General features: G+C 35.6%; 11 protein-coding genes and 5 long non-coding RNA genes across 81 annotated transcripts in view; 9 read left to right on the forward strand and 7 right to left on the reverse strand.

Annotated features, from left to right (window-relative positions):
- LOC125645650 (eukaryotic translation initiation factor 4B-like) overlaps nucleotides 1-13,490 on the forward strand; it is a 30,040-nt gene extending 16,550 nt beyond the window's left edge. For 2 of the 7 annotated variants that reach the window (XM_048871292.2, XM_048871294.2), the window contains exons 12-16: nucleotides 660-946; nucleotides 2,379-2,454; nucleotides 11,098-11,194; nucleotides 11,322-11,391; nucleotides 12,177-13,490. In XM_048871292.2, coding sequence (XP_048727249.2) covers nucleotides 660-946; nucleotides 2,379-2,454; nucleotides 11,098-11,194; nucleotides 11,322-11,391; nucleotides 12,177-12,239 — 593 coding nt within the window. In that variant the 3' untranslated portion in view covers nucleotides 12,240-13,490. Of the gene's footprint in view, nucleotides 1-659; nucleotides 947-2,378; nucleotides 2,455-3,407; nucleotides 3,581-11,097; nucleotides 11,195-11,321; nucleotides 11,392-12,176 lie in introns of those variants that run through there. The other 5 variants (XM_048871296.2, XM_056140511.1, XM_048871297.2 and 2 more) reach the window with 3 other exon arrangements.
- A 1,634-nt stretch (nucleotides 13,491-15,124) lies between these two features.
- Nucleotides 15,125-22,933, reverse strand: LOC125648244 (tRNA-uridine aminocarboxypropyltransferase 1-like). Of its 2 annotated transcripts, none has more exons than XM_048875215.2 (5): nucleotides 22,876-22,933; nucleotides 21,067-21,241; nucleotides 20,455-20,595; nucleotides 16,410-16,788; nucleotides 15,125-15,821 (listed from the first exon to the last, which is right to left on the reverse strand). In XM_048875215.2, the coding sequence occupies exons 2-5, from the start codon at nucleotides 21,229-21,231 to the stop codon at nucleotides 15,541-15,543; spliced, it is 966 nt and encodes a 321-aa protein (XP_048731172.2). In that variant the 5' UTR covers nucleotides 21,232-21,241; nucleotides 22,876-22,933; the 3' UTR covers nucleotides 15,125-15,540. The 2 variants fall into 2 exon arrangements, with proteins under 2 accessions (XP_048731172.2, XP_055996488.1); XM_056140513.1 differs by lacking the exon at nucleotides 22,876-22,933 and adding an exon at nucleotides 22,321-22,496.
- Nucleotides 22,934-50,959: 28,026 nt separating this feature from the next.
- LOC130046903 (uncharacterized) lies at nucleotides 50,960-61,875 on the reverse strand. Its single transcript, XR_008795967.1, has 2 exons — nucleotides 61,724-61,875; nucleotides 50,960-51,226 (listed from the first exon to the last, which is right to left on the reverse strand). It is a non-coding gene; the product is annotated as an uncharacterized LOC130046903 (long non-coding RNA).
- On the forward strand, nucleotides 50,960-111,845 carry LOC125648490 (microtubule-associated protein 2-like). 16 transcript variants are annotated; one of them, XM_056140490.1, is made up of 15 exons: nucleotides 50,960-51,233; nucleotides 71,175-71,492; nucleotides 71,619-76,274; nucleotides 78,517-78,584; nucleotides 88,302-88,485; nucleotides 89,080-89,186; nucleotides 90,207-90,305; nucleotides 90,600-90,614; nucleotides 90,710-90,799; nucleotides 91,451-91,540; nucleotides 92,112-92,201; nucleotides 93,637-93,726; nucleotides 94,972-95,061; nucleotides 108,850-108,890; nucleotides 110,229-111,845. In XM_056140490.1, coding segments are annotated over exons 1-15 (5,985 nt in total). In that variant the 5' UTR covers nucleotides 50,960-51,187; the 3' UTR covers nucleotides 110,230-111,845. The 16 variants fall into 16 exon arrangements, with proteins under 16 accessions (XP_055996465.1, XP_055996463.1, XP_055996470.1 ...); XM_056140488.1 differs by lacking the exon at nucleotides 108,850-108,890; XM_056140495.1 differs by lacking the exon at nucleotides 92,112-92,201.
- LOC130046902 (uncharacterized) lies at nucleotides 83,124-85,431 on the forward strand. Its single transcript, XM_056140514.1, has 3 exons — nucleotides 83,124-83,758; nucleotides 84,315-84,492; nucleotides 85,062-85,431. The coding sequence occupies exons 1-3, from the start codon at nucleotides 83,735-83,737 to the stop codon at nucleotides 85,295-85,297; spliced, it is 438 nt and encodes a 145-aa protein (XP_055996489.1). The 5' UTR covers nucleotides 83,124-83,734; the 3' UTR covers nucleotides 85,298-85,431.
- Nucleotides 95,100-100,120, forward strand: LOC125648491 (uncharacterized). The gene has a single exon (XM_048875619.2). It carries the CDS (start codon nucleotides 98,433-98,435, stop codon nucleotides 99,663-99,665), a length of 1,233 nt encoding a protein of 410 aa, XP_048731576.1. The 5' UTR covers nucleotides 95,100-98,432; the 3' UTR covers nucleotides 99,666-100,120.
- Nucleotides 111,846-119,680: 7,835 nt separating the features above from the next.
- Nucleotides 119,681-126,232, reverse strand: LOC125645832 (uncharacterized). Of its 2 annotated transcripts, none has more exons than XM_048871688.2 (3): nucleotides 126,065-126,232; nucleotides 124,157-124,332; nucleotides 119,681-121,650 (listed from the first exon to the last, which is right to left on the reverse strand). In XM_048871688.2, the coding sequence occupies exons 1-3, from the start codon at nucleotides 126,183-126,185 to the stop codon at nucleotides 121,570-121,572; spliced, it is 378 nt and encodes a 125-aa protein (XP_048727645.1). In that variant the 5' UTR covers nucleotides 126,186-126,232; the 3' UTR covers nucleotides 119,681-121,569. The 2 variants fall into 2 exon arrangements, with proteins under 2 accessions (XP_048727645.1, XP_048727646.2); XM_048871689.2 differs by lacking the exon at nucleotides 126,065-126,232 and adding an exon at nucleotides 125,027-125,290.
- Nucleotides 126,233-129,851: 3,619 nt separating this feature from the next.
- On the reverse strand, nucleotides 129,852-148,087 carry LOC125645844 (T-complex protein 1 subunit epsilon-like). 4 transcript variants are annotated; one of them, XM_048871709.2, is made up of 12 exons: nucleotides 147,876-148,087; nucleotides 145,040-145,265; nucleotides 144,362-144,560; nucleotides 143,980-144,172; nucleotides 143,652-143,801; nucleotides 142,898-143,017; nucleotides 139,685-139,870; nucleotides 138,994-139,131; nucleotides 132,107-132,287; nucleotides 131,740-131,858; nucleotides 131,204-131,215; nucleotides 129,852-130,166 (listed from the first exon to the last, which is right to left on the reverse strand). In XM_048871709.2, exons 1-11 carry the CDS (start codon nucleotides 147,966-147,968, stop codon nucleotides 131,210-131,212), a joined length of 1,611 nt encoding a protein of 536 aa, XP_048727666.1. In that variant the 5' UTR covers nucleotides 147,969-148,087; the 3' UTR covers nucleotides 129,852-130,166; nucleotides 131,204-131,209. The 4 variants fall into 4 exon arrangements, with proteins under 4 accessions (XP_048727666.1, XP_048727665.1, XP_055996491.1 ...); XM_048871708.2 differs by lacking the exon at nucleotides 131,204-131,215; XM_056140516.1 differs by having other exon boundaries at nucleotides 129,852-131,215.
- Nucleotides 145,259-146,682, forward strand: LOC130046906 (uncharacterized). The gene is made up of 2 exons (XR_008795969.1): nucleotides 145,259-146,195; nucleotides 146,438-146,682. It is a non-coding gene; the product is annotated as an uncharacterized LOC130046906 (long non-coding RNA).
- Nucleotides 148,088-148,260: 173 nt separating the features above from the next.
- Nucleotides 148,261-151,354, forward strand: LOC125648188 (testis-expressed protein 49-like). The gene is made up of 3 exons (XM_048875147.2): nucleotides 148,261-148,620; nucleotides 149,011-149,146; nucleotides 149,897-151,354. Exons 1-3 carry the CDS (start codon nucleotides 148,371-148,373, stop codon nucleotides 149,943-149,945), a joined length of 435 nt encoding a protein of 144 aa, XP_048731104.2. The 5' UTR covers nucleotides 148,261-148,370; the 3' UTR covers nucleotides 149,946-151,354.
- A 730-nt stretch (nucleotides 151,355-152,084) lies between these two features.
- LOC125646856 (uncharacterized) lies at nucleotides 152,085-153,965 on the forward strand. Its single transcript, XR_007359837.2, has 3 exons — nucleotides 152,085-152,146; nucleotides 152,276-152,366; nucleotides 153,671-153,965. It is a non-coding gene; the product is annotated as an uncharacterized LOC125646856 (long non-coding RNA).
- A 1,064-nt stretch (nucleotides 153,966-155,029) lies between these two features.
- On the reverse strand, nucleotides 155,030-180,330 carry LOC125646512 (tetratricopeptide repeat protein 21B-like). Of its 2 annotated transcripts, XM_056140517.1 has the most exons (38): nucleotides 180,206-180,330; nucleotides 179,435-179,564; nucleotides 179,196-179,306; nucleotides 177,467-177,531; nucleotides 176,866-176,964; nucleotides 176,319-176,401; nucleotides 175,634-175,831; nucleotides 175,124-175,208; nucleotides 174,890-174,988; nucleotides 174,535-174,727; nucleotides 172,643-172,740; nucleotides 172,370-172,477; nucleotides 172,188-172,280; nucleotides 171,098-171,227; nucleotides 170,544-170,701; nucleotides 170,260-170,380; nucleotides 169,731-169,837; nucleotides 168,893-169,131; nucleotides 168,709-168,781; nucleotides 168,202-168,312; nucleotides 166,613-166,668; nucleotides 164,947-165,032; nucleotides 164,479-164,605; nucleotides 163,828-163,893; nucleotides 163,629-163,731; nucleotides 163,152-163,262; nucleotides 162,951-163,032; nucleotides 162,526-162,676; nucleotides 161,825-161,980; nucleotides 161,130-161,196; nucleotides 158,706-158,831; nucleotides 157,842-157,874; nucleotides 156,778-156,891; nucleotides 156,388-156,441; nucleotides 156,036-156,092; nucleotides 155,817-155,937; nucleotides 155,404-155,471; nucleotides 155,030-155,294 (listed from the first exon to the last, which is right to left on the reverse strand). In XM_056140517.1, exons 1-38 carry the CDS (start codon nucleotides 180,230-180,232, stop codon nucleotides 155,217-155,219), a joined length of 3,984 nt encoding a protein of 1,327 aa, XP_055996492.1. In that variant the 5' UTR covers nucleotides 180,233-180,330; the 3' UTR covers nucleotides 155,030-155,216. The 2 variants fall into 2 exon arrangements, with proteins under 2 accessions (XP_055996492.1, XP_048728803.1); XM_048872846.2 differs by lacking the exon at nucleotides 157,842-157,874.
- Nucleotides 162,706-163,590, forward strand: LOC130046907 (uncharacterized). Its single transcript, XR_008795971.1, has 2 exons — nucleotides 162,706-162,848; nucleotides 162,892-163,590. It is a non-coding gene; the product is annotated as an uncharacterized LOC130046907 (long non-coding RNA).
- Nucleotides 180,331-180,578: 248 nt separating the features above from the next.
- LOC125645670 (uncharacterized) lies at nucleotides 180,579-216,943 on the forward strand. 38 transcript variants are annotated; one of them, XM_056140538.1, is made up of 30 exons: nucleotides 189,272-189,517; nucleotides 190,179-190,254; nucleotides 193,083-193,197; nucleotides 193,741-193,935; nucleotides 195,043-195,111; nucleotides 195,827-195,941; nucleotides 196,260-196,374; nucleotides 196,600-196,629; nucleotides 197,256-197,315; nucleotides 198,727-198,801; nucleotides 199,401-199,454; nucleotides 201,342-201,552; nucleotides 201,723-201,805; nucleotides 201,985-202,183; nucleotides 203,730-203,803; nucleotides 203,940-203,970; nucleotides 205,493-205,515; nucleotides 205,706-205,804; nucleotides 206,454-206,499; nucleotides 208,066-208,253; nucleotides 208,508-208,528; nucleotides 209,556-209,616; nucleotides 209,991-210,052; nucleotides 210,690-210,803; nucleotides 211,667-211,795; nucleotides 212,702-212,812; nucleotides 213,508-213,570; nucleotides 213,827-213,880; nucleotides 214,563-214,694; nucleotides 215,642-216,943. In XM_056140538.1, exons 4-30 carry the CDS (start codon nucleotides 193,881-193,883, stop codon nucleotides 215,687-215,689), a joined length of 2,322 nt encoding a protein of 773 aa, XP_055996513.1. In that variant the 5' UTR covers nucleotides 189,272-189,517; nucleotides 190,179-190,254; nucleotides 193,083-193,197; nucleotides 193,741-193,880; the 3' UTR covers nucleotides 215,690-216,943. The 38 variants fall into 38 exon arrangements, with proteins under 38 accessions (XP_055996500.1, XP_055996499.1, XP_055996494.1 ...); XM_056140525.1 differs by lacking the exons at nucleotides 189,272-189,517; nucleotides 190,179-190,254; nucleotides 193,083-193,197 and adding exons at nucleotides 180,579-180,721; nucleotides 215,157-215,196; XM_056140524.1 differs by lacking the exons at nucleotides 189,272-189,517; nucleotides 190,179-190,254; nucleotides 193,083-193,197 and adding exons at nucleotides 180,579-180,721; nucleotides 215,157-215,192.
- Nucleotides 200,898-202,090, reverse strand: LOC125645675 (uncharacterized). The gene is made up of 2 exons (XR_007359409.1): nucleotides 201,954-202,090; nucleotides 200,898-201,573 (listed from the first exon to the last, which is right to left on the reverse strand). It is a non-coding gene; the product is annotated as an uncharacterized LOC125645675 (long non-coding RNA).
- Nucleotides 216,944-270,710: 53,767 nt separating the features above from the next.
- The window catches only part of LOC125683050 (U1 small nuclear ribonucleoprotein 70 kDa-like), a 42,028-nt gene continuing 24,380 nt past the window's right edge, over nucleotides 270,711-288,358 (reverse strand). For both annotated transcript variants that reach the window (XM_048923756.2, XM_048923757.2), the window contains exons 6-11: nucleotides 282,200-282,262; nucleotides 277,839-277,920; nucleotides 275,465-275,566; nucleotides 272,077-272,149; nucleotides 271,777-271,931; nucleotides 270,711-271,363 (exon numbers count right to left, since the gene is read on the reverse strand). In XM_048923756.2, coding sequence (XP_048779713.1) covers nucleotides 271,071-271,363; nucleotides 271,777-271,931; nucleotides 272,077-272,149; nucleotides 275,465-275,566; nucleotides 277,839-277,920; nucleotides 282,200-282,262 — 768 coding nt within the window. In that variant the 3' untranslated portion in view covers nucleotides 270,711-271,070. The remainder of the gene's footprint in view (nucleotides 271,364-271,776; nucleotides 271,932-272,076; nucleotides 272,150-275,464; nucleotides 275,567-277,838; nucleotides 277,921-282,199; nucleotides 282,263-288,358) is intronic.

Genomic DNA, 288,358 nt, shown 5'->3' on the forward strand with positions numbered 1-288,358 from the left:
GTTGAACGCTTTTATTACTGCAGTATTCAGCTATTTTTCTGTTCATGAATTAACACCTGGACGACTCTGAGAAAGGCTACACTATCGTTCTGACATTCAGGCTTTAGTAGAATCACGTGGACGACTATGAGAAAGTCTACACTATCGTTCTGACATTCAGGCTTTAGTAGAATCACATGGACGACTATGAGAAAGGCTACACTATCGTTCTGACATTCAGGCTTTAGTAGAATCACGTGGACGACTATGAGAAAGGCTACACTATCGTTCTGACATTCAGGCTTTAGTAGAATCACGTGGACGACTATGAGAAAGGCTACACTATCGTTCTGACATTCAGGCTTTAGTTAGAATCATGTGGACGACTATGAGAAAAGCTACACTGTCATTCTGACATTCAGGCTTTAGTAGAATCACGTGGACGACTATGAGAAAGGCTACACTATCGTTCTGACACTCAGGCTTTAGTAGAATCACGTGGACGACTATGAGAAGGGGTTACACTGAGAAAGGCTACACTATCGTTCTGACATTTAGGCTATTGTAAAATCACGTGGACGACTATGAGAAAGGCTACACTGACATTCAGGCTTTAGTAGAATCACGTGCTACTGTACTTGTCTCTTCCCTTTATAACTTTTATGAATAATTTTTTGTAGGTCATGCACAAGGTCGTCCCAGAAAAGACAGTGAAAAATCCAACCACTCCCAGGACGTCTTCTCGGGCGGAGAAGATGGCAAGGAAGAACCCAAAAGTCCACTGTCTCCGATACACAGAGAAGACCCAGTGAAGCTAGTGCCAGCCCCACCCCCTTCAACCAATCCCTGGGATAAACGAAAACCTGTTCAGAAACAAGGCCCTCCTTCTGATGATGTAAAGTCCCCACAGAGGAGCAACTCCCAAGTCCCTGCCAAGATTGAATCTAAGTCAAATCCTACACCTGCAGTATGTATTCTGTTCTTTGTGTGCAATTTCATACCTTACCATCACAACTGAGATTGATGTTGCATAGTTGTGAACTGTTCTGTTTATGATACTGGTTCTCAACTCTCTGGGTTTGAGACTATTTATACCTTTATATGTATAGGATAAATTAAATCAGAATTTTTCCTACTTTTTGACTCTATATTACGATTGCCATATCTTTGACAATGTTTTGTAATATTCAAAGATCAGCACTATGAATAATTGATACAACAATTTGAATAATCTTGTGTTTGCCACAGACTCATGGTGATCCATGAATAGCTATATCATATACTAGTAGTCAACATTAGCTCCATATCTGGTATCGTCGGAAATCCATGGTCGGTTGCACTTCTTTTACCTCCCATGGGACACAACGCCAATATTTTTGCATAACTCGGGTCATTAAAATGCATGAACCTGCGTGACCTATCGAGGACCAATGGTAATCACTGTAAGTATTCCTGAAACTCTAAGCATCAGCAGTAATGTGCGCCCTGAAAGTGTGTGCATTTTATTGTGCCACTATCAAAGATCGGAATTACAGGTATCTGTCATCATAAACTTCACTTGAACAGTACAGCTATGCTCTATAGTGCCTAAACTTTCACCCAACAGACGCATCCTTTGCGTGCAGCCTCTGAATGAGTAAATTAAATCGGGTATGCAAACTCAACGAGACAATGGTCACGGAAGTGGACCAGATGAAGGAGGAAAGAGATAAGTTGTTAGGTATGAAAATATCTACGTTTTGTCCCAAGGGAGGTAAAAGAAGTGCGACCGACCGTGGGTTTCCGACAATGCATATCTGCATGGAGTCGCATTTATAACAAATGCGAAATAGTGAGATGCAACAAGATTGAGTTCAAGTTCATATTCAAGGTCATGTGTTCATATCCAAGGTCACAAGAGGTAACAACAATTTAACTTGCTCTGACATCTCAGTGATTTTTTAAGGCCCATTTTGGGTCCGAATTTCGGCCCTTTCCCCTCCTAAAAATTGCCAATTTTTTCCCAATTTAGCTTGCATTTTCCCCAAAAATAAAGTTATGAAAGGGAAACGTGTTTGAAAAAAAAATAAACATTCGATGTGAATTCTATACATAAGATTTAACAAAGAGTTATGGGAATGATTTGGATAGAATAGTTGAAAATTTTAGAAGGTTAAAGAAAATCGTGTGTAACATAGAAATACTATAATGTTTGATATGAATTTAAAACTTTACTAAGATAAAATTGATTTTTCCCAATTTGACTGAAATGTCGACAATTTTTCCCAATTCGAAAGCCACAGGACCCTTGTAAAAAATGTTGAAAAATCACTGCATCTTGTAGTTTGTAACTATCGCCCACCGTCTGTCATAGTGATGTAGTGTGCAGCTGAGTATTTCTAATATTGTTTGTGTTTCAGGACCCACCAGCAACAAATGCTTGGAGCAGAGGCAAACCAGCTGACTTGAGGCCTTCAGAAAACAAAGGTAAACCAGGTGAGATATAAAATGTATACTTGGTTGAATAGGTGCATGTAGTTTTATGACATTTAGGTATGATTTTATAAAATACCACAGCTAGAAATAAAGATTTTTGAGCTTTTGAGTTAACCAGCTAGTGTCTGATTCTGTGAAATCATATTTCAATGGCTCATTCATTGATTTCATGGATTACATTCTGTTAGTTACTCTTAAGAACACAGCAAATTGTAATTTTGCCTGGTACAACATCGCAAACTCCAATATATGAATTTTTATATTGGTATATAGAATATATTGCAAATATTGAAACTGATGCGTATTAATTGATTGGTTTGTTAATCCGCTTGCCTACCGAGATAGAATTTCTTTTCTCACTGATACCTCAATGTAAAATAAATACTGTGAAATTGTTTCCACTTTTTATGGACAATGGGGATTGAACAATGTTGCATACTGAGGGATTGTAGAAATGGAAATGGTTATAATGAGAATACAGTAAAACTCAAGTTATAGCAAACCTCCAGGGCCAGTGAATAACTGTTCATCATAACCAAACTTTGTTTTATTCAATGCAATTTTCATTATGTTCCTCTGATAGGGGAATGTATTGCTTCACATTAATTCACTATAAGTCTCGTTTTACTGCATTTTTCTTTTAAACTGTGTTTTGCCCCAAACTTGTCTTGTCTGGTGGCCAGAAAAAAAGTTTGGGATCGAAAAACTTCTCCCGAGTATTTGTGGGTCACCTGAGTGACTTATTGCGATCTGTTTTGTCTGTGACCTTGTCTTGCATGATTTGAACATTTTTAACTTCACAAATAATAATGGGCCAATTTTTAGCACCTACATGTACATGTTAAGGGCAACAACAATTTTGGATTTCATGATCCCTGGTCCCCGAGGGGGTGGGGTGGGGGGTTCAAACCTCTAGAAATTATGCTTTCTTTAAAACTCTTCTTTACTTCCAGACTTCTAGCAGGCAGTCATGGTGAATGTGGAGGCCTCAACCTAAATTGTGAAATTCATGGCCCCTGGGTCAGTGATTCGGGTGTTTAGACGGGGCTCTTTGGATCTTGTATTGAAAATGCATTTATTCTTTTAAAATCTTCTATGCTCCTGGACATTAAATAACCAAACTGAGTGCATAGTTTTTATTTGTTTGTTTTATTTCCCACTCGAGAATTTTTTGCTCATATAGGGGATGTCACCAGCTGTAGGCAAAATGCCACAAATATTGGCCTATGCTTGTTGCTCAAGGTCATAGCAGTGGGTTTTCTTTGGTACCAACATGACTCAGAACCTCTGTTTTCAAGGTCATGTCTGGAAGACCCGTGATTTGCGCTGCTAATGCTGGGCACGACGTGAAGGAACAGCCCCTACATGTGCCTGTATTTAACAGTGTAAGTTTGACTCGGCTCTCGGGTGTGATGAGAATGTCTAAACCACTAGGCTGACTGAGGCTGTATGTCTTTCACAGTGAAAATGTTGTCTTTATCCTGAATATCTAGAATTTAACCTTTAATGCTCTCAATGCTTCTTGTAAAGCGACCCGTGGATAAATTACTGCTAGTGATTTATGCTGTTATATATTTTTTCTTTATCCTACTCTGAAAAAGTTTGTAGCAATGAACTTTTTAGATACTTTTGAGATTGTAAACTAACAACAGAATTCGAAATATTGATCATATAAAAAAGAGGAAAATCATGTTTAAGATTATAGATTGCCAATTTCTGTTTTGCCTTATGAAAATAAGAAGGGGGGGGGGGGGGGGGGGCAGCCCAATGGTCAGACCCTTTCCGGCAAATGAAATATATTTGTTATATAAAGTATCAATTTCTGTATCTCTAGATGGTTATTCTTATAGGGATACTTTTTGTGCTCAACATTTGTATCACAGACATTTTACCTCTATGCCTTTCTTGTTTGTGGTATTTCCAGTACAGTGCAAATACAGATTCTCTATCTATAACTCACTACCCCTATCAGCTCTGTAAGATTTTGTAATGTCCGGAAACTCTTGGGTAAAAACTATGATTGAATATGAATTTTTATACCCCTATTTGAAAAGGGGGCATATTATGCCCTTTTTAAAAGAGGGGCATATTGCTTTGCGTCGGTCGATCAGTAGACCACATGTTGCCCGCTCAATATCTTGAGAACCATTCACTTGATCTTAATATTTCATATGTGGGTTGGTTATTTGTAGAAGAGGACCCCTATTGAATTTTAGGTCAAAAGGTCTAGGGTCAATCCACTCTAAACATAGGAAGATGCTGTTCGCCCATTATTTTGAGAACCCTTTTGAAGACGGACATCAAACTTCATACACCGGTACATCGTAAGGAGTAGATGACCGCTATTGATTTTGAGGTCACATGGTCAAGGGTCAAATTGGATATAGGAATATACTGTTCATTCAATATCTTGAGAACCCTTTGCTTGACAGACATCAAACTTGGTACACTGGTACATTCTAAGGAGTACATGATCCATATTGATTTTGAGGTCACATTGTCAAGGGTCAAATTGGACATAGGAATATACTGTTTGCTCAATATCTTGAGAAACCTTTGCTTGACAGACATCAAACTTGGTACACTGGTACATCCTAAGGAGTACATAACCCTTATTGATTTTGAGGTCACATGGCCAAAGGTCAAACTGGACATAATGATACATTGTCTCCTATGTTAAGAATCGTTTGCTTGATTGACACCAAACTTGGTATACTGGTACATCCTAAGGAGTGGATGACCTTGATTTTTAGGTCACATGGTCAAATGCCAAGGGTCAATTCACTCTGGACATATGAAGGTATTGTCCACTCCACATCTCGAGAACCTGTTCCTTGACAGATTTCAAATTTGGTATGCTGGTACATGTCAAGGAGAAGTTGAACCCTATTAATTTTGAGGTCACGTGGTTAAGGGTCAATCCACTCTGGACATGGGGAAGATATTGTTCGCTCAATATCTAGAGAACAGGTTCCTTGATAGACATTAAACTTGGTACACTGGTACATCCTAAAGAGTAGATGACATCTATTGATTTTGAGGTCACATGGTCAAGGATCAATCCACTATTGACATAAGAAGAAATTGTATGGTCAATATCTTGAAAACCCTTTCCTTAACTAACATCAAACTTAGTACACTGGTACATCTTATGGAGTAGATGACCTCTATTGATGTTCAGGTCACATCTTCAAGGGTCAATCTACTCTGGTCATAGGAAGATATTGTCAGCTCAATATCTGAGAACCCTTTCCCTGATAGACATCAAATTTGGTACATCGTAGTGATTTTGACTTCACATGGTCTGCTCAAACTGGATATAATATTTCTCTATATTTCAAGAATCATTTGCTTGATTGACACCAAATTTAGTACACTGGTACAGTCTAAGGAGTAAATGTCCTCTATTAATTTTGAGGTCAAGGTTCAAACCACTCTGGACATAGGAAGATATTGTCCACTCAATAATTTGAGAACCCTTTCCTTGACGGACATCAAACTTGGTATCCTAGTACATTGTAAGGAGTCAAACTGGACATGGTAATAATATTGTCTCCTATATTTTAAGAATCATTTGCTTGATAGACACTAAACTTCATACACTGGTATGTCCTAAGGAGTAGATGACCCCTATTGATATTGAGTTCACATGGTGAAGGGTTGTTCCACTCTGGACATAGGAAGATATTGTTTGCTTGATAACTAGAATTGTATTGGCACTACTATCATGTATATGATTCTTTTCAATTTTGTACCACGGGGTGGTGGGTGGGGCATACATGTTTCTGAAACATTCCTTGTTAAATATTGTAGGTTAAAACAAATTTACCATACATATTTGATGATCAACATAAATTATATCATAATTTTGGTTTCACAAACTCTAGACTTTTCTTGTTAATATTGTAGGTTAAAACAAATTTACCATATATATTTTAAAATTCATTCAGCTTTACCTTCAAGTCTTTGTGAGGAACCATGACACAATTTATACAATATCACAAACAGAACTGTATGGTGCAGAATTATATTGAAGTGGGATGCCTCAACCAAAATTGTAAAATTCACTGGGTCATGGTTGGGGTTTAGACTCCATGGCAGAAATCTGGATCTTTTTTTAATGAAAGTACATTGAATCCTCGAAAATCTAGAGGGAGAGAAAAAATGTCATGTTAATCTCAAAGGTTCTTGGTTACCTTATATACTCGTCTATAAGTCGGTTATATATTTATGCCGTCCTTCAAAGAAGAGGGGCATATTGGTTTGCACCTGTTGGTCAGTCGGTAGACCACATGTTGTCCGCTCAATATCTAAAGAACCAATCACTTGATCGTAATGGTATTTCATATGTGGGTTGGTTATGAGGAGAAGAGGACCCCTATTGTTTTTCAGGTCAAGGGTCAGTCTACTCTGGACATAGGAAGACACTGTCCGCTCAATATCTTGAGAACCCTTTGCTTGACAGACATCAAACTTGGTACACTGATACATCTTAAGGAGTAGATAACCATTATTGATTTTGAGGTCAAATGTCAAGGGTCAAACTGGACATGGGATATACAGTCTGCTCAATATCTTGAAAACCCTCTGCTTGACAGACGTCAAACTTGGTACACTGTTATACATACAGGAGAAGATGACCCCTATTGATTTTGAGGTCAAGGGTCAAACTGGACATACAAATATACTGACCACTCAATATCTAGAGAACCCTTTGCTTGACAGACATCAAATTTGGTACACTGGTACATCTTCAGGAGAAGAACCCTAACCCTATATATTTTTAGGTCACATGGTCAAGGGTCAAACTGAACATAGAAATATACAGTCCACTCAATATCTTGAGAACCCTTTGCTTGACAGACATCAAACTTGGTACACTGCTACACATACAGGAGATGACCCCTATTGATTTTGAGGTCACATGGTCAAGGGTCAAACTGGACATAGGAATATACAGTCCGTTCAATATATTGAGAACCCTTTGCTTGACAGACATCAAACTTGGTGCACTGGTACATCCCAAGGAGTAGATGACCCCTATTGATTTTGAGGTCACGTGGTCAATGGTCAAACTGGACGTAGAAATATACTGTCTGCTCAATATTTTGAGAAACCATTGCTTGACAGACATCAAACTTGGTACACTGGTACATCTTCAGAAGAAGATGAACCCTATTGATTTTGAGGTCACATGGTCAAAGGTCAATGGTTAAACTGGACATAGTAATATATTGTCTCCTATATTTATGCCCCCCCCCCCCCCCCCCCCTTCAAAGAAGAGGGGCATATTGGTTTGCACCTCTCGGTCGGTCAATATCTTGAGAACCATACACTTGATCGTAATGATATTTCATATGTGGGTTGGTTATGAAAAGAAGAAGACCCTTATTGTTTTTCAGGTCAAAAGGTTAAAAGTTAAGGGTCAATCTACTCTGGACATAGGAATATACTGTTCGCTCAATATCTTGAGAACCCTTTGCTTGACAGACATCAAACTTGGTACACTGGTACATCTTAAGGAGTAGATGACCCCTATTGATTTTGAGGTCAAGGGTCAAACTGGACATAGGAATATATTGACCACTCAATGTCTCGAGAATCCTTTGCTTGACAGACATCAAACTTGGTACACTGGTATATCTTTAGAAGAAGATGACCCCTATTGATTTTGAGGTCACATGGCCAAAAGTCAAGGGTCAAACTGGACATTGGAAAATAATGTCCGCTCAATATCTTGAGAACCCATTGCTTGACAGACATCAAACTTAGTTCACTGGTACATCCTCAGGAGAAGATGACATCTATTGATTTTGAAGTCACGTAGTCGAAGGTCAAGGGTCAAACTGGACATAGGAATGTACTGTCCGCTCAATATCTTGAGAACTCTTTGCTTGACAGACATCAAACTTGGTACACTAGTACATCTTCAGTAGAAGATGACTCCTATTGATTTTGAGGTCACATGGTCAAGGGTCAAACTGGACATAGGAATATACTGTCCGTTCAATATCTTGAGAACCCTTTGCTTGACAGACATCAAACTTGGTACACTGATATATCTTCAGGAGTTGATGACCCCTATTGATTTTTAGGTCACATGGTCAATCCACTCTTGACATACGAAGATATTGTCTGCTCAATATTTGAATTGATGATACTACTCTCAATTAAATGATGTGTGTGTATAACCCTTTTCAATTTTGCACCATGAGGGCATGTGTTTTACAAACATCTCTTGTTTAAGAATCATTTGCTTGATTGACACCAAACCTGGTACACTGGTACAGCATAAGGAGTAGATGACATTGGAAAATATTGTCTGCCCAATATTTTGAATTGGTAATACTGCTATCAATCAAGTTATGCATGTATATAACCCTTTACAATTTTGCACCCGGGGGGGGGGGGGGGGGGGGGGGGGGGGCATATATGTTTTACAAACATCTCTTGTTTTTTATGCCACCCTTCAAAGAAGAGGGGCATGATGCTTTGCAGTTGGTCAGATGGTAGACCACATGTTGTCCGCTCAATATCATGAGAACCATTCACTTCGTTGTAATGATAGTACATATGTGGGTTGGTTATGAGTAGAAGAGGACCCCTATTGATTTTCAGGTCAAGGGTCAATCTACTCTGGACATAAGAAGATGCTCTCCGCTCAATATCTTGAGAAACCCTCCTTGACAGACATTAAACTTTGTACACTGACACATTGTGAGGGGTAGATTAATCCCATCGATTTTAAAGTCACATGGTCAAGGGTCAAACTGGACATAGGAAATATTGATCGCTCAATGTTTAGAAACCCTTTCCTTGACAGATATTAAACTTGGTACACAGGTACATCTTCAGAAGATGACCCCTATTGATTTTGAGGTCACATGGTCAAGGGTCAAACTAGACATAGGAATGTATTGTCCACTCAATATCTTGAAAACCCTTTGTGTGACAGACATCAAACTTGGTACATCTTCAGGAGAAGATAACCCCTATTGATTTTGAGGTCACATGGTCAAAGATCAAGGGTTAAACTGGACAAAGTAATATATTGTCTCCTTTATTTTAAGAATTATTTGTTTGATTGACACCAAACTTGGTATACTGGTACAGCATAAGGAGTAGATAACCCCTATTGAATTTTAGGTCACATGGTCAATCCACTTCTGACATAGGAAGATATTGTCTGCTCAATATTTTGAATTGGTAATACTACTGTCAAATAAATGATGCATGTGTGTAACCCTTTTCAATTTTGCACTATGGGGGCTTATGTGTTTTACAAACATCTCTTGTCTAAATTATTGTTGAACAATATCATATCTGATCAAAAATGTTTTAGATGGTACATATAGATTTGGCAATTTGCTGGCTCAAAGGCATGCAAATAATTTTAGTGGAATATTTTGGCGGATAAGAAAGATATCTCTCTTGCAAATTCTGAAGTCGCAGTTGGGTGAATATTTGGCAAATGATATTTTGGCGGAAAGATATCTTGCTGCTAAAATAAGCCAAATTTATCACCCCATGGAAAAAAACCCACTTTACGGTATCATGTCCATAAATGAAGGTCAGTAGTAAAATAAATTGTTAGAAAAATTTGCCTAAACCCAACTTTAGTTGGATTGAAGAATTTAGACTTAAGTCTATTGTCAGTTTATAGGTTTGAGGCCAGAGTCAGAACTTTGTACTGTACAGACAAATGCACAAATTAATGGGTTGTTTTTTTTATGAACGGACAATTGTGTCTTGATCTTGAATCAAAATAAGTTGGCCAAATTCAAGATCGATACTAGAAATAAGACAATTTGTCTGGGCCACATTTTTGTAATAGTTTGACATTAAAGGGACAATAAATCCACTTTGTATGTCATGATCCTTAACTAAGGTCATTCAGCCAAAGTGGAGGTCATCTGTATGAATGTTAGAAGTATTTGTTTGAGATCATAACTGTGTAATGAAGATATTAGATAGTGATTCTTGACACAAACGTTGCTAGCCAGCAATGTTTCGTGACCCTGGACAAAGGGTCACTGGTTAAAATAGGTAAAACATTTCTCTGAACATTCACATGGAGGGATATTAGAAGTTTACACTCAAGTGATGAGACAGCATATCAGGACTGTGGATTTAAGGTCAATTGGCAAAGGTCAATACCACTGGTACAAATTGTCAGAAATATATTACTTGGGCCATGAATTAGTAATGGAGAGAGACAGTAGAAACTCAGATTTGTCCCAAAGGTTGCTTATAATCATACTATGTTTTGACCTTGAACTATAATCATGACCATTTTCAAGGTTATTTACAAACAAAATGTTTAGAATATTTGTCTCAGCCATTACTTCTCTCTCCCCCCCCCCCCCCCCCCCCCCCCTCCCATACAACAGGCAACACTTAATTCTCTCTTTGTCATGATTTTCGGGTGACCGATCAAGGTCCTTGGTTCTCTCGTTAATGATAAAATTCAAATTGAAATTGATGTCAAATATATGTAACATTTACACAACATTTCAGATTGCACAGCATTTGGATTAAACAAATTTCACTGTATGATAATGCTGCCAGTAAGCACAAATTTTTCACTAACTGATAAATGTTTATTTGTGATATGCATTAATTTGTAATTGATGTCTTTTACAGAAGAAAGAGGAAGTTTTCCAGGTGAAGGAAGGGGTGGATCCAGTAGAGGTGGACGAGGGCGAGGGGCACCCATGCGTGGACGAGGAGGCAAACAGAAGTAAATGTCACCTTTCTTGCATGTACTTGAAGCCGTGGTGGTATAAGAAGTATCTACGAGTCAGGAAATTGACACCGATACGTCATTTTAATGTTTATTAATAAAATCATTGTTTTTGTTCTTACAGAGCCTTAAGGGAAAAAGCAATCCCAAAATCTCTTGATGAAATGCCCAAGTACGAAGAAAAGAAAGAAAAGGTGGAGTTATCTTGAAAAATATTTAAAGTTTATACATACATGTATCCATTCAATAAAAAAAGGATCTTATAATGTCATGGCGCTTGCATGTATTGATGACAATTTTTCTACGCAAAGTATTTGCATATAACTTTTTTTGAGACTCCCAAATGAAGTTTGATGAGGTATGGGTGGTCAGCCACAGTACAATACTTCAGTGTAATACTCCTTTATGTAATGGCCATGAACTTTGTAAAGGATAGAATATTGCTAATGACCTGAAGATGTGTCATAATCCTAATCCAAGGAGTTTTGGACAAGGTGAAAGTCACTGAGAAAAAAGATTAGCAGTGGCGTTAGTTCTCTGAGGACGTTAGTTTGAAATTTGGAAGAGATGTTAGAAAGCACTAGATGTCGTTAGAGTGATCTGAAAGTTGAGAGAGATGTTAGAAAGCACTAGATGTTGTTTGAGTGATTAGAAATTTTACCAGTTACACTACACACAGTATGTTAAGACCATTCTTCATACTTTGTGTGTAAGACTTGCATCTTTGTTACTCCTTCGCTTTTTTATATCGCCTGTGATGCTTAGTGGCATTTGAAGATTACTTTGTCCATTATTCATCTATCTTGCTATTTGTCTGTCCTACTTGAACTTTATGACTATGTGTTGTTTATTCAATATATATACCATGATAAATAACTGTCATTGCAAGTGGCATGTGTTCCTTGGAACTCTCTAGATTTTGCTTTTGATAAACTCAAACTTCGAGTGGAACAAATAAACATACCGTTATTTCACACAGGTTTGGACAGATGCCAACAAGTTTGCAGGCCTTATCAGTGATGAGGAAGAGGTGGTGGAGTAAAGGTCAAATTGTGGATGTCCTTAACAGAAAACTGGATCATAAATTGGCTATTTTATTTATTGATTTTATCCTTTGTAATGATTGATATTACAAACTGTCCTTTGCAATTATATTCACAGAAGGCTGTACAGAAGTTGATGAATTTTATTACTATGTAATGATTGTAAAATTGAAATCATGCAATGAATAGTTACTCATGCACTGCAATTATCACCTGGGAATAAATCCATACTGTTTAAATATTGTGTGTTCAGCATGGATTCTCTAGGGATTGTGACAATCTGTTTGCATTTGGAAGCTTTTCTTTTTTTGGTTATCATGATGTTGAATTTTGATACCTTTAATAGTTGTTACTATGGTTACTTGAAGTACATATTTATTGTAATTATATAGATACTAAATTTGTACTTCATTTGATTTTTTTATGATTGAGCTGCAAAGATTAAGATAGCTAAGCTAATATTACTCCCTTGTAATCAAAAGCTAGGGAGAAATATTTTATTTAATAGAGTTCAGCACTATGATTGTCACATTAAATCTTTGATGTTGTTTACAAAAACATTCTGGATTATAAAAAAAATTACTTTTGCAGTTGATTATGCAAAATATTTTCTGGTGCAGTTGTAGTATATGAAACTGTATTACTTGTACGAAAGTAAATACATATATATGTCATGAAGCTGACAAACAGCAGTTGCTTCGATTTGTGGTTTGTCAAAATCTAACATATCAAGCTTTTATGAGCATACCGGAGCAGTCCCATTGGCAGTTTATGAGTTCATAGTGGTCTGTAGTACTTCCTGGTTACTAGTGCTACATCATTAACTGTTGCATACCAAACTTTTTTACTGCAGCAAACATCCACAGAAAATGTTTAGTTGTGTGTTGGCATTACAGAAGTGGATGTACTCCAAATTTCAGTCATTTTTGTATGCATATTCTCCGTATGCTTTTGACCTAGGAGAAAACTAGTGCATTATTGTAAATGCTGGCATACATAACAGTTTTGAATTTTGATGTTCATCATTACAAATCTATTTTTTTTTCTGGGACATTTAATGTTTTCGACCACCATCTGCTTGTGTGCCATTGCTTTCTATAACTCGGCATACATGTATATTATACGGTGGCTGTTCCAATGAGTGTTCATTACTGTAAATATTCCATGCTTTTTTTCTCTATCACCAGGTATTATAAATGAATGTATGAATGCGTGAGAAATATTGGTAAATAAAGCAAGCATTTCTCTAATCGTGTCTTGTAATTTAAGCTTCAACAATGGAACCATTAAAAATACTGCATGAGCAGATCGCAAACCAGAGGCAGATCAACATGAAGGTTGCCACCTGATAGGGATTGAATTTTAAGTAGATTGCTTTTTCGTTAAAAACTTTTTATCGGCCGAGCATTTCAAAGAAGCTGTGCAGATGACTGACGTACAGATCACTAGATTTTGGTAGAGATGATGAAGTAAACAGGGAATGTAATGCATGTGTTCAGGACATATGTTCCAAGCTCATTTTAAACGCCACCAGAATGGACATAGCTGCAGATCTGTAGCTCTCTGGGGAAAATATTCTGTGGTTTCCCAATATCTTCCCACACAGCTGCAGCCTTAATTGGCAAGTCCACAGATACTGGACACTAACATCCTGACAATACAATCCAGTTTGGATGAGTATACGATGTGATAAATGACTTGTACTGTCATGGTTAGGGAAGAATAACACCATAGAAATTCGATTAAACAGGAAAAGTGGAGGATATGTACAATAATATTCTGAAATTGAAAACTTTCTAGTTTGCTTCATTAGTCAAAATATGCAGTTTCGAGTTATCTGGAAAAAATTTAAAACCCCTGCTGGACTCGAACCGGCTATCAGCAGTTGATGCATAAACATACTGGGCTATAAAGGAATATGCAAAATATTGTAGCCATATATATTTTCATTCAGGTTTTATACGGAAGTCGGCCATTATGGCAATGTACTATACCCCCTCAAGAATCATGACTGGACAAACTGCTGCAATTTCATTGACTGTAACTAGGAAAATTTATTTGGATTAATCCCTTGGATGATATTGATAGTGCATGGCTTTGTTTATACTGGAGGTATGGAGTATCTATGAAGGAGATCATTACAAGTTCATGCAGTACACTTACTGGTAACGTAGTGGTTGTAACCGGGAGTCTTGCGTTCAATCTCCAAGGACTGTCGAACCCATATAGATTGTGATTGTTCATATGCCAGATCCCTAACATGAAGTGAAAACATGGGTTTTTCTATCCCATACCATGGCAGGTGGAAGCACCATGAAGTCTCACTGCTTCAGCACTATATGCCTTACATAAAGGTTTAAATTTGGCACATCAACAGCTGGCGACATCCAAAATGAGTGAAAGATTCGTGAGTGAACAACATGCACAATATAGAATACAAGTTCATGTTCCATATTGCTACTCATAATGTCCTAGAGAAAGAAAGGGTTTGCAGCTGTTGGTCTGTAGACCAGTGTTGTTCACTCAATATCTCTAGAACCCTTTGCTTGACAAGACATCAAACTTGGTATACTGGTTCTACCTAAAGAGTAGATGACCGCTTTTGATTTTGAGGACACAAGGTCAAACTACCCTGGATATAAAACACTGTCCACTCAATATCAAAGAACTTGCTGAACATAAACATCAATTTGTTTTCTCCGAAAAAGTAAATATCCACTATTGATTTTGAGGTTACAAGGTCAAGGGTCAAACAAAATGGTAAGATTGTCAACTCAATATCTAGAGAACCCTTTGCTTGACAGACATCAAACTTGGTACACAGATTCCACCTAAGGATTAGATGACCGCATATTGAAGTCGAAGTCACAAGGTAAAACTACTCTGGAGGTAGAAAGATACTGTCTGTTTATTATCTAAGAACTCTTTCATTGACAGAGATATCAAACTTGGTATCACATTACATTAAATAAACAAATCATATGTATGTTGAAACTGAAAGCAGACATACATTGGAAGCTATGGTAGCTGTCAGAACAATATACCCTTGTACATGCAGAGGTGGTGTATTGAAATTTCAGGGCATCATATGATTCGTAAGTGACGTCACAGTTGCCAAACTCTCTGAACGGAGACAGTGTATTGAAAATTTTAGGATATCATGTGATTTGTCAAAACTTATACACCCTCCATACAGAGACGTAATATAAAAAAATTCAGGGCATTATGTGATTCGCTTTTATCCAATCAATTATCTACAAATTTGACTGAAGCGGGATAAATATGTATTTGCCGAACAATTTATTTGACAGTTTCACTTCCAGACGAGTTTATCATTCTCTGTTTGTAAGCCTTTAGGTCTTTACCGCCATCATACATCTTCCTTATTTTCTGGTACATGAAGGTAAAGAAAAATAAAAGATTGTCATATTCTCCATTGTAAGAATCATTCACAAAAAGGTCATGGTAGTCCCGCACCAAATAATACACTGCCTCAATAGTGGATAAATATGTCGCTGGGTTGTCCTTCTGGTGCCTCCAGAATTTGGTTTCCCTTGATTCCAACTGTATACATGTCATGTCTGAAATAAAATATTCTCTTTTAACATTTCTTTGACTAACCATGAATACTGTGGAATCATCATGGGGGCTCAATCTTCGTTGGTACCTCGAACTCAAGAATTTCCTACACAATTTACATGTTTAAATTTACAGAAACCATATTGTATCCCAATGAAATGGTAAAATCTTGGGATTCCATGCCCCCCATTTAAATGCTTTCTCAGTATCTGTATCAATGGCGTAACTATAATCAGAGGTAATTGTCTCCACTGAAAGCATGTTCAGAGAACAAGATGTATTTGTGAAACACCGATGCCCCCAGATTACAACAGTGGAACCAGGTCAAAGGTCAATGTTAAGGTTACAAGGTCAAAGATTTTGGTGTCAATGGAAAGGTCTTGCCACAAGAAATACACATACCAAATATGAAAGTTCTACCTCTTATGGTGTAAAAAATATCACCAAGGTTAAAGTTAAAGGGTTTTTTTTTACCACAGACAGACAGATGGACTATATGCTTCCGAATCTTCGATTCCGGGGGCATAAAAAGAACGCAGCCTTAAATGCTAATACCATAATGGAGCTCTGCGGGATAAAATACCCGTTACCTTTAAGTCTGTCATCAGCTACTATCCCTTTAGTCTGCTGCCAAGTACTATCGACAAAGACAGCTCTTTCAAAAGGAACAGTCTGTTTTGAACTCCTGATCTTCTTCTGTCTCCCCGGGTGATCCTCAGCCTTTCTTTTTGAGGGTAAACCTTTGTCTGACTTCCCCTCCATTGTTACAGTAGTTTCATCTGACACAGACTTGCTCTCCTCTTCTTCATCATCAGATTCTCCTAGCTTTGAATCATGTCTTTTCATGTCAGTATTTGGGGAATCATGTTGTGAATCTCCAGCACAGTCATTATAACTGTCATTCTTATTTATTCGTTTTGCCATTTCTTCCATAGTCAATGAATTTTTCCCAGGAAACACTAAAACAACCTTGAGGAAGAAAACAAAATAATATATTGCAAAACTTGCATGCAATGTTTGTATAAATGGTAATCCATTTACTACATTATATTTACTGAATCATTTCTCTTATATTTCTTTTGAAATTGACATTGCTTTCATCTGTGACAATGATCAATGCATGTTTGTTGCAAACTAGTTCGATCCGGGTTTTTAGTACCACCTGTCTGTGTAATCATAACCTAATATGGATCAAGGTCAAAGGGTGCATTGGCTTTTCCGTTAAATGTAACAAATGGGTCAACCATATGATATTTTAGTACTTAAATCTAGTTTATATTTTAAGACAATACATAACAAGATGTACTGTGAGCAATGCTCACTAAGAATACCCCCCGCTTACCCCAATCTCCCAAAGGGTGTTGTTAATAGGTATAAATTACCTCTTTCCTGAGTGTAAAAATATGGTATGCCTTTGTAGAAGAAAATGGAAGATATAGTCCGAACACAAATCCATGGCATAAACCTATAATTTTGACCTTGAGATCAAAGGTCATAAAGAGGTCATGAATGTACATGACACATAGTCTCATGGTGATACACCCATGTCTTATGGTATGACTATGTCAAAACCCTATAATGAATTTTGACCTTGAGGTCAAAGTTAAAGGTCAAATAGAGGTCATGAAGGTACTCGACATATCGTCTCATGGTGATACACTCATGTGTCAAATATGATATGCCTATGTCAAAGAACAAAGAAGTCATGGCCCTGACACGAATCCATTGTAAAAACCTTTAATTTTGACCTTGAGGTCAAGGTCATATGGAGGTCATGAAGGTACATGACACATCGTCTCATGGTGATACACTCATGTGTCAAATATGGTATGCCTATGTCAAAGAACAAAGAAGTTATGGCCCGGACACGAATCCATTGTAAAAAACCTTTAATTTTGACCTTGAGGTCAAGGGCCAAGGTCATATAGATACTCGACACATCGTCTCATGGTGATCTACCTGTGTGCCAAATATGGTATGCCTAAGTCAGAGAACAAAGAAGTTATGGCCCGGACATGAATCTGCACAGACAGACGGACGGACAGACAGACAGAGTGGTTCCTATATACCCCCCAGAACTTCGTTCGGGGGGGGGGGGGGGGGGGGGGGGTATAAAAATATGAATATAAACACTAAAATGTCTTTCTTTGTTGTTTCATTGGGTGATGAAAATAGCAATCATTGCAGAATTTTTTTTTACATAAACCACATTTTTTCTGCAATGCTAGCTATACCTTCATCACCCAATGAAACAACAAAGAAAGCATTTTATTGTTTAAATGAAATACCTACCAATAGCACATTTATTAACAAATACATTGGACGCATTTTCATCTACATTGCATTACTATTTTAAAGGGACTGGTTCACGATTTTTGAAAAAAATATTTTTTATTTTTTATGTTAAACATTAAGAATATAACTCATTTAATATTGACAGCCAAAATTTTCACCTTCTGAATGGAAGAATAAAAGCTATATTTTAACCTTAACTCTGTGTTATGTAAACAAGACTCAGAAGTCTTTTTATGTAAACAAACAAACCAGTAAAATATTAATTTTGTAATATAAAGCATCTTAATTTTGCATAGTCACAAATTTCGACTTTTAAATGACACATTTTACCTAAAGAATGCTTGAAATATGATAGATATAAAAAAAACTTAGATTGATATCCATTTCTTTTGAAAATATCGTAAACAATAACATACCGCAATCTTTGTTTACAAAACAAATAACAAACTCTCTAAAATGAGCTTCTGTGATGATGTATAACCTTAATTTTTTTGTGAAACTTTTTAACCACATTTGACAGTAGATTTTGATCATTAAAAGTGAGAAACAAGATTTTGGGGAAAATCATGAACAGTGCCTTTAATTTCCCTCCTCAAGTACATTCTCTCACCAGTTTTTACAGCCTTTTTTACATTCGATTCCTACATTCATACGCATATTACATAGTAGTTTCAAATTCAGGATCAGAAAACAGTGATTTTAAACAAATCAATTTGATTGCACCAAAAGCATTTCATAATATGAATAAATATTCAGTCCAAAACATAAATGATGTACAGTGTATATCAGAAAATTATACAAGATTTCTGTAAAAAGCTGTTAAAATAGGGATATAGTGCTTGTAGCACACAGAATTCTGGGTAGAGAATGTCCCAAGTACTGTAAACCTGTTTCTATTCCCTTATTTGGAGAAACAAACATAAATTCCTTGGGATTCAATTTCATATCAGAAGAGTTGTCTTTCTTTATATCTACAATCTCATCTTCCCTGAAAGTGATGACAATAGATCCCCCTGCTTTACTTTAGTACGTATATTACGTAGTGATCTGGATGACGATACTTATTACTGTCTGGATAATCTGCTTTACTTTAGTACGTATATTACGTATTGATCTGGATGACGATACTTATTACTGTCTGGATAATCTGCTTTCCTTTAGTACGTATATTACGTATTGATCTGGATGACGATACTTATTACTGTCTGGATAATCTGCTTTACTTTAGTACGTATATTACGTATTGATCTGGATGACAATACTTATTACTGTCTGGATAATCTGCTTTACTTTAGTACGTATATTACGTAGTGATCTGGATGACAATACCTTATTTCTGTCTGGATAATCTGCTTTACTTTAGTACATGTACGTATATCACGTAGTGATCTGGATGACGATACTTATTACTGTCTGGATAATCTACTTTACTTTAGTACATATATTGTGTATTGATCTGGATGACGATACTTATTACTGTCTGGATAATCTGCTTTACTTTAGTACGTATATTACGTAGTGATCTGGATGACAATACCTTATTTCTGTCTGGATAATCTGCTTTACTTTAGTACATGTACGTATATCACGTAGTGATCTGGATGACGATACTTATTACTGTCTGGATAATCTGCTTTACTTTAGTACATATATTATGTATTGATCTGGATGACAATACTTATTACTGTCTGGATAATCTGCTTTACTTTAGTATGTATATTACGTATTGATCTGGATGACAATACTTATTACTGTCTGGATAATCTGCTTTACTTTAGTACATATATTACGTAGTGATCTGGATGACGATACTTATTACTGTCTGGATAATCTGCTTTACTTTAGTACGTATATTACGTATTGATCTGGATGACGATACTTATTACTTTCTGGATAATCTGCTTTACTTTAGTACATATATTACGTATTGATCTGGATGACGATACTTATTTCTGTCTGGATAATCTGCTTTACTTTAGTACGTATATTACGTAGTGATCTGGATGACGATACTTATTACTGTCTGGATAATCTGTTTTACTTTAGTACGTATATTATGAATTGATCTGGATGACGATACTTATTACTGTCTGGATAATCTGCTTTACTTTAGTATGTATATTACGTATTGATCTGGATGACGATACTTATTACTGTCTGGATAATCTGCTTTACTTTAGTACGTATTGATCTGGATGACGATACTTATTACTGTCTGGATAATCTGCTTTACTTTAGTACGTATATTATGTATTGATCTGGATGACGATACCTTATTACTGTCTGGATAATCTGCTTTACTTTAGTACGTATATTACGAAGTGATCTGGATGATGATACCTTATTTCTGTCTGGATAATCTGGAATACACGGATAAGTGAACACTCTGACATCATCCGGAGCCAGAACTGCAGCATGAGCCGATGTGCTTTTACCATCACATTCATTTGGGTGTTTGATGATGTCAATTTTTAAAGGCAACTGTGGAAAAAAAATAAAGTTTAAAAATTTATCTTGAGAACCAGAAAAACTGTATTCTACACCAACACTCAGGGAGCATATATAGTTTTTGATCAAGATAACAATAAAAGTGAACAATACTACCAGTCAGAGAAGTAAAAATATAACAAATTATAAAATGTTGACTTGATTACAGAGGGTACCAAGGGGTGGTGTCTGCAGTCAGTCAGACTGTAGCAGTCTTGTACTCTAATATTATTCAAGACAACCCATTCATACATAGGTGTCCATTTGAAAGTGACAGAAAAGTGAAAATTGTGCATACAAGAAGTTAAACAACTTTTGAGATGAACCCTTTATATTCCTGTAGTTAGAATCATTTTACTGATTTGTTGGAGTAGATGTTCATCTTGTTGATCATGTGCCACATCATGTGCATTGTTGACACACAATGTATGCTTTATGTGAGTCAGCTTAACTATTCTCTCTTACATGTACTTTAGGAATAAGGTCCTCTGTGCCTTTAACTGGAACAAAACAATTGTAGCAGTAAAATTTCCTGGACTTCAAACATTTTGGACATTCAGTTCGATTTTCTAACGAATTCAGAAATTCTGAGGATGAAATTTTCAAATTCTTGAATGGGTTTTCTTCCATAATGGACTACCTGAAATATACAATTGTGTAAACAAATTGCCATAAATTGAAAGCACACCTTATACCGTATTAGCAGAATTGTTAGCAAGGATTTAATTTGGCATTAATGGTGAGAGTGATGAGATGGCTAAAATTCAATATCGCCAACAATTTATTCCATATCTGAGGTAATAGTTATAATTATATATCTTTCATAGGATTAGAAAGTTGTTAAAATTATATCTCTCACTCAATATATGTAGGCCTACTCATTGTAATATGGAAAATCGTTAAATTTGAGTCTCGCTAAAAATTCCACTTATACTGTGTATATAAGTACACATTTTTTCTGTCTGATTTCAACATCGGGCCATATATACAATTGGGAGTGGTTGGTGTTGTGCTGTTTACATGGAGAAACCCTTGACGAGGTTGAAACATTGAAGTACCTCGGTGCAACCATTACCAAAGAGGGCACATAAGAAATTAAGATCAGACTTGCCATGGCACTCTCCTCCATGTCTAGACTGGTGAAAGTGTGGAGAAACGATATTATTAGGCTCCATGCCAAAATCAAACTATACAAGGCTCTCATCTATCACCTTGTATGGCTGTGAAGCATGGACACTTACTGCGGAAACAGAACACCACATTCAAGCATTTGAAATTAGTGCCCAAGACAGATCCTGCACAGAGATCACAAGACCAACAAATATGTCTGCTGACAACAGATAGAGGCACTGTCTGGCAAACAAGAACCTCTAGACTACTATAGTAACAGTCAAACAGTGGAAGATGTTGTAGTTCAGCCACTCAACAAGGCACAATAACATGTCAAAGACAGTCCTACTACGAGAACACCTTGGACGTCCAACATCAAGGACAGGCCTCAGCGTACACACCCTCCTGAACAGGTTGGGAACACTTCCCCTATAGCAAGATATTCTTGCTAAAACGCGATTGTCCTTCTCTAGCGAGAGTAAATATATCCTGTACAACCGAGAAAAACACCCGTGGAATACATCTCTTCGTGTTTCACGTGTAAAGAAGAAAAAGTGCTAAAATGTGTGATGCTTCTGCAATTATATAAATCAAAACAAAAACACTCACGATGTGTATTGGATTTCAGACTGCTTCTCTCTTACGCAGCAACTTTGATATGAAATTTCTTGACTATGTTGTCAATTTCATAGAAACAATTCTCTTCATGTCGAGTGTGTGTCGCACTTATTCACTCAGGGTTGCACGGGATTTGCCATTATTTTCAATATAGACGCCAAAACACCTGTTTATGGTCATGTTTATTTCTCGCTGAAGAGGGATAATCGCGTTTTAGCGAGAATATCTCGCTATAGGGGAAGTGTTCCCAACGTGCTGAAGGAACCTAAATTACGGAATAAACTGTATATTAAAGATATGCGGTGCAGATAACGGTATTATGCCGTATATATATGTCATACGAGACCAAGACGATATACGAATGTCCAATTAGAATAAATTCGGACTATTCCGGATGCTGTAATGGGTCTCGTGTTTGTTTTATGCTTGCTTTTTATACAGATTTATTAATCTCATAATACACTTATTTTAAATTCTTTCACCTAATAGTGATACATGACCACTATATGCAATAACGATAGTTTTAAGAACGATTATTGTACTCACAAATCAATCCCGTGTGTACCATATATGTTTCAAATATTATGTTTTGTGTGGATTTGATTCAGAACTCAAAAACACATGTTTCCGATTGAAATAGAAATAGACTGTATCGGTTAGTTAGGTGCTAATAAACTAATAGGTAACCCTGAATATATGAGGTAAATTCACAATCAACTATGATATTTATATGTACGTTACAAATTATTCGCGTAATCACACATACACGGATACAGAAACTTGAATCGAACGCACCTTCGTTATGGTTGTGGCGGCGATTACGAAGTATCTTTACTCGATCGGAGTTAACTCCTACAGAACGAGGTAGAATGATTGAACAATGTAGCAAGAAATCAATCCTGCTTTTCATTTATTTATTTTTCTTTATCTATAGCCTCCATTTTCTGGTTACAAAGATCGACGGCTTCTTTTCAGTGCAGGGCTCACCCTGAAGCAGACTATAAGTCGTGGTTGCTGAAGATACTCAGTGTGGTTGTCAGCAAGTTTGACTTCCCAGGAACTTTGTAACTGGTTACAAATCACATGATGGGTTAAAGGCAGGACTGATTTCTTGTTGTGTATGCGAAATTAGTTTTGTAGCCTTATTAGACCATGGACATTCACCTGTTCACGTTGTTTGTCACTATATTTAAAGCAAAATGACTTATTAACTTGACAAAATGCAAACTTTTGCTGGACATTTATAAATTTCTCTTTGTGCTGAAGAAGCCAACATGTGTTTAGATGTCTATTAAAGTGGATCAATTCAGCAGTGTATATAGCTATATAACTAGTGACCTGACCGAGCTGGAACATTGTAGAAGAAATTAAGTCAGTTTGACTTTGGCAGAGCATAAAATAGGTAAATTATACTAGGAAGGAGGTATAGAAATACAAGAAGGGAGGAGATACAGAAAATAAGGAAGGGAGGAAGTATAGAAAATAAAGGAAGAGAGGAGGTACAGAAATAAGGAAGGGGGAGGTATAGAAATAAGGAAGGGGGGAGGTATAGAAATAAGGAAGGGGGGGAGGTATAGAAATAAGGAAGGGGGGAGGTATAAAAATAAGGAAGGGAGGAGGTATAGAAATAAGGAAGGGAGGCAGTATAGAAATAAGGAAGGGAGGAGGTATAGAAATAAGGAAGGGGGGAGGTATAGAAATAAGGAAGGGAGGCGGTATAGAATTAAGGAAGGGAGGAGGTATAGAAATACAAGAAGGGAGGAGATACAGAAAATAAGGAAGGGAGGAAGTATAGAAAATAAAGGAAGAGAGGAGGTACAGAAATAAGGAATGGAGGAGTTATAGTGATAATAAAGGGAGGGAAGAGTTATAGAAATAAAGGAAGGGAGGCGGTATAGAAATAAGGAAGGGAGGAGTTATAGAAATAAGGAAGGGAAGAGTTATAGAAATAAGGAAGGGAAGAGTTATAGAAATAAGGAAGGGAGGTGGTATAGAAGTAAGGAAGGGAGGAGGTATAGAAATAAGGAAGGGGGGAGGTATAGAAATAAGGAAGGGAGACGGTATAGAAATAAGGAAGGGAGGAGGTATAGAAATACAAGAAGGGAGGAGATACAGAAAATAAGGAAGGGAGGAAGTATAGAAAATAAAGGAAGAGAGGAGGTACAGAAATAAGGAAGGGAGGAGTTATAGAAATATGGAATGGAGGAGGTATAGAAATAAGGAAGGGGGAGGTATAGAAATAAGGAAGGGAGGCGGTATAGAAATAAGGAAGGGGGAGGTATAGAAATAAGGAAGGGAGGCGGTATAGAATAAGGAAGGGAGGAGGTATAGAATTAAGGAAGGGGGGAGGTATAGAAATAAAGAAAGGAGGAGGTATAGAAATAAGGAAGGGGGAGGTATAGAAATAAGGAAGGGAGGAGTTATAGAAAATAAAGGAAGGGAGGAGGTATAGAATTAAGGAAGGGAGGAGGTATAGAAATAAGGAAGGGAGGAGGTATAGAAATAAGGAAGGGGGAGGTATAGAAATAAGGAAGGGAGGAGTTATAGAAAATAAAGAAAGGGAGGAGGTATAGAATTAAGGAAGGGAGGAGGTATAGAAATAAGGAAGGAAGTAGGTATACATGTCTGTACATTTCGATCCTTCCATATAAGTAAGTTAATAAAAACTTTGCAATTGGTTTGCAGGACTTGACACTCCTAAAATTTTTGACTTGTCTGGCAACCAAGAAAGAACAATAGGTTGTCTGAATAGTTTCTGGTCAGATCGAGTACAAAATACTGGTCAGATCGAGTACAAAATACTGAACATAGCTGACAACATGGGGTGGTTGCTTGAGATTGTCAGATGCTAGTTAAAAGTGCTATTTAGAACATGATATTGGTTACTGGTACAAATTCAAGAATATTTCATTTGAATGGAGACAAGAAAGAGTACTGAGATTACCCAATAATTATACCTTATTCTGAAAAGTTTTACCTTGCATAAATGATGATTATAAATCATGCATCTTATTGTCACTGTGATTTGATAGCAAATGGTAAACACAAGGTATTACAGACAAATTTATCTTTGAAAGTAGGGATGGGAGCAGTCTGATTAAAATCAGATCCTATGATCCGTTCACGTAGATTGCTACACTAGTGTACATAATACATAACCCTAACCTAGTGTAGCGATCTATGTGAGCGGATCATAGGATCTGATTTTAATCAGATTGGGGTGAGAGTTACACCAGATGAAAAATATCTTCCTGATCTCCCAGACTTTCAATCCCAATCTTACTTGTAATTTTGAATCTTACTATTTGTTTATCAATATCTTCAGATCCAGAAAATAACCTTAGAAATGAATCTTATCTATAAAACTACATTGTAGAAAATGGAAACTCAACATGTGGGCTGGTAACCTTAAAAAGCCATTTTTTAAAGAGTGTAAATGATAAGAGTTATTCCCCTTGTCTTTTGAAATGAAAAAAAAGTTCAGGCTTTCCATATTCTCTATAATTCAAAGTCTGTTATTAAAATACAGGACATAAATTGTTCTACAATTAATTTGATTTACAGCTTTTAATATTAGATGAGAAATACTGATATTTTATTGATTCCTGATAAGTTTAGGAAACCGATGGTACTGTCTCTCTGTAAATTATTCATAAGGCACCCCTAGGCATGGTTATGCTGTTTGTCTCTGGAATTTAATATGTCCTTTTGCTCCACAGATGATTAACTTAATTAGGGTGTAAGCGTATAATGAAAGGAGACTGAACAGTTTTGAATAATTTAAATCAAAATAGATGTTTATTGTTAGATAATGATGAAAGTGAAGTAGATCAAATCCAGATGACTGGTAAATGATTATAAGAAACCGATCATTTTGCACTTGAGACTTTTTGCAAGAGGTATCCGTCCTTGGTCAAAAATAAGGAAAATCTAATTTTCTGAAAATATGTGTGATAAATGATTAATTTTATTTCATATTTTCTTAAAGAAAAAGTTGTATGAAAATACGATTTCTTTTAAAATATTTTGATAAAACATCCCATAGACTTCAATGTAAAATTAAAAGTGAAATAATTATATATCAACTTATCAAGCAGTAATGAAAATTTTGTAAATTCCTGTAGTGGATTATTTTCATCTAATAAACTCTTCAAAATGACACCATGATTACAGAAATCTCACCATCCATTTACTAGATATGAAATGTGATCGTTGTACATTGAATACCTTAAGGTGCTGTTGCTTCAGTTTGGTTGTTTTTGTTGTTGAATTCTACTGATACCATTTGTTAGGGGCCTGCGGTGAAAATGTGGGAACTTTTTAGGTTTTACTTTGTCCATTTGCCTGGCATCCACAATTTTTTTGTGAGTGCCATTTCTCCAACATTTCGTATCAGACTTTGATGAAGTCTTTCTCTGATAATCATTCTGGAGTTATTGGACTTTGAATGTCAAAATCTTAAGCAATTTCTCGCACATTCTATAATAACTCAGGACTGCTTTCATGTGAATCTTTATAGGACAGCAACAATTAATGAGAGAAATTGCCATTTTTCCTTTACCAGAGTTTTGGGATTTTTCTATCATTAGCTAGGACAATGTTTATTCTGGGGTGTATTGAGGTGATGTAATTTGTTAAACTTTAACGGAACCTTGCCAAAAACTATAAAAATCATAATGATCAGCCCTAAGTTATAGGGGTTCACTGGTCAGTGGTCACCAGCTATCTTGTTCGTGAACACAAATTCTCCTGCAGTGATCCTTCGACTGTTTAGAAGTTCTACATTTCTTCCTGCATTGTGGAGCTTTAATTGATTTATAATTGTCTATTATGTTAACAGTTTTGTTAACATTCTGTGTACAGTCATGCAATATAAGGTGCTCCTGAAATTTTATGGGAGTACACAAATGTATGTATGAATGGAATGCCAATGAGACTTATTTTAGTACTATAAATTGTTTTATTAATTTAAGGATCATACTTTAAGACAGTTACTTCTGTATTGAACCCTTACCAAGGTCATTTACATTAATCAAGGTCACTTGGAGTACATTGTAACTCTGGACAGGGCACCAGTGGACTGGTTAATTGTGGTTCTTGTATTCATACAAGAAATCGGCACCCCAGACCAGAATCTATGTTTTCTGGGGGGAAAAATTCACAAATTTTTGAAAAATATTAAGGCATAGTCTTCTCCCCCCCCCCCCCCTTTTTTTTTTACTGTATACCTGAGTATGCAACTCGGTATGCATGAACACATGTATTCTAATATAAACATGTTCATAGTCTGATATGAAACATAACAAAGTAGACGTGGAATTTGAATTATTTCCCTTTATTATAAAGTATGCTATTTTTGTAGCATTTTATGACACTTTAATGACATAAAATTTTTAAAATATGATTTACATCAAATTCCAGCCCAATCTTAAAGGTACGATATATTTAAACCCTCTGGATAAGATCAGTAATTTTTTTTTTGAACTTGAAATGTCTGATAATATCAAACTAACTATATCTGTAGGACTCATGGGGTGATATTTCCTGTTAGAAGTGTTGACTGCCAACCTGATTCTCAGCCAATATCTCAAACTTTAAACCGACATAGGATACATTTGAATAATAGATATGCGTGGAGGAACATTTGATGCTCTTATTATACCTGATGATGCTACTCTATATATAGTGTGTTTGGATGTACAATAGTTATCTTAATTTTCATGTAATTTAGATTGCAATCTCATAAGTTCCTGCTTCCTTATCTATGTCATTTGCTTTAATTGACTTAGTCAACAAGAACTGTATATATGTTACCTATTGTGATTTATAGCCTGATTTATATTTGAGCATATTCGGAACTATTTCATTTACTGGAAAATGAAATTCTCAGTTTATCCATCATCATAGAACATGCTGGTGCAATTTAATTTCCCTATTTCATCAAATGCTGCACGAACCCCTATTTTGCTAAATTTGAAATATGCTAAAAGGAGCATACTGATTATGGTACTTTTTATAGGCTTAATAAGGACTAATTTTTAGATCTTTACTGGTGGGTAGTACTAAGGACTGGTTTGGAGTACCAAGTTCTGGTTTGGAGTACTAAGGACTGGTTTGGAATACTAAGGACTGGTTTGGAGGGGGTACTAAGGACTGGTTTGGAGGGGGTACTAAGGACTGGTTTGGAGGAGAGTACTAAGGACTGGTTTGGAGGGGAGTACTAAGGACTGGTTTGGATGGAGTATTAAGGACTGGTTTGGAGAGGGGTACTAAGGACTGGACTGAAGTACTAAGGACTGGTTTGGAATACTAAGGACTGGTTTGATGGGGAGTACTAAGGACTGGTTTGGAGGAGAGTACTAAGGACTGGTTTGGAGGGGAGTACTAAGGACTGGTTTGGAGGGGAGTACTAAGGACTGGTTTGGAGTACTAAGGACTGGTTTGGAAGGGAGTACTAAGGACTGGTTTGGAGGGGAGTACTAAGGACTGGTTTGGAGTACTAAGGACTGGTTTAGAGGGAGTATTAAGGACTGGTTTGGAGTACTAAGGACTGGTTTGGTGGGGGTATAAAGGACTGGTTTTGAGGAGAGTACTAAGGACTGGTTTTGAGGGGAGTACTAAGGAATGGTTTGGAGGAGAGTACTAAGGACTGGTTTGGAGGGGAATACTAAAGATTGGTTTGGAGGAGAGTACTAAGGACTGGTTTGGAGGATAGTACTAAGGACTGGTTTGGAGGAGATTACTAAGGACTGGTTTGGAGGGGAGTATTAAGGACTGGTTTGGTGGGGAGTACTAAGGACTGGTTTGGAGGGGGGTACTAAGGACTGGTTTGGAGGGGAGTACTAAGGACTGGTTTGGAGGGGGGGGGGGGTACTAAAGAATGGTTTGGAGTACTAAGGACTGGTTTGGAGTACTAAGGACTGGTTTGGAGGGGGGGGGGGTTACTAAGGACTGGTTTGGAGGGGAGTACTAAGGACTGGTTTGGAGTACTAAGGACTGGTTTGGAGGGGAGTACTAAGGACTGGTTTGGAGTACTAAGGACTGGTTTGGAGTATTAACGACTGGTTTGGTGGGGAGTATTAAGGACTGGTTTGGTGGGGAGTACTAAGGACTGGTTTGGAGGGGAGTACTAAGGACTGGTTTGGAGTACTAAGGACTGGTTTGGAGGGGAGTACTAAGGACTGGTTTGGAGTACTAAGGACTGGTTTGGAGTATTAACGACTGGTTTGGTGGGGAGTATTAAGGACTGGTTTGGTGGGGAGTACTAAGGACTAGTTTGGAGGGGAGTACTAAGGACTGGTTTGGAGGGGGGGGTACTAAGGACTGGTTTGGAGGGGAGGACTAAGGACTGGTTTGGAGGGGGGGGTACTAAAGAATGGTTTGGAGTACTAAGGACTGGTTTGGAGTACTAAGGACTGGTTTGGAGTATTAACGACTGGTTTGGTGGGGAGTACTAAGGACTGGTTTGGAGGGGAGTACTAAGGACTGGTTTGGAGTACTAAGGACTGGTTTGGAGAGGAGTACTAAGGACTGGTTTGGAGGGGGGGTACTAAGGACTGGTGTGGAGGGGAGTACTAAGGACTGGTTTGGTGGGGAGTACTAAGGACTGGTTTGGAGGGGAGTACTAAGGACTGGTTTGGTGGGGAGTACTAAGGACTGGTTTGGAGGGGAGTACTAAGGACTGGTTTGGTGGGGAGTACTAAGGACTGGTTTGGAGGGGAGTACTAAGGACTGGTTTGGTGGGGAGTACTAAGGACTGGTTTGGAGTACTAAGGACTGGTTTGGAGTATTAACGACTGGTTTGGTGAGGAGTACTAAGGACTGGTTTGGTGGGGAGTACTAAGGACTGGTTTGGAGGAGAGTACTAAGGACTGGTTTGGAGGGGAGTACTAAGGACTGGTTTTGAGGGGAGTACTAAGGACTGGTTTGGAGGGGAGTACTAAGGACTGGTTTGGAGTACTAAGGACTGGTTTGGAGGGGAGTACTAAGGACTGGTTTGGAGGGGGAGGTTACTAAGGACTGGTGTGGAGGGGAGTACTAAGGACTGGTTTGGTAGGGAGTACTAAGGATTGGTTTGGAGGGGAGTGCTAAGGACCTGTTGCTTCAACAAGGAAGTAGCTTTTATCCCAGCTCTAATTCGTTGATGTATAAGTACTCAGTAAATACTGAACTATCAAAATATTGTGCAATATGTTGTGTGTCTTTGTCAAAAGAGGGAACAATAATGAATGGAATATTGATTATTTTATTTATCAATATGATGCACATTTGAGGCATTTTACATGACATATGTTCTGTGTTTGATGTTAAAGGTTCTAACATTTATATTATTGACAAGTTCCTTGATCTATGTGCACAACTTTTTTCTGCAATAGGTTTGTGAATATTTTACTTAATATATTAGCGTTGTAGTTTTTTTTTTGTTCTTTGTGCTATCGTCAACAAGAAACTTACAGTTATTAGACCATGCTGTGATAATTGTCCAATTTTCTCTGAAATTTTCATGTATGCAACAAAAAATAAAAGAAAGAAAAAGAAAAGGAAAGAAAAAATAATCAGTTACTATATATATATTTTAACACTGCACATATAAAATGTGATTTTTGTATACTGCAGTTTTTAGCACACTTGATCATTTTGATATATGATAATGATGATAATACTATATGATCACTGCTATACAATCAAGATAAAACACAGAGAAATTACTGGTGTAATATTGAAAATCCTTTATCAGCCTGTTGGAATCGTGGACTTTCCGTAGAGCTTGGGTATTGATTATACAATTTTAGGATTGACTTCAGTCTGCAACAGTTTGCACAGAATACAGCACTCCCCCGTGATTCTGATTGAGATACTCAGATCAATCTTTGAGACAGCCCCTTAACTTATGGAATCTGGTATTTTTTCATATTTCCACAAGTTTGTATACTGATAGCGCATTTTAATCTGGGATGATGTTTTAAATTGTCTGATTGCAGGGATGGTACTGTAGCAAGGATTTTTCGTTGGATTTTTCTCCCGCATTGGATTTTTCTCCTGCACTGCATGACTAATTAGAAGTAAGTCCCTGTTTTACAGCTAGAATTCCTCTGGTTATGTAATATTTACCTGGCCATATAGAGCAGATGACACTGTATTCAATAGTACACCTTGTCGTGTCTCAGGTGAGAGAATTTGTGAGATAGTGCTTGCTATTTGGTAATCTAGTTTTTATGTTATTTGAAAAGTTTTTGTTATTTTTCTTCTGATCTCTGAATTTTGTAAACATATCTGTTTGGGGTTTTTCTTTAGTTTAAAGAACATAGATTTCAAATATGAACCATGCAGTTTTGATATGTACTTATGTATCAATCATATTCAGTCAAGTCATCAATTAATTGTACTTGTAAATTTTTATATGATGCACTTTAGAAGGGCAACTTGGACCAAGCATACAAATTTTAGTCAAAAAATTATTTTATTGAATTCCTCAGTCTTTATAAGTACAAGTGTGTATTTTGAGTATCAAAGACCCTGGTTTTAAAGGTGATGGGCATTTTTCAAATAGGTCACTGTGGTTTTCATTTTAAATGAGAGGATAATGTTCGTCTAGATTAGGAGCAGAAATAAAAAAAAATCAGGGGGATTATGGCTTTTTCAGCCTCCAAAAACTCTCATACACCCCCCCCCCCCCCCCTCCAGATGAATGTACTTAACACTGTAATTAACTGTTTGAATACAGCCTTTACAATTAGATAAGATGTATAGTCACTAAAAATCCCCATTGAGTTGCTTGATGGAATGTAAAGCAAAAAATGCACACTGCACACAAAATACACATAAATAATTAGCCTCAGTGTACTCAAATGAAGTGGAAACATATTTATGAGGTGCAGATTTTGTGGAAGTTAGCTTCAAGCTGTTCAAATAAGGATGTTTTGGGTTTTTTTGTGAGTAATTGCTGACGGGTTAAATTGTTTGGAGCAAGTTAATTTTCATGTAGCAGTAAGTCTTTATCTTAAAATTTACTGGGATGTTGTGTGTAGGATAATGTATATATACTGTGGAGGGTAGGGTTTGTATATAATGGGTGTGTGTAGGTACTTTGGAGGGTAGGGTTTGTATATGATGGGTGTGTGTAGGTACTTTGGAGGGTAGATTTTGTATATGATGGGTGTGTGTAGGTACTTTGGAGGGTAGATTTTGTATATGATGGGTGTGTGTAGGTACTTTGGAGGGTAGATTTTGTATATGATGGGTGTGTGTAGGTACTTTTGAGGGTAGGGTTTGTATATGATGGGTGTGTGCCTGACCATACAGAGGTCCTGATGTGTTCTATACTTGCATGTAATTTTGGACTGAGAATTAGTAAGACTGTGTCATCGTTAAAGTGAGTGGTATCATGTTTTGATTGTAACATACTGTTTTCATACATATGGAGAGAAGAGCCCTGCTAAGGAGGAGAGAAAAACAGGGAGGAAGTTCAGAGGGAGGTATTCCATCAGAAGGAGTCATGGTGAATTAGAATCTTCCTTCCTCAAAATATGGGATTCGAAACAGACATCAGTTGCACATTATTTCTATCTAGCCAGACCAATGGATATTTAGAAAACATGTCTGATTATTTGTTCATTTTTCCTGCACTCCAAAGAGTTGCCAAAGATGTTGAATTTAGATAGCATCCGAACCTTCGAAGAGTATATCCTAAATGTGGTAGAATCTTTTATGATTTGCTCCCAAGAGTATTGTACTACAAAGGCAGCATAGGTATACTCAGGCTATTGTTTGTATTTGATATTGTGGATTCTGGAACAATGTGATACCTTATGAATAATTTAAAAATAATTCTTGAATCTGACAGGGCTCCAGGTGTGAAAATAAGGTAAAAAAATATATATTTCTTTTAAAAATGGAAGGTTTCCAATTTTCCATTTGTGCACCCCCTGTTTCATGGCCAGATGTTTTTGTGTGGATGTTAATTGCATTAGCCTGATGAAATGTTATGTGTGAAGTTATCCATTAATCAAAAGTGACTGAGAATTTTTGTGAATACATATGCTCTCCTTTTCTCAGGGGTGCCAATTTGCATTGTAATGAAAGACCTTTCTCTGGCCTAGTGGTGTATTAATGTTTCCATTTGTTAATTAGTGAATGGGGCTGGTGATCATTAATACAGCACTTGTGTATTGGCTTATAGACCAGTACTAACATATAAATTAGAGGAAGTAATACGGGGTGGAACAAAGTGACCTTGTCAAGGACATTCCTTTTCTACCTGTGTGGACTCTAAGGCTTGGGGGCAGTGAGGGACAATCTCATAAGTGAAGAGATAAAACACCTTAACCAGGTGAGAACACAGAGCAAAGGTAATTGACCAGATAAATTGGGGAGACTTGCTAAATTGTAATCTGAATGTTAACACGATTTTGCTGTTGTCGGTGTTGGATGGTGTATGTCTGACCTGTGGTTTTCATAGCTGCAGACATGGTGTATTGCATATGGAAAGGAGAAATAGAGAGATCAAGCTAAAGAAAAATCAATGAAGTTCATGTTTGGGATATCCTGAATACTGCCTTTTCAAAATTAATTGCTTTTTCATTGATTTGTGTTATGATCAAGAACAATATTTTCGTGTCAGATAAGCTGGATGACTGTAAACTGCAAAGGGGTACCAGGGTACACAGCTAATGTTTCATTTTATTCAGCATTAATTATGCAAGTATTTGATTCCACAGTACTAGCTGGGGGCTGTGATACCGACACTCAGTCATGGTAATATGATAATATCATTATAGCTTCTTCAATGGTGTCCATTGTCGCCTGTTCGGTGTCTGTATAAAGCAATTTCAAAATGGTAGAAACATATGATTCTGAGGATTTTGGTTTTGATGTATGACTGTAATTTTTAGCTCACCAGGACAAAGGTATGGAGAGTTATTGCCATGACCCCAGTGTTGACAGGGGGGAGGGGGGGGTACTGTGTCAGCATTGGCGTTGCACTTTAAGGGGAAAACTTTAACCTTGGCTATATCTTTTGAAGCAATTGGGGATATGGTTTTGATATTTCACATATAGATTCCTCATGACCAGGCCTTTTGTTTGGTACCAAGACTTTAAACCTAATGACCTTAACCTTGGACTTTGACCTACTTTTGCAATCTGTTAACCTAGGCTATGCAGAGTATGATGCACGTAGTTGTATAAACATTACGATACACACAAAACAGAGAGACACACAACATAGAGCTGACCAGCAGGAATGTAAATATAATGATCAGGTCAAAATAAACCCAAGTTCTAAGATAAATGTATGAAACTATTTTCCAAATAATAAGAATTTTGATACTGGCATCACAAATCAAACCATCTACATTATGCATAAGTGAATCGGACTGACCAGTCCTTACTACAAGAATACTGATTCCAATCTCAATTCTTGTGTTGCAATTTTCGCTTTAAATTTCTGGAACGGCGCGACCGGATCTGATTATCTCTAACATGGATTTTTGTGCTTTTGGAAATCGCTTGCGTTGTTATACCAACTTTTTGGGTGCAAAGAAACGAATTGATGTCTGCGTGTTGATGGCATATAGCACAAACTGAATTTTGGATTTTCTATTTGAGTAACTACTGGGACAGGTGGTTATTATACAGATTAATTTTCACTGAGGTAGTGGCATTGCAAGAATTAGGAGGACTCTTATAGCTTTTTTATACTAACATTGTGTTGATTTGTGAAAAATGTTTCAAGAGACTTTATGGCCGAGAGTTGTCTGCACAATAAAGTCTCTTGGATAACAAGTGCTTTACAATATATTTTAAAATTTCCTAGAATAACAATGGCTTTACAGTATTATCCTTTTTTATGATTGGAGGGCAAATGACAAGCACTCTATGTAAACTAAACACCTACAGTAACCTTTATGATTGTTTATCTATTTATGCCACCTGTTTACAATATACAAGATGTTGGTGGAGGGCTGTGTACTTCCATATTACACACTAACTGGTTCTTGTTCATATTTTCCAATTTTCATAACAGCTTTCAGGAATATACAGGAAACAAGGGGGTTGATACTCTAGGAAGATGTGAAGGAATATCCTGATGATTAAATGGTGAATTATTAAAGCTATTGATAAGTTTCACACATCTAATGAAGTAAAACTGGACAGTTTTGCATTATTCATGACTTATCAGTGATGAAAAAATGAGACAGAATACAATTTTGAGATGATAGGATTTTTGATTTGAGTCAGAAGGTGATCAAGGACTCTCTCTCTGGTTTGTCTATGTTCCCCGCTAGGCCACTGTTCATTTTCACGCATTCAGCGCTCACCATTTTTGCTTTGTGGTACATTGGCTTTGTGTGTTGCTGCCTGCATATTTCAAGTTCTGACATAAGAACCTAATTTTTTCTCTCTTGGTGTCCCTCTCTGTTAGGAAAACTTTGTATTTCAAAATGGCACAGTGTGATGCCTCTAGTTTTGACTATATAATATACACCAGACACTATGATTATACAAGTTTTGAGATGTGCCATAGTAATTTCCCCTTTGAGAATGCAAATGTCTGTCAACATGCAGAAGGTAAACGCATACAGGTTGTGTGTAATATACCATTAAAACACCTGAATAGTCAGAGATTAAGAAGTGTAATATTTTGCTTTCTCATTTCAAAGCTGTTAAGACATCATCTATATCATATTTTGGTTATTTTCAGATTATATTTCAGTGTTCGAAATTAACCATAGATCGAGTCTATGTCAAATGACACCGGTCTATGCCAATTGTAATTGGGATAGACCAAATTGTCTATGCTGATTTTCTAGATTTAAAGCAAAAGAGTTATCCCAAAAGTTTGCGTCTGATAAACGTTATGAGGAAATGAGGACATTGTTATCGAAATGGAAAGAAAATATGCTTTCTAAGTACGTTAGAAGTGAATAATAATGTTTAAATTTAAATTTGTGTTATTTTTTTTTTCAATGTTGCAGTCTATGCCAATTCGATGAAGTCTATGTCATCTTGTTTTGGCATAGACCCATGGTCTATACCAAGTTTTAAACCAATTTCGAACACTGATATTTCAAGAGCTTTTTATGTCAACTGAAATGAAAGCTCAAATTGAGTTATCTGAATCAAAATTTGTTTATTGTTGTTGTTATGAAATATAGACTATAGCTCTTTTACTTGTTTTTATTTCCATTCATGTACTGTAGTATTCACCATACTTTGAGGTCATGCACTAAGGTGTGACGTCACAGACATTACTATGACATTGTGTATAACAGTTTGGAAGTTCAAACCACTATATGAATCGGGTGTGTTTTCCACTTATCGCATTCTCAACAGTTGTGATGGTGACAAACTTTTCGTATTTCCAACTTCTTGTCAAGAACCACTGAGCCATCAAACTTGTCAGAAAGGTTTTGAAAGTATAGATTCTTTCTCAGAATCATTTACTAAATTAGTGAGTCAGATCATCTGTGTCAGTTTAAACCTGAGTCAAACTGGCTTGCTCATTGAGTATCACTAATGAACATTTTTAAGATGTTTGTTTGTATGATATTGTTTTATGTCCCATCCAAGAAATTTTTGCTTGTGTAGAGACATCACCAGCTGTACATGAAATGCCACACATTTTGATCTATACATGGCACTAACGGTCGTAGCAGTGAGGGTTTTTATTGCACCAATCCTACCATGAAAATGTGACATGTTTTTATAAGGTCATATCCAAAAAACCCATGATTCTCAATTCCAACCAAGCATTTGGTGAAGAAGCAATCACTACCTATGTGTATTATGTCTTTGGTTTGACGCAGCCATGGCAAGAGCGGGGCTTGAACTCGCAACCTCCTGGTACTATACCGCTGAGCTACCGCTACTGGTTTGAACCACTTTCAATCTAATTAAAATCAGACTTCTTAGATCCGTGCCATATACTCTGCGTAAGAAGATCTGACATAACCCGACTAGGGGTCATGTTCATGTGAACTTCATATTAGCCAATCAGCGCGTCGCCTATGAAATCATCGGTGTTCACAATTCAAGGAAAATGAATGCGATTGTTTGGTTTAAAAGAAAACACATCACAGCTAGATGTGATGTTACAAATGCACCGTTTACGTCGACTGGCATTATATTCCTCGCATTACTTAAGTAAACCATCTCGTAAACTATTCAAATCATACCCAACCCTATTCATACATAAATCGCATTTCACAATTAATGTAATTTAGGTGTATTTTACATCGTACGATTTGTTCTTTGAATGCACGGAGTAGATTAGGCATTATTGCGAAAGTTTAAAATTCCTTATGGGAAAATGAACAATTTTATAGTGTGGAATTTACTTCGTGGGAGAGAGATTACTGCAACTTATTTACGAATTGTTGGGAACCGCCTAAATAACTATCATTGTTTGTATGGCGCAATCTGACTGGCTGAAAGTTCTTACGAATATTCCAAGCGAAAGGTCATATGGACATGACCCTCTATGGGGTTATGTTAGATCCTATTGTAGCGATTGTGAGTGTATCTTAGGATCTGATTTTAATTAGATTGGAACCACTGGTTATGAAGCGATCACTGTACCACTGAGCTACCGCTACTGGTTTGAACCACTTTGAGAACTGATTCTTAGTGCTCAGTGAAGGAACAGTCACTACCTAAGTTTGTGTCTAAGGTTTGACACAGCTGCCAGGATTGGGAATCAAACTCGGCCCTCCCGATAGAGAAGCATGGCATCAGAACCACTAGGCTACCATGATCAGTTCTGCCAACTTACCCACTGGTTAAAATAATGAGTCACCAAGGGGAAACAAAACAATTCATAGGCACAGAAGGACAGGCTTTTAAAAATAATATTGTGATATTGATTGTGGAACAGTTTAGTACAGTTTGTAAGCTTAGAAAACATGTTTTAAAGGCCTCTCCATTGAGTGACAGATTGCAATACTGATAATGACATCACTGATTTCTAGTAACTTCAGGGTATCCCATGTGTTAGGATTGATTTTCTTGTGGTTCGTTTCATTACAATACTGCTTCCTTAGGCATTATTAATGTTTTCTTGTGGTCAATAAATTGTGATAGCATCTTTGCTCATCAGATCAAATTTCTGGAAATATAATGAATGGTTTATTGTTCCAGTGTTTTAATTTGATACCTTTGAAGTTACCATATCATTGTATTGAAAACCTCTAAATTTCATTAATTTTTGAAACAGAAGTTACTTCTTATATTACGATCTTTAAATTATTGGATGATCTCATGAAGAAATTATATTTCATAATCATGAATTAGTGTTCTTGCATATTTACTGAATGTGCTAAAATATAAATGTAGCAAAATAGGTGCATATTCTGTATTTCAAACTGCTGCTTTGGTTTTTTAAAGTCTCTTTCCTTCATCGTCACAAACCACAAACAAAATGTACGATCCTCTTCCTTCTGTAGAGAGCTATATACAGACTCCGAACCGTGAATTGAGACGATGTTTTCCATTGGCTAGTTTCTTATTTTCTTACTTGCCAGAGTAAAAGGCATTTCACAACTTCGTCAAAAAGTCACTGTAAAGAATTAATGCCCCATTTTTGTGGCTATCCAATATGTAACAACCATATACAGTACCAAAATGGTCGAAAGTTTGATATGCCATGAAATTTAAGAAATTAAAAAGTTGAAGATAAAAGAAGACTACTAGTCGGTCATGTTCCATTTTAAAATACATGTCTTATTTGTGCTATTTGATATACCAATAGGGTGTCCAGGTAGCGCTCTCGCTTCTCACCACTGCGACCCGAGTTTGATCCCCGTGATCGGCAGTGGTTGTATGTGAGAGGGTATGGTAGTTATCTGCTTGGACACATGGGTTTCCTCCGGGTACTCCGGTTTCCTTCCATATAAATGACCCCCTAGCGCTAACATCCATGCAACAAAAGGACCCCATTGGAAATAAGCTTTCGAGCTTTCATGGGTTATCCTTTGTATTTATGTATGTATATTTGTATGTATGTATATACCGAATAAACATTTATTTGTTTGATACCTTAATTTGCAATTTTTAAATATTCCAATAATTACGTTCCGTGATCTAAATTATATAAGGTATTACATGTATATAAGGTAGAACTGCAACTCTGTTGAAAAAGTGTATCGCAATAAACAGTATACAGGAGGAAAAAACCCCATAAATTATGCAGTCTAAAGGAAAACTTATATGAACCTTGTTAAAAGTCTTTCAATATGTATTGAATAGAAAATACAAAATATCAGGAAAACACATAGAAGAATTTTTGACGTGTCATTATATGATACAATTTTATTGTATATTGTTGTGTACCAGCCACACCCTTATCCAAGTGTTTGTCCAAGTTGTCATACCCCAATACAAGGTCAAATTTATTTTTAGAAATGACTTGCACTGTCTACTATCATTCCAATATTTGTCGACCATGAAACAGGGTTCTAAGTGTTGAAATGACCATTGGTTAGGTTTGTAATTTAGTATTCTTACATCCATCATATCCTCAAGGCAGTGTATAATTTTCTGAGTAAAGAAGTTAATCTCATTCAGGAGATGGTGCAAGATAAGAAGGGGTTACAGATTCCTGTTTTTGAAAAAAAAATGATAAAACTTCAGTGGTGGTACGTGAGCTAATCATCTCCAAGAAAACTTTTGGGTTTCTGAAGTACAACACATCACTTTCAAATTATCATGATTTACAATCTCAGACAGAAAGATGCTAAACAGTGCAGACTGCATTCCACCAAATTTAAAAAATCTAAACATTTGTTGCAGAAAGCTGCATCATTTTGTGAGCATTCAGGGTGTGAGAGTGGTTTGGCTCATGTGTCACTCTTTGCATGCTTTAGGTTGTCTATCATCAACAGGTTCTTAAGAGTATCAGTAAAGCATGTGATCAGATTCAGCAGGGCTCTGTGACAAAGAATTATAAACAAAGTTCTATAAATAACTCGTGCTTCATCCTCACGTGGCAACTGCGATGTTGGCATTGTGTCACCTCAACATTCCGGGCGGCTGTGTTTTGTTTGCATTCTTGCTGTCTCATGAGTCAAAATCCGGAATGGATGAAAGTAAATGAATATTGAGAGACATTATACAGTGTGTATTTTACAAATGACTGTTTTGTCAGCAAATCGGCAGCATATTTCAAGAAAAATGGGAAATGGCATAATAACCCAAGTTTAGAGATTTGAACTGATTCCAAAAAATGAAAAAATATATCTCATAAAACATGATAAGATTTGTAACACTTATAGGATAATTAAAAATTGGGGAAACAGAGAGAAATAAGAAGAGCGTGCCAATTCCTTCCAGAGTATTTTACAATGTTAAAATGCCACTGGATTTATTTTTAACAGTAGCAAATACGAATATCATTAACATATGCATCTAATTTTCATTCAAAACAAGAAGTTTGTGTGTATTTATTGTTTTTGGCATATCCATTTAAGAGATTAATTGACTTGTATCAATACCTGATCAGGTATAGGGTCAATGGCATTATCCATGTCATATGTGTTAGCTACCACTTAATGCGTGGCACAAGTGTACAGTATTTCCATGCAATTTTTCAGAACGGACATTTGTTCTGAGGATAATTTTGTGGAATTTTTCTTGATGAAGAGCACTTTAGGTAAGCGTTTGCTTAATTACTGAAATTTACAGCATGCATTAATTTGGGTTTATATGCCAACTTATAGACTAGGAAATTGGCGGGTTATAAGCTTTCCTGATCAACCTTTTTTCTGATTGAAGAAGACTTTCACTTCTCATATGAATGTCTGAAGTGGTTTTGAGGCCCAGGGAGATTTCTCTCTGGTAATCTTAGTCACAAGTGCAGATGCAAAATTTTGCACAAAAATATATCTCTAGGGAAAATGTTTTGGATCTTGTTAAAAACACCATAGCTTTAATTTGTCAAAATAATTAAGTTTCTTCATACCATGGTGCCGGGTCCAATCCAATTGATTAGTTTTACATGGAAGTGTATTTGGGAAAATCTCTAATATCTTCTTGACAGCCGCAGAATCTCGTTTAGTGAAGCATTCAATTTGTGAGTGTTAGGTCCTCAGCTGCAACAGACTCGACTCAAACATTCAGCATTAGAAGTGAAAGTTTTTATGATGAGACCTTTAAACTGAAGTCTCTTGTCATTGTAGCGATGACATCATTAAGATTCTTAATCCAAAGGGCTGAGTCTCCATAGCAGGAGTGATTTTTCCTCTTTTTAGAGAAAATCCTCTGATTGGCTCAATTTTCGAAAAAATTAAACACTCTGGATTTGATCTAAAGTGACAGAAAATGATATTTTTCCAGGTAGGGTGAGGTGTTTTCCTCTCTTTTTGACCAGTTTTCCTCTGATTTCCGAGGAATTGAATCGCATCCCTGCCAAAGCATTTGTTTGATTTTGTGAAACTTTACCTAATACTGTTGACATTCTGATGTTTCGATGCGAGTCGTGGTACAGGAGTCTTAGTTCTATACAATAACAAGACAAATGTCTGAATGATTAGGAATGATTGATTATATGTATGTTGCTTACAGCCATCTGCAGAAAAAGTAATAAATTTTGTGGCTGATGATAGGCTACAGGATGCTGAAGTATATATTTTACTGAGTCGTACATACAAATGACACTAGGCTTTCCAGTGAATTAAAAACCCATCAGACACTCAATTTACATGATACATGTAGTTACGAAATGAATAAGGTATGTTTCAATTTAATTGCCAGTATGTTTCCAAGGTTTCGTGTAAAATTCAGGTGATTGTGTATAACAGTCTCATGTTGCAGCAGAATATGTATCCTTTGTTGTGAGACAGTATTGTCATGTCTTGTTTAAAGTGATCTTTTTGTACTTTCCATATCACAAAAAAAACAAAAAACAACAAACAAAAACACTTACAAGTGGTTTAAACTGTATTTATTAATTGAACAATTCACATAAAACCTACAAACATACTATATTAAGTGCAATAGCGTGAAGACTTATGTAAATCTGTCTCATATAGCAATGATACAGAATCGTCCTGTAGCTATGGTATAATCATATGATTGATTGAATATTGTTTTACGTCCCTCTCGAGAATATTTCACTCATATGGAGACGTTGAAGGGCTGCAAAATTTAGGCCTATGCTCGGTGCTTATGGCCTTTGAGCAGGGAGGGATCTTTATCGTGCCACACCTGCTGTGACATGGGACCTCAGTTTTTGCGGTCTCATCCGAAGGGCCACCCCATTTAGTCGCCTCTTAAAACAAGCAAGAGGTACTGAGAAATTATTCTAACCTGGATCCCCACGGGACGTATATTCTACAGTATAAAACATGATTACAGCTGTGAATAATGAATTCACACTTGCAGTGAGCAATTTTCATTCCTTGTAGTTCTAAACATATTATAAACTTATTGGATTAACTAATCGATTGATTGTTTCATGTCCCGTCGAGAATTTTTCACATATATTGAGCTGTCACCAGCTGTAGGTGAAGTAACACAAATTTAGACCTATGCTTATCGCTCAGGACTGTAGCAGTGAGGATTCTTTATCGTGCCAACACCTGCCGCGACACGGGACATCCGTTTTTAAGATCATATCTGAAAGACCTATGATTCTCACTTCTAAATGCTGAGCAATTGGCAAGGGAGCAATCACTACTTATGTTAAAGTCTTAGATTTGACATGGCCATGGCACGAGTGAGGTTCGAACTCAAAACCTCTCAGTTTCAAAGTGAACGCTCTACCACTGAGCAACTGTAACTGGTAACTACTGGATATAAAGAATCAAAATTGTTTGTCCCCAGCTCTTCATTATAAGCATGGTTTACTGTAATCATCCCCAGATCTTCACTATAAGTATGTTTTACTGTAATTGTTTGTCCTCAGGACTTCATTATAAGCGTGTTTTACTGTAATTGTTTGTCCCCAGAACTTCACTATAAGTATGTTTTACTGTAATTGTTTGTCCCCAGAACTTCACTATTAGCATGTTTTACTGTAATTGTTTGTCCCCAGAACTTCACTATTAGCATGTTTTACTGTAATTGTTTGTCCCCCAGCACTTTACTATAAGCGTGTTTTACTGTAATTGTTTGTCCCCCAGTACTTCACTATAAGTGTGTTTTACTGTAATTGTTTATCCCTGGCTCTTCATTATAAGCATGTTTTACTGTAATTGTTCGTCCCCAGCACTACACTATAATTGTGTTTTACTGTAATTGTTTATCCCCAGCTCTTCATTATAAGCATGTTATACTGTAATTGTTTGTCCCCAGTACTTCACTATAAGTGTGTTTTACTGTAATTGTTTATCCCTGGCTCTTCATTATATAGCATGTTTTACTGTAAATGTTCGTCCCCCCAGCTCTTCATTATAAGCATGTTTTACTGTAATTGTTTGTCCCCAGCTCTTCATTATAAGTGTGTTTTACTGTAATTGTTTATTCCCAGCTCTTCATTATAAGCATATTTTACTGTAAATGTTCGTCCCCCCAGCTCTTCATTATAAGCATGTTTTACTGTAAATGTTCGTCCCCCCCAGCTCTTCATTATAAGCATGTTATACTGTAATTGTTCGTCCCCCGGCTCTTCATTATAAGCATGTTATACTGTAATTGTTTGTCCCCAGCTCTTCATTATAAGTGTGTTTTACTGTAAATGTTTATTCCCAGCTCTTCATTATAAGCATGTTATACTGTAATTGTTTGTCCCCAGCTCTTCATTATAAGTGTGTTTTACTGTAATTGTTTATTCCCAGCTCTTCATTATAAGCATGTTATACTGTAATTGTTCGTCCCCAGCTCTTCATTATAAGCATGTTTTACTGTAAATGTGCGTCCCCCCAGCTCTTCATTATAAGCATGTTATACTGTAATTGTTTGTCCCCAGCACTTCATTATAAGCATGTTATACTGTAATTGTTTATCCCCTGGCTCTTCATTATAAGCATGTTTTACTGTAAATGTTCATCCCCCCCCAGCTCTTCATTATAAGCATGTTATACTGTAATTGTTCATCCCCCAGCTCTTCATTATAAGCATGTTATACTGTACTGTGTTAGATTCTAGTACATTACTTAAATTTTTTTTTGACTGTGTAAACTAGCTGTTGGCCTCTTGTTTATGAGTCATGACTTTTTGTTTCATAGTTCTTTTATTGATTTCATTACATAAAAAGTTGATAGTTCATGTAGTAGTTTATTTGAGTATTTCAAAACCACCAGCCCAAAGTATATTATATATAATACAACAAAGCATTTAGATTCACATTTGTTCAGGTTTCAGCACAGTCTACATATATAGGTGACTATTATTATCTCGAATACGGGTTATCTCCAATACCCATTTATGTCTTAAGTCAGTTGCCGGTCCCGGCCATGTCACCTATATAAATGATTTAAAGAACTCCCAATATCTCAAATACAATAATCTTATATATTTTGCTTATATTGTCTTTGAAGTGCAGTCAATTTTTGAGTCTAATTAATTCACACATGCTCGCCCACAGCTATTCACACCCCCACCCGGCTATTCACACACCCCCACCCTGTGTGAGGCATGCCGCATCGAAGTGGCAGTAATTGGTATTACAGCTTCAGTGTTTAGTGCTAGCTGTCTTTGACCATAAATTGATTAAATTCACAGCCAATTATAATTAAACACGTCCAATATTACTGATAATGTTTTTAATAATAGATGCTCCATTATCAGCTTGCTTTGTAGATAAACGCCCAGATTTTCAAAGTGAACTTGAATTTAACAATGATTTCAAGTGATAATTCATTTCATAATACACCTCATATTATCAAAACAGATAGTAGATAAAACAAAGATTTTCAAAGTGAACAAGTACTGGATAGAGATTTCACACAACACAGACTTTTTCCTGGGACTCCAGAAAATCAAGTGCTGTCTTGTTTCTGTGCGCAGACGTGCATCACACAGTTCTTCGATGACAAAGATAGTGACAGAAATGTAAAAGATTGCAGTTTATCCAGTGCTATGTAACAGTTCTTTGGTGACAAAGATAGTGACAGAAATGCTTAAAGATTTCTGGTTTATCCGGTGCTTCGTAACAGTTCTTCGGTGACAAAGATAGTGACAGAAATGCTTAAAGATTTCTGGTTTATCCGGTGCTTCGTAACAGTTCTTCGGTGACAAAGATAGTGACAGAAATGCTTAAAGATTTCTGGTTTATCCGGTGCTTCGTAACAGTTCTTCGGTGACAAAGATAGTGACAGAAATGCTTAAAGATTTCTGGTTTATCCAGTGCTTCGTAACAGTTTTTCGATGACAAAGATAATGACAGAAATGTTTAAAGATTTCTGGTTAATCTGGTGCTATGTAACAGTTCTTTGGTGACCAAGATAATGACAGAAATGTTTAAAGATTTCTGGTTTATCTGGTGCTATACAACAGTTCTGCAGTGACAGAATTGTTTAAAATTTCCAGTTTATCTGGTGCTATATAACAACTCCACAGTGACATTTTAATAAATACGGCAGTGTACTCAATATATATACATTTTTACATCCTTCTTTTTAGTTTCTTATTTAAGAGGTTCTTTTACTTGTAATGCAATACCAACATTCCATCCAAGCTTCAAAGTCATTATCATAAGCATAGGATCTATGCAATCATTGTATTTTAGATATAAACAGCAAAATGTTTAAAAAGATTCTTGGAATTTTTATACCCCCCGCAACAAGTTGCGGTGGGGGTATACTGGAATCGGGTTGTCCGTCCGTCTGTAGACGCAATGGTTTCCGGCCTCTAAAGCATTATCCTTTCCATCTACCGTCACCATATCATATATATGGACTACCCATGGGATGAAGATGTTCCCTATCGATTTTGGGGTCAAAAGGTCAAAGGTCAAGCACACTGGACATCGAAGTAGCAATATGGTTTCCAGGCTCTAAAGCGTTATCCTTTCCACCTATAGTCACCATATCATACATATGGACTACCCATGGGATGAAGATGTTCCCTATCGATTTTGGGGTCAAAAGGTCAAAGGTCAAGTGCACTGGACATTGAAGTAGCAATATGGTTTCCGGGCTCTAAAGCATTATCCTTTCCACCTACAGTCACCATATCAAACATATGGACTACCCATGGGATGAAGATGTTCCCTATCGATTTTGGGGTCAAAAGGTCAAAGGTCACGCGCACTGGACATCGAAGTAGCAATATGTTTCGGTTTGTCATGCCATTTGTTATTTACACTCAGAAAAGAGGTAGTTTATACCTATTACCAACACCCTTTGGGAGATTGGGGTAAGCGGGGGGTATTCTTAGTGAGCATTGCTCACAGTACCTCTTGTTTGCAATTTATTACTGGGATGAAAACAAAAGAAGACCCATCCACCATTTGTGACTTGTAGTGTCTGTGTATGCATAAAACAATGTAAGGGGAGGTCACTGAAATGAAATTGTGAGACAAGTTTGAATATCTTGAATCCCTGGATATTTCAAAGTTTTGTCAAAGACCCTCGAACTTCTAAATGCAGATATTTGAAGTAGTATTATGATTCTGTACATGTATATAGAAACTTCATGCTAAGTTTACAAATTTGAACAAACTGGACATCAATGTTCTAGTATAGATCTAATGAAAATGTCTCTTTTCCTAAATGCAAAAAATATATGTTTTGCAAGGGAATTTGAGATAGTATTTTCTCCATATTTGAACAGATTTTGTATATTTTACAAACAGAAAACAACATATTTGGATATAACTTTGGCTGATATATAGTAAAACATAGTTATAGTGAACCTCTAGGACAAGGAAAAACAGTTCATTGTAACCAAACTTCATTATACAGTAAAACATAGTTATAGCAAATCTCCAGTGCCAGGGAAAACAGTTCATTGTAACCAAACTTCATTATACAGTAAAACACAGTTATAGCAAATCTCCAGTGCCAGGGCAAAACAGTTCATTTTGTTATTTTCCTCTCAGGGAGTAAATATCCCAGTTAATATTTTTAAAATTATACAGTTCAAAAATGATATGATAGTTCTATTTAGGATGAATTCAAAGGTGATACATATTTCAATACAATATTTAAATGTGACAGATATTGCAATACAATTTAAAGATGATACATATTTCAATACAATTTAAAGGTGATACATATTGCAATACAATTTAAAGGTGATACATATTGCAATACAATCTATGATTGATCGATTGATTGAATATTGTTGTACGTCCCTCTGGAGAATATTTCACTCATATGGAGACGTTGAAGGGCTGCAAAATTTAGGCCTATGCTCGGCGCTTATGGCCTTTGAACAGGGAGGGATCTTTAAATTATCATGCCACACCTGCTGTGACACGGGACCTAGGTTTTTGCAGTCTTATCCGAAGGACTGCCCCATTTAGTCACCTCTTACGACAAGCAAGGGGGTACTGAGGACTTATTCTAACCCGGATCCCTACGGGATTAATACAATCTAAAGGTGAAGTTGATACATATTGCAATACAATCTAAAGATGATACATATTTCAATACAATTTAAAGATGACACATATTGCAATACAATTTAAAGGTGACACATATTGCAATACAATTTAAAGGTGATACATATTGCAATACAATTTAAAGGTGACACATATTGCAATACAATCTAAAGATGATACATATTTCAATACAATTGAAAGGTGACACATATTGCAATACAATTTAAAGGTGACACATATTGCAATACAATCTAAAGATGATACATATTTCAATACAATTTAAAGGTGGCACATATTGCAATACAATTTAAAGGTGACACATATTTCAATACAATTTAAAGGTGATACATATTACAATACACTGTAATAAATGGTATATGGCCCCTTAACTTCTTGGTTTGGCTTGATAGTATTAAGATCCTTGATGTATGAAGTGACATATTGTACAGCCATTTCCATGGTACATTTGATACTATAATCATTATAAACAATGGATCAATGGTTCCATCTGTGTTTGTTTCATCAAAGAAAGTGTGTCAATGAGTATTAATTATGATGAAACTGATCTTTACTGTGGGGAATTAAAGCTTTGTGTAGGCAGAGATCCTATCATACCAAGACTGAATGAGAACTATTTTATTTGAGGGTATGACCTGGCCTCAGCAAGCTTCTGTGCAGAAGGCATCAAATGTATTGATTAGTGTAAACTCATACAAATGGTCAAATTTCATGCTAGGTCATCATTAATCGAGTCATGTGACCTATTAGTGTCTAATATGAAAGAGTAATTTATAAGGTCTGGTATACATGATATTAGTGAATAAACAGGGAGATAAAAACCCTAGCGATTCTGCAGTTAGATAAAAACCCTAGTGATTCTTCTGATGGAATGTGAATTACAACCATTATGGCAATCTTCGTCCTGTAAAGTAGTTAACTCTATTTTTCAAGAGCTGGGAGAGTTTTAATCTGCAGAACAAACTGCACATACTCCTAACTTTTATTGTCACTGTACACAGCGAATTCACTATGGGATAATTTCAAGAATTCTTGTTCAGTTTAAATCTGTTTTCACACTATTTTAAATTCATGGGTTTTATTTTCATATTACCATTTTGTAATGGTTAAACTCAAGGATGTGATTTTTCCTCTTTTCAAAGGAAGTCCTCTGATTGGCTTAAATTAAAAAAAGATAGAACACTATAGGTTTTGATCTAAAGTGACAGAAAATGATATTTTTCCAGGTAAGGTGATTTCCTTCCTTTTTGACCAGTTTTCCTTTGGTTTCTGAGGAATTCAGTCACAGCCCTGCTAACATAAGGTATTTTATTATGAGTAGCTGCTATTAAAACACAGCAAACTCAGGACTGCATGTATGCAGTGTAATTTATGTTCACTTATGTTTTTCCAGTTTAATTTGCTGTTTCATTTGAATTATGGGTCAGAAGAACTTGAATGACAGCAAAAATCAATATTTTACAATTTATTTACAATTATGTATGATAAAATATATGGATGAAAACACTAACTCACAGTAATTAAGGTTCATAAAGCAGTGTCCATTGTTTGTTCACCACTGAGTTGAATTCGCATGAGAATGAGCCTGTTTACAATGCAGTCAAAACAATTTAATTGGCCACCAAGTCCAGTCCCCAGTAATGTAATATCCAACGTAATTCTGCGAGAATCCACGAAATATACAGTTTGCTTATATTAAAACAAACTTCTAGAGAGTATCACTCTATTATATAGGTTACTTATTTATGTTCTTGAACACTGTTCTGAAAATAGAATATCATTAAACTTCCAGAGGCTAATAAAACTAGGTTACATGTGTCAATAAGCAACATCTTAGTACACATGTACAACACACCACATTGTATTTTATTCATTCATGGCTATTGATTTGAATCTCTACAGCCTGGGATTGCATGTTGTGGAACCAAATATCTCTTACATTTTTAATTGCTTCAAACTTTCAGAATAAATTATCTGAATTTCAGTGCAGTAAGTTACAGCTTTTGATTGGCTCATGGATTTTTAACTATTTTTTTTACATTGGCTTTTTATGCCTAAGTTAACAACATTAACCATATTTGATAAAAAAAAAAAAAAACAAACCAACAAACCAACTCCTTCTATGGTCACAGGTACTTGAGGACAGAACACAGTCCCTACACCCCCTCCCCTCCCCCCAAGAATGTTGACCCCCGGGCCTCTTGTGACTTTTTAGTCAATCAATTGTTAATGACATATGTTTGGTCCATCCTATGCTACAACTCCAAAGATAAACCAAAAATGTGTCATAAACGAATGATTGACCATTAAAGTCACAAAAGGCCCAGGGGTCGATATTTTTGGAGGTAGGGGTAGGTGCTATGTTCTGTCCTTAATCACCCCTGTCCACAGTCCTGAAAATGGGGTTTACTGACTCATTACCCATACAACAAGGCTTTGGCAGTTTTGTTTTAATGGTGAAATTTACCAGTATATAATTGATTGGTGACTCGGGTTAGCTTTATGACACATGGGTCATTTATCAAATTGATTTTCTAACCTTTGACCTTTAAATTTAGTGGAGCGCACAAAGTGATTAATGTTGTAGAATGAAAAATGGCAGTACATGTGACCAAAAAAGAAGACAGCCTTCGCACTCTTAAGCTGGCTTGTTATGTGTCAGTTGAGATACATCATAAAGGAAGCGCAATTATGCAACATGCACTTGAAATAATGAAAGTTCTGAAGATGTTTTGAGACTACCAGAGCAGGTTCTAGTCATTAAATGTCAGTCAATTTTGGGAAGATTTGCTTAATATATTTGTCAGACTTTGGAGAGAAACCCTTATATTTGTTATGAGACACAAAAGCGGATTTTGTCTTGTAATAATATCATGCCTAATTGCTCTTTAATTACTTGAAAAACATATTAAGTTGTAGTTCTGGCGCATCTTGTTGTCAGACACGGATGTAACTATTATAAATTCATAATGTGCAAGTATGGATGTAAGCCAACTATGAATCTATCGAGTGGTGTCTAAAGTAATGCGTAAGATGCCAAAAGAGGAACATTTCCAGTATGAACTGTTTACTGACAGCATATTCAGAAATTTCATGTGTCTATTGCATTGTATTGTTGTTTTATTTTTGCAGATTACCACATAATATCATCTAACAGTTCCCAGACAATATAATTCACAGAAAGAAACACCCACCCCTTCATCTTCTGCTGAAACACATCCCATAATTCTCAGAGACTAGTCATTGAATATTGGAGAGAGAAAAAAGATTCACGCTTTCTGTTACTTCCACCGCTAACACATAGGCTTGGCTGGTCTGCAGTAGAAAGGCTGCGTCTGGCCCACTCTCTGGTTCCACAGAATGGCTGAATCACCAGAGTCCCAATTTCAGGATCTAAATCTACAAGGTAAGAATGTTAATTGGTCAACAAATGGTGATTGTGGTGTATGATTTTCAGCTGTTATAACATGCAGACTTTTATGCCATTAAGAGGAAAAATTGATGAAAAAATCAATATTGTAGCAGACAGTTTGTATACATGTCTGTGTAAGGAAATCGCTGGAATCCTGTGTAAGTTTGTTCAGGGATACTAAAGCAGAAAAAGATCTTTCACTGAAATATTTGCATCTCATATCTTCAAATACTTGTATTTACTGGTACTGAAAGGAAACATAAGCATCGGAAGTAAACTGCACTATTTAGTGTTGTGCATGATAATTCAGGTGAGTTTAAAATACAAACATGCATGATTTTCCCATTAAATCTGTTTGTTGGATTGTTGAAGGGTGTCCTTTAACTTTCATTGTTTTCTGTGCATTTTAATGCTCTTGATTTACAACTCTTGTTACAACTATACCGCTCCCGAATTTCTTTGTATGATCTACAAGTTTTCATTTACCTGCAATTCTTGTCATTTACACTGTAGATTGCAAGATACTGTTGTTAATGTTCACCTTGTCAATGCTTGTAAATGAAATACAATGCACCGAAAATTCAATTGATGAAAATTTTTAAATAGATTATAAGGCCCGTCATCTCTTTTGGAATGCACACATGACTCGTGAACTCTGTATTGATGCCCCTACCCCTCCATCAAAAAATTAAATGGGGGCAGGAGAGTGTTTTTGTTCAGTTTCTCTGCTTCATAAGAGCTTGAAAATAACCACCCCATCTCTTTCCATCTCATTTGTAATGATATTTTAGTTTGCATGACAGGATGGAATGTGTCCATAATTCTTGTATCTTGGAATATCACAAGTATAATTGTCTGATTCTGTCCGTAGAATTGATCAATATAAACCTCTGATGTATCCCTGGTGGCTGCAGATTAAAATAACGTCTTATGCTACAGTTAGATTAAAAAAAGAGACTCAATCCCAAACAACAAAGGTTGTCCCTACTTTTCTAATATTCTGAACATGATTGAATGCCTGATGTAGTGAATTGTAGGAATTTTCTGCTTTCTTGGTTAGTAAATTGTCCAAACAAGGCAGAATTATATATTGACTGTTTATTTGTTATTGTGAATGGGTCATTGGTTTCTTTGTTAAACAGAGACTTGATCAGTGAATGCAGTTCTTAGCTAGTCATTTAAATATTGATGATTTTTGCGATGCTGTGGTGGATGATTCTGTGTGAAGGCATACATTTACTTCACACATTTGATTTCTTCAGAAAATATACCATTTCAATGTATTGTGTGTTTTTGTACCCATCATGCACTGCATGCACATATATAAGTGGGAGGGATGTAATATATTTAGTCTTTTCTATCTTACTTATTTTCAATTGTGAATCCATCTACATCTGTGCCTCCAATTCCTCATATATGCATATGTAGCTGATTTGTAAAACTGATGAAAGTTAGTTTCATTAAACAGAAATTCTAAGAATTGTTAAAGAAATTTTTTGATGAATAATTCTAAAAATTATGAAAGATATACTGTCAGTGAACTGAATTTAGAAAGAAGAAAAAATTGTTAAAGATGCTTTCAATGGGCTAAAATTCTAAAGTATTGTTAAAGATACTTTTCAATGATCTAAAATTATTTTTAAAAAATACCTGAGTTTGTCAGTATGTTATGAGTGCCCCTGCTGACATTCAAGTTTGAAATATTTGAAAGTCCCAGGATGTAAACACAATGATTTGTGCAAATCAAACAAAAAATGAAATAAAATAAAAATGGAAGTGAAAATTTGTCGATTGACATGAAACTCATACTTGATCATTGTAAAGATATACTAAATATGTATCATTATCAACATTCACAGCAAAAAAAGTCCGAAAACTAACTATGATAAAATATGACAGACAGAAATGAGTAACAATATGCTTTGACCATTTCATGTTGGGGGCAAAAGAAATTGTAAGTAAAATCTTGATGTTTGTAGTTTTAAAAGTTCAAATGTAAAAGGTGAAGGTCACTGAAAGGGAATCCCACAATTCATTACAACTTTTACTACAGCGAGTTATTTTAACTTGGTTCTGGAAAAATTCCCAAAAGGTGTCTCACGGAATGAAATCGAACCCCTCGCTACTATTGCATAAAGAAAAAGTGGTCACGAAAGGCAGCAAAACATTTTTCTTTGCCAAACAAGAGATATTGATCTTCATTGCTTTTAGATTCATGTAGCCTAGAAATGAGATTTCACGGAATTAGTGAAGCATTCTGTTCCGTGGTCATTTTACGGTTGGTCAGACCTGATGTTGTTAACTATTCTCTAGTAGTTGTTCTGAGATTTCGGAAATGTTCTGTCATGCTGAATTTGAACATCATCACTACACTAGGTGTCATTTTGGCATGTTTGTGCCAAAGTTATTTAGTCTATGTCAAAACAATTTGTATGTGTATTTTGGGAAAGGGTGCATGCAGTTACATTGAATTACTGAAATGGGACTATTTTTTGCACTGAACAAATCATATTATCATATAGCAGTAGGTTTCTCATGTAACAAAGAAGACATTTGACAGTATTGATCATAGTTCTTAGAATACTCAAATGTGCCATTCCTCACATTTGGTACAGACTTGATATATTTTCCATGTGTGATGGGGGTGTGAGATACTATTTTTTCCGTGTGTGATGGGGGTGTGAGATTGGGGCGTGAGATACTATTTTTTCCCTGTGTGATGGGGGTGTGAGATACTATTTTTACCTTATGTGATAGGGACATGAGATATTATTTTTCTCCTGTATGATGGGGGTGTGAGATACTATTTTTCTCCTGTATGATGGGGGTGTGAGATACTATATTTTCCATGTGTGATGGGGGTGTGAGATAATTTTTTACCTTATGTGATAGGGACATGAGATACTATTTTTCAATGTGTGATGGGGATGTGAGATACTATTTTTACCTTATGTGATAGGGACATGAGATATTATTTTTCTCCTGTGTGATGGGGGCATGAGATATTATTTTTTCACTGTGTGATGGGGGTGTGAGATACTATTTTTTCCTTGTGTGATGGGGGTGTGAGATAATTTTTTACCTTATGTGATAGGGACATGAGATACTATTTTTCCGTGTGTGATGGGGATGTGAGATACTATTTTTACCTTATGTGATAGGGACATGAGATATTATTTTTCTCCTGTGTGATGGGGACGTGAGATACTATTTTTTCCCGTGTGATGGGGGTGTGAGATACTATTTTTTCCCGTGTGATGGGGGTGTGAGATACTATGTGAGAAGAATACTGCCTCACACTAATTTCTTGTTTCACGGACATTATCCTCTAATAATGGGGTATTTTGATACATGTATAAGAATTTGATCTTGGGTCTTGAGCAATTATTTGTGTACCAGATATATATATATATATGTCTCTTTTTTCGAAGCAAATTTAAAAAAAAAAAAATGTAAACACTGTCTAGAATTATTTCGACTGTGTTACCGGCCTTCTTCAGTCGTGTTTATCTGTGTGAGATAAACACGACTGAGTTAGAAGACCGGTAACACGGTCAAAATATTTCTAGAGAGTGTTTAGATTTATATATATATATATATGTATATATATATATATATATATATATATATATATATGTATATGTATATATATATTTGCAGCACTTTGAAAAAAATTAAAATTTAATACCATAAAATTAAGGAACATTCATGATATTCTCAATTTTAGTACACACATTCCCCCCCCCCCCCCCCCCCCAGACACTGTGACATTGCTTTTAACTTTTGAGAGAGGCTTTGATTTCTAATTAGAAAATATCCAGTGTCTCTCTGCATATGTTGTCGTCAATCATGACTATTGTCCCAAATTAACGAATGTTTTATATTAAAAATCATGGGGCCTGTTTCAATCCTTAAATTAAATGGATTCAGGTTCTTTAAGTGAAGGGCCATGGGAAGTAATTGTGAAGTGTGTGTTTAAATATTCTCTTCCTTAAGAATCACTGAACCAGATAGCCAAATTTTGCACAAAAACATCCATATATATATATATACAGTATAGATTCAATTTTGTTGAAACCATTAACCCAGAGGAGGAAGGGGGAGGGGACAGCAGAGTGGGGGGCCTCAATAGGGGTTTTGAATTTTACATAAAAATGAGTAAGCATCTTTAGGTAGACAAATAACTCCTGGAGCTACAGTGGGAAGTCACAGTCAATGTTTTAGGAATGGAAAGGGAAAATCCTCACAAATCTTTATTTGGACCACAGGGGTACTTATTTTCAAATTAGTATATGAGCTACGAGCACCCTGCTCGGCTAGGCTTGTCCATGACAGACACTCTCGGCTGAAGAGCAGGGCAGCATGAGGAGGAGCACTTACGACCCTGACAATATATGTCTTTGACATACTTAGTTTTAGAATTTGAACTACAAGTGCAAAGGTTTTAATAGGTTAATCCTTGTGACAAGGAATTTCCAATGGCAGATATATCAGGTTGTGGTATTGCCAGCTAGGGTTATTTATATATTTCATGAACTCACTTGATTCTTGTTTGATCATGTATAATCATAAAAGATGTTGCAAAAACATCATAGAATGGAAAAGAAGTAAATGTCATAGGCGTCGGAGTCTTATCTGAGCCGTGACGTACCTCATTGAAAAAAATTATTTTGGAAATCGTCTATTATGTATATACCAGTAATGATCAGAGCTGTCAAATAACGATCAGAGCTGTCAAACTGAACAGCGGTCTGTTTGTAATGTGTACGTAAAAAATACATGCAGAAAAAGTGAAAAGATGGCGATGATACTGGAATGATAAGGCTGCAGCCATAAGACAGAAAGTCTGAAAAGCTGAATGAGTAGAGTGATGCCTCAGCATTAAAGTTCTATGATAACATTACATTACATATATGTTCGTTTTTATACGCCCGTCTTTAGATGGGACGTATAATGGTACAGCGATGTCTGTACGTACGTACGTCCGTCTGTCTTTCCGTCCGTCCGTTCGGGGTTTTCTCTTTATAATTTCATTTCCCTTTCACATATCATGCTGAAACTTGCTGTGTAGCTTCTTTGTGGGTCACTCTAGATCATACTGCAATTTTGATCCATTTCGATCTTTTTTGCAGGAGTTTTGCCCCTTTAGTTGGAAATAATTATTATATGGAGGGAACATAATTTGTCTGCCCTACTCCTCCCAGTTTTCAAGTGAGAGCCTTCTTATTTTGTGGAGTGTTTGTATGGGTATTGAAGATGTGCATGTGGGATGGATTTTGATTTTCTACAATTTTTGAGAAAATTACAGGTTGTTGAACTTAGTCTATTTGGAAATTAATATTCTATGGAGAGTACATAATTTGTCCGCCCTACCCCCCCCCCCCCCCCCCCCCCCAGTTTTCAAGTGAGAACCTTCTTATTTTGTGGAGTGTTTGTATGGGTATTGAAGATGTGCATGTGGGATGGATTTTGATTTTCTACAATTTTTGAGAAAATTACAGGTTGTTGAACTTAGTCTATTTGGAAATTAATATTCTGTGGATGGTGCATAATTTGTCTGCCCAACTCCTCCCACAGTTTTCAAGTGAGGACCATCTTATTTTGTGAAAAACACCCTATGTAAGCATTTCACGGGCGTATTATCTACCGTTTGCGGTACTCTTGTTATAAAAGTGAGACTTGGATCAAAAGTTGAAGATGACCCAATATACAGTAAAACACACTTACAGCAAACACATTTATAATGAATTCATGCTTACAACAGAGTGTTTTTATATCTTCAAGTTCTGATTTTTTTCCTAAATGTAGTTCTAAACTTCTTTGAATATTAATATGATTTGGACAGTATCTTGGTACTTTCATACCTTGGCTTTAGTGAACTTGGAGCAGAACCTGCACTAGTCATTACCTGGGCCATGTAAGATGACCATTTTACATATAAGCAAGGAGGTCCAGACTAAATGTAAATGGGGCCATCATTTTGTTGTTTTCAGTTCTGTTCCATTTTTTGTTATAAGGGGTTTTGGAAAGGTTAGAGTTCAACTTGTTTGGGATTTCAAATCCTGTACTTTGAGCTGTCTGTGAGCAGTACCTGGGAATTTAATTCTTTACTTTGAGCTGTCTGATCATTCTGTAATAGTGTATGGGATTACAATTCTTTACTTTGAGCTGTCTGTGAGCATTCTGTAATAATGTATGGGATTTCAATTCCTGTACTCTGAGCTGTCTGTAAGCAGTATGGGTTTTCAATTCCTGTACTTTGACTGTTTGAGCTGCCTGTTAGCAGTATGGGATTTCAATTTTTTACTCTGAGCTGTCTATGAGCAATATGGGATTTCAGTTCATGTACTTTGAGCTGCTTGTGAGTATTCTGTAAATGTATGGGATTTCAATTCTTTACTCTGAGCTGTCTATGAGCAATATGGGATTTCAGTTCCTGTGCTTTGAGCTGCTTGTGAGTATTCTGTAAATGTATGGGATTTCAATTCTTTACTCTGAGCTGTCTATGAGCAATATGGGATTTCAGTTCCTGTGCTTTGAGCTGCTTGTGAGTATTCTGTAAATGTATGGGATTTCAATTCTTTACTCTGAGCTGTCTATGAGCAATATGAGATTTCATTTCTTTACTCTGAGCTGTCTATGAGCAGTATGGGATTCCAATTCTTTAGTTTGAGCTGTCTGTGAGCAGTATGGGATTTCAATTTTTGTACTTTGAGCTGTCCGTGAGCAGTACCAGGGAATTCAATTCTTTACTTTGAGCTGTCTGTGAGCATTCTGTAATAATGTTTGGGATTTCAATTCCTGTACTCTGAGCTGTCTGTGAGCAGTATGGGTTTTCAATTCCTGTACTTTGACTGTTTGAGCTGCCTGTTAGCAGTATGGGATTCCAATTTTTAGCTCACCTGAACCAAAGGTTCAAGTGAGCTATTCTGATCACATTTTGTCCGGCGTCCGTCTGTCCGTCTGTCTGTCTGTCCGTCTGTCTGTAAACTTTTCACATTTTCGACTTCTTCTCCAGAACCACTGGGCCAATTTCAACCTAACTTGGCCAAAAGTATCCTTGGGTGAAGGGCTTTTAAGTTTGTTCAAATGAAGGGCCATGTCCCTTTCAAAGGGGAGATAATCACAAAAATGCAAAAATAGGGTGGGGTCATTTAAAAATCTTCTCAAGAACCACTGGGCCAGAAGAGCTGAAATTTACCTGAAAGCTTCCTGACATATTGCAGATTCAAGTTTGTTCAAATCATGGCCCCCGGTGGTAGGATGGGGCCACAAGGGGGGATCAAAGTTTTACATACAAATATATAGGGAAAAACTTTAAAAATCTTCTTCTCAAGAACCACTAAGCCAGAAAAGCTGAGATTTACATGAAAGCTTCCTGACATAATGCAGATTCAAGTTTGTTCAAATCATGGGCCCCTGGGGTTGGATGGGGCCACAATAGGGGATCAAAGTTTTACATACAAATATATAGGAAAAATCTTTAAAAATCTTCTTCTCAAGAACCACTAAGCCAGAAAAGCTGATTTTTACATGAAAACTTTCTGACATAGTGCAGATTCAAGTTTGTTCAAATCATGGCCCCCGGGGATAAGATGGGGCCACAAGGGGGGGATCAAAGTTTTACACACAAATATATAGGGAAAAACTTTAAAAATCTTCTTCTCAAGAACCACTAAGCCAGAAAAGCTGAGATTTACATGAAAGCTTCCTGACATAATGCAGATTAAAGTTTGTTCAAATCATGGGCCCCGGGGGTTGGATGGGGCCACAATAGGGGATCAAAGTTTACATACAAATATATAGGAAAAATCTTTAAAAATCTTCTTCTCAAGAACCACTGAGTCAGAAAAGCTGATTTTTACATGAAAACTTCCTGACATAGTGCAGATTCAAGTTTCTTCAAATCATGGCCCCCGGGGATAGGATGGGGCCCCAAGGGGGGATCAAAGTTTTGCACACAAATATATAGGGAAAAACTTTAAAAATCTTCTTCTCAAGAACCACTAAGCCAGAAAAGCTGAGATTTACATGAAAGCTTCCTGACATAATGCAGATTCAAGTTTGTTCAAATCATGGGCCCCTGGGGTTGGATGGGGCCACAATAGGGGATCAAAGTTTTACATACAAATATATAGGAAAAATCTTTAAAAATCTTCTCAAGAACCACTAAGCCAGAAAAGCTGATTTTTACATGAAAACTTTCTGACATAGTGCAGATTCAAGTTTGTTCAAATCATGGCCCCCGGGGATAAGATGGGGCCCCAAGGGGGGATCAGAGTTTTACACACAAATATATAGGGAAAAACTTTTAAAATCTTCTTCTCAAGAACCACTAAGCCAGAAAAGCTGATTTTTACATGAAAACTTTCTGACATAGTGCAGATTCAAGTTTGTTCAAATCATGGCCCCCGGGGATAAGATGGGGCCCCAAGGGGGGGGGGGATCAAAGTTTTACACACAAATATATAGGGAAAAACTTTAAAAATCTTCTTCTCAAGAACCACTAAGCCAGAAAAGCTGATTTTTACATGAAAACTTTCTGACATAGTGCAGATTCAAGTTTGTTCAAATCATGGCCCCCGGGGATAAGATGGGGCCCCAAGGGGGGGGGGGATCAAAGTTTTACACACAAATATATAGGGAAAAACTTTAAAAATCTTCTTCTCAAGAACCACTAAGCCAGAAAAGCTGAGATTTACATGAAAGCTTCCTGACATAATGCAGATTCAAGTTTGTTCAAATCATGGGCTCCGGGGGTTGAATGGGGCCACAATAGGGGATCAAAGTTTTACATACAAATATATAGGAAAAATCTTCTTCTCAAGAACCACTGAGCCAGAAAAGCTGATTTTTACATGAAAACTTTCTGACATAGTGCAGATTCAAGTTTCTTCAAATCATGGGCTCCGGGGGTAGGATGGGGCCACAAGGGGGATCAAAGTTTTACATATAAATATATAGTTAAAATCTTTTTCTCAATAACCACTGAGTCAGAAAAGCTGATATTTACAAGAAAACTTTCTGACATAGTGCAGATTCAAGTTTGTTCAAATCATGGTCCCCAGGGGGTAGGATGGGGCCACAAGTGGGGGGGGGGTCAAAGTTTTACATACAAATATAGAAAAAAGCTTTAAAAGAACCATTGGGCCAAAGAAGTTGACATTTACATGAAAGCTTTCTGACATAGTGTAGATTCAAGTTTGCAAAGGGTAGTTTGGGCCATAATAGAGACCAAGGTTTTACATGCAAATATATATGGAAAGTCTTCAGATATGGGCCAAGGTGACTCAGGTGAGCGATGTGGCCCATGGGCCTCTTGTTTACTCTGAGCTGTCTATGAGCAATATGGGATTTCAGTTCCTGTACTTTGAGCTGCCTGTGAGCATTGTGTAATGATGTGTGGAAAAGAAAATCTTTGTCTGGGATTGATTTTTACGTAAAGTTCAATAATTCTGACATGACAGTCTGTATAGGCACAGCTTGAATCTGTTTAATTCTTGAATTTTCTTTTACCGGTAATATAAAGGAATTTTATTATGTGGTTTAGGAAGTTTATCAATCGGTTTCATAATTGGACTCTGTTGTGACTCGGAGATATATCACTTTTTATGGATACTGTAATTCATCTTGATGTGCAACAAATCTTGTACTTTTTCTGCAGTTAGGGCTGCAATAAAGAAATGCAGACTGCATCCGAATCATTGATCGGGTGATGTCATTTAATTAATATCCAGCATGCCAGAAACATGAGTCATTTAAATCGTCTGATACCTGTGATCAGATCTGAACTATGACATGAGGTCTGCAGAATCTGTTCAATTGCTTCATTTTCAGTCTTTGAACTTAGGGCTGCCATTCCGGATCTGTTGCACATTCTCTCAATGTTCCAGGAATCAATAGTGGTGTAATTTACGAATGACTTTTTAAAGTTGACTACCAGGGGGAATATGGAGTACAGTGCATTTGGTACCATATATTCTCATCATTTAATGGAAGACAAGGAGAAATAGTAGCATTGTATTGTGTAAAATCAATGTTGTTTTAGGTTAGCTTCCATGGATTGCAGCCTTTGTTCATCCTCTAGTCGTTCTCTATTCTCCACTGAAGGCTTTCTCAAGTTACTGTCTAAACTCTTTTGTAGAACTGTAGGCTAAACATTTTAGACTTACACAGCTAATGTCTTCGTCTGAGTTATTGAGACGTGTTTTGTGGAAAATCGATCATTTAGACTTTAAATTGCTTCTCTGCTGCTACAGTTACTATTCAGTCTGCTTGATTACATCAAAGATTATTGCACTTGAAGACTGAAAAATGGTCATTGAGTAGGAAATAGTCAAGATTAACCGTTAATTGCTTTTGTTAGAAAGATGAACATAATATGGACAATTTATGCAATGGTTAGACATAATATTGAAGTATACCATTTTTAAGGCTGTGAAATTCAATTAATATTCAACAAAGTTTATACTTAGTATACATACTTAGTTTCTAAAGGAAAACACAGAGTAGATCTCCAAATTACACATCACTGAAACTGTCATTTTCAACAATGGCCCAGAACACTAAGTACATCATGTAGTGGCTGTCAGTCCTTCTGCTCGTTGTGTAATGTTCAGCCTGATGATGTCATATGTAGGATTCACGTCTGCAAACAAGAGTCAGAAGCTCATATTTCATGGAAGCATTGCTGATGATCTGGGTGTCATGGAATTTAACTAGAAATCATTATTACAGAAATATTTACATTTCCAATGTTTTGGCCTTTGATATCTCTACAAATTTTCCCCGTGATTGTGATGAAGCTGTAAACAATGCTGCGCCTATGGATCTTAATAGATACATTACATCTATTTCAATGGCAGGCAATTCAACAGAAATGAAATTGAATGTAAATATAAACAAATGAAATTTCATTTCTGAAAATACATGAGGATGTGAACTGCAATGCTTCCTGTCGGCCTACTTTTAATGAAGCGCTCACGCTCTTTATGAAGTTTGTCGGCGTGAAGAACTGCAATGCTTCCTGCTGGCCTACTTTTAATGGAGCGCTCACGCTCTTTATGAAGTTTGTCGGCGTGAAGAACTGCAATGCTTCCTGTCAGCCTACTTTTAATGGAGCGCTCATGATCTTTATGAAGTTTGTCGGCGTGAAGAACTGCAATGCTTCCTGCTGGCCTACTTTTAATGGAGCGCTCATGCTCTTTATGAAGTTTGTCGGCGTGAAGAACTGCAATGCTTCCTGTCGGCCTACTTTTAATGGAGCGCTCATGCTCTTTATTAAGTTTGCCAGTGTGAAGTGTCACAGTTCATACCTTCATGCATTTTCAAAAGTGGAATTTACTTCTGAAAAGGATATGTCAGTTGGCAGATTAAATCCATGTGTTATGCACGGATCCAGAAAGTTTTCTGATAGGGATGACCACCCAGACAACTTTTTGCAGAGGGGTTCTATTTTCTTAGCATTGTACTCCTCCAATTGCCCACCAATAATCCTAGACATGTATTTCTATGGCATCCTGACCTAGGCTTCTCTACATACATGTGCTACTGACCATTATTTTGTGAAACTTGGTGATTTTACCTGCAATACCTGCACACATAGGTTGTTGCTTTAAGGTAGCTCCATCCTCATGTGACTTATCAATATTAATGGTTAAAAGTGGAAAAACTTTATTAATTTCCACTCAATATAGTTTAATTCAATTAATAATCAAAGAAAATGTATATGTTGCCACCTTTTTAAAGATGTCAGACATACAAAAACAGAAGTATATATCAACATCAGAAAATCACACATTTTCGTTAAACAGAATAATAAGAATAGATAAAAACTTGTTGAAATGACAAAATTTATATATCAACAGTTTTAAAAAACTGCTAATTCATAAATATGTATAGATTAATTATGGATATTAGGGAAACCAATGTATAATAGACATCCAGTTGAGGAAATTCCAGCACAGGAGTTATTGCCCTTGACAACAATTTTTAAATCATAAATAATTGATTATCTATGGAAAATATAAACTTTTTCAGTATTAAAATATTTTACCAGATTTTTTATTATATCCAGTGAATAATATTCCTCAGAAAGATATATTTCTATCATGCGCAAAGTTTAATTTATTAAGATTTTTGCAAAAACCTATGACGTCACATGAGGATCGATCAACCTTAAGATATGATTGAAATTTTTCATGACCTCCAAGAAAGGTCATAAGGAAAAGGTCATGAAAATAAAAAAAGGCACCGCTTGATAGTCGCTGCTAGCTGTGACAAAATTCGTTTTTTTTTTACTGAATATGATAATTGGGCAATAGTTTGTCACGTCACCGGGAAACAGTTTGTCACGTCACCGGTAAACAGTTCATCATGTGATTGAGTAATAGTTCGTGATGTGATGAACTCTTTCACCCCTGCTCATTTTGTGTACCTTAATTTCTCTGCTGATTAAAGTTCGAAAACAGATAAAAATATGTAATATGAATTCATATAGTAGATTAGGTAATAAGATCAAAGAAAGAAGTTAATGAAATACGAATATGTTGTGTGAATTGGAATATCCAGTAATTTAAAGACAGTTTTATTACTGACACTGACAGACTTAGGAAATTATTTCAGGAGAAAATGGATGATTCTAAGCATGATAAGAACACTTTATGTGCATGTTGATGCAGATGTCGGATGTAAACATTCTCCTGCATCGGATCGATTCATGGTAATCCAAATGCATTGTCGCCGTTCTGTATATTATGCAATATTTTCTAAATAGGGTAAATTGCTTTCCTTTTCCCATGCAACATTGATTTCCAAATTCAACTTTGATATTGGCTCAGCTAGTATGCTGTGTTCTAACATTAAGATTAAATTTAGGACAATACTCGGGTATGTTTTTTTTCATATTCATTAATCTGAAGTACCTTGTGTTGTTTGGGGTTTTTTTCTTTTTTAATTACTGGTACGATGTGTAAATTTGAGAAAATGATGACACATCATATTTTTTACCAATAAAAACAGAAGGAAAATGTAGGCGAGGAATTCAAGATATTTTGAGCACAACAGTATTTATTATTCATAAGGCCAGGTGGCTAGAACAGATATGTGTATATTACCAGTTATTGATACTGGTTATGCATTCCATTGATTCATATAAAAAAAAAAAAACCCCATGATTATTGACCAGAATTTGATACCTCATACATTAATTGATCATACCATTGGGAATAGGGAATTTAATTTTACACCACTTAAATTATTCTCATAAAACTATCCACTGTAGTTCAGGTAATTTCAGGAAAACGTAAGCATGCAGAGGTATCTTTTGAAAGATAATGAGTTTGTCTGAGATAAGCAAAATGTACCATTGAATGGGAATATTTTTCAGGATGATAAGACAATCCCATACTTTAGATGTTCGAGGGGGAAATTTCAGAGAGCAGAATTTCAGAAACTTGATGAAATTTCACAGTTTTGCTGTTATGTTTGCTAATGAATATCAAAAAGAAGGACTGATGCTGGCTATTTGAGAGTTATTGAATATATAATGTTGTTGCAAGGCCATGAATCTTAACACCTACAATTCAGCACTTAATCTAATTGCTTTTTTTTTTTTTTTTTTCAAACACCATTTTATTTAATATCAAGATCAGAATAGGATTGGGCAACATTCAATGCCTATCAATGCCCTCACGTTGTGTAAAAAGCTAAAGTTTAGGGTGGTGTTTTGAGTTATGTATGCCCAGACTTTAGGGTTGTTAGTACATTGTGCTATGTATATCATAGTACTATTACCATTTTTCTGATCAGAAAAGGACAGTCCACGTCTTTACAGAAATCACATCCGATATTAAGCTGATTTACCGGAATGTGTCAACTGGAGATTAAATCAGCATTAATATGAGGAAAACCCTATTTCAGTTGAGTTAGAGCAGAAAAGCATGGCATTGACAATGAGTTGCAGCATGTTTATATACACCAGACAAGCTAGGAATGGCAAAAGGGGGGGGGGGGTCTCTAAATGTAGCTTACCTGATGAATGTACATAGAGCTGTGTAGTGATGCCATAACAGCTGGTTAAAGCTTTGGAAGCTAGGCCATTTCCTTTAATTATAAGCCTGGAATAAGACACAGAGATACATGTATGCTATTTGTCACGAAATATATGGCGTGTTTGGCCATCCATTTTTAATGTTTAAACATACCCATTAACTATAGTTCTTACTTTGATATTTACATTTCCAATGTTTTTGCCTTCGATATCTTTACCAATTGTAATGATAGCCATTTCATCATGAATGTGATGCAGATATGAACAATGCACATAATGATTATTATGAATCTTGATAAATATAGTATGTCTATTTTAATGGCTGGAAATTCTGATAGAAATGAAATTAGAATATGTATAGATATAAGAAATGAATTTCATTTCTGAAAGTACATAAGGGTATGAACAGAAATGCTCATGCCAGAATACTTCTCATGAAGTGCTAATATGCTTTATGAAATATGCCTATGTGGAGCATCACAGTTCATATCTGCAGTGATTTAAATGAAATTCATTTCTCATATGAGATGATATGAGATGCTGCCTGTGACTGAATGGTATATTCTGCATTACTAGAGCAGGGTCATTTACTACACTGACCACACTCAAAATGCATTAATCTGTTAGAGATATATCCCGGTAAATGGATGCTGCATTAATCTGATAGAGAGATAAATGGATGCTGCATTAATCTGATAGAGAGATAAATGGATGCTGCATTGATGGATTCTTGCAGTTATGCTTCTGTTGTTGCAGAAGGGACATTGAATATATCAATACTGGTATGTGGCTCCTCAGAGTAGAAAAGTGACGATGGACGACTGAGCCACTGTTTCGTAGGAATAGAATGGTGATCTAAATGAGTTTAAAATAATGTCTGTACCCAGGTAACAATGGGAATCATTTTGATGTAAGTTTTGTTTCATATGTTTAATGTTCATTAAGCATTTTCAAAATAAATTAATTCTGTTTTTCAAATCTCCATTATGATAGAATGCACATTATTTCTATAGGTATCACACCGGTAATTGTCCAATCAAAATGAACTTAGTGAATTGTAGTTCCATATATTTAAAGAAATATTTTTTTCCTTGCGCGATTTTTCTCATTTCCTCTTCTTCTTTTCTCTTAATTTTTGCACCCCTGATTAGGAAATTTTGTGTAATTTGTAGAAATAACCAAGTGTATACAAAGGAACTATTTGCTGTTGGTAGCTGAGGCTACTTCCTGAGGTGTACTCCGGCTGTTTACACACATGTGAAAAACATGTGGATTTGAGGGTAGTCTTGTTTGCGGGTAATTTATTTTCGAAAATGCCGCGTAGGGTGGTGTTTTTCTGGTGTCAGCAGACAAGATAGGTAACATAGAACGTTTCTGACTGCGTTTTTCGGCATCAATTCTGTAAACTGATTTTTAATGAATTTTTTCCTCTATAGTGATATATAGTGAAAATAATTACCGGTGTGATACCTATACTGACCAGTCAGTTTAACGGTGGGCTGATGGTTTTTCCAAAGAGTTTAAAGACATATTCTGAAGAATCATAAACAAAGCACTGATGGTCCAGCTTACACACTTACTCTTCCATACTTTGTGTATCCATGTGAGGCTAAAAATCTACCACTATGAATATACGTTTTAGAAGTGGGCACTGTAATGTTTCGATACACTATCTGCATGTAAGCAATGCTATTGATTTATTTTCATAAAAAAAAGATCTCATTCTGTGACATCTTTTGTTGTCGAACAACATTTATTTCTGCTTATTATAACAGAACAGTTGAAATACTAATGCCTCATTTACATTCATTAAAACCCTTCAAGTGCTGGATTTTTATGATCCTGAATGGTACTAGTCTTTGAGTCACCGGCTCTCTAAGTTTGTTGGTGATGTCTAATGTATTAATGGTTTTGTGAATTGGTCTGTGATAATAACAGCCAGACATATTGATCTGGGTGATTTCCAGCTCTAGCTAATCACTCTGGCGGTTTGTCTGTATGACCTTTTGTGGGGTGAAGTAAGGTGAAGATACAAGAAATGGGGGTGAGTTAAAGGCTCTGAACTGTGTACTTAATAGGAAACCAGCTTAACATGGTATGCTGATACTAGCTATAGGTAAAACAAGGTCATCAGAAATTCAGAATAAGTTTTATTTTACACAGGTGTGATTAATTTATGGTTTACAGTGTGCAGATTATGTATTGATTTGATAAGTGGATTGCAATGTGACTAGATGTATCTTATCTAATAATCAAATCCTGGATTGATTTTTATAATTCTGCCAAGTTTTTATTTCCCAGTAGGAAGGAAATTTTGTGTAAGGATATAATGTAGCGTTATGACTTGATTGTTACACGTCCGAATGACCCAATACTGTATCAGATGACAAGGAATGGACCCAATACTGTATCAGATGACAAGGAATGGACCCAATACTGTATCAGATGACAAGGAATGGTCCCAATACTGTATCAGATGACAAGGAATGGTCCCAATACTGTATCAGATGACAAGGAATGGTCCCAATACTGCATCAGATGACAAGGAATGGACCCAATACTGTATCAGATGACAATGAGTGGTCCCAATACTGTAACAGATGACAATGAGTGGTCCCAATACTGTAACAGATGACAATGAGTGGTCCCAATACTGTAACAGATGACAAGGAATGGACCCAATACTGTATCAGATGACAATGAGTGGTCCCAATACTGTAACAGATGACAATGAGTGGTCCCAATACTGTAACAGATGACAATGAGTGGTCCCAATACTGTATCAGATGACAAGGAATGGTCCCAATGACCCAATACTGTATCAGATGACAAGGAATGGTCTCAATGATCCAATACTGTATCAGATGACAATGAATGGTCCCAATACTGTATCAGATGACAAGGAATGGTCCCAATGACCCAATACTGTAACAGATGACAATGAGTGGTCCCAATACTGTATCAGATGACAAGGAATGGTCCCAATGACCCAATACTGTATCAGATGACAATGAATGGTCCTAATACTGTATCAGATGACAATGAATGGTCCCAATACTGTAACAGATGACAATGAATGGTCCCAAGGACCCAATACTGTAACAGATGACAATGAATGGTCCCAATGGCCCAATACTGTAGCAGATGACAATGCGTGGTCCTAATGACCCAATTCTTTAGCAGTACTACAATGTATGTTCCAAATGACCCTGGACCATAGCAATATTACAATGTATGGTTCTATAATGACCCAAAACTTTAGCTGATTAGGACAGCATATACATTTCCTAATGACCCATAATGCGAACAATATGACAAGATTGGGTCCTTAAGACTCACATAAGTGTAAGGTTTCTCAGAAAGGGATTTTCATAGGGAGTGTGCCGAAAGTTGATAATAATCCATTCCTGATTACATATACCATAAAACATAATGGAAAATGTTCTTGTACAAATTGTTTTAGATATTCTTTATTAGAGATTTCATTACCCTCATATTTCAGTAGTACATCAACTAACTAATCAATATTCATTGAAACCAACTCGGGGGGGGGGGGGGGGGGGGGGGGGGGGGGGGGGGGGGGGGGTATGTCTCGGGCAGAAAAATTTAATGGAACCATCTACATCGTAACACATGAAAATCAGCTATGTAATGTAAACATATTATTTATTAATTGCACAATATTTATGATGATATATTTCTATTCAAACAAAATACCTATATATTCAGGGGTGTGAGAACACTCTGGGTTTGATCTAAGGTGACAGAAAATTATATTTTTCCAGGTAGAGTGTTTTCCTTCCTTTTTGACCAGTATTCCTCTGATTTATGAGGAATTAAGTAACAGCACTGATATAAATTGTGATAACAACATGTTCAACATTTTATAAAAGTACATGCATGTAATTCGAAAATTCGTCATCTTTGCTTGTCAACAGTTCTGTTTCAATACTATCTTCTTCACCCTTGGCATTTTTAACTGGAATTTCATCTCCTGAATTCATAAACTGAATTTTGTTAGAAATGGAGAGAGCTCTCTAAATCCAGTGAAAACACATCAAACATGCAGCAATCTGTAAGGCAATAAAAACGAATGTTGTGTCACCAAACTCTTTCCTTGAAGAGATTGATTGATTGATTGATTCGCTGTTTTCCGATACACTCAACAATTTTTCAATTATCTGGTGGTGCCCAGTTTTTATTGGTGGAAGAGAGAACCCAGATACAATGTACCTGGGAAGAGACCACCGACCTTCCGAAAGTAAACTGGGAAACTTTCTCACTTAACAGCGTGAGCGGGATTTGAACTCGCGCCGACCAGAGGGGAGAGGCCGTGTGATTTTGAGCGCAATGCTCTAACCACTCGACCACGGAGGCTCCCTCCTTGAAGAGAGTAGGAGGGCCCTCGTATAATGATATTTACCAACACCTGTAAGAGTTTTCTTTTTTCCTACACATATTTCATGCTTGTCTTGCAAGGATGTCAAATGCTCACGTTTCTATTCTGGAGAACAAGATGTGTCAGTGAAACACTATGTACCAAGACCAAGTCCAAAAGGGGGTACAGTTCATCTTTGACCTTGACCTGGAATAAAGCTATGATCTTTCAAATCACCAACAATGAACTCTAATCTTGTATATTTCAAATGGTTAAAGGTTGAAGTTTTGGACAGGGAAACAGACAGATAAAACAGAAGTAATATGCAAATAATAAAAAAAGATACACAAAAAGTTAGCATCTCCCAGGGTGTCTGTACCATACCAAGGGGATTTAGCCTTAATGCATAATCTGCACACTTGTTGAATGTATAGTCAGCAATCATTAGTTACAATGACATTAAATGGTGAAAAAGAGCATTAGGCTTTTTAAAAGGATGTAATAGCTTTCATTGCAGAAGCTTGGACAGTGCACACCCTTGGCTATATTGATTAATGCTCAGTTCATGGTTCTGAACATTATTGTATTGATTCAAGCTATTCTCCACGTTAAGCAAGTGCCAGGATGAATTAAGATTTATATTAAATGGTTTTGTTTTTAAAACCAAAATAGGTAATTATTTCTAATGATGCACTTTAAAAGCTAAATATGATTACATGAAAATATTGGTACATGTATTAGTATCAACAATGAATGTGTGATTATTGCAAAAATTAATATGCAGTGGTATTCTGGCATAAAAAAATACAAATATGGATTGACACTTTGAGTGAATAAAGTTTACTTGAAAGCAGCAATTATAAAAAGAAAATTTAACCCTTCTGGACTAGGCAAAATACATTTATTTACATTTTTCCCAAATACCTTGTACATTCTCCAATTTGTGCATTGAATGAGAAAGGGAAACATGGTTTTCATTGGATTAGATGTTTACAGAACTGAACAATTGTAAAATGCCATCTGCAAATTGGACAGTACACAGACTGATTTCATGTATTTGTTGCCATTTGATTTGCTGGTAATTTGAATAATGATGGCTTTCTGACCAAGAGTTGAACCTGCAATGAAGCTGAGATTTTTATTTAGGCAGTATTGGACTTGCCCAGGGCCTCATTTCCAATGATCAGTGGACTTCTATTGCCTATATGTATTCAGTGTCTTATTAGTTGTCAGACTCTGCGATCAAATTCAATAAACATCCTTACAGCTCGTTAGCATTTGGTCAGTGTCTCATCTAGACAGCCAAACATACAGAAGATCTTTGAAGTTGTCATCATGGCATTCATGGGATGAAGGATTTCTTTAGAAAAAGCCCTTTAACATTTAATAATTTGTATCTACAAATTACACCAGTTTATAAACAAATCTTATCTGATTTGCCAATGTAATTTTTTAGTCCGCTTTTTTTTGTAATTTTCATTGATTGACTTCTTTTGTCTTACTTCAGGTGTTAAACAAACTAATGGAGTGGAATATATGAATGGTAATGGTGTTAACTCACAAGAGAAAATGGATGACTTCGAAGCTCAGTTTCAGACAGTTTCGACAGGCAAGACTGCCTCAGGATTAGATCCCAATGCAACTCCTTTTGAACCTTTCAGTGAACATAGTAATATATCAACTTGTGACCAGTCCGTGCCATTCAGTGACCCCACACAGCCAGCAAACATGGCCACTGCTCCAGACCAACAACCTTCATCTGATGAGGGAGTTCTCATAGATTTTAGTGGGAAAGATGAGGTTTCGTCCCCTGCTCCTTTGAAAAGTATGAATAATCTAAATCTCATTTCTAACTTCCAATGAATAGGACAAAACTAATGAACTGTATATCCATTTATTTCAGACTTGTACATGTATGATTCTTTTTCACTTAATGAATCTCATTTTGAAGGTGAAGGGCATTTAGACACATTTTCAATGGATGTTGGACGAACAGAGGTTTCCTCATCTGAAGGAGGGCAACCTTTAATGGACGACACTTTACCGCAAGGTATGGGTGTTAATGTTGAGGGCTCAATGGATAATTTTGACCAAGATCAAGGTGCTTCTGAAATGGAATGTCAATGTGATAATTATGAACCAGATCAAAGTCTTTCGCAAAATGTGAGTGATCTTTCCCATTCACAAAATATGAACCCTAGTCTTTCTAATGTTCCTCATGATGTGATGGACTTAAAAGTTGCTCAAGAGGAGGAAACTGTGCCTATGTCTCACGAGGACCCAAGTAACCAACCTGCATATCAGTATGTCTCATCCCATGAGAGAAATTCTTTTGATGAACAAATCGTACCAGGTGTGTGTTCATGTACGGACGAACCTGAACCGGAAATCCCACAGGTGGAGGTCATTAAGGATGAACAAACTGCTCCTCAGGCTCAATGCCAAAGTGATGAGGAGTACGATGCTGGAGAAGATGATGGGGAATACTATGATGATGGTTCGGATGTCACTGATGGTGAAGATGTGGATGAAGATCAGATGAAGAACCAGAAAGCACAGGGTGAGGAGGAGGAAGAGATTGAAGTTTATACAGATGATGGAGATTACAGTGATGAGGAAGACTATGATGGTCCTGACAGCTACAGAGCAAGTGAGGAAAGGGAAGTCATTTCAGATTATGATGGAGAGTCAAGATCCAGTGAAGAGAGGCAGATGGAGGATGGCAAGGGAGAAATTGTTGCACAAATAGCACCTACATCTCAAACAGCTATCACTCAAGAGGTTCAATCACAGAAAGTATCTGACTCAGCAGAGACGGACCTTCATGATTTTGGTTCAGAGAATGTTAAAGCAAATGAGATGGAACCAGAGGATGTCACCACTGAGGACAGAGACAGTGGAAGGATTAATGAGGAAAGAGGTGTTAGTGAGGAAAGGGATGTTAGTGAGGAAAGAGGTGTTAGTGAGGAAAGAGGTGTTAGTGAGGAAAGAGGTGTTGGTGAGGAAAGGGATGTTAGTGAGGAAAGAGGTGTTAGTGAGGAAAGAGGTGTTAGTGAGGAAAGGGATGTTAGTGAGGAAAGGGATGTTAGCGAGGAAAGGGATGTTTGTGGTGCTGAAGTAGAACAGAGATTTGGTGATGAAAGAGAGACAATTCCAGTAGACACAGATGAGAGAATGGATAAGGAAAAAGAATGTGAACACTATGGTGAGATAGAGGAGGGTGATAGGGAAGACAGAGAGGAAATGAGTGATGCTGTAGTGGATGAGGTTAAACCTCTAGAGGACATATTTGTTACAAAGAGTGATGTAAATGAAAGTATAGGAGAGAAAGATGTACAGAGAGAGGGAATGGAGGATCAGCACAGTGATGAAAAAGAAGAGAGCTTTGAGGTTAAAAGAGAAGTCAGTGCAGAAAGAAACTTTGAAACTGTAGAACCTGAGAATCCTGTCCTATCTGATGTAACTGTTCCCTCTAGTCATGACCAGCATGTCGAAGTTGTTCAAGACAGTGTTTGTGATAGAGAAGAACCACAACCCACTGAAAGACTTTCAGAGTTTGATAAAGTGATGGATGAGAAGTACAGTGAAAGTGATGAAATAGCAAAAGAAAGCTCGGAAGAGAAAGTGAGTGTGGATGATATTGTGATAGAAGATAAACTCGTAGAACCTACAGGGAGAGGTCAAGGTCAGGTGCCAGATGTGATTTTAACCACTATGAAGGAACCTCATGATGAGGTACCTGATGGTGAGGTACCTGACGAGTATTCTAACAACCTTGATGCTGGTGGAAGTGAGGAGGGTGAGGTAGAAATACAGAGCAATGTAAGTGAGTTTGGGTCTCAGTATGCAGAGGTAGGGGATGAGAGGATGGATGAGGAGGAAAGTAATGGAGACAATGGAGAACCAGGAGATGAGGATTATCCTGATGAGAGAGAGGATGAAATGGAGAGAGAGGACTTTGATCAGCAAGAGGACTATGTAGAACAAGAAGAAAGAAAAGACAGTGAGAGGATTTGTGAGGATGTGATTCCACAGGTGGACCAAATGGAGAGTTTAGGTTTTCATGTGAACGAGAGACAGATGGAAATGCCAGAACAGAGTGAGCAGACAGACAGTTCTCAACGTGAGGATGAACATAAGATTGAAAGTGTTAATATTGTTGAAAAACTACCTAGTTCTGAAGAACTTGTTCAAGAGCCTCTCGAGGAACAACCACCAAAAGCTGACACATTCATTGAGAGTGAGGGATCAGACATGGAAGAAAGGTCCATCACTCCTGACCCTGATCAGATGCTAAAGATGGCCTCTCCAAGGAGTGAAGTGCCCCATGATGTATCTGATACCATGTTCCATAATGAAGAACCCATTGCTGAGACAGATGAGGAGCAAGGTGAAGGTGGACAGGGGAAACTAGAGCAAAAACCTGATGCTATGACAGGGTCAATTGTTCTTGATGAGGGGGAAACAATTGAGGATCAAGTACCTACAGAGATGAGCAAATCCATGATGGAAGGCTCTCTAATACTGAATGAGGGACAAACAATTGAAGATGCTCAGCCTGTTGAAGATGCTCAGTTTGAGGAGAGCCCTGATGATGAAATTGTACCTCCACTGAATGGCAGTGCAATGGAAGGTTCTCTAATAATGGATGAAGGACAGACAATTGAAGATCTTCCAGCTGAACACTCTTCAGTCATGGAAGGATCTTTTGTAATGGATAAGGGCCAAACTATTGAGGATCTTCCAGTAGAGGAACAGACAGGGTCTGTTATGGAAGGTTCTTGGATAATGGATGAAGGTCAAACAGTTGAAGATATACCACAACAGCAGGATATCATGTCAAGGTCTCTGATGGAAGATTCTATTGTCATGGGTGAAGGAGAAACTTTCGACAATCAAGAAATCCAAGCTGAACACTCTGGATCCACAATGGAAGACACAAATACATCAGAAGAGAGCCAAGCTTCACAGAAAATTAATGTTATGACAGGATCTATGATGGAAGGATCCATTGTCCTTGATGAGGATGAAAAATTAGAGGACAGGTTTCCCGAAGATACCATGTCTAAATCCATGATGGAAGAATCTGTAACATATGAAGAAGAACAAACTTTTGAAAGCTCACCAGCAAATGTTGCATCAGAGCCCCTCTCTGAAAGCTACACTGAATCTCAAACAGAGGATTCATTGAGAAGCACTAATGTGGGGTACATGAGTGATCAGGCAAGTCTCCATGAGCAGACGGCACAAAACATGGTGGAAAATGTTCTGAATGATGCCATTGATACAGTTGAAAGCATGCAGAGAGCAGAAGATATTTCGGTTGAAGAAGCTTCTATGGAGAGAACAGAAAGTGGTATAGAAGAATGTGTTCCAGAAAAATCAGAGGAAAAATCTTCAGAGAAAATGGAAGATGTGTCAGTGGAGGAACCTTCCATGGAAAGATCAGAAAGTGCTGTTGAGGAGTGTATTCCAGATAGAGGAGATATTTCAGTTGAAGAGTATTCTACAGAGAGAACAGAGGAAAGTGCTTCTATAGAGAGAACAGAGGAAAGTTTAGTTGATGAGCCTTCAGTTGAAAAATCAGTAGAAACACCTGTTTCTGAGCCTCCACCAGATAGAGGTGAAATTTCAGTTGAAGAGTATTCTATGGAGAGAACAGAGGAAAGTTTAGTTGATGAGCCTTCAGTTGAAAAATCAGTAGAAACACCTGTTTCTGAGCCTCCACCAGATAGAGGAGAAATTTCAGTTGAAGAGTATTCTATGGAGAGAACAGAGGAAAGTGCTTCTATAGAGAGAACAGAGGAAAGTTTAGCTGATGAGCCTTCAGTTGAAAAATCAGTAGAAACACCAGTTTCTGAGCCCCCACCAGATAGAGGAGACATTTCAGTTGAAGAGCCTTCAATTGAAAAATCAGTTGAAACTTCTATTTCTGAGCCTTTACCAGGAAAGGTTGAGGTAGCAGAAGATGAACCTAAAAAGATGGTTCTAGAGAAAGACACAGCCCCTGAAAAGGAGGGAAAAGTTGGCGTGATAGCCAAGACAGATGAAGCTATAAAAAAAGAGAAAGTATTGAAGGAGCATAAGCAAGTTACCAAGACTGAGAAGGATAAAAAGAATGTTTCTGTCTTGAGTAAAGAACATAAAAAGGAAGTCAAGGAGAAAAAGGACAAACAAAAACCAAAACCAAAAGTACCTGCTAAAAGTGAAAGTAAGTCAACAGGTGCTAAAACAGAGACTGAAAAAACACCAGCTAAGGACAATAAATACAGTCATATCACAAGTCGCTTAACCCAGGACACAAGTGCTAGTCTAGCTCGTAAAACTGTAAAAAGATCTGAGGTACGAAAACAGCAAACCGATTCCAAAATTCCCTCTCCTGAGAAGGGAGATATCACCAGGAGGAGTCAGTCTGCAACGCGACAGGTTAGGTCACCACGGAAACCCAAGGATGTGGCAACACCAGAAGAAAACAGAGAATCAATTTCTCGTTCCAAGTCAACCCCTCGACCTGGCACCCATAGGAGACACACACCTAGCCCAATGCGAAGCCAAGTGACCACCACACGGAATGCAAGACCCACCAAACTTCTCCAGCCAAGAAAAGGTTTATATTTTGTAAGCTTGTGGCCTGACTAGCACAAAAAAGCATCCATACTGCTTATTCATCCACATTTTAAAAAAGGACCGGACTGTGCATCATGGTCCATGTTTTATAGGACAGTTGAATGGATCTACCCTGTTTGAACTGTCTTGTAAAATGTTATGCTTTCTTTATTTCTTTTCTGTCTGTGATATTTTGATTTCTTTGATGTTTGCCTGCATATTCATTGTCTGTTCAGTTTTGAAAAGGACAATGGTGTCTTCATAGAGTATGTGGTATGTTGAATGAGTAAGGTTGCAATATCTAACATCAGTCACTTAACTGACTTAAAGCTGAAAACAGAGGCAAAGCATGTGGGTATTAGATCCCTTTTGTTGAGATTTTGCTTCAGCTGCTTTGTGTTATGCATGAAACTAGTGTGTGATAAGGGAGATAACTCCCACTGCAATGATCATTTTGATGAGAGACATTGCAACCTTGGTGTTTTAGATAGTGTGGTATTTTTATTTAGTGCTTGTGATTTTATTTTCTAACTTCTTTTTTCTTTCAGTTTACGTCAAGTCATTTAATCATAATGCTATGGTACGTTTATTTCAAAACAAAAAAAACCCCAACACAACCTGTCCTAAGTTTGTAAAATTTAAAGAGTGAGAAATTCTGCTAATACAAATATTTAAGTTTTCTTGCTGTTTTGATGTTTCCTAAAACTCCTAAAATCTTTTTAATGATATAACCAACATGCTTATTTCTCTTCATCTCTTCATCCACAGTGCTGAATCATCTTAAAGATATTAACACATTCTGTGTCTGTATACGGTTTTAGGGATGTCAAGATGTGGACTAATTGTCAATCAGTTACTGCAACATTCTTTAGTTCATGATAATTTGGATGTCAGTTTTGTAATTCTAACTAATATTTAAACTAGGAAAAAATATGAAATACAAATGCACATATTTTGATAAATTTATTATTTTACAACTCCAGAATCATCAAAGAATTTTATAATCATGCACAATAAAACCTTGAATATAGAAAAAATACCTGCTGACTTAACTGATGCCCTAAGTAATCCCTTTAATGATCAGGTTTAATATTGCTTTTATACTTCATGGGATTGTTTAAATTCCTCATTCATTTTACTTGCAAATTTTTGTTAAAATTGTTCATTAAATTAACTAAAGTTTCTGAAATGTTACCGTTCCATCTAGTGAGATGCTTGCTAAATGTAGTGAAGGGGATGGGGGGGGGGGGGGGGGGGGTCTTTACAGCCCAAAATGACACTATGTGTTTTGCAGGAAACTTTAATTGGACATGGTTATAATGAAGTGTTAAATTTTCATTATTTTAATTTATTTTATGATTAGTCTGAAAATATCAGAAATCAGTGTGGCCTAGTTAAATGGCAGTGATTTTGATGTTTTCTTCATACATGAAATTTCAACAACCATTTAAAAGCTTAATAGAAACTTCATTTTGGGGGAGGGAAGGGAACTAACTGAATTGTCAACAATTGATTAATATATTGCTTGTAGTCAAAGAAATATTTAACGACAATGTTGGAAAGAGTCAGTGTTCTTGTTTAATACCAAGCATTTGACAATTTTATCAACTGATCAAATATTTTTTCTTATTTTAATTGACCTCAATTGTCAACGTAAAATATGAAACATATATTGACATCCCTATCAACCGCACAACATTACAACTTTAGTTATGAAAGTTCCCGAGAACTGGAAAATGATTCTTAAGATAGCTGGTAAAGGTTCAGTTTTCCCTATCCTTAGTAGTATTTTTCATTATAGATTTTCAATTTCATCACAAAGCATGTAAACACAACTTTTTAACTTTTGATTGCAACTAGAAAGCAGAAAAATAGCATGAATATACTTTCCCACAATCTATTTTTTTAATTTTACCTATCATTCCTCAATTTACATTACCTTTACTTTCCAGATGTAGATTTCAATTGATTTTGAATGTGCATGAATCAATGGCTTAGTTGTTTTTCAGTTTGCTTCTTTAGTCCTTTATCAAATTTCATTTAATTCATGGCCAGTAATTTTTATACTTTCAGTAAAAAATGTTGTTAAATGTAAGCCATACATCAGAAAAGTCAATTTGAAAGTAAAGGATGGAATTTAAATAGCATTTTATCAAAAGATATTTTAATGCACTGATACATTTTATGATCTTTGCACCTATCTAGTTTGATTCTACGAATTACTCTGATTGTTCGTGTTGTAGATGTAGCGGCTGCTAATGGTGTCACGTCACCTACCAGCGGGACAGACGAAGAGAAGGCAGGAAAGAGGGTAGGTAGCCATATTCTCCCTGCCCCCCTCCACGCCACTCCACTGTCACCTCACATACACACTTAACCACAGATTTCACACACCACGGAAGCAATGTACAAGCTGGAAAAGTTTGATGCCATTCCAAGGTATAAATGAAGTGGCTATTCAAACAAAGGATGCATACAATGCAATATTTTCAATAGGTACCTAAAGTTTTTTCTTCTTTTCTAAATAGGCATTTTCCTTGGGATTTTGTTAAATCAATGTGGAAAAATAACAGAAAAAGCTTTTTCAGTTGCAGAATTTGTTGATACCAGATTTATTTTTAAAAGAAATAAAAGACGCATCACTTTATTGCAAAACGATTTTAGTATCATGCATGTAAATTAATTTAAATGTCCTCTAAGGATGGGTGAGTAACCTCGTGCTTTTTGGTAAGGGAGATGTACAACACATGAAGTAGTTTGTCTGTTTAACTTTCATCTTCTGTGTCATCTAGTTGCCATGTCAACTGTCATTTCTGTGCTAGAGTCATCTGGGAAATTATTTTACGATGCCGTATTTACCCAAATAAAATTTTAGTGCACATTGGTCACATTCAGCCCAAACAATTTAATATTTTGTTTATCAAAAAAAAGGGACTGTTATATAGCAAAAAACCAAAATGTTGTTTGAAGATATTTTTTTTTACCCTAAAGCATTTAGAGAAGCAATCGATGTTAGGATTGTAACAGATGGGAAACTAATTTGTTATTTTGATGATCAACAAATCTTTAGGAAGGGTTACTATGATCAGCTGTAGGCAGTGACCTGTTTATGATAACTCTCTGTGGAGTTCAGAATCGTTCTATGTAGATAAATATGAATAATTGACAACATCTGATCATTATACAGGTACAAACTATTACTGATGATGGAAGAAACAATTTATGTAAATACGTGTCATGTGAACAGTACATGCAACACACAGTATCCATTTGATTGGAATGGATAAAAATCCACAGACTATTTGGTTATGATTTAAAATGTGTATCTGTGGACTGCTTTACTCAAGGTCATCATCTAATACATTATCATAAAGTATTGACTGTTTCTTGTAGAGCCCCCCACCCCCTCCGTTCTTATGATAATCTGTATATTTGTAATAAACTAAGCTTGCGAGAGAAAAATAAGATTAGAAATCAATGATAAACAGAGCAGTACACACTGACATTAATTAATAACTGCAACATGTAAATACTGCACTGGCACACCAACACAGCCACCAATTACTATTTTTGCCGCTAGGTTTTGTTTTGGGGATTATCGATGTCCATCTGGAACTAAACAAGTGGCTTCTTTTTTTTTTTTTTACATCCAGTCAGTGTAGCGTATAAATTCTGGAATTTTGAAATAAGGATTACTAAGGAATTTTCTACTAGTTTTTTTTTCAGTGGGCAAGTTTCTTTTGATCAAGACCAGCTATCATATTTTTTTTAGATTGGAAAATTTAATGTCTTGCTTATTTGGGGGGGGGGGGGGGGGGGGGGGGGGGGGGGGGGGAGCTGTTATGTATGAAAAAGTGTCAACAGTGTTTATTAGGGTGTGTAATGTAAATTTCAGAAGGTTCATTTCATCAGTAGACCTGTTGATTTGTTTACCAGGTGAAATTGTTTGACAGAATGTAATGAGGATTTTCTCAAGTATCTTGCTGGATTAGATGTTTGTTTTTACTTTCCATCAGTAACTAGGGTTGTATATATATCAGAGATACCCAACTTTAAATGAAGTGACCAAGCACTAACTTTGGAACTGTGTTTGAAATTGGGAATATCGGGGAAATATGAGCAACAAGGTAAAATGTGACTTGAATTACAAAGTAAATTTTTTTTGATAGTGTTTTTGATATGCAGTACATCTGCTTGTTTTAGCATGTTAATTTCTATGCAATCAGATCTTATTGCTGCACTGTTTGGTATAATCATGAAGACATGAATATGTTTATTTCACCAATTAAGGGATCATGCTGGAATCCAGGTTAGAATAGGTCCTCAGTACTCCTTGCTTGTCATAAGAGGCGACTAAATGGGGTGGTCCTTCAGAGGAGACTGCGAAAAACAAGACCCCTTGTCACAGCAGGTGTAACACGATAAAGATCCCTCCCTGCTCAAAGACCGTAATCGCCGAGCATAGGCCTAAATTTTGCAGCCCTTCACCGGCAATGGTGACGTCTTCGATTCTCAGTAGGACATAAAACAATATACAACCAGTTAAGGCCCGTTGGGGGACATGTACAGTTTTAAAACAATAAACTAGTAATTACAGTTATCACAATAAAGATGAATGATAATCATTCACCTGGACTCCTACTGTCAGAGTAGGACTACCACTGTCAGAGTATCACTACCACTGTCAGAGTATCACTCCTACTGTTACAGTAGGACTCCTACTGTCAGAGTAGGACTCCTACTGTCAGAGTAGGACTCCTACTGTCAGTATGACTACTACTGTCAGAGTATGACTACTGCTGTCAGAGTATGATGCCTACTGTTAGAGTAGGACTCCTACTGTCAGAGTAGGACTACTACTGTCAGAGTATGATTGTAATTAAGGAACTAATTGAAGATTCTAGCCCAACCTTGAATTAGTACTCTTGCTTTGTTGCCAAAGTTTCTAAAAAATTTATCCTGATAAAGTGAGTACACAAACAGCATTGCGGCTTTGGCAAAAAGTAACGTGATGAATTCTTATAATGAGTAATATTTTGTGTGCAGAAAATAAAAACTCGTAACCTCCAGAACTTGACAAGCATTAGTACCATGAATGGATGGTCATTGATTTTTCAATGTGTTGTAATCGATCTATAGTATATCTACTACTAAGTATTTTATAATATCTCGTCTGTTGTGTATTTTTAGCTGAGTTGCGTAGCAAATCTCGGCTTTTAAATTGGCGAAGGATGGGCGTCCAGTCGGGCGGGCAGGTGGGTGGGCGGCATCCACAATTAGCTTGTCCGGTCTCTAACTTTCATACTTTTTGGTGCATCTTTGTGAGATATACATAACATGATCACATCCAAAAGAGGAATGTTCCTAATTATTTTGAGGTCCAAAGGTCAAGGTCACTTTGTCACTAAATGCCATAGATTTGAGCTTGTCCGGTCTCTAACTTTCATACTACTAGGGCATCTTTGTGAAACTTACATAACATGATCACATCCAAAAGAGGAAGGTTCCTATTCATTTTGAAGTCAAAAGGTCAAGGTCACTTTGTCACTAAATGCCATAGATTTGAGCTTGTCTGGTCTCTAACTTTCATACTACTAGGGGCATCTTTTTGAAACTTACATAACATGATCACATCCAAAAGAGGAAGGTTCCTATTCATTTTGAAGTCAAAAGGTCAAGGTCACTTTGTCACTAAATGCCATAGATTTGAGCTTGTCTGGTCTCTAACTTTCATACTACTAGGGGCATCTTTTTGAAACTTACATAACATGATCACATCCAAAAGAGGAAGGTTCCTATTCATTTTGAAGTCAAAAGGTCAAGGTCACTTTGTCACTAAATGCCATAGATTTGAGCTTGTCCGGGCTCTAACTTTTATACTACTTGGTGCGTCTATGTCAGACTTCCATATTTTGATCACATCCAAAAGCGGAAGGTTCCTATTTATTTTGAGGTCAAAAGGTCAAAGGTCAAGGCCTCTTTTTCACTATATACTATAGATTTGTGCATGCCTCTAACTTTTATACATGTACTTGCTGGTGCATGTTTATCAGACTTCAAATCCTGATGACACTAAATACCTATTGTGGCCATTCAAATCTTCATACTTATAAACTATATTAAATAGATGCATGTTTTTACTGCGTGAATGCAAGCGTGCATAATTTTTCAAACTGCAACTCGGCTATACACATCTTTGATACGTTTTAGCGATTTTATATTATAGTATCTCAACTGTCAGGTATTTCATATTATAGTATCTCGACTGTCGGGTATTTCATATTATCGTATCTCAACAGTCGGATATTTTATATTATCATATCTCGACTGTTGCGTATTTTTATATTTTCGTTTATCTAGTGTAAATTGTGTATAGCCTGTTAGTCAGTTATATGTTTATTGCAGAATTCAAAGATTTTGTTGACTTGGTGAAATTAAAGTTTGCCTATAACATGCACAGTATACATAAAACATAGGAGGGATATTATACAATGAAATTATGATATTATGAAATTTATTTACAGAGGATTTCATTTTAATTACAGGGTTTTTATAACACACATTTTGAAATTGAGTTTTTTTGTTTGTTTTTTTTTCAAGTGAAATGTATATTTTACTGTTGCCAAATCAACTGCTAGCAGATTTTTTCCCTTTAAGAATAAATTATGGTTGTGCCCGCGTTTAGCCCTAAGGAATGAATACAACATGCATGTAAAGCACATGGACCTCCCCCAAAAAATTTCCCTCTAATATACATGCATTTCATGTGTTATGTATATATGATTTATATATGGAAGGGGCGAGATCAAAAGATAGCTGTCGGATAAAAATCTAAATTCAGATAGTTAGGCCAAAAATAAAAATATGTTTGTTTCCCCTCGCCCCGACCGGGTCAAAAAAAAGGGCCCGGGTCAAAAGTTTTTTTGCCAAAAAATTGCGATGTTTTTTTTTTTATTTCCGTAAAAAAATCGTGTCCGCTCCGTGTCGGTTCTAGACGTTACTTCTGCTTTTTTCGGAAGTTACCGGGATTTATCGATACTTGAAAAATGGGTGACAGAATAGCGTTGTCGTCTACTGTAAAGATAAAATACAAACACACATCTAAAGTTGTGCCCATAATAGTCAACAGACTCTACAGTTTCTCCAAACACTGTACATGGAATGAGGTTTTGAATGATTTGACAGCGGACGGCGACCATAACATAGACAAGTTGGACGAAGTAACTGTCACCGTGTCGGACAAACTTGCCAACGGTGTAACTTTTGAGCCAGATTTTGAAGAACAGATACAAGTGGTTCACAACTTTGATAGAAAATTGAAATATGTACAATTTGACGTGATAAGAGACTTAGAACCAAATAACAATGTACCAAAAGGTCAAAATCCTCCTACATGTCCTACAGCTTTCGATGTTTTGATGAGAAAGTCCAGCACACTGACAAAGCTCCCTCAAAAGATTGATGAAGCCTCTCCCAGATTTACAGGTAATTTATATGCATTATTATATTTCTATCAAGTAGGTTTGAGATGGTGTATGGCTCATGTCTTAAAGTTATAAATGAGTCTGTCCCACACCATTTCATTTCTTTCTTCAATGTTCCCAAACTTTTGGTCTGGGGAAATTTATGGTAGGGGGTGTAAAAACGGTAAATTCCTAGGGGAAGTGCTGCCCAAATTTTTTTCAACATTGGACAAACATAAACAACAATAGGAAAATGGGCAGTCAGACTTGGTACTGGCACTGATGCATGTATCTTATGAAAACAGACCAAAACTGCTAGGCTATATGAAATGAAAGACAATATTATAATTTTCACACAGTGGTAACAAATATGTCTGACAGTTGTGCTAAATTAGATCCTAATATCTTTCATGACTTGCATTAATATTTCAATATTTTTGCTTAATTTTTCCTCCAATATTCTAACATTTACACCTTTCCCTGGATTTAAGGTTTTGTTTAACATTACAATCTAGGTTGTCTTGTTCTACATTCAATGAATATATTTTAATTAGCATTTGATATCTAATCTTTTTCAGGGTTGTGAAAACAGAATGCTTGTTGCCCAGAATGTGAGATCTACAATAAAATGCACTGAATGTGACAAACCTAGATGCATTTATTCTAAGCTGAAGTTGAACCCTCGAGATTTAAGAGCCTTGAAGCACACAACAGATAAATATGACTACACTTGCGGGGCAATTTTAGCACCAGAAGGTTTGTATATTTATTGACAATATTGTGATTAAATGACACTAAATAAGACTGGCATTTCTGACAGAACCAAAGCACAAGTATGTTCATTTGTTTATCATCATGATGATTAATATCATAAACAATGGATACATGAACTAAGATGAATATTCACTGTTCAAATCTTTTTAATCAAATGACAAAATGTCAGAAGAACAGAAATTGGATTTGTGTGTTTGTCCACATTCAATCTGTATCCTTGCATTGTTCAAAAATTTAAATGCTTTTTGTAGGCCTTATATACATGTGCAGGATAAAACATGTTTGCATCTACCATGCATATTCCCCTTTTTCACTCTCCAAAAGGACATTCAGTATTAAATGCACAATCTGTGGAAATTATGTTTTTGGCAGCCTTTATATTTACAGTCATTGAATGATAACATCTTTATAATATTTGTATCATTGAAGTAATGGAAGTAGGGATGAATCTTTGAATTTAACCTTGGGTAATCTGAAAAAGAAAATAAAGAGCACAAAAACATTAAAATCAATTTTTTTTCTCTGACAAGTGTTTTTTTGGTCACTTTCAGGGGATGTTCTACATGGAAAAGTTTTCACAAGACTCCAGCTTGCATGTACCAGTCACATTGAATTTGCATACTACAGCTCGGATGTTGGCCGCAAAGACATGTGTGCATATTGTGTTGCAACAGAGATCCAAAAGGACAAGGACTTGTGCAAAAACTTTAAAGTTGTGCTGCCAGTTTGTGACTTGTGTCGTTCAAAAAAATTGGAAGTCCCAAAGAGAAATCCAATTAAGAAATAGTTAATTCTAGTCTGACAATCAGTTAATTCTAGTCTGATATTCATCCTCTCTAAGTCATTCTTTTTAACATGTTGTTTATGATTTTTGTTTCTACTTGTTTCTAGTCAAGAATAAATGTTTTTTGTTTATTTTCATTTATTTCTTTAAATAATGTTTTTTAAAGAAATGTCGGAGTAAAGAAAACAGAAATTACACATCCAGAGCATTCATATTAGCATACAGATTCAACGCCAGCAAGCCATTCCAGGATTTTAATACATAAAACATTGAAGCTCAACCAATCCTCAACATAGTAGTATAAATGTTCTCTTCTCCAGATGTTAAGCATTGAAGACAATCAGTGCCCTGTTTGACAGATCTGCTTTTTTTCCGACAATACATATAAAATTATATGAATTTAAAAAAAAAAAAAATATCACCTGCCTGCCTGGTCAGTTTCAAAAACTAGACCCGGGGGAGGGGAAACAAACATTCTTTTAATTGTGGCCTTAGGGGGAGGGGAGGGTAAAAACTCCTGTCATTCGACATTGATTACACTTTAGTGGGAAAAGAAAAAAGACAAGTGACTGTTAAAAACCACACAATAATATTACATTTCAATGAACATTTAATGGTTTTGATGTACACTTTCATTTGTGAATAAACAGTAGTAAAGGTATACAGAGTGTTATCTATACTCGTATGTTTTTACTTGTTAATTGATTAGTTTCAACATTCATCATATTTAGTTTTAAGGGGTTGGGGGGGGGGGGGGGGGGGGTGGTCTTAGTGAAAACTATTTAGTTTTTTGTCAGACATTGAACTTTTGATCTCACCCCTAAATATCTTCTTGTTCGAAATCTTCACTTCATATTTCCTTATCAAAAAAACTATCATGCAAAGACCGTATAGGGGAGGTTTTTTTAAAAAGGTTTTATGAAGTTGCATTGAAATTGACATTTGTTGTGATGTATCATATGTGAGATGCACCACAAAACCATGTTTGTTGAGTGTCACATCGTAAATGAGAAATTAAAAGAAATGCAAAACATCACATTATTTTTATTTTTTTCATTATGTTGATTGTATGCAATATTAAGCTGTGTTCTTTAATTTTATTGCCCATTTAGAATTTTTAACGCAGAATCATTAGAATAATGCAAATAGATGAAACTGTTTTTAAGAAATTAGATAAATAAATAAATGTTTATTTGGTATATACATACATACAAACAAACATACATAAATACCAAGGATAACCCATGAAAGCTTATTTCCAATGGGGTCCTTTGATGCACGGATGTTTGTGCTATGGGGTAATTTATGTGGGAAGAAACCGGAGTACCCGGAGGAAACCCACATGTCCAAGCGGGCGACCGCCATACCCTATCACATACAACCACTGCTGATCACGGGGATCGAACTCTGGTCGCAGCGGTGAGAAGCGAGAGCGCTACCCGGACAATTAAACTAGATCTATGCTTAGCATGGTTAAACAGCCCAGCACAAAATAGCAAATTTTTATATATTGAAAGGTTACTATATAAGCATTCAGGTTCCATACGTAACCATTACATACTATAATACAGTCACTTGTTATGTAGCATACCCTAGTTCATATGTACATGTACTGAAATTGCACAACGGTACACAGGTGTAAGTCTGCTGTTGTGTTTGCTATAAATGGCTTTTGACGTGGATCCTTTAGACAGCATTTGACATTAAAATGACATCAAAGGCCTGATTTTATGACCTCTCTGATGACTGTTAAAATCATTGACTTGTGTATTTACCTGTTTGACACAGTCATTTACAGCTTGAGACTTTTAGAATTTCTTTGAGTGACTTTAAAGGTGTTTTGTGATCGCAGTCCAGTGTTGACAGGCGGAAGTACAAGTCACTAAGTGATAAAGAAATGAGCCATCGAATCCACTCGTAGGTTGCTCTTCCCAAAAATTAGGTTTATGATGTTATGCTATGAATGAAATATTGCTGAACTTAATTTGAAACTTCAGACTTTTCAATTTTATGGTGTTTTGAAGAAAAGGAATTGATAGGAATGTAATATCTTCTCAGTGGTCCTTACTAGTAACCAGGATTTACCTTATAAGTCAAGATTTGTTAGGTTTTCATTTAAGGATGTATGCTACACCAGAGAAATTTGATGTAGATGAAAAGTGTATGTACAACAATATTTTGAAGTTGAAATTTTTCAAATTTACTTAATTTTGTCAAAAAATACAGTTTTAGTAGAAGCTGGTAATCTGAATTTTTTTTTAAAAATCCCTGCTGGACTTGAACCTGCAACCTACAGTTTAGTAGTTGGTATGCTAACCTACTGAGCTACTCGGCTAGGTATTTTAATTGAAAAGAAAAAGTCAAATATTGCTGATATTGATTTTTTTCCTCAATGTTTTTAAAGGAAGTCAGCCATTATGACGATGTAGATTACCTCCTTAATAACGTGTGGAAAACAATTACCTGTATTTCATTTAGATCTACTAATTGAAATATTTGTTGTTACATCATGTAAATGTATCAGAATTTATCATTTTCAACCATTGTAAGACTTTTCAGGTAAAGTGTTATTTCTCATATTTTCAAAATGAACCAAAAATTATTGACCCCTGTCCTTCAGTAGCTTGGTTGGTGAGTTGGAATATGACAGACTGGAGCTGTGAAACTGTGATAACTTCCTACTTCAAGTACTTGACAATAGATATGAAAGTTGAGGGTCATTACTGACATTAGGGTGGGACTTTTAAGAGTGAGATTCCATTTCATGGTAAACAATCTTTCAACGCTAAATGGCCCAGGTCTAGATTTGATACTTCACTTAAAATTTGACAACATCTTGCTAGGAGTGAAAGAATCTGGAAGAGAGATAAAACTGCAAACAAATGAAACAAAATGAAGATAGTCGGGAGATTGTTAAATACTGATTGATCCACGCTGTCGTTACTGGAGTTCCTGTGGTCACATTTTATCTTGTCATGTCTATTCATGCACTAATTTCCTGTTTCAGACTCCATCTGCCTCCTCCAAAAAAAAGTATGGCATAGATTCGAAGAACTCCACTTACAAACCTGGAGGGGGGCATGTCAAGATTTTCGATCAGAAGGTTCAGGTCAAGGCGACACCAAGGATCGACATTGGTGCCAAGACTCCCACCGGATCTAGTTCAAGTCCCTCTCCCAGAAAGGAATCTCGTAAGGCTTGAATTAAGTACATGTAGTTACCTCACTCAGAATGGAATCTCATAAAGGTTAAATCAAGTGGTACCTCGCTCAGAAAGGAACTCGTAAAGGTTCAATTAAGTGGTACCTCTCTCAGAAAGGAATCTTGTAAAGGTTAAATTAAGTGGTACCTCTCTCAGAAAGGAATCTCGTAAGGGTTAAATCAAGTACATCTAGAAAGGAATCTGATAAGGGTTAAATTAAGTAGTAACTTACTCAAAGGATTTTGCTGGATTTTTCATCAAATCTTGGGGATTCTATTAGTTATACCCATAGGTGTTAATTAGTGCATACTTGCATAGTTGAAAAATAGCGTCCATTACAGCTTGTAAACCTTGATAAGTATTTTTGTTACACATTTATATTCACCAATTTGACAAGCACCAAAACATTCATCATTGTGAACTAGTCATAATGTTAATACAGAGTGTATGATATGTAAACTTACATATACACATCACTTTTACCATCAGCAATTCAAAAACAAAAGTAGTTTAATAGGAATAAAAGTTGGTTTTCTGGTATTGACATGTAGGTTCATATTTTAGAACATGATTACATTTCCAGCTCGACCCAAACCTACCACTCCTAAAGGACCAACTCCTAATGTAAAGAATGCGACTTCTCGGATCGGCTCCCTCCAGAATGCCACCCATTCCCCTAAAGGGGGACAGGTAGGATTCACCTCTGTGACCTGATTTCAAACCCCCACTTCAGAGGACCAGACTTTTCTGTTGGCCATTATTTCCTTTTTGTAGAAACAAGTTTCAGTAGGAGTGACTTTCACTTCAGAGACTGCTACTCATCTTTGTTGTATTTTTACATGCAGTGCCAGCACACATCAACCAATATTAACAAATTAATCGGCCACTTTAACAAATTAATGAACAATGCATGTGTGTGTGTACATATCTGTCCCTCCGTCAACACCTAGAAACAGTATTGATGGCTAGGCTCAATAGACTTTGTACACATGTTCTCAATAATTAGAGGAAGAGGACTGGTGGTTTTCAAGCCAAGGTCAAACTTGCATGATTCCAATGATTAGAGGAAGAAGCCTCTTGTATTTCAAGGTCAAAGTTTAAGGTCAGACTGACATTGGTATTTTGTAGACACAAAACAAAATAGATTGATTGATGTTTTACGCTGTTTTAGCAATATTTCAGCCATTTTACGGTGGTTAACTAATTAAAATATGTTTGGTTATGAGTGTTTGAGTTTCCCCTGACAGCCCCCAGTGAGCCTACTCTTTTTCGAACATCAGGGAAACCATCTTTTGGGTGGCAAGGGGGTTGTGAACAGTATTAACAAAAGTAGAATAATCAAACTTTATACTCATATTCACCTATTATACACAAGTTATTTTGAAGTGTGTTTGTTATCCATCAGCACCTTGCAATTGCGACTTTTAGTATTTGCAAGAGAGATAACTCTTCTTTGTCTAAAATTATTAGCATACATGTACCTTTGAGCCAGCAAATCGCCATATTCTAGACCCACGAAAAAAAATAAAAACGCTGTACGGCACTATATTCCAATTCTTTCATTGTTTACTGCTGCATGACTAAATTTACTGGAGTATTTTGCAGAGTTAGCCTCGCTCTTGTTTCAGTTTGGTGGCACTGACATGATAATTGTGGATGTTGCTTTATTGAATAGAATTACTTTAGACCATTCCCTGATTCGTCTTGCAGGTTAAAATTGCCAGTAAAAAGACTGACTATTCCACGGTAACAAGTAGAATAGGCTCCACAGCTAACATGGACCACAAGCCTGGAGGAGGGGACAAAAAGGTAACCACCAACCAAGTACTAATGCACTCGCACAAAACTCTTCACTTCTTCATCCTAGCATGCCTATAATTGTAATCTAATAGTGGAAATTATTTCTTTTTGCCACAAAAAAAATCTTTTTTAAACTCCATGGGAGTTGGACTACCAGTAGATGTCAGATGGAGAGGTGAAAATTTTTATAATTAATTGATTGATTTTTCTAATGATTTAAAGTGAGCATGCATATGTGCAGCCGTCTGATTATAAAACTCCAATGTATGCAGGTCTTTGTTAATTTTATCAATGACTTTTCAGACCGGTGGTAGAAAGGTAGAGTATTTCTATTTCAGAGAAGCATGAATCCTGGTGCCTTTGTTCGGCTTCATTAATTTGCACACGGCTTGCTTTTTGTTTCTTTTCTCTAGATATTATCACAGAAATTGGATTGGAAGACGAATTCCAAAATTGGCTCCATGGAAAATGCCAAACATTCGCCTGGCGGCGGTAATGTTAAAGTATGCAATTGCTTTCCATTTTTATACACGTTTCTTCCCAATGAAACATTTTTTGGCCGATTTGTTTATTTAAGGAATTCTTTATTTTTCATTTTGTTTCTTAATTAAGACATAAATTTTTTCTCAATCCTTCATTTGAGAGGTGTCAGCAGACATTTCATATATTTCTGGGATGTAATGGCAGTGTTGTGAAGTCAATATCTTTGACAAATAAAATTGTATCCACTCAAAGATTAGGCCTGCTTTGTGTGAATGATGTATCAAAGGATGCCAATTTAAAGCCTTTCCTCTCTATGGAATATAAAGCCAGAAGCAAATGAGACACCATCCCTTTGAGTTCTTATTGGCTAAGAATAAAATGTTTGTCTAGCTTTGACTGTAAAGTGGCAGTATGAACTGGATAAAAGAATCTTTTTGTTTTAATGTTTTAATAACACATGCTGCTTTCTGCCTGCATGTTACTAAATCAATACACAACTGAGGAAATTCTAGCTGGTATAAGGAGGAGGGATTTTAGTTGATGTTTTTTTTTCCTTTTTGCATTCATAGAAAATTATTGAAACAGTAGAATTTTGAAGGCTTCTCATTTGTTTGGGTTTTTTTTTCAAATGAGTCATTCATCATTTTTCTGCGTCATTTTTTTCTATCTAGATTATGAATGAGAAAGTTGAGTGGAACACCGCTTCGAAAATTGGATCCCTAGACAAAGCTAATCATGTTCCAGGGGGCGGTAATGTGAAAGTATGGCATTCCGTCATTTTCGTTCACACATTTCTCCCGTTTATTTCATATGTATGCTAGTGTAATCAGTAATTAACGATGTATTACTCAGGGTTTTGTTGATCTTTTTTGTTTTCTAAAATCTACATGGTTGTGAATAATTAGAGAGCATATTAACAAACATGTAATAAATGTAGTTAGATTCTCGATGACTTAGTAATTCAGACATCAACAGCTAACTTGATAGCCATTATAAACAAACCAGAAACAAATGAATGCAGAGGATATACCATTTAATACAATTAAGAACACTTAAGGTGTCTATGACAAATTTATCGTAAAACTATGCATGTACTGTGGAACAAAGTTTTTTCGAAGGCTTTATTTATTTATTTTTTACTAACAAACCTATATAAGTAACATTTTTATTGTGGTTTTGACTGAGAATGTATGTTCAATGATGCCAAAAAATTGTTTTACTGAAAGCATGCAAAACTGACCCCTTATTGTGAGAGCATTGTGTCAACAGTAATTATTTTGTATTTTCATTGCATTTTTCTTTAATTTCATTTTTCTCATGCTTCTGCCTTAGATAATCAATGAACATGTTGCATGGAATGCAGAGTCCAAATTGGGATCACTCGATAATGTGGACCATAAACCTGGGGGTGGTAACGTTCATGTACGAAATGTGTGTCCGCCTGCTCTCACACAAACATGTCTGTCTGTCTGTCTGTGCAGATCATCACCATCTTCAGTCCTTATTACTGTGTTTCTGTTATGTGTGCTAATTAATGTCCAGTAGATGCGAGTTGTGTATGCCCTACCAACAATGAAGTGATTATTTCAGGACAATTCTTGTAGGATTATCAAATCATATCATGTAAACACACAAAAGGATAAGAAGTAAGTTTGAAATATCTGCATGATATACTGTAAACTAAGTTCAGTTCATGATGACTTTTAAACCTGTAAATGATGGGTGTGTCATGTAAATTCTTCTACAATGCTAGCTTCTCTCCCAGTCATGACAATAAAGACAGGTTAAATTGTTTTAATCTTTACAGTAACACCAATTGAAAATTGCGGTAGATCAATAGAGTTAATAAAGGGAAAATATTGAATGTAAATGTATATTTATGAATCACAATCTTATTAATTGCTATTATCTTTATTAATTAAAATGAAACCTTTCACTTTGTTCCATTATTTTGTCTGTGGAAGCATTACTTTTTAAAATTCGTCAATAATTTTCATGACTTTGGTATCATTCCCTGTGAATACGTAGTTTGGATCAATGAAACATGGAAAGGAATGATTGTAAAACTTGCAGAAGTATCCCACAAGGAATCAGGTATTAGATTAGAATACGATAAAGAGATGTTTTCCTGTTGAGGTAAATCATTGAAACCAAAACTAAATGCCAAAATTCACAGCTGCCAAGATTGAGCTTGAAATCAGTTCAAAAAAATATAAAAATATAAAAATTGTTAATTTTCAAGTTCAAGAAATTTAAAGACATACTTCAAAGATGATTTTCAAGGACAATGTTCAGGACGATGTTCAGGAGAAAAGCCCTGTTCTTCACGTGAATTGTTGGTGGGGTATACTAAATTTGAGTATGTATGTTGGTCCATGTGGTTTGTGATACTGGTTAGAGGTGGTTTGTTTATCTGATTGTTTTAAAAGTGAATATTTTTTCAGTGTATTCATCACGTTGATATTTCTGTTGTTATTTCATTTATTTGATTTTTTTTTTTACATTTACCGTATTTGTTTATTTTACATTCTGCATCTCAGTAAAGCTTGAAATAAAAATCATTATAAGAAAAACATCCTTTATCATAGAATACAACCATAAAACCATTAATTATTGTACACATTGTAGAACTTTAAAAAGTTTATATATCGGGAAAAAAGAGCAACACATTTTTTACAGATAACTGGCTTTTCAGATTTATTTGGAGGTATCCGATAATTGCACGATATTAACGAGTCATTTGAGAATTTCAGATGACCCTGGCACCATTATGAACATGACAATACCTCTAAAAAAAAACCAGCCAAGATATGATTTCCTTTGAATGAATATTTTCAAAATTTTGTAACTTTCATAGATTGAGAGCCACAAATTAGAATTCAAGGCCCAGTCTAAAGTTGGATCCACCGATTATATGGCACATAAGCCAGGCGGAGGCAATAAAAAGGTATGTTGTCTTCAGTGACATTCACAGTAAAACACACTTACAGCGAAATGATGGAGATAAACAATTTTGATTCGTTATAAATGCAGTTGATTATATCCATTCAATTCATGATATGTCAACTACAGGGAATGAAAATCACTTCACTGTAAGCACAAATTCATTATAAGTGTGTTTGCTGTAACCAAGTTTTACTGTATGGTTTATTAATTATTCTGATGGCATAATTTCCTCACCAATGGGAGGGGGGAGTGTAAAAATAAGAAGAAAAGGGGTCATAGTTTGAGTACAAATGTGACTGTCAAAGAACTGCGACCTTTCCACCCACAGAAGTCAGTAGATAGTGTCTAAGAGTGTAACATTGATTTGTGATACATTCTAAATCTGAACATTTTTCACCCATTACTGAATCCAGTTTCAATAGATCTGTAGCCCTATTTTCCAGTCCTTGGTTTTTTCACAATTCATTTGACGGATATTGAAGAAAAGGTAATGATAGCTTTAATGTTATTTCTGAGATTTGGTTTTCCGAGATACTGCTGCAATGGGTTGTTACATTTTAAGGATGTATGCGACATTTCTGACATTTTCTCTAAAATCATATTTTCATCTCTTAAATATGAAAAATTCTTGTATGATTTCCGATATAGATTGAAATTTTACATTGTAGTAATATTCCTATATTGACCTGAGTAGCTACCTAACTAGTAATGCAAGCTAGGTTATGGGTTCAGTACTTGATTGTTACAAAAAAATTCTCTCCTTCTTTGCTACAGTAATGTCAATTTAAGAACTGACTTGCAACAACCCATCTTCCCGAGTCAAGGGTTTTTGATCTGCTCCGAAGATGAGCGGATCAGAAAACCTTGACCAAGAACTATCAAGATGGCTACATCTTTAACACAGACATGGTAATATACCCCACGGTTTTTCGTATAAACGAGATAGAATGCAAGTGAATTGTACATCAAATGTCATGAAAAATTATTTATTATAGAGAAACATTGCGTATGTCCTTAATTCATAACATAGATTAAACAAAGAAATCACAGAGTGATTTTTAGATCAATGCCGTCTTTTTGTATCGATCATCAAACACAGAAATCACTTTCTCTGTTATATCTGTCCATCGCTGTGGATAGTCGCACAATAGAGCACCTACAGGCACTTGTTCCGTGGAACATTCAGGTATTTTAAAGAGTCTGCTCAAAACCATTAGCAAAGATTACTTTATATTCTTTTTTACAGATTGAGACACAAAAACTAGACTTTAAAGAGAAGGCTAAACCTAAAGTGGAATCAAAGACAAACCACAAGCCTACAGGGGGTGACAAAAAGGTAGGTCATATTCAGGTCAAGGACGAATAATCGTGTCAAGGTCATGTGCTGGCACGTTCTGCATACTGCTTCTAAATATTGAGCTGCACCTTTAAGAATGTCATATGCTGGTAGCTAACTCAGAAGGTTGTACCATTATACTTTTGCTTTGGTGAACTTGTAATGGCTTTCTCTGAAATAATATTTGACATATCAATAATTTCAATATCATGTTTAGGCATTATCTAACCTATGTACAGTAAATTTCTGTATATTGAATACATTTGTTGAGACTCTTTGTTACCAACAGTTGCTTTGATTATGGTTGAATACATTTGGTGAGACTTTATTTCCTATCCATTTTACCAACAGGTGCTTGTATTGAATGGTTGAATATATTGATTGAGACTCTCTCTCTTTCCTATCCATTTTACCAACGGGTGCTTGAATTTAATGGTTGAATATATTTGTTGAGACTATCCGTTTTACCAACAGGTGCTTGAACTGAATGGTTGAGAATGAGAATTATCTCTCTTTGGTCAAGGTTAGGTCAGACATGTTCTGTGGTATATTCCATGACATACATATTTATTGACCTAGACACCTGTAATCAGTTAAGCATGTCCCTTAAACAAAGGAATACGAGAAATTCAATATCATATTGAATTGTTCATGTTTATTATTATAGATAAATGATAATTGTGATTGGCAACTGTTTGCACGCACACACACGAACAGTTCACAAAGTAGATGGCATATAAATAAATAAAAAAAATATATAGTGATTTTAGAAATTTTTGCACATTCTTAAAGATTATTGTAAAGTTTGCTGTACATAAGTTCTCTACACCTTAATGAAATGTCAATTCATGCCCTTTTCTGTATCACTGGGACAGTGAAAGAGTTCAAAGAAAACTGGTCATGAATAGAAAATAGCTGTCAGATACTAGTAAAAGGATTATAAAGATTACATTCAATCTACAAATTTCAGTGTTTTTAAAATATTATCAGACAAAAAGAATAAATTTCCTGACTGCTGAAATACAAGAATATGACGGTCATTCCAGTGAGTGACTGTCAAACGAGGGAAAAAAATCTGAGTAAATTGAATTTTGTAGGGATATATGGAATGCATTTGATCTTTTTTCTCATCTGGATTAACAGGCATATGGCCGTCAGCTACATTTCTTTCCTTGGTCTCTCATCAGGATTTTTTTGTTCTAAGTTCTAAAACAGCAGGGGAAGGTTTAAATCAATGATTAAACTTAGGTCACAGACCATACTGAACAGGAGTACTGCTCTAGATACCATAATGTGTATTTAAAGGACACTGGCCTTGTTTAATTCAAAGACGTAGATAAACACAATGTGCAGTGTTTTCGCTTGTGATAAAGCTTTGGGGGTCCCTATTCAATTTAGTGAAACTATTGATGATATGTCAGTACTAGCTTATCCCGAAATCCCCTCCAGACCTGTGCTGGGATTTTGGGATTAGCTGACAACTTCAGGGGTGTCCTCTTCTGTCAATAATTCTGAATTAATGCATATGTTTTAATAAAATTGAAAGTGGATAATATATTGGGTCTAATTTCTACCTTTGTATAATTTTTTGGAGAAATTGTCATGTGCATGCTGCTTATATAGAAATGCTATGTGTCATTTATGTTCGTAAATAAAATATTTAAACCATTCTTTCACTGAAATTTAATATTGACAACTTTTTAGTAGTTGGTGTTCCAAGTCATTAATTTATCCCGATGTTAAACGGGAATACACTGTATATCAGTGACACAAGTTTAACAATGAGAAAGACGTTCTTTTTCACCGGGCAGAAGAATTTACGTAAAGAGTTCTGTATGTAACCCTGATAAAAAGGTGGATGTCAAACAGCAGTATTGTTTTCACTTTTCAGTGCCGATGATTACATTGTTAACTCTATTTATGTAAGATCTCGGGTTGCCAGCATTGTGGGTTTATAATCTTTTCATTACTCATTGAAAACAAATACACATATTGATATCTGATAGTGGAAATGGCTCCGGAGAAATGATAAGTGGAATTATTTCCACTTTCGGTGATAATAGTGAGAAAATATTGAACTGAGATTTGGTCATACCTACATGGAATTAAACATTATCTGAATATTAAAATCCTGGTGATGTCGAATGACCTTGTAAAATTTTGGGTTCTACAACAAAAGAATGCACGCTGGAATCTACAGTTTGGATACAGACTACATAGGAAGTGATTTGATATTTTATAACCAATTAATGTTTGTCGGAACGAGATATATGACTGTGGAGATTTTTTGCTGATTTGTGATGACACGTAGATTTCCGATTTTAGCCTTGAATACACATCAATCTTTTGAACAGAGCCTTTAAATGACATCAGCATAGAGACCCCCTGGAGGCAACAGGCATTTGATTTCAAGGCTCCGAAATCTATCTTTTCTTGGAGACGATCTTGGATCTTGCAGGCTGCCTAAGTAAAGTGCATCATGATTTAGACTGTCATTGTCTTCTGGGAATGGCTATTGTTCCATCTGCAACTAGACTCTGATTTATTTGTGCAGTCAGAGTCAAAAGAGCTTTAAAAACATTATCACCTTTCACATAAATTCGTGGTGAAAGCACAACTAAAAGCTGGCATTAAATGGGATTAGAACTATATACAAGAATTAATGTATTTAGCTATATATAAAACAGTTCAACTAACTAGGTTGTGATCATAACAGCTTAATTTGGTCACTGGAGCAAATTTGGGTATTTTGTTATTGCTAATAACATTTTTAAAAGTGTTGATATTATTCATACATAGAATTTGTATAAAATTGAATTGGTGTAAATTTTTGGTAATGGTTTTAACATTATCAAAAGGTAAATGCGTGAAGAGGTAAATTTTTAAATAGTAACATTTGTACAGAATGTTATTTAAATTTGTTAATTTTTTTTATAGATTCACTTGAAGGCATAACAATCTCCAATGGTTTAGATATTCTGAAAGTGTTTTAATAATTGGTAACGCAGTATTATTCCTTCTATTTGAAGTAACCATAGGCCGAAGAACATCTTACTGGAAAAGTCAGCAGAATTGTATACTGTAAGCCAAAAATCAATAAGTGAAATTTAAAATGTGTCTGAAGCCCTGCGTTTGTAGCGACTGGGATGTTTTATTGCTTTTTGATAAGGATACAAGTCCGTCATAAGTGTGAGCTAAGGACTCTTCCTTCAAACAGTTAAAGACCAGGTGATGTTTTGATTTATTTCTTCTGGATACGTATTTATAGATGTAGAATAAATTCATTTTGATATGACATTTTATGTGGGACAGATTTTTTTTTAATGAATTCTAAGAGCACAGACCGTCTGTTCAAAACTAAATTTTGAAAAATGGCCACTACACCTCCTTCGACAAATGATCGTCGAACAAAACATCCTTATCCAAGCCTTCCGAGTGCCCATAAACACAATGTTATAGGGGACGAAATTGAAGATGAAGAAGCACCGATTAAAACAGTAGTATATGTGCCAAATCGTGTAAATGCCAGGGGACAGTTTCCTGTTGTCTCCGTGCACAAGAAGAAGGATGGCCGCTATGTAGTTGTTGAACAGAGGCCAGTGCATACATACTTCTCCGGTGAAAAATTCAATGACTTGCAAAGCCTTCAGGAGAAAGAGGACAAAGTGAATCGAGAAAATAAGTACAAATATGTCAAACCTCCATGGAAATGGTCTTCAAAGGGGAAATTCATGGAGAGGTCTTTTGATCGCAATTACTACTATCCATATCTCCCTCCCATTAACAGTCATGTAGACAATGTTGCACCAAAGGTAGGGTCTCTGGACAATGCGCAACATACGCCGAGACCATCGAACAAAAAAGTGCCACATTTTCACGTTCACTGGGAAGCTGAGGCTAAAGTTGGATCGCTAGATAACGTTGATTATAAGAAGGGGCGATCACGAAGTCACCCAGCCTCAGAAGTCGGAAATAGATCCGACATCAGTGAATTTGAGACACACAGTCTGAAACTGCCGCCAATTAAATATGGAGGAAGTGGAGATGTAGGTGCATTTGGGAATGCCCATTTTACTCCTGGATCCACACAGACGTCGCCAAGATCCACGAAAATTACAGCCAAGTCGAAGATTGGCTCACTGGACAATATCCACTATATGCCAGGAGGTGGGGATGTGGAGATTCCACATTTTCCACATGACCTTAAAGCAGAGTCAAGAATTGGATCTTTAGAGAAATATTTCCACAAACCAGGCGGAGGAGAGGTGCAGATCATTGATCTAAAACCGAGGTGGAAATCCAAAGCGAAAGTCGGATCACTAGAAAACCTCACCCATTCACCTCAAAAATCCAGCTTCAAAGTGCCACATTTCAGTGAAAACTTTCAACAGAAAGCAAAACCCAAAATTGGCTCCCTGAAAAACATTGAGCACACTTCAAAGTCGAAGCATGCACAGATATTCAATTCAAAACCGACCTGGAAGAAGGAATCCAAGATCAGCGCTTTGTGGAAAACCAAACACAGATATGCTGATCCATATGATCCGGAATATGATGAAGACGCTGAGATAGAAGCCAGGATTAGAGAACTGATGAAACGGTGATAAGAAAGACATTATTTTATTTAAGTGCCTGAGTAGGCTGTGATGGGAGCCCATATCTTGCCTATATTTGGTATATATAGCAACGTTTACCCATAAATTTAAACAAGTGGTCCATACATGGTGAATTGAATGAAATTTTACATTTAAGTTTTCATGAAATTTGAAAGAACTTTTTTTATGTTAATAGAAATGTATTTATGAAAGATACATGTATGAATTTTTCAAGCTATTTTCTAGCTTCTTTTGTTTCATGATATGAATGATCGATTAAAAATTTGTGAGTGTGATCACCATGTCTTACAAACAATTGAAATTGATTAGTCACACAATTCAGAAGTTGTATTATCCAGTCTTTGTTCGAGTGTGACAAAATGGTACAATAGTTTGTGCCAGTAGTTTCATTTCTGTTCTTTATTTATGGTAGATAATTGTTTGAATAAAGTTGATAAAATTGATTTAGTGTGTTCTCATTTGAACGATAGCCATCTTCATGGCTCTCCGAGTGGCTAGCTAAATTTTAACCTAGGATCCATTCAGATCTCGAATTAATGGTCCCTAACAGATAGTTCATTCTTTGATTAAAGTATTTCACTATGTAAGTGTCATTCCCCTCCGTGGTACAAATTAGAGATCAATACAGGGTGTTTGAACCTATTTTAACTTTCTTAATGTTTGTTAGGGTCCTACAGTCTGTCCGTCCATCTATAATAGCTTCTCCAGACTGTATAAAGAAATAATAAATCTCCACAATTTTAAAATTTCTCTCCCTGTCATTGTCGACGTCCGTCGTGCATTAACAATTGGACATTTTTAACTTCTTGATAACTACTATTCCAATTCTTTTCAAATTTGGTATGAAGCATCTTTGGGACAAGGGGGACATAAATTGAAAATTTCAGGACTCCTGCACCCCTGGGCCTTAGGGGCGGGGCAAAAACTGCCCAAAATTGATCAGTTTTCAAAAATCTTTTACTCTAGAACTGCACATGTTTAAGAAAAACTAAATGCATAGTGATGTAGAGCATGAAGGCCTCTACCAAAATTGTAAATTTCATGATCCCAGAGGTAGGGGTTCTGACCCCCAGGGCAGTATATAGTGTTTATGTGTAAAACACTTAAATAAAACCTTTTAGAAAGAGCAGGTAGTCTTTTACGAAAATTGTAAATTCCATGATCCTAGGGGTAAGGGTTCGGTTTCAGAGTGGTTTCAAAACTATAATAATGATTTGAAGGACTTATTTTAGTTTGCTGATACTGTATAAAATCTAAATGCATACTTAGGAATAGCAGAAAAGAATGTACAAAAAATGGCAAATTTCACAACCCAAGGTTTTGACTCTAGGATGGGTCCAAATTAGTCAAATCTTTTTAAATGTTAATACATCTATTATATTATGTAAAGCTTTTCATCATTGAATGCACTTTTGAGGGCATTGAAATTTTAAGAACACATCTTGTTTTATACTGTTGCTGAACATTAGAATTTAGCTTAAATATTCAGAACAGGAATTTTTTTTTAAGATTTCATAGCCCTTGGGAGTAGTGATACTTTTTGCTAGTACTCAGGTGACTGATAAGGCCTGTGGGCCTCTTGTTTACATTATTTAAGGAGGTTTTTTATGCCCCCACCATATAGTTTTACCCTTGTTTGTCCTTCTGTCGCAACACGCAATTTTCCAGATATTTTTTCTAATTGCCTTGAGATATTGAATTGTTTTTTTATATGCAGGTGTATATTGATGAGTTACAGATTGAATTTGGGTTTTATTCCGGTTCGTACATTTTTGATGGAGTTGTGCCCATTTGTCTTAGAAAAATTACTGTTATGACCAGTTTTTCCAACCTTTTTTCCTAAACACTTTGAGATATTGATTGATCTTTTGTATGCAGGTGTATATTGATGAGTTTCAGATTGAGTTTGAGTTTTGTTCTGGTTTGTTGATTTTTTTATGGAGTTGTGCCCCTTTGTCTTAGAAAAATTACTGTGGTGACCAGTTTTTCAGACTTTTTTCCCTAAACACCCTGAGATATTGATTGATCTTTTTGTATGCAGGTGTATATTGATGAGTTTCAGATCAAGTGTTAGTTTTGTTCTGGTTCATTGATTTTTGATGGAGTTGTGTCCCTTTGATGTAGAAAAATTAATGTATTTATTTTATGGCATTAAAACATATAAAGGATTGTTGTTGAGTTCTGAATACCACATTCAATGCTATACTTTGATGAATTTCCTACATTTGACTTTACTGCAGGCGGGGGCATTCGTGTCGTGCTAACACATCTAGTTTGTTTTATTCATCCAGGTACATGGATGGATATATGTATCTCTGTAAAACAATTTCTAGTAAAAAGAGGTTCTATCTACCTATCTATCCAAACTTCATATAGAATAAGAAGAGGTTTTATCTACCTACCTATCCAAACTTCATATAGAATAAGAAGAGGTTCTATCTACCTACCTATCCAAACTTCATATAGAATAAGAAGAGGTTCTATCTACCTACCTATCCAAACTTCATATAGAATAAGTAAAAAGAGGTTCTGTCTACCTACCTATCCAAACTTCATATAGAATAAGTAAAAAGAGGTTCTATCTACCTACCTATCCAAACTTCATATAGAATAAGAAGACAAAGATGTTTTAAACAGTGATTTAGTATGGAGTTTATTTTCTTTCCCATTTAAATATTTTAGATTACTTATTTTATTTTTAAGTACTTAATATCACGAAATGATTTTGGTTGGGGGGGGGGGGGGGGGGGTTATGAATTTTTTTAAATGTTACAGTAGTACTTTTATCTAAGGAAACACAAAAAAGATTGTTCCATTGACAGGATACTGGCTTACCAAAAATACAGGGCTTGTTAAGCTGAACATTTTGGTGGCTCAGTGAAAATTGGAATATGTACTGGTGTATATGACAAACTTGCACTGTAAGGGACTATTTTAAGTAAGGAATTTATACGCATGATTGACTCTCCAAAGAAATTCTAAAATATATGAAGCATTGTCTAGTGAAATGTTATGGGACTTTAATTACTGACACAACTTAATTAGAAACCTATTGTTAAGTTTTTAAATCTTGTCTGTTGGAATTGTGTGCTCTTTTGAAACACTCTCTCTCACCAATACCATTATCATTTTCATCTATTGTATGGTTCATGTGCCAGAAAATATTAGCTTTTATAATTCCCTTTACCAAATTAAATGCTTTTAGTCCCATGTACTTAAAGGGAAAATGGAATTTAAAATCTCAATTTTTCATTCTGAACTTGATGAAATTACTTTATTTTGAGCTTCATTCTAATAATCATTGATTTTTTATGTTCTGTGTTTGTATTGCCATTCAGGCTTTGGAAGAACTTACCAATTTGAAAGTTTTTAAAACCTCAAATTTAAACCTCAAATCCTCGATAGTATTACATGACTGGTAAAGTGTACAGCTCCAAAACTACAGTAATAGAAGCAGTAAGTGAATAATGGCAATATATAATCATACGTTGGAAAATAAATAAATGAAAAACCCAAAGCCCTTCTAATTACTTCAGCTATGCAGATGAACAAATGAACAGTTCAATCAAAACTGGTACATGTAACAGTGTATTGATTTTTTAACATTTGAATAAACTTGTATTAATACCATCCCAAAACCAAGGGAATCGTCAAATCGACCATTTTCACCCTTACCTCATCTTCAGCCTCTGAAAAATCCCACTTTTACCAAAACCTGTTGGATTGGGTATATACATTTATAAGGGGGTGGATTACCTTTGATATCATCTATTGATGGTGAAATTTATCAGCACATGCAGTGTCCACTGTTTCTTGTTTGATTTGATAAAATCAGATTATCTCCTCCCCTCTGCTGGGGTGTCCTTGAAATGGAGCTTATTGTCTCTTCAGGTTGAACTGTATCTTTAGTTTGTCTTGTTAAGCAGATGTCTAATTCCGTTGCATACCAAATCTTGGTGCAGTGATTGCATTTTTAATAAATTATTAACTTGTTGAATATGGTACATGTAGTTTGGATGTGTGCCAGACTGATTTTCTGTTAAACATAATTAGTTTGTGAATGTCTCCATGGTTACAGTTCTCAGGAACCTTTTATCATCATAAATGCATTATAATTATGTATATTAAAAAAAATATAGGGGTTTAAAAAAGGTAGTTAGTGAATGACTTTCTATTGATATGCGGATTTAACCAACTGGCATTGATTTTAGTAGTTACAACTTCCTTTCATTCAAGTTCTAGGACAAACTTATGTGATTAAGATATTAGAGAAAGTTTATATGGTTCTGCTACCAAGTCCTTCAGAAGGTTTGTGCTCTGTAGTAGCTGCAGTGTTGTATCAAGGAAAGCACCAAAGAGTTTTGATAAGGGTTTTTACTTGGTATTCATCGATAGATATTCTGAATGTTGGTTTTAGGAATTAGGAGACACCTTAAGGAAATTGCAACATAAAAGACCATGTTTTCTTTTCTAGAGAAATGACTAGTAATGAATTGAATCCTCTGTAGAGTAAGGCACAGGCTTTTTAACTCTCTTTTCAGGATCGATGAGCTATTATTGGATTAGAAATGGTTTCTATATGACAGTTTTATCCACACCCCGCAATATCAATATTGGAAAATGTTGCTTCATTGATTTTTCCACAATTTTAATCTGTCGTTCAGATATTACATTTTAAAAGTATATAATATGTAACTAGTTAACTACTGTACAAACCAACCAGTTATTCAGTTATTTATCATCTGATGTAATCAATCAATGATTCAAGAAATAAATAAATAAAGTTAATTAAATTGTAATTATCTGGAAACATTATGAAAAATTTATTTTATCATTTGAAGTATTGAGGTTGATGATAAATAAAAATGTACTTTGATATTAATTGAATAAAGGAAGAAATTACTTTACACTTAGAACAAGAATTTCTTACACTTTGCTATTCAATTCATAGATATTTTTAGTGACACTGTACAATAACCTAGAGCTTTGTACTACATATATACAAAGCAGAGTGTGTACCCATTGTCCTGTAGGATTAACAGGGCTGAAAATGATTTCCCGATAATCCGGGTATCCGTAATAATTATCTGTATTTTCAGGTAATTTAAATATCTTGATCTGTGGTGTATTGTGGAAGATCTAGTCAGCACTTTGTAGACCCTGTTGTACCTTTTTCACCTGGCAGATTTCTTGGGGGGCACTTTTTTTCTGAAATTTTTAAATAGAAATGCTTGATGGTTTGTAAATCTGATTTTGGTAATCTCTTGCAGTCATTCCAAACAAGTATGAATTTGTTTCACTTTCCTTTATTGAAACAGGTGCTACACATGGATATGTTTAGGAATAGTTAGATGATATATCTATTAGAGGGAAAAGAGAATTTTAAATCCCATACCTTTACCAGAATTTCACTTCGAGTGGCAGAGAAATTTGTGGGTCTGACTGGAATTGACATATTGGAAACATTTTCTAATGGACTTAAAATTGTTCTCTGGGAGATTCACTTAAAACATTTACATGAAGAAGGGATAAGTTTTAATTTGACTTAGCCAGTGGATCTTGTGCTGTGGGCTCTGGAAATAGCACCAGATCTACAAAAGAGTTGGATAGGAAGCTATTTCAATATTTGACAAACTTATCGGAGGCATTAAGAGGTTTACATGCTACGCTTGATTTAAATATTTGTGTATTGCGACCTGAATGGTTTTGAATGTATAGTAGGATAGTATTGATTTAACAAAGGGACAAAATACAGTTAATATATTTGTGATTGGAATATGAATTTCTGACCAAAAAAAACTTAGTGACATAATCTAAGTGTGTGTGATCTCTGACATTGAAAGGAGATGAACTGTGGCTTTCTTTTGAAGCCCAGTGAATGAGCATTGGTGTATTTGATTTCTCCGTAGCCCCCCTTAGTTACCACATGTAAAAGATACCTAGAGACACGTCTAAATAACTGTTTTGTTTTACCGTGTTAAAAAAGTGACTCTGACTTTTGCCTTGGTGGCCTTTGATGGACTTTCTAGTAGCCAGAAACAGGATTGATGTTGCTGTGTTATGAGTGATGTTAGTGTGTTAAGATATCAGTGCTTGGACTTTATGACCTTTTCTTAGGCGTTGTACTGCTATGAAAGCTATGACCAAACGTAGTGCCTACCAAGGGCCTTCTGGAGACGTCTTCCCCACTCTTCCCTCTATTGATCTAGGATGGAAAGCACAGCCAAAAGTGGGATCTCTAGAAAATTCTAACCATAAACCAGGGGGAGGTAACAAGGAAATTCAGCAGAATAAGTTACAGTGGTCAGCGGAGGCAAAAGTGGGTTCACTCGACGAAAATCATTTAAGAAGAACTCAAAAGAGACCTAGAAGCTTTGATGGAATTGAGTATATAAAATTCCCAAGTATTTATCGAAGGAGAACCAATGATCTCAACAGGTGGGAGAATCCTCAGACAACTCAAGATGGTGCGTATGTTCATATCAGAAATAAGAAAATCCAGGCTGCACCAAAGGTAGGGTCATTAGACAATGTCCATTACAGACCTGGGGGTGGGGATGTGAAAATTCTGGATGAGTCTCCTCGCTGGGACACATCTGCCAAGGTAGGATCTCTGGACAATGTGACCTATCGCGCAGGAGGAGGGAACGTCCAAATTGCTAATGAACCTCTCCACTGGAGAGCGGCACCGAAAGTGGGATCGTTAGAAAACAAGCATTATACGCCAGGAGGTGGAAAAGTCCAAATAGCAGAACAGAAATTACAATGGAATGCCTCACCAAAGGTTGGATCATTGGACAATGTGACCTTTACACCAAAAGGTGGAGACGTCAAGATTCTGGATGAGAAACCAAGATGGAGGGCTGAACCAAAGGTTGGATCACTAGAAAATGCTCACCACCAGCCCAAACAAGGGAATGCAACGATAGTCAATGAGAGACCGATGTGGGATGCCCAAGCCAAAGTGAAATCTCTGGACAATGTTACATATCAACCTGGAGGAGGAAACAAAGCCATAATTAGTCAAAGAACCATGTGGAATGCTTCACCCAAAGTGGGTTCCTTGGATAATGCTCACTATAGGCCGGGAGGAGGAGAGGTCCATATACACGATGACCGACTGGAATGGAATGCTTCCCCCAAAGTTGGTTCTCTTGGAAACAAAACGTATAGACCAGGAGGTGGAGAAGTTAGCATCATTAATGAAACTCCACGCTGGCAGGCTTCACCTAAAGTTGGATCTCTACAAAATGCTCATTATCAACCGACGGGAGGAAATATCTCCATTGTCAACGATCCCAAGCGTTACCAAAGTGATGCAAAAGTCAACTCCCTAGACAACATTCATCATAGGCCTGGAGGAGGGGATTTTAAAGTGCCAATCAAAATTATGCCATACCCCGCAGGATCCCTCAACGATCTTCCTCACCCAGGTGAACGCAGTTCCCGATCATCTCCTCGCAGCCAGAGCATTGTAACAGCATCCCGACGTCGATTTAGTCATTCTAGTTCTATTCATACTGTTGCTTGAATCAAAAAGTCGTAAGTCTCGGAATGTAATTTACCTGCATGGTGTTTTACTGCATGTTGTGAGGCTTGAACTACTTGGTATCTAATGAATTCAGATTTCATTTTTCTTAACATAACTAAATGCATGAAAATTGTGGAATTCAATAATGGAAAATGTCTAAACACAACACGACAGATTTATTTTTGCTCAATGATGTCATCTAGCGCGCTACTGTAAGTTTACATTACACCAAAATTCAGATTTAGTTATCACTATCAAAAGTGTTAAGAAATTTAAGAATGACTGATGCTGTTAATATTTGTTACAGTAACCTGAATTTGAATGAGTCTAAAAAGTATTTTAACCGTCTAACTTTTTCTCGGTCTGTGTTTTGATAACGGATTTTACCAAGTAAAACAATCTCCATCTGTTTCTGTTTTGCTTGGTTACCAAAACAGTTGGTGAGAGATAAAACGGTGTCACTAAATTATCTATTGAAAGTTACTAAAAGACACTTGACAGGTAAATTCGTGTAATTTATAATTTTAAAAAAAAAATCTCTTGTTCGATTCTGTAGGCTGTTTGATTGAATGTAGACACAATATCATTTCTAACAGCATTAATGTCAAGTCTTTAAAGAACATTGCTTTTAAAAAGGTTTTGATGGGCTAAAAAGTTTAAAATATATGTTTTGAAAATGTTTTCTGAATTTCAAATGCATGCCAAAGACAACAGTATTGGTCGAAGGGTTCCAGTATTATTGCACTAGACGGCGTCTCAGGGTTTGATTACAAATGCTATTGCTTGCTGTAAGGAGACAATTAATTCTTGCTAATTAAGTTTGATTCAATGTAAATACATTGAAATACAATATTTCCATGCCATTTTTTATATATAATAACCACTTATCAGACAAGATAAAATCAATGCATTGTGGTAAACATTTCTTTAGACTCCTTAAGATAAACGGAACACGTCCAACATAAACTGCCCTGTACCGATTAATGCATGAGATTTTTTAAACTAACACTAATGTCCTCTGAATATAGGTAGAAGCAGTCGTCTGAACAGCCGGGCATCATCTACTAGTAAAGGATGATGATATGTTGTAAGTGTGTAGCTAGGACGACTTTCCGTTCCTTTTCAGAGTAGATGCTGGGGTTTGTGTGACACGCCCGCTACCTTGTGTTGTAATGCTAATCAAGATATTTTTGTTGTAGATACGTAGACTCCTCATTTCTAAATGTGCTTTTCAGACATTGTGCATTAGAACATTTCTAAAACTGAGCTTTTCAGACACTGTACATAAATCAATCCTGAAATGAGCCTTTCAATCACTGTGCATAGACTTTTACTCATTCTCAAGACCCTGATCAAATTGTCTCCTTCCAATGAGAACACAGAAAGGCTTGCTCAAGTGACTGCAATTCTATAACATATTTGGGAGTGAAAGCTTCAGCTTTGAAAAGGCATTCTGTAGAATATAATGGCCAGGCAGTAAACTGGTACTTCTTTCGGGCATTTGTATTAGCGGGCTGTTTGCTGTGGTTTCTTGAGCAAGCTGTTTACCAAACATTGTCATCAAGGTATCAGGATCTTGTATTGCACATCACGATTTGCATATACTCAAACATTTTGTTGACCATCACCCTTCTTATTCAGGGTCAGAGGTCCAGGGATATTCACGTTCCAGATAATTTATGGTTTGTATAGCATTTGTCTCCCCTTGCTCTGCAGTGTCATCACTTTCATGTCTTTTTGCCTTGGTGAATATTTAGATTAATTTCATTTTCCCTACAGCTTTGAATATTCTATTTCATTAAACAGTAGTTTTTATTATATATGATTAGATTGTGCAAGCACATTGCAGATTTGTTTGGATCAGGGATTGAGGAGTCCGTAAATGTGTGTCGTCAATGACTTAGCATTCACTTACACGCAGGAACTGCATTATTGCACTTTCATGTCAATATTAGACTTTTGAAAAACAAGAAAGCTCTTTTGTCTCGAGGTAGAATTTGACTGTTGGAAAATTTACAACATCAAAATGAATTGATTAATTTTGAAGAGGCATCAGAAATCTTAGCAATATATATTGAAATTCACCTTTGCTTTACCATTTATTGATACCACCTGTCCTAGCAATCAACTGATTTTTGAAACTAGCTGGGGAAAATTTTTTCAATTTGCTACATTCTTTGATTAAGACATAGGTACCAATCAAGATTAAAGGGTGTTCAGGTTAGGCAGCTGACAAAGTGAAGAGTAGTTAACTCTGATTTATCTTCCTACTGAAATAGACTGGTGAAGAAAAAAATGTCATTTGAAAACATATATAAGAGCAGGTTGATATGTGTCAAAGAAGAACTGAAAGAAAAACTGCCTAGTGACGCTGTCTCGTAAGTTCTCTGCTTGCGTTGGACCTGGAAAGACAAATATTTACTTTATCTTTTGAGAATGATCTAGTCAATATTGACTTCTGTCTACAGGATTAAATCAGTGCCGATTTTTTAGAATACATTCTGTTCTGCTTGATTTGTGTATTTACTAGGATTTCTCACTCATTTAATGCTATGAAAACTGATTTTGCAAATATTTGACATTTTGTGAAATATCTACCTATTCTTATACCAGTAATTTATTTCAGAAATCTATGTTTAGCCAGCACTTCAAAATATATTTCATGACATTCTTAAAGGTGCGTGTTGTTATAGCAGCACATTAATGAGTCTTTTGGAAATGTGTTGGTCCATTGTATCGGTCATGTGGAAATTGTCTATTTATACATTTAGTTTTAAAAAGTATTTACAACATATACGAATATCGTATTTTGAAAATGCATTTAATGTTACGAAACCTCAGATTAGGATTGCTTAATCCCACAGGTAAAAAATGTTATGACTGCCAAAACTAAAAAAAAAATATGATTTTCATGCAACATGTGGTATACAAAGTTTGTATTCTGTACTTATAATTTTTATTATACCGTACTTAATGTAATATAAAACAATAATTACCTAGAATTTTTCTTTTATATACAGATAGAGTCACAAAAATTAAGCTTCAAGGAAAGCGCCAAATCTCGGACGGATTCAGGGAGCGGAACTCCAAAAGCCCTAACAGAAAGCGTGAACTCACAAGATAGCATCAAATAATCATTATTCCTTCATCAATTTTTCATCTGAATTTTTTTCGATGTCAAGGTGGACAAGGATTTTACAATACAGTGTCCCAAAAGAGACCTTTTACTGGAAAAGACAGAAATTCTTTTGGATTCTGATTTATGTTCTTCCTGGCAATGTTGGCAAGCTTTGGTAAATCTATTGTAATGCTTAAGGTTTGCTGCGAGAGTAAAGGGGCATAATCCACCTTGAAATTTATTGTTTTTCGAGCAGTTACACTTAGCCACTGGAATTTTCGAAAACTTTTTAATAGGTCATTTGCATAACTGGAATACAGGTCTCGCATATTGATTTTGGTTTCAAAAACTGAAAGTTATGGGTTGTAATAAGAAATATATTTCATTATTGTTAGACCTGTACTTTTGGAAGTGCATATATATTGCACAATACAATGTATTCTTAAATGAAACTACTTAGTATGATAAAAAAAAAATTAATAAGTTTTAAAGTGTCAAAAAAGGTGAACTCGCAATATGAGATTTTTGCATGTCGGGAGCCTACAATTATTTAATTGTCCATTAATGTATGCGTACTGTATTTTTAAATCTGTTGTCATTTTTTGTACTATTTTTTTCTGTGCACAATAAATGAACCCACTGCTAGAAAAAGAGGATTTTTTATGATACATTGAGGAGAGGGTCTCGCGTTTGTTGTTAAGTTTATGTTTTTTCACTCTTTTTTTCATTGTTTCAAGAGTTTAAATTTTTTTGGTTGTACATTTCTATTTTGTAATTTTTAGTAGATTTTTACACCTATCTGATAACAGTTAAAGGACATGTTAGGTTGTAACAGAGATTTTATACTATTTATTTGGGAATTTTTGACAAACGTTTTTGTGATTCTTCCATGATGCTTTTGTTATAAGATTGTCCTAGTGAAGCATGTTGTCAACACAATTTCTTTCAGCACTTCTTTTCGGTAGCTTGACACACCAAACATCAGCCTTGGACAAAAGACTAGCACTCACTGGATGATACCAGCCATTAGTTATATATACAAGGGAAGGGAAGGAACTCTGGAAGTATTCATAGAGAATTGTGGCAGATTGAAATATTTCAACTTTTATGGACTATAAGAGCTTAACTGAAAGAGCATTATAGAATAAATGAGAAGTAGCGTATTGTAGAGGCTCATTAGATTGTCTACATAATCTTTTTTATGATTGGGAAAACACATCCAGTTTTTATCACTTCTATTTATTGCACATAGTTTGTGTTCCCAAAACTTTAATTATTGAATTATTATAAAAAAAATTCACATTTCCACTTTTGTCAAGGATATAAAGATTTCTTGAAGCAGTATCTGTTAATTTTCTTGAGGTATCAAGGTCTGTAGTATTAAACTCTGTGGAAGAGAATTCCTGCAGTTTCCTGTCTTTAGCCTGCTCTGTATCCTGACATAGGTAGAGTTTAGTTATTAGCACTTGTAACTCTTTGTAACATTGCTTATAGATATGCATTAAACTGTAAAATCAAACTTACTTGTTTGTTTTAGCTATTATGTTTTCAGGTTATGCTTTCAGATGCATCAAAACAGCACAATGTGAGACATATTCAAGCTTGGTTTTTAGGTCACTTGAGTAAACTTTGTGGCCTATTGTGATTGGTATGCGTCCGTCATCGTCTGTCGTGCGTTAACAATTGAACATTTTTAACTCCTTCTTGATAACTACCATTCCAATTCTTTTCAAATTTGGTATGAAGCATCTTTAGGACAAGGGGGACATAAATTGTAAATTTCAAGATCTCTGGAGCCTTAGGGACGAGGCAAAAAGTGACCAATCTTTTAGAAAAATCTTTTTCTCTAGAAACCCACATGTATAAGAAAAACTAAATGCATAGTGATGTAGAGCAGGAAGGGCTCTACCAAAATTGTATAATTCATTATCTCCGAGGTAGAGGTTCTGACTTCGGGGCGGGGCCAAACTTGGTATATAGTATTTATGTAAAAAACATTTAAAGGACATGTTCTTTAATGCTATTGATACTAAAATGAAGCTAAATGGATACTTTGAGCATGTAGCCCTTTACCAAAATTGTAGATTTGATGATCCCAGGGGTAGGGGTTTTGGTATCAGGGTGGGGCCAAAATGGTCAGTGATTAAATGTGTTAACAATTGAACATTTTTAACTCCTTGATAATTACTATTCCAATTCTTTTGAAATTTGATATGAAGCATCTTTGGGACATCTGGTAGGTGGTGCTGCTGTATGTTGAAATGTCTGCACCTATGCAATGTAGCATAGGAAGGTTTGCAGCCACACTTATACTCAGGTGACAGATAAGACCTGTGGACATCTTGTTTTTAGCTCACCGAAGCTTTAGAAATAAGTAAGCTTTTGATCATTATCCTTGTAAGCTTTTCGCATTATCTACAGAACCACAGGGCCAATTTCAACCAAACTTGCTACAAAGCATTATTGAGTATAGAGGATTCAGGTTTGTTCAAGTTAAAAGTCATGTCTCCTTCCAAGGGGAGATAATTAAAACAGTGGGATGTGTAAAAAAAATATTCAACAACTACTGATGAAACCTTTTTGAAATATTGAAGATTTATTAAGTTAGATTGGGGCCACAAGTAAAACAATAGAGTATGTAGAAAAATTCTTTAAAAATCCCCGGAAAAACATGGTACAATTTGTCAATTTGATATACGTGTACAAGCATTCCCATATAAGTGTATAATCATTCAAGTTTGTTCAAACCATGACAATGGGGCCATAGTGGTGTCATAATAGAGGGTTTTAAGTTTTACATGGTGCTGTACGGTTTTTGGGTCACCTGAGGTACATGCTTCAGTGAGCTTTTTGATGATGTCCATCCATTCCTCTATAAACTTTGCACATATTTTTCTTCTTTTCTAGAACCACTGGATCAATTTCAATCAAACTTGGCACAAAGCTTTTTGGGGTTAAGGAAATTCTAAATTGTTAAAATAAGGGCCGCGTTCCCCAAGAGGAACTAATCAAGAAAATGAAAAATTAAGAGTGAGGTCATATAAAAAATTTCTCAAGGACTGCTGGGCTAAAAAAGATGAATTATTGTTCGAACCTTGTCCCAGGAGATAGAATGGGGCCACAATAGAGTATCAAAGTTTGACATAAATATATATAAAGAAATTATTTTTTAAAATCTTCTCAAGAACAGCAAGGCTATTTATATGCAAGCATCCTCGGGTAGTGCAATACAAATTCGAGTTTGTTCAAATCATGACCACTGGGGTAGGATCAAGATGGGGTCTCAATGGGATAAAACATGGTGGCCAATCATGTGACTTTGGTATGACCTATATTACCCGGAAAAATGACGACAAAAGTCAACACATGGGGGAAATTCAAAAACTTTCCGACCGCTAAAATAAAAAACTTATGCCAATGTTCTCTGCTTCTATTGCAAGTAAAACTACCATTTTAGGATATATTTGTTCCTGAGAATAATCCTTCAAATGTAGATATAAGCTATGTGACAATTCGTTGTTGATAAAGGTGTTACTTATTCGTCTGAAATTTCCCTTATGTTGGCTTTCGTCATCATTTTTCCGGGTAATAGGTCATACCAAAGTCACGTGATTCGCCACTGTGATAAAGGTTTTTTGTGGTAACATATGCGAGAATTTTTTAGTGTAGGATTTATGAGATTGATCACTGTTATCTTCATTTTTTCATTGATATGTAAGCAGGTAGTGCAGATTCAAAGTTATTCAAATCATGGTCCCTGGGAATGGGATTAGGCTATAATGGGGAATATATAGGGGGGGGGGGAAATCTCCCCAAGAACAGCAAGGCCAGGACTTGTCATCTTAATATGCAAGCATCCTTAGTACGGCAGATTCAAGTTTGTTTAAATCATCATTGGTCACCGGAGGTAGAGTGGGGTTGCAATAGGGGGGTAAAAATATTGCTGTTGTGAATATCTAAGCCCTCGAAAGTGCCTATACTGATAAGGTTTTACATGATGTAATATATTTAACATTAACCTAATATGACTATAATTTGGACTACTCCTGAAGTCAAAACCCTGGAGTTGCGAGATTCATAATTTTGGTACATCCCTTTTCTGCTTTTCCTATTTGCATACACATCTAATATACCAAGTTTGCCCCCCCCCCCCCCCCCCCCCCCCTGGTGTCAGAAACTCTATCCTGGCAGTGGGGATCATGAAATTTACAATTTTGGTAGAGGTCTACAGCAAGCCCTTTTATTTATTCGTAAAATAAGATATCTCTTTAAATGAGAGAGATATCTCTTTACACTAGAGAGATATCTCTATTGGTTGTAGAGATATCTCTGTAAGTTAGAGAGATATCTTTTTATGCTAAGGAGATATTTCTTTAACCCAAAGAGATATCATTTTAAACAAGAGATATCTCTTTAACTTAAAAAGATCTCTTTAAACAAAAGATATATCTCTTTAGGCGAGGGAGATATCTTTTTCTCTATGAGAGATATCTCTTAAAAGCCAGAGAGATATCTCTCAAAGAGAAAGAGATATCTGTATCAATGTAAAAAGATATACCTCTCTAGCGTAAAGAGATATCTCTCTATCAATGTAAAAAGATATATAATATTTGTCAAGATGCATATTAACACAATATGATGGAAGTAATTATGTCAGAGAAAGAGAGAGAGAGCAAATCAGTAATTATCGAATACCCCTATTACATATATACTAATTCGCATTCAAAACAGGAATTGCCTGCAGTACGCGTTATTATTAAACATAGAATTTAAGAATAGTTTAATGAAGAAAGGGATTAAAAGACTAAAAGAGAAATTTTCAAAACCAGGTTTTCTCAAAAGCCAATATATATATATATAGTGTTTGGTGTCGTTGGAATTGTCTCAAAATGTTGAAAAACAATATAAGTATCAGGGAGGAAAATATTGACATTTTTTCTTATCTAAAAATTCCACCTTTATCATGATTATTTAGCCTGCGGCACATTTTCACACCTCGCCCATGGCCACAACAAAGTTCCTAGAAGCTGTGTGTATTCGCGAATAACACACACCGTGGAACACAGAGGACATGGTGGATCTGCGTGGATTTTCCACCGTGGTCTTTCCACAGAGGGGTGTATAAAACTTGTGTCGTGTACTGTATTCCTTTAAGTTAGAGATATACATGTACTCTTAATTTTTTCAAAAAGAGATATTTCTTTAACTTAAAGAGATATTTCTTTATATTAGACAGACCCCCCCCCCCCCCCCCCCCCCCCGGTGATCATAATGACCTCTCCCTGTTGCATCGCCAATAATGTAACCCTATTTTTAACCAATGTAAAATTGGCGGAAAAGGTGATTCCCTAACTTTTTTCCTCTGGAGTCTAGTAAACCTAACATCATCTACAAATGAATTATAATAAGTTAATAAGCACATAATAAGTTAAGCATTTACCTGAGATCCTTATAAGAATTTGATTAAAACCAAGTATTTCGTAGTGATACTTAATATTATCTGCTTTGGCGGGCTTCCGGTGTAGGGAGAATTCCTAAGTATTCAAACTAATTAAATATTGGAAAGATATCTCTTTCTCTTTGAGAGATATCTCTTTTTCAACAATTACAGAGATATCTCTTATACTTTGAGAGATATCTCTCTAGAAATTCTTAAAGAGATATCTCTTTAAGTGAAGGAAATATCTCTCAGAGTAAGAGATATCTCTCGGAGTAAAAGGGATATTTCTTTAAGTGAAAGATATCTCTCTAAGTGAAAGAGATATCTCTCTAAGTGAAAGAGATACCTCTCTAAGTGAAAGATATCTCTCTAAATATAAGATATATCTCCAAAAGTAAAAGATATTTCTCTTAAGTGAAAAGGATATCTCTCTAAGTGAAAGAGATATCTCTTTTTAAGAGACATATCTCTTAAGATTAAGAAACATCTCTCATTTTAAAGAGATATCTCTTTAAAATAAGAGATATCTCGTTAGTTTAAAGATATATCTTATTTTTCAAATAAATAGTAAAAGGGTTTGCCGTAAAGGTCTTTCTGCTCTACATCACTAAGCATTTAGTTTTTATACGCCCGTCTATAAACGGAACGTATTATGGTACAGCGATGTCTGTATTGTCCGTCCGTTCAGGGTTTTCTGTTTCTAATTTCATTTCTCTGTCACATATCAAGCTAAAACATGCTCTGTAGCTTTTTTGTGGGTCACTCTAGATCATGTTGCAAGGATTTTGATTTCCTTCAATTTTTGAGAACATCATAGGTTATTGAACTTTGTCAGTTTTGAGGAGTTATAACATAGAGATTACATGATTTGTCTGTTTTTCTTGGAACCAGTTTTCAAGTGAGGACCTTCTTATTTTACAGAGTATTTGTATGGGTATGGAAGATGTACATGTGGCAAAGATTGTAATTTTCTTTAATTTTTTTAGAAAATTACAGGTTGTTGAACTTTGTTACTTTTTAGGAAATATTGCATAGAGAGTACATGATTTGTCTTTTATTTTCCCTTCCACTGTTTTCAAGTTTGGACCTTCATACTTTACAGAGTATTTGCATGGATATGGAAGATGTGCACATGGCTAGGATTTTTATTTTCTTAAATTTTAAGGTCACCTGAGTAAACTCAGGTGACCTATTGCAATTGGTTGTCGTCCGTTAACAATTGAACATTTTCAACTTGGCATCTTTGGGACAAGGGGGACATAAGTTGTATTTTTCAGGACTCCAGCACCCCTGGGGCCCAAGGGGTGGAGCAAAAACTGCCTAAAATTGACAGATTTTCAAAAATCTTCTTCTCAAGAACCGCACATGTGTAAGAAAAACTAATTGCATAGTGATGTAGAACAGGAGGGCCTATACAAAAATTGTAGTAAATTTCATGATCCCCGGGGTAGGGGTTCTGACCCAGGGCAGGGCCAAACTTTGTATATAGTGTTTGTGTTAAACATCTTTCGTGCTATTGATTCTAAACTGAAAGTAAATAGATATTTAGAAAGAACAGATAGTCCTTTACCAAAATTGTAAATTTGATGATCCCAGGGGTAGGGGATTTGGTATCAGGGTGGGGCCGAAATGGTCAGTTTTTAAATGTGTGAACAATAGACATTTTTAACTTCTTGTCAACAAATCATTGTTATAAGACATGATTATATTTTATGTAATGATTGATTTATGTTGTGTTGACACCAATAAATCTCGAGTCAATTTTAAGTGCAAAAAGGTCAAATTTAGAACACTGTAATAACGAGCATTGTGACCTCCGTTTTTCTTTTTAATCTCCTAATTCTTCTTCAATGTAGAAATCAAAAATACACTTCCCCCAAAAAATTGACATTACTTCAAATCTCAGTTACGAACCTCTTTAAGAACAAGGATAGAACTTCATGAACTTAAAATTCAAGTTCATTCAAACAAATTTCCTTTGACACAATATCACAAAGCTGATCGAGTATGCTATTTTTTTTTTTTTACTTCTTCAGGTGTATAATTCATTTTACTCCTTAAGAAGTATAGAAACTAGTCGAATATATACTTACTCGGGTTTGTATATACGAGGGCTGTTCGATATGCAATGTGTATTGTACCACAGCGCGATAACGCTTTGCACGGTTTCGTGGATGATGATACTCTTGAATCGCTCTATCCAATATCTTTCCAACGGTACAAACACAAGCCTTCAGCTCCACATAGTTTTAAACTTATAGTCATTTCAATAGAGCCAGTCATTGACCACTGTTGTAAAAATGGTTGGGAAACGGGTTGAGAATATCTGATAAGGTATCTTATGAGACAGTTTGTAGGTGGAGGAAGAAATTTCTGACTGGCAAAGAGTCCGTCAAAGATGCAGCAAAATCTGGCCGACCTGTGACTGTAACAGGCAAGGCAAATGTCTCAAATGTCAGGGAAATAATTGAAAGTGATGGCAGATACACAATTCGTGATATTGCCAAAGCTGTTGGCATATCGCTATCGCGGGTGCATTTCATTTTGAAAGTACGAAAGATGTCTGCCAGATGGATACCAATATTAAAAGATGACCAAAAACAAAAAAACAAAAAACGGATACGAGTACAAACCGCTAAGCAAATGCTCAAAATGTTTCCCAAATTCAATCAAAGACAATTTGCAAACATTGTTACTGGTGACAAAACATGGGTTCACTATTTCGAACCAGTAAGAAAAATTGGAAACAAAATTGGCTAACTAAACACGGCAGGAGGCCTGTAGTTGCCAAAAGAACCATAAGCACAAAAAAGGTTCTTTATTGCATATTCATCTCATGTGATGAACCAGTATAGCCGTACAAATTCCGGTGCCAAAGGGCAAAAGTGTTACAGTTCGGTATTATCGAGATGTTATACAAAAAAGCTCAAGAAGTATTATCACAAACGACGCCCTGTGTCAGGATTTAGGCATGTTCGTCTACTTCATGATAATGCTCCATCACATAGAAGAGTACATCTGAACTTGTGAAGCAATTTTTGAAGTCGGGGAAGACATCCACCATACTTTCCAGATGTAGCCCCATGCGACTAAACTTAAAAAGTTCTTATCTGGTCGTCGTTACAAGTCCCGACAAGCCCTTGGCTCAGCCATCAGTCAGTGCCTCAGAGGTCTACCTAAATCAGCGTACAGTGACGCATTTCAGAAATGGATTCAGAGATTGAGATTATGTATTTCAAACCGCGGGGGAATACTTTGATGTACTGTTCATTTCACTATTTGAGTCGAATGCTTTTTTAAAAGATATCGTACAATACACATTACATATCGAACATCCCTCGTATCTCAAAATTCTATGCCCCCAAATCTCCGATTACAGGGTCATAAAAAACTACCCCAGGTGCAGCAAGTCTCGTCAATGTATCCCTGTAGTGCAATCTAATTAAAATTAGATGTTAGATCCGCATCTAATTTTAATTAGATTGCCCTGTAGTGTAGATTCCACTTTTTTCATTCCATGACCATCTGTCATATTTGTTTACCGAGACAGTTTTGAATGAGGACGCGATATTCTATTTCATTTTTAATTTACCCCCCCCCCCTCCCCCGATCTCCGGGAGAGACTATATATTTCTATTCGAAGGGAAGAACTTCGCTTGAACACCCAAAGACCTGGTAATAATTTTAAAAAAAACTTTTGAGAAATATTTCGACAGTGTTACCGGTGTTCTTCAGTTGTGTGTGTGTATACATATCTATCTCTCTCTCTCTCTCTATCTATCTCTCTCTCTCTCTATCTATGTATCTATCTATGTATCTCTCTCTCTCTCTCTCTCTCTCTCTCTCTATCTATCTATCTTTAACGAATCGTCTCCACAGCCCCTATATGTATGGAATGACCCCTAACAACAGGCTCTTTTATCCAGAGTAATTTACTAAAAAGTACAACACAAAATACATTCTTCACATGAATAGGGGGATTCTTGTACGAATGTGAAGTAGGGTGGTTCTTGTCCGAGAGTAGGGCAGTTCTTGTCCGAGAGTAGAGCGGTTCTTGTCCGAGTCCGTTTGTGAAGTAGGGCGGTTCTTGATCGATGTCCGAATGTGAAATAGGGCGGTTCTTGTCCGAGTCCGATTGTGAAGTAGGGCGGTTGTTGATCGATATCCGAGTCTGTATGAACTGGGCGGATCGATGAAACTTTCTCTCCGGCAGTTGTCATTTGTATTTACTGTGTGTATGTAAAAGTGAATTAAAAAATAAAATTGGGTGCATGGATGGGAAAAGATTAATTTCGGTTAATATTTTGCAAACAGTGCAATAATTAACTCAAGAAATAATCATATTGAATGTAAATAAAATGAAGAAAAGTTATGTTATACACAATTGTATCAATTTATGCTATACATCAACCTCCTGTTATGTGCTGCATCGTGTCAGCAGTCCATCCGTACACAAAGTCTTCAGGATGCAGAGCGAGGTATTCAGCGACAAAAAAAAAAAAAAAAATCTAATTTCCCTTCTCACATTTAATGTGGAAGTTTGCTAAAGTGTCCTGGGATGACGCAGTACCAAAAAAAAAAAAAAAAAATTGGACCATCGAATCTTTGTAGGCAGGATAGACAGATAAAGAAGAGGCCCATGGGCCACATCGCTCACTCGAGTCACCTTGGCCCATATTTAAAGATTTTTCCTACATGTTCGCATGGAAAACTTTAGTCCCTATTGTGGCCCCAACCTACCCCAGGGGCCATGATTTTTACAAACTTGAATCTGCACTATGTCAGGAAGCTTTCATGTAAATGCAAACATCTATGGCCCATTGGTTCTTGAGAAGAAGATTTTTAAAGATTTTCTCTATATATTTGCATGTAAAACTTTGATCCGCTATTGTGGTCCCACCCTACTCCCGGGGGCATGATTTGAGCAAACTTGAATCTGCACTATACCAGGAAGCTTTCATTTAAATGTAAACTTTTCAGACCCAGTGATTCTTCAGAAGATTTTTAATGATTTTCCCTATGTATTTGTATGTAAAACTTTGATCCCCTATTGTGGCCCCATCCTACCCACGGGGGCCATGATTTTAACAAACTCGAATCTGCACTATGTCAGGGAGCTTCCATGTAAATTTGTACTTTCATAGCCCAGTGGTTCTTCAGAAGAAGATTTTAAAAGATTTTTCCTATATATTTGTATGTAAAACTTTGATCTCCTGTTGTGGCCCCATCCTACCCCGGTGGGTCATAATTTTAGCAAACTTGAATCCGCACTATGTCAGGGACCTTTCAAGTAGCTCTTGTGGCCCAGTGGTTCTTGAGAAGAAGATATTAAAAAAAAATTCTCTATATATTTGAACGAAAACCTTTGATCCCCTATTGTGGCCCCTACCTACCTCCAGGAGTCATGATTTTAACCAACTTGAATCTCCACTATGTCAGGAAGCTTTCATGTAAATGTCAGCTCTTCTGGCCCGGTGGTTCTTGAGAAAAAATTTAAATGACTCCACCCTATTTTTGTGATTATCTCCCCTTTGAAGGGGCATGGCCCTTCATTTGAATAAACTTGAAAGCCCTTCACCCAAGGATGCTTTTTGACAAATTTGGTTGAAATTGGCCCAGTGGTTCTGGAGAAGAAGTCGAAACAGACAGATGGACAAAAGGCGATCAGAAAAGATCACTTGAGCTTTCAGCTCAGGTGAGCTAAAATATGCAGACTTTTAAAAATGAAAACGCGGTTTTGACTGCCACTAATGGTCATTGAGAATAGTGTTCACGTGATCTTATAAACAGCACAGAATTGGTATCACGACAAGGAGTCTATGATTCCTAGTGTCCTTTTCACGCATCCTACAGGGTTTCCTATATCCTCTGGCAAGGGTGAGGGCTGAAATTAGAAAAAAGCAATAAACTTTGTAAATAAATACGATACCTACTGCATGAAAACGCAGTGATTTTTACGTTTGGGTGTACAAACACAGTATTATGACGTAAACACTTTTCGAATAATGGTCTAAAACCATCTCCGTTCAATGTAGGTGTCATGTCATCTGGATTTGAAATTGGCAGTTTGATTTTAGCTTTACCGATTTAGCATGGATTACATTGATTTAGCTTTACCGATTTAGCATGGATTACATTGATTTTACGAGGGCGAGTCAATAAGTAACCAGCCTAACTTATTTCGGGTTGAGATCCACCTCTTCTTTTTCGATGTAATTGTCCTTTAGTGTGATGCACTTAGACCAACGGTGTTCAAGTGCCATCAGCCCAGAACTGAAAAAGTCGGGGTCCTTTCCATTGACCCACTCCTCAACTGCCGTCACGACTTCTTCGTCAGACCGGAAATGACGTCCACGGATATCCTCTTTCAAGTTAGAGAATAGGAAGAAGTCGCTAGGAGCTAGGTCAGGCGAATAGGCAGGATGTGGTATTAATTCATACCCGTTTCGCTTTACAGCATCCAATGCAACTTTGCAAGTGTGGACTCTCGCGTTGTCCTGTTGCAGCACAACACCTTTAGAGAGTTTACCTCGGCGTTTTTCACGGATGGTCTAGCAAGTTTGCAGAGTACACTCCAGTTATTGTACTTCTCTTGGGTAAAAGGTCCAACATAATAACGCCTTTGTGTCCCAAAATACTGTGGCCATCACCTTGCCAGCAGATGGTTGCGTCTTGAACTTCTTTGGTCTCGGGGACCCAGGCCTACCAACTGACGACTCTGAGCTTTATTCCCTGGCTCATAATAATGAACCCAAGTCTCATCTACAGTCACCAGACGCAAAAGAAAATCATCTCTTGACCTAAAACACTTCAACAAGACGCTGCATACTGGTGCTCTGGTTGCCATTTGCTCATCGCTAAGGGATTTGGGGACCCAGTGGGCTGTTAGCTTGCGCATACCTAAACAATCATGTAAGATTGTTGAAACGCTAACATGTGGAATGCCTAATGCCTGCGCTGTTTCTTTCACCAGAATTCGCCTATCAGAGTATACCAGATCCCCAACTTTCTTACACATTTCTTTGTCAGTGGCATCCAGTGGGCGTCCAGACCTGGCTTCATCTTCTAAAGACGTTCTACCGCGTTTGAATATCCCTACTCAGAATTTAACCTGAGCATAAGATGGTGCAGAAGACCCATAAACATCGGCTAACTCGTCGTGTATTTCCTTGCCTGTTTTACCTTTTAAATACAAGTACCGAATTATAGCACAGTACTCAACTTTAGATGAAAAGCATGCCTTTGCATCACTAGTCATGTTTGACATTCAATATCTTATTAAAGAATGACTCAATACGCGTGCAATTAAAACATGTATTGAAACAAGGCATGAAAATCGTGACAGTCTCAGTCAATCGGAAATAGGATAGGCTGGTTACTTATTGACTCGCCCTTGTAATTTAACCGATTTGGCAGGATTACATTAGGCCTTACTGATTTACTTAAGCTTGACTGATTTATTTTAGTCTTACCGGTTTGGCATGGATTACACTGATTTAGGTTTACCGATTTGGCATGGATTACATTTATTTTAGCCTTACCGATTTGGCAGGATTACATTTGGCCTTACTGATTTTAGTCTTACCGATTTCCCATGGATTACACTGATTTAGGTTACCGATTTGGCATGGATTACATTTATTTTAGCCTTGCCGATTTGGCAGGATTACATTTGGCCTTACTGATTTTAGTCTTACCGATTTCCCATGGATTACATTTGGCCTTACTGATTTTAGACTTTTAGTCTTACCGATTTCCCATGGATTACACTGATTTAGGTTACCGATTTGGCATGGATTACATTTATTTTAGCCTTACCGATTTGGCAGGATTACATTTGGCCTTACTGGTTTTAGTCTTACCGATTTGGCATGGATTACACTGATTTAGGTTACCGATTTGGCATGGATTACATTTATTTTAGCCTTACCGATTTGGCAGGATTACATTTGGCCTTACTGGTTTTAGTCTTACCGATTTCGCATGGATTACATTTGGCCTTACTGATTTTATTCTTACCGATTTCGCATGGATTACATTTGGCCTTACTGATTTTAGTCTTACCGATTTCGCATGGATTACATTTGGCCTTACTGATTTTATTCTTACCGATTTCGCATGGATTACATTTGGCCTTACTGATTTTAGTCTTACCGATTTCGCATGGATTACATTTGGCCTTACTAATTTTAGTCTTACCGATTTGGCATGGATTACATTTGGCCTTACTGATTTTAGTCTTACCGATTTGGCATGGATTACACTGATTTAGGTTACCGATTTGGCATGGATTACATTTATTTTAGCCTTGCCGATTTGGCAGGATTACATTTGGCCTTACTGGTTTTAGTCTTACCGATTTCGCATGGATTACACTGATTTAGCCTTACCGATTTCGCATGGATTACAGCTGGTAGTTCTATCTCCTCCATTTGTTCTTCCTGTTTTTCCATTCGTTCATCCACAGCGGCAAACATCCTGCTCTCACTCTGCTCATCTTCCGCAGGTTTCAGGTCGGGTTCTTCCCCAGTCGCTGCAGATCGATTCTCGTAGGCTGCCTTTTGTTCTTCAAAAGAAGTAACAGAAACTTATCGGCCCTGTCAATAGGTGATTTTTAGTTGTCTGTCTGTTGCCAGGATAAAGCAAATTATGACTGGACATGTTTTTCCAAAGGTTAAAGCTGGTAACTAGTCACAAGTGTTTAGATTTATTGAGGGATTTTGAATTGAAGAAGGGCCGGGTCGCTTGTGGCGTGACTGGATACCCCTGGAAGGACCATTCTCTCTGTACAAAACCATTTGCCTCTTTTCTAGATAATGACGTTTTTTACCTGCTTTAGTAAGATGGCCCTTTTCTGTAAAGGTAACCACCCGGAAGAACTGTTTTTCTCAATTATTTCCGATTCCCATATCGTTTTACTGAAGCTGGCAGCACGGACCTTAGATTTCTAGTGCATCCTTCTGTCGAACTACCCCCCGCACCTCGTCTCCGTATTGTGTACATATATTATTGTATCATACCATTGCATCACATCGCCCATTGACATAGATGGAGAGGTATGTGGACCTACCAGACACTGGTTGCAGTATTAATGTTTCCTTTGTGTGAAATAGTTGAAATTCCTTACAACGGGGGGAAGGGGGTTTACACCACTAGTAGCGTGGTACCTCAAAATTACACCAGTCCCCCTCCCCGACAATGATATTGCTTTCTTTTACTGTGAATATTGAGTTTAAGTAAATTTTGTAAACAATTCCTACCTCTCAACTTCTTCAGCTGTTCTCGACTAGTTGATGCTTTATGAAATGTCGGAAACATTGCTTTAATCATCTCAAATAAAACCGGACTAATCAAAATTTTAAATTGTTGTCACTATAACTTTCAACCTTATGCCGAGAGACACGGCCGTACAACATTTAATACGTATAAAACAGTGTTGCCAGGCCTCTCAGAGCTATTTCATGGAACTTGCACATGAAAAGATATTGAAATCGTATGTTCTTTAACAGTGCGGGCGTCTTGACTAATGAAACTTATGCCATAACTTTGCTACATATTTATAAATGAACCTTTTTTTCTTTTGGCAATCACCCCTCACATCTCTACACGTCTGCAAACAGAATAATTGTCACCTTGTTTTCATGGTAGTCTAATGCATAAACTTTTTTTATTCTCAACAAGAGAATTAGGATCGTCAAACCAGAAAATCAGGTCCCCGTGAACATGTCATCCTTCTGAAACCACGAGAACTGCAGGCACACAGAATTTCTATAACCCATAAATACAACATACCTTCATACATCTGATAGGTGAATATACGCCAAACGTTCCACTTCTTACATCGCTGTGGGGATTAAGAAATTCTATTTTCAAGTTTCAATAGCTGAATCTACGCCCCCAGTAACACGCAGTCTGACGGAGCGCAGTTTTATTTTCCTAGTTTATCAGTACACAGGGAACAATAATAGATCTCAACTGGCTAGTCTTTCTTCTCGGCAAAGTCAGTATCATCACGTGAAATTCAACTTCAAATATCATTTTAAATACGGTACTGTACTTCCTGGTTTTAATTCCGTCCGAGTGACTTGCATTTCGATTGTGGAGTAATTCACATATAACTTGTTTGAATAACTAGACATATGATAAGTATTCTAATAATTTGATAATTTATAGCCCTCTGCATACACCAAGTGTACCCAGGCTGTCGACACGTGGGAAGGCCTAAGAACCGGAGAACATAACCGAAATGTTGTCATGGAACACAGCCTACACAAATTACGAGAACATCTACAGAATACCTGACTCCATATCTGGATCATCCTCATCCTGCAAACGCTCCGCCCAGAATCCCTCGTGATCTGTCCCAGTATCATTCCCATCATGCAACGCCCAGTCGGTGACGGAGTACGACTTACTCATATCGCCCAGATCTATCTGATCTACATGTAATGCTTTACCGCCTATCTCACTGTGAAGGTGTTTACCGCCACCGAACATAAAGATGCTTTTATGTCTCATTTCTATACCTATGCAAACCTACTCTATAGAGCCATTTATCAACAGAATGGAATTGTTTAGGGAGATCAATAGACGATTTAGAAAACATTTAAATATATTCATCTGACATAAAGTTGACTTTCCATATTTCTCGCATCTAACAACACAAAGAGAGTTAGGTATTTTGTAAATTGATGCATTAAAAGTCAATCCCCACGTGGACTGCAATAGACTTGACATAGACAAATTACGATTTCGATTTGAAGAAAACAATCACAGGTCTATATTGAAAACGGTTCGACAGAGGAAGGCCCTTGAGCAGTTGCATGTTAATTTCTTGCAATCCGCTGCAAGTTTCCCTGTGTAAAGAATATCAAACCCCCAGAATACACAGTTTAAGTGTAAACTTGGACTAAGTTGTTCAAATGAGCTGAATCAGCAAAGTTCTGAAATTTTCATCACCAATCATTATGGGATCGTCTTCGCAACGTCAAGTGTCCTTTTCCCTTACTCTCAGCGAACCAGACATTTGTTAAGAATCCATGGGACTAGTTTGCGTTTGTATAAAACTACATGTTGCAAAGATATTCTTGCATTCAAATTCTTTCAACTAATCAGTATTTGTTTTTACGTCTCGTAGAAATGTCGCCAGATGAATGACGATCAAGAAGCAGAGGGGGGATCGGGTATCTTTGTCGTTTTTGGCGACACAATCCTGTTGTTTCAAGGTCATACCCTTGAGACCCGTAAAATTCGTTTCTAGTGTCCCAGTGCCGTTACACCGGACACTTAGCGAAGGGACAGTCAGTACCTATAGGGACAGTCAGTACCTATAGCAACAGTCACTACCTATAGAAACAGTCACTACCTATAGGGACAGTCACTACCAATAGGGACAGTCACTACCAATAGAAACAGTCACTACCAATAGGGACAGTCACTACCTATAGGGACAGTCACTACCAATAGGAACAGTCTCTACCTATAGGGACAGTCACTACCAATAGGGACAGTCACTACCAATAGAAACAGTCACTACCAATAGGGACAGTCACTACCAATAGGGACAGTCTCTACCTATAGGAACAGTCACTACCTGTAGGAACAGTCACCACCTGTAGGGACAGTCACTACCAATAGGGACAGTCACTACCTATAGGGACAGTCACTACCAATAGGGACAGTCACTACCAATAGGGACAGTCACTACCTGTAGGAACAGTCACCACCTGTAGGGACAGTCACTACCTATAGGAACAGTCACTACCTTTAGAAACAGTCACTACCTATAGGGACAGTCACTACCTATAGGGACAGTCTCTACCTATAGGGACAGTCACTACCTATAGCAACAGTCTCTACCTATAGGGACAGTCACTACCTATAGAAACAGTCACTACCTGTAGGGACAGTCACTACCAATAGGGACAGTCACTACCAATAGGGACAGTCTCTACCTATAGGGACAGTCACTACCTATAGAAACAGTCACTACCTATAGCAACAGTCTCTACCTATAGGGACAGTCACTACCTGTAGGAACAGTCTCTACCTATAGCAACAGTCTCTACCTATAGGGACAGTCACTACCAATAGGGACAGTCTCTACCTATAGAAACAGTCACTACCTATAGCAACAGTCTCTACCTATAGCAACAGTCTCTACCTATAGGAACAGTCACTACCAATAGGAACAGTCACTACCTATAGCAACAGTCTCTACCTATAGAAACAGTCACTACCTATAGGGACAGTCTCTACCTATAGCAACAGTCTCTACCTATAGCAACAGTCTCTACCTATAGGGACAGTCACTACCTATAGAAACAGTCACTACCTATAGCAACAGTCTCTACCTATAGGAACAGTCTCTACCTATAGGGACAGTCACTACCTATAGCAACAGTCTCTACCTATAGGAACAGTCTCTACCTATAGAAACAGTCACTACCTATAGAAACAGTCTCTACCTATAGAAACAGTCACTACCTATAGGGACAGTCACTACCAATAGGGACAGTCACTACCTATAGCAACAGTCACTACCTATAAGGACAGTCTCTACCTATAGAAACAGTCACTACCTATAGAAACAGTCACTACCTATAGGGACAGTCACTACCAATAGGGACAGTCTCTACCTATAGAAAAAGTCACTACCTATAGAAACAGTCTCTACCTATAGGGACAGTCACTACCAATAGGGACAGTCACTACCAATAGGGACAGTCTCTACCTATAGGGACAGTCACTACCTGTAGGAACAGTCACCACCTGTAGGGACAGTCACTACCTATAGGAACAGTCACTACCTTTAGGGACAATCACTACCTATAGGAACAGTCACTACCTATAGGAACAGTCACTACCTGTAGGGACAGTCACTACCAATAGGGACAGTCTCTACCTATAGGGACAGTCACTACCTGTAGGAAAAGTCTCTACCTATAGGGACAGTCACTACCAATAGGGACAGTCACTACCTATAGGAACAGTCTCTACCTATAGGGACAGTCACTACCTTTAAGGACAGTCACTACCAATAGGAACAGTCACTACCTATAGCAAGTCACTACCTATAAAGACAGCCACTACCTATCATTGGCAGATTTAAGGATGTATGTTACACCAGAGAAATTTGATGTAGATGAAAAGTGGAGGATATGTACAATATTTTGAAGTTGAAAATTTTCAAATTTACTTTATTTTGTCAAAAAAAAAGTTTTAGTAAGTAATCTGAAAAAAATATAAAACCCCTGCTGGACTTGAACCTGCGACCTACAGTTCTGCAGACGGTATTCTAACCTACTGAGCTACTCGGCTAGGCATTTAAATGGAAAAGGAAAAGTCAAATATTGCTGATATCAATTTTTTCATCCATGTTTTTAAAGGAAGTCAGCCATTATGACAATGTAGAGCACTACCTTAAAGGGGGGCACAGCCAGAAAAAGACCGGAAGCTGTAACAGTACAGAGGACTAATTAATCAGGTGCCGCGATATTTACCCGTACAGAGATACAAGACCGGAAGCAGCATGTAACAGTACAGAGGACTAATTAATCAGGTGCCGCAATATTTACCCGTACAGAGATACAAGACCGGAAGCAGCATGTAACAGTACAGAGGACTAATTAATCAGGTGCCGCAATATTTACCCGTACAGAGATACAAGACCGGAAGCAGCATGTAACAGTACAGAGGACTAATTAATCAGGTGCCGCAATATTTACCCGTACAGAGATACAAGACCGGAAGCAGCATGTAACAGTACAGAGGACTAATTAATCAGGTGCCGTGATATTTACCTGTACAGAGATACAAGACCAGAAGCAGCATGTAACAGTACAGAGGACTAATTAATCAGGTGTCACGATATTTACCTGTACAGAGATACAAGACCAGAAGCAGCATGCTTCATGTAACTGTACAGAAGAACTTTCTATACCCCCCCCCCCCCCCCATTTTAGGATATTACAACTAGAATTTACACAAGACTGGCTTATTGCTGTTACTTCCGAACTATAGCTTAAGTAACATCAGTTTGTAAAGAAGAGGAAGGGTTACATAATTCTGTAAAGACAAGAAAAATGAAATTTTCATCACATTTTAATTTGTTCAAGGAATCTGATACATTTACACACGTACATCAATCTTTAAATATATAAAAACTTCCCTCTCATACTTTGTCAAGAAGTAAACTGTCACTAAAATGTGACAAAGTACATTTAAACCTCTCACACTAGTACTATATCGCTGGTAGATGGTACCGAGTCAATCAATACACAGGCATGTCACAGTTGAAAATCTGGATCAAAACACATCAGTCCCCACGGTACCAACACGGGATTGTCCAGATCACTTAAAATTTCCTATTGCCTTCCTAATCCAGAGTCACACCTAGAACTGCAAAGAAGAAAAATCATTTTATCAATGCACTTCCACAACTCCTATTGTGACCTACTGCATTCAGGTATTTAAATTCCTAAAATAAATGATAAAGAATAGTCACAAAAAAGAAGAAGTAAATATTCATTTCTTTAACTATACAGGAAAATACAGCATTGCTCTACTCAAGCTGATGACCTGAAATATCAATACTACAATGTACAACTATTTCTTCAAGAAAGTGTAATTTTCTTTTTAATCATTTTCTGAATTTCTTGATAACATTGTCTGCTCTTGATCATAAGTGTAGGAAAAACTGAATGAAAGGAAAGGATTAATGTTCTTCATATCTTGAAGAAGTGTGGTATCGTTCTATGTTTAGAATTAAAGCTTAACCTGGAATTCGTCTGAGAAATAAGCATAGATCAATACCCATCTGGCATTAAATGATGCACTTCTGTTGACAAAATATCTTTAAGAAATATGTCACTTAAGAAAATATACACAAGAAAAATATATTTGAAAAAGAAATTTAAATGAAATGGCCCAAAACTCAGAATCATTGGAATTTTTTCAAATTTGAATGCAAGAAACTGCAGTGTAAAGGTTGTGATATTTTCTATATACAATGTCAGACTGTGATAATATGAATTTCTAAACTTGTACTTCAATCCAGGCTATTCCTAATGCTTGCTAACTAAGAAATAATTTACAAAAAAGCATCGGAAAATAATTTGCATATACAAATGTACATAATGATTTAGACAATATTCACACTAATCAAGCCATTAACAATGGTATACATACTAACCTAGCTGATTACAGTTATAATAATTCTTTGTGCACATGATTAAGGAAGTAGACTGAAAAGCTAATGAAAATAAAGTGTGAAAATGTTGAATGTGAACTGAAGGAAATGAAGAAATATGGAAAAGCTAATGAAAATAAAGTGTGAAAATGTTGAATGTGAACTGAAGGAAATAAGTTAACACAGCACTAAGTCAACACAGCACCAAGTCAACACAGCACTGTAACATCAGGATTCCATTACTTACCACTCCTTATATCTGTAATACAAGACAGGATTGTAACGACAAGGAACTCACAAAACATCTACCTCCCACGCACAATCAATCAGGAATCTAACACAATATCTAATCATGGCCCACATTTCTCTAACAGTTTTATTGAAATCCAAGATATCTCACAGAGTTGATTGATGTATACAGGAGATTACATAACCCCTCTCCAACTTTGTGAATTCAATTTTCTTCAAAAGCCAATTGCAAACAAGAGGAACTACCCAATGACATTTCATTCACGATTTAATGGTGGGAAACTTTCACTGAGATCATGGTACATAGTAATATCCGACTTATCTGTCGACCAATTTCTACATTTGCATGCAAGATATATCTGCCAGACCACATCTTGTGCAAAGATATTTATCATTGTAGATCAATCACTCCGTCGCAAATAATAACGAACATCGTTGTAAACAGGCAGCATTTCAGTGAGGTTGGATTACAGACTACGTGAGTATGCAATTCATCCCCCCCCCTGGTCCTTCAGTTAATTACGTATAACTCACCTGGTCTGCGCCTCCTCTGACATCATCGATTTTAAGGATCATCTTTGTCAGCTGTACAGCCAACAGGATCTGGGCTCTCTTGGATGACAGGGTCTCTATCACAGATTGCGATTTCATATCTGAAATACAAGTGAGTGCACTGTTTGTTATGCCATATCAGATTATGTGTGCAAGAGTTGGGACTAGACATACATGTAATAACACAATGAGTGGGGGTGATTAAGTTGATGTATACTGCCAATCAGGTTCAGTGTTTATAAACATATTCAGTTGCCAGGGTATACAGAGTTCTGTAGTGCATGTTTGTCATTCTGTTGTCACCAATTTCTATTTGTTGATGTTCAAAATAAAACCAGCATTGACTTACCATTGGTACCCTTGTTGAGACAATCTATTCCAAGCCTAGGATTGTTTTCCTTTATTTGTCTAGACTTGATATCTGCTAATGTGTGGATTGGGGCATAACCAGTGTTTTCAGCTAAAGCCAGAGGTATACTTTCTAATGCCTCAGAAAAGGATTTCATTGCATACTGTTCTAGTGTGGATATCTGGAAGAAAAAAAATGATACATGCAAAAAATTTATCAGATATCAAAAATCTTTTGTATGACACACATCATTTCTATTGTACATCTTTCATCAGTGTTTAAGTTCCAGAATAGAACAGAACCATGGTTAAAGAAGCCTATTTCTCTCGCATGATGTCTGAGTCAGTTTTAAAATGTGTCATAAACTGAAATTCCTCATGCACCAAGTGATAAAAGTGAAACTCAGCAAGAGTCTCACGGGCTATATTGCTAACCCTTACTAGGAAGGTAATGCATAAACAAAGCAGAATCTACACCAGTGTTCGAAATTAATCATAGACCAAGTCTATGTCAAATGACACCGGTCTATTTAAAGCAATAGAGTTATCCCAAAAGTTGACGTCTGATAAACATTATGAGGAAAGAAGGACATTGTTATGGAAATGGAAAGAAAATATGCTTTTTAAGTACATTAGAAGTAAATGACAATGTTTTAAATTTGTGGGTTTTTTTCCCTTCAATGTTGCAGTCTATGCCAATTCGATGAGGTCTATGTCATCTTGTTTTGGCATAGACCCGTAGTCTATACCAAATTTTAAACCAATTTCGAACACTGCTACACTACATAAAGATGTTAACAATTCACATTTTAATTTGATATAGTGACACCTTGTGGTTCTTGAGAAAAGGATTTTCCCTATATATATATATTGATATGTATTTTTACACTTGTGTGATTCTTGGGATGACTTTTTAAACCCATCACCCTATTTTCGATTTTTCTTGATCATCTCCCATTAGAAGAGGGCAAATCCTTTCATTTGAATGGTCTCTAACTTGAGTTTTCAGCTCAGATGTGCTATGGAATAAATGTATAGGTAGTTCATATTATGATAAAAACCAACAGAAGCATTGGGCCATATTTGAAAATATGTTTGTTTCCCCTCTCCCGACCCAAAGTTTCTGTGGAGGGTCTGTAGGGAGGTAAAATTTTGTTTTAGCCAGCAGAATTGCATTTAGTATGAAATTCCCATGACCATTAACAAATCCTGATGCCGAAACACCATGAAGCACATCATTCCACGTTTCCTCGTCAAACTTGTAGAGTCAGTTCTTCGTTGATCGCCACATTTAGCATTTAGGGGAAGGTGTTGATATTTCAGACAGTACTCCATGTATTTCAGAAATGCTCGTTTTCTAACCATTGAACATATTGTACATGTATAATAATTGATTCAACGAACACTCGACATTTTATACTTTTGACTTTTGTCTTTGCACATTATGTTAATTCATATGTGGTAGTGATTTTGTTTACAATCATATTGGTAGATCCAACTTTTACAGAAAATGTTTCAACGGGACTTAATTTTGCCAATCAAACAAAATGGACACCGACATCTTTTACAAGGTCATGTACCTAAATCAACCAATCAGAGCTAAATTACACATGCACATATAATTAGGTGTTTTCCAGTTTGTAAATATATCACATTTGGAAATAAGTTTAAATTGAGGAAACATAGCTATAATGCTTCTTAGGGACTGTCGAAAATATCACACCCGTCTGAAATATCACCACTTTCCCCTACTAAAGAACACAACTTGCACACCTGGACACCCCGGAATCTCTTGTCTCCTCGCTTTTTATGTAGACAACATTTCTCAATCGAAGTCTAGCAGATCACCTCTTTTTGTATTATCTTTCTTTAGTTTAGATCGAAACCAATGAAGATATAGGAAATTTTGGTCATTACAAAATACTGATCTGTACCTGTAACAACCCTGAAATTTTCCAGAAAAAAAAATCAAAACATTGCCAGAATACAGAATGAAAACTTTTGGGTTGGTGACTTTCTCAGACTCGGTCAGGCAAGGGGGAAACAAACAATATTTTTATTTTGGCCCTGGATAATTTGCATGCTTGGCAAAGTCAGATGAATTTCTCTGGACAAAAAGCACACAACAACATCACTTTTGTATTTCTCTTATCAGTGTTTAAGTTCCAGAGTAGAACAGAACCATGGTTAAAGAAGCCTATTTCTCTTGCATGATGTCTGAGTCAGTTTTAGAATGTGTCATAAACTGAAATTCCTCATGCACCTAGTGATAAATGTGAAACTGTCAGCAAGAGTCTCATGGGTCATATTGCTAACCCGTGTCATCACATTCCTCCCTCCAGTAAAACATTACAGTGTGTACTGCATCTTCAATCTACACTACAAAAGTAATGCATATTTAACATCTGTATCCTACTTCAATCTTATTATTGATATTTTCTCTCCGTGTCAATTGTGCCCCTACCTAAGAGTGAGGATGTGAATAAACACGAATCAGTACATGATAATGATTGTAATTTGACACTGGCACCCTTAATGAGGTTTGTGAGAAGACAATTTTATCACATCTTCCTAATTAGAAAATGAAACCCCTATCACAGCCCCACCCTGGCTAAGGAGGTGTTGTATAAACAAAACAGAATCTACACTACAAGATGTTAATAATTCACATTTCAATTTGACATCGTGACACCTTGTGGTTCTTGAGAAAAGGATTTTTCCTATACATATTATGCATTTTCATACTCATTTTGGCTTTTCTGGTTCTGGAGATGATTTTAACCCTCCCCCTTATTTTTCTTAATTACCCCCCCCCCCCCCCCCCCCCTTAGACGAGGGTAAATCCCTTCATTTGAATGGTCTCTATCTTCAGTTTTCAGCTTAGGTGTGCTATGGAATAAACTTCTAGGTAATTTGTATTATGATAAAAACCAACAGAAGCATTGGATAATTTGCATGCTTGGCAAAACCAGATGAATTTTTCTCGACAAAACACACACATCATTGCTATTGTACATCTTTCATCAGTGTTTAAGTCCCAGAGTAGAACAGAACCATGGTTAAAGAAGCCTATTTCTCTCGCATGATGTCTGAGTCAGTTTTAGAATGTGTCATAAACTGAAATTCCTCATGCACCTAGTGATTAAAGTGAAACTCAGCTAGAGTCTCATGGGTCATATTGCTAACCCGAGTCGTCACATTCCTCCCTCCAGTAAAACATTACAGTGTGTACTGCATCTTCAATCTACACTACAAAAGTAATGCATATTTAACATCTGTATCCTTCTAATTCAATCTTATTGATGTTTTTCTCTCTCTGTGTCAATTGTGCCCCTACCCAAGAGTGAGGATGTGAACAAGCACGAATCAGTACTACATGATAATGATTGTAATTTGACACTGGTACCCTTAATGAAGTTTGTGAGAAGACAATTTTATCACATATTCCTAATTAGAAAATGAAACCCCTATCACAGCCCCACCCTGGTTAAAGAGGTGTTGTATAAACAAAACAGAATCTACACTCGTTTTGGCTTTTCTGGTTCTGGAGATGATTTTAACCCTCCCCCTTATTTTTCTTAATTACCCCCCCCCCCTTAGACGAGGGTAAATCCCTTCATTTGAATGGTCTCTATCTTCAGTTTTCAGCTCAGCTGTGCTATGGAATAAACTTCTAGGTAATTTGTATTATGATAAAAACCAACAGAAGCATTGGGTAATTTGCATGCTTGGCAAAGCCAGATGAATTTCTCTAGACAAAAAGCACACATAATCGCTATTGTACATCTTTCATCAGTGTTTAAGTTCCAGAATAGAACAGAACCATGGTTAAAGAAGCCTATTTCTCTTGCATGATGTCTGAGTCAGTTTTAGAATGTGTCATAAACTGAAATTCCTCATGCGCCTAGTGATAAAAGTGAAACTCAGCAAGAGTCTCATGGGTCATATTGCTAACCCGAGTCGTCACATTCCTCCCTCCAGTAAAACATTAGTGTGTACTGCATCTTCAATCTACACTACAAAAGTAATGCATATTTAACATTTGTATCCTTCTAATTCAATCTTATTGATGTTTTTCTCTCTCTGTGTGTCAATTGTGCCCCTACCCAAGAGTGAGGATGTGAATAAGCACAAATCAGTACTACATGATAATGATTGTAATTTGACACTGGCACCCTTAATGAGGTTTGTGAGAAGACAATTTTATCACATATTCCTAATTAGAAAATGAAACCCCTATCACAGCCCCACCCTGGCTAAGGAGGTGTTGTATAAACAAAACAGAATATACACTACAAGATGTTAATAATTCACATTTCAATTTGACACAGTGACACCTTGTGGTTCTTGAGAAAAGGATTTTTCCTATACATAAGCATTTTCATACTCGTTTTGGCTTTTCTGGTTCTGGAGATGATTTTAACCCTCCCCCTTTATTTTTCTTAATTACCCCCCCCCCCCCCCCCCCCCCCCCGACGAGGGTAAATCCCTTCATTTGAATGGTCTCTAGCTTCAGTTTTCAGCTTAGGTGTGCTATGGAATAAACTTCTGAGTAATTTGTATTATGATAAAAACCAACAGAAACATTGGGTAATTTGCAAGCTTGGCCAAACCAGATGAATTTTTCTGGACAAAAAGCACACATCATTGCTATTGTACATCTTTCATCAGTGTTTAAGTTCCAGAATAGAACAGAACCATGGTTAAAGAAGCCTATTTCTCTTGCATGATGTCTGAGTCAGTTTTAGAATGTGTCATAAACTGAAATTCCTCATGCGCCTATTGATAAAAATGAAACTCAGCTAGAGTCTCATGGGTCATATTGCTAACCCGAGTCGTCACATTCCTCCCTCCAGTAAAACATTACAGTGTGTACTGCATCTTCAATCTACACTACAAAAGTAATGCATATTTAACATTTGTATCCTTCTAGTTCAATCTTATTGATGTTTTTCTCTCTCTGTGTGTCAATTGTGCCCCTACCCAAGAGTGAGGATGTGAATAAGCACAAATCAGTACTACATGATAATGATTGTAATTTGACACTGGCACCCTTAATGAGGTTTGTGAGAAGACAATTTTATCACATATTCCTAATTAGAAAATGAAACCCCAATCACAGCCCCACCCTGGCTAAGGAGGTGTTGTATAAACAAAACAGAATATACACTACAATATGTTAATAGTTCACATTTTAATTTGACACGGTGACACCTTGTGGTTCTTGAGAAAAGGATTTTTCCTATATATATTATGTATTTTCATACTCGTTTTTGGTTTTTCTGGTTCTGGAGATGATTTACCCCCCCCCCCCCATTTTTCTTAATTATCCCCACCCACCCCCTTTAAAAGAGGGTAAATCCCTTCATTTGAATGGTCTCTATTTTCAGTTTTCAGCTCAGCTGTGCTATGGAATAAACTTCTAGGTAATTTGTATTATGATAAAAACCAACAGAAACATTGGGTAATTTGCAAGCTTGGCAAAGCCAGATAAATTTCTCTGGACAAAAAGCACATATCATCGCTATTGTACAATGTACATCTTTCATCAGTGTTTAAGTTCCAGAATAGAACAGAACCATGGTTAAAGAAGCATATTTCTCTTGCATGATGTCTGAGTCAGTTTTAGAATGTGTCATAAACTGAAATTCCTCATGCGTGTAGTGAATACTCTGTCCTCTAAATATTTCAAAATTTAAACAATACTGGACTAGGATTTAGTAAATATAAGAACACATGTATGAAATATCAGTAAGTTCTGACACAATCATTATATAAGGAAATACAGTGAGATCTATAGAAACAGATAATCAAAATAAAACTGAAGTTGCAATGTTTTACATTACATTTGTAAATAGTACAGCTTACAAACAATATTGAAGTATTAATCAACAATTATTTACAGTAGAATTTATTCAGACTGATACAATTTCTTTCAGACTGTCACTGGCAGAACACTAAAAGCCATCAGTAAGAATGACTGTCAGATACAAATTCTCATATTTTTGAAAATTATGGATAATGGTTAATTCCGTTTTGTTATTTTTAAAAAGTTAATTAATTTATAACCCGTGAATGCACACACCTATACAGTAAACAAATTAGCCAATGTTTACATTATTTTTAGACCTCCATAATACAATTAGCTAACCATTTAAATTTTGTAATTTCATGTTTTTCTTCATAAATATATAGGGAGTACGTCAACTTTAAAATAAAATATAATGACAAAACAGTAAACATAAACATATCTAGTACTTTGCATGGTTTCTGAAGACATAGTACTGCAGAATTCAAGCAGGGAAGTTCTTATATCATTTAATTTCAATAACACCCAACACCCCCCAAAACAACGTATTATGCATATGAAATGTGTTTTTCCTATCAGTGTTATGTCCAGCTATTTTGGGAAACATAACAATGGTTTGAAGAAAGCATTCCTCTTTTATAAGAAAGAGTCAACATACAACATTGCATTATACACTGAAATCACTTTGCACAAGTCTCCATACAGGGCATTATTTTACATATGGGACTCATGTAAGAATGTTTATTTTCCCCTTTAGTATTTATAAATTGCATCAAACGGAGAATAATAATATTGCACTACAATGTCAGAAATTGTTTATTTCCCCCCTTAGTATTCATATATTGCATCAAACAGAGAATAATAATATTGGACAACAATGCCAGAAATTGTTTATTTTCCACTTTAGTATTAATTCATATATTGTGTCTGACAGAGAATAACATTGCACAACAATGTCAGAATTTTTTTTATTTTCCCCTTTAGTATTTATATGTTGCATCAAACAGAGAATAATACTGCAGTACAATGCCAGAAATGAGCAGAGAGCCTGGGAACAGTGACTCTTGCTTCCTACTGACCTTTTTGGCAGCCTCAGCAACGGCCAGCGAACACGAGATTTCTGGAGCTCCTCCCCCATACACAATCCTGTTGTCTTTCACCAAGTTCCTGATCACACACAGGGCATCATGTATACTTCTCTTGCCCTCCTCAACAATCTGTAGAACATCAACATCATGTCTAAAAATAACTGAAAACTAGAAAACTGAACAGTTAGCTAGGGCCAGTGATTAAACTGAAGCCAATTGCCAAAATAATAAATATCAAATTTAAACCCCATTATATTTATAAAGTAGATACAGTAAAACAAAGAACTTTACAGTGAACAATCTTATAATGAATTCACTTATAGTGAAGTCATTTTCATTCCTAGCAGTTTCAAACGATAATATGAACAATATAACAAATAACGTTTGTAATGAATCAAAACTGATCATTCCAAGCAATTCACAATAGGCATGTTTTACTGCATAATATAAATCACCAAACTTACAACCGTCAAACCCTCATTCTCAAAAAGCTGAATTTTACACCAGCTAAAAATCTCTACTGGCACAGTGCACAAAATCCTACTTATTCACACCAAATTTGGTTAAAATTGGCCATGTGGTATCTCTCTACGAAATTAGCATTCAAAACACCTCTGTTCAATAGATGGAAAGTTAAACCACTCCCAATACCTGCTGAAAAGTGAGCTGCCTTGAAACTTACCATCTTATTACCTCCCCTGATGAAGATGGTTACTGCCCTGGAGTTATTGCAGTCTTCTATCACCAACATTCTATCTTTGGTTGTACCAAAATTCAGCTCCCTCACAGTACCCGCTAATCCCAGTTTCTCTTTTGTCAGCTCTTCAAATCTGGGAACAATTCTGCCTCCTGTGGCGATGGCAATCAACTTCAAGATAAATGCATAATCCTCAAAACTTTAGTCTCCTCCTAACCTTTGATATTAATGATGCCCATTTTTAAAAACAAAACAAAAACAGCATCAGGGTTTGACATTTACTTTTTTGAGCACTAGACCAGTCGGGCTACTTCAAATGATTTTTGCTAGACCTGACCTTACATCCACTAGCCCCGACCAACTTTCTAGAAACTGATACTTTCTCCATATTTAAATGTACTCAATTCAAATGACAAACATTAAGTTTGCATGAACTAAAATGTACTTAATTGTCTCAAAAAAGAGCTTCAGTCTCATCATTCAATTTAATGTTTTCATTTTAAACACATTTTCTGTTTCTTTAAATTCTACCCGACACGGAAATTCTCTAGTCCACTTAGGGCTATTCCAGAAATAAATACATGGGGGGGGGGGGGGGGGGGTCGGGAGGCACCTTTTGTATATATCAAGCACCCATAAAAATAAATAAAAAATGGGTCAAAGACTCAATTGGCCGGGTTGCAATATTTAGAGTAAGTAATTGGGTAGGGATTTATTTGGTGGTAGTTATCTGTTGCCCCGCTCGACTTACTGCTAATAATGCAGTCACGGACAACGACATGTCTCTTACTGTTACCGTGAATAGTCACATTTCCACGTTTGAAAGATGTACACTCGGTCGTGGCGAAATAGGACAATGGATGTCTAGAAATTGTGGACGTTGCTGGCTTATTGGCCTCATAAATTCTGCAAAACATTTTGCCATCACGAAAATTTCCTCCGCCATTTCAGGACTGGGGTTCTTCCTTTACTTTTGCATTTCTCTTTAGACATTGCTACGCCATCTTTTGATGCAGAACTCTCCCCGTGTGATTCTTGAATTACTTTGTTACATGTACAAGGCTGAGGCTTTTGTTTTTTACTATTGATAAATCCAAAGTGCTCTAAACTTCGTTTTCCCGCCATCTTGATTGTTTTGACCGAGACTAAAAATATTTATTCAGACTTCCGATCCCGATTCTAAAATTTTACTGGTTGCCCAAATTTTCTTCACTCGCGAAAATGCGACTTAATTATAATCTCTAGTCGCAAAATTGATTTTCTGGTCGCAAATGCGACCGTTTTACTCGCAACTTGGAGCACTGCTGATATATGTAATATTAAGTAATAATAACTAAAATGAACAATAACTTCAGGTGCTTGAATTGTATATGATTATATGATAAAGAAACAGAATTTCTCTATCTATATTGCAAATTTACAACTCATGCCCAGAAAATTTGACATTCATATATAATTGAATTTTTCCTCAGAGGTAGTGCAACTAAATTTAACCACAAAAGATAATCTCATTTACCTTTTTCAAGTTGAACTCTATTTTTAGTAACAACTTCTTGCTGTAGCACCCATATTCGACAAAGGTCAGACTTCAAAAAACCTAGTGCATAACTTCAATATATATACTTACTTTCTGCAAAGTTTCAAGGTTGTACATAAAAAACTGTAGGAGGAGTTGATTTCACAAAATTTCCCCAACCACCCGCCCGCCCGCACTTCACCATACTATAGACCGGATTTGCACTTCGTGCAACCCGGCCAAAAATTACCCCATGACCCATCAAATTGATAAACTCATTTTACAATGACCCATCTAATTATAAATAACAAACTAACCAGACCCACCACAAAAATATTTTAAAAAATGAAAACGGTACAAATCTCACGAGGTTTTCGGGACAAACATTTTAGTAAATGACGCGGTAATGCTTGTGCGACATTGTATCACAGTAGTTCTGAAGAAACGATGTCACATCAACAATCAAAGGCATCTATGACGGGAATGTTGGAAAGATTGGGAGTCCAAACGATGCTATGGGTATGGATATGTTTTTCCACGAATCGTTCGTCTTCTAATGGAGCCCGCGCCCGGAGGCCTCTATATCACCATCACACTGACTGATAAATATAACGCATTGGTACCCTCGTATAAATCAACTAAGGTTTGCCTATTTTTATTAGAAAATGGAATACCTATTGGTTTCAAAATATTCCCAAAATCGATGCACTGTAAACTGTAATAATCTACAGAACAGAGTTCGCCGCCATCACGTCCAAAGGGACCCTACTAAACGTGCCTCTAATTTGAAGAGTGCCGTAATGGAAAGTTATGCGCTGCAAAGAGCGACAACTCGAATAGTTCTATGTTACTTCCGATTTCCGATAGCAGCATTTCGAAAGCACGTTTTCAATTTTCCCTCCGACGTTTTGTAACCAACATGACAAGAGCGACAATAAAAATATTCTGAAAACTCAACACCCACGTGGCACAAAATAAAACAATAGAAACTACCCACAGTAAATATTTTTTTAACAGTCCAACAACAGACAAAATAAAATATGAAAAAATACGACCACCCACACAAAAAAATATCATTTGCCGCCCGACCCCCCCATTTGATCATTTCTGGAACAGCCCTTAGAATAAAATGACCTCAACCTTTTTTTTTTTAAATCTCTATTTCATAAGCCCTGCTTTGTTTCTTCCCTACCTTTTACTTTTTTTTCTCTTGGGACATCTTTCCTTGAGGACGAGAAGTCGTATTTGAATATAGAGACATTCCCGCACATATGTCAACACCGAAAAATGGTTGTTTAATTTGACAAACACTTTCTTATATTCAAATAAACTGGGGGTTTTCTTTAAAAAATAAAAGAAAATAAATTCATCTAAAACATAACTTTACACACATTAACATGCGGTTCAAAATTGCTCGCAAGCTCTACAGTTTTTCTTTTTTAGTTAAGAATAAAATATCTTATGGTTTAAATTTAAAGTAAAGTTTCTTGTTTATATTTTCAACACGACCAGTCGGACTAGTAAATTAACATTTTACCTGACCGGACCTATCATTTAGTAGACTCAGTCGGTCGGACGTGCCTTAGTGTCAAACGCTGAGCATGCTGTAATTTAGGGGAATGAAAGAACTGTTTAACATTCAATCACATGTTACAACTTAAGTTAATTTTTACAAATCATACCTCTATTTCAGGTCCTCCCACCCATCGCACTGCTGGCAAACTTCTCTGTAGTAACAAGTGGTTTGCTTCATCATCAAATCCCCACTGACAGATGACCAAGTTCGCACCTGTGTCTTTAATCTATAGATATCGAGGTGAAAATTGACATTAATCATGCAATTTAAAGAATACATGATAAATACATTATATGTACATATAACACTTCTATAATGTCAATATGTGTTACTACCGCATGTAATACATGTTCGTCCATATACAATTTCTTTGCATGTTCCAAAACTTTTTCTAACCACTTTTAAGACAAAACACAATAAATAAATAAATTCTAGAAACTCATTGAAAGCAAATTAAAAAGCATGTTTTCGAAAACAATTTATCAAACAATATTAATTGGCAACATTCATAAGAAATGAGCCAACTCATCTCTGACTGAAATGTATATTCATTATACAGAAATAAAAAAACATAAACTTTCAGGGAATTAAATGAACTGGGAAAGATGCATGAACTGATTTTAAACTTTTATGAGATTTACTAGTATTCAAATTGGTCATCGGATATTCTATCTCGTTTACAGAATAGAATATATGCCCAAATCAACCTTTCGCATAGACAGCTCTCATTTAAAGTAAATTATCTCTTGAGAGTAAATTTCAATAATTGATTACTGTAGATGTACATAATACACTGGGATATTCAAATTTCACCTATTCTGCTACTACAGTATGTAAAATGTTATGCAACAATACCTTACCATTCTAACCATGGATTCAAACTTTTCCAATTCATACTCTCGAAGCTTCTTGTAATCTTCTACAGACTTCACCTCCAGACCGTGCTTGGTCTTGGGTTTTGGTGGTTCAAAAGGGCAGGTCAGAATCGCTATCCTAGCATCCTTGATGTTCTGAAAAATATATTACCGAGGTTAAACTAATCAATGTATTATGAAACTGTAGCTATTCTATACACTATGTAAGCATTGTATGGTAGCCAAACATTTGTTTTTGAACTACTTCATATCTCCTATCTTAAAATTCACCAATGGCAGTCACCCGGGTTATTCATTTCCAATAACCACTGACCTTAGGCATCTGTGGATGGCTCATATCTTTGTCTATAATAACTCCTTTAATCAACATGGTGTCCTCCATTTTCCCTCCAACTTTGCCGTCAACTTTAATCAGTTCAAAATCTACATCTTTCCTTTCAAAATCAGCTACTGACAAAATAGCATCTACTGCTATCTCTGCCATTTGTCTGTGGCATCTGTTCACACTGCAAGCAAAATGTTTGCATCTTAATATATTTCCCCCACTCAATACATATACAGTACAAATGTTTATCAATATTCACATCTTAAACGACTCTCAACTACACAGTAACAGTGAACCACAATGCATATAGAGAACCACAATTTAATGGATGCTTACACATACAGAACCACAATTACAAATGGATGCTTACATTTTGGAACCAAGGGTAGTCATTGCTAAACGTATCAGATCTTCTTTATCTTTTGGAGTAACTTTGAAATCTTCACTAATTTTCCCAAGGTGTTCACATGCCACTTTGGCAGCCATTTCATAGCCATCAGCTACACGAATTGGATGTATTCCTCTATCTAAAAGTTTTTCTGCTTGTTCTAAAAGGGCCCCAGCCAATACTGTAAAAGAAAAGAATTTTTTTAATCAAATCTATAATATAGTACAGCACATAGTCAATTTGAGTACATGTAGCATTTAAAGTGATGCATTTCTAAAATATAATCAAATTTATGTAAATACTCAATTTTGTTAACATTTTTCTTTCAAACTGCATAGAATGCTGATTTGGACAAAACATTTTTTTTTTTTTTTTTTTTTTTACATGTACGTGAACATGAAACTTAATTCTTTGGTGTGAATATTAAGTTTGTCCAAGCTTGCTTTCAAGGTTTTCTAGAAATTGTGTGAAAACTAGTTATTTTTGTGAAAATACCGTCATGTTTATGTCACATTTCAGGTTGTATGTCATTTTGATCAAATTAAAAATAAGAACAGAGATGCATCAACCTGAGAGATAGAAGACGAGAGGACTGTGACGATGACATGGAATAGTCAGTACTATTTAACATGTTCTATTGAATCTTGGTGTATCACTTACCTACTACCCCAGTAGTACCGTCTCCAATCTCGTCATCTTGTGACTGTGAGAGCTGGACCATGAGTTTGGCAATCTGATGCTGGACATCCATCTGTTTCAGGATGGTAGCACCATCATTGGTAACTGTAATATCACCATCTGGACTCACTAATAATTTATCCAAACCTTTTGGACCCAGGGAAGACCTCAACACCCCTGCGACAGACTTTGCTGCCATGATGTGGGACTGTAAATAGTACAGAAAATCTTTAAATTCAAATTTTCTATCATTTTAGATAATTCAAAAAATATTTTCTCAGTGTTTACATACACAAATCATAACCAAAATAAGCATCTGTACATTGACAAGGACTAGTGTACAGCAATTCTGATTAGTTATACTGCAAGGGATGAACCTTCTAACATCCATAGATGCAGCAATTGTATGCATAAAATTTTTAAGATATCAGCTCTTCTTCGAGTGGTAGAGACTAAAATTATCATTGTAGACTGGTTATGTAGAAAATTTCGAATGCGATTTCCATCAATATGGCAGACTGAGAAGATTAATAGAGGGCTCATATGTTTAAAAGGAAAATAAAGAAAACTGATAAAAAATTAAACCATACCTATGAAACTTGGGAATTTTTTTGGTCAAAATGGTGTTAATTCAAATACAAGCGCGGGAACATGTATTTCTCCATTTTGAATCTCGTGTATCCAAGTGTATGTCATTCTGAGATCCATATAAGCATGTTAACCATAATTTCTTAATCATATACAATCACTCCTCAACTAACGTGATTGTATGTTTGTAAATTTGCTGAACACCGATGCTGAGTATGTCACAATGCACGCTTTACATCAATTGTGTTATATTTCCAGCTTTCAATGAATAGACAGATATAATCAGGGCTCGCGCTGCCCATCGCATTTGTCGCATTTTGTGATTTTTCAGAAAAAAATGCGACAGAAATTCCGGAAATGCGACACGGACATTTCATATTTTAGTATTCGCGCGCCATTTTGAATTTCAGCTGTTGGCATCCAAACAGCCTCAGGGCTGTTTTACTTGTGCAGAATGTGGATACCCTGTCGCATGGGAACAATAAGACTTCGGGGCATCTTGTTTATTTAGCAGTTTAAACAAAACAAAGGGTTGATCCTCTATGTACAGGTAGGTGTGAATGAAATGAACTTTGCGCATGCCAGTTGCCTACAGTACATATCATAAATATAGAGATACCCGGAGTCATTACTGGGGAGCTACCTGTTTTGTACTGGATAGAATAAAAATCTTTAGTTTGATCTATTTAGAAAATGGCCATGAGGAAATGCAAAACAGTAGGTTCTTCTGAAATTGCTATCCTGTCATCTTTTGACTTCACATCATCTTAAGCCATTTAAAATTTGTTTCAGACTTCATGAAGTCCCTTCTCCTCTACATGATGAGATTCACCAAAGGACCACTTTGTCATTCTGGATTTCAAGATGAAAACAGGATTCTTCAGTGAAAATGTGATGTGAAACTATGATCATGTGTTATGTATTACAATAATTAATTTTCAGTAACTTTGTCATCAGTGACTTTCTAGACTTTAAATTTAATGAGTAATATATGTCATTTACACCACTAAAATGATTAATAAACATTTAGAAACTCATTTCTTGTCTTTATTTAATATAGCCATTTTATATGCTATGAAATACTCTTAATTTTTTCTGGTATGAAATAGAATTGAGTCAACTTAGCCAAAAACAATATTTAGAAATAAAACAATTATTGTGCTGCAATGTCATCAGACTGACTAAAAAGCAATCTGCTGAAATACAACCGATTTTCACAATATCCTAATAATTATAGTGATTTGTGATAAAACTAAACAAAGCTATGTTGTATACATCGTGTAAGAATAATCAGAGATATGATATGTTGTATATGCTTCTTGAATAATATACATGAAATATAAAATTATAGATCTACAGTAAACGTGTATGAGTCGATGCACGCGCGCCAGGTTGCGACACAAAATTTTGGTCCCGTGTGAGCCCTGAAAATGTCTGAAGTCCTGTAACAAGATGTTATGATGCTTTGATAGAGTTCTGCCCTCGCACGTTAGATGATAACTCCAGGATATTTTTTGTCTTGTTGTGGATACTAATGCTTTGCCCTCAAACAGTTATGCTGTAAGCCATATCATATATTTGATGCTGAAATTCATTACCTTATATGGATTGTTGTATGCTAGATTACAAATTTGTATTTGGGAAGTGGGGGGATTACATGTTCAGTTTCTGTATCTGTATGGGTAATTCGAAGCTACCAATTCTGGCTTTTCTAGGACGGTGAGAGCTAGTGTCGGTCATATTGACACAAGCTGTCGAGGGCGGTCTACCGTCTTGAATGCCTCGAAAGTTTTAGCGCAGAGTATATGGTCTTAAAGTTGGTTCCATTTGATTATGGTGTCCACAAAGAATGAAGATTTGTATTGTTTAGTGTTTCTTACTTCTACCACTTCCCCCTAATATCTGATGATGGAATTGTCTGCAAAAATAAAGGCACCAGACGTGTCCCTGGTGTTTAGAATGCCCTTGAATTCCTCCCTTTTGACTATCATACAACTAGTTTCCCAATGTTTTGACATGTCCCTTATAATATCTCTGAACTTGTTTCAACATGAATGTACTGATCCAAGAAATAATTTTAATCGATGTCTATGTTTTTGTTCTGAACATTTAACATATTTTAAAAAGATTTATATCAAAATTAAAAGGAGTACTTTACGCAGTCTGCAGAGAAACTAGAACTTTTCATGACTACAGTTTGTAAACAAAAAAGTCATGCTGCATCTCTTACTTTATGGGCTTCAATTCCTGTCAATCGTGATTTCCTCTCCTGGTCTCTGATGATAATGAAAGGTCTTCCATATTCGTCAAATGCTATGCTCATGATTATAACTATTTGTTTAAACTGTCGATGGCTTCGGATAGATGAAATTAATTCTCATCGAATGTGCTGGAAAAAATTTCAAGACCGGAAGTTTACCAGACGACTTTACTCCAGAATGCTTTTATAAAAAAACGAAAGTAAATAAAAACTGTTTATAATATAAATGAACGTGAAATGTGTTTATCTATTCAAATTCCCTTTATCTTTTGAATAAAAAATGCTACAATGTATGGAAACAAGCACAAATTTTAAAATTCTCACATTTATATTGTTTTTCGTTTTGTGAAATCTCATTGCATTTTAATCCTACGTAGCGGATGTCAACAAACTTCATAGCAACTTACAGTGCATGGTGCTAATTAAGTTTTAAAACGTTTGTCCTGCAAAAATAATTTGAGAACAATGTCTTTCTTTGGGTTGACACAGTTGGGTTACCAAAATACAATCCGTGAGGGAATGGTCCAAGCCAAAATGGATCCTCTTCGTTCAAAAACTCAAATTGGATTTGTAGCCCTCCCCCCTTTAACAGAGAAAAATCCTCCCAGGCGGTCTATTGTACCGATCAATCAGGTGTCAGGTTATGGACCTGGACCACAAGGCTCACACGTGGAACACACTAGGATGCGGGCAAAGCATATTCGTACTCCGAAAGGTTAGTTAACCTTTTGATTTTGTACTGTTGAATAGAAATTGGCCTCATACCGATATCAATTCTTCACAATTCTGAATGCTAGTACTTAGTGCATCCATCTCTCTCTCTCTCTCTCTCTCTCTCTCTCTCTCTCTCTCGATCAGTATATCCCTGGATCTTTGAAGCTCAAATATACTCCAAGCAATAATTGATCACAATGCAGTCTTAGTGAAATTTAGTCTTGGTGAAAATTTCAAACTCGTAACGAATTTGGATTGCTGCATCTCTATGCTGCACACATTATCATTAGATGAAATAATACATATGTTTAAAATATATAAATGGTGCTTAGATTAGGGGACTCGAACCGAGTATAGAAGTTTGTGGATTTATTGCTTCTTGTTTTTACAGAACCCTTTGAGATATATAGGTTCCCTCTTCACACATCTAGACAAGTGGGATGGTGGACACACGAGGAACCATTAAAGAAGAGCCAACCCTGGACCCATGTTCCTCGTCATGTTCATGTCAACAGCGAAATGACCAGGTAATATCATATACGTCATCAAATATAGTTTTTAGTAATTAATCATAGGTTTGTGTACAATATGTTGAAAGTTTTGAATTAACGACATGTGAAGCATATTGAATTGAAATTCAGGACTTTATCAAAGATGCGATTGGTTTCTGAAGAGTGAGATACATGTACTTGTTATACAACCATCGTCATGAGCCACAGCTGAATTGTACGCTTCTCTGGGAAAGCTTGCAACTATGCCACATTGTGGGAGATTTCTCTTTATATTTATCTGAGACAAGTCTGTGTAAATCAAATTCACAAGTAATATCTCTTACCAGGGTCTCAAATCAAATACCAGTCACCACTTGGGCATAGTAATGCATGTACTCTGCTTTTAAATACATTATTTTTAATTTGAAGGGCCTCCATGGCCGAGTGGTTAGAGCATCGCGCTCAAAATCTTGTCGACGCGGGTTCGAATCCCGCTCGCGCTGGTAAGTGAGAAAGTTTCCCGTTTACTTTCGGAAGGTTGGTGGTCTCTTTCCAGGTACATTGTATCTGGGTTCTCTCTTCCACCAATAAAAACTGGGCGCCACCAGATAACTGAAAAATTGTTGAGTGTGGCAGAAAACATCAATCAATCAATAAGTCATTTTTAATTTGACAATTGTACATAAAAATGAATAAGTGACATATATATCTGTATAGTAGATTTTCTAAGAAATAAGTTGTAAATGATTGTTGCAGATTTTAAGATATTTTTTCCATTTTTTTCAGATTTGTGAATGAAATGAGCCTAACTAATAGGGAGTTCACCTTGTTTTAATATTTCTGCCACAGTGATCATGACATGAACTATGTGGACACTGGATAAATGTCAAAAAGAGGGACTAAAACTGGGATATTTTAAGCAAATTTTATATCTATTTCTGTATACCTCAGTTATTGTTGGAGTACTGTAAATTTATTTAGCAAAATTCATTAGATGGAATGCGTGTTACGATAATGAAATTATACTATTGCATAATTGTTATTGTTTGAATTTGAAAGTAATTATGACATTAATGATTATATTACCTGTAATTAGAGATTTTTTTTTATATCTTAGCAGTACTTGGTATACCTACAGCATTATTCAGAATAATCTTTTTTAACATTAATAATTTGTACTATGTTTGTGTTGCATTCATTATAACTCGCATCAATGAAGGAAATACACTATACACCAGTCATTCTCAATATATGACCCCATTTGTGTCCGAATAAGAACTAAACAGTAAGACCTCATACTTTGACTACTGCTTTAGTATTTAACAAACTTAATATCATAATTGTTAAGTTAATTGTTAATTAACAAAAAGAGAAAGTTTGAGTGATTAGTATCTCACAATCAGTTTAAAATTTAGTAAAACAGATAAATTTCCAAGCAAGTTCATATTGGCATTTGACACATTAACTGTTGTACATAGGATTTGATATTCTGTTCAATGTGTATAGATGTATGCTCTACATTATGAAAATTTGCACCAATTCTTGGAATCATGGAATTGAGAGTGACTGAAATACTAATTTGGAAATTGTAATTCTGTTGTCTTATTCCATTAGTTTTATACATGACACTCCAAAGTCTGAAGTAGATTTTAATTTGGCTTTGTGCATTTTTTATTGTTTTGTTGTTGTTTTTGAGGTTGTTTTTTTTTTCGTTCATCACATTTTCAAGGCGACATTAATGAAAATTTACTTTTTGAGTAGAATTTTATAATCCACCCAAAAAGAGATTTTTAAAAACTTTAGTAGTTTCATTTATGAGCTTAGAAATCACATTACATTATACTTTTTCATGATTTAATCTGAATCTAAATTTAATCTTGGTTTTCTTACTGAACAAAATCTACTTTACAAATTACTAGGCCCTAATAATTTTTAAAATTATCTTCATTATTGATCAGTCAGCAAATTCACACCTTAGGTTACTGTAGTTTTAATGTATATATGCCATTTGTAATGTACGAGTTTTTGTCTGATGTGAATTAGGTTATAAAAATGTGCATTTTGCAGTTGAATTTTTGCACTTTCTAATATCATGATATCCTACAACTTTTTGTTGGTGTAACTTAACATTGCTTTTTTCTGTAAAGTCTACCGTTTTACTTCAAGAATCATGTGTTCACGTCAATTTTTGATAAATATTTGTTGTTTTTTCTCAATAAATCAAAAAATCAAAACATCTCTGTACATGTTCAATTCTTGTCATTTGTTTACTGTGAGTGATCGGCATGTTGTTGAGCTGCAGATCTCTGGGGAAAAATGGGATACATCTTACTCATTTTGTTCCCACCGCTACATGAACCAAAAATCATTTCGCCTTCAATTCTTTAGTACCAACCACCAATTGAGAATCTACAGAAACATTCACAAATTTTGGAAGGTTCTGGCAATTTCTGTCATTATATTTTCTCATCAACCAATTTGTGACATTTTTGATTCTATTATTTCTGTAACAGGAAGGGAGAAAATGCAACGGACCAGACCAGGATTCGAACCCGGGCCCCCTGAATCTCTAGTCAGGTGCTCTACCAACTCAGCTAACTGGCCACTGGCAATCGAACCCGGCTGACCGCTACATTCTTCCCTCCTTAAATGTCTTCACAACTGAAGACATCATCGACCCAGGATCTTTATCCCCTTGGCAGGCATTTTCACCTGTCACTTCCAGGGGCTGGTCTACGGCACCAAATGTAACAGGAAGGGAGAAAATGTAACGGACCAGACCGGGATTCGAACCCGGGCCCCCTGAATCTCTAATCAGGTGCTCTACCAACTGAGCTAACTGGCCACTGGCGATCGAACCCGGCTGACCACTACATTTCCATTTCTAAATGTCTGCAAGAAAAAGAAATGGTATAAACTGCCTGTTTTCCAACAGTTGTCTATTATCTCAGAGACAAAGAATTATCAGAGTGACCTCTTTTCATGACATTTCATTTATCAAGGTCTTATCAATACATCTACCAGCATAGCCGCCAGGTAATGTGTTTAATTGAAACATTTCCTTAAATCTCCCTTTTAAATGCATTTTAAAATCTACAGAGTCATTGCTTTATTTCTGTTGTTCTATCTTTTATAGCATAAGAAATTCAATTTTTTTCCATAAAGCTCATCTGTAACAAATATCACCTCCATATTGTTGAATCACTACCTCAGATTGCTTGGCAGATCCTCAAACTCAAATTTGTTCAGATTTGAAGTAAGAATGAATAAAAGCTCTCCTTTTTGTGGTTAGTTCCAGAAGAATGTGTGCTCTTGCTTTTGATTTAAAATCAAATACATGATGGGCGGATCCAGAAAATTTTCAAAGGGGGGGGGGTGTAGTTGTGACCAAGGATGGTACATTAATTTTCAAAAAAGGGGAATTGTGGTACGGTACCAAATTTCTGCCATCACTTGTCAGATATATATGTTAATTTGTCAGATAATTATGTTGATTGACAAGTCCTTGTACATTCTTTCTCATCTTTTAATTCTGATATACCAATACCATTTGCTGACAAGTCAAAATTGCGATTTGACAAGTGGACATCATTATCTGACCAGTCAACATAATTATCTGACAATTCAACATATATATCTGACAATTCAACATAATCATCTAACAAGTCAACAAAAACATCTGACAAGTCAACATAATGATCTTGGTTAGGGTTACGTTTGGGCTTGACAAATCATGTTGACTTGTCAGATCTTTATGACGACTTGTCAGATCTTTATGTAGACTTGTCACTTATTCATGTGTTTAAAAGTTCAATATGAAAATGTGTTCATGCTCAGTTTGTGCCATCCAATTGACAACATATTTTTCTGACAAGTCGACACAAAGATCTGAAAAGTCAACATTATTATCTGACAAGTCGACATCACTTTCCAGCAAGTCGTATAATATCTGAAAAGTCAACATAATCATCTGACAAGTTGACATGTTAGACTTTTGAGAAAATTATGTTAACTTGTCAGATCATTATGTTATATGTCAACCTGTCAGATATTATGATGATAAGCAAATGACAGTTGCATTAACACACTTTAATTACAAGATACTGAGTTCCTAGTGATGATGATTATTTTCTGACAAGTTGACATAAAGATCTGACAAATGGACATAACTATCTGACAAGTAGTGGCATAAATATGCCACCATACATTGTGTCTATATGTCAGATCATTATGTCATTATTACTAATTAGTGGATGGCACATTTTGGGTGTGAAAGCATTTTTATAGTTCAAATATTCATTTTGGGATTACAAATCCCAAAACTCACCTACTGCAAGATGCAATTTCTATATAAATCCTTAAAATAGTTAATAATAAGTGCTTTTAAAAAAAATCTTGAACTTCAAATTATTCTTTTCCTTCAACCTACTATTTTTAAAGGAAAAATAATCTGTAAAACTGTAAAATTTTGATTTTTTTTTCACCATGTCTCTGCATATTACAAAAACAATAGGGAATATATACTGGAGAGTTAGCTAAGTTATGTCCCTTGATTTTCAGATGCAGTATCTTATCCCTGTTTGTCTGTTGGTGTTGCTGGCTAGCTGTGAGGCTGGCGTTGTCAAATGTAGAGCCCAGTGTGGGAATCAATTTGGGGACTGTTGTTCATCTGTGTGCAACGGTAATGTTCAACATCTTGGGGTTTTCAATGTCGCGCTGCATTGCCATTACAACCGATCTGTGGCCTCACATATTCACTGTGGGACAGAGTGCCATGAAAAGTTCCTAAACTGTACCATGGAGTGTGGAAGCATTGATCCTACTTTGCTTGGAAAATAAAAGCCTGTCATATCAATGTTCTGTTTTACTTCTACTATTCTAGCTAGAGGCCCATGGGCCGCATCGCTCACCTGAGTCACCTTTGCCCTTATCTGAAGACTTTCCATATATATTTATAACCTTAATATCTTGAACCCTTGAGTATCTCAAAGTTTCTTCCCTGTCCCATTGAGTTTGAGATAAAGAGGTGTGACTGTACTATCAACATAGATACACATACAATGGGATACCTTGTTCAGTGCAACACGAGTTACTTCCCCCTGAATACAAGGGGCGCACAACATGATGGGGTCCTCAAGTGATTGCGTCATTATAAGGAATAGATAGAAAATTTACTATTTCTGATTGTAATTAAGTGCCAGTTATGGACTTTCTGTAGAAATTATGTGCAATTACTGACAAATGATATGACTGTACAAAATTCTTAGTCATTTATCATATTTATGTATCCCGTATGTGATTTTTCATTGTCCATGGTGTCTCAGTTTCGATCAGAATATTAATGTTTGTGCAAATCAACTTAACCACAATACACACACAAAAAATCATCAAGCACATAGCACTAAAATGAAAACTTGTAATGAATCAAGAGGGAAGGGGGCTGCCCTATTTTTTTCCAACAATGTACTTTTTCTATTATCATTACAAGCTAAGTTGTTATTTTAGCAAGCAAAGTTTGATTGATAGGTTGCCCCCTTTTTTATATGGTAGCATTAAATAAATTTAAGGAATTAACTAAATGAATTTCAGGACTAACCTCTTGCCCCCCCCCCCCCCCCCCCCCCCCCCCTTCAAAATTTAGGATTTGGAGCTTTTGGGTTTTGTTATATTTGTCTGTTTGTTTTTCAGACAGTAATTGTGAAGTCAATTCAGTCTAATTAGAATTAGTACGCCCCCTACTTCTGGTGTAAGGGCAGTAACTGCAAAACTGAAGGCCATTATCCATTCACTCTTATGCACAAGTCATTAATTTATGATTTACTTCATACCCCACATGAAATCAGTATGCCTCTATTCTTATCACAGTATACATTCAATAAACATTCACGCAACACTGTTAATAAAATAAGAACCAAGATATTAGTATAAATACATAATTTATTTCCACTTTAAAAAATTCACAATATCTAAGTTTCTTGCACTGTTCTTTCCCCTGGACGGAATGCTTGTCGAGATTTCTATAATTATCACAGTATTGTCAGTCACAGAACACTATGTGTACTCAGTATATTGCCTGACGTCGTCTCGTCGATTGCTTCACAATGTGTCACACTCGTAGAGAGGCTCTGGCTTTGTCAAGAATTTCTTTCCTAATTTTGGGGTAATTTGGATGATTACCTAAAACCTGAAACATTCAGTGTACAACTGTTATACAATGTAAAATATTCATGGAAATAAAAACACAAATCTGAAGCATACAATTCTAAGATTCATGGTGTGAAATTTGTACTTACATGATGACAAATATCAATTGCATCAACGAATCTCTTCGCCTTCAGGTAATTGAAAGCTAACTTGAAACCTGAAACATAAAACAATCTGCTTTATTCTAAATCACAAACTTCATTTAGTAATGTGTACATAAATATTTCAATACCAAATTTCATCGACACAACTATCTTCTCTAAGCTTTATAGATAAATACTGTGTACACCATGGTTTCAACAACTTTTGTGGGCATCAGTTGTCATGAATTTCTTGAAAAATACAGATCTGTTAAAACATAATTTCAAGGAAAGGAAATGTTGTTCCTTTAGAAATAAACACTAAATATTTAGCTAAACACTCGATATTTTTATCTGGTCTGATGTGATGAAACCACGGTATTTATTTCACAAAGTAATGAATAGAACACCTAATACATTACCTATTACTGGGTTGTTTTTATTGCCATATTTCCAGGCCATTTCATAACTAGAAGCAGCATCTTTGTAAGACTGTTCCTTCTCAAAAATATATCCCAAATATTCGTGAGCTTTGCAACAGGACTGTGGGGAAAAAAGATTACAATTTAAAAGTGAAAATATGAAAATTGAATTAAAGCCACTGGTATTTACTTTTAAGAATTAAAATTTTGAAAGCTAACCTTGTTGTGTTGTAAGCATCTCTTCAACAGTTCTGTAGCCATGTCATACTTTCCTGTCTACAAGAAAACACAGACTGTTAAATCATGTCAATGCACGGTTACAAGCTTTCCTGTAATATCATCATTGGATTTATAGCCATCACACCACATATTTTGTCAGAAACAAAATTTTCTCTAAATTGATTTATTGTGCTAAAAGAAATGACTAAAACCTAAAATTAGCCAAGAATGATTTAATTTTTTGTTGTTGAAAGGATGCAGCTAATGATGCAGCTAATGAAATCTGCAATCATTGGTTCATAAACATCAAGCACAAGTTGAAGTTTTCCTACACAAAGCCATTGATTAGTACCTGGATGTAGATGTCTGCCAACAAAAGCCAACCTTTTTCAAGATCTTCAGCATCCTATAAAATATGAAAATACTTTTAATTTCAATAAATTCCTACCAGGAAATTCAACACAGTAAAATTTGGTTTCAATGAGGTAGTGAAACATCTGCAAAAAATCCAGGTTATTTAAAGACATTTCTACAATTTTTTCCTTTGGGAATCATAATTTATGACACATCATTTAGCTTCACAAACTGTATGAAATTTTTAAATGTTTTTTTCAATCTCATCAAAATTAGGCCCTTTAATCCACCCCTTTTTGATGCCTGTGTTAGAAATCCAAGTGGGAAGATGAAAGGATCTCTATGTGTACACATGTAATTTTGTTTTTTCCCTCCATGATTTTCTGACCTGCATGGTCCAGTTATTTTTAGCAATCCTTTTTAACTGGTTCCTGGCCCTTGGTGTCTGCTTCAGCACCATATAAGCTGCTGCAATCCCGTACAGTGCACCAACATGTTCTCGCTGTGTGAACAAAAATAATAAATGTTACTTTCCAGTACGGGTAGTTATTCTGTGAATACGAAATTCTGTAATCAAGGAACATAGCACATAGTGATAACGCACACTAACTAGGTCAAAATCAACTATTCTCGAATATATCTGGGTTTTTTCTATTGCATTTCTTCGCAGCATCACAGAAATACAAGTAAAATCTTTTTCAAGGCTAATGCTATGAATTTATTCCTGAATATAGCTGGGGGGTTTTCTATTGCATTTCTTCGCAGCATTACAGAAATACAAGTAAAATCTTTTTCAAGGCTTATGCTATAAATTTGCATCATTAACAACACTCAACTTCCATGTCTACAGCACACAGTAATGTGTTTGATTTGCAGATTTTAGAGAAAGGAGTTCGTATGTGTTTTACTGCACTGAAGAAATCATTTATTTACTGTATTTTCACAAATACACTTTAATTTATATTTGTTTTGAACCTGTTTCCTTCTACGTGTGTGCGTAAAAATGGACATTGTAAGTACATATACTTTCTTCTAAACAACAAAAATAATAATTTGCAACTATCAACAACAATGAATAACAATGTGAATAACCTTTAACATTGATAACAGACTGAGGCCATTATCTGTGAACCATTCACATTCAATGACACCGGTACCATTAGTTTGTAAGTTTACAGAAGTGTTTTACTTATCTATTAAAAACTACTAGGTATCAAAGAATTTGGTCTGAATAATTAAGTTTGTAATGACTAAAACATAAATAACTAAAACTAGTGGAACAGTGACGTATCTGTGCACGCTACGATTCAAAGTGGATGTGCTGCTGGTCCGTTATTTGTGAGCTCTATAAATAGATCTGTGAGCTCTATGAAAAAAGAAGGTAACTATATTTGTCTACCCCTGACACCAAGAAATCAATTTGTTTTCCCTGTAACCAGTCACAACACCTACCGCTGAACCAGAAGCAGGATTCTCCAAGTTGGGCTACATAAAACAATAATGCATGATGGCAAGTTTCTAAATCAAATCTACATTCACATTCTGATCTTATATTTACATTCTAATCTTATCTGCTACAAGACCTGGTAAATGCCCCAAATCTGACAGATATTGTAATTCATTGCTTCAGACCTCATAGATAATTGAAATTCCCCCATTAAGATTAAAATAAAGGACATGTACTTTGTTACACACTTGAAGTGACATGACCAGCCACACGTAAAGTCAGGTTCATGATTCAGTTAGTAGTAAAGCTGTATATAATGTATGCTTCCGCTTATATCAAAAGTCCATATGATGCATAGTATATGCAAAAAAAAATAAAATATCAGTTTTGAATATACTGTACATTGCTAGATATTCATTTTCAAAACAGTGTGCAGACTCAACCTCATAAAATGGGTGACAATATAATACAATTGTTAAGAATTTGCAACAAGCGGCTTGGAATACATGTAAGTACAGAACAGCACTGAATGATTACTAAATGAGGCTTCACATGATTTCTTGATTACTGGTACTACATTAGATTATGTTACATGGTCATTATACTGTATCATGTGTTGATTTTCAAAGTTATGAAGATAAACAGGAAATGAAAGTTATCAGTCATGTCACTTTAAGTCAACAATCTGTGATCTAAATTGATTTCAGATTCTTACTTAAAGAAAGACTTATACATAAAGACAAAGTCCATTTTTATATAAATTCAACTGATATACATTGTACAAATATATTCTACCACTCATTACAGATGCATACGAAACAAATCACATGTTTATTTCCTACACACAAACACTGAAACTAATGCCCTACCTCATTAGCACTGATTTCCATGAGATTATTCAGGGCTTTTTCCACATTCTGCTTTTGTTTTGAAGCAACCAGTGACATGTTCTCCAACATCGTGGGTCTCAAGTCCCCAGGCTTAGCTTTCACTTCCTGCAATCAAACCAAACCTAAATTAGCATTGAAAAATAACGGTGTATTGTAGTGGTAGGTAAAAGCAATGATGTTTTTTATCATATGATCAAATAATTCTGAGATTTCTGATTGGCTTAAATCCAACAAGCCTTTGAGATGAATATATCATTTGATTTTTTTTCAACATTGGACAAAAATTAAATTGGGAATTTCCTAAATGATACGACTGATTAATATTTTTAGGTTGTTTGATAAAAACCCATTTCTCGACAACTGTTGACTAGGTTTTGCACACATAGCTGTGGAAACTGGACTACTTCAGCATGAACTGGAGCAACAATTGTTGCATTATAATAACATCGAGCCCAATCTCATGGTGACTGCTCAGGTATCATCTGGTAAGTTTCTTTTACAAAATGGATGACTAGGTAGGGTTTTGTAGGCCCTGCCAGTCAGTTTTGATGGTTTAAATTATTCAATCACATAATAAAACAATTATTGACATTTCCTCAGTCAATATTGTACTTCAACAGTAGCTGAAGTATAATACTAACCGCATATATGTCAATAATTATATAGCATTGGTAGATAAATGTAATAATGTGTTGTAGTGGTCGATTTATGTTATAATGTGTTGTAGTGGTCGATTTATGTAATAATGTGTTGTAGTGGTCGATTTATGTAATAATGTGTTGTAGTGGTAGATTTATGTAATAATGTGTTGTAGTGGTAGATAAATGTAATAATGTGTTGTAGTGGTAGATTTATGTAATAATGTGTTGTAGTGGTAGATTTATGTAATAATGTGTTGTAGTGGTAGATTTATGTAATAATGTGTTGTAGTGGTAGATTTATGTAATAATGTGTTGTAGTGGTAGATTTATGTAATAATGTGTTGTAGTGGTAGATAAATGTAACAAGAGGTACTGTGAGCAATGCTCACCAAGAATACCCCCCGCTTACCCCAATCTCCCAAAGGGTGTTGGTAATAGGTATAAACTACCTCTTTTCTGAGTGTAAAAAACAAATGGCATGACAAACCGAACCATATTGCTACTTCGATGTCCAGTGCATGTGACCTTTGACCTTTTGACCCCAAAATCGATAGGGAACATCTTCATCCCATGGGTAGTCCATATGTATGATATGGTGACTGTAGGTGGAAAGGATAACGCTTTAGAGCCCGGAAACCATATTGCTACTTCGATGTCCAGTGTGCTTGACCTTTGACCCCAAAATCGATAGGGAACATCTTCATCCCATGGGTAGTCCATATGTATGATATGGTGACGGTAGGTGGAAAGGATAATGCTTAAGAGCCCGGAAACCATTGCGTCTACAGACGGACGGACGGACGGACAGACAGACGGACAACCCGATTCCAGTATACCCCCCCCACAACTTGTTGCGGGGGGTATAATAATGTGTTGTAGAGGTAGATTTATGTAATAATGTGTTGTAGTGGTAGATTTATGTTGTAATGTGTTGTAGTGGTAGATAAATGTAATAATGTGTTGTAGTGGTAGATTTATGTAATAATGTGTTGTAGTGGTAGATAAATGTAATAATGTGTTGTATTGGTAGATAACTGTAATAATGTGTTGTAGTGGTAGATTTATGTAATAATGTGTTGTAGTGGTAGATTTATGTTATAATGTGTTGTAGTGGTAGATAAATGTAATAATGTGTTGTAGTGGTAGATTTATGTTATAATGTGTTGTAGTGGTAGATTTTTGTAATAATGTGTTGTAGTGGTAGATTTATGTAATAATGTGTTGTAGAGGTAGATTTATGTAATAATGTGTTGTAGATGTAGATTTATGTAATAATGTGTTGTAATGGTAGATAAATGTAATAATGTGTTGTAGATGTAGATTTATGTAATAATGTGTTGTAGAGGTAGATTTATGTAATAATGTGTTGTAGTGGTAGATTTATGTAATAATGTGTTGTAGTGGTAGATAAATGTTATAATGTGTTGTAGTGGTAGATAAATGTTATAATGTGTTGTAGAGGTAGATTTATGTAATAATGTGTTGTAGTGGTAGATTTATGTTATAATGTGTTGTAGAGGTAGATTTATGTAATAATGTGTTGTAGTGGTAGATAAATGTAATAATGTGTTGTAGTGGTAGATTTATGTTATAATGTGTTGTAGTGGTAGCTTTATGTTATAATGTGTTGTAGTGGTAGCTTTATGTAATAATGTGTTGTAGTGGTAGATAAATGTAATAATGTGTTGTAGAGGTAGATTTATGCAATTCAAGATTCCCCATTTACGTGTATGAAACTGATATGATCCTTTTCATTACGTACTTTGAGTAATTTTTCAGCCGTTCTGACAGCCACTTGTTCACTCTCCATTTTGTCTCTATCCACAGCTCTGGTTAAAAGAAATATTATTTTCATACAACTTGTGCTTGTCCAAATCTCTGAATACAAGTTCGTATTCATAGAATTAATTCAAGCCTTCTTCAACATATAACAGTAAAATCATAAGTTGAGATAAAATGAAAAACAAAATTTTCTATCAAGATTTCCAAAAGTTACTGAAAGCTATACATACATATTATAAGATTTCGTGGAGGTTAAATTTCATGGACTTTGTGTGTATCCCCATCTCGTGAATTGCAAACAACAATGAAATAACAATTTATAAGATGTTTCAATCTCCAGAATTCATACCGGCATCCTAACAATTACATCTGAACAAAATTTTGGAAATCCATGAAAATTTAACCGATTCCATACCATTCAATTTATCCCTTCATCAAAAATTACATTAAGGTGAAATGCGTTTAGCCTACAAGTACAGAGTTTTTGAAATCTGATTCTTGCATGCTGGACATTTCTATCAGTCCTAGAAATGAATTTTTCTGTTGCTCCAAAAGGAACTTTTGACAGACAAAACTTTACAATTGGCAATTTCCAAAAAATAAAATAAAAAATAAAATAAAATTCTGCCTGTAAGTTTGTTAATAAATTTTTGATTATAACGACTATATATCTACCCTGTTCCTTCGTCCTCGAACACTTCCCCGCCCAGCGTGTCGTTGTCGGGGTTCAGACAGATCTCTATCATGTTGTAAATAGACAGGTTTCCCCAGTCATTGTCTTTACGGGCTTTGTTGAATAACTTCAGAGCTGCAGTAGGGTTACCAGTGTACCTGAAAATAGAAAGCATAATACTCACATCACAACAGAAAGCTTACTCCTGACTTCACAACAGAAAGCATACTCCTCACCACACAACAAACATTTTAACATTCATGCTTTCATACTGAGAGAGAATGCTTAGAACATGCATTGGTATCCTCCATTTTGTTAATTATCCAACATTACATTAAATATTCTTAGCCCTTCCTGGAAGGTCAGGAGCCCCATTTTACAAGAGGTCCATGGGCCACATTGCTCACATGGTGAGCTAAAACAGTCTTACAACTAATATCAATATTCTTAATTGGTCAATCATGTTTCCATGTATGTCTAAAATTTGTAAAAATACAGTGTATGTGAATACTTCCATAGACTTTGCATTTCAAAAAAAAGTGCAGCACAAGGTAAATTGCACAAAAGTATTTTTGGTTCTAATTCTTATTAAGTTTTGTAAAATGGGCCCCTGATCTTTAGACATAACATCCACAGAAGAACATCTAAAGTGTCTCATCTCTGAAATAAGCATTTGTCTTTCACTTTCCCAGTTCATCCCTACCATTCATGAAGTCCTTTACAGTAGTTAAATCCGGCCTCCAGGGATGCCCTGCCTGAGGCGTTTTCTGCGGCTTCTAGGAATTTTGGCACCTCCTCGAGCTTTCCTGATCTCCTCATCAGGTCCACAATCCCAGCCAAGGCCTCATAGTTATCTGTCAACAAACACACCAGTGACAAAGTACTGTAGACTGTTGAAATTTTCTGGTTGTAGAGCTGCTTTTTTTAAAATTTAAACTCCCATGAAAAGTACTATTTTACACCTCTGCTGTTACAGACTGATAGGTTCGTTTAAAACTACCTGGTTTAAGTGTTACAGACTGATAGGTTCGTTTAAAACTAACCTGGTTTAAGTGTTAAAGACTGATAGGTTCGTTTAAAACTACCTGGTTTAAGTGTTACAGACTGATAGGTTCGTTTAAAACTAACCTGGTTTAAGTGTCAACAGCTGTTGGAAATGGTGGACTGCTGAGTCATATTCATTCTTTCTGAACATAAGGTCGGCCAACATCTACAAAGAGAAAATACCGTGTAGTCAATTTTCGAGTCACTTGATTTAATTTTCTCATATTTACCGGGTAGTGTTTTTTCTTTTTTTTATGCTTGGTTTCTCTGTTACCAGGTACTTACGATTGTAGCAGCATCATTTTCTTTTTCGTTTTTCAGAAGAGACATCAATTGATGTTGGCACGAGTCCAAGTCTTCTGTCATCAGATATAATCCCGCCAAATCCAACATAACCTAGGACATTAAATCAAATCATGCTGAATATCATAGAATTTAAATGAAATCATACTGATTATCACCGAAAGGAATTTCAGCTTGATTTTCATGTAAAAGCTGCCTTATTGTGAAAATAATATTCTCCTAATACATGTAATTAATATATTAATGCACAAATTGAATCTTCATGAAATTTTTATCTCAGACACCGAAAATTCCAAGAAGGGTAACATTTTACAGAAATAGGTCTTCACAAAATATAAGTGAATTACAGCATATGCTGAAATCTGCTGTATCAGAAATAACACAGTATATCAATACACAGGACCACCATAATGTTCTGCACAACAGTAAACTATTAAACTACTTTATAAGACCTATTACCTTGCTATCATTTTCATTATAAACCAAGGCCTCCTTGTAGAACTTGATGGCTTTCTCATAGTCCCTCTGTCCCTTTACTTGTTCCGACATTGTCACACAGATGCTGTTAGAAAAGAAACATGTAAATCGACTGGTTTTACATGGATTTCTGTATGGATTTGTAGTTAATCTTGTACAGTTAAATCTGATCAATACATACTCTGATGCCAGCTGTTTTTGTTGGCTCACTACGTCGGGTTGCTCTATCTGCACTCTCTTCAAAACCCTGCCAAAATTAACATACTTGTACGTTTGAGATCATGTTTTATTTATAGAAGCATATACATGTAATTTCCATTTTACCAATGTTAAAAAGGTATCTGTTTAAACCAATACACAGACATTCATTTAGAAATTAATTAGCCCACCTTATCTGTGTTGTCTAGACAAACTATTAAGCCTACCTTGTCTGTATTATCTAGACACCACTTAGTCTACCTTGTCTGTATTATCTAGACACCACTTAGTCTACCTTGTCTGTATTATCTAGACACCACTTAGCCTACCTTGTCTGTATTATCTAGACACCACTTAGCCTACCTTGTCTGTATTATCTAGACACCACTTAGCCTACCTTGTCTGTATTATCTAGACACCACTTAGTCTACCTTGTCTGTATTATCTAGACACCACTTAGTCTACCTTGTCTGTATTATCTAGACACCACTTAGTCTACCTTATCTGTATTATCTAGACACCACTTAGTCTACCTTGTCTGTATTATCTAGACACCACTTAGCCTACCTTGTCTGTATTATCTAGACACCACTTATCCAACAGTACCTGCCTGTGATATATAGACCTAGCTTACCTGGCCTGCATGTCCCTAGCTTTGGTCAGCGCTGTCATGGCATCCTCCATTCTGTCCACTTTCTGGTAAACTTTGGCCAGTAGGACCATCAGCTTGGTCTGCTCCATCATGGTATCCAGATCAGAGGCTGAGAGGAATCGTTTTATACATGCTTCAATTCTTACTGATCAACTTTACATGAAACAATTCCAACCTTTAATCAAACTTTGTTCATAGATATATCTTTTGTAGAAATTGTATTCAGTGGGTACAATCACATATCTGGTAAACTATATTAAGTGGAAATCAATAGTTTTTCTCCTTTGAATTCAATTCATAATAGTGTGAGTATAGAGTTACCTTAATCAATTTTTTAAAATCTGAATTTGATCCAGAATATCAGTACATATAATTAGTTACTTAGTACTATGTATACTCCTAAAAACATCCTCCCTATTAGTCTGGTCCACAGCAAAACAGAAGACTCACCTGCATCTGTATCTAGGGACTGTTTCAAGACCTTTTCTGCCTTGTCATATTGTCGTAGCTTTAACAGCAACTCCGCAAGATCATGCCTGTAAATTTCAATAACGTACATCACGTTAAAATCATTACATTATTGACCACATTTTTCTGACAATTTCTCTATAAAAAAAACTCTCTACAGTAATAATTTGAGTATTGCTCCATGTTTAAATTTTGAATTTTCTGCTTTCATATAAAATGACTTTAAAACATAGTTGTTTTTTCCTGAGAAGTGTTTGACAGAGAGAGAAATAGCACAGAAACTGTGTGTCTATTAAGAATGGATTCTTCTTACCGTGCTAGTATTCAGAAGCCTGAGTAATTCACACAGTATCGAGAAAATAATATGTGTGTTATGATGATATTAAACAGCACATGGTGCAACATACCCTTGTTTTGAAAATGTTTTCTTTCTCTCAAATTGATTTACTTCAGTCAAAATCTACTACTTTCGTATCTTCAATAAAGACAATAAAGTGCTAATTTACTATGCCAGTGTAACTAAAATTTTGTGTTAAATAGAGAGCAAGAGATTATTGTAGCTCCATGATGGTGATACCTGTTTAGAAAATAAATTATAAATTGTGATATATATAATCTGAAATCTGACAAGAATCCATTCTTAAATATTTGAAACCTCAAAACTTATTTTACAACTTGCAGAAAGTGGAAGGGTTAGTGAAAATACACAAAATGAAATGATGAAAAATTGTAAATCACAAAAATTTGAATCTGTCAATTTTTATTTTTTCTAATAAAATACAAACATCAACTTTGTACCTCAATTGAAACTGACAAAGCTATCTTAAGTTTAGCAACACTATAGCAATTTTATCATGAATTAGACAAGAGCATTTAGTTCATAATTTGTACAGTAAAAACAATCAGTTAAAATTTAATTCTACTTGTGAATATTTGAATTATTACACAACCTTTGTAGATGAAGATAAGGTATTTTATGAGTTTGAAATGTGACTAAGGGATGAATCCAGTCCACCCATTGAACACACAATATTGACTAAGCTGTCGTAACTCAGTGTATACATGTGCCCTTTATTTCTAAGTTTTACCTTACAAAGCTTTCAAAATGGAAAGAAATTCAGAGAACATACACCATTAATGTCATCGTAAGTTTCTATACAAACGAATTTCTTGTGACAGACATAAAATTAATTATAAACACTACACTGATGTGATCATAAGCACACAGAAATTATGACACAGACATAACAGAATTAGTTCTTAAGCAGATATCTATATTCATGTCAGAAAAGCATGGGAATCCTCACAGTACAGATTATATCAGGCACACTCGTGGTACCAAATAAAGTAATTTCAAGTATAAAGAATATTATAATACTATCTAACATTTTTTTCAAAAGTGCACTTCAAGAATCATTTATGCCCAGACTTTAAATTTATTTGTATAAATTGTTTTCAATCAAACATTTTATCACAATCATCTCTATAATCCTAGGGAAAACCCACATTACAAAATAAACTAGCAGTAAGATACATGCATTAAGATTTCAACTATTACATGTACATGTATATTACATTCTTTAAAGGTTGTAAAATTGTCCAATATGAGATAAAAATTGACAAATTTGTCTAACCAATAAGGACATACCTCAGGAAACCTTGAGTCGTACCATTTCGCAGAGCTGCCTCATAGTAGTTTATCGCCTTTAAATAAACAAACACGTACATCAAAATAGCGTCAAAATAAACAAACACTGTATATCAAAATAGTGTCAAAATAAACAAACACTGTATATCAAAATAGTGTCAAAATAAACAAACACTATATCAAAATAGTGTCAAAATAAACAAACACTGTATATCAAAATAGTGTCAAAATAAACAAACACTGTACATGAAAATAGTGTCAAAATAAACAAACACTGTATATCAAAATAGTGTCAAAATAAACAAACACTGTATATCAAAATAGTGTCAAAATAAACAAACACTGTATATCAAAATAGTGTCAAAATAAACAAACACTGTATATCAAAATAGTGTCAAAATTTACACCTCTGATGATGCATTTCACATCAGAAAAAGTGCACCGCCACGGCACATGATACGCCCGTCACATATTGTTAACAGTATAGATTGTACCCATTAAAACATTTTTTTTTTATATCACCTTAATTAAATGTCACAGTGACCTTAAAGTAGGATGCGACACACCTTCTACCTAAGATGCATTAGTTGACCAATTTTGGTGATTCTAGGTCTAATAGTTTTCAAGTTATGAGCCGGACAAGTTTTTGCCATATATGGCCATATCTTCTTAATGAAAAGTCACAGTGACCTGGTTTTAATGTGCGACACACCTTCTACCCAAGATGTATCTACAGACAAAGTTTGATGATTCTAGGCCTTGTAGTATTTAAGTTACGGGTCGGACACGAAAAAGCTAACAGACGGACGGACATGAACGCCATACCATAATACGTCCCGTCTTAAGACGGGCGTATAAAAACTAGATATAGGCCTAGTTGTGATGGCAAGAGATCCCAAAAGGGCCCCGTTTTAAGGCATTATATGCTAAGTTCAAGGGCCATAACTCTTTCAATAATAAGTCTAAAAAGCCAATGAAATAAGATCATGTATAAATTTTCAATTCAATAGCTAAAGATATTGCCAAATATTTACACTTTCAATGTTTTTGCTTTTGATATCTCTACAAATTGTAATGATAGTCATTTCATCATTAACGCACTGCAGTTACAAACACTGTATGTATTTTAAATACAGATAAATACAGTACTTCTATTCTACCAGTGGGGAATTCTGACAGTAATGACAGCAGAATGTAGATATAAGAAATAAACTTTATTTTTGAAATCTACTTGAGGGTATGAACTGAAACAGTTCACACTGGCACACTTTTCGTGAAGCGCTAACAAACTTCATGAAGTATGCTGGTATAAAGCACTGCAGTTTATACTCTCATGTATTTACAAAATAATGAAATTTATTACTTAAAGAAAGTCCATAAAAGTGTCAATGGTAGATGCATGCACACAGGTTGATCACTATGGGATTCCCACCTACTGGAGGGGGGGGGGGGGGGGGGGGGGGGGGGGGGGGGGGGGGCTAATAAACCAAGCCTTAAGTATACACTTGTGTACCCAGACAATGACACATAAAATGAAGATAAACATTGTACAGGGAACATATAGAAATTCTGAGCTGACGATGAGTTACCTTTCCATAGTTGTGAGTCTTGACCAGAGCTTGACCTATCTTGCTGGCCAGTTGAGTCTCTTTTGGGTTGCTCTTCATTGCTTTCTCATAAACTTCAATGGCTTTGTCAGGCTGAAATCACATCAAATTCATTTACTAAAGAGTTGCAATGCACTGAGAAAGGACATGAATTAACAAATCTAAGAGTAATCAGACTGATTGGTGTATCAACATGTAATGAAAATACAGTACAACTTGCATATCTGTGGTTGTATTAGCCAGTTTTATTGTACAGTAAAACATGCTTAACATGATGTCCTAAGGATTCGTTATCAACGTAATTTGTTATATCCAATAAGTTCATAATAAGTTTAAAAACTACTGGGAATGAAAATCACATTACTATTTATAAGCGTGTTTGCTATAACCATGTTTTACTGAACACATGACTATTTATAAGCATGCTTGCTATAACCATGTTTTACTGTATATCGAAAAGTTTTGCTAAAATGAAACTACAAAACAAACCTCTTGGATGCTCATGTAGGCATCACCCAGTAACAACGCAGTTTCAATGTTCGGCTGCTTGTCATAGAGTTCCCTGAAATACAAAATAAAATCATTGTTTCTTGTTCTGACAAACTTGAGAGTCGTAGTGTTATTTAATGGGTGCATAAAACCAAGTTTTACGCACTATCTAAAAATTTATTACCTGTAGCAACCGGTATAGAGCCTCTTGTCCTTCTTCTGATGGAGGTAGATGTCGGCCAGTTTTTCTCTGGATTTGACGTAGTAAGTTTGGTCTGGGGTGATATTTCTGAGCATAGTGATGGCCATTTCTACATCTCCCCGCGCAATGGACAGATCAGCATTAGCTATGGATATTCTTACTTCTTCTGCAGTTCCACTGAAATCATTAATGGCGTCCTGCATCACTTTAGCTGCCTCATGCTGCAAGTAGAAAGATGAGAATTTTGTCCTGTAAAAAGGATTCTTCATCAAGATTTATATTAAAAGATATGTACTCAAGTTTCACTGACTTTTTGGATTGGAAATATTTCATAACTGTTTTCATATCTAAAACTTCAATTTTAGGCATAGTATGCCACTCACTTCTAGCATAGTATGTCAGTCACTTAAAGAAAAGACCATGCACATGAATTGGTATTTCCTCTTCATGTTGTGAATGAAGAGGGTAAACCATGTACTACTCACGTCTCCCCGAGTACAGTGTGGGCCTCGGTCAGCTCTAGGAACACACACACCCTGTCCTACTACTCACGTTTCCCTGAGCGCAGTGTGGACCTCGGTCAGCTCTAGGAACACAGACACTGTGGTACTACTCACGTCTCCCCGAGCGCAGTGTGGGCCTCGGCCAGCTCTAGGAACATAGACACCCTGTCCTAATATTCACCGTCTCCCCGAGCGCAGTGTGGGCCTCGGCCAGCTCTAGGAACATAGACACCCTGTCCTAATACTCACCGTCTCCCCGAGCGCAGTGTGGACCTCGGCCAGCTCTAGGAACATAGACACCCTGTCCTAATACTCACCGTCTCCCCGAGTGCAGTGTGGGCCTCGGCCAGCTCTAGGAACACAGACACCCTGTCGTTTGTACCGATGTCTGGCATCTTTCCTTTCTTTGACATTGGTCCTTTTCCTTCAGTATCAAATAAAGATTGAAATAAATCTATAAAACTTTCACATTGCATTTTACTAACAAAGTCAGATTATTTGAAGTAAATTTCAATAGTAGAAAATTTTGAACACATACTATTTTATCAATGCATAGAAATGATATTTTGTTCTGTTTTAAAATCACTCCATGCCATTTTGCCTATTTAGAGCTACATGTACATATCTATTATCACCTAATATTCACCCAAAGAGGATGAAGACAACAAGATGAAAATCAGTTAGAGGCAGATAAACCTAGAATAAAATATTACACAAATTTGTTCATGCATTGTACTTTCACAGGCACAGATTTTAGTTTTCATTTTTATACAGAACTCGAAAATCTCTCTGAATTACTCGTCTAAAAATTCAGTGTCAAGTCAGGACAGTAGCCTTTGAACTTACCAGCTGCTTTGACCCCTGGGAGTGCCATTGCCATCTGTAGAGTTTTAACAGCTTCTGCAGAGTCTCCAGATTTTTTCAGAATCCGAGCCTTGATCAGATGATACAAAGGGTGGTCCCTCACCTGTCAATCATATAACTGGCATTAATCTAACATCCTGACTTGTTTGACTCCACCTTCATTGAACTAATGTACAGTTCATAATATCTTCTGGAAATTGATCTGTCACAAAAACAATTCCACAGAACTGTTCAAATTGTGCAGAGTAATGAAAATTTAAATGTACCTCAAAGTTGTAGCTGAGTCCGACCTCCAAAGATTGGTTGGCCAGTTTAAAGTTGTTCTGATAAAGATGAATCTGAGCCATCAGGATGTGGGCGTCAGAGTATGTGTTCTCCATCTCCAGACAGTGATTCAGGGTCCCCTGCGCAGAGTCAATGTCGCCTACACAATACAAACATCAACATAATTACATATATATCAGAGTATGTGTTCTCCATTTCACGGCCCCTGCACAGAGTCAATGTCGCCTACACAAGTATTACAAATACCAACATATTTACAGGTACACAGGAATTTCCATAATATTATTAATCATCTGTTGTTAGGAAACATTAAACAGTGTTTATTCATTTCATTCCTAGAATATAAATAGGACTTGGAATATCTTAAGAAATAGCTGCCCCCCCCCCCCCCCCCCCCCCATAATTGCTCTGAGGCAATAAAAAATGAAATTTCTTTTAAGTAAAACCAGATATTACATTTTACATTATATCACAAGACAACAGTATAACAGCCAAAAAAGTCTGTAGTTTCCTTTATTGATGCTGAAATCTGTACCTTGTAGGAATCTGACTTTGGCCATCAGATACAGGGCCTCCAGCAGCCCTGGCACAGTCCGGGTCAAGGCCTCCAGTACCTGACAGCAACGTTTCAGGAGTGGATCCGGGGGTTGTCCCTGCTTTATAGGCTGTCAAAAGCAATATTGTAGATGTATTTATTTTTGTTGGGGAATTTTTCTCTCGTTTTTTTCATTATTTTTTTTTTTTGGGTAGTGAACACAATTTTGTGTGAATTAATTTTCGTTGTTTGTGATCACATAAAGATTGCATGTTATACATACGAAGTATGAACAATGTTGTTTATCCACAGCTCTTTAACAGTTAAATAACGGTATGATACCCACGCCATTTCTTGACCATTTGTTCAATGAAGCGTGCCGTCGTCAACATCTATTTACAAACAAATCCTTACTAAGTGATCTGTGTAAGCTTGGGTCATTAGATTGTTGTCATTAGATTGTTGAAACTGTTCATATTGTATTCCATTCATCAATAAAATTTGTAAAGAAATCCAACATACGGGTGAATACAAGGCTCGTGCCCTCGCTCTGTTCGAGGTTCATAGGGCACATCAGGACAAGAATGGGTCTACCAATGTCTTAAAAATGGCATTAAATGTGACACACAGTTGGGTTTCATCTAAGCGGCATATAATAGATACACTGTCTGCATGAGCGGTTAGCTGAAATCCGAAGATCTACCTGCACTTTGTGGTGTTAATATTTATATAGTTATAACTTTTTTATTAGCACCAGTGTGTTTCTGTAATGAGTTAAAAACGCAGGTACATGTACATCTACTCGTAAGGAATATGTACAATGCTGATGATCATGTTAATGGCGAAATATATCATCTCTAAATAGACGACAAATAACAGAGACCGATATTTCTGACATTAAAATAAACACTTCCTGAAATAAAGAATTCATGTTGGATTTAATTTCGTTGTTTTTTCCAAGACATGAAAATAACGAAATTTAATCCAACACGAAATTAAACACATCTGCAGTATCACCATTAGCAAAAGATCCAATGTAGAAAAGGAGTACTAGCATTTTTCATCTTATGATGTATCTTCGAATACGTACTTGTGTAGGAGCAAATACCAAGAAATCCTTTATCATCTGCAGGAGAAAGTCCGGATTGAGGAGGAGGAAATATTGAGGTCCAAGAGGATTTCCCTATAAAAGTAGAAAAATATGTACACTACCATCAAGATTAAAGACAAGATTATTCTGTACTGAGTTTCCTTCTGATTATGTGAATTTACCTTCAAGGAGGAGAAGTGAATCTCTACAGCTTCATTCAGGAGTTTGTAAGCTTTCTCTGGACCTTCACCTCGCTTTATACACAATGCTGCACTTAAGTAGGCCAGTTCCTGTAAAGGGATATGAATATCTTTCTCTTACGGAAAAAAATGTACAGCTTTCAGAAGACTCAATCAAAGATAAAATGTAAAGCTTCCAGAAGACTCAATTAAAGATAAAATGTAAAGCTTCCAGAAGACTCAATCAAAGATAACTCCCTTTTCGAGCACACTTACAGATGTTCTTCCTATACTTTGTTGTACTTCTTGTAGGAAATCTAACTGCTGTGCAGCGTCATCCAACTGGTTTTCAATCAACTGACAGCGAATGATACCTGTTCGGAACAGATATCAATAAATTAATCAACTGGCAGCAAATGATACCGGTTCGTAACATATATCAATAAATTAATCACCTATAAAACAGTTCATTCTCAAAAGGATCACACACATTTACACAGAATTTGCACAAATGTGTCAACTGCATTTCTAAACTATCAAAGTTTTAAAAAATAATTCTAGTGGGAGGGTTGGGGGCTAGACCCTGTGGCCTATCAGACTAATAAATTTATGACAGGACTATAAATGGATCTTTTCACTATTCCCCAAGTCTGGCATGTGTTGAATCCTGCCCACTGTATAAAAACGGACATACAAATTTAGGAGAGCATTCTCAAATTGCACTAACTTATATCTATGCCAAGAGGTAGGGTAGTCATTGTTGACAGATTCAATATCAACATATCACACATTATCACCAAGTCTGGGTGTTTTAAGTTTTACATTACATAGTCCATATTATGAGTTGAAATATCTTCTTTTTTTTTCTTTTTAGATACTACTGTTAATACATATCTTTTATTTCAAGAAGAAAAATTAACTTACACAGTATAGTAATGGGTGGCAACAAGTTCTGAATTTTCTCTGTCAAAATGCTTTGATATATCATATGTATGTTTAAATCTGTACACCGCCATACAATGCCATCTTTTCAATGTAGATTATGTCTACATGCAACATTGATGTGATAAGATGCATGTCTTAGCAATAAAGAGATTATAATTAATTAAAGCGATCTATCAACAAGTCTGTCTCAATATTGAGAAACTTGAACACTCGTTTTTCACCTGTCTCCAGAACATCATACTAACCCATGAGTGACCGAACACTGAACAACACACTAACCCGTGAGTAACCAGACACTGGTGTCATTGAAAACACACAACCCGTGAGTGACCAGACACTGGTATCATTGAACAACACACTAACCCATGAGTGACCAGACACTGGTGTCATTGAACAACATACTAACCCATGAGTGACCAGACACTGGTATCATTGAACAACATACTAACCCGTGAGTGACTGGACACTGGTGTCATTGAACAACACACTAACCCATGAGTGACCAGACACTGGTGTCATTGAACAACATACTAACCCGTGAGTGACTGGACATTGGTGTCATTGAACAACATACTAACCCGTGAGTGACCAGACACTGGTGTCATTGAACAACACACTAACCCGTGAGTGACCAGACACTGGTGTCATTGAACAACACACTAACCCAGGAGTAACCAGACACTGGTGTCATTGAACAACATACTAACCCGTGAGTGACCAGACACTGGTGTCATTGAACAACATACTAACCCATGAGTGACCAGACACTGGTATCATTGAACAACATACTAACCCGTGAGTGACTGGACACTGGTGTCATTGAACAACACACTAACCCATGAGTGACCAGACACTGGTGTCATTGAACAACATACTAACCCGTGAGTGACTGGACATTGGTGTCATTGAACAACATACTAACCCGTGAGTGACCAGACACTGGTGTCATTGAACAACACACTAACCCGTGAGTGACCAGACACTGGTGTCATTGAACAACACACTAACCCAGGAGTAACCAGACACTGGTGTCATTGAACAACACACTAACCCAGGAGTAACCAGACACTGGTGTCATTGAACAACATACTAACCCGTGAGTGACCAGACACTGGTGTCATTGAACAACATACTAACCCATGAGTGACCAGACACTGGTGTCATTGAACAACACACTAACCCGTGAGTGACTGGACACTGGTATCATTGAACAACACACTAACCCGTGAGTGACTGGACACTGGTGTCATTGATTTTCATGGCGTTTCTGTAACACTTCATGGCATCTTTGACCTTGCCCTGAAGCAGGAGTTGGAAACCCAGCTCATTAATATATTCGGTGTTCTCAGAGTCCTGCTGCACTGAGCGCTCCACCAGGGTATACGTCTGTTGTAGAACCAGAGCATTCCTCCCACACTGTAAATATAAACAGTAAATATAGACACAAAGTGGCAACAACAATTCTATGTCCGTCCCTTTTTTGCATACACGCTTCTACAGAGAGGCCTTTAAATTTGGCTATTGGTCAGGACAAAATAGATGTACTGAAGTTCGGAGAAAACCATCACAATAACTCACCATTCTACAAAAGATTTGTGCCATGTGGTAGTAAAGAAAGGAACTTCTAGGTTCAAATCTGTCCAAGGCTGATATAAGATCCCCTATCTTGTTGGAGGCCTGAAATGATAATCATAGTTTTAGAAGTACTAGTGAGATCACAGGTTACATATAAACAGCTCACCCTGAGATGACTGTCATCTGATGGTGAGATAACGTGGTGATGGGATTTTTCAGTCCCTGTCCTATACTCACTTCTGAGTAGTTACCGTCCCTGGACAGGAGATAGATGACCTGATACTTCAGAGCTTCTGTACAGTGTAGATCAGAATCCAAAGCTCTGAAGAAAATCAAACAAACGAAATCAAAGCTTATAATCACATATATAATCTGAAGTTATTTTCAAATACTCACTGCAGTTATAAAGATTAATGAGTTTTAGCTAACACTAATAATGAAAATACAGCACCAAATTAATTTTGTATGATTTCTGTCATCCTCAGGAATTTTGTATGTAGGACACCTCCCCCTCCCCCTTTTCGACCTACACAAAAAGGCCATAGCAACAGCCTGGGGACTTTAAGTATCTATTGTAAAAGATGTTATACTTTTCTCCCACGATATTGCCAAAACTTCAAAATACAGGCAATTCTAAGCCCCCCCCCCCCCCCCCCTTCCCTGAAATATTGTAATTGTAATCACCACTTAAATTACAAATACCTATTCAAATCATGAAAAAACAGATGTCAAATAATGTTCACCTACCTCTGTGCTGTTTCAATGGCCTGGTCCCAGTCCTGGAGATTCAGTTGTAGTTTCATTTTCTCAATAAGAGCTGGCATAAACCCAGAGTAGGTCACAATCAGCTGATTGATCAATTCTAGAGCACCAGTAAAATTGTGTCGCATCTCCAGGTATTTTGCTTTTCCCAGCAAGGCATTTATATCACGGGAACCTTCCATTCTGTCATAAAGTATCAGCGTTTACAATAGAAGGTTAATGAAAGGTTATAGCAAGAGTAAACAGTCTATATGTAAGCAGGGGCACTACAAAATACCCCCTGTTCGACAAACAATTTGCTGACAGCTGCCATTTTTCCAATATGGAACAGCTAATGATTCATTTCTTTGTTTATCCATGGAAGACTGGTATATTTGTATCATACTAATGTAAAATCTATGTAGTTATTAATACAGGCCCACCATTACATGGTAACAATGTCCGTGTACATGCAAAATGTTATGTATTTACATACAAAATGTGTGTTTTGGGACGGCAGCTATATTCTTGGACATATTTTTACCAATATTTATATGAATTTAAAAAAATATCAACAAGTGACCCCCTCTCTGATACAGACATGCTACTGGAGAAGATGGTATAAAATACATTAATAGTATGTCAGTGAATAAACGCACTGAGGGAGAGGGTAAAAATTACATGTGCTCACCCAATGGCGTCATCAAAGAATTTAATGGCTTTCTTTGTCTCTCTGCCACTCAGCAATTCAATCCATCCTTTTGCAACAAGTCCCTGAACAAGAACACTTCTAAGTTTAAGGAATTATATCTTTTACAATACAACATGGATATTTACTTTTACTGTGGCATCTAAATGGGATGAAAAATTCCATTTACCATTAGGATGTTTGGTTTTTTTCTTTGGAAGCAAAGCAATATTGGATGCAAATTGTACAACAAGAGAAGAGATCAAGTATTGAACATTAAAACATGACAAAAACACTAGGTTTTTTTTCTTCCTGTGCGTAGGTATTTTGCACTATTCCTTAACTGAAAAAAAAAAACAACCCAAAAAAACCCCAAAAAACCAACCAAATCTATAAGAATAAAACCTGTAAGAATTATTTCAGTTTACTTTCCCTACAAACCACAACATCTACTAAGAAAACCAGTTTTACAATGGCTTACAAAATATCTTATTAGTGATGTGAAGTAATTTTTCATGTAGTTAATTTACTACACTCCCTCTCCCATTACCTCTTTGGTTATGCCCATTTTAAGCATTCTGTCAATGTATTCTCTGGCTTTGTCTGGTTTGTTATTCAACAACAGAAACATTGCACCGTAGTATAAACCCTGTAATGAAAAAATTATTTATGAGTACAAGCAGTTTTAGATAAAAAGACCTTTTACAGATAAATTCAAAGAAAAACTTGTTATATAAATAGTTTTAAATCATTGCAAAAATTAGGGTCAAATGACACTGTTCTTGATTGATAAGAGTCTTTACATGAAGACCAAAACTGCTAGAGAAGTTTGAGTACCGAAATAATTTACAAACAGTGTAATGTAAGTGGGAAAGTTTTCCCCAAATAAATGTTAACAAATGTGGGTTCGAGAACCTACATATTGTTAAATAAAAAAGAAAAAGAAATCAACTACGTCAAAGGAAAGAAAAGCACAAAATTATAATCATTTTAGCATTTACTGTTGGCAGATATAATATTTCATAACTATTGCTATCTTCAACATTAACTACCCATACACTCTGTACTCATGCAAGGGTTAAATGAAATACTAAAAATATCTTCATTGCAGAAAAGCTCAAAAATTGTGTATAATGTATTTTTTGGTATACCATTTCTCCACTTTGTTTTCTTTCCTCCTTCAGTTTGGCATCCAGCTCGGTAACTGCTTCCCTGTCTATGAAATAAAATAATCACGAAATATAAGCACAACTAAAATCTTGACATGGCAACTCTCCCAGTTTTACCAGCAGTCTCACAGCTTATAATCTCTCCCAACTACTTGTACACACAAACATGACTGAATCTTCACTTGTGTTAAATTATGATAAGAAACTTGTTATTACAATTACAGCACTCCTCACAGAAACCATGTTTATCATATTTAAGCTTTGACCATTTTCAGACTGTCATGGAAAGAAATATCTCATTACAGGCCCCTTTGTTTTTGGTTTGAAAATTTGTTTTGTGGATCTCAGGGTAAACTTTGGAAAATATTAAAGAAATCTCATAGAGAGCAGCACACATCATTCAAAATCTAATGTCTCTGCCAGACTTAAAATCTCAATGATCAGTGATAGATATTTTCACTGCACAGGCAATTGCATCGCTTGGGGTCGAATTTACTATACAAAAAGTAAAGGTATAGAACTCTAAATATAGGGTACCCAAGTTAGCCGATGTAAAAACAATAAATTAATTGATATGAAATTCTACTTTGTATTTTAATTTATTCATACATAATCAATCTACATTACTACCAAAGTTCATCCCGAAATTCCGTATACTTCCCAAGATATGCAGAAATGAACTCGGAAAAATGCCTATTATTTTTTGGTTGACTTTTAGCTGAGCCCTGACACTATACGACTACACAGAGTGTTTGAGCATTGCAACAAGCTATCAAATAGAATGTGCAGCATAAAATATCATTTCTAAAATGAATTTCTTACCCCAATTCATTAAATGAAGTCCGTAATAGCTCCAAGTGACTGAAATTTTTTAAACCGTGTGTTCTTTCACAATCCCAACCATTAACGGTAGTTACGACTAATTACCCAAAAAAGATGGAAGGACCCATAACAATTTAGAGACTCAAATACTAATATTTCTCAATATTGATTCATTATAGTACATAAATTATGCTAATAACAAGTCTTTACGAATATAAAAATGTCTTATTATGTCTATTTTTATCTAAATCACATTATCACAGGTGTTTGACGATTGATAATAATGATGTCAATGTGGGTAGTTAGTGGCACCGATGAAAATGCCTGATATTAAAATGAAAGTACAGACGGTTTTATAATTTTCAGTCACTTGGAGCTATTACGGACTTCATTTAATGAATTGGGGTAAGAAATTCATTTTAGAAATGATATTTTATGCTGCACATTCTATTTGATAGCTTGTTGCAATGCTCAAACACTCTGTGTAGTCGTATAGTGTCAGGGCTCAGCTAAAAGTCAACCAAAAAATAATAGGCATTTTTCCGAGTTCATTTCTGCATATCTTGGGAAGTATACGGAATTTCGGGATGAACTTTGGTGGTAATGTAGATTGATTATGTATGAATAAATTAAAATACAAAGTAGAATTTCATATCAATTAATTTATTGTTTTTACATCGGCTAACTTGGGTACCCTATATTTAGAGTTCTATACCTTTACTCTTTATATAGTAAATTCGACCCCAAGCGATGCAATTGCCTGTGTTTCACTGTATAATTTTCTTTGAAATGATAATGACTCTTTACTAATAATGAACATTATGATGTTAATTATCAAACATTCCAAAAAAAAATATATTTAGCACATAAATAAAGCATCTGAACTCACCAACAGATTGACTGTGTTTGTGTGCATACATCAGAGCCATTGTTGAGCAAATATTAACATCCCTCTTGTCTTTAAGTACATCCAGCTCTCTGATCCCTTCTTGAACACGACCTATACAGTACAATCATATCCAGCAATCAATTTCATACTGGCTAATTGAGAATCCGATCACCATTTATTTTTTAAAGATACAGCTGTGATATTCAAACATTGTGAAATAGCTGATAACAGACACAAACCTTGCAAGATGATAGCATATGCCTTAAAGAACTTGAGGACTGGGTCATTACTATATTTCTGTAGTGCTTCAATGGCAGCATTTTCCATGTGACAGTAATAGCTCTCCCTACAGTAGTAGGAAATTTTTCCCTGGAGAAGAACATAACATCTTAAGTTTAAACATCAAGGAGGCAGATTTGTCAGTGATTTTAGGGGAAATTGCTGATATGTTTTAACAGGTTGGGAACACTTCTCCTATAGCAAGATCTCGCTAAAATGCGATTATCCCTCTTTAGCGAGAGAGTAAACATTACCATAAACAGATGTTTTGGTGGTTTTATTGACAATAATGGCAAATTCCGTGCAATGCTGAGTAAGTGCGACACACACTCAACATGAAGCGAATTGTCTCTATAAAATTGAGAATACAGTCAAGAAATTTCATATCAACGTCGCTGCGTAGTAGGGAAGGCTGAAATCCAGTGTACATCGTGAGTATTTTTGTTTTGATTTAGCATCAGACATTTCAGCACTTTTTCTTCTTTTCACGTGAAACACGAAGAGATGTACTCCACGGGTGTTTTTCTCGGTTATACGGGATATATTTACTTTCGTTAGAGAGGAATAATCGCGTTTTAACGGGATTATCTCGCTATAGGGGAAGTGTTTCCAGCCTGTCCACAGTAAAGTATCCGAGGAAACTCGGAATTACCATCCCTTCTTAATACAAGCCTGAATCTGTCTGACTCAATAATTTCATGAAGCATACAAGTAATGCCACTTATACATACTATAATCGAGGGGTCTGTGTCCACCATTCTGGCAGGAAACAATAATTTCCCACAATCTATCAGACTATTGCCACAAAACTTCTGTTGCTGTTTGGAATTTCTGTCTGCGCATGACGCTAATAAAGTTTATCTTCCGGTAGGTCAAGTCGCATGGAGAGAACCTAATGGGATATTGCCAATACAAACAGATTGAACACCTTCATTTACTCAGGAAATGCAGATAAATGATAATTCAATAGAATTTTCCTTCTTTAATATTTATTTTATTGAAATCGTCAGAGTTTATAACTTGATATTCAATCACAATATTAGAATTATCTTGCTGACAAATTTCACTCTCCCTTTCGATTATTTCATTGATCGCTCCATGACAATTATTACAACAAATCCCGCTTCCGGAATTCTCGCGTGTTCAGCCGGATTAATGTGATAATGTAATTTCGATAAAAACAAAGAACAAAATCATGGCATTGAAACTTGATGTAAATAACGGCCCCTTCACATTGACACACGATCGTAAGTATCCAGATCTATTCATTTATAATTATATTCAAATTATTTTATTCATTTAAAAATTAAATATAATTAAGACATTTAAAATAAATAAATAACAAATGCAAATTCATTAATTTTGTATGTCAGTTTTTCGTGCGCGGAAAGGACGGATTAAATATATCAATTTGTTCAATATCAGATGAAAACAGTGAAAGTTTTAAGTTGGGTAAGAACGAAATTGAATTGATTTTTAAAGTATTAAATAAATTGGCGCATTTTTAAATTTGGACGCATTGGAAATTAAAAACATTTATTAACATGTTTCAAAAGGGGTTTATAGAAGCAATGGCTTGCTATAGAGTGAAAGTGTTTAAGCTAAAATTTATTTTGCTCCTAGGGTAGTTAAATACACAAGTAGATTAAGTCCCCATGGTGTTCACAGAATTATCACTGATAAAATTATCTTCCTACCCCTGTCTAATCCCACGAGCAAACTCTCACAAGACACAAGAGTATTTACCTGAGAATTATGATGACATAATATACTACATAGATAGGTTTTACTCATAGATAACCACTAGAGAGTGACAGGCCAATGTCTCATCTTATAAGTGTGATCAAGTTTAATGTTTTAGAGACTATATAAATATTTAAGACCCATTATTTTGTTATCAGTTTGTGTAACCAAGCCCCTTTCACAAATACATTTTAACCATTTTCGTTGAAAAAAGCTGTGTATGACATTTTTATTGATTGTAAAATGTGATGAAAATTTAGGACCTTGTGACATTGATGTCATATAATTTTAAAAAGAAAAGCTAGAGTTTTCTAGACATGCAAATTTGATGCTTCATGATAGATATTCTACACTTCAGGATTATCTAAATCAGGATTATCTAAATCAGCTATATAATAGCAGAAGTATAAAAGTTAAAAATGCACTAAATTAAACTTTTATTCAATACAGATTTGATCAGTATGTGTAGAGTCCTCCTAATGGCAGGGAACATAGCATGCTATTTACTGTATACATCTCCCATTTCATATTTCTTTTGTTAAAATTTTGAAAGCATTCCAAAATTATTTAAGGTTATGAACAAGAGTTAAAACAATAACCTTTGCAAATCAAACAAATTCATTGATTTTATTTTCTGAGGTAGAACAGAGAGAGAGAGAGAGAGAGAGAGAGAGAGAGAGAGAGAGAGAGAGAGAAAGAGAGAGAGAGTGAGATATTGATTGTGGGTGTGAAGCTGATATTTTTCTGGTTAAGAAAAAGACTGAGATGAACGAGAATGTCATATTTTTAAAAGTAAGATCAATTGCAAAAAACATCCCTCTGCAAAACTTTACATGAAACATTCTATACCTAAAATTCCATTTACAGAATAGAGGATATTCAAAAGCACCAAAATGGATCACCAATTCCTGATTCATTTTACATGTCAAGAGCACATATTGTATTTTAAATGGTTATTAAAGTCTCTTAACAAACATGCAATGGGCTGTTATAACTAGCAGCTTCATTCAAGAAAAATACCTGAAGCATCGGCACTGTCATGGTGTGCATTGAACCTGCAGGTATTATTACCTGTCACAAGAATGGCTATTTAAGCCTTTCCTTTCCTTTAAAGGGAGGCATGAACCAAGATCAGGCTTTATATTATCCTCAATTAAGCATTGATCATGAAAAAATTGATTTAGTTGACCTCATTTTTTCTAATCAATATATTCTATGTTAAATTAATTGACAACCCATATCTAATTCATGATTGTTGTCAAATGTACATTAATAAACACATAGGTCAAAAAAGCCTATTCATTCAATACCCTCCAGTGATATAGAGATTGGCTGTAGAGCTAGGCCAAAATCAGATATCTATTTCATTGTTTTAGCAATTTTTTAAAAATGCACAAAGCTTGTACTCCTGTCTTGCTGTAACTTTCAATACTTGTTTTCAATGACAAAAGACATTCAGAATTTCTTTGTAATGACTAAAACAATAACTTCATGAAAACCTCATTGTTAAACCTTCTGAACTTTTCTCTCCAGTGGGTTGAAAATAATCTATTTTAAGAGTCATTTTCCTTTGATTCAGGTTTAAAATACCAACCCTACCTAGAAAGCATTTAATTTTGAATGTAATTTATATTTATTTTGATAATCTAAAATAAATCTGTAGGTTATTAGAAATATATATGGTCCATTATAAAACCAGTGAGTGAAAGATGAGAGTTTATCCTCTTTTGTTTTTTTATAATAAAAAGAATTTCTAAAACAGCAACTTTATTGACATCAGATTAGTGCTGTGTGCGATAGATTATTTAAATGGGTAGTTCCCAGTTTTTATTCAGAAGTCAATATTTGAAAAAGGAATAAGTCATTTTCTGTGCGGAGTAGAACAGAGGCCTGGCTAAGTCAAACAGTTTAAGGACTTTCCCAGTTTTACCAACATTGAACGCTTCCGCACATTTACCCTGGCATTTAATCAAACAATGTCTTATATTTTCTTGTTGGCAAGCAATCTGTTTTGAAGCAACGCTAGCTTGTGTGCAGTGGAGGGGATTTGATACTTTTTAAATGTGGAATTAACTTTCTTCTACTTTAGGGTTACAGTAGGAATATATCATTGGGATTTAATTTACTTGGTGCTTATTTATTCATAGCTGTGTGAATCATTAAACTGAACTGAGTTGGAATACACATTGTGAAAAAAATGGCATTCGTTTTAAATCCAGAACGTAAGTTAATATTTTCCATAAAACAAATGAGTTTGTTTTGAATAAATATATGGTTATTTAAATGGTTGCTAAGGTTAGTATAGAATGCAAAAAGATTAAAATTGATCATAGTCAAGAGGAAACTACTGGTGTAAAATAATTTAAAGTTTTTAAGGTTATACTTCTAAAAATCCACTTGAAATATACATTTTTGTTATATTTCAGCATTAAAATGCTAATTAATGATTGGATGAATGTGAGAATGTTAAAGTCCATGAAATTAGTACTCCAGATCTTCTTTTTTTTTTTAGCAGTGCATGCATGGCGTCATTTCTTAAAGATTCAATCAATGTCATTTTGTTATTATTTCATCCATGAAGTTACATTATTTTGGATAATTGTTCCTTTCCATTGTGAGACAGCGTAGGAATTCCTATACAATATTTATTACTAGATCCAAGGAACTGAAAGACTTTAAACAACATGGTTCAACAGTTTCACAATCCATTTGCTTTCATGACATTTGAGATATTAGTAAGCCAAGCCATTTTAAAGACTTGCACTAATTATTCATTTATTAATTAAAGCCTGTTACTGCAGCTTCCGAAGCAGTCATTTGTGTTCCATTTATTAGCCATTTATCAGCCGTTTATTAGCCATTTATAAGTTTCAGTGTTTAAATTTTTAGAAATGTTGATGTTTTGATCGATTTGCTGAAATAAATAATAAATACATGTAATTAATTTTTGCATTCCTTGTATTAGATAGATTTTTGCAGAAACACCCATTCAATATCTGATAGGTAGTATTAAATACTAATTACCGTATGTGAATTTATTTTGGTCATATTTTTATATTTTCTTAATTTGTGTGTCAATTATACACCTGCATAAATTTTTACCTCTAAAGCACCACAGCAATTTACTGTAGTTTAAAGGTCATGGGTAGCATTGTGAAACTGTTTAAAACTTCAACATAAAAAAATTAAACAGTCCCTCTGCTAGTTATCTAATCTAATGTGCCAAATTTGAGTATTACGTCTTAGTCTTGAATTTGATTTCTTTTCTACAGCAGGTAACTTAATCTTTTAAATTCTGGTAAACTTGGCAAATAAGCAACAGACTTAGAAGTTCATGAATTTCTTAGACACAGAAATGACTGTATGGACAGAGTAGGGAATAGGAAAACAAGTTTTTAATGTGGAGCTTTAGATCCCAGATTTCCCTGTTGCAAGATGCACTTAGATCACACACTGCATCCTATAAAATGATTGGGAGCCTGTAAATAATACATAAAACATAGTACCTGAAGTTATCAGTGACTGGGTCTGGGAAATCACAGGGGTGGGGAGAGTGTTTAGTATGGGGTGAGGAGAGTGTTTAGTATGGGGTGAGGAGAGTGTTTAGTACGGGGTGGGGAGAGTGTTTAGTGTGGGGTGGGGAGAGTGTTTAGTATGGGGTGGGGAGAGTGTTTAGTGTGGGGTGGGGAGAGTGTTTAGTATGGGGTGGGGAGAGTGTTTAGTATGGGGTGGGGAGAGTGTTTAGTGTGGGGTGGGGAGAGTGTTTAGTGTGGGGTGGGGAGAGTGTTTGGTGTGGGGTGGGGTGTCACACTTCTCCCTTATTCTGCCCTTTCTCTGGCCCCCTTTTCTTTTTCTCCTTCCTAATCCTTTTCCTCCCTCCTTCCACATCCTCTCCCTTCTTACCCCCTCCCCTCCTTCCCTTCTTCTTCTCCCCTCTCCCCTCCCCCTTTTATACTGTCAACCCCCACTTTCATTTCTGTTGGTAAATCTTCTCAATGAGGAGACATGTTAAAGATTACCTCAGGCACCCGCTGTAAGTCATTATCTGTAATTTCAGATGCCCCAGTGTCTGATAATGAACTAATTTCAATGCTGTGCTCTATCTCTTGTTAGTCTTGGTGGAAATTTAGGTTTAAAAAATGCCATTTTCTAAACTCCAAATACTTGTAAATCATGACCATGTATACGGAACTAGGATTTTGGGAACTGCAAATAATTGATGAACGTTGAAATTTAGCAGCAAAGAGAAGATAAAATCAATTTGATTGTAATGTTATTGGATTGTAACTTATCCAGGTTTTATTGACAAATTTTTTAAAGGAATTATTGGGGTAGACTCATTTGTATTCGGAGGTACATTTGGTCATTAATCAATGAAATATGTTGGGGATCACCTTGCACAATATTGAATTTTTCTGAATGTGCATTGATAATATTTCCTGTACAGAAACTGAACACGATATGAGGAGTGTGTTGTATATCGAATGGATTTTCTTATATTTGAACATACTTAGTACTCAATAGCCTATTGTAAAGATGGATTTCGATATATCTAAAAGTTATTCTTCAGCTGAAGATATATGGTCCTCATTGCTCAAATCTGAAAGAACTTTGTGATTAAAATGGCAGATTGAAAACTATTGATCGTACGCTATTGTGAAAAGACATCACTTTCCATACTGTTAATCGTCAACATCCTGTGAATTTCTATTTTTGTTCTTTTTCGGCCCACTAAAATGACATTAAGAGACAATATGTGGTCCATTGATTTGTGAATTATTTACCAGGAAACATTTGGAACCAGACGAGGTTTCCTTGGCCACTGACAATCAAATCCCTGTACGAGGAGTTCCTCACTGCATGTCATGATTTAAAACTAAAACACGTCTAATTTACCAGTGTGATGTTTTGTATGGATTTCTGTCATTTTCATCCACTAGGGATGAGATCGTGTATGGCTAGACCTTCATGTCTGTGCATACTGGGAATGTAAACATAAACCAGTCTAGCATTTTACAGCTTAAACATCATTCTATAACATTTACATTTTCTCAATGTTTTTGCCTTTGATACAATGTATCTTTATAATTTGTAATGATAGCCATTTCCTCGTGAATGTGCTGCAATGCGCATATGAATCTTGATAATGATGGTGTAAATTTAGTGCAGACTGCCTGCTACACTAGGTTTGTTGCAGGGAGGCGATGATGGTGGTCGACCCTCGGATCCCCTGGAAACGGGGACAGGTCTTGTTGAAGATCCGGGGATGATTAGGTCCTCCAGAAGGTGGTGGATGGGTCCATCTCTTCTTCCTCAAGTTGATCGCCCACGGATCCCCACAGTATAGTTGGGGGAAGGATGAATCTTGATGAATATAGTTCGTCTATTTTAATGGCTGGGAATTCTGGTAGAAATGAAAGTAAAATGTAAATATAAAAATAAAATTTCAATTTTGAAAAGACATGAGGAAATGACCTGCAGCACTTCACACTTTGTTAAGTGCTAACATGCATAATAAAGTATGCCAGCATGATGCTTTGCAGTTCATACCCTCATGTATTTCAAAAGTGAACTTAAATTTCTTAAATAAAGTGTTTCCTGCAGACAGATTTGTCCATCCTATTACATTACATGCTGGTGATTGTAATTCTGTATGTCTCTCAGACACCACTGAACAAATTGCACAAGAATACATCAAATAGTATGGCATTATTTTGTCAATAGAGCAGTCTTATGAAATAGGAGGACCAGCATAACATTTTAGATTAGAAATTTAAATCCTTGCAGCATGCACACAATTCATTTTTTTTTATTGAGAAGTGTGAACGATTGCACTGTTTTCTACCAGACTGATATTAACTATGAAGTTACCGAAAATCAATGAAACTAAGAACTATGGCAGTATGTACCAGTATAACGGGCAATATTTCCATTCGGGATCAATTCTGAAAAATGTAACCACAGAAGTCCTGGAATTTAAAGCTTAGATACAATCTATTCTGTAAACATAGAAAATGCTCCTATTTTTGTTATATGGAAGTGATCTATGAGAAAGTTACAATATTTTGGTCTGATTTTATTTTGACTACCAAGGAACCTGTTTCCTGACTGTGTTAACTATGTAGACAATGGACGTTGTTCATATTTCCGGTACAAAACTGCATAATTACAGCACTACAGAACTTAATCTATTCCCACAATATTGATCTGCCGTCCCTTGGAATCAAATTGGAGTTGGGCAATTACTATAAATTGTTTAAGTTTTTCACATTTCATTGAGTATACAATTGGCACTCAACCTTTCCGTCTTGTAGTCAAGAACTTCAAAATGATTTCGTCTGATGATAGCAGGTCCACTTTTTGCTGAATGTGACAATTTGGACAATTAAAGATCACGCTGTTTAAAATACAAGTGAAATTGAACTTTAAAACCCTAACTACCCTGGTAGAATAACAAGACTCTCTGCCATATCACATACAGGAGACAATTGAATATAAAATGGACATTTTATTTTGCCAAACCAAAAAAAAGGGGTTAATGTTTTTTGAGTTTGCAGACGTGAAATCGATACAAAATCTGGCTTGATTATGACTGCACTAAATACTTCAGGGTATTCTGTTGACATTTGATATCAGAGATCAAGGACTAGGTTATTTTTTTTTTCTTGCAGAAGCAATGACACTATAATGTATGGTCTGTGTTTCAGTTACATGATTATCATTGCTAATAAGTCAATTAATAAATAAAAAAAGATTGAATGTAATGGTAACCCTGCCTCATCTCTCTGCAACTTTCTGAATTTGATTAAGAACAATTTATATGAAATGATTCATGCTGAGAAGTTTTTATATTGACAGCCAAGACTATTTAGAATTATCTCCCTTTCAAACACAGTGTTAACAACTTATGTAGGAGTACAGGATATTTATGACATCTTCTAGAAATATTCACAAGTCAGTATGTTTTACTTCTTCATGTGGAAGTCAGTTCATGTATTTAATGGATCAAGTTACTTAGTCTCAAAGAATGCCAGAATTTTCCAAATTAGCCCCCCCTCCCCCCCAATACCTTAATACCTTTTCAGTGGCGGATCTAGACCTTACTGTGGGGGTGGGTTGAAGTCCAAAGGGGGAGGGCAATGGGAGGGGGTTCACCGGGGGGGGAATGAATTTAAAAAAAAAAAGATTGATTCAAAATGGTGCATTTTAATGCATTTTCGACTGAAATTCTGGTTCCTTCTTCCTCTCATTTAACAGACTCTGAACTAAAAAAATTTTGTCCAAACTATTTTTTTCTAATATAAGATCAATGTTTGGAGTGATTTGATTTTATAGTCACCACATCCTTTATAGAATTTAAACAAAAAGAATAAACTGGAGTTATTGATTCAAAATAATTCATTTTAATGCATTTCAGACTGAAATTCTGGTTCCTTCTTGCTTTGATGCATAGTTATCACTATGAAAAAAAAAGAAGAGCAGGGGTGTGTGTGTTCCAAACCCCACCCCCTACCCCCCACTGCCTTTGACCCATGCTACACATACATATATGAACCTTAATAAAATATTTATTCAAATTTTGTCACTTACTTGATGCTTATTGAATTCATACTTTTATTTTGATACACAGCTCTGTATATTTCTCCATTAAAATGCAAGTACAATTCATATCATATTTGTAAAATGACTGACTTTAAAACACCCATTCTAGTATGTATTTTAAGCAAACATTATAAAGAATTTTCAGAACTTGGTTTAAATGATAGGTTGTGCTATTGAATGGTTCCTACACCTAGAGCAGTGATTGTATCATCAATAGAACTGTAGCACTTTAATAATCAATATCGGTATCCAGGTAGTTTTCTGTCCCTGTTTCAGAAAACCATACTCCATTACCCAACAAGTTGTGTATCACAATCTGTAATTATTAATAGGAGTGTTTTGTTTCTCACCTTACTCTAATGAGTTATTAAATGACTAATTAATAAGTATTGACAAAGTTATTGAAAGTTATACATGATATTTAAAGTGTAGATTTCAGGCAGGTGTAAACTTGCCTCGAACTCTGCAGGTAAATAGTTCTTTACACCCACAGTGTGTAAACACCAGGGGTAACTACAGTAATGTGCCTGGTGTCGTATAGTACTGAAGGAATACTGATGCAGTACTAAGGACTTATATCTACAAAGTACCACTTTTTAACTAGTGCATTGATTTTCCATTATTATTGTCTGGGTGACACAGTTGTTGGGATTTTGTAAATGTGTGTTCAACAGTTTTACTGAACGCCTGACAAACTGGTATGTATTATGGGGGATTTTCCTCCTCTTTGATCAATTTTTATTGGATGTGATATTATTTAACATATTTCCAATGATGAATCACTACCCAACAGGGTTTTCTTCAAAATGTATATTAATTCATGTGGTGTTATGAAAAACGAAAATACTTGTGAGAGCATGGATGTGAATTTTTAACTGGGTCATTTACGGTGCCTGTAAAAAAAAAGGACAATAAAGTTTCCTGCTCATTGGATTTTAAAGTGATTTTTGAAGCTTACTCTGATCTACAGCCACATTTTAATACCCTAAAGACAAAGTAAAGATTTAAAATCTAAAAAGTAATTAATCCACTTTCTAATGATACAATTCTTTAAAAAGGCAAAAATAAGAATCCATTGGCTGTTGTTTACAACTTAGACTAAGCAGCTTTGAATACTCTCATCAGTATTTGGTCAATGAAATGAGCACGGTCTAACATCTTGATGTTCAGAATGGTTTTCTGTTATTTATAGGCATCCAAACATCATTGAAATGTTCTTATCAGAAATCATTTCCTCTAACATAAATTGATTTTACTGGAAGTTGTATTCAAGTTTGACTGGGACACAATAATTTTTTTCCCTTTAATATGTGTGTGATGTTTGATTTTCTGCACCTTTTCACACTTTGAACGCCGCAGGTGCGTGAAGATTCACTTGTGCACCGCTTGGTGGAGCTACGGCGACTAGAACGCCACCACATGGATGGGATCCTGGGTAATATGGTCATCAATGCCTTGCACTTTCATTTTTTGAGGGCACGATTGCCAGGTTTTGTTTAGTTGAAGCTTATCATCTGTAGCTTTCTAAAAGAGAAAATAAAGCTTTCGCATCACTACATTAGCAAATAAAATTCATTTTTGGAAGGGGGAGGGGGTGTAGGGATGCATGCTGAATTAGAATGTTGAAATTACGCATTCATATCATAATGAAGTGCACATTTAATGATTTGTACATAAAAATAAAAGTCAACATTTTCATATGCATGTTTTTGGGGTTTTTTTTGGTTTTTTTTTTTACTTTACAGTTCTTTGTCATAGTTAACAGCACGTAGTCTACAGTACATGTATTAACACAGCATTGCAGTGGCTCTCTCTCTCTCTCTCTCTCTCTTTCTCTCTCTCCTCAGCCTTTTGTTCTGATTTATAGATAAATAACGCTATATTGTTTCAATTTCCATCCAATGTATCCTGTGTTTGCCGGTAGATGCCGTGGTAAAATCAAATTCATTAAATATTTAATTTAAATGTAACACCGACGTGGCTACCCCATTTTAAAACGATCTCTATTTAGACTAGTTATATGGTGACAACTCGAAGCTGTCGTCTAGACTTCAACCGTCCATATATTTACTTTAACCTTAGCTAGCAAAGAGATAATAGTTGTTGACCATCCAATTCAATACTTTATCAGGAATTTTTTATTTCCAATAATATGTCCTCGTGGGGGAGAACTATTAAAACTATCCAGAACGCGATAGGGCGACTTTTCTTGGCCACTGCACGTTCAGTCTTCTCTTTAGAGAAGGCTATGCCTTTCGACTTCTCTAAAGAGAATACACGTTCAGGAGAGAAAAAATCTCCCGAAGTACTTCTAATCGATTTGCAAATCGAATCCAGATTAGAACATTTTACACCTTTGATAAGATTGTTACACTTGTATCAAGATCTCAGTGTATAACGTTTCAAGGATTTTACGTCTTAATTTTGTGTCAAAGCACAAAACCTGTTTGATATCTACTGTTGTAAAATATACCTGTATGGAAAGTGTAAGGACTCTCAATACGGCATAAGGAGATTCCATTCGTTCTGTTGTTCGTTCTATATTCGTACATTGCAAATATAATCATAAAAGGTTGGGTTTGTTTTAAAAAGTTCATAGAAGTTGTGACTGTCTCGTCCAGTCACCCAAGGTCTCGTGGTAGTTGTAATAATGCTGAATGGAAGGTTTACAAATAGACTTCGATTATTATACTCAAATATCCTATTTATGGAAAATATACAATTTTATTAAATTCGTGAGCTACAAGTTCCTTTAAAGGACCGATATAATTAAACTATTTATAGTGTATCATGCATATAGATATGTGTTGTGAAAGTTTTAATTTATTGTAATGTTTTGTCATTTTGTTTGATAAATGCACGACTTATGACCCCCCTCCCCCCCCCCCCCCCCCCTGTTTATTAATAGATACTACAGATCCAATCAACTGACGTTGCATAAGATTGAATATGGAATTTGCAACAGAATATCTTTTGAATGTCGACAGCTTCTTATCGTCGGCCATCGACATTGCATGCATGGTGCTACTACGGCACATTTAACTAGATTGTAAGCCGATTGTTCGTATTCATTTAGATGTACATGCAATACAAGTTGGAAAAAAAAAACATAATGAAAAGAACTTTGATATAGACGGTTTTCTATTTTTAAACCTCTTCTTATCCATCTGTATATCCTCTTTGAAAATTTACAGACACCGAGCCACATACCCCCCCCCCCCCCCCCTCTCTCTCAGTATTTTCGTCAACATTATTAGTGTTGATGCATGTTTAGTTAATTTAAACACATACATGCATGTGCGTACATGTTTGTGTGTAACTTCTGACCATGTCTGAGCTCAGGACATGTGTGACCGATCGACAAGCGATGCTTCCTCCTCCTAGGCACCTGATCCCACCTCTGGTGTGTCCAGGGGTCCATGTTTGTCTTTTTCTATACTTTGTATTATTTATAATATTCATGAGATTGATCACTGTTCGATATCCCCACTTTTTTTATGTTTGATATTTTCCTGTCTTTATAATCAATTACAATTCTATAGTCAGTTTACACGCTCACTGTGCATTTAAGAAGTCTGCTGCTGCATGCCCACTAGGGTGACTAAATTTGACTTTTGAAATTCTAGTTTAGAGTAACTACAGAGATGAAATATTGATGACGAAGAGAGAAAATGTCTTATTTCCAATATCAAGTTTGTTGGGGGGGGGGGGGGGGGGGGGGGATACGTATATGCATGGTCCAATGGTCAGGTGCTTGTGCCAAAGACGCCTTCATGCGGATCTTTATTTTAAGGACATAAGATACCCATTTACCCATTACATGCATTATGAAGAAGGATTTTACTATGTTTGATCTTAATAACAATGTAAATCAGTCATCAATACATAAAATGCACGAAGAAAAAGGCATTTTTGAAGGATTTCTATTTTTGGGGCTGTTTATTTTTCATTGAATTTTCAAGTAAAGAACGCAAATAAAAAGACGATTTCGGGAAAAGTTTGTGGTAGAAATGTTTTTTTTTTTTAGCAATATCAAAACATTTACAAATGGTTTTATAAATTATATACCAATATTTTGGGTATCCTTTGTCCTTAATCACCATTTCCCACATTCGTTCTATTACTAGCACACTCTAAGTACAATGTACATACCTGTTAATACTAAGAATCAAGTAAAATAGTCACATGTACATTAAATTCAATTAAGAACCCAGCAATAAAACTTAAGGTAGCAATTTTTTTTTCTATTTCCGGTTGTTGAAGTACATGCATCTGTACCTGCAACATTAGTACAGTTGCAACTATCGAGGAAGGATAAACCTGTGTTTGGACATACTATTCGTGTCATCCCACTAATCAACTTGACAGGTCATAAAAAGTACAAAAACATTTCTGATTGAGCGAATATCTGTGGAAATGAATTATGAATGAGAAAAACCCATTTTCTTATCTTTTAAAGCCACTTCATTTCACCTTTGAAATAAAAAACTTAATTGCTTGTATAAAAAAAAAAGATTGCAGATGACATCATATAAATGCAAAAGCTCTTGTTTTAAATTAAGCAATATTTTATTCATACAAAGGACAGGGGTAGACGACACCTCCAAGCCTATTTAAGCCCCCTTTTAATTAACTTTTATTAACTGTCTGGCTTTGAAATCTGCTAGATATACACCGTTTATTGTACACATCGGCAGAGGTCTGATGGAGACTTAGTGGAGGTTTGCGCAGTGTGATGGTTAGGTGATTCTGATATGGTTGAATATGTTTCTTTGAAAAGAGCGTATGCAAAATTTATCCCAAAAAAAGACAAATATCAAGATGAACGTAAACAAAAAGTCTAAAAACCTAATACTAGGAACTAATATCTATTCTTAAACTTATACAATTTATATTTTCACGCTTGTTTCAACCTTTTCAGCGAGACCACGTGATCTGAAAACCTCGAACAACACCTCTACGGACAACCCGTTGTATCAGGACTTTCGGTTCAAAGGTTATCCATCAGAGGGTTTCAACAATCCTCACAACCCACAATACAAGAGGAATTCAGCTGCTGATATGAATGGGTCCGATGTGAACAGATATTTTGGGAAAACACAGCATTTTGATTCAGGTATGATTTTCACACGAACACACATAAATGATATATATGACTCTTGAAATAGATTGGTAAAGGTCACCAAATTTGGCAATACGAGTTACACTTGGTTATAAGTGGTTTTTGATGTTCTTTATTGCTTTTTCACGGTAAAATAGATTACAATGGTGAGTAATATATAAAAGTTTATTTTTTTCCCTTTAATCAGTTAGATTAACAATGCGTCGTAATTAACATGCTTATGCTTTACATATTACAGGCTTTACATAACGTCGCAGTGTCCGAGACATTATATGATTCATAGATGTGTCTTAACTCTAGTTATTTTAGCTTGAATACAAATATACCTAAATAATATTTATTCTGAAGAGAAAGCTTTCACAGGAATCAGAACCTTGCAAGAACATTTACTTTAATACTTTATTAACTTGAATATATCAAATAATAAGTGTCAATTGTCCGACTGCATGGTAAAACAGAAGCGAAGTGTTTCTGAAATAATTCCGATACGTTTTCAACAGGATCAAGCTTAATCCGCGCCAAAACTGACCGACCATCGGCAAGACCACGTGCAACCCCACCTCCGAGGTCAAACTCGCAACTGAACAATGGTACTTTATCGTTACCATAGTCACGAGAACATTACGTTATGAGTGTAATAACCCCGGCTATGACTCTTCTCTTTATATTTTATACATTATGTACAAAGTCTGTCACTTCCCGTTGGAAGTGATCATGAAGTCATGCATTGAAAGTTGAATGCAGATATTCAAGTGTTCTGTTCCTTTGAAGATCATTGAATCAATCAGTTTTAAAATTTCATTTAGAGGACTTGCAGTCTTGAGAACTGATTTTTACGAGTACCAAATTGATTAAAGAGAAGAGTCCACCATCACGTACTTATCCGAAGTGAAAGCAGTCCCTAACGTGCCTGGCTACGCACTATTGCATTGAGAGCGTTTTTGATCTGTTGTACTTGACTACTGTTTTATAACTTTAAGTTTACCGTTTAGCACGACGATACTCGACTTGTAGCAATTTTGGTAAATGTTAACTTCATATAGCTCTCAAGTTGTAGTGAAACTAAGGAAAATTCAAGTGAACACACGCTTACTCTTTCAGCAAGAAAGACAGAGCTGGTTGCACCGAAACCACAGGCATCTGAAATTGTCACTTACCACCCTGGTGATGGTAATAGAAGCTAGTTTCTTGCATGTACTAATTTGCATAAAATGAAATTGTTTTGTTTGTTAATTTGTTTGCTCTATGATATCTAGTCACTTTTTCAGCAAATAGTTTTTCCTTTTTATGCAAAACATTTTCCATAAAATAATCGCTTGGAAACTTTCTCTTTGATTTTGATATCTTGTAGAATGCTTGGAAAACTATTGATTTATTCATTTGATATGAAAAGGAGGCAAAAGTGACTCGTTCAATACAACCTTCCTTATAATGTAAACCCTATCATCAGGGGAAAGCAATCGTGTGTGTGTCGTTGAAATTCCTTATTTTCAGTTTTCAATCTGCAATACAATAGCTTCTTGCAATTTTCATAACCCCTTTGTTGTCATACTGGAGAGTGAATTAATGATGAATTTTGGAATCTATTAATTATGCACACTTGATATATAGCACTCGTCTTTCAAGTATCTGACTACTGCGTTGAAGTGTGGTGACACGGATTTTCTAGACTACTAAATTTTCTAAAAAAAAAAAAAAAAAATAAAAAAAAAAAAAAAAAAAGTGTACTGTTCTTTTTTTCTCATCAGTCATTAATGTTGAAAGAATTGATGCGTGTGTAAAGGTTTGAAGATTGTGGAATAAGTAAGTCATGTTTTAATACGAACAACAGCATATTCAACTTAGTAGGAATAAGTAATAATTGTGACTTTCTTCGGTTTTATAGCAAGACCAAAGTTAGACGAGGGTCACAGGAGTATTCAGTACGGGTCAGGGGACCCCCGAATCGACGAATCGCAACAGGTGCGCCCAAGCCCAATGAAGGGCTTCGATAACAGAAAGTAAGTTTCAGAAAAAAGAATAATCAAAATACTTTTGACTGACCTAATATAAATCATTGCGCATTGTGATGTTTAGCCATTGTGACGTCATAATGATGTGGATACATTAATATAAATTGTGACGTTATAAAACACAGCGCATTGTGATGTTTAGTCATTGTGACGTCATAATAATGTGGATACATTTTTGAGAGTAGAAATAATATACGAATGATATAGACCTCTACTATATATGAGAAATAATAATTAATCATTACGTATTCATTGTTAGATATTGAGAAAATTGCAATAACTTTATCTGCTCTTCTTCTGATATAGTGAAAGCGAACGGGATAGATTACGACGAGAAATGATCGAAACTGAACAGGATCGGCAGCGTCTCCGATACCAGGATGAAATGAGAATGCGGGACAGAGTGGAGGAGAGGAAACGGGTAAGTCAAACTGTCGTCTGCCATCAACACATAGAAACATAGCTAAACTGTCGTCTGCAATCAACGCATAGAAATAAAGCTAAAACTATCGTCTGCCAGCAGCACATAGAAATAAAACTAGAATTACAAATCAAAGTAAAGTGATGTTGATTTTTAAAAAGAAAAGATATTAGATTCTAAATAATTTACGTTAGTTAAGGCTGAATTGTTGACTGATTTTAACAGCACGAGGAACTTATGGAGCAGAAGAGACAGGTTATTATAATACATATCTCACACTGTCTCTATCATATCTGCTGTTTGGGGTCTTCTGCTACCTTCCGTAGTTTTCCTTCATCGTTATATGTAGGCATTGAGTGTTTGATGATATATTCATATACTAGTAATTAAATCAGAAAACTTTCTTAAATTTTGGTTGATCTGGCCTCTATCTGTAGGGCAATGTCTGCCTAGTCGTATTCTACAAGAATCTACTTCTGACCTTTTTTCTGTGAATCTACATGTTGTATCACAGTGTTGTAACTTTCTATTGTAGCAGATAGACTAAGTGTCTTTCTTACATGGGTAGACATTTTGTCATATTTTGAAATTTTCATCAATATTACATAAAATTCAACTTCATCGACGCCTCAGTAGTGTTCTCATTGGCATCAACGTTCTTCCCCGCAGTTGTGATTAATTCTGTAATGTTTTAGAATGAAATTTTTATTAAATCTACTTAATTTAAACCTTAATGAAAGCATGCCGTAACCAACAAAATCGTGGCTGTTAAGCTTTTTGCATGAGCCATGCCGTTTTAATACAAATTAGAACATTTTCTCTAATTTCATTTAATTAATGCTTGTGCGACCTAACGTGCTCTTAATAATTATAAATTTTAGGATATGGAAATGTTAAAAAATTACAATCCTTGGGGTCGACCAGGGGGCGGAGCACCTATGGTAAGTCAACCGAAAGTGATGTGTAGGTCTAGTGTAGCAATGATAGTAATCGCAGGCACTGATTCTGTTCTATTGAAAGTGTTGTACATGTATAGAAATAAAGTTGTAGTCAGTTATCAATATTTACATGTATCGAGTTGACGTTCAGTTAATATTTACATTTCCAATGTCTTAGCAATTTCCTCCTAAATGTGAACAAAGTGCGTATGAATCTTGATAAATATAGTAAGTACTGCTATTTTTAACGGCTGGGAAATTCGAACGAAATAAAAGTAAAATGTAAATATAAAAAAATAATTTCATTTTTGAAAACACATGAGGGTATGAACAGCACCGCTTTACATCAGCATTCTTTTCACGAAGCGTGTAAAACGTAAGTTGTATTTTTGTTGTTTACTTAATTAGCAACCTGAGTAATGCGTTTTATGAAACATGCGAGAAATTAAAGGGACATGTAAATATGATTTTACAAGCTACTATTATTAGAACTGAGAAAAGGAGTACATTTTACGCACATCAGGATCCTTTAGAGCAATTCGGTTCTGGAAAAGAGAAAAACAATGGGAACTCGTTGCGCTTACAATGGCCCTGTAAACTTTCAGTTCAAAGAAATGTGCTGTTGTGTCTTTAATTTATAAATAAATAAATATGATGTACGTATTTGAAATATTAAGCAATTCTTCATCGGAGTTTATTTATGAAAGGACAAATGAAAAAAACTTTCATTTAGTGGTATGAAACATGCGAGTACGATATAAAATAACCGATGTGCTAATTAAACAAAATCAGTTTTGATCGTAGGTTTCGTGCCTCTTTGGATAAATTGTTGAAAAATCTAATAATTTGCCAATAATAACGTACTTTGTAACGCAGTGATTTAGATACCGCTGCGTAAATGTCGTCATAGATCACCTATAACGATGGTCCCATTCATTATCTTTATGCTGATAAATGAAATTAATTTGAAAATGTAGATAATTCAAATGATTTATTTCAAATCACAAAACCAGATAAGTTTGAGTATTGATTGGGGTGGTGGGGGTAGTGGTGGTATTTCATTTTCAAAAACAAATCAGTGCCTGTCATATTGAAGCAATGCTCAGTAGAATTTTTAAATATCATTACAAGTGCAATTGTATATAAGATTATATCAAAATTATTTTTGAACTTCCAATAGTGAATGCATATTTTTCAATAGTAAAACTTTCACATTTGGTTAGCTTATTTGTCTCTATCACAGAATATAATCTGCACGCAATATTAACATATTGTCCGAGCTGATATCACCCAGCTTCATCCAGCCTTTATTCCTGAAAATAAAATAAAAAAACCTGTAACGATGTAATTAAACATTCAAATGTGGTAAAGCGTGTTCTGTGCGTGTACCATCACTCTGTGCACACAATTGCAGGCCGACTCCAGAAAGCAGAAATTTACTGAACACCAACTCGAACTTCCGGAGGACAAGGTTTATAAGGATAACTGGGTAAGCATCTGTACCTTCTGTGACTATACCAAACAGGGGGCACCAATGGGGGTTATTGTGGTAAGCATCGATACCACTGATTATACCAAACAGGGGGCACCAATGGGGGTTATTGTGGTAAGCATCGGTACCACTGATTATACCAAACAGGGGGTACCAATGGGGGTTATTATGGTAAGCATCGACACCACATATTATATGAAGTACGGGGTACCATTGGGACTATTGTGGTTGGATTATATGTACCACCTCTGACTATACCAAATATGGGACACCATTAGGGTTATTGTGGTAAACGTTGATCCATATAGAATTTAAAAAATATATGAAATGTTACATATTTTGCTCTAAATCACTTGAGATCAGGGAGTTTGAAATTAATGATAACAATCTAGTTTCTTATGAATCCTTAACACGCAGAGAAAAAAAAAATAGTGTGTGAAAGGTACGAGTGTACAACAGACGATTCTGATCAAGAAAGGTACATCTAGAAACAACAACGACATTACAAACATTTGAACGGTTTCTACAGAAACTCGCTCAGAGACACTGCTCCACTTTTTAACTTTTTGGCCTTACATCTTTTACTCTCTGAACAGGAGCCTGCCTACCCTGAGTTAGAAAGGATTGATTTTAGGAAAGAAATAGCTCAGGTATCAGTGTTTAAATCGGACGTTAAAACCCGGTGACAGGATAATAATAATGTATTTCTATGTAGACTAACAACATGCTTGTAGATATTCAAATAGTTACTTTAATGCAATCCTGTACAGCGGGGTACTTTTAAATACCAACGCAGGGTCCCAATTCTTCTATGATTTTATAGAAATCTGCCAATCATATAAATTGATTCATTTTGTCAGTCCTCGATCAGATAAGAGACAATCATTAAATGTACAGGGATGCATTCTAATTCATTGCTGTGTAAGGATTTAATTCTTTGTTGGGAACGGTGCGATGTAAAGTCCAGGTCTTTTGTAGTTTGTAATTTAGTCCATTATCAAATAGTCTGCTCATTCATTGCATGTCAAAGATTTTTCCTTCACCGTAACAATTATTGACCGTAATAAACATTCTTGATGACAAAGTGAATTCAAATTCGATGACTGTTGTCCCCTCAGAAATATATTTCATAAATTCAAAATCAGTGGGCATCCTTTTTCTAATACTAGTTATTGCAATTCGATATAATGTAATAGATGCTGAGATACCCAATGAAGAATGAGTTAGTATATTGGAAATATTTTTTATTTCTCTAAGTAAAACCTTTCGAAACGTAAATCCTTGTATCATAAACACTTTGAAGGAAAAAAGCGGTGTTTGGGAAATATAGAAAAACTGATATCAATAGATTTGTATTCAATGCTTAAAGGGGCATTAGCTGCCAAAGTATGTTTGCCGATTATTACTAAAATGACAAAAAACATTGATAAAAATCACCATTGACGTTTAAATCTATGCATCATACAACATTTTGTTGTGTGTAATTTTACAGAAAGTTTCTTTTGTTTGTACAGAAACAGTTGGTGAAACAATATTGTATGAAAGTAAATGATTAATTGCCAAAACATTTTACAAACTTTGATCGAAGATTGCATCATTTCGACTGTGAGAGTTATCCTTCTTTGTTTTAAACATATTCCTGCATTTTAATCAGGATTGTTGCTAGTGCCCCTTTAAAATTTCATGAAGTGCTTAACTAACATGGCATGTGATATTGTGCAATAGTTTGGGTTGTAAGGCGATTATAAAATGAGTATGTCAGCTGGTTACTAACAAATAAAGTTTGTTTTGTTGTTTTGCAGCCAAACGAAAACGACAAAATGCTTGATATAAGTCCCTACGTACAAGTAATAGAATTGTTTATAACTTGGAAGTTTGTGATTTGTTGAGAATAACAATATTAAAAAATGGAAATGCATCGATAACACTGCCTAACCTTTTATCAAAACAAGTTTAAAGATCAACATCATATACGTAATGTTTTTATTTGCCTGTTAACCTAGATTTGAAGTAGACAACTAACGTATTTCACTTTTTACTAACGATTGTTGTAATCAGAAACGTTCAGAACTCAATTTTCATTCATGTCAAAATAAGATTAATCATATAATTTATTACAGTAGAATATCTACATGTATCATAAATAAAACATGAAGGAAATGAATATCGATTTTGTATGCTTCTTTCATTATTGTGGTCATGCTGTCATCAGCGAATGGAGTTCGCTCTGATTCCCTCTGTTTCCTGATTCTGTGTGGTCTATCCTGTCTTTTTTGAGTCCATTTACGGGACGTTTACTGGACTTACTGTCATCATAATGTATAGCACGGATTTCTCTTTGTTTCACAGCTGTCCACCCTTTCTTGGCTACTTTTGCGCCATTTGTAAACTAACTCTTATGTCTTGCTTTCAATATAGTTTCCTCCATTCGTCTTTTCCTCATTTACATTACTTTCAACATTCTTTCTATCCTTTATGTCACGTCTGTCTGTATCATACTAGTAACCTCTATCTCTTTCCTTCCTTTCTCTGGATAGAGCTATCAGAGCGACGATTCTAACAATCACAATAAGTTTAAGGAGAACTGGGAACTATTCGCTTATGATGACAATCCCATGCGTCTTCGAGTCCACCCCGGTAAGGCAACAGTGATGCATGAATTGGTTCGTAAATTTCAGGACAGACCTGGCTATAATCCATCCGGGCCAAGAGATAGTACAAGGCTTGACCAGATCAGCCGAGACCCAGGTGAGTACAAAATCCTCCTTACTACAGAAAAGTTAAGACCTCTAAGATTATCAATTCTTTTATGAATGTTGTTATGGTGACTAGCATCTCAATTAGCTGTATAAACATCATACAAATTGTGTGTAAAGCATAATGTATGTTGTTTTAAATGATATGTTTCAACTCTACAGCTAATATGGGGTCTCCGAAGAATAACTCACCCCACGAACCGAAAAACGAACAAGGCGAGATTGTTCCAAGCCCCCCAGCTGCTGTAAGCCTTATCATAATGTCAAAATTGAAAAGAAAGCTTTAGATTGTATAATGACTTAATGTCTAGCATGTATATATAACAGAATTATTCTAAGATAAATTCCTTGCTAATTCTATCATTCTTCTGCCTTTGCCTTTTCTACTCTTACCTATTTTCCTCTTTCTTTCTGTCTGACACAGTGCAGTGGTTCTATAGTTGATCGTCTTGGAACCCCCGGGGGCGGGGCTCCCCTCAAAACCGGTTCCGGAAATCATATGAAAACTCGTATGAACTCTGCCAAAATAATCCGCTTTCAGAATGGAAGCAAATGGGAAGTCGAAAATATTATGCGGTATGATAAGGACTCGCTAGCAAAAGAGGAGTATTCCAAGGATCTCAGTAATTGCTGCCTTTTTCTGTGTTTGCTTTTGGCAAATATTCACTGCATGAGCGTTTTCATAAAAGAAACAAAAGCTGTTTTTTAAACGACATATAACTTTTAACTGTGGAATGATATTTTATTTTTTATCATTTTAAAAAAATAACTGCATGTCTGAACACATCCTGTGCATCTTTCATTTGCATTTTGTCATGTTTATTAACACAATTTAAACTGTATAAAACCCATAAACATAGTTTTTGTGTTCATGATGACGCATGCAGCATGTCGTGGTGCGTTTATAAGTTGTACAGATGCTTGTAATGACACAATGATTCATGGACTGAAATTATGCAACTGGAAAGTTCAGTTCAGTGTTTCTGATTGGAAATTTCTCCGTCCTCTGTAAGCCTTCACGTGTTGATTTCTTAAGTAACACAGTGCCAATTTCAACAAAACTACACACAAAGCATCGTTGGCGGATGGAGATTCATGCTAGTTACACGACTTTGTAACGGGAGATAAACTTTTTAAAAGTAAAAACATGTTGGGGCATTTTAAAATCCTCACAAAACCAGTGTACCAGAGAAACCGTAACTTGCAAGCATCCTTTTATAGTGTAGATTCGTTTTTTAAAGAAAAATCATGATCCCTGTAGCCAGGATGAAACCACAATAATGTTTTAAGTTTTGCAAAGGAATATATAGGGACATTCTTATTCTTAATTTTTTTTTTATTAAGAACCACATAGAGTTTGTCAGATTGATATACAAGAGTCATTATGGAAAATACACTCAGGTTTGTTCAAACCATGGTCTCCGGGGATTAAAGTCATAAAATAGGAGTATATAGGAAATTCTTTGAATCCCCTCTCACAAAAATATGTCGGATCAATCTTTATACAATGAAGATTAACATTTGTTCACACCATGCCCCCCCCCCCCCCCCCCCTCTCGGTATAGGCTAGGCCACAAGAGGGGTTAAACATTTTACAAGGTAAAAAAAACCTTGAGAACTAGAAGGATTTTTATGTGTAGATTCATGATTGTTCACACCATGATTGAGGGTGTAGGACGGTAGGACGGGACCATAATAAAGGTTTTAACATTTTAAATTGGACTGGATTATATGGGAAAATTCTTTGAAAATCATCAAATTGATATGCAATATAGATTTACGTGTGGTAACATCATGTGCTAAATGACAAGAAAGAAGTCTGGTGATGGGATTTAATGTCACTGCTCAGGTGAGCGATGTGGTTCACATGCCTCTTGTTTAATATTGAAAGATAGGTAAAGTAATATTGAAATAAAAAAAAATGTATGTTTAACAAATGAGATTGATATCTAAGCATAAAATAATTAAGAATACTAAAGGGTTTAGGAAGAAATCATATTTTATAGCTTAGACTACTTTTCTTTCACAACAATAACTTGGAAACGAAATGCCCCAGAGTTATGCTCTGTTCATTTCTTAAAAAGAAGAAGCAATATGTTTAAAAACAGACGGGAAGGAACAGTTATAGTATATCACAGATAACGAATCACACTTTGTCTCATTTTTCAGACATGCAGCAAAAGCAGGAAACCCTCCGAAACCAGGAAGAAAAATTACAAAACCTCAAACAGGAACTAAATCACGTGAGTTCATCACCCTGACGAGTTCAGAGATTCAGATTCAGAGATATTGTTTACAACTATTTCAAAAGATAACCGAGTTTTCAAACTGAACAAATCCTATTAAAACTTTTTCAACATATGACGCTGATTTTTACAGTTAAAGGCAGCCACAACTGACAGACGGCCAGGTAATGCTACCCTGCTCTCCTGCTACACTAACCACCATTCACTCTTTTTCCTTTTTTGAAGCTACTCGCACCAACATCGCTTCTAGCTGGACACGCACTATCTACCAACATTGCTTCTTGTATTCATTATTATCACTGTTCATGTTCTTCCACGTTCGTTGTGCTGATACGTCTTGGAAACAGAATCCCATTGCTTCACCCACAAAGCTTTCCCCCTCTTTTTCCAAACTTCCACGTGACTATTCTAGACTGTCTTTGTCTCCTCCTCTTTCAGTGTGCTACTTTTCCGTTTGGTAAACCTGGAGGTGGTGCTCCTAATTTGTCGAAGTCTGGCAAGTATCTTATTAAACTCTGTTGACCCCCTTTTAGATTTCTTCTGTCTCTGAATCATCCATTGTTTATTTTTAAAAAAAATTGTTTGATGACATTGCCTGAATTTTATAATCAATTTCATATTCTAAGAATTAGTCATTGCATTACTCATCGTATCTATCTTCGTCCTCTGTCTGACCTGTCGGGTCTCTAAGTATCTTTTGCAGATCCTCTCCGATGTTTGTAACGAACATGAAGCTGTATGGTAACACCTTACTGCCAAAACTTTTTCTTTCTTTCATATTCTAAGAATTAGTCATTGCATTACTCATCGTATCTCTCTTCGTCCTCTGTCTGACCTGTCGGGTCTCTAAGTATCTTTTGCAGGTCCTCTCCGATGTTTGTAACGAACATGAAGCTGTATGGTAACACCTTACTGTCAAAACTTTTTCTTTCTTTCATTGGAGATATCCTTTTTCGAACTATAAACAACATCTCTTAGTGGCCATCTGTTACGATCATTGTATTCTTAGATTAGTTATTCATTTTGCTTTTTCTATCACGTGCTAATCATTTCTATCACGTGCTAATCATTTCTGTCACGTGCTAATTATTTCTGTCTTTTGCTAATAATTTCTATCATGTGCTAATCAATTCTATCACGTGCTACTCATTTCTGTCATGTGCTAATCAATTCTATCATGTGCTAATCATTCCTATTATGTGCTAATCATTTATATAATGTGTTAATCATTTCTATCACGTGTTAATCATTTCTGTCATGTGCTAATCATTTCTATTACGTGCTAATAATATCTATCATGTGCTAATCAATTGAAAATCAATATCTTTGCTTTTACTAACTTCCATTTTTTTGTGTTGCTTTCCTCTTTTCCTGTAATACAGGAGATCACTTGCGTTTTCAAAGGAAAATGTACAATACTCTGGATACACTCGAACTCACAAAAGTTCAAGCCAGAGGTATGGCGCATTCAAAAGTAACATGTAATTCTGATTGTTAGTAGTTAGAAGACTCGTATTATATATTTTGTTGCAAATTTTGTATTCAAATTCATTTTTCAAAGCAAAAAAAGATTACGAAAATAAATTTTTATGAACAGATTTTCAAACTCAATCTTTAAACCACTGGGTATTCTGTAACTAGTACCATGATCAATATTTCTGACGGTATGGGTTTTTTCGTTTGTAGATTCCTTCCAAGAGAGGAGACAGGTAAATAATGAATAATGATTTTCTTTTCTTTTTTTTTACCCACAAAAGTATTGGGGTAATAATAGTGAATAACTTGTGGGGTACTTCGGTCACGGGTGACGTCTTTTCTCAACATTTCTGTCTTTCACACTTTTCTAACTCTACCTATTTCTATGCTGTCTTTCTTGCCTAACCCTATCTGATTTAACAGTTTGATGAGTATGATCCTTGGGGAAAAGGAATAGGCAACCCCCTTCGAAATACTGATGGATATCTGATGAACATCAGAAAGTCTTTCAGGAGTAGGAAGGTAGCGTGTGCATTGATGCTGAAAATTAATGGTTTTATATTGTCTATGTATACAGTTTTGATTTCATTGAACAAATTAAAAATATATGTTTCTGTTAACCTTTCAAGATCATTATTACTACTACATTTTTTTTTAAAATAACTCATGTGCTGATCGCCTAACACTGTATTAGATCTTTGTATTGAATGTGAAAACAAATAATAAAAAGTTTATATGATTCATGAATACAGAGGCCTTTGTCTGATATATACATACTGTATCTGATATAAACATACTGTATCTGATATATACATACTGTATTTGATATATACATACTATATCTGCCTGTATCTTTTCCAACATTTGCTTATTTTTTCGTTGTATGCTTCTACTTTATCAATGTGCATACATCATACTTCTTGTTTTGTTGATTTTATTTGAAGTGATAGTGTATGTGTTATGCTTTATATATATATATATATATATATATATATATATATATATATATATATAAACTATCCAAATTTTAAACGTTTTGTTGCATTAAGAAATGGTGATGAGGATTTTTGACAAATTAATTTTTTCTTTTCATTGATCTTTATTATTTTTATAATTCATTCAATAACTATTTATTCAATTATATTCATGATGTATTTTCTGGAATTTTCAGAATGGTTTCGGTGATTCCTACGACAGAGGAGGTAATCCACGCACAGGTTAATACTGTTTTCCTATTAACATCACTATAACACACGTGTCTCCTTATATCAAAATCATTTAATATTCGGAAGATTAAGATTTTTAAAGACTACCAAAAGAGTGTTAATGAGCAAAGATTGAAATTTTCTGTGACTTTTGGAATTTGTGACAGTGTTTATTTTGATTTTTTTTCTTTTAGTTGAAAAAGGTAAAAATAAAATGAAAGTGTATTACGTGGATGACTGTCGTATTTAGCTTATAGTTTTTTGATACAGTGTTATTTCTAAAATTTATTAATTTATCGAAGATGAAATCTGACAAAATCTTAAATGTTTCAAATGAAGTTAAAATGATAAAGAAATGGATGAATTGAAATGGGTCTGAAATCACAATTTCAAATTCAAACATATTCCCGCTTATGTCTAATTTTAAACATAAGTATAAAGTAGATACTGCATGTTTTTATTAGCTTCAGCAACAATTCATAGAAAAACAGAGCAGCGAATTTGCTTTTAATTTTGGCGGGAAATATATTTGACATATATTATAAAGAATTTTGATAAGAAGACAGCCCTCCCTTTACAATATGTGATAGGTATCTATAGCAATTCTATCAATAAACAGATAATTAGAATAATGATTTGCTGTGTTTAAAAAATTGAGAATTATCTTCCATTTTCGGCTATTTGAAATTCAAAATTTGACAAAATGGCTATAATGACATTATGACACCAACCCTATGCACAAAACACCGTACAAATTATGTCATAATCATAGATCTTTTGCGTTCATCATAACGCACCCCATCTTTTGAGAAATTAGGTGGATCACAATACCTTAACTTGGAATGGTGGACACTACCTAATAATTAAGCTGCAAAGAGAAAACCATCCATTTCAGATGTTTGAAAACACATAAGGCCAAATAAAAATAATGACGTATAATGATATTGTTATACAGGGGACCCATATGACATAAATAAAGACAACATTCAGTTGTAATTTAAGAAAAAAGTATATCTCGATGGTAAAATTGTAACTTTTTTCTTTGAATCGATGGGTCTGTAATCATGCCGAGATAACGATCTTTTCTGAGGACGGATTCTATATAAGTGCTTCTGTACAGTATTTGTATGTCTAACATTTTATTGCATGAGTGTGCAATTCGTCCTTTTAATTTTCATTTTGAGCTTTGCATGATTGTTGTATTACTTTTCAAATAATAATTCAATATACTAACACCGTTTAATTGATTAATATAGTTATCAGTTTTCTTTAAAAAAAAATGTTTGCGTGAAATTTTACTTATATTTTTTTCTATTTTGAATTGGTTTAGTCAGATCATGTTACATTGACATCAAGAAAATTAATGTAATCTACAATGTCGATAGATTTTAATTACTAGTAAGTAATAAATCTAATCAGCCCCCGTAGCGATGAATAATCAGTAGAATTCGATAGTGTTTTTTTGAAAAATCATTTATTAATGTAATCAGGATCGAAAATTTCAGAATTTTTTTATTTCCTGGCTGTGTCAATTATTTAATACTAATTGATACCCCTTTTCCATCCTACGTAACTCAGCCCCGGAAACAAACCGAAGTGCTACGAATCCCTTTGAGGAGTTCGACAATCTCGGAAAGATTGGGAAGCCCAGGAAACCAAACATGGAGCTGCATCCCATTTATCACCCATTTGGAAAATCCGGAGGAGGGGCACCAGTGAAGGATACTACGGGAAGGGTCAACACAGTGTTACACGGTCACTCCGATGTACGTATTTCTATTGTTCACTCTTTGTTGACCCTAAAACTATTAATTGTCTCATAGAATTTAATGGATAGAGTATTCTATATATATATATATGTGGGGAAATTTCGTGGTTTAATAAAATGCGGCTTGATACTTTGGGGAACTGTTTCGTGTACTCAATGATTTGCTTTTACTAAATTGCTTGCAAATACGAAAGCTTACAAGGTAGTAAGAAACAAATTTTGAATAAATGTTAAATGACGTGCTTTTTGCAGCGGCATTATTTAAGAAATAACGTAAGTATATACTGCTAGATAAACAGCTCCTCCTGATGTCGTTTTCACGGCCTTCGTCAGTTAGTGACATCGTATCCTACATGTACTTTAATGACTGGCAGAAGATTGGATTTCATGCTATTCTTTAATATTTTCTTATCTGTGATCTTGATTTACTAATGGTGTTTAATGAAATCTGTCTAATTAAGTTTCCATAATAATAATAATGGTAATAATAAGAATGCTGTACTCACTGTATGTAAATATGCTTTGAATATCGTCTTTGCACATTAAAATCATCATTTCTACAAGGTTTCAAGGAATTAAGAGGAAGCAGCCTATATTCTAAATACTGAAATACTCACATGTTTTCTATCTTTCAACCTTTTCTCTGCACACCTGATTTGGTTTTTTGTGCAGTTGAACTTATGATTTTTGTCATGTTCGTAAGTTTATTTAACAAAGAGTGATGTTAAATTTCAGTTGTGCCCCTGATCTAAATGACTCCAGAATTTTGCAGTTTATATGTTTTATTTTTACAGAAATTTAACGCCAGATCGTATATAAGTACGACAGTATTTTATTATTATAGTGAAATTAATGACACGCGTACTCTAGCAAACACAACAAATGCCAGTGGCTATGAACTGAAAACTGCAAAGTGTTCCCATATTCATGCTTCATGATAATTGTTTTCAGAACTTTGATATCTTTCGAAATAATGCATGGCATGCGAAGCTGATTGCACTGTATTAAGCGGTACTTTGTGTATTTTATCCGTAGGATAGAAAGGAAGTAGTAGATCATGCATACGTCATGTACAGGTGATAGGTTAATATTTAAAGTATCAGTTTTGAGACACTTTATACATTATTGTACTGTTGCTTTAAAATATAATTTATATGTTTTGTTTTACCTTTATCATATTTTTTTCCTTTTGTTGATTTAATATTACGGATTGCTTTGAATATGTTAATCCAATCCAATCTGTGGGTATTTGATTGTAAGTCTCAATATTAGCTTTCACTTGTATTTTTACTATTTTTAGTTAACGGATTACGAGAGAAGACAGAATGCTATCAAAGCCAAGATCTACTATGCTGAGCTAGGTAACTACAAAACAACAATACCTTAAATACTGTATACAGGGAAATTTTCGCCCCCTTTTTATTTTCGTCCCTTTCGCCCTCGTAGTTACTGGACGAATTTAAGAGTGAGTGAAACTGCTTTCTCTCATATCTCTTTTCTAACTCAACTATGTCTGGGCGAATTTAACACGGGGCGAAACTCTGCAAGTGTAGAAAGGCGAAAATAACACGGGGCGAAAATAACCCTGTATACAATGATAAAAAAATTTTATTTCGTGCTTTTATTGTTGACAATTGGCTATCCAATAAACTTCTAAATGAAAAACAAAATATCAAAAATAAAAAAAAAAATACGAAAATTCCTATTTTCATAATCTATCATGTCTGTATTATAGGAGAGCAACTGGAGCATCAACAGTACAAGAAACAAATGGAAATTGAAGAAAAGAAAAGACCGGTATTTAGCAAAATGCAATAAATACCAAAGTCTCAAATTGAATTAAAAAAAATCATGATGATATAAAAGATCTCATGTCTAATTACCGAGCGAATTGCTCCCCCAATACTTTTAGGATTAGTAAATATGATGACAATAAAAGAAGAAAATATGTATTACATTAATGTGAATAATCCAGATACATGTGTATGACGTCATTGATACGCTAGACATTGCCGGCTAACTAGAATTCTATATTAACCATGTATAACTTGTATGTTATATTCTTAAGTTTCTGTTTATTACGCATATCAATTTAGGAATAAAAAGCTTTGATCTCTTCTCTCATAATACAATCATAAAGTTGTAGAAATATTTATTGTTTTCGGCTAAAACCAAATGCCTAACACCAATCTAACTGTCAGAGACGGAAAATAGCTAGAAAACTAAGAAGAGCAGGACAGTTTCTGATTGTGTTGCATTTTCTCTTACAGATTGGAGAATTAGCTGTTTTAATTAATGATAAAGTTGTAGGCAAGCCCAGACGTAACAAAGTCACGGGTCTGTTAGAGAACCACCACCTCGGTAGCTCTGACGTGTCCCTACAGGTAATTGCAATCAATATTGAAAGTAACCTGAATTGTAATATTCATTACAGCATGGCGAATTGGCTGTTATCATTGATGATAAGTTAACTGGCAAACCTAGAAGAGACCCCATAACTGGGGCTTTAAAAAATCACCACCTGGGCAATTCTGACGTGTCCCTTCAGGTATTTGACATTTATTAGGGCGTGATATTTTGTATGCGCACGTAACAGTCTGTAGCAGACACTTCTACCGTTGAAACAGCTACTGATATCTTTCTCTCTTCTTGATTGGACACTAATACTAGTAGATGCGTGGGTCATTTTGGGGAAAGGATTGGATGGGAGGGTGGAGATTAGCAATATTTCTGAAATCTTTATCAAAAGAGCTTGGTGATTAACATTTAGCAGTCGTTTAGTACTCTACTAATTGAATGTAGTCGGAGAAAATCTTTGATTTTGTCCAGCATCTTTTAGATTTAGACCTATCACACTTTAGAGCTACAGAGATGATGAGGATACTGAATGTTGAAAACGTCATATGATCAAATTTTATTGCAATAAATCTTATCATATTCGTGTAATTTGAATCTTTCAAAACAGCTCTTAGAAATTTATGCCTCTACTTCAGCTTTTATCAAATTTGACTGTATTGACACTTATTAAATGTGGATGGTGATTTTCTATTGAGGAAAGATCAACAATCCAATCGAACACGTCACTGAGCACCTTTTTACGTCATCACTTTCTGTAGTTCTGTATTTTGATGTGTGTGAAAAGCTTTATCTTATTGTAATCACGACTTCAACATGCAACTCAATTTACCAAAACAAACAAGTCAATTTACATCATTTGCCATGAAATTAAAAAAGATATATAATCTCATGCATTAGAATTATCATTTTATTGGACAAATTTTCATGAATGAATTGCAATTTAATCCATTGGAAAACTGCTATATAATTCTTTATTGACATATACATTATTTATGACAACGGTTACTGGATAAAAACCTGTTTATAATTTTCTTTGAAAATGTTTCACATTAGAAAATGGGAAGCCAGCCACGGAATTTTGTAGAGCAGAGACAATACCACGATTACTTGGATGTCATGAACGAAGAGAGGTTCCGCAGAAATGCTCTGGGCAAAATGAAGGATTTCCAGGAAGGAAAGAAAGTGAGTGGTGGGCTGAGGGTTTTTTGTCTTTTGAAAAAGACTTTTGATTTAATATAATTTGTAGTGAGAAACTCGGATTAGGAAGCGAAAATAAGTAACGTACTCGGTCTTTTTTCGACAAAGAAGAAAGATTTGCATTCATCTCGTTTTCCCCTTATATCCTTCTTACTAACTGAATATGAATGTTAATATCTCATAAACTTTCAAGTTTTGAAATAGGCTGATAACTGAGCATAAATATACTTTTCTCGATTTCATCATTATCAAAGTGTAATTTACAATACAATCCAAATGTAAATATAAGAAAAGTCTTTCAGCTTTTTAGAGTGTACAGATGATAAAAACCTAGAGTCTCTCCTCTCAGCATATATTTCACGGAGACTTCTCGGCATATATTTCACGGAGTCTTCCTCTCGGCATATATTTCACGGAGACTTCCTCTCGGCATATATTTCACGGAGACTTTCTCTCGACATATATTTCACGGAGACTTCCTCTTGGCATATATTTCACGGTAACTTTCTCTCGGCATATATTTCACGGAGACTTCATCTCGGCATATGTTTCACGGAGTCTTTCTCTCGGCATACTTCCTCTCGGCATATATTTCACGGAGACTTCTTCTCGGCATATATTTCATGGAGACTTCCTCTCGGCATATATTTCAAAGAGACATTCTCTCGGCATGTATTTCACGAAGAGCCTTAGCACTCCATTTAACATGCCGATGTGAAGGGGCTCGAGGTTCATGAATATCCCCCCATATACTTTTAGAAACTGAAAGACATTTCTTAAAAGGTCTTAAATTTTGCAAAGTTTGATGATTTTTTTCTTGTAACATAAGTTAATGAAAAGTTGCAATGTAATGGGGGAGAATACATTAACATCTGTAAACATTTATTTCAGCATTATGATACGATGGATGGCATCTGGGGGAGACCAGGTGGTGGGGCACCAAAGGGGTACACCATGCGAAAGTTCAACCTAAATGACATCATTCACCGGCCTACGAAAGATGTAAGAACTGGCGTAAAACCGTTATCTGTACCGAAGACTTCCTTCTGAACTGTTTCTTTCTTGTCTATCTTTCTCTGTTATCTGTAGGCATATTCTACAAACAACAACAATAACAGCAACAACAAAAACAGCAGCACATCTCAAACCTGAATAATTCTTTGTTATGTTTGTCTTTTTGCATTCTGCACGTGAATTATTGTACTGTGTTCTAGTCAATAGTGGTTTGTACAAAGTTGTTAGAATATTGCTTTGGTATTTTGCTTTCAGAGAAAAATAAAAACAAATTTGCACATAGAATTTCTCTATTCCACTTGTGTCTTTTATTTGAACAAGGGAGAAAATATCAAATATATGTGGTATATGATGTTTATAATTTATTTGTATAAAATTGCTCTCATCTTTAATAAGACAAAAATACAACAAAGTGTGATAATTCGTAACGGAACATCTTTTAATGGGAAATTATGATATATTTGTCATTTTGAATTTTAAAAAAAATATCCTTTGATAATGACATATACATGTATCAGTTTAAAAATTATTCATGAAAAATTTAGTTAAAGATGCATATTGAAGAGGTTTAAATCAAATACCACGTGGTCTACTTTTACCCATGGTGTTTCTTGTGGAATGAGAATTAGAAAGCTGACACGGGAAGTTGTGTTTAAATGGTTGCACTTATGTGATTTTAACAGAAAGCCCCAGTGGCTGGAGAGTATATGAAAAACCACGACTGGTCAGAGGTTAACCCGGACAAGGTGCGTGTTTTCACAGCTTTCACTGATCAGCTCTATAGCGCATTGCATGAATTCCAGCAAAAGATTTTAAAATAAAATGGAATGTTAAGTAAAAGCTCAATAATATTCACTAAATTTCAATAAGCAACACCAGTGTGATTTGCCATTTGAAAATAAAATTGCTTGGTACTATTAATGATCTACTAAACAAGAAATTAATCTACAGATTTTAAAATCTGTCTCTGATGATTGATGGATACTCGATGTTTGCTTTTAGTTCTTTTCAAAAGATGACGATGAGTATTACGCAACCCAGAGGTCCCCCCGACAGGTTAGATAATCCATGCGGTTAGAGGCTCCCTCCATGCTAGTTTCTTTGGTCCTGTGTAGTCTTTGCTAACGCATATCTGTGTGGAAACTATCTCCCTTCACTATCAACATTTAAACACTTTGATATTGCATTTGGTTTATCATAGCTAACTGCTTTTCCCTCTGTATTTATGTTTTGCAGCTTTTATGTTCTTAACATCGTCCTAAATGCATAGTTATATTTTATTATTTACACGTGAAATCATTACATTTAATCTTGTAGGTAACAGCAATAACCACATCGTACATCCACACCAAAATATCGTACATCCACACCAAATTAACAAAATCTCCTCTACACTAATATACTGATCTACATAGTCCTTAACAAAAAAAGTGCAAAAATATAATGTGTAAAATTATCTTCTTAATGCTCTTCATTTTTATTGTATTGCATGAATCTGTTTAGTGGCATTCTAATCTCAGTTAGCTTTGAATATCTATTCCTATTTAATTTCAGAGGCAAATCATAATACATAGAGTAACAAAACTATAATATTACTTCATATAACAATTGTTCTTTAACTAATTTTTGCCAAGATAGATATAATTTACATAACCAGTAAATATCAGAACTACATTTCTTTCCCTATAAAGTGAAAACCTGTAGTCTTTTCCTCAAGATGTAGGCTCGGTTTTTACAGAACCCCATGCTATCCGCCAGAGATATTCAGGAGGGGCGGTTATCCCCTGGTTCCATACCCAAGAAATATATAAAGAGCACTGTCACGAGTACTCACGCCAATATGTATGACTATAAAGAAGACTACCCTCAGGTGAGTGTCCATGACGATGCCGGTTTCGTATTGGTCACGTGGCCTTGTTTTATCTGCGTGTTCAATTCGAATTTTGCATTTGATACCGGTGTAAACGGATTATCTGATAATGTTATGGTAGAGGTCGTGTGGTTTATGAAATTTATGATATCTTTCTATGCGTATATCCAGTCCAATTAGAAACTAACAATCAAATGGTGCAGTCGATTTTGAAGTAACCAATATTATGATATATTTAGACTACAGTTTTTTTTTCTCTTTTGTGTTTTAGCATTTAATCCTGTATAATTTGCGTTTAAAATCAATTTCATAGTATTTTCATTAATCCATCTTATTTTAGTGATAGATATAAGCTATGATCCTAAATTGTAACCTTTGAAGTAGAAACATAGTGCATGTTTCATTGCGCCTTTAAAGCATGTGACGCTTAATTTTAACATATTTTTATGCATGTTTCATCAGATGCCGCACACGGCGCATTAGTATCTCTACGTAACAGTAGGTATAGACGTCCGCTTAAATCCTGGTTACGGAAGCTTGTGGTGAAAGGCAATAGGGATGTTAGGGTGTTTTATAGTATTGTGATTTTCTTAAGATCTACGTAAAAAAAACAAGGGAATAAAATATGGAGCATCATTTTATGAACACGAGTTTCTTATATAGAAAATGTCTTCCAAAGGAAGGATGTGCAATCAGTCACATCTCGTATGTATGTAGATCTCGTATGTATGTAGATGTACTGTAATTTAAAAAGAGATTTGAAACTATTACGAGCTTGATGAACCATTTCAATGCACTTAAGATATTTTGCACCGGTATTAGTTGTGATTGACTTATTTCTTAAACACAAGAGTGGCATCATACGAAAATAATGGTGAAGGTGGCGTTGGCATGCGAGTAGAAGACGGTTTGAAACGGTTAACCAATGATTGCATTGTCTGTTACAGAAAGACTACAAAGTCGGTGCCCCTTACGCTACAGTGAACCATGGTTAGCGGAAGTGACGTATAGGAAGTACATCACACAAGGGAATTCTTATAACAATATTACCGTTTTATAAATGATCCTTGTTGCTCAAATTTGCTTAAAACTCTGTCTAATAGTTGGAAATAATTCTTGTATAGAAATATTAGGTCCAAATGTTTGGAGCATAAACTATCAAATCAAGATTTAGAAGAATATGTACAGTATTATAAAGCTGCAAAATCGTCTAAAAGCGATGTTTCTTTAGCATACAATTTGAAATCTCAGATCTTCTCATGCCAGAGAATAGTCTGTTATACAGTGCGGCAAGAGACGTTAAATTTGAGAAATGTTAGATATATTCTATTCCAGTTTGATATGTGGAGATGGGTAATTTATCGGCTGTAAATACTCTCTATATAACTTATTCACGATGTCATAGTTTAGGTTATGCATTACGTTACGCTTATTGTACTTAGATTTTTAGGTATGGTTAGTATTTTTTATTCGTTTCATTTATTCTTTTTATTTATTCATTTATTTTTTGCTTTTGAATGGTATCTTGAATCACTTTGGTATGGAATGAGAGACGATAAATGTACAAATAATGTATTATTTATAATTATACATGTTGATTTCGTTTTCGGTCTTCTTTTACAAATTTTCAAATCCTGAAGATTTATAAAGGAAGATAGGTTTGATTGTAATTATTTTATTTTTCAGGGTTTTCAGTGTTTTTTATTTCATTTGTGTGTCAATTTTATTGAGTTTTTATCAATTTTGAAAAGGCTCTAATCAAGCGAAGCTGTGATAAACTGTTTTCTGTTTCAATATAAACATATTTTTATGTATTTTATATTTGAAAGGAAAGCAAAATTAGATTTGTTTGACCACGTTTTTAAGTTTGCATAAGTCAAAGTCATTAATGCCATTTTTCATTTTCAAAATTCATTAAATTTTCTAAGAAGGTATTAAAGCTTTAGTGTTTTAAATGTTTTTGAAATTGAGTTGATCTGGTATATGTATCCCAATATATTTTCTTCAAGCATCTCTGTTCCAAAAAACGTTTTCATGTGTACTTATTAATTCAACTTGTATGTATTTAATTTCCCGTCATTACACAGGTATGTCCATTTTGACTTTATTTGTTTTTGTGTATCCGTCCATGAATGTAATCAAAGAAAATATTTATTATAAGTTTATGTCTACATTGTATAACTACAGGATGCTAAGGAGCACTTCGTTTTCTTGTTACTTGAACGTCCTATTAAATTATCCAATCCGTCTTTTCTTGTTTTTCATTATTTACATTTCCAGTGTTTTGCCGTTGATAGCTTTACAAACTATAATGATAGGCATTTCTTATGAACGCGTTGAAGTGAGAAACAATGCATGTATGAATATAAATTTGGATAAATACAATACATCTATTTCAACAACTGGGAATTTCAACAGAAATGAAAGTAGAATGTAAAGTGGAAATAACAAACAGTGATCAAATCGTATAAACAATACAAAATTAAGAGTATGGGAAACACGAACCCCTAGACACACTAGAGATAGGATCAGGTGCCTAGGAGGAGCAAGCATCCTCTATTAATCGATCATGCCATTTATCTAAAAAAAAAAAAAAAAAAAAAAGTAAATGGAGTAATCCGTAGTCAAAATCAGTATGTATAGAACAGCCTAACAATTGGTATGAAACACGTCAGACAGCATTTGACCCAACGACTGGTTTGTATTTGCAAATGAGAACGATTAAGCAATTTGCAAAATGCCGACTGTAAACGAGACCCCCGTAACATTTACTTGTCAGTAGTCTGCCTAGATTTAGATAATTGATCACACGTAGAATATTGTATTGAATCAGTGATCATACGCAGAACATGTATATCAAATCTGATCATATGCAGAACATGCTCTCACGTATCGAATCAGTTATCATACGTAGAACATGCTCTTCTGTATCGAATCAGTTGAGAGGCATAAACACATCATATGCAAGTCATTATGGAATATTTTACATAAATGTGGAAGTTGACAATGGAGAAGCTAAAGTCATCCCGTTTTTCAGTTGAGTTGATAGTTTGTCATTTAGATCCATGTTCAATAAAACATCCAAAATATGAAGCAGATATCGAAGACTACGTGGTGTAATTTCGAGTTCACTGGGATATATGAATGATAGTGAGTATTGTTAATGGATAAAACATTGTAGAAGCTTTTTAATAAAATCTGCCTCACAAGAATACAAATAAATGTTCAGCTAACAAAGGAGCACAATTTGTGTCAATGGGAATTCCAACAGACTGTTGGAGGACCTGATCACCAACGATTACGAAGATATTGTCAATGAGGAACTCCAGCATCTATCCAATATCAACTGCAGAATACCTGTGTGTAGAATCAGAGTGGTGTTTAACAAATTAATATTTAGGATGACTGATCATGATCAGATATGGATTTCTATTTAGTCTGCCACTTCTAAATTCCTTCTCCTATTTATGAAATATATATGTTACTTTATCAAAAATATTAACTTGATATTCATCAGTAAATCTCACGATCAAAATCTGATGTTAATTATTTGTCTGTTATCGTCAATTTTCATTGCCATTGCTACATCTGAAGTTTATTGAACCAACTGTAGCATGAAAGGTGAAGATAACGAACAGTGATCAATCTCACAACTCCTATAAGCAATACAAAATAGAGAGTTGGGCAAACTCTTTTGTTGTTACTTGAATTGGAACTAGGATACAGCATGTATAACTGACTCTTCGCTAGGTGTTTACATGTTCACTATATGACAGTTTGAATACAAAGTCACAGTTCATAAATAATGATAACTTCATTAACAATAGAAAAGCTTTGATTCGAAGAGGCTGCATTGCTTAGAACTTAATCTTTGAAGTACTATTACTTGGATATTACATATAAACACAGAGACTACGGTCATACATGACCAACATAGAGGTACATCTGGCCTGGATTTCTCCAAAAAATCTCAAATCTTAAACTCAGTTTCAACTTAAGTTTGAGTTTTTTTATCTTAGTTGAGATTTTGCTCAAATTGCATTTCTCAAAACGATCTTAGTAAAATCTCAGCTGAGTTAATCTTATTAGTTTTATGTCGCTGTATTCTATGAATAAAATGAAACAATAAATCTACTAAATATGCATACAAAAATATGGATGTAAAGATATAAATGAAAATAGTTTCAAGACAGCTGATATTTTTACACACTTTCCTTCTGAAACGAGCCGAAAGCTGATCACGTGACTGTCTTATTAGCATACCACGTGTTTACCCCCCTGCAATTGAATCTGAGCATATCTAACTACCCTTTAGTGTTTTACACATGATCTAGCATAGTGAATTTAGTGTGATACGTCCTTACTCCTACAAGTACAGTCGATGAACTCGACGTCAAATCTTATCGACACCATTGTTTTCTTTCCCACCACATATGAAGCTTTAATTTACACAAAGATGTCCAATTGTTATATCAGTCAAGAATGAACTAAAATTCTGATATATTCCTTTCATAAAAGGTGAAGATAACGAACAGTGATCAATCTCATAACTCCTATAAGTAATACAAAATAGATAGTTGGGCAAACATGGACCCCTGGACACACCAGAGGTGGGATCAGGTGCCTAGGAGGAGTAAGCATCCCCTGTCGACCGGTCACACCTGCCGTGAGGCCTATATCCTGATCAGGTAAACGGAGCTATCCGTAGTCAAAACCAGTGTGCCAAGAACGGCCTAACAATCGGTATGAAACATGTTAGACAGCATTTGACCCAATAATATGTTGTATTGACGAACTAGATCGTTATAACGACCATAGAATTTGCGAAATGCTGACTTTAATCGAGGCTGTTGAAACCCCTGTACCATCAACTTGTTTGTCAGTAGCTTGTCTCGATTTAAAAACTGACTATACACAGAACAAGCTCTTGCGTATCGAATCAGTTGAGAGATGTAAACACCATATGCAGGTGATAATGGAATATTGCTACATAAATATGGGAAGTTGACGATGGAGAAACTGAAATTTGTCATACAGTTGAGTTGTCATCTGAGATGAAATCAAACAGCTTGCGTTGCACAAGTTATTATATATATGATCAGTTTTTAAATCGAAGCAGGCTACTGACAAATAAGTTGATGTTACAGGGGCTTCAGCAATCTCCTTTAAAGTCAGCATTTCGCAAATTCTATGGTCGTTTTAACAATCTTACAAATACAACCTATCATTGGGTCAAATGTTGTCTGACGTGTTTCATACTGATTGTTAGACTGTTTTTGGCACATTGATTTTGACAGTGGATTACTAAATTTACCTGATCAAGACTTAGGGCTCACGGAGAGTGTGACCGGTCAACAGGGGATGCTTACTAGACACCTGATCCCACCTCTGATGTGTCCAGGTAGTATTGCTTATAGGAATTATGAGATTGATCACTGTTCGTTAACTTCACTTTTTCATTTCCATTGTAGATACATGAACCACATTACTTTGTCTCCCCCCTTTTAGTATGAATGTATCTTTAATAAAATTCTAATTATACAGATTCTGAAGCTTCCTCAATATTAGGATTCTCACACCTGTACGTTAAATTGTCATCGTGATATCGAGCAGCTAAGTAACGTAGTCAAGTGCTAAAACATGGGGCATATCCCTTCCATTCAAAAGTGGGACACATACCTGATACACAAAATAAGCAGCATATCAATTGCATACAACAAGTGCAAGGACATAGAACCTGCAAACCAGCCTTGAATTGAGAAAATAAAACTTTGGCCCGCATTTTTTTTTTAAATTTTCATCTCTCTTGATGGTTTTTTTTTTTCAGGCAAAAGGTAAGTTTGTACCAGTATTTTAATTTTGTCCTTTTCCCCCAATTTCTGAAAATATATACCTGAGATTTAAGAATAAGCAACCTGGTTATCATTACACCATGGCCCTGTTAGCTTTCTGAAATACTCACACAGACTGCGGAGAATGGACACAATAAGTTTTCTTTATCTTTTCAGATTTTCAAAACTAGAATCAATAATGCATAAAAATTTACTCCGGAAACTCCCGCGTTTCGCTATTGTTACAGACATATCTATCTGGTTTTATGAAGAAAAATCATTGATTCTTTTAAAGAACACGTAGAAGTTTTACATTATGACTCCGGAGTCGAGGCCTCTGCTGGTGGACTGTTAGTCCCCGAGGGTCTCCACAGCCCAGTAGCTAAGTACTTCGTTACTAGCTTGAAAATACGGATGTATATTTAATTGCTGGGATAAAATTTAAAAATCAAGGATGAAATCTCCCTCGTGCATAGCTCTGATCCTTGGACGAATTTGCCTCCAGTTTTTTGGCACTCTAATTTTCCTTTTAGCTCTTACAAGTTTTTTGTCATTTCCAATTTCCACAATTTCGACTTGAGTATCACTGAAGAGACATTATTTGTCGAAATGCGCATCTGGTGCATCAAAATTGGTACCGTAGAAGTTTTACATTGAATGAAATGTCTTTCTGTACGTATACGTCATGGGAAATGATATACTCAGTGCATGTTGAACTAACGCGGCATTGAACTTTGTGCATTCTTACTAAATTATAACTGTCTTTTATCATCATTACACGTAAATGATACCTTCAATGCTTTTAAAAATTTTAAAATTTCAAATCAAATTTATTCTTATTATTTCATCATTTTCGAGGAAAATTAGAATACCCTTACAACTTTCGAGTTTAATAGCCTTATCACTGTGATATCACACACCACAGCCTACCACGAGACGTGACGTAGTTTAGTCAGTCGGCAATACTTGGATGATTCCGCTACGCCTCACACAATGTGCACAGTAGGAGCTACGAGTGTTGTTTAGTAAGCAATGTTGTCATGTAGTCTCTGGCTTATGTTATAGTTCTTTTCAAGACGATGTTCCATTGATGGACTTTTTGTCCAAACAAGATACCACCTCGTCCTTTTCTGCCGCATGCTAAACCGACTTAGAAGTAGATGCAGGACCTGCTAGAACTACTTTTGGTCGATCTGATTTAAATTTCCGCTGCATCATATTTTAGGAAAAATTTGGAAAATGGCACTTTTCCCATACCTGTTAGTACAATAACAACGGTATCCTTGTACTCATACAGCAATCTGTTAATCCTTACACCTTAACTCACAATTAACATTAAATCCTTAAACTTTAAACTTGTGTTTTGTCGTTACCGTAAACCTCATCACTTTGTAACGCCAGATCAAAAAGACTAAACCATCATTTCTGGAGTAACATTGCATAAGGGAGAAATTACAAATTTATTCTTTTACGGTCACCGGTCACGCATTAGTTTGTTAGTTATTTATGTCCCATTCGAGAATTTTTCACTGAATAAGGACGCCACCAGCTGTAGATGAAGTGCCACAAATGTTGATCCATGTACTGCTTTCAAGGCTGTAGCAGTGAGGATTGTTCATCATGCCAACGTCTTTAAACCATGACAAGGGAGCTCGTTTTTAGGGTTATATCCGAAAGACACACCGCTTCTATATCTAATTCCGGGCATTTGTCACTATCTATGTTATATGTCTTAGGATCGAAAATTGAAAACAGCACTTTCTATGGTCAGTTGTAGTTACATTGGTGACAGAAAAAGGACAATTACACACCCATTACTAATCAAGATTGCAAGCACAGTCTTTTTATTGATGCCATGAACGAGCGAAGATAACGAACAGTGATTAATGCAAGGTGAAGATAACGAACAGTGATCAATCTCATAACTCCTACAAGCAATACAAAATAGATAGTTCGGCAAACACGGACCCCTGGACACACCAGAGGTGGGATCAGGTGCCTAGGAGGAGTAAGCATCCCCTGTTGACCGGTCACACCCGCCGTGAGGCCTATATCCTGATCAGGTAAACGGAGCTATCCGTAGTCAAAATCAGTGTACCAAGAACGGCTTAACAATCGGTATGAAACACGTCAGACAGCATTTGACCCAATGTGAGGTTGTATTGACGAACTAGATCGTTATAACGACCATAAAATTTGCGAAATGCTGACTTCAATCGAGACTGTTGAAATCCCTGTACCGTCAACTTGTTTGTCAGTAGCTTACCTCGATTTAAAAACTGACTATACCCAGAACAAGCTCTTGCATATCGAATCAGTTGAGATATATAAACACCATATGCAGGTGATAATGGAATATTGCTACACAAATATGGGAAGTTGACGATGGAGAAGCTGAAATCATCCCGTTTGTATACAGTTGAGTTGTCAGTTTGCCGTTAATGTCTACTTTCAATAAAATATCTAAGTATGAAGCAGAAGTGGACGACTCTGTGGTGTCCTTTATTTCGAGCTCACATATATCATGTAAGAGAAGGACAAACACGGACCCCTGGACATACCAGAGGTGGATCAGGTGCCTAGGAGGAGTAAGCATCTCCTGTTGACCGGTCACACCCGCCGTGAGCCCTATATCCTATATGGAATCAGTTGAGAGACATAAACGCATCTATAGGTGATAACGGAATATTGCTATATAGATATGGGAAATTGACGATGGTGAAGCTGAAGTGATCTCGTTTTCATAAAGTTTTGTAGCTAGTTTACCGTTGACATACATGTTCGATAAAATATCCAAATATGAAGCAGATGTGGAAGACGTTGTGGCGTCCTTTATTTTGAGTTCAATGTGATATATCGAATCAGCATATTAATGAAAATGATTACTGTTAATAATACATTAATGAAATAATTTCCTAAGAAGGTAGATCATGTTATTTCCTTTGGTGGTAAATAATTCATTTTCACAGTTGTAGAGTACAAAGCATTGAACACAATACTCCTTATATCCTCTGGCGATGAAAGTGTCTAGTCTACGCTTCTGAACTATGATATGATAACCTTTACTTGAAATTAATATAATTCAAATTCTGCACAAATCAAAAATATATTACCAAATCTAAAACATCAAATGGGTGGATCATTTGTTTTCACAGCTGTAGAATAAGGAACCTTGAAAATGGTACACTTTACACCCCCTGTCTATTAAATCGTCTATCTGCTTCTGAATAGAGCTTATCTCCGAGTGGCTGAGAGTTGCAGGAGGCACTTGGGGACACCCAGTCTTCTTTGTACAACAGCCACATCTAAGGTCAGTGGGACGCTGGGGAGGCATAGGTGGCGTGGTATAGCTATCTCTATCCTCTGAAAACTTATGGAAATTATAAAGATTCTGAAGTTCTTGTTTGTCTTTCATCACCTGATCCTGACGTCCTTGTTTGCGTTTCGTTACCCGCTTTTTGCGCGATCGTCTGTACGTTCTCGGCCCTTTAGTCCCACCGGCATTTTTAACGGTTGATGAGAGCACATTTGTCACTTTCTGTCGTATTCTCTTTCTGTTTGTCATTGTGACTGTCCTCTCCATGTGATTTTCCACAGGAATATCATCACCGGACAAAAAATCAATCCCTATATCGGTATCTAGGTACGTTGTCTCCTTTCTTCGTTCACCATCTTTCACTTCATCTTCAGGCGGTTTCGCGTAAATGCTAAAAGAATGTTCTCTTGGGGATGTTTTCGTGATGTTGTAATTTAGATGCAAATTCAAACCTCTCTCGATTTCTGTCATACGTTTGAGCAATCTTTCATACACTGCAGTCATATCCAGAATAGGAATACCTTGCTGTGACTTCGCAATAAAGTTGCAGGTTATGCATGAAATGAGCAGAAAAAAATTCATGATTATTAACACGTCCGCTAAGGTTTAATGACAATAACTAAGTCTGCTTTTATGTTACGTATATAGATTTTAAAGTTTCCTTATTCGCAGTGTAAAATATTGCTATATATATACATTCATAAACAGGAAGAGATTTTCCTTTTGCCGGAAAGATCGAACAAAAACCTTCTTTTTCCTTCACACAATTCACAGTTGTGTTAGACAGATTTTCGGAAACAGTTCCTTATTATTGATGAAATACGTCTTTAAATATGCAATCTAGAACAAATGGACTAAACAAATGAAATAAGAATGCTTTTAAAGTGGAGCTTATCACTGAAAGCATCAGAATCTCTGTCAAGTAGCATATCTTCCGAAAATACTTATTGTGTTGATTTCTATGGCAAGCCGTTTTACTCTTTATTATCAAATAAAGATATACAGAACTATCTTTTCAATTTTGTTTTAGAAGATATCTCGCCTTACCTTATAGAGAGGAATTTCAGGTGAAATCTGCAAAGCCTGCTTTCATTTTATCAATTCATTTTCAATCAACTTATCAATTGATTAATTTAGAAAATGAAAAATAGAATAATGTATTTATTAGGGGGTTGTGTACTAAACAAGTATCAATAAAAATCTGGATAAGTTTTACGTTCACTTGAAAATTCCACTTCATCCGTACTTCTCTCTTTCGATAATTTAAACATTGATCCAAACATTTTCATTGTGGTTTTTAAATTTCAGGATATAAAAATGTAAATGACTTTAATGACTTTTGGACATTGTGTGCAGGAAAAAAACCTGCATATATATTATGCATAAATTTTCCGTACAATTAAGTGCAAATAGAACCCCGATATTTTACACAGAAATATTATGATAATCTTCATCACTAGACCAAAATTCATCACCGGTACTCGGTGTTAATTTTGGTCCAATCACCTTTCTGTTTCAGTCGTCTTCATTAACATAAGGGCACATTGTTGAATAAAAAGGTGAATATAACGAACAATGTTCTCATAATTCCAATTTAAGATTAGAGTAAATACGGACCCCTGGACACATCAGAGGGGGATCAGGTACCTAGGAGGAGTAATTTGACGTGTCACAACCACCGTGAGCCCTATATTTAATCATGTAAACGGAGTAATCCGTAGCCAAAAATAGTATGTAAAGAACAGCCTAACAATTAGTATGAAACATGTAAGACAACATCCGACCTAATGACATAACTTTTTCACCCTCCATATCCAGAATATAACACTCATTAAAACATTTTTGTTATGCAATCCTTTGTCTTTTTAGGCTTTTATATAGGAGAAAGTCCACTTATAGTGAAAAGGTTACCTGTAGGTGTCCGATAAGTTGACAATTGCTGTCCATTATTTTTAAGAATGGACAGATACTGTCCGTTCTTAAAAATTAATGGACAATAATTGTCAACTTATTGGACAGTGCCAGGTAAACCCAATAACTTATTACACGTCCACAGGTAGGCTGAAAATAAGAGAAAGACAATACGTTTGTCAAAGAGATACAAATTTAAATTTAAATTCCCTACAAGTAAAAATCAACACAGATATAGGAAAAATCACTGAAACACTTAAAACGATATTTCCCCTTAGTAGAATTCTCTGCTTCAACTCCAAGATTCACAATTTTTTTAAATTCCATTGGCCATTATTATATCGCATCAAAATTTAAATTTGAAAGACATTTTTCCAAACTGTATTTGAATTTCGCTGGATTCAGAGGCACATTCCAAAACTTCTTCACAACGCTTTTTTTATGTTTTCTTTATTAGCAAATCCTAATTCTGAATCATTATTTTCGCTTTCATGAATAATTTCATTTCACGAGATGAGCGTATTGAGTTCTTTTGGCTGGCGTTAATTATTTCCTCATCCATATATTCGAAAACACAATGTTTTTCAAATCAAAATTTGGCACCATAACTTTCTCACCTTCCATGTCCAGAATATAACACTTATTAAGATAATAATATTTGCAGTACTTTCATTACAATCCTTAAATTTTGATTGTGCAATGAAAATGCTCTCCCCATCAGAGGAAGACATGTTGATATGGCTCAGTACTATAGAGTGAGTGAATATAAAACCTGCAATACAAGACTACTTACCTGACACTGTCCAATAAGTAAACAAAAGAAACAGATTTCTACACAAGACTGGTTATATTGTCAGACTATTCAAAAATAGCTTTATTCATAATTATCAATGTCAATGGGTTTACCTGAGCCTGTCCATTCTTAGAACAAAAGATGTAATGTTTTAAGTAGGATATAAGCCTCAAACTGTCCATTCTGTGAGAGAAAGAACTAATCTCGGCCCTACGGGCCTCGATCAGTTCTTTCTCTCACAGAATGGACAGTTTTTGGCTTATATCCTTTACATAGTGATAGAGTTAGTTTATTAATCAAATCACTTATTTGAGGCGAACAGCAGTGTCACCTAAGTGCACATTAATAACTAGAACTGGCCGAAGCTGAAAGTAAATTTCCACACATGAATTATGAAGGATTGCTCCGAGATTCGGTGAAGGCGTCAGTCCAAATATTCAGTCGAGTCGAATCTCAACCGAGATCATAGACATGCATTTTTAATGTTCCAATTTATATTCAGTCTACGCAAACTTAGCCGGAAGCATGCTGTTAGCATACTGTGCAACTTCACTTTGTGTTCATTCACAGTAAGCTCCCTTCCCAAACGTTCTCGAACATTAGGTAGCAGGGGACAGTTTCGCACTATAGGCCCGGTCAACTTTTTCAAAAAATGGAAATACCCCATATTTGAAGTGATATTACATGTGTAAAAATGTATACACTAATTTTAGGATGCATGTCAAATGTAGCTGAGTGCTTCATAAAAATGTTGATATACAACATGTAGGTGTCACCATGATTCCTAGCATATAGATGGGTGCAAATACGAAACTAAGACACGTGGTCAGTTGCTGAAGAAATTCCGGTGAAAACATGCAGGGTCTAGCAAAAGGTCTGTAGCTGTGAGGGAAGGTGGATGGCCCCATATGCGAGGTAGATTTTTGAGAAGGGCAGATAGGGTTCTTGATTGTGCACAGTGTCTAAATCCCCATGTTTGGTACTGTGATGGTGTGGGGGTGGTGCGGATTAGCCCAAATGAGGGAAAATCAAAGCAAAAAAGAGGAACCTGCTCAGAGCATGTTTTGTGCACCAGCACCAGTATTTATAGATTACATGTAATTTAGGGTCATAATTTATTAACTACACTAATATTATAATATAGTATTATAATATGAAATACAAGTATTGACATAAAAGGAAAATATGATTTTTCATTAGTCTGTCATAATCTGACTTTGGTGTATACCCCCTATCCACATGTTTCAAAACCAAAGAAACTGTCCCCTGCCACCTTAGCTGGGAAGTCATGGGGGACAGCGCGTAAACCCGCATGACTATTCAGACTGGTTTTAAAACTGGCTTCCGATGGCCACCATCATTTTGAAAACGCTGTAAAACCATGCTTTGTGAATGCCATTAATCAGGGAATGACATGTATGAAATGAGAAAAGCTTAGGGCACATTGAATTATTAATGTAAGCATATGAACTGTGAAATATACATCAAATCTCCAGAATCATCGCCCTCAGGAATGTCGACTACTTTTTCGGTGTTCTCAGTTTGCATCAGGGTGTCTGGTTGCAATTCGTTCACGATGTTTGTACTAGTTTGGAGCTTGCACAGTGACGTTTCCACATCAATGTATATTATACATAAAACTATATCTTAAAAAAAAAACAAATAAAGAAAAAACGAAGAACGAAAATCCACCAAAAACAAGAGGATGTTTTCTGATATAGTATATTTAATTTATAGTTTTTTTGTTTTGTTTTTTAAATTTTCTAGTTATTTTTAGTCTGTCTAGAGCTTGTCATCTTGTACATTTATCTCTAGTCTAGATTTTTTTTATTTTGTACAGTGGTGATTTGCTATCTTAATGTGAATCTTTCAATAGCAATATTTTAAAACGACTTTTGCTTTCCTACTGTTTTTTAAATGAAAAGGTGAAGATGGCGAACTGTGATCAATCTCGTAATTCCGATAAAGAATACAAAATGAAGAATAGGACAAACACGCTCCCCTGCACATAACAGAGGTGCCTAGGAGGAGTAAGCATCCCCTGTCGACCGGTCACACCCGCCGTGAGCCCTCTATCTTGATCAGGTAAAGGGAGTAATACGTAGTCAAAATCAATGTGTAAAGAACAGCCCACAATTGGTATGAAACACGTCAGACAGCATTTAACTCAATGCCAGGTTGTATTGGTAAACTAGATCGTGATAACGACCATAGAATTGCGAAATGTTGATTTCAAACCAATCTGATTAAAACCAGATCCTGAGATTCGCTCACTTAGATCGCTACACTAGGTAGCGATTTAAAGTGAGCGGATCTCAGGATCTGGTTTTAATCAGATTGATTTCAAACGAGACTGCTATAACCCATGTAATATCAACTTATCTGTCAGTAGCCCTCCTCGATTGAAAAGGTGATCATACGCAGAACAAGATCCCTCGTATCTAATCAGTTGAGAGATATGAATATAGAGATTTAGGATTACACAGAGGAAACAAGGGCTGTAGGCATGTGTCACAGTTTTTATGAACATGGGTTTGAAATCAACGCCCTCCCACTCTCACAATTCAAAACATTTTATCAATTTAGTAAAAGTATGGACTTTGTCAGTCAAGAACATAATTAATTACAACTATAACAAATTATTTACAAACGTTGCAATGTGTGATCTAATCCATTTGTATTGTATAATTTTTCATTTCTATTTGATATCTATGTTGTATGATTTCCTTTTATATTGTATATTTTTTAAAAATTTATATTATATAATTTTCATTAATATTGTATTGTTTCAATTGTATTGTATAATGTTTCATTTATATTGTATATTTTTCATTTGTATAGTATAATGTTTCATTTGTATAGTATAATGTTTCATTTGTATTGTATAATGTTTCATTTGTATTGTATTGTAAAACTTATACGGTACCAATTTTGATGTACCAGATGCGCATTTCGACAAATAATGTCTCTTCAGTGATGCTCAACCGAAGTCTTTGAAATCCGAAATAACTATGAAGTTTTAGAGCTAAATATAGCCAAAAACAGCGTGCCAAAAAAGTGGAGCCAAATTCGTCCAAGGATAAGAGCTATGCATGAGGGAGATAATCCTTAATTTTGAAATGAATTTCTAAATTTTATAACAGCAATTAAATATACATCCGTATTTTCAAGCTAGTGACGAAATACTTAGCTACTGGGCTGTAGAGACCCTCGGGGACTAACAGTCCACCTATAATGCTTCATTTGTATCGTCATGACAAAGATTAATTGATTGATTGATGTTTTCCGCCACACTCGACAATTTTTCAGCTATCTGGTGGAAGAGGGAACCCAGAGTAGACTAGTAAACTTTCTCTCTTACCGGCGCCGGTAATCTGAGCGGGATTCGAACAGATTCGACAGAGGTGAGAGGCGGTGTGATTTTGAGCGCGATGCTCTAACCACTCGGCCACGGAGGCCCCTTTATCATGACAAAGATAAGAAAGGTTGAATATAGAGTGCAGAAAGGTAATTTTATTCCAACTGGCTCATTATTAAAGCTGTATGACCCGATGTTCATGTATTATTTTTGTACATAATTACTTTAAAGCAGATTAATTACTTTATAAAGTTATTAACTTTCCCTTAATTACATGCTTGAAAACATCTGCATGTAAAAGAAAACAGTGCGAATATTATTTAGAAAGTAAATATAGTGGGTACATATATAAATCATCTCATAATAGACGTCTATAAATAGACCCACGCGCGTCAAGGGAATCCCAACATGATGTATTAACTCATACGCAACTGTCTAGTTTCAAGGCTGAAAGAGCGTAAAACAACGAATTACTAAGAGGTATTTGATATTTTTATTTCTATTAAACTTATGGTACGGTACTGTTATAACAAAATACACAGCTTTACACAGATAAAACCACCAATGATCTGGAAGTTTGAACTAGTCACGTGACTGTCACTTGAAATGGCAGGGTGACGCAGTTATTTGTAAACATCGATTTAAAATCAAATAATTTGGGTTAAAACAGGTGAAATAATTTATAACATGTCGTACAGCCTCATAACTACATACGTGTGATGATTTAATAGCGTTTTTACGAGATGGAATTTTTTTTATTGTAATTCGGACCATACAGCTTTAAACAGATAAACCTTAACGATTATATCCGACTTTGCAATATGTTATACAGTATATGATAAAGATATACTGTTGGTTACTAGTAGCTAACTATATTAATCTTTGCAATGTTTTCTCATGACATTTATCACAAGGAGTGAACATCCATTGAGAATAATAATCATCACAAGACACCAGAGAATCTCAGATGAGTTTTAATTTTTTAAACCAGTATCTATTATTTATATTCAACAATGCATTATCTAAATTAATTTGACTTGGAGATGAATCACTAAGGTAATCGATAAGATTGTTTACTACCATTATCTTATTCGTCCCATATATGTATGTATATTAATACATTTTTGCTGCCTCTGTTTTTAAGCGCTTGGCGCATGCACCAGCGATTATTAGGGTTAAACGATCATTGAATCAACGACTCCTATCGGCTAATGAACTATTACAAACAAATGGGGTTCTAGAATATGTATGCAGGGCTTCTTCGCGCCCATTTGCGTTTCTGTCAAAATACCCACGCAGTATGATGTACATGTAATTCCTTAAAGTTCTAATTATTTCTAAATATTCTCGCGCAACGATAGCAAGCAAATGTTTTGTGATACGTTTTAATTAAAACACGTGACGCAACTTATATAGTCCACGTGGGTTGGAAGAGATCACGTGGTTTGGAAGTTTGTATCGGACGGAGTAACCTACCTATCGTAGAGCCACCGACCGTGGGTTTCCGACTATGGCTTACCTATAATTTGTATGAAATTGACCGCTATTCATAGACAAATTTCTACGTCTGTTGACATGCCGCATCATCAGGGTACTTACCGTACCTACACGTATTCACTGTATTGATAAGGATGAGGCCTGTGCACTTTGTGTATTAAACTTTCGTTCAAAAAGTGCAGAACTTTTACTTGTATTAAACTAACTAATCATATTTAGACCCAAACTTTTAATTCAGAGATAACGCTATGTGATTTTGATACAACTTATAAGACCGATAACAAAATTAGATATTTTTAATTGTTCAAGTAAATTGAGAAAAAACAAGTTTATATAACCAAACTACTAATAGTACTAATAAAACGGGGGCGTAACTAAGCCTTACCGAGATAAGGTAAAAGATTGTAACTGCCTGAATGAGCAATCATGAATGGTAATTCATTTTGTAATAATAATTCAATAATGATAAAACAGAGTAAAAGAGTTCATAGATAGTTTATTCAATCCAGAAGAAGAAACATGTACATACAGTTTTAAAAGTGAGATAAGATCATGTCTTATAAATGAACAATTTATTTTCTTATGAGAGAATAAACGGATCGTAAAACTTAAATCCATGCACTGTTTTCTCTCTTGAGCTTATAGGGAATATCTCAGAACTTTGAGAATGAGCACCTTGTAAAATGGAGAATGGCATTAGAGTCTGTGACCTATCCATATTGAAATATCCATATGATTTCAGCGTGCTGTGTCATTCAAAAATTTAAATATTAAACTCAGAAGAGACATAGATGTAATATTTTTATTACAGGTCCAGATAAATGGACTTTGTTGTTTCATGATCTGATTACCTGATAAGCAAGATTTTATTGTATATGGGTATATATAGATTCGACAAAAGAATATAAAGAGGGTGTTGCACAGAAGCGGAAATTTTCCCTAATCGGAGCTCCGTGCCAACATTCGTGCCGTAGAACTGACCTTCATTCATATTTATACTCATTGCGCATTTGCCATTTAAATACCTGAAGGATTCCCCAGTACTAGGGACAAGCCTAATACATTTTATGTGTCAATACATTATACATGTAGTCTAAAGATAATTTTTGAATCGTGAAAATTAAATTGACTTCTTTTTTTCCTGAGTATCAGATACAATGTATACGGTTACATGTTACGAGTGTATAAAATATTTAATATTCTATACTACTACAGTCCAAAAGCTCTTATACTCGTATGTTTTATTTTCTACAACCAACAATTGGCAACTGTACATGACTCTGGCCACAAAACAATATATGGGAAGTTTAATGCGCATTAATAAAATTCAACATTATTCAAAGTACATGCACCTGTAAATTTTGATTCAACATAGGAATTTGCTACTGGAATGCACATAAACTCAAACTGTTTAACGGTTATTTACCTCGTTTGGCCTTACAGTTTTTCATCCAAAGATTTGCAAAGTTCACAACGGTGTTTCGTAAAAGACACCATGCCTTTGTCAACAACTTTCATTCAGAAAAACATACAAGTTCCCGTTAGCAGCCTTGACTATCAAATCACAGGTATTGTATGCTGTATTCGGCGTGTTTGTTGAGAGTCTTATTCACAAACTGAACAGTGTCCAGGTTGGAAGCTTATTTCAAACTCGGAACATGGTAATAAACAGAGATTTGACATGAAACATTTATAAGAACTAGAAGCGTGTTTCAATTTAAAAAAAATCTAGATGAAAAAGGAATATGAAAAAAAATTGTATGTTCGTGAGGGAGTCGAACCCGGTCGTTTTAAAAATAGAAAACAGCTTTATAATTATGAGTCGACGACCTTTTTTTTTTTTTTTTTTTTTTCTCTCTCTTTTATTGATTAACATTTAAACAGATCATCAGTTACAATCACATTTAAAACACTTTGTATCTAAAATATGAACAATAATGTTCGCTCTGTTTCTTTCAATAGAGGATTTCTATGTTAGAAAAACTTTTTAAACAGGTTTATTTTATTTTCTAAAACAGTCAATTGATAATGGTTATATGAAATGTAATGTCTCAATGTATATCTACAAAGCCTTTCAATATCAATTTTCTTTTCACTTTGCAAAACAATCTGTCTTCTTCTATAAATACAAAATCTGCATACGGATATAAAATAATTTACAAAAAATACATTCACGTTTTTGATACCCTATGTAATGCTGTCATGAATATTTCTTCAAAGTTTAATCTGTTAAAAACATCACTTTCACAATCTTTCAATAACGATTCAAGATGATAAATAACAAAATTGTTCTTAAATTCAGCCAACTCTTTACATGTAATAAATAAATGCATTATGTCCTCGCATTCTAGCATACAAATTGGACATATTTTAGAATCAGACTTCCCTATCCTAAAAAGTTTCTCATATGTAAATATAATAGTCGACGACCTTATCCACTGGACCACGCAGTAGACCATACATTACTGAGGAAAATTAATGTACAGGTGAAGTTGAAAATAATACTCGTGAAGTTGTTTCGATTTTTTTTTTAATTTACAAAAAAATGCCCTCGTGAAACAAAATTTCAAAGCAACAGTTTTTTAGAGGAAAACTCGAAGAACATGTTCATGCTAAATTTATTTTGTTTCACGGAGGCAGTTTTTCTGAAATTCGGGGATACCCTTCCATTTTAACGCTAAAAATCATATAAATCGCTTATTGCTTGATTTCAAAATATTTTGGCTAATTTTGTCAATACACGTCTTTTAAACTTATTTTCAAAAATTATTGAATCAAGATATACGTTCCAATTGGTTTTATCATATATTTGAATAACTTAATTTTTTCGATCTTTCGTGCAACACCTCTAGGGAAATTAACATGAAACGTGCAACACCTTCTTTATATACAGTTTTTCAAAAGATATTTCAAATGAGTTATACATCATTTGCTACAAATATTCTCATATGGATTTTTAATCTTCAAATTGTTTTCTGTCATGTTACTCCAAATTAAATTATGATAGATTGATGGATTTCTCAAAAGATATTTGAAATATTCCTCATATGTTTGAAATTGTTCTCAATTTTTATGAATCTTATATAACAAAAAATTATTGTACATTCTAATTGCTGAAGTATTACAGATCTCAATCATAAAATCTTACGCTTTGAAAAATCATTAAGTTTTCAGAAGATATCTAGACTCAGTCAGAGTGTGTTAGTCGTGTTTGTTCCTGTATATTTTCTTGTTTTTTTTTCAAAATATCTCAAATATACATGTGATGTCAACTTCTCAATAATCTAACATTTCCGTCGTGTAATCTCAATAAAGATTTATCAAACTGCAATATGTTCAAATAATTCCCATCTGCTCTAGTCTTTGAAATATTTCTCATATATGTTCATAGATTTGCAAATAGTTTTCATATGTTAAAAAAGATCTCAATTTGTTCTCATAAGTTCAATGATTCTCAAATTGTTCTCATTTGTTCAATGATTCCTATATATTTTCATTACTGCAGTCTCAATCATAGGCGCCTCAAAACTAAGTATTTTAGTCGTGCATGTTCCCGCCTTCCTGTAAATTCTTTTATATGCAAGGTGAAGATAACGAACAGTGATCAATCTCATAACTCCTACAAGCAATACAAAATAGATAGTTGGGCAAACACGGACCCCTGGACATACCAGAGGTGGGATCAGGTGCCTAGGAGGAGTAAGCATCCCCTGTTGATATAATCCTTAATTCTAAATCATTTGTTATTGTTTTCTTCAAATAGTTCACAGTCAAGTTCTCAGACAATATATTAAAAGTTTTCTTTCTGTAAGGCATGGTTTCTGATTTCTCTAACAGGTTTTAATCAGAGCAACTCATCATTTACAAAAATTATATAGTATTTTTCACATTATGCCTAATAATCTACTTCCACATACCGGTATACATAAATCTATTCATATATTGTATGCAATGATGATAGTGCGAGCGATCATTATTTTTCTGTGGTATGACAATCTTGATTTGTACATGTACAATATATTTTGAATACGAGAGAGGTTTTCTACTTTGTTAGAATTTGTAACCAATCTTTTTGTAAATTTATATAATAAGATAAGTTCAAATATAAAAATCGATTCTGATTTTTCGTTATTCGTGCGAGTATTACTGTAGAAAGCTAGGATTGATTCTAGCTGTTATGACTGCATCACATTGATCATACAATAAAACCAAGAATACTTTATGGGAGTGAAATTTGGGGATGTGCTAATACTTTTACTGCACGGTTCAGAAATAAACCATTTCAATTGGATGAATTGTATGCAAAGTCACCTTGCGATAAATTACATCTTAAATTTTGTCGATATATACTAGGCATAAGCAACAAAAGTACTAAATTTGCTGTCCATTCTGAGTTAGGCAGACATCCATTGAGTTTCATTATTGGTCATCAAATTCTGAATTACTGGCATAGATTAGAAAATTTAGATGGGACTTATCCTTTATCAAAGGCCGCATCTCAGTTTCTAAATCAATTTTTGATCAAAATAAGCCATCATGGTTTGGGATAATTGATTTGGTCAGGCAGTCACTTCTAAATATACAGTCTCATTTGGATGCATCTACATCTTCTTGTAAAGTACAATGCAAACAGCTTCTTAAGTCCCTTTGGGGGGGATTGGTTCAAAGAGAAAAAATGAACCATCTCGAGTGGAAAGTTGGACACATTCTTTACAATTAAACATAACTCCTTAATTATCCATTTTTAAAAAATTAACAGACATAGGAAGAACTTGACAAAATTTAGAATTTCCTCACATAAACTGATGATTGAAAAGGGTAGATATTAAGGAATTCCACGTGAACAAAGACTTTGTCCGCATTGTGATTTGTGAGAGATAGAAAATGAAATACATTTTATATTCAAATGACCATATAATGCACTTTGAAGAGAATATCTCTTTTCCATTATTTCAGCGAATTGTCTTCTTTTCAAAAACATGTCTGTCAGATACAATTTTTCATGGTTGATGAACTGTGAAGATGTTGATGTTTTAAGCAATCTTAGTAAATTTATACTTGGAGAATAACTGCTTGGAGCCACAGGATGTCAATGTAAGGTGAAAATAACGAACAGTGATCAATCTCATAATTTGGGCAAACACAGACCCCTGGATATACCAGAGGTGGTATCAGGTGACAAGGAGGAGTAAGCATCTCCTGTCGACCGGCCACACCCGCCGTGAGCCCTATATCTTGATCAGGTAATCGAAGATATCCGAGGGGCCTCCGTAGCCGAGTGGTTAAAGCATCGCGCTCAAAATCACACGGCCTCTCACCTCTGATCGGCCCGGGTTAGAATACCCTAACACCGCTCGCGCCGGTAAGTGAGAAAGTTTCCCAGTTTACTTTCGGAAGGTCGGTGGTCTCTTCCCGGGTACATTGTATCTGGGTTCTCTCTTCCACCAACAAAAACTGTGCGCCACCAGATAACTGAAAAATTGTTGAGTGTGGCGGAAAACATCAAAACAAGGAGATATCCGTAGTCAAAATCAGTGTGCCCAGAACGGCCTAACAATCGGCATGAAACACGTCAGACAACATTTGACCCGATGATAGGTTGTATTGACAAACTAGATGGTTATAGGGAAGTTCCTTGTTTACACAATGAGTGCTGTTGTATGGCGTACTTTGTGTGATATTGTATATCATGCATTGGATAGAAGTGGATAATTCACACCCAATAGCATCGTCTCTTGCTGACCTTTGCATTTTACTATAATTTACACTTACAGTACAGTTTTCATTTTAAAATCAGTATTTGTTGATTATGTTATCGTTCAACAAAACAACAACAAAGCTGATTGAGTGTACTCTAACTAGTTTCTTTAATTCCTCAGGAATTAAAAGAAATTACGCGGGTTATGATATTTTTTTCTGCAATGCTTGCTACCTTCATCACCCGATAAAACAACAAAGAAAGCATTTTATTGTTTAAATTATATACAGAACACAGTGCGGATTACGAATATTCCCGTCACACGGTAGAAAAACGACGTGTCACGGTGTATGTGTATTTCGACTAAACAAGAAGTCCACCGTTTCTAGAAAGCCTTCCTTGTTGCGTCATGTCATCCGGAACACCACGGGCCTTTCACCGAAAAACGGCCAGAGGTGTTCCGGATGCACCAGTGTCATACCGTGTCTATACAAGATCGTAATTACAATAATATTTATAAAAAAAAAATTTTTCAAAGCGTATGAATGAAGATGCGTATGAATGAAGATGTGGTTTATGATGTTATAAATTTTCTGTTGAATGGTGTATATAAACTATTCGACGGTATTCTTAATTATAAAGTTTTCGAAGAAATAATAGCGGTTGTTCTGAGATTTAAAAAAATTGATAAAGCCGTGGTGTATAATTATTTTGTAAGTTAACATACAGAGCATTTCATATACATATCATAACATGTGATAAATTAATGACTTTATGATAACACCAAACTGTTAGGCTTCGCAACCGGGAGGTCGTAAGTTCGAGGCCCGCTCGTGTCAAACCTAAGACCTTAAAATAGGTAGTGATTGCTCCTTTGCCAAATGCTCGGCACTAAGAAATGAGAATCACAGGTCTTCCGGATATTACCTTAAAACGGAGGTCCGGTGTCGTGGCAAGAGTTGGCACAATAACGAAACCCTCACTGCTACGGCCTTGAGCGTTAAGCATAGGTCTAAATTTGTGGTCCTCCTACAGCTAGTGACGTCTCTAAATGAGTGAATAATTCTCGACGGGACGTAAAACAATCAATCAATCAAACTGTCAGTAAAAGATGCATGCAGCTACAAAGCTTTCTCATATTAGTTATCTTGATGATTCCAGAAATTCATACTTTTAATTTTTTATTTCATTGTTTTGGTTTTTTTTTTTTTTTTGTGTGTGGCGATTTTGAATAAAAATTTAATGTGTTCAACTTTGTATACTAATGGTGAAGAATATTAAGTGGATCGACAGAGAGTTATTGATTCTACACAATGAGTTCCGTATCAATTCTAAAAGTAAGTATATTTGTACATTGTTATATGGAAAGTTATTTCTCCATTATAAATCGAATTCCGTGATGAAGCAGCAAAATTGTTTAATCTATCGATTTAGCAAAGGACAACTAAAGAAGACAATTTAGTCATTATTGATTTTACCGATTTCTTTTTTTCTTTTTACTCTAGATTTTTGTTTTTATGCCTACAGTGTATTCCCAAACAGCGAAGCGTTTTCTTCATACCATTATTGTTATGAAGTGCTGTAAAACTGTGTCAAGGTTTACGGGATAGAAAATATATGATTCCTTGAATAAAAATCAGATTCAATCATAAAAACACGGTCCAGGGGTATATTTAGAATCATAAAATGGTCATAACTAGAGACGAGCAGATGACCGAAAATACGAATATTGTGCGGGAGGGGTGGGGTGGGGTAGCAAAAGAAAGGCAAACTGGTCTCAAGAAATTTGTGAGGAAATCTTATTAACGACTCTGTTGCATGCTTAATGATTGAAGATAGTGTATTGTGAACCGGAGCTAGAGGACAAGGAATAATGTTGCCCAGCAATCATCATTACCAAATCGGAAATCGGCAAACGGCATGTAATTTTTTCATCAATATGCATCGCTGTTTCAAATGTTTCTACAGAGCTTTGATTTGATCAAATCTACCACTGAATATAAAAGCATTGTGGGACTGTCAGTGATCAGTGAAACGACGTAATAAAATTATTTTACAGCCGCGTGATGACGTAGTGATCGGAGGCAGTCGTAGTGATCATGCGCTTGGTCGTGGTATTTTTCTTCATTTCATTTTAGTGTTAAACGTTTTACTTTCCTGAGAAGGACGAACGAAACTTATTTCATTAAAAGTGTGGCTATATCTAATACTAGGCAATATTTTGATACCATTTATATGACGTGTGACTCTTTACTCTCTACATCTACCCACGCTTGAAAATTCGTTATAAATGAAACCAATAGGTGTTTTTTTTAAAATGCAATTTTCAGATTCTATAATATTAGCAAGTAGTCACATTTCAGAAGTGATCTCAACTCATTATCGACAAGAAGAGTTCGCAGTCTGAATTGAATTACTTCCCTTCAAGGGGTCATCAAAGGTCAGATGAAAACTTTTGTCTACCAGAGAAATCTAGCTAATGCATAAGCTTGGACCAACGACGCAATTGAACAATATGTTAAAAATAAAAACGAAAATAGTATTAACGTTACTGACCAAAAATTTACAAAAGCCAACCTGCAGATAATTGGATTTTCACTTCAAGATGGCGGCCAATGGACATAATTGTGGTCATCTGCTGATATATCTAATACATGTAGCCTGTAACCACATGAATAGAAATTGCCTTCAATCTGCACACGATGGTACAAGTCGATCCCAGGGACAAGACCTTGATATACGCCCTGATAATGGTGTCATGGCAGTACGTCAACAAAGTGAAAAATAGGTGTTTTTTTCCTACTTTCATTTTATTTTTTACGAATAACTTCACATGTAAAATGTAAATGATTTTTTGAGTCCAAATCTTAATGTTATATATTATGTATAGAAACTATGAGTAATATAATGATTATATATGTTATCATGGCAACAATTTGAAGAAATACTAAAAATGACAATAAATGCCATTTTGTATCTATATATTATCGATTCAATATATCCAAGGGAACTCAAAATATAAGACCCGACGGAGTCTTCCTCATCTGTTTCATATTTGAATGTTTTATTGAACATATAACGGCAAACTAACAACCGAACATTATGACAAACGGGATGACTTCGGCTTCTCCATCGTCAACTTCTGTGTAGCAATATTCCATTATCACCGGATATGGCGTTGGTGTCTTTCAACTGATGTTCTGCATACTGATTTTAACGATGGTTTACTCCGTTTACCTGATCAAGATCAAGAACTGAGCTCACGGCAGGTATGGCGGCTTGTTACCAGGGAACCGTGTTCGCCCTGCTCTCAATCTGTATTCTTTAGAGGATTTATGAGATTTATGATAAGCAACATTCTTCGTCATAAAAGAGTTCAGTCGTGTATTCCAACATATTTCAAGTTCTCAAGTCTACACCCTGTATTTCCTACAAATATATTTCTACTATTGCATCTAACTTTTTAATTATCAACAAACTTTGCAGTTCCTACATATAGACCATCTTATACTTAATCCACCTATGTATTCTTGTTCTTCGTCGTCTTTCAACTATAGTCAAGCTGGACATATCATTGCTGGTGATGTTGATATAGTTGAAAATGAGAACCTCAAATCACTTATTTTAAAAGGTCCTGAATAAAGAGAACATTGGTCTTTCAATTAGCGACAAAACTTCATCCCTATTATGAATTATGTCGACGATTATGCCAGACGATGGGCCAAATATAAAAAAAGTACTTCATACATTGTCAGAATGGATTAAAGTATAAGAGGAATAATAAAATCCCGCATTAGACACATCAAACAAAAGTATGTACCATCTATCTTCTGTGTTTAGTAAATCAGAAGTGATAACAAAAATTAAATAGGTTACATGAGGAATATGTTTTGTTTCCAGCTGACAAAGCTTGTAAAAACATTGTCTTCGTAAGGCTCCTTATTACAACTGTAACGAACTTGGCATTAATTCCACTTTTGGTAATCGTACTTATACTCCAACTGTCCTTTCAAAAGATGAAATTCTTCAAAACCATGCGTCAGTTTTAGACACAGTGGCTCGGATGAATATATGAGTTACCGTAACTATACTAGATTTCCAAACTTCATAAAACCCCTTACAAAGATACATTGCTGGATCCAGTAAGTGTTCTACCATGCCCCTATCTTTGCTCTTCACGAAAATATTAACAGTTGTTCAGGAGAAGCTTCAAACGTACTGTGTCACTACATATGCCAGAAGTGGTGTAAATCAAATGTTGATTCTAAAGAACTCTAAAGAGCTTTTAGTAAACTTGAAATCGAAACGTATGACTTTTCAACATTTTACACAACTATTCCTTACGTTAAATTAAAGACTAGACTTTTCGACATCATAGACAGTTGCTTCTTCTACAAAAATGGAAAACAGGAATATTCATATCTAGTGATCAGTCATCCAAATCATTACTTTGTTAAACACCACTCTGATTCCACGCACAAGTACCCTGAAGTTGAAATAAAAAATATGTTGGTGTTCCTCATTGACAATATCTTCGTGGTCTTTGGTGAGCAGGTCTTCCAACAGTCTGCTGGAATTCCCATGGGCACGTATTGTGCTCCTTTGTTAGCTGACCTGTTTCTACATTCTTATGAAACAGAATTTATTCAAAGACTTCTACGTGAGAAGAAAAAAGCTCTTGCTGTGGCCTTCAATGCGACATTTAGATATATCGACGACGTTCTATCTCTTAACAATAATAATTTTCATTCATATGTCAATTCGATATATCCCTGTGATACCGAACTAGGACACCACAGAGTCGTTCACGTCTGCTTCGAACTTAGATGACCGCCGCGGTGGTCTAGAGGTAGAGGTAGAGCGCTCGCCTCGCATGCAGAAGGTCGGGGTTCGAATCCCGGCTGCGACAAACCTAAGTCGTTAAATCAGGCTGTGACAGTTCCATCGCCAAACGCTCGGCATCAGGTGTGAATGTCACGGGTCCTCGGAGATGACCTTAGAAACGCATGTCCCGTGTGAAAGTAGGTGTGGCACGCTAAAAAACCATCACTGCTCAATGGCCGTAAGCGCCGAGCATAGGCCTAAATTTGAAGTCGGTCTTGGTGACGTCTCCATATGCGTGAAAACTTCTCGAGAGGGACGTTAAACAAGATAAATCAATCTTATATATTTTATTGAAAATAGACATTAACGGCAAACTAAACCACTCAACTTTATGATAAACGGGATGATTTCAGCTTCTCAATCGTCAACTTCCCATGTTTATGTAGCAATATTCCATTATCACCTGCATATGGTGTTTATATCTCTCAACTGATTCAATACGAAAGAGCTTGTTCTGCGTATAGTCAGTGTTTAAATCGGGACAAGCTACTGACAAATTGATGGTGCAGGGGTTTCAACAGTCTCGTTTAAAGTCAGCATTTCGCAATTTCTATAGTCGTCATAACGATCTAGTTTGCCAATACAACCTATCATGGGGTCAAGTGCTGTCTGACGTGTTTCATACCGATTATTAGGCCGTTCTTGGCACACTGATTTTGACTACGGATAACTCCATTTACCTGATCAAAATATAGGGCTCACGGCGGGTGTGACCGATCGACAGGGGATGCTTACTCCTCCTAGTCACCTGTTCCCAACTCTAGTATATCCAGGGACCCGTGTTTGCCCAACTCTCTAATTTGCATTGCTTATAGGAGTTATGAGATTAATCACTGTTCGTAATCTTCAACTTGATTGCTCCCTGTTCGTTATTTTCACCTTTCCCATGCTATTCTATGAATATGCATGACGTCGATATATATACAGTGATGTGTTATTCTGTGAATTTCCAATTTTAGACCTATTACCATAGCAACCAAAGGGAGATTATGTCAAGTGTGATCACGATTTCTCCGTGTAATAAGTGTCAATATCGACACCTATTATATAAACATATTCTATCATGGTACAAAAGTCAGACTAGACATGGAAAAATAGCCCCAAAAGACATCGAACCGTTGACATGGATGCCAAAGTTCATAGCAACTGGGTAGTGGTATAATTTTGTTCTTAGCACCAAGTTTTCTCACTGTCATATATATGAAGAAAGCGTGTTGCACTCGCTGTGTAAGAGCTTGCGGTGATCCTTTTGTATTGAACACGTTACAATCAGATATGTTCCGATCAAACTGGTGTCTAAAATATCACTGTGTTGGGGAATTTTTGGAGCAGATAATTTTTTTTTTTTTTTTTTTTCAATTTAATCATATTTTATTGAGAAACTCAATAGGATCGGGCAACAGGCATAACTTATGTAGGCCCTTTCCCAAATACAAAGGTCAAGTACAAAGATATGATTGATAACAGGATTATTTGAAGATGTGACAATATTGTAATGAGGTTTACATGAAAGTAGTTAATGCGAGTTTTGCTGAATTTTGCTATGAAATGATTTTTATAGATGAACATGTTCTACACATGCACACATACATTTACAAAACTCTCCACCTACATGCACAAACATACATGTTATATGTATACATACATGTATAATATAGATCAATATCAATATTGATCAATCCAGCACGTTGGAAGGAAGGGAAACAAGGTACAAAAAATAACATTATATCTAATCTGGAAAATATTATGAAATGGAGCAGCGTTTTAATGTAAATTTTTTTTTTTTTTTTGGCTTATGACATTTTTATTTCCCAGACCTATCACTATAACATATAACAAATAGACTAAACGATAGAAGAAAAAAAAGTGTGGAAAGCTGCCAGGGATGGGGCCCTAACTAAGCTCCACCTAAATAACAATATATATTCCCTATTACATCTCGCAGGATGTAGAAGAAGGAAAAAAAACCTGAGAGAAATACAAGATTATATAATCATATGAGAACAAAGTTATACAAATATAAATACATGTATATCATTTCTAGAGGATATTAAAGTATTTCGTGACAACTACCCAAAGGGCCCTTCTCACACTTGGAGCAGATAATTAGAAGATCCTTTTATTTCACTTACGCATCAGGAAGCATTTTAGAAAAAAAATTCAGGGAATAAAATGTGTTTTTTCATTGCACACTTCCAAAAATAACAGTCGATTGTAATGATCATTATCCACACAAAACAAAGAGGGTTTCCCTCTTTACTGAGCTGTTAGAATTTCAGAATAAACCCTTTTCAGGTAGTTAGTTAAATATTCACAAGTCTGTCATTATAACTGCTCTTGATATTGTTTCCAAATACAACAATGCACTGCAAAACGATCCGATAGTTCAGGCAAAACATTTTCTTCAATTTCAAACAATCAATTTGGTGTAATTGCCGTCACTGGGAATCGATCGGAAGAACACATGAATGTACATTGTTCTTGTTATGGCATATGACATCCTCACAACTTACGAACCGAGCTCTCTACCTTGCGGTCAAACTGGAGAAAATTATAGATTTAAATTTAGATAATTTTCTTTTTAGACAAGCTGTTCTATTTTAGGCCATACAGATGCAAATTTAGACTAATTAGATACATCGGTGCTTTCTTTAAGCATGCGTCGCACCGTTTATTGTTCCTCTTTTGGCGACATTTCATTAAAATATATCGGATTGAATAGAAGTTAACTAGACGAAGTTTACTGAAATAGTGTGAATTCTATCCTTAACAGTCGGCGCAAGATACCATCTTTAATTCTACCCTTTGTTATATATTTGTGTATCTCGGGACGCGTACGCATTTTATCAAATCAAATATTCGATCGTACTCAATATATCTATTTCGGAGGCTCGTCCTTTTTCAGTAGACGGTTAGGCTCCGGGGAATAAAGATATTCACTCGAACTAAAATAACATCACATTCAATACATTGTAATTTGGGAGCATTAATTTCGCTTGTTTGTACATGGTTACATGGTCAAGGATACGGCATTGCAAGTTTGCTAAAATGCATAGTCATTATTGGTGTCTCGCTAGTTCTTGCACTTCGAAGAGAGATGCTTGCTGTCTGCGTAACGGTTCACGCACATTGTTCGTTGGAGTGTACATTTCGAACGGAATATTGTGTTAATTTCCTTGTAAAGTTGGCATTTCACCGAACGGATAGCAGGATTGAGACGTCATGCTAAAGTGACGTCAGTTATGACAGATGAGATTTACGTACATGCCTAAAATGATTCCCGCTGGTCGGCGCTATACCTACGGCGACATCCGGCGCTACACGTGCGCGGATGTGTCGTCAGACATCAGAAGAGACGGTGGGGGTGATCGATTTGTAAGTAACGCAGATAATAACTGTTTCGTGCTATTTTATTTTATTACGAAACCCTTACTGAATAAAGCTATATTCTTCGGTTGATAAACTCCAAGAGTTTTTCTCAGGTGGTGACATATTAAGTTTAGGTTTTTTGAAACTTCGGAATACTGATGATGTTTCTCTATAAAGGCCTACATGTAGAACTATTATTGAAATATCAAAATAATTGTTAAATGTTAGAGCAGTAATATCATTCACTTGTTTACGTTGGTATATCTGCCTCGCAAGCAGTTTATGTGGTGATTTAATGAAATGTATCCTCCTTTACGATAGATTGAAAATTAATGAGATCTCATATTGTAAGAAGTAAAGTTCATGGTCACCAATAATATATATTTCTTTGCAAAGAGCCATTTAATGGCACTCTTAAAATAATTGAAAACGCTCGAGATTAACGAAAATCCAAATGAATGAAAATAGGTCAATAAGATCGAAGTTAGAAAGACAAAGTGATTGTATTTGTTTGTGCTTTGTGCGTCTCGATTCATATGGTACTGAGTGGAAGCAAATAAAAACTTCATAATTAGAAAGATCCAGAAAATATTAAATGTTGTGCAGTTCAATGAGCGATCATGTTGCATTGATTTCGAAGAGATCTGGAGAATTTACGATTATCCTAAAGATTCTGTCTCCATAGTAATGTCAATTGGTCATAGTTCCCTAGACAGCGGAAGATACATGGCATTCTCAGAACCTAGTACAACGAAGATTTTTGTTAAACTAGGCAGGAAAAGAAAGAAGAAAAAACTGTTGAATCTGAATAATTATTATCTTAATCTTATTTGGCAGTCATGGAGCAAGCAGATAGCTGTTATATGAGACCGTCTCTGACGTTTTCTCGCCATCTTGCCGGAAAATCGCGTAATGCTGGAAACTAATTGTCTTGTCACAGAATCTGCTTTGTGATCATTGAAAAGAAAATGAAGTCTATGTTAAAAATAAACAATGGTAAACAATTTAAAACCGAGCTAGCTGATGTGCTTTCCAACTTGTGCAAATGAAGACCTATCTATAGATAGATTTCTTGAGTGTAGATAAAAGATTTTGAAATTGTAAATATGTTATTTTGAATGTTTTACTACTAAAATACTATTTCACATTGCACAAGCTGAAATTGAAAATAATTACTGAAAAAAACCCATTTGTTCTTTCTTTTAAAACTGATTTGTAAATGTAGCATCATTTTGAGAATGGGTGTTGCATGATGTACAGAATTCGAAAAGTAAAGCCTTGTTGCTGATCTCGATACATCGCATCATGCTGGTCAATTTTTTCGTTGGTAAAGGCATGTGTCTCCGAAGATCTGTTTTAATTACGTTAAAATTACAAATCAGGAAAACGTCAGTTTCCATAACGATGGGAATCACAATCAAAATAGTCCCCGGCTCTATAATTACGTAGATTATGATGCGGGACTCGGCTGCTGTGGTATTCTATCTACTGGACACACAGATCACCATAATGAAGCCATTATATTATATCCAACATGACGGGGACTTCCATTGAACCTAAGCAGTTTTCTTTTCAAATTCAGTTATCTCAAGAAATATTATTGCAGTCAAAATGAAACGCAATCTCCAACGCTTTTCATGTTTTTAAGGTCACCTGCACAAACCCCGGTGACCTACTGGAATTTTTCAGCGTCCGTCGTACGTTAACGATTGAACTTTTTAAACTGCCATTCCAATTCTTTTCAAATTTGGTATGAAGCATCTGTGGGACAAGGAGGATATAAAATTGTAAATTTCAGGACTCTTGCTCCTATGGGACCTTAGGGCCAGGGCAAAAAGCTACCAAAAATTACCAATTTTCAAATATGTTTTTCTCTACCACCACACATTTGTGAGAAAAACTAAATGCATAGTGATGTAGAACAGGAAGTTCTCTACCAAATTTGTTGATCCCCGGAATAGAGATTCTGACTCCAGGGCTAGGACAAACTTGATATATAGTTTTTATGTGTAAAACATTTCAATAACATATTTTTTAGTGCTGTTGATACTAAATTAATACTAAATAGATATTTAAAAAGGGCAGCTAGTGCTTTACCAAAATTGCGAATTTGATGATTCCAGGGGTAAGGGGTTTGGCATTAGGGTGGGACCAAAATGGTCAGTGATTAAATGTGTTAACAATTGAACATTTTTAAATTCCTATTTTGAATACACGATTAAGTTCTCCGTAGATTATATAACTTGAAGTACGCGTCTTCACATATAGAATTAGCTTACAAAATTCTACATGTACTTTTTCAATATCATTACCTGGGTTAAAACCCCAAATTTTACTACCATAATTCAAAGCACTTGATACGTAAGTGTCAAACACACGAAGTTTAGTTTCAATGATCTATACTTATATATAATTGCCGGTGCTACAGTTATATGGGTGTATGTACGGCTGGATTGCAGTCCTGAATGTATACCGCAGCCAAAGTTCTTTCTGAGATGCATTTTGCAGCCATTTCATCTCTCGGATTTGACACTTGAAAATAAAAGATTTTCGAGGTTCATACTTTAACTACTATATAAATATTGCATAGAAATAGGAATGCGATCACCATAGTTACACAATCGTCTGACTACTATGTCAAAAGAACGTTTTAACATCTCAAACTTCATTAAAAATATTTATAAACGATCAGTACGGTCAAAATCGCTTTGTCAGCTCTGTGTGCTTCTTAGCTCCCTTTGCAATATGGGGGTTCATTTTCAGAGCAGTCTCGGTTTTACTGAGGCAGCTTCATTTGGATATTCTTAATCTATAATTGTACGGAAGCTGGCATGTGCAAGGATAAAAAAAAACCTGACGGCCGCCACTTAATCTATGTGGCGGTCGTCAGTCAATGAACTGGCGGTTACTGCTTAATCTATGTGGCGGTCGTCACGTCAATGAAATGGCGGTTGCTACTTAATCTATGTGGCGGTCGTCACGTCAATGAACTGGCGGTTGCTGCTTAATCTATGTGGCGGTCGTCACGTCAATGAACTGGCGGTTGCTACTTAATCTATGTGGCGGTCGTCACGTCAATGAACTGGCGGTTGCTACTTATCTAGCTTAGCGGTCGCCACTTAATTTATCTAAGTGCCGGCTGTTATTCAACTGGCGTCTTTGTGTTTCTTTTTCTCTTTTTTTCCAAAGAAAGAGCTGCACCCCCCCCCCCCCTTCTCTTCAGTGATTAGTAGATTACAGACGTGTTTTACAGTTAATCATCGTATATCTAACTTGCGGTCAATTTATAAAGTAATATGAATGTTCATTATATCAGATAATGGTTTATATTTAATACTGGTATGTCGAGAAAGTTGCCACGATTTGTACTAAATATACCACCTCTTTATAAAAACTTATATTTATCTGCTGACAGTAATAAGTAAATTATTTTTTTAACTGGCGGTCGTCAGATGAATTAAGTGGTGGCTGCCAAATAAATCAAATGGCGGCTGTAAGATAAATTAAGCGGCTGGTGCCAGCTACATTTAGTGGCAGATGAAATGATGGTCGTTCTATAAATTACGTGACGACCGCTATGTAAATTAAGTGACCGCCGCCAGATAAATTAAGTGACCGCCACCAGATAAATTAAGTGACCGCCGCCAGATAAATTAAGTGACCGCCACCAGATAAATTAAGTGACCGCCGCCAGATAAATTAAGTGACCGCCGCCAGATAAATTAAGTGACCGCCACCAGATAAATTAAGTGACCGCCGCCAGATAAATTAAGTGACCGCCGCCAGATAAATTAATTACGTGAAAGCCGCCGTATGAACTGGCTGGCGGCTGCCAAATAAATGAAGTGGCGGCCGCCAGTTAAATGTATATAAAATCTTTTCCTTGGCACCTACCGCCTTCTGTAATAATGTAACATCATTCATTTCAATCTCACACTGTCTTTAATACATTGTATCTCTATATATTTATAGTTTCTAATCTATTAATTCATGTACAGTTCAATTTCCCCCATTCTTCATTGTTTTGCATTTCTTTAAAATATCAACATAATTTTAAATAATATCATACTTGGCCAAACTTGGTCTGTATGTTTCATTCCCGTTTTCTTTTTTTCTTTTATTATTTTTGTTTTTAATGATGAAGAATCAATGAAGCGGGTTCAAATCCTTGTAAAATGGAATAGAAATTGTGCAGACCGCCCACTCACGAAAGAATCAGAATATACCCTAGAAATGTGTCGCAATGATTTCATCTCTCCACAAATTGGCGGGAAATTATATGTGACAAATAGCCCTGTCCAGTAAATGAAGACAAACGCGGCCTAATCCCCATTGATCAGAAAATCATTTTTCACTGTCGAGAGTCAAATTGCTGGAAAATCCCTCTATAAGCTGTCCCGAAAAATAATTCAAACTCTAGTAGAGTGTCGAATTTCCTGGTAATTTTCATAGATTAACAGCCAACCTGTGTGTAATATTGGGTTTCCCGAATGAATAGCGGGATAGTTACACGATTTTAAGAAATACTTAGGTATTAAACACAGAACTGGTAATGGCAGGCGATAACTAACGCTAAAAACAGAAATTAAGTCCTCTCTTTAACACACACGTAGAGTGTTTTTTTTAATTACATCTTTTTGGGTACAAAAACTTTTTAACAATCAAGAGGATTTCAATGTACGGATATCTGAGTGGTATGAAGTGTACTTGTGGTTATAATTTCTTCGAGATTGAAAACATAGTTACTGTACCGCTTTGTGAATTCCCTTCACGTATATAGTATATATTTTTGTCAGTAATACATGTAAACCTTTGATATTTCATTGCTTATATTTCTCGATATAAACTGTGACACGTAAGTGACCTTTCAACTTGACGTAAAAACCTACAATTACAAAATATAAGCAATAATGACTACTTTGTTCATTGTAGGGGATATCAAAGCAGGGGGGGGGGGGGGGTATACAAATTACCTTATAAATACTTCTACTGTTCTTAGACCCTCATAACACAAACTCAACGTTTATTCCTTTAGCTTATGAAATATTTTGTATTTATAACCGATGAGCTGTATAGCTTAAGGAAAATAAAGAATCAGAATCAGTACATTGGAGTGTTCACCTCAAACTTCCACCAGAGTTCGCTCAATCAGAGGAGGCTTCGACGGGGAGTTTGGGTTCGGTCTTGCGTGAAAAGGTGATCTTGGTACTCAAACAATGTAAAGGGTGGATCTTACGGGAAAATCCCGAACTTCTTTGATTACAAGATTTAAGCTACATGCATGAATTAAACTTTGATATATGATACATCCCAGTAACTAGTTTTTAACCATAAAAGATACAAGGTTAAACGTATATAGGGACCTAGTGAACTTCATCGTAGGGGAAACCTTAAATCTTGCGTACAAGGTTTGGAGTGCATTTGATATCTTATCTCCAATGGTGCTTGAAAAAAGTCAACTAAATTGCACACTCCATTCCCAAGGTTAATGCATGTCAAATATATACAGTTCTGGGGGGGGGGGGGGGGGGGGCGGGGGGGGGGGGGGGGGCGCTATTTGAATAAGTATCTGAATAAGCTTCTAGTCCCTAGTCCTGCTGTTCAAAACAGTACGTTAATGAGTCTAGATGTGTGTTTACTTGTGAGATACAAGTCTAAGTCTAGGGTAATGAGTCTATATGTGTGTTTACTTGTGAGATAGACGTCTAAGTCTAGATGTGTGTTTACTTGTGAGATACAAGTCTAAGTCTAGATGTGTGTTTACTTGTGAGATAGACGTCTAAGTCTAGATGTGTGTTTACTTGTGAGATAGACGTCTAAGTCTAGATGTGTGTTTACTTGTGAGATAGACGTCTAAGTCTAGATGTGTGTTTACTTGTGAGATAGACGTCTAAGTCTAGATGTTTGTTTACTTGTGAGATAGACGTCTAAGTCTAGGGTAATGAGTCTAGATGTTTGTTTACATGTGAGATACACGTCTAAGTCTAGGGTAATGAGTCTAGATGTGTGTTTACTTGTGAGATAGACGTCTAAGTCTAGATGTGTGTTTACTTGTGAGATAGACGTCTAAGTCTAGATGTTTGTTTACTTGTGAGATAGACGTCTAAGTCTAGATGTGCGTTTACTTGTGAGATAGACGTCTAAGTCTAGATGTGCGTTTACTAGTGAGATAGACATTTAAGTCTAGATGTGTGTTTACTTGTGAGATAGACATCTAAGTCTAGATGTGCGTTTACTTGTGAGATAGAAGTCTAAGTCTAGGGTAATGAGTCTAGATGTGTGTTTACTTGTGGGACACACGTCTAGAGTCGGGCCATATTAAGACAGGTCACAGTCCGTTGGCGCCAAGACATGCCCGCTCGGAAACAGTCTCTTTCAATGAGCACAAGGTAGAACACGTGCATTCTTTGAATACAATGCACGCAATGTGTTAAGTCATACTTTCCAGGGAATCGGTTGCTTGTCATCATAAAACTGATGTATGCTAGTGCTATTGAAATCAGGGACAAATAAAATCACAACAAAATCGAGAAAATCTGTTACATGTACCATAAGCTTTAAACAGTGCCCCATGGTCTGTTGACCTTTACTGGTCAGTAATGATTCTAGACCCCTGTAGTAACTTGTTAACGCTTCCTGGTACTTTATCAATAATCAATTTACTCAAAAGATTAAACTGCAGACCTTTCTGTCATTGAAAGACACCCCCCCCCTCACTTTTTTTCTTTTAATCTGCTTTCGCCTTTGATTTGTGTTAGGTGCCTTCGCTCTCGAAAGCACATCGCTTGATTAACGTTCTGCAAATGTCCACTGAGCTGAATGTCAACACATAGATTTTCATTTACATGAGAATTGTCATTCATATTTTGGTATTTTGTATGTATTAGATACGGCGGAAAATAATAGATTGCTTTTAGTAAATTGATTGGACGAAAGGCTTTGCACAGACAAGCGACATAACTATATCTATAGTGGCCCGGGTCATTGACTGGACTTAATTCACAGTGCATCTTGCGGGGGAGGCTGGGTGCCACTCAGAATGGTAATTGTCCCTTAGAGTGTGACAATGTTAATGAAAAGCAGTCACGTGTCCCCGTACACTCTGAGACAATTTCGAGTTTCCCTATCTTACTGAGAAAATGGCATTTTTAAACACCGGTTGATTTGGAAGTATTCAAAGTCGCAGGGCTTCAGTCATGAACAAGACATGCAGAGGTTATGTAAATTGTCTCCAAATTATTTTATTAGATGAAACCCCGCGTAAGAGCGGGAAATCACACTTAAATAATATTCCACGGAGGAGGGACTTTTTAAAAATGCATGTTCAAATTGTTGCGCACATGAATAAAATGAACTATATCTTTAATTCAAATGAATTTAAGATTTTTGTTGTTGAATAATTGCATATATTAATTATTTATATTAATATTTATTTATATCATATACTGGAAATAAAACTTGATTATTAGGAAGTCACTTGGAGCTCCAAATTAAATAGACCTTATGTAATATCTCAATTAGAAAATGATTTTACAAATGCAATCGTAATCCGTTATGCCGAATAGCAGACCAAAGACAAAATAATTTCGAACACATTATTGCGAATGTGTTTATAATGGTACATGTACTTTTGTCCAGTGCGACAATTTAAGGCAAAATTATGAATACACGTGGTTTCTTCTCGTCAAACGCAATAATCGAAAACATTAAGCACTACATGAATGACAAATAGAAAAACTGCTATATTGTAAATTATGGCCTGATTTCTTGGACATTTCTAGGTAGTGCGCAACCTAATTTCGATAAAATGTTTTGACTTTAAAGTTTTAAGGCGCAAACTTCCCAGAACAGTCCAAGATCATTCGATATCTGATATATTGGACAGTTTTCGACTTATTACTTACTTTTAGATCTGTGTCAACACAAAACATGTTCAACCAAAATAAGGACTTTCTTGTGCTTATACATGTGTTTGTATAAGTAACTGTTAATAAATTATTACAAAAAGTTGTGACATCTATAATCACGAAAAAAATTAAAAACATCGAAAATATCAGATGGATATCGTAATTAAAAATCTATTGATGTGTCAGATAGTTAGTCTCAGGAGGGGGTGTCCTTCGTTGCATGAGATGTGTATAAGTAATATGATTATAAATCTTCCTAACATGATAAATATGGGCCTAGTAAAAACAATTATAACTATAACACTGAACACCTACACAATTTTATGCTGATCATGTTGTAAGCCAATCGCAACTTCTGGGTTTGCCGGAAAGACGCGAGAATGTGCGATTGGTTGTAGACCTAAGCGTCTATGATGTTGCCTAGTTCTGGGCGCTTCGTTCTGAAAATTTCCATAAGGCTGATTCATGGCTAAAATCACGCATTGAAGAAACGAACAGACATGTTTCATTTATTCAACAATTACCAAAACTTATTTCTTGTGTAAGATCAAAATCAAGCATCGATAACAACGGATTTACTTCATATCGTATTATCTTAAGTTGTCATTAAAAAACGGGCTTAGATCCGCCAAAGCCACTGTACTCTCATTTTTTTCCTATAGCAGGGGAGTCTATCGAAAACGAAAGTAGGTTATTAATTAATTTTACATCTAATAATCAAGATTCTATTATAGCTTACGGACTTCACCTCACATATGAAACAATATTAAAGATGCAAGCTGTAATTCCGGAGCAAGCCTTTCGGAGTTTATTGGCAAAAGTTAATTTCTAAGTATAAATGTGCTAAAATATTCAACAAGCAAAACAATGGGGGTGCTTACTATTTTTAATGTTTGCCTGCAGGCAGCAATTTCGAAAGAGGGAATTAGGGTTCTTATCAATTTAAAAAAAAATTCCTATATGAATTAAGAAAAAATTGGAGCACCTGCCTTGTCCACTCTGCCCATATCGCTGTAATATACATGTAACTGAGACTATCACTGTAATATACATGTAACTGAGCTTGAGACTATCACTGTAATATACATGTAACTGAGACTATCACTGTAATATACATGTAACTGAGACTATCACTGTAATATACATGTAACTGAACTTGAGACTATCACTGTAATATACATGTAACTGAGACTATCACTGTAATATACATGTAACTGAGACTATCACTGTAATATACATGTAACTGAGACTATCACTGTAATATACATGTAACTGAACTTGAGACTATCACTGTAATATACATGTAACTGAGCTTGAGACTATCGCTGTAATATACATGTAACTGAGACTATCACTGTAATATACATGTAACTGAGACTATCGCTGTAATATACATGTAACTGAGACTATCACTGTAATATACATGTAACTGAGACTATCACTGTAATATACATGTAACTGAGACTATCACTGTAATATACATGTAACTGAGCTTGAGACTATCACTGTAATATACATGTAACTGAGACTATCACTGTAATATACATGTAACTGAGCTTGAGACTATCGCTGTAATATACATGTAACTGAGACTATCACTGTAATATACATGTAACTGAGACTATCACTGTAATATACATGTAACTGAGACTATCACTGTAATATACATGTAACTGAGCTTGAGACTATCACTGTAATATACATGTAACTGAGACTATCACTGTAATATACATGTAACTGAGCTTGAGACTATCACTGTAATATACATGTAACTGAGACTATCGCTGTAATATACATGTAACTGAGACTATCACTGTAATATACATGTAACTGAGACTATCGCTGTAATATACATGTAACTGAGACTATCGCTGTAATATACATGTAACTGGGACTATCACTGTAATATACATGTAACTGAGACTATCACTGTAATATACATGTAACTGAGACTATCACTGTAATATACATGTAACTGAGACTATCACTGTAATATACATGTAACTGAGACTATCACTGTAATATACATGTAACTGAGACTATCACTGTAATATACATGTAACTGAGACTATCACTGTAATATACATGTAACTGAGACTATCACTGTAATATACATGTAACTGAGCTTGAAACTATCACTGTAATATACATGTAACTGAGCTTGAGACTATCACTGTAATATACATGTAACTGAGACTATCACTGTAATATACATGTAACTGAGACTATCACTGTAATATACATGTAACTGAGACTATCGCTGTAATATACATGTAACTGAGACTATCACTGTAATATACATGTAACTGAGACTATCACTGTAATATACATGTAACTGAGACTATCGCTGTAATATACATGTAACTGAGACTATCACTGTAATATACATGTAACTGAGACTATCACTGTAATATACATGTAACTGAGACTATCACTGTAATATACATGTAACTGAGACTATCACTGTAATATACATGTAACTGAGACTATCACTGTAATATACATGTAACTGAACTTGAGACTATCACTGTAATATACACGTAACTGAGCTTGAGACTATCACTGTAATATACATGTAACTGAGACTATCACTGTAATATACATGTAACTGAGACTATCACTGTAATATACATGTAACTGAGCTTGAGACTATCACTGTAATATACATGTAACTGAGCTTGAGACTATCACTGTAATATACATGTAACTGACACTATCACTGTAATATACATGTAACTGAGACTATCACTGTAATATACATGTAACTGAGACTATCGCTGTAATATACATGTAACTGGGACTATCACTGTAATATACATGTAACTGAGACTATCACTGTAATATACATGTAACTGAGACTATCACTGTAATATACATGTAACTGAGACTATCACTGTAATATACATGTAACTGAGACTATTACTGTAATATACATGTAACTGAGACTATCACTGTAATGTACATGTAACTGAACTTGAGACTATCACTGTAATATACACGTAACTGAGACTATCGCTGTAATATACATGTAACTGAGACTATCACTGTAATATACATGTAACTGAGACTATCACTGTAATATACATGTAACTGAGACTATCACTGTAATATACACGTAACTGAGACTATCGCTGTAATATACATGTAACTGAGACTATCACTGTAATATACATGTAACTGAGACTATCACTGTAATATACATGTAACTGAGACTATCACTGTAATGTACATGTAACTGAGCTTGAGACTATCACTGTAATATACATGTAACTGAGACTATCACTGTAATATACATGTAACTGGGACTATCACTGTAATATACATGTAACTGAGACTATCACTGTAATGTACATGTAACTGAACTTGAGACTATCACTGTAATATACACGTAACTGAGACTATCGCTGTAATATACATGTAACTGAGACTATCACTGTAATATACATGTAACTGAGACTATCACTGTAATATACATGTAACTGAGACTATCACTGTAATATACACGTAACTGAGACTATCGCTGTAATATACATGTAACTGAGACTATCACTGTAATATACATGTAACTGAGACTATCACTGTAATATACATGTAACTGAGACTATCACTGTAATGTACATGTAACTGAGCTTGAGACTATCACTGTAATATACATGTAACTGAGACTATCACTGTAATATACATGTAACTGGGACTATCACTGTAATATACATGTAACTGAGACTATCACTGTAATATACATGTAACTGAGACTATCACTGTAATATACACGTAACTGAGACTATCGCTGTAATATACATGTAACTGAGACTATCACTGTAATATACACGTAACTGAGACTATCGCTGTAATATACATGTAACTGAGACTATCACTGTAATATACATGTAACTGAGACTATCACTGTAATATACATGTAACTGAGACTATCACTGTAATGTACATGTAACTGAGCTTGAGACTATCACTGTAATATACATGTAACTGAGACTATCACTGTAATATACATGTAACTGAGACTATCACTGTAATATACATGTAACTGAGCTTGAGACTATCACTGTAATATACATGTAACTGAGACTATCACTGTAATATACATGTAACTGAGACTATCACTGTAATATACATGTAACTGAGACTATCACTGTAATATACATGTAACTGAGACTATCACTGTAATATACATGTAACTGAGACTATCACTGTAATATACATGTAACTGAGACTATCACTGTAATATACATGTAACTGAGACTATCACTGTAATATACATGTAACTGAGCTTGAGACTATCACTGTAATATACATGTAACTGAGCTTGAGATCGATGTAGAAGCGCTGATCAGCAATGGTTGTATGCTCACATATTTTATTCATATTCAGGGTTATGTTTATATAGATTATTGTGTCAATGTATTGATATATGCCTGCATCAAGTCATTAATATCCATCCGCCCACACCGAAGGTCGTGTCGTCCCGGCCGACAAAGCATCTTTCACTTTAAAAACCGCGTTTCCATTATATCTATTGGATGTACGGCATAGAATAGATAAAAAGTGAAACTGGGTGTAATTTAACATAGAGAGCTTCTTTCATTTATTATTATTAGCGGTTCGCTTGTATTGTATGCATGCAATTAAAAATTAATGCGTGAACATGATATGTTCAGACAGCTATTTAGTATAAGCTTGGATTCTTTACAAGAAATCATAATTACAAAATTTTAATATACAAATGTATTTTTCACAGATGGGAAATATTTTTTTTTCTTTTCGAAATTCGTTTTCCATTGCAAACTATTTTAAGTGTTCATGTAAAAATGGGGGTAGGGTGGAAAAGAAACATGTTTCAGTATATTCAATGGTCCAATCCTCTATTTAGTCTAAAGTAATGCAATCAATGGGTATTTATCATAGCGAAGGTACAATTTCATCAAAGACCGATACGATTACTCAACTTAACCACGTCTTACATCGGCATATATGGCAAGAAATCAGAACAGTTTTCCCGAGTGGCAATTTTGTACCTACTGGTCTTCAAGGTCAGGGTTACAGCCCCTTAATCTCAAGGAGTCTGGATCATCCCGACGTTTGTGTATACGCCTACTCCTGGGGGGGTATGTACACAAACGTCGGGATGATCCAAACTAGTTCGTAAAATGTTAAAAGTTTTATCCTCACAATTATTTCACAGACACCTCCCACTAAATTGATACAATCTTTAGCCAATTTATACCAGCCGTCCTTACCCAGATGCCTTCCAATCGCCGGATCTTTACCAAGCGTTTAATGGTCAATTAATCAAGAATGTCTATAAATGCAGAGGACTCAAAGGTCGTGCCCTATTTCATATCATCACAGTATCGGAGACGGATTATTGGACGTGGCCTAATTGAAGAAGTGCAATAATCGCTGTAGATGGAATGTTTTGCGTACTTTCATGGATTTATGTAAAACCATGCTGTGTATTTCATCTCTCTAGGGTGAAAAGGACCAGCATTATTCAATATTCTTTGTTCTATTCCTCACAATGTAGCATTCATGAAAACGTTTCTGTATAACATAAAGCACGAGGGTTATATCTAAATATCATAAATTCTCCAGACAGGCGGGCCAGTTTCATTACACGTAGTTATCAGAGTATAGAATAAAATAACATAGACGATAAAGATTTTCAATTCTTCGGGTAGTAGACACGCACAGTTTAGTAACGTTTCTTATTTTATGCCATAAAATCTGTTTTTCTTCCTCTCAGGACTAAGAATATTCCTGGTTAACCTGCATAAAGAATAATTGCTTGTCAAAATAGTGACCGGTGCACGCGACTAAACAGAGAAGTATAAGGGTTTTCTTCCGTCGTTAGATTTATTTGGTTCGGCAGATTGCCCCAGTGGGTATGTATGTTCGTGTCGGCTTATCATATACAGTGCCAAAATCACTGATATTGACGTCTCAATGTACACTTAGTATTTGAGTGACGTGAAGTGATCAGCGTGTATCCCCCTTTTTCTGATTATATTGAATACTCTAAATCCACTGATTGATTTCAAACACAATTTTCCATCAAACATCTAATATATGTAACCACGTGACGCGAAAAAAAGCTGTTTTGTTTTGCTTTCTTTTGAATCTGACGAGCATAGTATATACCAAATTATTTTTAATAGACGATTTTCATGTCATTATTGGGGATAAATTTAATAAATGACGCGAGTTTCAACCTTTTAGATCGCGCTTACACTGAATGGAAGAGCAATGACAGGTGGTCACGTGATTTTTGGATTGACAGAAAAACTCCAGTGTCATTTAGGGATCCAGCGCCGGGCTCACCTCCTCACAAATCTGATCCACGTTTTCTAAAAGTACGTCCCAAAACACTAGAATAACACGTCCTATTTTGTCAGAACTCAGTACATTCAGGGGAAGCCCCCTAGCTAGGATCTCATTAGGGCTATGTAACGGTCTAATCCACAAAGACAACCTGTCATTAGCTGTTTGACGTTTTTTATACCAAGTGTTAGGCCGTTCCTTACATATTAATTTTGACTACGAATTGCTCCGATTGCCTGACTAAGAATTTAACACACAGAACCCAAAGACGCCGGATCACTCTGGACGACTAGTATTTTGCATCCGGCGTTGACCGGTTCCTGATGTGTGAAAGGGGCTTAACTTTGATGGCTACACGGACTTGTTCGGCTGATACATGGACCTCTCGGTTGATACACGGTACCTACACAGATCAACAAGGAGGATTTTCTTCCGGGACGATCCAGGGAAAAAATTAAACATATTTGGGGTTTTTTTTTCTTGATTTGGCTTGGCCAAGCCGGACGGTCCCGTACGACACCGGATGCATAATCGGTTTGTACACGGTGATGACAGATTGTCACGGAGCATCATGGATTGACAATCCGGGATGATCCGGCGTCTCATCCGTGAATGTGTGAAAGGGGCTTTATCAGTAACCCCCCTCGATTTAAATACTAATCATACGCAGAACATGCTCTTGCGTATTGAGTCAGATGAGACACATGAACACCTTATGCAGTTGATAATGGAATATTGCTACATAAATATGGAAAGTGTTGACAGCAGGTGTCGTAAGAGCAGATCATAGGCCTAAATTTTGCAGCCCTTCACCGGCGATGGTGACGTCTCCATGTGATTGGAAGATTCTCGAGCAGGACGATTAACAATATTCAATCAATCTATCGAGTTGAAGGCCACATCAAGAGAAGAGTTAAACTAACTCTCAATCACTATTAATTTTGCATTGCTTACTGTCTAGGTATGAAAATCCTAAAATGAAAAGAGACACTAAATTTTCCGTTCAAATTATGACTTCCATGGCACAATATTTTATCTCCTGAAATTGAAGAGTTCCTATACTCTGTATTATCTAGTACAGATACATTGTATCTTCACATACCTTCTGGTAAAAACAAAATATTGAAACTCTTCAATTTCGGGAGATAAAACATTGCGCCTTGGAAGTCATCATTTGAACGGAAAATTTAGTAATAGTTTATCATATGGAATTTACATACTTAGACGGTAAGTAATGCAGCATTAATAGCGATACAGATTTGGTTTGATAGTCAAGTAACTTATTTGAAGCGAACAGCAGTGTCACTCAAATGCACATTAATTGCTAGAACCGGCCCGAAGCTGAGAGTAAATTTCCAGACTTGAATTATGAAGGACTGCACCGAGATTCAGTGAAGGCGTCAGTCCAAATATTCAGCCAAGCCGAATCTCAGCCGAGATTAAAGGGGATGGTAAAAATGTCGATCATAGCGCCGTAGTTACGTTCGAGTCATTCAAAATGTGTTTCTATCACTGCCAGCTACAGCATGCGAACAGGAGTACCGCAAACCGCGTACATAATACGCCCTTAAAAATGCTAACACACAGGGTGCCATTTTGAAACTTTGCTTCAGGTAGTATCGGCCATCATTAGGCTGTGACATACTTTCTTTGCATTGTATGAATAAAGAGTATTAGCTTAAAACTGTGACAAGAGGTAGATCGACAAATCAAAAGAGTTCTGAGTGTAAGATATTTCCCCAAATTTGACCAAGTTCAACAACCTGAAAATATTTAAAACATTAAAGAAAAGAAAAAATTATTCAGAATTAAAACCCTTGTACTATGCACATCTTCAAGTATTTACAAAGACCCAAACAATGACGGATTTAAGGGGGGCGCAGACAGCGACCCCTCCCTATTTTTTTTTAATTTAAGGTAAATCGTGGTATCTTGTTTCCCGGAGAAATAAATGACAAAATCTTTTGATTTCTTGAATTACTTTATTGAGAGAACTTAACTTTTTCCAAAAACCCTTAAAATTTATGTCATTTTACTAATTTCACCTTATTAAAAATAGAAAATAGTACTAATGACTTATATAGGAGACATGTTTCAAGTCCTATAAAATCTATAAAATCCAGGAGCTTCAGGGGGCTTCGCCACCTGGCTCACTCCAATGCTTCGCCCTGTCTCATACAGTGCCCCGCCCCCCCCCCCCTTAACCGCAAATCCTGGATCCGCCCCTGCCTAGCTTTTAAACTGTGAGAGGAGTTAAAAGGACAAACCATGCCCTTTATCTAATATAATATTTCTTCAAAACGGACTAAGTCCAACAACCTGTAATTTTCTCAAAAGTTGAAGAAAGTCAGAATCCTTGCCACATGCACATCTTCCATACCCATACAAATACTCTGTAAAATAGGAAAGTCCTCACTTGAAAACTGTGGGAGGAGTTCATCGGACAAATCATGTACTTTCTATGTAATATATCCCCAAAACGGACTAAGTTAAACAACCTGTAATTTTCTGAAAAATTGAAGAAAATCAAAATCCTTGCCACATGCACATCTTCAATATCCATACAAACACTCTGTAAAACAAGATGGTCCTCACTTGAAAATTGTGGGAAGAGTCAACCGGACAAATTATGTACCCTCCATGTACCAATAATTTTAAAATAAAGGGGCAAAACTCCTGCAAAAAAGGTTCAAATGGATTAAAATTGCAACATGATCTAGAGTGATCCACAAAGAAGCTACATAGCAAGTTTTAGCTTGATATGCGAAAGAAAAATGAAATTAGAAACAGAAAGCCCCGAACAGACGGACGGACGTACAGGCATCGCTGTGCCATAATACGGCTAAAGACGGGCGTATAAAAACTAAAAGAAATCCATTTGGTCGTTAATTTTCGCTTCCCTAAGTTTGTGGAATACAACAAATTTTTTCTTGGTGCAACTAGATATATTAACATGGGAACCTTTACATAATTACAAGATGACCTCTAGGTATTTTGAAGGTGACTTATCTGAGCCACGTTCTTTAGAGATTGGTGAGTGGGGGGTGGTGTAATCAAACACTTTCTCTTGAAAGAAACAAAATACAGGGCATGGAATTGTGCATTGTCTTATCATTAAATTACTGGCAATGGACCATAACAAAATAGTCCTGATTGGAAATAACCCTTATCTTTATAAGTAAAAGGATACTGCTTATCAAAGACGGTTTTTTTTTGGACCCATGACACAACCTCATGTGTCTTTGTTAATGTTTGTCAAATAATGAAACACTGGCACTGGCGTCAATGGATTTGAACCCTAAATAGAGTTGTCACTCTCTAGGGAACCAAGACAAGATAAAAGGCGACAGGAGGGAGGTTTAACGGCATCATTGAAATTTATTTCCCAAAACAGTTCTCAAGATTAGGAGGAGCAGAACACGATCCGAACAAAATATGTCAGTCAGAGTTGAGCCATAGAAATGTGTAGAAATCGGTTTTCAAGATAAGTTATTTCATGTTCTCTCTCTATATCAGTTAAGATGTCACCCACTCGAAAACATCCACAATGGTAGACGGAGAATTAATAAACTCCTATAATGATCCCGATATAGAAAAAGGTTTTGTCAGTTTATTTTCTTTTGATTCGCGAAGTTTAAATCGTAACTGTTTCTTTAAGGATGCCCTGTTTGTCGATTAGGTTGTAAAATAGATTCATTTCATAGCTTGACGTCATTTTTTCCCTAAGATGAATGTGTAAAAAAAGAAGATTGTTAATCGCTGGCTTTGTCCGTTCATCTATGATAAGAAAGTTTCGGGATGGGAGACCAGAAAGAATATTGAAAGTGACATGCCCTTTTTTCATCAATATCATGAATTATTCAAGTACATCAACAAGAAACAAAAGCGCTCCATCGGGAAAAATTATAATTCCAACTCTGAGAGCATGTCAGCCAAACTGCACAGATTTCTTCGTCGTGTTTCATGAAAGAAAAGAAAACTAAAGATTATTTGACCGAGATTCAGAGCTGGAACAGACAATTATTTTGCATACGGTGGATTCTGCAAGACAGTATTGTCTACTTACTTACTTGCAAAATATCATCCCTTTGGAGTTATATCTACGATGTATTGTGTATACGGCATTGATTCTCGACAGGCTTGCGATAGCTACTCAACTCATTGCATATCACGCAACATTTAACGACTGCCAAAGGTCAAGCAGCCTGTCTACGGCGCACGATTCCACCAAATAAAATATACCGTCCATAAACAATCCTGGATTTGAGCAAATTGAGATGATATAGTACAAGTAAATATGAATGTTATAGTACAAGTAAATATGAATGATATAGTACAAGTTAATATGAATGATATAGTACAAGTAAATATGAATGTTATAGTACAAGTAAATATGAATGATATAGTACAAGTAAATATGAATGTTATAGTACAAGTAAATATGAATGATATAGTACAAGTAAATATGAATGTTATAGTACAAGTAAATATGAATGATATAGTACAAGTAAATATGAATGATATTATACTGTAAATTCCTTATGTTATGAGATAACTTTGTTTCGCGAATTCGCCTAAATAAAATAAAGACGGATTTTTATTTTTTTGGTTAGGAATTCTTTAGAAAACGCGGTATTTTTAATTACTTGCAAACAAACGGAACGCATCGTAAGCTCTATAGATACAAACGCCTGGAGGAATTTTAACAATAAAGTAGTATGAAATGTTTTAAACTTTATTATTATTATTATATTTTTGGCCGAATTTATGCGTAATCGTTACATGTTCGCTCATGTTGTCCAGAGAGCTACGGAACTGCAGCTGTTCTTGAGTGAACATGTGACGATTACAGGCATTTCAACAATCTCATTTGAAGTCAGCATTTCGCAAATTCTGTCGTTGTTATGATGATTTTACTTGCAAATACCAGCGGTCGTTAGTTTGAATGCAGTCTTCAAGTCACTCAAATTGTTAGGCCGTTCTTTACATAATGATTTTGATTACGGAATACTCCGTTTACCTGATCAAGATAGAGGACTCGTGTCAGGTGTAACCGGTCACCATGGGATACTTACTCCTCCTAGGCGCCTGATCCTACCTCAGGTGTCTCCGAGGGTCCGTGTTTTTCCTACTCTTAATTTTGTATTCGATATGGGATTTACGAGATTATTATTACATTTCATTCAATACTCGCTAACTCATCAAATAATTTAAAATGGTATGCATAATTATCATTTTTTTTTATTTTATATTTTTCACTTAGTAATTCTAAAATTACAGTATATAGTTATTTTAATGGTTATCCTATTACAGTTAATTGACGATGGTTAATAACATATCTATGTACTAAACGTGCAATATTCAATATTCAGAATAGCTTTTGAAACCTGCAACATCCATACAAAGCATAAATTAATCATGGTACTGAAAACTGACCATAGTACATATAAATTGACATGGTACTTATTAAATGACCATGGAAAAGGTTTTGTTTCTTTAGGTTATATTTAGTGGTATTTCGCCCACATACAATCAAACTGAAAAGCAAAAGAAAATACTGTCATTTTATATTTACCGATAAGTGTAAATTTTACACACAGTTTTATAATACAGACAAAACATTACTTGTCGTGGGAGAGCGAATTCTTTTAGTAAGAGAAAAAAAACAACCCTCTTAAAAACAAAAATGAGGTACGGTCTTTAATTTAACCCAAAGTTCAAAATCCTAATTTGTGGTGTGTTGGGGGTGTTAGTGGATATTAGGGCGATCTTCAGTATACAATTACATCAGTCAACCTTACATTCTCCACTACCTTTTACTAATTGCCAGAAAAATGTGGGGGCTTAATTTTCAATTTTAATCAAAGAGACTTGATTGGAATGATTTTCTGATTTAAATGATTATTCAAAGAGGGACTTGACTGAAATAATCTTCGGTTTCTCTGCCTGGTGAATGATTGTACAATTTCTTTTCAATCAGTTTCTAATGATGAACTAAGCTCTACCAAAGACAATGACTGCAAGGCAATGCATTAGCACAATACCGCCAGTCACAGTCTTGGGATAAAGGGAAAGGTGTTGATATTTAAAACACATGTACGTCGAAGCCTACCATATCGGGATATGGTTAAACATCCATTATGAATATTTTCAATTCAATTCTTTATTAATAACTTCGACCTGTACAGCTCAGCTGTTACATAAATCATTAATGACACAGTTGATATCAGAAAATAAAGACATACATATGACGGAGAATACAATTACACATTTTGTTCTCGGACTTTCAATGTTAGGTGTATACATTTCCAAAGGTTACACATGTCTTTCAAGTTATAACTATAAGTTATCGCATGAATTCAGTGACGTAGCCCAACAAACACATGCCGGTCCACTTCTGGCAATCCCGAAATTAAGATACTCAATGTATAACGAAAGGATAATGAACAATTTTGAAGGATTTAATCAACATAAGTGTATATTGTTTAATAATGATGAAAGTGAAGTAGATGAAATTCACACGACTGGTAAATGATTAGAAGCTGACCTTTTTGCACTAGAGATTTTTTGAAGAGTTATGTGACCTTTGTAGAAATAAGAAAAATCTAATTTTCTAAAAATGTGTGTGGTAAATGAATAATTTTATTTCATATTTTCATAAAGAGAAACTGTATGTAACTTTGTACCAAGATATTTGCATGAAAATATTTAAAAAAAAAATATTTTGATAAAACATGCTCTTCCCATATATATACTTCAATGTTAAATTCTAGGTGAAATAAATCCAGCAGATCACAAAATTCTGGAAATTCCTACGGTGGATTATTTTGATTGGATGAACCCTTCGAAATGATACCATGATTAAAAAATCCCACCACCCATTTACTACATGTGAAATATGGTCATTATACATCGAATACCTTAATCAAATTTTGAGAGGGTCGTTTTCATTTATAACATCTTTGTATAATAATAATAATAATAATTAAAAAAAAAAAAAAACCCCACACAATCCCTCTTACACAATCTCATTACTGTACAGTAACTCGATCCCAAGAGTCGAATCACGTCGAATTGACAGGCGCGGATCATCAGATCAAACGAGACGCTAAGCGCGATATCTCCCATCACTGGTATATAATGTCATTTTGGCGGTTGGACCCCACAGACTCAATCGACGAAAACTTGGGATTCCTTCAATTTTGTCCATATACGAGCGTTTGTAACGGTCCAATCAAAAGTCAAAAAACAGCTTACATGTGTGTAAAGAGGAATAAACCTAAACAATGAAGCTCAGTCTCCTATAGTTTCAGATCACTTGGATAAATCAGGGTGACACTTACAGGCTTCATTTCCCCTCTGATCACACAACTTCCGCTGGGCCTTCAAAGTCACAATTTTATCCACCTTATCGTCTACGTGTTTTTTCTTAAAGTATGTCAATGTCAACAAAAACTATAATATTTCGAATGAAAAAAAAAATCATCAAATTGAATGTAGGTCCTCCAATCAGGTTTAGATTTTCTCCAGAAGCTAGAGATTTCGATCCTATCTCAATACTGACATATAAAAAGTACATATGTATTTAGAGATTTCATTTTTGTCATTCCGGGTCCCAAAACACAAATAACCCTCTGTGTAAATTGCATTTATACATTACCAACCTTTCTCACTATATGCATCATATTTTGCTACCTATATACTAAAAAGAAAGGTCTTATCGCACACCATTCAAAAGTTATAAGCACGGTTAAAGTTTCAATTAAAGTACTGAAATTAGCAAAAGTTATGAGAAAGGTTAAAGTTTCGGACAGACAAACAAAAAACAATACCCCCTCCGACTTTAGTCGCGGGAGCATAAAATATTTGAATCCACACAACTTCGGAACGTTTGCATTTTGATAGAATTTATAGTGTGGTCCTGTTATTCTTGAAAAGAATTTGTTTTAATCAATTCCTGTATATTCCCATATAAAACTTTGATCTCATACTGTGGACCCATCCTACCGCTGGACCCTCTGAATTGAACAAACTTGAATCTTGTACTACCTGAAGATGCTTGCATATCAATATGATTAATCGAGGCTCTACTATTCTTGAGAAGGAGATTTGTAAAGATGTTTTCCTATATATTCCCATATAAAACTTTCATCCCCTTCTACCCCCCCCCCCTAACCTGTGGATGCCTTCATGACTATCCATGGCCCTGCTGTTAATTTAGAAAATGTTTCCTTATATCTTCTTATATAATACTTTGATTCCCTATTTTGGCCCAACCCTGGATGTCATGGCATGAACAAACTTCAATCTACACTACCTGGGGATGTTTGCACATTAATGAGTAACTATGGCCCCGCTGTTATTATCAGGAGCGGATCCAGGAATTGCGGTTAAGGGGGCGCAACTTTATCAGGCAGGGGGTCTGGGAGCCACCTTGAGGCCCCCAGTGGGTCCAGGGCGAAGTCTCCGGAAGCTCCTGGATTTTACAGGGCTTCAAATGTGTCTCCTATGTAGTAATTTTTACTATTTTCTGTCAATTTTGATAGAGAGAAGTCAATGGAATGGTGCAAGTTTTAAGGGTTTTGGGGGGAAATGTAAGTTCTCCCAATAAAAGTAATTCAATAAATAAAAAGATTTCGTCATTTATTGCTCTGAGAGTGGAAGAAATTATTGCTTCTTTTATCATTTTACATTTTCCTAAACAAGAGACCACGATTTACCTTAAATTTGAAAATTTTAGCTGCACCCCCCTTAAATCCGCCACTGATTATTGACATTGATTAATACGATATATACATGTAACAGGTTTTAGAGATGACCACTTGTGAAATACGAATAAGCTTATAGAAGGTAGAAACTGACTATTCAGAACGACTTATGAGAGTGATCGATGGGGAAATAACATATTTTGGATAAATTATTTGTTCTGCATAAAAATAATTTCATTCTAGAAGGGGGGGAAGGGGGGGGGGGGGGGGTGATGTACATAAGATCTATACAAGTTATCCACACTTCAGGTGCCTGTGGAAATTCTTCATACGATCTTGTGGTGTACGATTCTCGGAATGAGAGTTATCGAACATTAATCCGGAGACGTAATCTTTGAGCGCCTGATGATAGGGTGTTTTCCCCAAAGTTAAATCGAGGGACTACTTTTTTAATTAGTTGTTTGAATATCGCGAGTCACGGAAGTCCTACTAATTGTACTGTGAAGAATTGTTACGAGAGATTTTTCCGTGGTTGTTGGAAAAGGGAACTGGGCCTTCATTGTTATTTGGCAATAGACAACATACTAATAAAATATCCTTTGGTATGTTTGCAAGTATAGATTTTGGATCAGGCAAAATAAAAGATTGTTTCTTGTATTGAAACCTGAAGCAAAATATTTGATTGACTGATGGACATTATATCCTCCAATATTCATTTTTAGACAATCTCTTCGCAGAAAGTTTCAAGTGTATGGCAAACCCAAGACTGTTCGCACACACATGTACCATCGCAATGAGGTTGCTGGACATGGTAAAACCGTTAGAAATTGTATAAAATGTTTTCAATGTGAAAACTGCGAAAAGGATGAGTATCACTTATTTCAGTCTATCCATTGCGAATTTTGAAACGGGACCTTCGTGAAAAAGTATTAATTGAAAACCACAAAACCTGTCAATCATGCCATTAGTTATTTTATAGGACGAGAACAGCTCTCGTATACGGTATCGGTCATTAATGTGCACACAATTCTCTGTACAGCCCACTACTACATAATTGTACGTTAAACTGATGAGGTAGCGCATCAGACACATCATTAGAATTGGAGGCTGTATTTCATGGCATGCTGGTATCCGTTTAAGACTACAAAACGGTGACCATCAACCACGATTTTTTTCATCAATTCAGAAAAATTAGGTCAAAATAACGCGTTTCCAACGCAAACAATTTACTGTGATTACGGAAGTAATAAATCATTAATTTATATGCGTAACTTGACCACCTAGCATGGGCGATCTTGGAAAAGGTGGTTCAGGACCCCACAACCATGTAATGCTATTTCTCCAATCAAATCCCAAAATTTATCTTTCCCCTTATGTAACATTTTGCTATCTAAATCATAATTATACATTTTACAGAGGTTTGTCATCTTTGAAATAAAATAACAGTTCGTCCGTCTTCCTCATGCATCAAGACTTGTGGTGTCCCCGCCATGCATGCGCCATGCTCGTTTGACTATTTTGACTTGTACTTCGATACAAATATAAACAAGAAGTCCATGACAGAAGCAAAATTGTTTTTGAATTGTTGGCAATTTCATGTTTTCATAGTAGAAAAGGCCTTACGATCATGTCATGGGAAATCAACATTCGCCATCTCTGTGCAGATTGTCTAAATCAAAGGAGAAACAGGAAGCTCCAAACTATTTTCAAAGAGGAAGTTACATGATACCCCAAGAGAGCTGGGGGCGAGGGTTTAAAACCGCAAAAATAAATTACTACCAAGTCTTGGGATGGATTGTTCAATGCCGCATCTAGATATTGGATGTACTTTTCCTAAATTTCCAATTCACAGCGAAATATTGTTTATAAAACTGCATCTCCTCCGTGTAATATAGTGACATTTCAATGTATACTTTCTCTGCATTGGCAGTCTTTAAAAAATGGCGACACTGAATTACAAAGACATGTATCCCCAACATATTTCATCCAACTTGGTATTCGTGTAAACCATTTTGTAATATCACAAAGTGTCACCAGTTAATTGCTAGCGGATGCGTTTCCAATCTGCTGCAAACTGCACTATACATACTCATAGAAAATCAATACTCAGTCCTGTTAATGTATATACTCACAGTACATTCATAATCTATTTCTAATGTGCAGTGAAATTCGGTTGGAGTTCATGGAACATTTCCAGTTCTTTCCCTTTTGAATGCAGGAATCCTGGAACAATGCTAGATTGCCTTTGATGCTAGATTTCCCACAAATATTCCCCTTGCATATCATCAGGAATACTAAAAAGACCATATCACTTAGAACAAGACTTCTTTATTACAGACAAAAATGAATTCCTGCATCCGGACCTCTTGGTCTAAAATTTTCTTTATCATCTAAAAAAAAAACCCACTATATTTTGACTCCACATTTATTCAAGCACATAACGTTCACTTCATAAATTCATTCATATTGCTCCATGAGCATCACTGCTTTACTTAGTTGTTGCTTTTCTTCCTTCAGTTGACAACAATAATTACAACATCGATAATTTTATCACAAAAGGAAGTATTCTGATTGGTGAGCAGTGGGATAATCAAAACAATTTGAAAAGCAAGGCTTACAACATATTAACTTATTCATTTACATGTCAACATGTAAGGACAAATAACGAAATAACTGAATGTTGCAAGATTTAAAAATCAAAAATGACACTGATGAAATTCTCTAAACTGACGGGTAAAAACTGTGTGTATTTATTGAACAGATGAGGTGCTTCACCCCTCATACTCCTCATTTCTCTGCTGCTCCTCCTCCTCCCCATTCTGGTCATCAGGGTTGTATCCTCCGTATCCAGTGTAGGTATCAACGTCTTCCTCTTTAACAATCGGGACACCGTCCTCCCCGTAGTCTTGCTCACCATCACCATCGCCTTCCTCTCTCTTGTTTTCACGGTCACGCTTGCGATCTCGACTGCGGCTTCTTCTGGTGCGTTTCCTCTCGCGGGAACGGCTCCTTTTCCTCTCTCTTGATCGACTTCTTCTGCTTCTTTTTCTTTCTTTCTCTTCCACTACAAAACATCAAAACCACTAGTAAGAGTACATTCCCTTACAACAACCATTTGTCTTTTGAGTACATTGATTCGGCTGCAACTTAGCACTTAGTATGTAAAAGATACCCTAATCCAAATTTCTCATAAAAGTTGCACTTTATAATCTTTTTACAGCAGTGCTTCAAAGCAATATGGGAGATTAATTCTTATATAAACCCCACAATGACCTTGCATTCTAAATTCTTCTCCACAACTTGTACTTTTGACTTGCTGTGAAGTATCTACAGCTGGCGATGTTCGGAAGATTCACTCAGCTTACCTCCTGCGATATCTCTCATGGTACTGATAGTTGGGAGATTTTAGCTTGCCTGCTTCTTTTCTGCTGAGCGATCTCTCTCAAGGCTGGTGATATTCGGGAGATTTTAGCTTACCTACTTCCTCTCTCCTGGGGCGTTCTCTCTCACGGCTTCTGCTCCTCCTTCTCTCTCTGCTGCGACTTCTTCGTCGTTCTCGACTGCGACTACGGCCTCGGCGACGGTCTCTTCCAGGAGATTCCTCTCGACCTGTTCTGTCACGGTATGAGCTACTGTAAAGATCAAACTTTACCGTTAATAATAGTATATTTTACGATTGCATTAAGATTAGACGAATACAGAATAAGGATGTCTTGCCAGTATTTAATAATATATTGGGGATCGAATTGGCTATTTTATTTGAACATTATTTCAAACCTGAACTCGTCTCGTCCAGAAAATCGAGTATTTTCATCTGGTCCACCTTTCCTTGTTCCACCCAGTCCACCTCCTATAAAACATAATATATTTAGTACTCCCGTAATATGTAATAACTGTAGTACTCCCGTAATATGTAATAACTTTAGTACTCCCGTAATATGTAATAACTGTAGTACTCCTGTAATATGTAATAACTGTAGTACTCCCGTAATATGTAATAACTGTAGTACTCCTGTAATATGTAATAACTGTAGTACTCCCGTAATATGTAATAACTGTAGTACTCCTGTAATATGTAATAACTGTAGTACTCCTGTAATATGTAATAACTGTAGTACTCCTGTAATATGTAATAACTGTAGTACTCCTGTAATATGTAATAACTGTAGTACTCCCGTAATATGTAATAACTGTAGTACTCCTGTAATATGTAATAACTGTAGTACTCCAGTAATATGTAATAACTGTAGTACTCCTGTAATATGTGATAACTTTAGTACTCCAGTAATACATAATAATTTTAGTACTTGTGTAATATGTAATAACTAGTACTTGTGTAATACGTAATAACTAGTACTTGTGTAATATGTAATAACTAGTACTTGTGTAATATGTAATAACTTTATACTCATGTAATATACATGAACAAGAACTTTATCAAAAGAATTTTAAAATACATTTCTTTCAAGAAAACAAACCAAAGAAAATATAAAGAACCCTGACTCTAACATAATGGACAGATATTTTTACTAGATATATTTTCAAAAAATGTCTTCACTTGTCCTCATGCAATGTATAGTTTCAACATGGTATCTAAATGAATTCTGATGTAAAGGAGATATGGTACTTTCATGTGCTAGATCTGATATATTCTTTTGACATAATTCCAACCAAAACAAGAATGTTCAGAGGCCAGAGACCTCCACTAACAATCCCCTCTAAAGAACCACGTACAGTGTACACATACATTGGCCCCATAAATTCTTCAACTTTTCTAAATAGTATAAATACATAAGCTGGGATTATCTGTTATTCAAAATTAAAAGATTTTTACAAAATTTATCTCATTTTAAGAAATAGTCTCAGCATGTATCATCCTACATAATTTTATATATGAACCATACTTCCTGAAGCAAGTGCTCAGAAATTCTGTTGTTTTTTGCATGTATTAAAAAATTTATATGCATGTTTTTGCAAAATATGGGAACATCCTCAAATTTATGAAACAGTGAAAGGTAAGAAAACTTTCTAAGTGGTAAACTATTACTTTTAAGCCATTGGAAATGACAACACTGCCAAGTGGAACATTTATGAACACAACAAACTTAATGTATTTATATTGAGCAGGCACATCAAAATGCACTCACTTAACTGTATCATCATATCATTATACCCCCCCCCCCCCTCCACACTACTGCAAGGTTATAATAGTACTGTATCTATAGCCCTCCTATATTCTAACCACTTGAATTTTAATTGCAATAATCCTCCATGTAAACAAATGCAGACAAATGACCAAATTTCCTAAATTGAATAAATGGTGTGATTGACACCATCTCTATTGAGCATGATCTCATTTCAGAACAAGAATACTCATCATTTCTCCACCTTATCATTTGTATGATGGGTGAAAAAGAGTTAACAGGCTACTAGGTCAGACATGACCCAGAAAATAATGCAATAATCTCCCAATCCCTGTACACTGGAGAAAAATCACAGCTCATTAACCCCTTTTTATTCTTTTAATTGTGCTGAGAACAGATTTAGAAAGCTATCAATTTAAAAAAGGCTTTCACTCAATAGTCCCTTACACAAGTGCAACACACAGGGGGCAAGCACTGTGAGCTTCACTGACTGATTCATAAAAGAACTTTCCCAGTGGTAAACTATTTAGGGTCAAAATTTAACCTAATTAATGAAATCTTAGATTTTTTTCTATTTTGTCCGAATGTGATAAACTGTAGATATTGCATTTCCAATGAGTAAAATATAGTTTTAAATGGAACAGTAACTCTCGGCCAACGTCATTCGTTGGTTCAGCTTTATACCATCATCTTTCTGACAGTGTCGACTTTTTTAATGAAAAATGTTGAAAAAAGGGCTGTTATAGTGTTTCGTTGCACATACACAAAGAGAAAGTTACGGGGGTAATTACTCCATATTTAGCGACTGCATTATTAAATACATCAGTCTGCAATATCAGACATTTGATTTGTTGCATCATTCATACACAAGCTGTTCGGAAATTGAGTCTGTCAAATGTTACTGAGCTCTTTCGAATTTATGTTGTCTCTCAGACTGGCTTTTTACATCTACCAAAATAGATCTTGTAAAATTAACCAATGTTAAGAGTTAACATACATCTTGACAATTGCTCAAGTTTTATGATGTATGCAATAGAAAACCCTGATCCAACACACATTCCAACAGATCACTGGCTTTCACTAGTTTCTCTGATTCCTCAAAAAATTGGAAAACGTCTCCTGTTTCTTATTTGTTGAGATTTGAAAAGAGGAAATTGTCTTGGGAATATTTTATCCACATCGCCAAATTGGTCCTGGGTTAAACACAAAAGATTAATCTGCTTGGGGGAAAAAAATGAAGACTCTGACTGGACATCTAAACATTTCCAGGAAAATGCCGATACCCTGCTTCAACGAAGAATTCATTAGAGAACAGCAATGGAGACTTCCCAAAAGTTTACTGAACAAGTTCCAGTTGCACACCAAATGCATTTTCCTAAGGATTGTAGGATTTTGAGCCGATTATCTGAGGAAAACTAGAGATCTCTTGGAAAATTGTCTGATAACCAACCGGAGAACTTGACAAGTGGAACATCATAATGAGGTTACAAAACGGAGATTGGGCTGACAGTGAAATAAATGTTTAACGTCATAATAAAATATTAAATCTCCTCATAATCTTACAAGGGATGAAGAAAATTCACTTGAACATGAAAGCATGCAAAGTCTTTTGCTTCAAAGCCATCTGCATTTTGTTTCAACAGAGTGATTGAGAAAAGAAGTTTTTCATTTCATCAAATTCCTATAAACCATAGGAAAGGATGATCTTAATCATGTTACAATGGGTATAGCAAATAACGCAAATTCATGCAACTGGAATTGAATTTCTACATGGGATTCAAGTACAATAAATTGGAAAATGAGTCAATCGGTGGGCATGTTTATGTTTCCAAAGAAGGTAGGTGACATCAACTTCCACCCTTTTCTTTTGAATGAATGCCTATATATCCTAATATCTTTTTCTTCTGTATTTCTTAAGGTTAGGGACCTGCTTTAATAAATCTCGGTGTTCATAATTCAGCAAACTTTCATAAGTGGTGTTTGAAGCGGAATACTTGTTTGTTCTGTAGATTTTTACACACCTAATCTTCTCGGTCTCCAGCCCTTGACAGTCCTCCCTCTCTCGACATCCACCAGAACACGTCTTCCATCAATTTTCTTACCGTCTGCGTGTTTGTATGCCGCTAAATAAAAGAAGATACGAATCATCCCAACGACTATATTGATACATTCACTGCTGTATGCAAAAGGGCTTATCATAATTACATATCAGATCACACCTCTGCAATCCGTACATGATACACGATAAATACATTGCTTAATGTCTTCAGAAAATTCAGTTATAACACTAATGGTAATAATAAGAACTCACAGTGGCAGTCAAATAGATATACTTTAATTTCTTTCATGTATTATAGCCAATAAAACGCATCAACTTCATTATACAAATACGAATCGTAAATAAAATAACAGGAGTATAATAAATACCTCCATAAGCTGTATCTAATGATCGGAAATTTTACCATCTCTTTTTTTTTTATTACACCTTGTAACATAGAAGGTTGAATGCCATTCTATTTTAATCTGCACTATTAACTCTGGTGAATTTTATCAGAGTTTTGTATTCTGGGATTACAGAGGTGTAATTTGACATATTTTTGGAAGCAGCTGAAACTAGAACAGGTACTACTGTAAAACAAATGCTCAACAATGATTTTCTGTACAGCAGTGTTGCATATCATTTGTGCACTTCTTTAACATAGCATAAAGAAAATCATTGTTGTCTTGGCTGGACCTGCAAAGCAATTCTTAACATATGGAAAGTGCCCAAACGTCCTATCAGGGGGAACAATGGATACCTACCCAGGGGGGAGCATTTCAATTTTGAAAAAAAAAGGGTCAATTTTTGAATTTTTTTCTTCCAAAAATCATTTTTTTTTCACAACATCTACAATTAGAATAATAAACATCCAAAAAAAAAAATCTTTCAATTCAGAAATACCTGATCACTTACGCTATTTTCTGTAAAACTCTTCCCGATCTAAACTGATGGTTTTTCTGCTTTGTTCACCCAAATGGCAGACATGAGCACATGTCTTCCCACCACGGTTGGCAAACTCCTTCAAATCTTACCTGATTTCTATTTTTTTTTTTTCTTACCTGAGTTTTTATTTAGATTTTTTTTACTTTCAATTTTTTAATAATAAATAAATCAAAATTAATAATAAATGCAAATTTTTTATGGCTTACCGTCCCCATAAAACAGAGAGGAAAGAATGTTGAGTGCATCTAGCTGGGAGGGGCCGAATGGGGTCATATTAAACTTTGAAGCTAGATGCCTCACATTCAAAATGTTGATTTAACAAAATAAGCAAAAAGAGTAAGTATTTCATTTTCAGTGTGACTTTATGGAACACAAGTTTTTTTTTTACATATTAAAAAAAAAAATAATTTTTTTTTACCGAAAAATTATCATGCACCCTTTAGCATAATTTTGAACACAACATTGGCTTGATATTGTACTGGGCTTGGGGACAAATCATTTGTCTTACCACTCCCATACAAACCTATCATGGCCAGCAATTAATTTCTCACGAGTCAGATTGGGTGAATCGAACAAGAAGGGTTTATTTGTAACCCCCTTCTGTTCCCTCATTCTGAAGGAGAAATAAGAGGCATTGGTTAGAAAGTCAAGGATACCGTGTTCTTTTGCAGAATCATTTTCTCTATGGAAGTGATAAATATTTTCTGTGCAGAATACATTTAAAAAATGAAATTTGAAAGCCACAATACTTACCACCAAAGGAGATAGAACACATTCAATACATACATAAAGATCATACATGATTAGAGTGAACAACTTTTAAGTTCAAAGGTCATTACATGACCCATTTATATGCTGATGACACCTGTTAGCTTCTTCTATAAAGGAATATCTATACAAGCCTAACCTCTGTACAAAAAGCGTCAAATTTCAGTTTGCATGAGAAGTCTTTATGCTATGTATTTTGGGGGCATAAACTCCGAAAACTTGATAGAGATCTTTATCTAATCTTAAGTAACACTTGTGATAAAACTTTCCTGACACCCAATAAATCAGAGAGAGGTTTATATCAGTTGTGCAGACGAAGAGGAAACACAAGCAGTAACTCTGAAGTGTTGTTTACTTCCAGAGTTTGGTTAACGTCAGAGCTTACAGTAAAAACATTTTAGTGCCTACAGCTAGGTCCCCATCCTTGCTTTTGATGGTTATAGTGTGGACTCAAAAGAATACAAATTTTCTGATAACGGAGCATGTCCCTGGCTTTCTTCAAGGAACATAAACTTTTTTTGTTCAACAACACTGACTGAAAGTCTTCTAGGAGCGTTCAGCAAATCCATAATCAATTTGTCAATAGACTTCCCAGAAGACCACCAGACAGGAAGTAGTATGTTGCCATAGTGATTATTACTTACAGTGCATGTCCCTTTCATGTTCAAACTCAATGAATGCATATCCTCTTGGTTTTCCTGAAGATTTGTCTGACAACAGTGAAATCTAAAAAGAAACAACAAGTATAATTAGCATTCACATATTACTACACTGGCTGTTCAATCTGAACTTTTACCGAATGTAAAGACAATCAGCCACTTATGTGAATATATATATACATAGTTTCATTGTCCAACTTTATGACCGCATTTTGCCATCAGAACTTGCCATTTCAGAAAGAGTATTTTACCCTATTAACATTGAAATGAGTGGTTTGTGTCTATCTGTAGTTGATGAGGTACACAGTCTAATTATGCAGACGACTAATTACCTATCAATCTTGTGATCCCAACAAAGCGATTCAAACACCCCCTAAAAGTGCTTTCACTGGGAAAACTCTGTTTATGTGTTTTTCTGCATATGCTGCTCATTACAACTTAGTTGTACCTTCATTCTAAATTGTCTACGACAAAGATCATTTATTTTTTATAATGGACAAAATATGACCCTCTGTATCCAAGACATCAATAATGTCCTTGTCCTTGGTTGACATTTCCAAGCAGAAGCATAATCAGATCAGGAATGTGAAGATTCCCAATTAAATCCACTCTTGTATTCTTTGATTTCAATGCTTTTCTTCATTAATTTTTACATAATATGCACTTAGCTTTAATTCTCCTCAACTTTTATTGAGATAATATGCTGCTATGGAGAAAGAGAACTTACTGATAACAGTTCAAACAAACAAATAAGAAATTCCAGCGTCTTAGAAAAACCACAGAATCAGTCTGACATTCAATCCCCAATAATCAACATCCCTCCACTTATCAATCTTTCATTTTGTAAATGAATCTTTCTGCAGGTCTACTCGACCTTGTTGTATGGTTGACTATGGCTAACCCTGCATAGGCATCTGTTTCCTCAGAAATGATGGAAGTTGTCATCATCATCGACTGTCAAGCCTACCCCACAAAAGAACACCGATTCTCACATGTTACATGCCACAATTTTTTTTCTAAAACACAATCCCGTGGCACTGAGTGTGCTCCTAGTGTGTACCTTGTCTCAACCAGCCACAATCTCAGATAAAGTTATTCTCAGAATTCTCACAACTGTCAAAGACTTGGGATGTTCTTATCGCGCTACAATTAATAATGGCAGGTCATATCTATTAAATGTTTAATGAACTAAGTACTCTATCTCCATAAAAATATTACATTAAAGTACAAATCATCTATCTCATGCAAGCAGATTTGAGACCTAAATTTAATTTTAGCTAAAGTCTATTTGCTCATCAATTTTCTCTTGTTAGAGCCTAATCAGAGAATATAAATAATGACTGGGATCCTAATCAGCTCTGTAGGAATTTCAGGCATGACCAGAGAAAACTCCTTTCCAATTTCAGAGCCTCAAATTTTGCAGATCTACATAACATATAACCTAGCTAATCATCGCGGCTTCTCTCGGTTAGAAGTGACTTTTCTTCCCTTTCTGTTTAACGTCATGATCTTGCCACCATTCAGTGGTTAAGAAAAAGAAATGCATAGAAACAAAGGGAGGAATTCCCCAATCCTCCTATGATCTTTTACTTTAGTACTACAGCTTTAATGTGCCTATCAATAGAGATCAAACAAGGGATAAATTTTTCTTGAGATACTGAAAGTTTATCCCTGTTTCTTTCAATGTTTGAAGAGGATTCTATATTTATTGCCTGGGCACACCAACAAAAACTTCAGCAACCACTGTTGAGGAAGGCGGAAAGAGCAAGAAAACCTAACTTTAGTTTTCACCTGCTTTTCGTATTTTACCCCAACATCTTGATTCTATTTTGGAATATTTATGGTTGTTCTCAAATGTCTAGGATAGCATTACCACCGGTGAACATTTTCAACCATCATATTCCAGCTAAAGCACTTCAACATAATTTTGATTAACTGTTGAAGATTGTGCCCTGAGAAGTTTGGAAGCCTTTTTATGTTGACACTGGATCAAAATAGGATGGCCCAGCGTTGGAAAACCGTTTTCAGGTGTTGTCCCGTTCTGTTGTCATAGCAACAGCTTTCATCAGTTGTCCTATCTGTGTATTGCAGACACTCTGTACATGAACAGTCACACTCATTTTGTGGAAACTGTCAAATGTTTCAGGGACAGGAATTTAAGCCATTTTTCTTGGAATGCCTTTCTGATGCATACAAACCGTGTGTCTATATGGTTCTGGGGTTCTGAAGAGGTTAGTTTTTCCTTCACTTTACCCCCCTTTTCTAACCCCTTTTGTGCTGATGATACTAATCTTAATTGTCCAGAGCTCTGTGTTGTGTCCAAACTACTAAAATAAGTGTAGGAGTTGCCACTTGACATTACATTACAATAGCGATATGCCTCATATTACATGATTTACTCCATTTGACATTTCCAGCACAAGAGACATTCTGAAAATTTCATGGTTTTCCCATAAACAAATGTTGGGGCCAATTTAGATAATTAACTGCTTCATCTGCAGCTATAATTTCCTTTCATGGAATTTTAATTGTGTGACAAGGAACAAACTATGCTGTTGAAATCCCTCTTTATCCTACCACGTCTTGTAATACAAGTTTCTGCATACCCACCCTCATCCTATTTACTTGTCAATGACCTAATTATTAGAGTGGGACGTCCATGTTATAAGAGAACTATTTTCTTATTCAGTAACCAGTAAAAATTTCCAATGAGGATACAAACAAAAATATTAAAAAAAAAAACGTATCTCCAACTGACCAAAATGCCTGGTGTTATCATCTTTGTGCATTACAGGGTGAATAAAACAGGATTAAAATAGAGGAAATTATGGTTAAGATAAATTTTGAAAAGAAGCTGTCAAAATGACAAGGTTTTCTCTGCATTTAATCTGATTGGAAGGTGTGGGTGGGGGGAATAGAGAAGAAAATCGCAGCTGCCACAGACATCTGTAGTATTTCATTCTGTAGGGGCTAACTCAAATTTTTCTCTCTTTAATGAGTTTTCAAACTGATACCTGACTTGGAATTATTTTGCTGCAAAATGATGGAAGCTTTAATGTATTAAGACGATGAGATTGCAGAATTTGATTGTCACTGAATACACTTCATCCATAAAACGCCTCTGGCATCCAAATAGTCGACAAATGAGTTTCTTCTGTACTCAACATGTTTTGTATGTATATAATATTCTTTGTTTTTCTCATGTCAACTTTCATTAAGAAAAATACATTGGCAAAGCGCTTGAATTTCCCTTCACCGGTAACGTAATAAATATTAAAAACAAAATTTCAGGGATAGAGACCAAAGTCAGCATCAATTGTTGCTCACATTGGTGTATTTTGATGTAATGATTTGGTGTAGTTTGATGTAATGATTTGGTATGCATCTCTCTTTGCAATCAGAATCGCAACACCTGGAATTTCGATGGGGTTTGTAATTTCACCGTTTCACAGCAATCCACCAAGATTGCACTGACGTCCGAGACCTTCAATTCTATAATTACTCCTCACAGATAAAGAAACTGTTTTTTAAAGCAAATTCTACAAGACTTTGCCATAAAGCTGGAAATGGGATCCAAGCAATGTATATTTTACACACCTTTTGACCTTCAGATAACTTTCAAATATAGCTGACTTTCTATCTTATCATAAATCTGGTTTGTTTTTTAAAAGTCAAGTTGGACAACTGCAGGTTTTTGCAACAAAGCTGCAGTTATGTTGACATTATGAAATGGTCCCATTGACACATAACCTGTAATATCTTTGTCATGAAACGAGAAGAAAAGTTCATAGCTTGTCAAAACTCAATAACATGAAATTATATATTCACTTTCTACTTATGTTTTGGTCATCTCAAAGTAACAGATAGTACCTGAACCAATCTAATGTATAAGACACCAGTAAGCTGAAACTTAAAACTATAAACTATAACACTGCAATACTCAAAATTACAAATACTCAGAAACAAACGAGTGTACCAAGCCATCATACTGTAGACTCCTTATTGATCTCAAGAAGTTTAGGAGCAATTTCGCGAGACACACTCAGAAATCAGGCAATCATTTTTATTACCAAATATTTACTATTAATAATTACTCCTTATGTGCTGCTGTTTGCTATGGCATAAAATTGTGTTTTCATACAGCTAGACCGTACTTTACAATGATACAGGGAGACCGTACTTTACAATGATACAGTGACACCATACTTTACAATGATACAGCGAGACCGTACTTTACAATGATACAGCGAGACCGTACTTTACAATGATACAGCGAGACCGTACTTTAGGATGAGGGAGACAGTACACTGGAAAAGTTAACACTTAATAGTGGAAAAAGAACTTACCTTTCTGATGGGTCCATACACTTCAAATTCTCTGCGTAGCTTGGATTCACTTGTATCATAGTTCTGAAATAGAGGAAGAAATCTTAACATTTCAGTCAGATTGAAGGTAGACATTTCTCTGAATACAGAAATGAATGAGAACTACCCATCAGGATATATATCTCTGCACATACCAGCCACATCTAAAACTAGACTATGGAGCATACCATCCACATCTAAAACTAGACTATGGAGTATATGCTTTCTAAATAACCTTTGATCCAGCCTTGTAAATTGCAATATTTTAGTACTCATGCGGGGATTTTTAACCCCAATACTTATGTTCTTGAGTTGACTAAGCATCAAACTCATCTGTAGCAATGGAAAAGCTTTGTTCATATTTCACTTGTAATAAACTGGGATGAGACCTAAATGCTATCTTTTAATCAGTCACTTAAGTGGCAGCATCTGGACCACGAATTGGAAAAGGTACCCCAATATGTGTCAGATGAACAAGTTTGGATTGTAGTCCAATTGCCACTAGGGGAGAAGAGAGATAATTGCTGTTCTTTAACATAGAGGATACAATAGCCTGCCCAAGTGCTGTGTTTGAGTTAATCACTGGGCTTCTGTTATTTCAAAAGTTTTATGGACATCATCAGTTATATACCCATGTTTCTTTGCTTGACATTTGTTTCCAGAATTTTTCACTCATATCAAGATGTCACTGAGCTGTAGATAAAGTGCCACAAAGGACTTAATACATGAAGAGGGCTCTACTTACCACCAAATCAACATTTGTGCCTTTGTTTCAAAAGAAAGTGTATTTTGTCTAAGAATCCTGATGCAACTCGTTATTTTCAATCTATCATTATGACAGAATCATGATGCCATAGATGTGATGTTTTGTCACCATTTTCCAGTAGTTTGACATAAAATTACTACATTTTAAAGTTTTACTTCATTGAATGCAAGCTTGTAAAAACTTCATATTTATATTCTAGATTTACGATCTCTTTAATTAAAAAAAAATATGATAGTAAAAAAATTTTTTTTTTCCAAACTGCAGTTTTCTGATAGAGAAATGGTCACAAAATATAATCTTCATAGCATTCATGTAAAATCTGAAGAAATTGTGACAATTTGATAGTTAATATTAATATATGTCAAATGTCTCTAAATATTAACGACATATGCAAATTTGTATTGAACATGATTTATTTCTTTATGACACAAAATGTAGTCTTTCTTTAAAGCTTTCAAGGTTTGAGTTTCATGGGGGGCCAATAAGGCTGTTAGCATACAAAGTCCTTTAGACTTGAGCATACTGCTAATGTACTAAAAGTTTCACACAAAAAGTGGTGTGCTTTGACACAGTAAATGAGAATTCAGATAGATGGACACAGGTCAATTTAAGTGTCTCTGTGTTTGTGGCTAAACAGAAGACTACACAGCTGAGGCTACTGCACCACTGACACATGACAAGAACTCCTACATATCTTCTTTCATGTCTTTTTTCATCAGTGATCCATACTTCTGTTTTTATTACAGTTTTCCAGTCTGTATGTTCCTGATAAGAATTAAAAGCCTAGTCACTGAATTTTATGCAACACACACACAAAAAAACCCAACAAATTTGATCTATTCCTGCTATGTTGGTAATAGTCTACAATCAATGTACTCAGCTGATGGCCATGCAATAGCTTTACAAATATGTTCAGATAATAATGGCCACATTGCATGCTTTGACAGGATTCTGATAGTTCAGACCAGATCAATGCCAAAGAGTAAGAGAAGATCATTTCGGCTATCATGCATGGCCTACAACCCACCATTCCCCAATTTAATGGTCAAAGAAGATATGGACCAATCAAATACAGAGGAACAATGGTCATAAGACAAATCTGAAACATTGTTTCCAAGTCCTTTTTCAAAACATCTTTCTCTAATTTTCTTCAAATAGAAAGATATTGCAAATTGAAATCAACGTTAGTTCTAAATATTACAGATATTGTTGATTTTAAACATTAGTTCTAAATACTACAGATATTGTTGATTTTATAAACTTTAGTTCTAAATACTACAGATTTTGTTGATTTTATAAACTTTAGTTCTAAATTATAAAATACTACAGATATTGTTGATTTTAAACATTAGTTCTAAATACTACAGATATTGTTGTTTTAAACATTAGTTCTAAATACTACAGATATTGTTGATTTTAAACATTAGTTCTAAATACTACAGATATCGTTGATTTTAAACGTTAGTTCTAAATACTACAGATATTGTTGATTTTATAAACTTTAGTTCTAAATACATGTACTACAATTTTGTTGATTTTATAAACTTTAGTTCTAAATACTACAAATATTGTTGATTTTATAAACTTTAGTTCTAAATACTACAGATTTTGTTGATTTTATAAACTTTAGTTCTAAATTATAAAATACTACAGATATTGTTGATTTTATAAACTTTAGTTCTAAATACTACAGATATTGTTGATTTTATAAACTTTAGTTCTAAATACTACAGATATTGTTGACTTTATAAACTTTAGTTCTAAATACTACAGATATTGTTGATTTTATACAAAACACTGTAGAATGTCATCGATTATCTTTTTTTAAGCAAGTACAAAGTTTAAAAATCAATAGTCTAGATATTATCCACACAGAGATCCTAATCCCCCCCATCTCTGATACTTTTCATGTGTTTAGTTTATTCTTGTCCTTGTTCATTTAACTATTGATTATTCAAGTAGTTTCAAGTTTTCTCCTGTGTGTATTGACAGCAGCAGTGCTCATCATGCGGAACAAAACCCATCAGTATGTCGTACAGAATCCTATAAAAAAAAGTTTCATTTCTAGAATAACTCACTTGGACAAAGCTTTGAGCAAATATCTGGTCAACAGTTTACAACCAACAGTGCCATTTTATGTTTAAAGTTAAACAATATCCTGTTTCAGCTGCACAAGATTGGATGCCCTTCAATATTTTGACCCATGAATTATTAATCAATCCTATTAGGGAAAATATGAAGAATGCATAGCAACACTTCCATGCATGCAACAAGAAACATTTTCAAAAGTGATGTGCATTTTCAAGCCCATTGGGATTCAACATCAATTTACCAAATATCAGAGTCATGTCTCCTGCACCCCGACTTAAGATATTATAAAAGAAATTGAAGTAAATGTCATCCATCATTGTACCACCAATTCCAAATCGCTGACATCTAAAACCTGCTGGGCATCAACAAAAATTCCAATTACATCCTAGCATTGAAACTGAAATTGCACGATAACTCTATCTTTGTTTAAGTGAGGAAAATTTTAACATTATATCAAGAAAACAATATATATAATTTTTTTTTTTTTGGTTTTAGAGAAAGAGAAAGATATTTCTTAATATAACATTATTTAAACTGCTGGTTTGAAATCATAGCATCACAATTTGCCTCATAATACCTAACTTCAATATACATTAGCGTTATACAAAGATTGATATTCTCAAAGAATGGCGTTGGATTTGTATATTAAATAATGACATAACTTGGCAATGTATTAGGCAAAATATTTACTATAACAGTGAAATATGCTACACTGCTAGTGGATAAAGTACAGTTATCAATAGACACACAATCTTAGAAGCCTAAGGCTATAATATTGATGATGGCTTTTATTTGTAATATTGTGGTTAGATTTCTTTTCTTGGGGAAGTTTTCTAATTCTGCATTACATCTTTCATCAGATGTTTGCTTGTTATGGTTTATACTCAATGTCTTAAAACATTGCCCATTTTGAAAGAAAACAAGACAAGATTTATCCCATTCCATTATATAATAATGAAAGTATAACTCTCTTTATTGTTCTAAATTGAAGTTATGTTGGTTTAATTTACAGCAAATACATAGACACAAAATTGGAAGAGCAGCGTGTGATCAAAAAGATAATGTAGACACATTATTTAGCCTTTTTTGACATCATGTCATTTATGAACGAGGTAAATTCTGAACATGCAATGAACATGTCATTTATGAACGAGGTAAATTCTGAACATGTAATGAACATATGTCATTTATGAACGAGGTAAATTCTGAACATGCAATGAACCTTTACAATGCAACAGTGAACTACTCTGGAAAACAAAGCTAACTTAATGCAGAAAGTTCTAGCTCATCAAACCCAACACAAAATTTTGTTTTATTTTCATGTGGTCCCCGATTTCAAATACAGAGATCATGCATAATCTGGTTTGAAGTAACACATATGTAAAATACAAATATTATCTGTTTGATTTAAATCCCATTGAAGAATTTTTCAATGATGTAGATAATATGCCATGAGCTTTAGCTGGTGCCACAAATTTTGACCTATAGCGCTAAATGCGTAACTGAACAATCTCCTGTCGCTTGGTGAAGGAACAGTCACTACCTATGTTAAACATCTCGAATTTAATGCAGTGCCAAGATCAAGAATTGAACTCCTGCCGCCCAGTAGAAAGCAAGCACTCTAACAACTAGTATCCTCTAAGAACCATGTAAATTTGATCAACGGCTTAACGATACTTCATGATGCACACGCTTCAGAAACATGCAACACCCTCAGCTTGACAGGTAGTATGCATCCTTAGATGTATTAGTGATGTTCAGTCCATGTAAGACTTGTGAAATGAACCAGCTTCTAAAAAATCACCTTGACGCTGAGATCGGGAAATTTATATCGAATTCTGCATTCAAAGCACAACCTTCAGAATGCATCAATATTGTTATAAATTTAAGACTTGCAGTTTCTCCAAAAATGATGTTGATAACAAATCTAACATTATGTTACAAGATAAGACATGTAGACTTCACATCACACAGAATTGAAGGGCTGGATCCTTGCACAAATCATTCACTCAAAGATTGGTCTGAAAACTTTTTTTAAGATATTGCGTTCCTTCAGTTTTGACACTGAAGACAAGAGAAATTAAAATCTCAAATAATGCTTCTCTGAATTGAATTTGTGAAGGCTACATTTTCAAATAAATTTAAGTATAGTTTTACAAAATTTGTTTCAATATTCTTTTTGACAAGCGCTGTCATCTGAAGTGCTTCTTTCATTGATTTTTCACTGTTTCAGATCCAAGTTCAGAGCCTTGGCACTCTCTGCATGGTAACATACACTTTTCCAACATTCATATTAGTCCTGAAATATATTTTGTTTTTTTGAAAAGGTATGGTGGTATATCTTAAACAATATTTAAAAAGATCTCTATACAGTATAGAAATTTTTTCAAGCATGTCCATGATATAAAAAAAAACTGGGATATCATGGCCACATGTTATAATTTATCTTCCATTCTGTTATTTTTCATAGAGTGCATTTATTTCACAGAATTTTTCAGGATATTGAACAGGATATCAGATCGCTTTTATCACAAAAATCATAGTACATCTTTTGAATGTTACATCTGTACAGCAATACACAAGCTCACATTGAGGGCAAGGTTTAACTGTTAGACACCCAAATAATATATTTGACTGGCATTTGGTGAATACATTATAAAACACCCATCACTGGCAATCACAGAATGCCCAATTCATTGGAGGTCAAACATAATGCCCCCCCCCCCCCCCCCCCCCCCCCCCCGTATTATTTCGATAAGAATAGTTTTTGTATGATTTCTGAAATAGGTTTATATTGTAGCAAAATTACTATACTTAGTACATCGGCCTGGTTAGTTCATCTATTGAACTCGTAATGCATTGTTCATAAATTATATATACAACCTTCAGTAATAATAGAATTTGACAATAACATTTTTACTTGCCATAACCAGGAACTATCAAAATATGCAAACTCTTAAAACAGATCTGGTAATACGTGACAAAGTTTATTTAACAAGCAATACACGATGCAAGTGAATTTTTTTTAAATACTTGAGAAAAATTGCGTATGTCATTAACGCAGGTATATAAATCATTTCTTTTGGTGAAACCATGTGGAACCAGGGTAATTTAATGTACAAATCTCAATCACATTCTAAATCTTTTTCTTGGAAGCATATTGGGAATTTACATGATCATGAAAGGTGTATTATTTACAATAATTGACTAAATAAAAATATAAATCCTACTCAAAAAAAAAAAATCCTGGAACAATTTATATAACTGTACTACAGACAGAAGCA

The sequence above is a fragment of the Ostrea edulis genome, chromosome 6 (assembly GCF_947568905.1).
Source record: "Ostrea edulis chromosome 6, xbOstEdul1.1, whole genome shotgun sequence".
Lineage (NCBI taxonomy): Eukaryota > Metazoa > Mollusca > Bivalvia > Ostreida > Ostreidae > Ostrea > Ostrea edulis.

Excerpts from the sequence above, each read along its gene's own strand:
- LOC125645844 (XM_056140515.1), bottom strand. The coding sequence starts at position 147,968 with ATGAGCATAGCATTTGACGAATATGGAAGACCTTTCATTATCATCAGA. Across the intron at positions 143,018-143,651 it reads TTGAATCCATGGTTAGAATG|ATTAAAGACACAGGTGCGAA; the intron begins GTAAGGTATTGT and ends CGATATCTATAG. Across the intron at positions 139,132-139,684 it reads TCAGGGGAGGTAATAAGATG|ATTGTTGAGGAGGGCAAGAG; the intron begins GTAAGTTTCAAG and ends GATGTTCTACAG.
- LOC125648188 (XM_048875147.2), top strand. The coding sequence starts at position 148,371 with ATGTCTTTCTTTGGGTTGACACAGTTGGGTTACCAAAATACAATCCGT. Across the intron at positions 148,621-149,010 it reads GCATATTCGTACTCCGAAAG|AACCCTTTGAGATATATAGG; the intron begins GTTAGTTAACCT and ends TTGTTTTTACAG. Across the intron at positions 149,147-149,896 it reads GTCAACAGCGAAATGACCAG|ATTTGTGAATGAAATGAGCC; the intron begins GTAATATCATAT and ends CATTTTTTTCAG.
- LOC125645670 (XM_056140519.1), top strand. The coding sequence starts at position 180,670 with ATGGCATTGAAACTTGATGTAAATAACGGCCCCTTCACATTGACACAC. Across the intron at positions 195,942-196,259 it reads AAGGGCTTCGATAACAGAAA|TGAAAGCGAACGGGATAGAT; the intron begins GTAAGTTTCAGA and ends CTTCTGATATAG. Across the intron at positions 208,254-208,507 it reads TGTTACACGGTCACTCCGAT|CGGCATTATTTAAGAAATAA; the intron begins GTACGTATTTCT and ends TGCTTTTTGCAG.
- LOC125648490 (XM_056140488.1), top strand. The coding sequence starts at position 51,188 with ATGGCTGAATCACCAGAGTCCCAATTTCAGGATCTAAATCTACAAG. Across the intron at positions 71,493-71,618 it reads GTCCCCTGCTCCTTTGAAAA|GTGAAGGGCATTTAGACACA; the intron begins GTATGAATAATC and ends CTCATTTTGAAG. Across the intron at positions 89,187-90,206 it reads ATTCCCCTAAAGGGGGACAG|GTTAAAATTGCCAGTAAAAA; the intron begins GTAGGATTCACC and ends TTCGTCTTGCAG.
- LOC130046902 (XM_056140514.1), top strand. The coding sequence starts at position 83,735 with ATGAAGCCTCTCCCAGATTTACAG. Across the intron at positions 83,759-84,314 it reads AGCCTCTCCCAGATTTACAG|GGTTGTGAAAACAGAATGCT; the intron begins GTAATTTATATG and ends AATCTTTTTCAG. Across the intron at positions 84,493-85,061 it reads GGCAATTTTAGCACCAGAAG|GGGATGTTCTACATGGAAAA; the intron begins GTTTGTATATTT and ends GGTCACTTTCAG.
- LOC125648244 (XM_048875215.2), bottom strand. The coding sequence starts at position 21,231 with ATGGAAGAAAACCCATTCAAGAATTTGAAAATTTCATCCTCAGAATTT. Across the intron at positions 20,596-21,066 it reads ACCTTATTCCTAAAGTACAT|TTGCCTTTAAAAATTGACAT; the intron begins GTAAGAGAGAAT and ends TTTTTTCCACAG. Across the intron at positions 15,822-16,409 it reads AGCTGATGACAGACTTAAAG|ACATGACATGTATACAGTTG; the intron begins GTAACGGGTATT and ends ATTTTATTTCAG.
- LOC125646512 (XM_056140517.1), bottom strand. The coding sequence starts at position 180,232 with ATGGTGGACACAGACCCCTCGATTATA. Across the intron at positions 179,565-180,205 it reads ACACAGACCCCTCGATTATA|GGAAAAATTTCCTACTACTG; the intron begins GTATGTATAAGT and ends GTTCTTCTCCAG. Across the intron at positions 162,677-162,950 it reads GCTGTTGACACTTAAACCAG|ATAACTATGAGGCCTTGGCT; the intron begins GTTAGTTTTAAA and ends GTTTGTTGACAG.
- LOC125645832 (XM_048871688.2), bottom strand. The coding sequence starts at position 126,185 with ATGAGTAAGTCGTACTCCGTCACCGACTGGGCGTTGCATGATGGGAAT. Across the intron at positions 124,333-126,064 it reads TGATCCAGATATGGAGTCAG|AACAAAAGGCAGCCTACGAG; the intron begins GTATTCTGTAGA and ends CTTCTTTTGAAG. Across the intron at positions 121,651-124,156 it reads CTGTAATCCATGCGAAATCG|CCCTCACCCTTGCCAGAGGA; the intron begins GTAAGGCTAAAT and ends TTCTAATTTCAG.
- LOC125648491 (XM_048875619.2), top strand. The coding sequence starts at position 98,433 with ATGGCCACTACACCTCCTTCGACAAATGATCGTCGAACAAAACATCCT.